Genomic DNA, 235,333 nt, shown 5'->3' on the forward strand with positions numbered 1-235,333 from the left:
GGGATGTGGGAGGGAAACCAGGACGGAATGTTCTGGAAGTCAAGGGAAGGAGGGCCTGGGTTTTCGTTATTTTCTCCCTCTCCCCAGCCCTGTGGCCTTGCACACCTGGGCCTCAGTCCCTCAACTGTAAGGTGGGGACATGACGGTTCTGGCCAGCTGGGGTGCTGTGAAGTGGCACTTGGCACAGAGCCAGGCAGACACCTGGTGGGGGAGTGATTTCTGTTCTTGTTTGGCCCTTTGAACTCCAGGCCAGGAGGCTGCCCTCCCCTCGTGCAGCTGAAGAATCTGAGGCCCCGGCCAGCGCAGGGCAGTGCTGGGTACCCAGACTCCCTGTCCAGGCCTCTCTTCCCTCTGCCCATGTGGATTTGGCCCTGCTGTTATCAAGAGCCCCTGGCTCCAGGCCCGTGCTGGAGACGGACAGCCGCCTGGGGCTCCCTGGGGGCCGCCTGAAATTCCTTCAGTGGCCAGGGGCCAGGGTAGACGTGGTTCATCCCTTCCTGCAGCCCAGGCCTCCCGGCCAGCGGGAGGAAGAAGGAGCAGAGTGTGAGCATCTGCCTGCTGTGGGGTCCAGCACAGGCCGGGCGGTGGCCACGTGCCTCCCTGGCGTGTGGATGGGCGGCACCTGGGAGCATCTGTATTAGAGCCCAGCAGGAAACAGGTGGCACACGCCCCTGGGGCCATTGGGGAGGGGTCTGTTTCCATAGGTGGGCAGGTGTCGGGAACCACAGGGGACCGTGTGGACCCCGGGGCCTGGCGGTGGCCTGGGCCAGGACCACCCTTGGCCTGAAGGGCAAGGAGAGGAGCTGACCCGTTGGCCACGCCGTGGAGAGGGTCAGGTCAGGCTGAGGCCTCCAGGGCAGGGAGGCCACTGATCTACCAGGACTGGGCAGTCAGGAGTCCAAGAATGGGGGCCTCCGGCTCTTCTCTCAACCCTAACAGGGGTGGGCTGGTGGGAAAGCAAGTGTCCCCAGGATGGAGAGTGCGTGTGGGGACAAATGGAAGATGGCAACCCAAGATGGCCCTGGTCACAAGGCCACTGGATTACCAAAATCCCTGGGTGGGAGAGCAGGCCCAGGACAGGCCTCTCCTGCCAGGGAGCAGGGCCAAGGCCACCTCTTCCTGCCTCAGTCCCCATGACCCTCGTCCCTGCCCTCACTTCTGGTGACTTCATGCTTTTCATAGATACATCTCAAGGACCAAAAGGTTCTGGGCTCTGCGTGGGGACCCAGCAGTGGAGAGGACCTCAAAGTCCCTGCCCCCCTGGGACTTCCAGGGGAAGGCTGGCACCTGCAGCTTGACCCCACCCAGGCCGGGGCAGGTGCGAAGGCTCTGGGCCCTGCAGCAGCTGGAGGCCACCTGCCCTCCACTGCCGGCCCTCCAGCTCTGGGGGCTCCCAATCTCTTCCTCCTGGTCAGGGCCCAGGCCCTCTGTGCCCACTGGTAGATTTCTCTCCCTGGTTTTCTACAAGTTGCTTCTTCTGCTTACCTCGACTCTCTCCTGCCTTCTACAGAGTCCTCTGGGTCCTGTGTGTGACCTGGATGGGGTGCACTGTGCAGGTTCAGAAGAGCCTTCGAGGGTCCCTGTTTCTGCCCGGCACTGTCCTGACAGCGATGTCCCCGCCCTGTGGTGCCCACGGCCCCTGTGCTCACTCCAAGCTCAGGCAGTGGTGGCAGAGAAGGAGCCGGACAGGAGCTGGCTGCCCTGGGGTCTCCACGTTCCAGCCAGGGGTCACTTAAATCTCAGAAGCCTTGAGTTCCTCTTCTGTAAAAGGAGGGTCTAATGGAAGCGGCCTCCTGGGCGGGCGGACTCGGGCTGATAGGGTGAACGCCTAGGCGGGTCCAGGGGCTGGGCTAACTGCCCCTGAGGCACGGACCCCGCTGGGGGCCTGGGGAGCCTCGCAGCCCCTTTCCTTCCTCACTAAGCAAGCTCTGCCTCCACAGGGGCAGGAAGGGTCAGGGGGCGTCCACTGCCCACGTGGCCTGCGGTGAGGAGGGGATCCCTTGACCCCGATGCTGGCTGGGAACCGTCTGGGAGAGCGAACCCTCCCGAGCCCTACCCAGGAGCCACACACCCTTCCTGCCCCTGTCACCTCCTTCAGATGGCCTGCTCTGGTCACTGGGGCAGGCCAACAAGGGCTGGAAGGGCCCAGGTGGACCCCTTCCCCCAGCAGCACCCAGGGCCCCAGCCTTCTCCCTCCCTGGGCCTTCATCTCTCCATCTGCGACCAGGACAGTATAGAGAGAAGGAACCCTGGCTTCATCTCACTGCGGTTCTGCTGGCGCACACGAAGATCCATCCTCCAGCCTCACAGCTCTGCCAACTGCTTCTGCTCAAGAACCCTCCATGACTCCCGGTGGCCCTTAGGATGAAGTCCAGGCATTCAAGGCCCTTCCAGAGCAGAGCCAGGTTTCCTGTCCCCACCACACCCTGCTTGTCCCACAGTGGTCTGACCACTTCCTGCCTCTGTGCCTTTGCCCAGGCGGGTCCCGGGCTGCTTTGCCCTCCTTGTCCCTTTCTTCTCCCCCTGCCCAACTCACCCTGTTCCCTGCAAGGCCTGCTACATGCGGCCCTTCCAGGCAGCCAGGTGTCCCTCTCTGGGCTCTCCTGGGCCTGTGACAGACACACAGTGGGTGCTCTGAGCTCTCCTGGGCCATGACAGACACACAGTGGGTGCTTGTGCTTCGTGAGTGACGTGGGGCAGTCTGGGGACAGAAGCCCTGGTTCAGGGAGCACGGGGGTGAGCGCCTCCTGCGTGCCACGCGCAGGGTGCCCCGGCCCTGGGCAGCCTCACACAGCACCTCCACAGCAGGAGGCTGGGCGCTGAGGGGTCGGCCCAGGACTCCCAGCTCAGAGCAGGTTCAGATCCCGGCCAGCGGACTTGAGAACGCCGTGAAAGTTTGCGACGCCTTGATTTGGGCCTGTCTTTTGCACCTGGGGCAGGGGGGTGGTTAGACACCAAGTGTGTGGCCCTGGGCAGAGCCTCCGTTCTCTCTGGGCCAGAGGCCCCAGCCCCAGCGGCCTTGCTGTGGCAGCGCGAGTGTTCCTTCTGAGACAAGGGGCCGCAACCCCGGGTATGACCCAAGCCGGCCTGGGGGACAGAGAGACCTGGGAAGCCCAGCCCCACCCCGCTCTCTCCAGTGGCTGTCTCCCCTCCTCGGGGTTCTGAGTCTTCATCTGCAAAATGGGAACATCGAGTACATGGTGCAAGCTGCCGTGAGTGGCTTTGGCCTGGCCCCTGAAAGCGCCTCTGGGGGCTGTGGGGTGACATGGTTTGCGGGGTGGCCACATGCGCCCCCACCAGAGTGCCTCTGGGTGCGTGGGAGATGAGCCTGGAGCTGGGCCCTCCCCCCTGCCGCCCCCCAGCCCAGGCCCCCACCCAGCGACAGAGCCCGTGGCACTTCCTCTACCCGCCTGGCGGGCAGCCTGGCCCGGCCCCTTCTCTAAGGAAGCGCATTTCCTGCCTCCCTGGGCCGGGCTGATGAGCTGCAGCTCGCGCTCCGGGTCAGACCCTAGCTCCCCTCCGCGTCCCGTCCCGACCGTCCCCAGGCCAGGACCGCTGTTGTCCACAGGCGCCCAGTACCCCTCCCCGCCACCCGTCGGCCAGAGACCCCGGCCCAGTTTTAATTCCCTTGTCCACTTCTCCTGCCCCTTGGCCACCACCCCAGAAGGCTGGAGCAGGGACGTCGTTGCTCCGGCCGCCTGCTCCCTTCGGGTCCCCGTGCGAGCCCACGCCGGCCCCGGCGCCCACCTGCAGCCCTGCCCCTGGACACCGGATAAGGCCCAGCGCACAGACTCCCGGGTGGACAGCATGGATCGCGGCACGTTCCCCCTGGTCACTGCCCTGCTGCTGGCCGTCTGCAGTCTTGGTCCCACAAGTAGGTGCCCAGGGACCTGGGGTGGGGAGACTTGGCCCCCAGGGCCCAGTCCCAAGTGTTGTGGCCCCCCCACTGCGTCCTGAGCTCATGCTCGGTGGAGTCATCCTGCTGGTTTTGGGGGGTTGTCCAGTCATCCCAGTTTGCTGAGACTAAGGGGTTTCACAGGGACTCAGCATTAAACGTCTTTAACAAAGTAGGACAAGTTATTCATCTTGACCCTGATCCCCGGCTTCTGTCCTCCCAGCTGTATCCAGCTCTCCCCTGGAAGTCCAGGTTCTAGAATGCTGTGCAGCCCAGGAGAGTTCTCTACCCTCTCTGGGCTTTGAGCTTCCTATCTAAGGATTATGTGGAAATAAGAGCCTACAACCATCTTGGGCTCTGAATTCAAACCTCACCTTGTTGCTTCCTTGAAGTATGATTTGGGGGGCTACACTCTGAGCAAAGTGTGGCCCATAACAAAGTTCCCCTCAGGGCTGTAGTGGAGGTCCGTGGTGAGGTCATGCTTGCCTGCCGAGAGTTTCTGTTACTGCTGCTGCTGTTTTTGTTACTAGTTGTTAATTCCTCTACCTTCCCCGGGTCTTTAGGGTTCACAGGCCAACACTGCAGCGCTCTGCCCTGCCTCTATCTCCTTTCGTCTGCTCCCCAAGAGGGCGCAGACCCAGGTCAGGGTTCTGCTGGGGCTCCTCGGCCTGGGGGCTTTCTCACGGGGTCATGACCTATGCGGCCTTCACAACTGACCAGAGGAGAGGTCCTGAGGAGTTGGCGGCCCCCAGTCCAATGCGCCACACTCTGTGGGCATCTGCCTTGTCCTGCCCCCGGCCACCCCTCGCCCCTGGCCACCCTCACCCCCCCTGCGCATCCAGGGACTTCCTGGAGGGTCTCGGGGAGGCCAGCAGGGAGCCGTGAGTGGGAGAGGAAGGGGTGGAGGGCAGAGGCAGTTTTGGACACCCCCTCCCCTCCTCCTTCACCCCAGAATCTTACGTGTTCATTAGTCCTTGAGTTTTTATTTGTGAGGTCCGGGGGTGGAACCCAGGGCCCCACACTGCTGCCCAAGTGCTCCAGCCACCCGCAGAATTCTAGTCTCTAACCCTCTAAGCTCCGGCGACCTCACTTGATGACCAGAAAGTGAGTCTCAGAGGCATTAAGTGACTTAGCAGGGATTTGACTCCAGGCTTGTGGCTGCCCGGAACATTTGCTCCCCACCGTGTGTGATATGGTAACCCCACTTGGTAAGGGTCCCAGCGCCCTGCAAGATGGCTACCATTATCACCCCATCTCCTAGAAGAGAAAATGGAGGCTTTGACCTGCCAAATTCACAGAGCAGAGAGGAAGCCCACCTGGGCTCAGGATATGCGCTCAGGCGCTCTTCCTCTTCCTGCTTAGAGGAAGCCCGGCCGAGGTCCAGGGTCTGGTTTCATGGGATCCGAGCGGTGGCGTGGGGTGAAGGATCAGCATGGAGCTGGGTGAGCAAGCCCTGATCCGCAGCACCCCATTGCTCCCGTCTGGGTGTGCACAGCCCCCGGGGCTGATTTCAACCTGCCATCTCACCGCAGAGTCGGCCAGCAGAGCACAGTGGCACCATGACCCGGGACCTCCCCACAGACCGAAGGTGCAGATGACCTCCAGGGCAAAGGCATGAATAAGTGGGGCGAAATAATTAGGAACTGTGATATTTATGGCCTTTTATGGAATATACAATTTACTTAATTATAAGTTTGTATAATTTAAGTTTCAATACTAATGGTTTCACAACCATTTTGCAAAATGGGACCTGTACCCACCTGCTCCCTGGCCTAAGGGTGTCACCGAGCATCCAGCCCTGCTCACTCGAAGTCTAGGCCACCCTGGTCTGCCATGGAGGGCACCCAGGGGCCTGGGCCAGGGCAAACCCAGATCTCCAGCCCCAGAACAGGGGTGTGACCCAGGTACCCTCACTCAGGATGGAGGGGGTGGAAGCAGGTTCAGATACAGGTCGTACATCTTTGTATGCCCCAGCCACCGGATGCCGTCTAAATGTCCATCACCAGAGGCCCCAGTCAATAAGTCACAATGCCATGGGACATAACTGGGCAGGCGAATCCGTGCATCTGCTGCTGTGGCCAGATAGATGTCTGGAACATGCCACTAGAAGCCCCACAGAGATTCCATTTTCATACTAACAGAAAAGTGATAATGCATAGGGAATGTTCTGGAAGGACTGTGCACCCAGGGTGACTATTTTGCAGGATGGGTTTTTTCCTAAGGGACTTTCAGTTTCTTGGACACATTTTTTCCATCATGTTGGATTATTATTACTATTTCTAAGAACAAGCATGTAGAGATTTTAAAAGAGCCATTTAGCCGTCTGTTTTGAGCCTGCCCCTTGACAAAAACAGAAGACATGGGAGGGCTGGCAGAGGAGCTCAGTGGTGGGGCGCTCGTGTGGGGCCCTGGGTTCCCAGCACTCCAATCAATCAATCAAAGAATGGAAGAAATCGGTAAGAAGCAAATGACTTCACACCCCAGGCACTGGGGGATGTCGGAGAATCGCTGACCACCTTTGTTGAGATTTTGAAGGTGATTTTAATCCAGGCAGATCAACATCTGGGGGCCTCGTGTACCCTGCTTGTGCCCTAAAGCTTTCCATGTTGGAATATTCTGTCCTTCCCACGTGCTGTGGCTTCCCAGCACATCCCTCACTGGTGACTATTGAGGTGTTTTCCCTTTGTTAGTTATAAATACCACCCGTCGCTCGTTTTGGGTACGTGCACCTCTTCCTGTGTTTTGGATTATTTCACTTGGATAGGGTCCCAGAAGCGGGGTGCCGGGGTCCAGGCTGAGCGGGGCGGCTGGAATGGAGCAGTGATTCCGAAGCAAGCGAGGGCTTGCCGAGGACGGGCAGAGGTGTCCCGGCCTCCACGCTGCTGCCACCTGGCAGGGTCCAGGACTCGCTGCAGGGGGCTGAGACACAGGACAGAGACCCATTCTTCCAGGCTGATTCTGGGGCAGCTTCCCATTTGCCGGGAGGACGGGATGGAGCAGGAACGGCGTGAGCTGGGGATCTGGAACATGAGCTGGGGGGCTGGGCTGGTAGGGATGTGACCGCAAAGATCCTCCCGCGCCTCCCCCTGAAGACAGAGGGCCTGCTTGGGGGTCACCTGTGAATCTACACTGGGCCCTGGAGGACAGGCCTGGGCCCTTTGCTCCACTTTGGTGGACCTAGATAAGAGGCAGGTGACCACCCCTCATGTGACCTCAGTGTGTCAGTTTACAGATAAGGACACCAGGTTTCTCTGTAAGTGACAGTTCCAGGTTCCAGCGCCAGGCTCTGGAGCCCAGCTTCTTCCCCTGCACCGCTGGCAGTCTGGGCACTGGAGACTGGGAGAGCTGGCTGCCCTGGCCCTGGGTCCCCATCCCAGGTTTTGGGAAACCAGTTCTGTAGACTGAGGGGGCCCAGGCCAGGGCCAGGCCGGCTTCCAGCCCCGAGGCAGGGCGGGGCGAGGAGAGTACACCAGCTGACACTCGTGCAGTGCTTACTGTGTGCCCACAGGCTCTGGCTGTAGGCGGGCACCGTCAGACAGCCTCGCAAAAGCCCTGAGCAGCCACGGGGAGACGGGACCCAGGCAGGGGAGCTCACCAGGTGCACAGTCCAGAAAGGAGCAGCGGGGGTGTGAGCCCTGGGCCTAACCACTGCACTGCACCGCCCCAAGGGAGCTGGTCAGCAAGCTCCCTGTGGCCCCATGACTCACGCCAGGCAGCAGCCCCTCCCCCCAGAATGAACCTCCCACCTCGGCACAAGCCTGGGCCCTGCCTTGACCCTCAGCAGCCCCGTCAGCACCCTGCCCTGTCTTCCTGCCCATCCCCAGAAGGAGCCTCGCTCGGAACACCCGACCCCTAGTGCAACATGGAGCATGTCCTGTCCATTCCTGACTTTTACCCGGTACCCTGAACTCCCTGCTCTGGCTCCCAGAAGGGTGGAGGGACTTGCTGCAAGTCCTCCAGCCAGTTAGAGGCCACATGTGCTCCAGCCTGCCCGAGCCCAGCTTGAGTGACGGGACACGGTGTGGGAGGCACGCTCCTGGTCCTGGAAAAGCTCAGTGCCTGCTGGGAGCACAGACACGCAGGCTCCTCAATCAACACACACCGAGAGCCTGGTTCTGGGAGCACAGCCGGGCACGGCACCCCGGGAAAAGGAGGGATCCGTTCCAATGAGATCTTCACAACAGGGTTTTGAAGGATGAATAGAAGTTGGCGGGGGTCAGCCACAGGTCGATTACTGGTCTGTGAAAGGGCGCGGTGAGAACGAGGAGGAAGGTGTGTGCGGAGAGAAAGCCCTGTCTGCCCGTTGACTGTGTGCGCCTATCCTGAGGGCAGTTGCCAGGCTGAGTGATCTCCCTTCATCAGGAGCCAGTGTGGCTCTGTGCATCTGCCATCTTAGGGACATGCTCACCACTTGCATGGGGAAGGGGTCAAGTTTGTGGTCACCCCATTGTCCAGGTAGCAACACTGAGGCGTAGAAAGGCAGCCGGAAAGCGGCAGAATCAGGATCAGATCCCTGGTCTTCTTAACTCCCAGCTTGAGTTGCTGAGGGTGAACTTGACCCTGCAGGCATCGGGAAACTGTAGGAAAGACAGGAGCAGAGGGGACCGGAGGTCTCACTGGTAGCTGGGGAAACTGGGAGACTGTAATGCATCCTGAAAGGAGAGAAGGACTAAAGAGGGGACCGATTTCTCCTCAAAGAAAACCCTTGTCAAAGGGTCAGGGGCGCAGTGTATGCCTGTCAACCCTGCAGCTCAGGAGGCTGAGGCAGGTGGATCACAAGTGTGAGGCAGCCTGAGCAGCTTGGCAAGGCCCTAAGCAATTTAGCAAGACCCTGTCTCAATCAAAAAATAAAAAGGCCTGGGGACCTGGCTCAGTTGTTAAGCATCCCTGGGTTCAGTCCCCTGCACCCCTGAAAAAATTAGCAACAAAAGCGATCTGCCTGGTCCCCTGAGTTAGCATTCACAGTGGCCGTGTCCTGAGACCTATGGCCACTCAGGTCACTGCATGCGACTGACACACGGCCATTTGCTGCATGCCAGGTGCTAGACTTGCTTGTCAGGGTTCAAGTCCAGGCTCTGCCACCTAGGACCTGGGTTCCCTGGGGCAAACTCTTCGACCTCCCAACTCTTCAGTCTCTTGTCTCCTAGGGCTGCTGTGGACAGCAAAGAAACTAGCTCAGTTGGGACCTTGAGGCAAGTACACAGGATCCCCTCCCCGTAAGCCCTTTTTTTTGGGGGGGGGTGGGTACTGGGGATTGAACCCAGGAGCACTTAACCACTGAGCCACATCCTCAGCCCTTTTTTATATTTTATTTTGAGGCAGGGTCTTGCGAAGTTGCTTAGGGCCCTTGCTAAGGTGCTGAGGCTGGCCTTGAACTTGTGATCCTCCTGCCTCAGCCTCCTGAGTCTCTGGGATGACAGGCACGTGCCACCGCGCCCAACTCCCAGTAAGCATTTTGGAAGCATCTGCAATGATTATTGTGTCTACAAATGGGGAAACTGAGGCTCAGCATTATGTAGTCTTTGGTGTTCTCAGGATGCAACTGAGGGAGGTTGGCTTTTGCTCAAGGTGACCAGTCTTTGAAGAGGCAAAGCTGGGGTTTGGACCAGGCCAACTGTCAACAGAGCTGCTTTTCTTAATCAATATCATCTGTGGCTTCCAAGAGATGCTTGCAAAGCCCCAGAGGTGGCTGTGTGTCAGGGGTAGGGAAGCTGGAGGAGGGGACAGTGGTAGGGAGGTGGCTCCACAGTCTCTGCTTGGGAGGCTGGGTCACCCAGGCCCCCAGCGGCGCCTCCTCTGACCGGGTCCCGGGAGGCCCTGGAGTTTCCCTTGGTGCCAGGGGATTGTTTTCGGGCGGTCTGGGCCCGCCTTGGGCTCCAGGAGACAGGCCTGGGCGTCACGCTCCCTCCTGTCTCCCCATTCTCCGTCTGCGGGGTGGGGGCGGCCAGGATTCGAAAAGGCCCCAAAATAAATGGACCTCTTATCTGATCTCCCAGCCTGGCCTGTTATCTGATCATTACATAATGGCCAGGCCCGTGGCCTCTCCCGCTGGCTGACGGCATGGAGGAGGTGGCCCCAGGCGGCCCCGGCAATCCGGGAGGAACTGGGGTTCCTGGAAGTCTGGGGAGGGGGCAGGGCAAGTCCAACGGGAAGGAGGCGGCACAGCGCTGATCTGCAGGGCAGACCCCAGGCCACGTGGGGAGGGGTGCCAGGCCCAGCCTGGTCAGCCACGGGCTGCGTATTCTGCTTCTCTGGGCCTCAGTCTCCCCACCTGTATGGGAGGGACTTGGACTAAGGAACGGGGCTCAAGCACTGGGGGCTGGAGGGTCAGGAGCGGATGAGATGCAGGAGAGGGTACCAGCCCTTGAGTCTACAGGGTTGAGGGAGACACCAGTGACGTCCCTCCCACAGGCCCCTCAGCTGGGGGCTGCCCGTCCCACCACTTCACCCCACCCCTTTGGAGAATCCATCCTTCTACAGTGACTGCACCCAATAATTGTAATAAAAAGAGTGACCATATGCTCAGTTCCACGGAGGCCTCCAACAAGCTCTATGTGTCGTTGGGTTCTATTCTTTTTCCTTTCTTTTTTGGGTACTGGGGATTGAGCCCAGGGGTGCTTAATCACTGAGCCACATCCAGTCCTTTTTCTATTTTTTATTTTAAAACAGGATCTTGCTAAATTTCTTAGGGCAATTTAGTAGTTGAGGCTGGCCTTGAACTTGCGATCCTCCTGCCTCAGTCACTGGGATTCCAGGCATGTACCACAACACCTAACCTGGGTTCTGTTCTTTTACAGACCAGGAAATTGAAGCTCTGAGTGGTGAAAATCGTTCAGCAAAACCACATAGCTAGTAAGCAAGGGGCCTGAGATTCAAACCCAGGTCACCCTGGCTCTAAGGACCTTGCTTTGAGCAAAAATGCCATATTACCTGGACCCTCTGCAGTCCTGGCACATCGGGATGGGGCTAGAGAAAGGTCTCATAGAGTTCGGGTCACCGGGGTGGCCAAAGGTCCTTGTCCAGAGCTTTCTCGCAGGATGGAATGGCAGGAGCGTTCCCATGGCGAAGGGCGGTCATCTTCCCTCCTCTCAGGTCTGAGCCCGGTGGGCTGTGGGAAGGCGGGGAAATGTGGGGCAGGAGGCCAGGTCAGGCTGCAGACTGCCGGCCAGCAGGGGCTCAGGAGAAGCCTGCCTGCCCCCTCCTCTGAGCTGGCGTCAGCTGGACGTGAGGCCAGTCCCTCCGCGCCCATCTTTGATCTCCAAGAAAACAGGAAGTGAGCGCGACAAGATGGAGACACAAACTTCCAAACAGTCTCCCCTTCTCTGTCCTCCTTCCCTCCTCCAGCCCCCCTCCCCGGCACATTCCTCAGGACGAGGTGTAGGGGCCTCATTTCCTCTTCCTCCTCTGCGGGGTCAGGGTGAAATTCCATTCCTCTCCCTCAGGACCTGCGTTTCCGGGCTGCCCCGCGGCGCAGGCTTCGAGGCCCACTCTGGCAGCCTCCCTCCAACCTGGGCGGCCCTCTGGCTCACCCGTCCCCGGGGACCAGGAAGCGCTCAACCCTCTTCAGAACCAAGCCTCCTGGGCCACCTCGAGTCAGGAGAGGGCGAGCTTTGCCCGTCTCAGCTCCCACCTTCCTTTGGGTTGAACGGGCCTCGAGGCTGGTTCACCTATGACCCTGACACACCAGGTTGTCAGATGCAGCAAAGGGAAGGAGAGTCTGTCCAGTGACATTTGAATTTCGGCTATTTAATGTAGGTTTTCGTAGTGTTATAAGTATATCCCATGCAACATTTTGGGACATACTTGTAGTTTAAAAATTACTCATTATCTGTCTGAAATTCACATGTAACTGGCATCTTGTCTTTTTCTGTCAACCTTTTACCTAGTAGCACCATGACCTTGAGTAAGAGACTTTTCCTCTCTGAGCCTCAGTTTCTTCATCTGTGGAATGGCTGCATTGATAAGCGCTTCATGGGGTAGCCGTGAAGACACTGTGAAGCCCTGGCGGACACCAGGTACCTGGTGGACGTTCGGAGAGGCTTGTTTCTTTGTTTGCTGTTGCAGTTCTGGGTGGGAAGCCAGGGTCTCCCACACCCTAGGCAAGCCCTCTGCCACTGAGCTACGCCCCAGCCTCCTCGACTTGTTCTTACCTGGCCCTCTTTCCCCTGTGCTTCTCCAACAGTTCTTGCAGAAAGTGTCCCTTGTGACCTACAGCCTGTGGACCCCCGGAGGGGTGAGGTGACATACACCACCAGCCAGGTGTCCGAGGGCTGCGTGGCTCCGGCTCCCAAGGCTCTTCTTGAAGTCCACGTCCTCTTCATGGAGTTCCCAAACGTGAGTCTCCCCGGCAGGGCCAGGAGGGACCCAGAGAAAGCGCTGGGGCCCCTGTCATGAGGGTGTCTTCCTGTGGCTGCCCCTGGGGGAGTGGTCAAGTTCTCGCCGAGGACCTAAGAGGTGGCATTTCTGGTGGCAATCTTTGGAGACAGCCACAAGAGCTAGGTGGGCAGGGCTGGGTTTGGCCAGCGCCCACGTGGAGAAGAGCCAGCTGGGTGAGGGGTGACCCAGCTGGGCTGGGGCTCATGACCTGCAGGGAAGGGCCGTTCGGGCTTCTCAGAGGGCTCCGCTCCACGCCAGGCAGCTTGGCGTTGCCTTTAGCTGAGTTCTGATATTCTTCCCTGGGCAAACGTCTGTGACCCCGCTGGGCAGCCTTTAGGATGGAAGCTGGCGAGTCCAGCCTGGAGGGCGACCTCCCCAGCAGAGCCCTCTCGAGGCCCACCTTCAGTTTGTCTGAGTTTGTCTCCTCTTAATGATACTAACACGTTTGTTGAACCTTACTGCGTGTTGGTACCGTGCTAAGGCCTCCTGTCTGCCGCATAGAACGCTCTCCAGGACCTTCTCATCCTCGCTTCCAGAGGAAGAAAATGAGGCTAGTTTTGCAATGTAAAGCAACAGGTCCAAGGTCAGAGTTCACCCCAAACTCCTGGGGAATCCAGAGCCAAGTTGCCACCTGGATCCTCAGAGGTCAGCCCGCATGGGCCTGCCTGGGCTGAAGGCCACGCCTGGCCCATGTGGCCTTAGGTCCTAGTAGCAATATGCAGCATTGGCTGAGGGTAAACTTGCAGCCAACCTGCCCCCAAAACTGTTGAGTTGCCTTGCGTTTGTGTGGTGATAAGAAGGTGCCCAGACCACCAATATCGGGGGGCCCTGCTCCCACCGCCCTGCCTGCCATGAGGACTGTGGACTTTGATAATCCCCAAGCCACAGATAGCACCGAACATAGTTTATGTGGTTTTTCATAGGCATTGTATTTTTTTCCAAATTTGGTAATGATGTGGAAAATAAGATTGCCTCCTATGAGTTCGTTTTGTTCTGACGGTCAGGTCCCCGCACCTCTAATGGGTGACTGGGACCTCCTGACCCTGATCATCAGCTGCCAGCCAGGGTCAGAGGAGGGCCCCAGCAGGTGTCCAGGCATAAGGGAGACTGGTATGTAGACAGTCAGCCAGGCCCCAGAGGATGGGCGCATCCGCGGGAGCCCCGATCGGGCAGGTCTTCCTGGAGGAGCAACAAGAAGAATGGCCAGGAGTGTCCCGAGTGTGGGGTGGTGGGGAGGAGCCGAGGAGAGAGCAGGGCACTGTGTGTGGGCGGGCTCAGCACGGGGCAGGAGCCCACCGTTCACCTCGCAGAGCAGGCCAGATGGAAGTGTCTGTCACTGTATTAAGGAGCTTGGTCCTTGTCTTTGGGCAGTGACAGTCATCGAAGGGTTTTCAGGCATGTGGCAGAATGCCGTAGTTTCAGGAACCCAGAGCTGATGACAGAACCTCCCTGTCATCCCCGGCCTCTTCCAGGGAGCTCAGTCTGGCGTCTCTTTCACACGGAGCCAGGCTCTGGGCTCCAGGGCTCCGAGGAGGTGGCGGAGAGCACTGGAGTCCAGGAGAAGCAGCACCCAGTCCTGGATCTGTCACTGGTCACACCTTGCAGTGTACTTGGGGTGCAAGCGGTGGACCCACACACAGCTCTCTTGGCCTGAGGGTCTCACCAAGAATCACAGCGCTGCAGAACCTGGCCCAGAGCCTGGTGTCTACCAATAGTGGTTGAAAGCAGGAGGGCAACGTGACCTGGGCCAGGGGGCAGGAGCACAGGTTCTAGCTCGGGTGGGAGCATGCGCTGTAGTCCTTGCTATTTCGGAGGCTGAGGCAGGAGAATCTCTCGAGCTCAGGAGATGGGGGCCAGACTGGGCAACTTATCCAGTCCCCATCTCAAAACAAAGCAACAGCAACAACAGCAACAGGAACTTGGTTTCTGTAGCCGGACAGTCCCCAGTAGAACTTTGACTGACTTCTTGTGGGTGCATTGCCTTGGGCCCCCTGCCTGCGCCTTGGTCTTCCCATGGGAAACATGGAGGTGATGACAGCCCCTACCTCACAAGGTTGCCATGAGAACCCAGAGGGATCATGCAGGCAAAATATTGAGCACAGCCAGATGTGGTGGTGCACTCCTGTAATCCCAGTGACTCCGGAGGCTGAGGCAGGAGGATGGCAAGTTTGAGACCACCCTGGGCAACTTAGTGAGACTCTGTCTCAAAGAAAGAGCACAGGGCCTGCCCAGAGCCTGCGTGTGGCATGTACGGTAGTCGTGCTTGTTGTTAGTACTACTTCTCTCTGGGGTCCACTTCTTACCTGTGACAGCCCAAGGGTAGATGAAGCAAGGCCAGGAATCCATTTTCAAGGAGGTTAACTGAAGTCCAGCCCCCTGGAGCTGGGCCTCTGTACCAAGCTCCTTGTTCCAGGGTTGACCCACGATCCTGTCAGACCCTGTGCTCTGGAGCCTGTGGCTTCCCAAGGCAGCTTCCTCCCCAGGCGGCCCCCAGGAGTGGGCTCCACCAGCTCTCCCCACATGGGTGCTTTGTGTGCCCCACCCGTGTGGGGCACTGAGGATGCAGAGAGAAAGGAGAGCCAGGCCCGTCCTGCCTTGGAGCCTCTCACAGGCGGGGAGGGAGACACTGGCAGCCCTGGAATTGAGGGGTAGAGTTGGCAAGGGGGCAAGCGTGCAGGGGCCTGTGGGTGACGGGGGACAGGCACTGCATGGAAAGAGACGGGCATCAGGGAAAAGGCTTTCAGAGGCGTTCGCTGGGGTCGCACGCACCCCAGGCAGAAGCACTGCATGGCAAAGACCCGGAGGCCAGAGACGCGGGCCAGCGACCTGCGGGAGTGGTGCTGGCTCAACGGCCAGCCTGATCCCTGCTGACCTATTGCCGCCTTCATCAATCCCTGGTACAGAAACATGGCTCTCCTGACCACCCCTGTGTGGCCTCAGAACCCTCAGACTTCCTGTGGGTGGGTGGCCCTCGCATGAGCAGAGGCAGGCCAGAGCCCGGCGGTGTGGCGCCCCGTGTGTGTGCGCGTGTGAGTGCGTGGGTGCTGGGGTGGTCTGCAGACGCACCAGGGGGCTGCCGGGCAGGGGCTTTATCTCTCTGGGTCCCCGCAGGGCAGGCCGGAGCCTGGATTCCGGGAGGGGCCAGGAGCACATCCTGACCCGCGGAGACAGGAAACGGGCCTGGTGTCTCAGCGGTTCCCGGCAGACCCGCTGCACTGATCTGCTGTCTTCCTAACCAAGCCCCGGCAGCCAGGCCAGGGCAGAGCGGGGTCAGCCGCTGATTCACCCCACTCCCGGGCAAAGGCGGCGAGTCAAAGACACCCCACCCACGCCTAAGCAGAGGAGCCGGCCAGGACTGGGAACTGGCTCAGCCCAGCCAGAGGGGCCGGCAGGGCCGCTCAGGCAGAGAGGGTGAGCCAGGAGGGACCCCAGGCTCTCCAGATCATCCTGGGAGGGACTGTGGAAGGCGCTGCAGCCCTCAGGCCTGGGCAAGGGGGCTTTTGGGCCCCAGCATAAGTGACCTCTCACTGGCCATCTTCCAGCTGATCCCTCCTCCAGGGTGGGGAAGCTGTGGGGCCAAAGGGGTGTGCCCGCCTGAACCTCACCCCCGACCCTAGCGCCTGCTCTGGGTGCGAGGATCCCTGAATTCCTTATCCAATGACGCTGAGCCTTTTCCAGGGCTGCATGGGGCTTTTTTGGAGCGGGGTGCTGGGGATTGAACCCAGGGGTGCTTCACCACTGATCCATATCCTCAGTCCTTTTTATTTTTTCATTTTGAGATAGCGTCTTGCTAAGTTGCTGAGACTGGCCTTGAACTTTCCATCCTCCTGTCTCAGCCTCCTGAATTGCTGGGATTATAGGCATGGCCTTCATATCCAGTGGGGTTCTTTCTTGTCCTTTCTCTAGAGGGGGCAGCTTCCTAGGCCTGAAGGGTGGTGGCATTGCCCGTTTGGGTGTAGACATGGCAAGAGCTTGGGCATGTGGGGGGCTGTGCACATGTGGTCACCGAGGACCCTCGCTGAGCTCTCGGGAGCAGGGTGAAGAGACAGGAGGTGGGCTGGGGCCAGCAGCTACCATTGTGTTCTTGTCCCAGAATTTCCAAATGTGAGAGGCCGGCTTGGCCCAGGGGCCTGGGTGGGTGGGGGTCTGATTGCCGGCAGGGATGTGTTTGTTTCTCACAGCGTCCTGGGTGTCCAGTTCCAAGTCCCCAACACCTGGGGTTGGGTGTCTGCAGGATGATGTGTGGATAATGGGAGGGAGGGAGGGAGGAAGAGAAAAGGCACATGAACATTAGCATCTGTCAACTGTCAACGGGCCACCTGAGTGCTCGGGTCACCGTTTGGTTGTTCAAGGGTGTTAACTTTGTTCTCAGCCAACCTGAGGACAGAGCTATGCCTTCACCCTACCCCTTGGGAGAGCAGAAGCCTGGTGCTGGCCTCTCTGGCAGGCAAGGGAGTCGCGGGAGGGCAGGGGCAGGGAGAGCCCAGACTGACCTCCAGCAGGGCTGGAGGGACCAGAGGCCCCATAGCTGGGGGAGGGAGCATATCTCTCCAGGGATTCTGGAAGCCCCCTCTGTGGCCACCTGGCTGGAGACGGGACTCCCAAAAGCCAGATGCTGGAGGACCCCAGCAGGCGTGTTGGAATCCAGGGGACAGCTGAATCCAGAATATCACTGAGCCGAACTCTGCCGGGCAGATGGGGGCAGACACCTCCCTGTGGCACGTCCCAGGTCCCTCTCCCTGCTGCCCAGGGCTGCCGTCAACTGCCTCAATGCTGAAGCAGTGGTGCTGCCATGGGCCAGTGTGCCAGGAGGAGATGGGAGCCTCTGCCCACACACTGCCATCCCTCAGTGTCCTGGGGAGGATGGGTTCCAGGACCCCCTCTGAGGATACCAGAGTCCAGCGCTGCTCAGGTCCCAGTATACGGTGATGTGGTATTGCATATAACCTGAACGGTCCTCTCCTACAATTTAAAGTGTCTCTAGATTACTTATAATACCTAACATACTGCAAATGACAAATAGTGACAAGAAAGAAAAGCCCTGCCGGGTGCAATGGTGCACACCTGTAATCCTAGCGGCTCCGGAGGTTGAGGCAGGAGGATCTCAAGTTCAAGGCCAGCCTCAGCAACTTAGTGAGATCCTAAACAACTTAGCGAGACCCTGTCTCAAAATAAAAAATAAAAAGGACTGAGGATGTAGCTCAGTGGCAATGTACCCCTGGGTTAAATCTTCAATACCCCCCAAAAAAGAGAGAGAGAGAGAAAGAGAGAGAGAGATAAAGAAAAAGAGAGCTATGTTCAGTGCAGACATAACTTTAAAATGTATATACATATATATCTTTTTTGGACCTATTTGGTAGTACACTCCTGCAAGTCCCAGTTAGGCAGAAAGATCACTTGAACCCAGGAGTTTAGGGCCAACCTGGGAAACTAGGAAGACCCTGTCTCCTAAAAAAAAAAAAAAAAAATTGATCAGTGGTTGGTCAAATTTGTGAATCCGCAAATTTGCAGAACCCACGTGTACAGAGGGCCAGGTGCATCTGACTGGGCTCTGGATGGCTGCTTTGAGGCAGAATCACGCAGCATCCTTGCGAGTCTGTGACATGTGCTTATTATTCAACCCATTTTCCACATCGTGAAACTGAGGCCCAGAAAGGGCGGTCCAGGGTCACAGGCTAATGACTGAGCACACATCTGAATCCAGGTCCGTCTGGCTCTGACCCCTTTCCCCTGCCACCCTTCCTGTATGCACCGTCTGAGTCTGCTGGGGTGGACAGAGGGACGGCTGGCTCCAATGTGACCGCCTCCGGGCTGGCCCTGGGAGGGCGGGGGCTGCAGGCAGCCCCAAGACTCCACTTCTAGAAGAATTGCTGGAAGCAGCTTTCTATAAGTGGCTACTAGCGCTCAGGGCCTCCTCTCTGAAATCCCCTCTTCCCACCTCCAACCACTGGCCCAACAATGGCATCTGTGGGCACAAAAATAGCAACTTGCCTCCCGCCCACCAGTTCAGGGAAGGGACGGGGCAGGCCCAGCCTGGCAGGGCCAGGGCAAGGGGCTGGCTGGTCTGCCCGCCCTGTTGGGCCCCGGAATCCCCAGGATCCCACCCAGAAGACTGGGAGCCTGGGGGGGCAGGCGGGCCCCCTCAGTCGGGTGCGTGTGAGTGGCGGCGGGTGAGTCAGGCTGTGGGGCTGGGGCTGTTTGCTGTGGAAACCCCGCCTGGGTCTTTCTGGTACCCAGCAGCCCTCAGCTAGGCCTGGGAGCTCTGGGACCCAAGAGCCCCGCTTTCCAGCCTCTCCAAGTGTCCAAGCCACTCGCTCACTGGGTGAGCCTGGCAGGTGACTCTCCTACCTTTGGGCCTCAGCCTCCATGTCCCCAACTCTACAGGAAGGTCTTGGTGACCAGGCAGTGGTGGGTTTGGTTTAGGGGCCCTGGGAGAAGAGCTGAGTATGTGACAAATGTTACAAAGTTCCAGCCTCCTAGCTCTCTGTCCCCCGCTGACCGGGCCCTGACCTCTACTTCCCTTTCTTCACTTCCTTTATTCAGAGTCCCGCCTGGTATTGCTTCTCAGCCATATTCCCATTCCACTGGCAGGGAAACTGAGGCACAGAGGAACGGGCAGTGGTTGGGTAGCAGTTGGTCTGATGACATGGGGCTCTTTCCTCTGGGAAGAGGCCTGCCTCCTGGTTCCCACAGCCAGCGCGGGATAGAGGGATAGAGGTTCACCAAGGAATAGAGGATGGCTTTCCCCAATCCACTGGTGTCCCCTGGCTGTGATCTGCCAAACCACGGGGCCCATCTATCTGCCATATGTACACCTTGAAGTTCACCCCTCAGGGTGGGGACAAACAGGTGTCACTGAGGAGCAGCTGAGGGGAGAGAAAGACACAGTCCAGGGCCTGTGGCCTCCATTCAGGACAGGCTGACGTGGCCTGGGTTCCTGGCTTTGCCTGCAGTTCCTTCTGCAGCCTCCCTCCCTGGGCCTCTATTTCTACATCTGTAAAATGGGAGGACACCTGTTCCTGCTTTAAGCTAGCACCTGCCACGTGCTCAGCACAGGGACAGGCCCAGTTTGGGTGGAACCATGCAAAATCACTGATACTCAATTGTTTCTCAAAACAGCTTCATTGAGGTGAAATTCACACATTCAGAGAAGATGACTGGGTGGTTTTGGGATGTGAATCTATGAAACCATAGTAGATGTTTCAGCTCCTAGCACAGAGGACATGGCAACCAGGGAGAGGAGGCTGGGCCGGGCTGGCCTCCAGACCAGGGGCGTGGCTTGCACTTTCCTCTGGTCAGTTTTAAGCAGTGATCACAACCCTGGAGCAAAATGTTGGTCTGACATTTAGATATTTCACATTTTATAAAAGAATGGCATTAAATCCAGCATTTTATTATTAATGTGTTTAGAATGCATAATATTTAAAAAAGCTGATTAAACAGATGCTTTGAAAACTGCATTATAAACCCATTAGAAAACATAATATGAACAGATACACACATAAATGTGAACCCTCTTCTCATTCCTCCGTAAACCAGCATGAGAATAACTATTTCAGAATAATTGCCGAAAGAGCACACCAAAGGGACAAAACTGATTTGTGGATCGCTGAAAACGAGATCACATTATTTGCTCTCCTTTTTGTTTGTTTTAAAGGGTGAACTTGCACACAAAGAGTGATTACGGTGTTATTATTGAGTAGCGGAAATATTTCTGAGCAGATTTTTCCAGGGTCTGACCCGCTGTCTCTGGCTCCCTGGCGTCAGCTGGGGAAGCGCGGGAGGCGACCTGACGAGAATCCCGACACTTTCCAGGGGTTTCCACGGGGTTGCCACCTTGAAATCCCCTTGTCCCTTCTGGTGGGGGAGGAGACTTTTGGGGTCAGCTCTTGGCCACATGCTTTTGTTTGAGAGCCGCTGGCTCTGGGAGTGCAGGAGAGGGCTTCCCGTCTGTCCTGGAGAGTCCGCAGGGCTCTGGGACCCTGAGCTTTCTCTCAGTCTTGCTCTCCAACCATTCACACCCTCCGGCTCAGCTGAGCAGAGCGGAGGGCACTCTCCACAGACGCTTTGTCCTGTGAATCACGGCAATCTTTTACTCCTCGGGAATAAGATGGAGGAAAATATGGCAGGGTAGTACAGCAGTTCAGAGCAGAGGCCTCCCTGAGTCCCAATCCCAGCCCCTCTTATTTGCTGTGCATTTATGGGCAAGGGACCTCACCTCTCTGTGCCTCAGCTGCCTCCTCTGCAATTAAGAATAATGAAGAGTTGTTTCAGGAATTAAATGAGTTAATGGAAAGCACTTAAAACAGTCCTGGCACACAGAAAGCCATATGTAAGTGCTGGATATTATTGTTGTTGTCATGAAAACATTCTAATTGCATCAATTTAAAAAACATTTTTTGTTTGTTTGTTTTTGCCGTGGATTGAACCCAGGGCCTCACACATGCTAAGCACGCACTCTACCATGGAGCCACACCCGCAGCCCCCCATCAATTAAAATCTTTCTGCAGGCTGGGGGTGTAGCTCATTGGTAAAGCCTATGTTTAGCATATATGAGGCCCTAGGTTCGATCCCCAGCATCAAAAATAACCAAAAATACAAAAACAAAAAATCTTTAAATGCAGTAGGAGGGGCTGGGTTTGTGGCTCAGTGGTAGAGCACTCGCCTAGCACGCGTGAGGCCCTGGGTTCGATCCTCAGCACCACATAAAAATAAAATAAAGGTACTATGTCCACCTACAACTAAAGAAATACATTTTTTAAAAATGCAGTAGGAATATCTTGTCAGAAATGAACCCGACTTCACATTTTTATATCAAAATAATGATATCATAGAGACTGACATTTTAGCCAGACAAGAGGAATACTGCAAACTAGAAGGGGAATTTTAGAATTGCTTTGATTCTAGAGTCTCCACCGAGAGTGATGGATGGGCCTCCCGTTCACGGCATTTCTTGGCTGCGCTCTGCATGCTAAGCCATGCTCTGTCACTGGCTGCACCCCAGCTCTTAGGGAGCACCTGTAAACGTCTCATGGGCTGGAAGCAGAGTCGGCACCAGGGACAACCACATAGGGAGAGGGGACAATGCGGGAGGGGTCCCTGACTGTACACCCAGGGCTCACAGGCCCAGTGCACAGCAGGTGCTCAATATAAATAATAAATCTTGATTGACCCTTGGGAAGTTTGGGCTCATCCCCAATTTTTTCTCTTTGGGATTTGCTGGGACTAATTTCATTCACTCATGCATTTGACATATTTCCTGGAGGGCCCCAGGGGCCGGGCTCTACTCTGGACACAGGTAAGCAAGAGTGACCAAACCAAGCGGGGAGAGGAGCGGAAGCCTTCACTACCTAGCTGGGTGGCCCCGCTGCACAAGTCTGACTGCTCTGTGTGTCTCCCTGTCCCCTCCCAGGAGGTGGCAAGGCTGGAGCTGACCCTCCAGGCACCCACGCAAAATGGCACGTGGCATCGAGACGTGCTTCTGGTCCTCGTGGTGAACAAGACTGTCTTCCTGCAACTCCAGGCTCTGGGAATCCCACTCCACTTGGCCTACGTGAGTGCGTCACCCCCAGGCCCAGGCCCAGTCCCAGGCCCTGGCCTTGGGAGGGCCCTGCTGTCTGTCTCTAAGGGCCAGGGTCTCCTGTCCCAGCAGCCTCACTTGACTCACCAGGGCCCCGCCAGCTGGATCTGACGGACCCTGACAAATAAAGAGACACCAGAGGGTGGCAGGACCAAGCGTGGGCCTCAGGCCGATGCACGACCCGGCAGCTCTGACCCTCTGCCTGCCCATCTGTTCAGGGGGACAGTTTGACTCAATGGTAGTCCATCAAATAGCATTTTAAATTGTCTTTGATAAAGTTAGACCTATACTTTGAAAATATTCAGGTACAGAGAAAAAGGATCAGGAGGAAACCTCACGTGTTCACAGAGGCTAGGCAAGGGACGTGGGATCAGGAGAGACATTCATTGATTTTGCTCTTCGTACTTCATTGAATTTGGGAGAGTTGCCCTAATTGATATGGTCCACATAGGAGAAAGACTTATTTTTTTTAAAAGCTCAACTTTCAAGTGTTAGACACATTTACTAAAGAGAAGAGGTCAACCAGCTTTGTCCCAAGGCAACGGCGGGCTTGGGAAGTGGGCAGCCTGTCAGCAGGGCCTCCAACACAGGGAAGGCCCTGAGAAGTGGCCCAGCTGTGAGCAGCTGTCTTTTGCAGATGGGAAAGCAGAGGCGAGAAGAGAGGCCAGGAGAGAGCAAAGATAACGGGAGGGACCAGAAGAAACAGAGGGGGGTCAGCAGGGGAGGGACAGATGGACACCAAAGAGACAGGGCCAGAGACAAGGCAGCAGCCATAAGGTGGGGAAGGGGATGGCTATTGGGGCAAAGAATCTGGACAGAATGGGCTGCAGGGACGAGGGTCAGACGGACACAGCAGGCAGGCATGGAAAGACCTGGAAAGCCCCGGGTGGGAGGGAGAAAGCCAAGGCCAACCACCAGGGCTGAGGACCAGGGCGAGAAAATGAGCGGGACCCACCCCAAGGGAACCGGAAGGGAAATCAAGGCGGGGTGGGGCGGGGCCTTGCCGGGCTCCTCCCCTCCCTCTTCCCCTCCCTTGCTGCGGTGGAGGGCTGCGTCCCCTTGAGCACAGGACCCGGCATGCCCCAAGGTCGCAGCAGCTGCCGCCTCGGGCCTCAGCAGCGCCTTTCCCCCAGGGCTGAGAACACCCAGGGGGCCTGGGAGCGAGCTGAGCTGCGTCAGACCCAGCGCCAGGGGACTGACAGCTTGTGCCTTCGATCCCTGCTGTAGCCCTGATTTACTGACAACTTTGTCCCGCCCCCATTGTTAAACCACCTTCCAGTCCCTGTCCTTCCCACCAAGGGGCCTGGAATCCTCACCCAAGGATCACTTTGCCCCCTTACTAATTTCTGCAGAGAAGGTAGTGTGCTCTATTCTAGAGGGATCATTCTATGGTGTCTTACCTACTGTCACTGTCAGGCAGTCCTCCTTAATATCTAGCCTGAAGCCCTGCTGCTGCTGCTGCTTCAGCTCCATGCCTTGGCCTTGAAGCTGGAACACAAAGGCACTCTGACTCAGTGGCTCCCCTGGCTTCTTCTGACTCCTCTTCTCCAGGAAGGCCTTCTAGTTTCCTTACCCAGCCCCCAGCTCCTCTCCTGAGGCACAGTGAGGTGTGGGAGCCTCCTAGCTTCCCCGGTCTTTCCACCCAGGGGACCTATCTCACTCCTCTGTTTCTTATTAAATATCCTCTGGCTTCTGCTGCTTCCAGTGGCTCGATGCTCATCTGGGACCACCCGTCTCTCTTGCATTCATTTGTTTCTTCACCCATTCAGTCCTCGCTCCCTTCCTGCCTTCCCATGTTCCGCGAGCACCCTGTGCCAGGTGGCAGGGGGAAGCTGGGATGTCAGGGTCCTCAACAGTGAGCCTGAGTCCAGCACCAAGTCAGACAAGTATTTCTCAGGGCCTCCTGCGTGTCAAGTACTGTGCAGGGGTGGGCCAGCTGACGACCCTACGGCCCCGCCCAGTGCGGAGGAGGACCGACAGTAGCCAGATGTCATTACGCGTGGGTTCAATGGGTATAACCACGGCGGGGACCGTGTTCGGACAGGTGGATGAGCAGCCCCCAGGTGTGGAAGGGGGACAGCAGGTCTGGCAGCTCCGGGCTGACTGCAGAGCCACCTACTTCCGCATCTTCAGCCCTGGACTCTTCACAGCCAAAGGCCTGACTCCCCAAATTACTTGCTGACCTCCTGCATAGGACAGAAGGGACTCAGCACTCTCTGTCTCCCCAGAACCCCAAACTGGTCATCTTCCAAGATTCCCCGGGAGCCAACTTCACCCAGCTGCCACCCTTTACCTCCAAGAGCCAGATCCTTGACTGGGCAGCTACAAAGGGCCCCATCACCTCATTTGCGGCGCTGGACAACCCCAGCAGCATCCTGCTCCGGCTGGGCCAAGGTCAGCTTCCCCTGCAGTCTCTCTGGGCTCAGCTTCAGCTCTGGAGGAATCTGAGCACCTCTGATCCGTTCCTCAGACTGTGGCACTAAGGATCAAGAGAGGAATGTGGCTTGCCTGGGCCACACACAGCAGGCCAGTGCCCTTTTGGGACAGCGATTTCACCTTCACCAAGTATCAGGCTGAACTATGTGAGATGACAGGATTTCTGTTTTAAAGCCCAAATTCCCCAGCACTTCCATATTGTTTATTGTGCCTCTACGTGTGCCAAGTCCTTTACTAGGAACTTGGGTACTCTATGGGGACAGACTCCCCTCTCCTGGAGCAGACCCTCTGGTGAGGGAGTGTAAACAGATAAATAAATTCTATAATTTTAGGTCTTGGTAAGACCTAAAGAGGAACTGGGGCTGTGGCTCAGCAATGGAGCACTTGCCTTGTATTTGTGAGGCACTGGGTTTGACCCTCAGCACCACAGAAACATAAATAAATAAAAGGTATTGTGTCCATCTACAACTAAAAACAATTAAAAAAAAAAGAGTTATAAGAAAGATGGAAGTGGAACTGTGATGGACGGGTTGATCTCTCTAACCTGGGCTATGGGCTCATTCCTTGTATTAACCCTGTGTTGACAGATGAGGAAACCGCCGCCCCAGGTCCTGCACAGGGTGGCTCAGAAGGTAAGTGGTGGAGGGGCAGTTCGAACCCAGGTGCTCCATGCCCTCACCTTTGCAGATCCGTCCCGTCACTACCTTTGGCAGTGACTGAAGATGGGGCCCTGCGTTAGGTGTCAGGTTGCTCGGAGAGGGCACTGAGGTGCGCTTGTCTCCGCAGCCCCAGAGTCACCGTCCTTCTGCATGCCCGAAGCCGGCCAGGACATGGGTCGCACACTGGAATGGCAGCCGAGGGCCCCCGCCTCAGTCAGGGGCTGCCACTTGGAAGGCGTGCCCGGCCACAAGGAGGCGCACATCCTGAGGGTGCTGCCGGGCCCCAGAGCTGGGTAAGGGCGCCCCTCCTCGCTGGACCGAAAGCTCACCCCAGTCCCACCCCCACCCCCACCCCATAGACCCACCCCGGGCCAGGTAAGAGTGCAGGCGCTCGTTGCCCCCTGGACGCCAGGGCCGGGTCCCAGCCCTGCCTGCCCCCATCAGCCCCGCCCAAGCCCCCAGCACTGACCTCAGTCTCACGGCAGGCCCCGAACCGTGACAGTGAAGGTGGAACTGAGCTGCACATCCGGAGATCCCGACGCCATCCTCATCCTGCAGGGCCCACCCTACGTGTCGTGGCTCATTGACGCCAACCACAACATGCAGATCTGGGTGAGTCTTACACCGCGCCCCAAAACCCAGCCTTCCAGCCTCTGCCATCAGCCCACCTTCAGGCCCCAGCTCCCCAGGCGGAGCTTTAGGTGGATGGTTCTTCTCCCAGTGTCCTGCCTCTGCCCACCACCCGTTCTTCCTTCAGATCCTCGCCTGGGGGTCACCTCCTCTAGGCAGCCTTCCCTGATCCACAAGGGGGCCCCCTAATCCAGGGATTCCTGGAGAGGCGAACCTGAGCTGAGTTCAAGGACAAAGGGGACAGTAGATGAGGAGAAGGGTGGCCAGGCAGAGCAGGATCGAGGTCTGGCATCAGCCCGGCTGCCTGCCGGTCCCCTGTCCTGCCACGGACCCCACAGTCCCATGACTCCCTGCTCTGCTCTCCCTGGCCTTTAGACCACTGGTGAATACTCCTTCAAGATCTTTCCGGAGAAGAACATTCGCGGCTTTGTGCTCCCAGACACGCCCCAGGGCCTGCTGGGAGAGGCCCGGACGCTCAACGCCAGCATCGTGGCCTCCTTTGTAGAGCTCCCGCTGGCCAGCGTAGTCTCGCTGCGGGCCCCCAGCTGCGGTGAGCCCCGGTCCCCCTCGCCTGCCGCTTGCCTTGGATCGCTTGCCACGCTGTCCTGTAAGCTTGGGCAAGTGGCACCAACCTCTCTGAGCCTCACTGTCCTCATCTGCAGCAGGGGGACAGTGAATAGCTGACCACCCAAGAGCGCAGTGCCAGTGCACAGCGAGCGGTCAGTGACTGTCTGCTGTGCCCACCCCCACTGCCCACAGGTGGTGGACTACAGACTTCACCTGCACCCGTGCCGACCACCCCTCCCAGGGACAGCTGCAGCCCAGAGCTGCTCCTGTCCCTGATCCAGCCCAAGTGCGCCAATGATGTCATGACTCTGGTACTGAAGAAAGATCTGGTGGAGGTAAGAGAACTCTGGCCCCAGAACAGCGCATCCCTAGCCCAAGGATCCTGGGGCCCCAGCCAGGCGGGGGAACAAGCCACCTCTCTCCACATGCCTGTTTTCCCACCTTAAAATGTGATTGGTGATGGTACCTACCACCTGACGAGAATTCAGTGCGCACCGTCAGATGTGGCACAGGGTGCTCAGCAAATGACACGAGGTAGCCATTAATCCCAAAGCGGGCTGAGTTGGGAGGTCACTTAACATGCACAATGTGGTCTCTGCCTTGTTGACAAATGAATATATTTACAATAAAATTAATGCATGTGCCAGGCTTGGCGGCCCATGCCTGTAATCCCAGTGGCTCCAGAAGTGAGGCAGGAGGATCGTGAGTTCAAAGCCAGCCTCAGCAACTTAGCGAAAGCCCTAAGCAACTCAGCGAGACCCTGTCTCTAAGTAAAATACAAAATAGGGCTGGAGATGTGGATCAGTGGTTGAATGCTCCTGAGTTCAATCCCTGGTACCAAAAAAAAAAGTTTTTTTAATGCATGTGGGGCTGGGGAGATAGCTCAGTTGGTAGAGTGCTTGCCTTGCAAGCACAGAGCCCTGGGTTCAATCCCCAGCACCACAAAAAAAAAAAAAAAGAAAAGAAAAAAAAATACATGTGGCTCAGTGGTAGAGTGCTTGCCCAGCATACATGGAGCCCTAGGTTCAATCCCCCGAAACAAAAGCGAAAAAAAAAAAAAAAAAAAAGAAAAGAAAAACAAAAAAAAAAACTTTTAAAATAAGCAAAAATTAGAAAAGAAGAAAATCTTAATCTTACCTCCTAAAGACAATGGTTGTCAATGCCTCAGCTGTGTTTTCTCTCTGTTGTGTTTTCTCTGCGTTTCTTATTAAAGTGTAATCATAATGGATGCTTTTATCTCCTACTATTTCACTAAACCTGTTTTTGAAACTTTGACATTTGTACTTAATCATGTTATTAACAAGCACGTATTATTCTGTTACATTGATGTGCCATAATTAATTCCTCCTCCATTGTTAAACATTTAAGTTGTTTCCAATTCTTGTTATAAATATGCAGAAAATATCATTTTGCACGGAACTTTTCTTTTTTCTTTTGGTACCAAGAATTGAACCCAGGGGTACTTAACCACTGAACCACATCCCCAGCTCTTTTTTTTTTTTTTTTTGAGAAGGGTTCTCACTAGGTTACTTATAGCCTCACTAAGTTGCTGAGGCTGACTTTGAATCTGGGATCCTCCTGCCTCAGCCTTCCAAGATGCTTGGATTACAGGCGTGCGCCCCTGCACCTGACAGGAACTTTTCTTTCTTTTTTTTTTTAATGTGGTACTGAGGCTCGAACCCGGGACTTCATGTGTGCTAGGCAAACACGCCACCACTGAGCCACAACCCCAGCCCTCAGGAACTTTTCTTTACTGAACTTTTTCCCCTTTTCTTGGTACTGGGGATTGAGTCCGCGGTTCCTTTACATCCCCAGCTCTTTTTAATTTTTTAGTTTTGAGACAGGATCTCACTAAGTTGTTCAGGCTGGCCTTGAACTTGCTATCCTCCTGCCTTAGCCTCCCAAGTTGCTGGGATTACGGGCATGCCCCCACAGTGCCTTATTTATTGGGTTATTGTTTTTAGAACAGATTTCCACATGAGTGGGATTTCTGGGTCAAAATCTGAAATTTTGATACATGTTGCCAATTGACTTTCCCAAAGAGGATTTGAATTTTCACTGCTTTATGAGAGTACTTTAAATTCTCCAGACTTATAATTAAAAACAAAGAAAACCTTTGCTAGTGTGGGAGGTGGAATATGGTGTTCCGTTCTTTTTCAGTTTATAATTCTTTGGATAGTAGTGAATGTAGACATAGCTGTCTCTTTGTTTCTGGGTACTGGTGATTGAACCCAAGGGCCCTTTACCACTCAGTCACATACTCAACCCTTTTTATTTTTTGAGACAGTCTCACTAAGTTGCTGAGGGTCTTGTTAAATTGCCCGGGCTGGCCTTGAACTTGATCTTCCTGCTTCAGCCTTCCCAGTCACTGGGATTACAGGCATGCACCACTATGCCCAGCTGTCTCCACCCTTTCTTCTGACTCGTTGTAATTATTTATATTTTGACTGTAGTGGGCTTTTTTGGTTTTGTTTTGCTTTCAGTGCAAGGGATGGAACCAGGGTCTGACACATACTCCACATGCGCTCTACTACTGAGCTGCGTCCCCAGCCTCCATTACAGGGCTATTTAACTTTTTGGACATTTTTTAAAAATTGGGTGGGTACAGTGACACACACCTGTAATCCCAACAATTTAGGAGGCTGAGGCAGGAGGATCTCAAGTTCAAGGCCAGTCCAGGCAACTTAGTGAGTCTCAAAATAAAATAAAAAGCTGGGGCTTGTAGATCAGTGGTAGAGCATGTGCTTAGCATGCATGAGCCCTTAGGTTCAATCCCTAATAGCGCGCGCACACCCACACCCACACACACACACGCAAATATGCACATTTTTTTTTAAGTACATAGAGGCAAAAATGCCTATAAAAGGGTCTGAACAGATTCCTCCTCAACACAGAGCCCACTGCCTTCTCACTGACTTGTGAAATGTAGCCAGGTACAGGGTTTGAATTTCAGGCTCATGTGATGCTGGAGCTTCCCCGATAGCCATTCTCTCTTGGAAAGCTAAGGTGGCCCTAGGTAACGGGCTCAGAAGCAATCAGAGGCGTGTCCTCGAGGAGTGGATGTGGGTTAGCTGGACTCAGGTGGGACCTCCAGCAGCCCACTCAACTCTGAGACTCCAAGAGTCTGATCCAAAGAGGGTGACAGAAATTCTAGGGTTTGATTCTTCCAAGATGGGTTAGCAAACTCCAATTCCCTGCCTATTTTTGTAAATAAAGTTTTATTGGAACACAGTCACAATCATTCACTGATGGCTACTTTCAGGCCATGAGAGCCAAGTTGGGGAATTACAACAAAGACCATAGGGCCCACAGGCCTGAAGTATTTACCATCAGGCCTATTATAGGAAAAGTTTGCACACCCCAGATCTGAAGGCGGATACTGCTGGTGGGGTCTGTGTGCCCCTGGGGTGGAGTGATGATTATATGTGGAACTCTAATGAATGGTTTTAGTTATAATAGTTCTTTATTTGAAGAAAAACATTAAGTAGGAAATCAGACTTGTGAATTGATCTTATTGTTTAGCACAAGGTGGAGTCCAAGAAGAAATAAGTTCAAGACAAGTTTTCTTAAATGGTGCAGGATGACAAGGTCTCACAAAGAGTAGGGGAGCAAAGGAGCTGGGGTTAGGGACTGCTGGGCTATGAGCAGTCCTGGGTGCTGGGGCAGGTCCCAGGGAGCCCGGGCCTCCTGACAGTGCCACCCTCTGGACCCAGGCTCTGAAGTGCACCATCACCGGCCTGACCTTCTGGGACCCCAGCTGCCAGGCCGAGGACAGCACTGATCAGCTCATCTTGCGCAGCACCTACTCCAGCTGTGGCATGGAGGTGACCACACACATGATCAGCAATGAGGTAGGGCTGGGCCGGAAAGGTGTCCCTACAGCTGTCTCCCCCGTCCTCCAGGCTGAGGGGTGTGGCGGGGAGCAAGGTCTGGTACTCAGTTGGAACACAGGAGAGGCTTGGCCACTGCTTGGCTCAGTCTCCACATCCACAAGATGGGTGTGTTGGGTGGGAGACCCTCTGGGGTCCTTTCTGGCTCTAACCAGCTCCCTGCTCTCTTCCTGCAGGTGGTTATCAACTTCCTGTCAGGCTTATCACCACTGCGGGTAAGATGGATGGTCACCACGCGTCCACTTGGTCCAGGGTCTGCTGCTGGGGCTGGGGCCAGATCCTGTCCATCCCCCTGTCTCCAGTGTGCCTCAGTCTCCCCTTCTGTACACGCGGGAAGTGCTGTCCAGGGTTCTGCCCTCAGCCTCTCGAGTCAGAGGGTTCTAGCACACACTGGCCGTGCCAAATCACTCAACTTGGGGAGACACTGTTTCAAGTTAAAAAATGAGAAGGGCTGGGGATGTGGCTCAGTGGTAGGGCCCCTGGGTTCATCCCCAGTGTGAAAGAAGCCAGGGAGGAGGAGGCGAGAGCACTGTGGCCAGCCCGCCCCTCCTTCCTGGCTGGTGCCCCCCACTGAGCAAGTCTCCCTCTGGTGCTCCCACAGAAAAAGGTGCAGTGCATCAACACCGACAGCCTCTCCTTCCGGCTGGGCCTCTACCTCAGCCCGCACTTCCTTCAGGCCTCCAGCACCATCGAGCTAGGGCAGCAGGGCTTTGTGCAGGTATTGGGTGGGCCCGGTCACTCCCCAAGTCCTCCGGATCCTAGGACTTAGGTGCCTGTCTTCCCACCATTGCTACAGAAAAGACAAGAATTAAACTTCCAGGGGAGGGGCAGATAGGGATGACATTGCTCAGTCACTGATAGGCATGTCCCTCTTCCTATTTGCCCCAGGCTGGCCCCTGTCTGTCCTACTGGGAGGATTCAGGGGTGGGAACTCTGCCTCTGGCTTTTTTCCAAAGAGCAGAGGTGGAGGGTCAAGAAGAGTTGCCCACACCCCTGCCTGCCACCTCTCCATGCAGGTGAGCATGTCCCCATCGATGCCTGAGGTTGTGCTTCAGCTAGACAGCTGCCACCTGGATTTGGGGCCTGAGGCGGACGCCGTGGAACTCATCCAGGGCCGGGCAGCCAAGGGCAGCTGTGTGAGCCTGCTGTCCCCAAGCCCTGAGGGTGACCTACGCTTCAGCTTCCTCCTCCGCGTCTACATGGTGCCCACGCCCACGGCTGGCACCCTCAGTTGCACTGTGGCCCTGCGTCCCAGGACCTGGTCCCAGGTGAGTGGACCCTGGGCCAGGCCCAGCTCAAGGGTGGCTTCCATCTCTGGCAGGGACGTGGCAGCCCAGGGGTGCGGGAACAGCTGGTGTCGGGCAGAGCCACAGTCAGCTTGTGGTTTGACAGCGGGCCATCGGGCACTCTCGAGCCACCTGCAGCCCCTCTGGTGGGATTGCTTCCTCTTGGGCAGGATCTGCAGCTCCCATATCATCCACTCGTTGTCCTTCTGTGTATCTGCCGTCCCGCCTGTCCATGCGTCAGTACTTCCACCGTCCCACCCAGACACCCGTCCATCCCCCAGGAGTCTACCCACCCATGTGGTGTTGTCACCAAAGTGATCTTAGTTGACAGGGGCCCTGGGGAAGGACACAAAATCCTGACTTTCTGCCTTTGCTGGTCTCAACGCTTCACTGTCCAGTGAATCTGTTCTCAGGCACAGCCCTGGACACACTTTCGGGGTGACCCCAGCTCTTTGCACAGAAAGGTCTCCACTATCCAAACCCCCGCTGGTGTGTGAGGCTAGGGAGGTCTTTGGGGCTGCCCCTCAGTGGGCCTCTCCCTCCAGCCAGCAAGTCTGGCTTGTCACAGCCCCACCCAGGCTCATCACTCCCAGGTATGTGCAAGCATAATGGGTGTTCCCACAGTGCTCAGGGCCTCAGGGGCCTCAGGGCCTCACCGGAAGGTCCTTGGCAGGAGTGTCACTCGATGCCCTCCCCCAGCAGAGATCCCGGGCTTGCCCCAGCTCCCTGCTAGACAGTGGTGGAGGTGGGTCACAAAGCCAGGGAGCCCGGGTGCTGCCTCACAGAGCCTGGGCCACACACCGCTCTCCCCTCCCCAGGAAGTCCACAAGGCTGTCTCCATGCGCCTGAGCATCGTCAGCCCTGATCTGTCTGGTAGGTTCCTCTGGGCCTCTCTGGGGTTTGCTCTGGTAGCTGCGTGGGAATCAAGGGACAGCTGAAGGATCTCAGGGGAGCAGTCCTGGAAGGAGGGGCAGAAGGGTCCCCAGAATCCCAGTGGCCGGAGTAGCACACTGTAGGCTGCATCTTGATGAAGTCTCTGCTCGTGACCACCCTGTGGCCTCTGGTTCCCTGCCCAGGGCTCTTCTCCACCCGCTTGGTCACTCACTGACCTTGCTCAGGGGCAGGGCCTCCTGGATGGAACACCTTAACGTGGTACTGGCCTTCTTGCTTCCTTGAGGCCCCCAGTGTGGAAGGTGCCCCTCCAGGTCTTTACTAGCTCCCCCACCAGCAGAGGTGGGCAGGCACCTGTCATCCCGGCAAGGGTGGTACCCCAACCCACAGCCAGGGCAGAAAAAGCAGGGCAAATGCCCCTCCGCACAGGTGAAAAGAATCGGAGGCTCACGGGGAGCCTCCTGTCCTGTGGCCACACAGGAGGTCAGAGGGTGAAGGGCTGAGGCTTGGGACAGCTCTTGCCGAGCTGAAGAGCCCTGGGAGGTGCTCTGGCCTAGTCCCACTTGGCAGAGGCTCCGAGAGGGGCAGAGGCTGACCTAAGGGCACAATGCAGGGGGGGAAGGCCCTGGAGCCCGAGGCCCCTCATTCCTTACTCACACTGTACCACCCTTACTCCCTGGCAATGGCTCTGCCCGCCTCGGGAGGCCTGGCTGACGGGCTTCTGGGTGAGGGTCAGCTCGTGGCCATGGTGCGACGAGCACACTCGCTAGATGAAAAGAAGTCAGGGTCAGTGCCTGGGCCGGAGCTAGTACCCAAACCGGGCTCCGGCCGCGCCCGGCACTGACGGCCACCTTCCTGGTGCAGGCAAAGGCCTGGTCCTGCCCGCCGTGCTGGGCATCACCTTCGGCGCCTTCCTCATCGGGGCCCTGCTCACCGCGGCGCTCTGGTACATCTACTCGCACACGCGTGAGTATCCCAGGCCCCCCGCAGGGAGCACCCAGGGCCCCTCCGCACCACCTCTGGGAGCCCGGCAAAGCCTCTGAGGGAGTGGGGAGCCCTGGCCGGGGCCCTGACCTCCGCCCCTGCCCCCGCCCCCAGGTCCCCCCGGCAAGCGGGAGCCCGTGGTGGCGGTGGCTGCCCCGGCCTCCTCTGAGAGCAGCAGCACCAACCACAGCATCGGGAGCACCCAGAGCACCCCCTGCTCCACCAGCAGCATGGCGTAGCACCCGGCCCGGAGCCCCGGGGGCCCCCAGCCAGCCCTCACCCAGCCGGAGAGACTGAGCAGCCAGGAACTCTGCCCGGGACCCCAGTGCCTCCACTCAGGCGAGGACGGAGCATGCTCTCTGCACCCGCCCTGCCCGCCTCCCGCTCCGAGGCCTGCTGCCAGTGGGAGCACCAACCTGGAACATCTGGGGGTCCCCCCACCCCACTCCACAGAACCTCCAAACCCAGGGGCCGTGGGACAGAGCTGCGCAGGACCACAGAGAGAAAGACCACTGCCTCCTACGTCCACACTGCTGTTGGAAACTCAAGTCCCTGCCACTTGACCCGGATGCTGCACTGGCGAACGTGCTGGGTGGCCCAGCTGCCCAGGCCGACGCGCCTCCTCCATGGGAGGAAGAGGGCCCAGCCAGAGCCACCTTGACCTGGTTCCTGTGGCCTCACACCTGAACTGGTACAACTTTGGTGGGGAAACAAGCCAAGGGGCACTCAGTCTGGGAGCCCAGAAGGCGCAAGAACCGTGGGGTGAGGGAGCCTGGTTCCCCGACCCCTGACACGTGGAGACCCCTCCGAGCCACTGGGCAGGCAGCAGGTGGAGAGTGGCCAGGCTGCTGGTCCTGGGCTCACCCCTGTATATTCACCATCAATAAATCAGACACGAAACCCATGCTGGGCTGGCTGGGCCGAGGGGAGGGGCCTCTAGAACAGCAGGGGCATGGTCAGCATAGAGCAGCGCTGCCCGCTAGGATGGCATCTTGAGCAGCGGCAGGTGGCCAGGGCACAGCAGCTTTGATTGAACTAGTCCCCTCTGCTGCTCACAGTCCTGGGACTGAGGCTGTGAGAAGCCAGACACCAGGAGGCGCTGTGCACCTTGCTCTGGGGCTCTCGGTTCCCATCCTGGACCTGCTGCTCACTGGCTGTGTGACTGTGGGTCTCCCATGGTTTCAGGAAGCTAAAGTGGGTGCACCTCTCAATTCATATGGCCTGGGACATCAGTCCAGGCTTCTCGTCACAGACAGGCCACCTGAGGCTCAGGCAGGGAAGCCTGGGCTCCCTCTACACAATCCGGTTCCTGCACCAGCTGCAGCCCCAGCCCTCTGTTGTCTGATAAGGTAACTAGAAGAGCCCATCCATTGTTTTTCCATTTAAAAAAGGGCTTTAATTCACTCCAGCCGTGCTCTTTCCCAGGGTGCTCAAGGCAAGGGCTCTCCTTCCCCAGAGGCCCTGGGAGAAGGGAATCTATCGCCCAGCCCCAGGCAGTTCCCTAAGCACGGCCAGGCAGCTCACTCAATGAGCTGGGTCTGAGCCAGGTGGCAGGTGGGGTGGCAGGGGAAGTGGGCTGGGCTGCAGGCCTCCTAAGACAGGCCCCTGGGAAGCCCTGCTGTCCAGGCTGCAAGCAAGGCACAGCCTCAGAGACCGAGGACATTCTGCAGTCCAACTCCACAGCCTGGGATAGTCTCAGAATCAAGAAAGCAGAAATCAAAAGGCACCTGGTGTAAGTTCATGGAGCCAAGGCAGGGCAGGCGTGGGAGGCTCCCACCTCCGGCCCCACCACCGTGGCTACTGGGACAAGGAGGGCTCCAGCAGCTTCAGGACACCGCCCACAAGGTGCAGGCTGCCTGTGACCAGCACGTGGACAGCGGCAGCCTCACGCAGTACGCTGGCCCCGCTGCTTGCCATGGGGTGGGTGAGGAGACCCCTCGGGGGACTAGGAGACTGGAAGACAGGGTCCCGGCCTTGGCTGATCCACTGCAAGGCGTGGGAGATGCAGCTGAAGACCAGGGAGCTGGTGCCACAGGGGTGGGGCTGGTGGGGCGCCAGCTGCAGGGGTGCTGGCCCTCGGGGCTCCAGGCTGGAGGGGCTCCAGAGGCCCCGGCTGGCCTGCTCCTCACCCAGGCAGCTCCAGTGCTGCTGGTGCTCCAGGCAGCGCAGCAGCACCTGGTCCAACGTCACCGTGAAGTTCTGCTGGTCTGGGGTGCGGGGACAGGCATGTCAGTGAGGGGGACAGGGACAGGGAGTGGGGCTGCGACAGGAGGAAGGGGAGAGTACATGCTGCGCACCTAAGTTTAGCACCAGGCTCGGTACACACGCCACGGCAGCAGACTCTGCTAGTGGTCCCCACAGCGAGGGACCTGCGGCCAGGCCAGCTCAACCAACTTTCTAGGGCTGGGAGCCGGCCAGAAGCTTTGCCCTCAGCTCCATCTCTCCCCCCACCTCGCGACCCTCCTCAGTAATGAATGTCCAGGAGGGCCTAAGTATTTCTGGGGAAGCTGGTTAAAAAATACAGATTCCAGAACTTTCCCCAGTTTGATGCAGGGCCTGGAGATCTGTATTTTTTACGATATTTCAAACTTTTTAAAACCATAATGTGCAGTAAAAAATCATTCTAAATGGCAACCCATTATTCACATATTTATGTATAATCCTAGAACAGACTCTTGGCCAAACTATCTACCTTTACTTCATGCGATGCACACTGATATTTTTCTAATCTACTCTTTTTCATTTAAAGTAACAAATATGGGTTAAGTTGAGGCCCATTAAATTAATTTCAATAACCGGGGTTGGGGATGTGGCTCAGTGGTAGAGTGCTTGCCTGGCATGCATGAGGCCCTGGGTTCATTCCCCACCACCACAAAAGGAAAAAGACATTAATAACCATCACACTGGGCAGTAAAACTTGCATTTTGAAAAGTATTCTCCTGACCATTCTTTTTCACTATTGCAGCTATGTGACACAAATTCAAAATGTACCACAGGGTACTTACATGGTAAAACAAATCAACCTGCTATACAACCTGCAGTCGGGAAGCCCCGTCATCACATATCCAGAGCAGTCCACCTCAGTGCCCCCAGCCCCTTGCCCACCCCCAGGGACCACATCTGTCACCTCTCACCTGCATTGCCTGTGGATGCCACCTCTGTCAGGTTGGGGCAGAAGACAGCATAGTCGAACTGGCAGGGCTTGAAGGCCAAGGAGAAAGACATGGCATCACGCTCTGGAGGGGATGTCACCCACCCAGACTTCCACCTGCCACTCAAGCTGTCTGGAGGTGCTGCCCCGCCCTGAGCTAGAGTGACACTGCAGACACCCAGCCGTGGCACCAGTGCCACTTCCATCTGCCTCCATGTACCCTGTCTGGCCTCTGGCAGGGCGCCGCCTGTTGTACAGATGGGGGAAGGAGGCCTGGGCAGGCACTTGCTAAAGGTCGCCCAGCTGGGGGGCAGGCCCCAAATCCAGGGGCCTTGCACACATAGACAAGGTTCTGGATATGAACAGACTCAGCTTCCATGTCTGCAAAATGGCAGATGATCCCTAAAAGCCACTTCAGCCTTGACGGCCTGTGGTCACCCCAATTTCCCCAGAGGAGGTACCTTAGTGGCAACCCCATTTCCTGAGAGGCAAGCTGAGGCTCAGGAAAATGCCGTGCCTTGTCCAGGGTCATATGGCAGTGGCTATGGGGGCCTGTCTTGTGAGTCCAGAGCCTGCACCTTTAACCACCACGTGGCCCTCGTGTTCACATTTGATCCTCAGCACAGTTCGGGAAAAGGGAACAGAGCTGAGGGAATCAGGTTCCCACAGGGTCACACAGTCAGAAGCACAGCTGCTGAGCTGCCAGCAACCCCGCCCAACCAGTCCCTCACCTGCAGCAGCTTCAGCAGGGCCGCCGGGTCCCTGTCCCCAGTGGAGTTGAAGAGCAACACGCGCACCTCGGGCCCACTGCACCAGAGACAGACCAGGGTCGGAACGGGACCTCCAGTCCCTTCTCTGCAGTCCTACCCCAGCCCTTCCCAGGGCCCCGCCCCTGCCCTGCCCCGTCCTCACCAGCTGGGCCTTTCACTGCATCGCAGGGCCTGGCGAAACCAACGCACGCAGGCCTGCACACTGCTGGTGGTGTGCGCCCCATCCAGGTACCAGGTGAGGGGCCCCCGCCGCAGCACTTGTGTCCGGCCTGGCCACTCTGTGTCCCGAAGCCCTGGCAGAGGCGGGCAGGCAATGCTGGGGATCCTCCCCAACCCTAGTCCTCAGCTCTGCACAAACACCAAGCCCACTGTCCCCACAGCCACCATTGAAGGGCATCAGCCCAAGAGCCTCTTACTGGTGCCAGTTGGTGGGTTTGGGGCTTGGTCTGCCTCACCTGTTGGAATCTTCCAGGCCCCTAAGAAGGGGCTGCTATCGTAACTATTTCCACTTGACAGCTGGAGAGCCCTGAGCTCACAGGGCCAGTGCTGGGGCTAGGGTGTGGTCTGAGATCTGCTCCAGGACTGTCACTAACCCAGTGACAGCTGGCCTGGCACACGGTGGCACCATAAGCTGTCACACAGTGGACACGATGACATTATTTGCTGGAAGGTTGGGAAACCTGGGCTCAGACGGATTCATGACCTCAAAGTCAGGGAGGTACTGACCCTTAGGTACCCTCTTGAAGTCACCTCCCAAACAGGAAACCAAAAGAAACAGCTCAAGGGGCACAAAGACACGAGGTGGTCTTGGCTGGGCAGGAAGGTCCAACTCACCATGCCGCATGTGGGATGTAGGCTGGAACACGGGGGCCAGGGGCAGCGGCCATGGCACACTTGGCCTGGACACCCGCAGCTTCCCAACGCCTGTGGAGTGTGTGAGGCCCAGAGACTCAGGACCCTCTGAGGCAGGCTCCCACGCACCGCCCACCCGCCTGCCCACTCACCAGGCCACGTGCCCTGCTGGTCTCGCCGCTGCAGCCAACAGTGGGCCAGCTGCAAAGCTAAGGCCGCGTTGGATCGCTGGTGCTCTCCCTCCAGGCCCAGGGTCAGCGGCGGCCCCCCTTCCTCTAGGGCTTCCAGTGGTGGGCACAGGTAGAGAGGACACTGCAGGGAGATGGGCAGCAGGTGGGCAGCAGAGTCGCCACCACCACCTTGCCCAGAAGGCCCTCCCAGCCCTGCTCCCAGAACCCAGCTGTGCTCCAGGGGACCAGCAGCTGCACAGGCGAGGCAGCTCGCTCACTGCACACAGGAGCAAACTCAGGTCCCCCAGGGGAAAGCGCCTGTCCAGCCGGCTCGGACACACCCCACCCTGCTGCCACCTGATGCATCAGACTCACTGAGATCTGCTGGGCTCGATCCCTCAGTACAGCCAGGGGACCTTCCGGCTGGAGCACGGTGAAGGCAGGGACGCCATGCTGCACGGGTCAGGAAGAGTGAGATGGCTGCCGAGGGTCCTCCACCTCCCCTCTCAGGCCCGCACAGAGCTGGGTCTGAGCTGCCGCTCAGGCTCTTGTCCCTCAGGTTTCAGTGGGGAGACTGAAGCCAGGGAGGGGCTCGACCTGCTCCAGTCACACTGTGGCGACTGGACAAGAACCCAGACCCTGCTAATGGCCAGGACCTGTCCTAGTCAGGACACAAAGGGCCTGTCCCAGCCCACTCCTCTGAACCTGAGAGCCAGGGCCAGGCCTCCGTGTACCTCCCTACCCCCGGCTGCCTGATCACCTTAAAGATGCCCCCTTTCTGCCACGCAATCTTCTCCACTGTGTCCCCCAGAAGGCTGACGTGGTCGAGGCCAAGAGAGGACACTCCGCACACCACAGGCTTCCTGCAGAAGACAAAAGGGTCATGATGCCCGGCCCTGAGCCATCAGGCAGCAGATAAGGCCTGGTTCCTGGCCCCACTCCCGTCCACAGGGGCCGCCTTCACCTGATGATGTTGGTACAGTCGTAAGCCCCGCCGATGCCCACTTCCACCACGGCCAGGTCCACCTGCAGAAAACCAACGGCATGGCGGGATGCCACCTGGGACCAGGAGTCCCAGCCCGTGAGGTTCCTGTCTCCGACACCTCAGACAGCCTTCTGGGAGGGGCACGCACCTTCTCTTGGAGAAAGACGTGGAAGGCCATGAGCGTGAGGAAGCGGAAGTAGGCCGGCATGGAGACACAGCTGTCATCCTGTGGCACAGAAGCACGTTAGGGATCTGACCCCCAGAGCCCCTGCTCTGGGATGATGGGGTCTTAGAATGTGCAGCGCCCCTCCCCTGCCCACCCAGCAGCCGTCCAGCACGGGCACCTTGGTCTTCTCCAGCCGGTGATAGAGGCTCCAGAAGTGCTTGGTGAAGAGCTCAGGACTGATGGGCTGCCCGTCGATGCGGATCCGCTCACGCACCTGCACCAGGTGGGGAGAGCTGCCGGGAGACGGGTCATCGGGACTCTGTTCCGAGCCCAGGGCCTTCCCCGCCCCTGCTGTCAAACTTGTCTCTGGGAAGACTCATCTGACCACGTCACTCCCCTGTTGAAGAGCCTCCCAAGGCTCCTGGGGCCCTCAAGAGAGACCCCGTTCCTTGCCACATCCTCCCAGGCCCTTGCGGGGCTGATGTCACTGGGCTCCGTGCCTCACTTCTCCCTGCCCCAGTCCCTCCCGCCCCCATCCTTCCCTTCCTGTCTCCAGGCCTTGGCGCCTGTACTCCCTGTACCTGACCTGGCCCTCCTCCTTCACAGGTCAACTAAGAAACCGCCTTCGGGAGGGAGGGAAAGGCCCCTCACTACTGTCCTGGTCCAGCACGTTTGAGGGCTCCAAAAGTCCCCTGCTTTCCTCATCAAATACCAGCCAGTCCCTCTGCTACACCATGTCTGTCTGTCTGACCTCAAGGAAAGGCCCATTCTTCCATGGTTATGCCGCCTCTCTGGGTTGGCCACAAGGCCACATGGGCCCAAGTCAATGGTTAGGAATTTTACCCAAAAATATTATTTTAAAAGACAGATCATTGCCTTGTAGGGTAGGGGATCACGTAACATTGTGGTGAATGATAGACCACATATATGGCAGTGGTCCTGTAAGATTATATCCTTTAGTGACATCACAGAGCTCTTAGTTTGTGTAAGTACTGTTATGGGCTTGGATCTGGGATGTGTCCCCAGAAGCTAACATGTTGAAAGCATGGTCCCCAGTACAGCAAGGTTCAGCAGTAGGGCTTTTAGGCAAGATTATATCGTGAGGGCTCTGACCTCATCAGTAGATTAATCCACTTACTGGATTAATCCATTGATAGCTGAATGGACTACTGGAAGGCAGGACCTAGTTAGGGGCAGTGTATCACTGGGTGTGCCTGGAGGGGTTTATTTTCTCCCTGCTCATTCTCTCTCCCTTTCTCTGCTTCCTGGCTTCCAAGAGCTGACAGCTGTCCTATGCCATGCTCTTCTGCCATGATGTTCTGCCTCACTCAGGCCCCGAGCAACAACCGAAACCTTCAAAACCATGAGCCCAAATAAACGTTTCCCCCTTTCAGTTGTTCTTGTCAGGAGTTTTGGTCATGGTGATGCAAAGCTGACTAACGTAAGTCCATCTATGGTGTTCGCACAACAAAACTGCCTAACGATGTACTTCTCAGCACATCACTAAATGATGTGTGCTGGATTTGAATCCTCAAAGACTCTCTCGTACTGAGTTCCTCTCTCCATTTCTTTCACCCTTCGCCCTCAGCCCCCATGGTACTGGGGATTGAATCTGGGGCCTTGTACACGCTAGGCAAACCCTCTTCCACTGGACCATATCCCCAGCCCATGTTACACACTGAGGTTACAGTTGCCTCCCCCAACTTTTTTCACTGTAAAACTTAAGGCCTGCTATAAACTTGGACCAGTATGGTAAGTACTAAGTGAATGTTTGTTGAATGAATAAATACTGGGCAGAGGGACATGCAGCTGACCTTCTAGGGATTACCTCGCCCTTGTTCCACAGTTTCCCAGAGAGCTAGGAGACACAACCCTCCACAACTCGGTTACCTAAAGAATCCTGTCTTCAGGCCATAATTCCGGAGGATACGCTCAGTGAAGGCACAGGTGGAGCCCTGGAAAGAAGAGATATTATGTGGACAGGCCCCACACCACCAGCCTACCAAGTGGACACCTACACATGGGTCCTGTCCCTCACCTTTCCCTTGGTCCCAGTGACATGGATGATATTCAGTTGGTCCAGGTCCTCCACCTGGAACAGAGAGATGAGGACCCCACATCAGCCACAGCAATCTCAGACAGATGGGGGTCAAGAGTGGTCACAGGTTTTTCCTTCCTTACCTGCAGCCCACTCCGTACCAGGTACACTTCCATGGCTTCCAGCTGTGTCTGAGGATCACCCCGCTCGCGCTTCACCTGCTCCAGGTAGCTGGCATTGGTCTGCAGAGTGTTGAGCATGCGCACAGCATCCTGGCAACCACAGTCCCCGGGTAACAGGTTTAGGTTCACTAAGGGTCCTTAGGGGCAGAAGCACCCAGCATACCACTGGCCAAGCCAGGGTCCTAGGCCTACCACGACAGCCCTTCTGCCCAAGCCTGTAGGTTAAGCAATGGGGAGAGAGCAGTGGCATCTTTCCAGCTCTGGCAAAGGGAGCCTGGGGCAGTTCAACCCCACCCAGGGAGTGCCAGGCAGAGAGGGTGGCAGGACTAACGGAACCAGCTTTGCTTCCTGCTCTGGCTCCCTAGACCTTAATCCACTAGGCCTTTGCCCTCATACTCTGGGCTTGGCCCAAATTCCCTCCACCGAGATATTGGCCCCTACTGGGCTCAGGCCAGACTGCATGCTAGGATCTTAGAATTCTGGAATTCCTGCAGGAGTCTACTACACCCAACCCCGAGGACTATGGAGTTCCACATTCTGACCCGGGCACAGCTGCTTGAAGCAACCAGGTGGAGAAGAGCAGGGTCTTCCATCAGAAGGGGCAGGTAGATACCACATCTGGAGAGGCCACAAGGGCACTGGGAACAGGGGTGCTGTTTATTTCTCCTCAGGTCTCAGACCCAGTGTCTCTTGCCCTGGAGGCTTTATGGGTGGGTTGGAGGCCCCAGTCCTCTCAAACCAGTGGTACCAGCCTGCCGGGCCTTAGGTTCTGGTCTGGTAACTAGCTCCTGGAACAGCATCCGCAGACGTTCCCTGTTTTCCAGATTCTTGGGCCCTCCACAGCTCCTGATTCCAGGTTGCCCCACAATTACAGGTCCTTGGGTCCCTAACCTTCTGAATCCCAGGGACTTCATCCCCAGATCCATACTCCCGGATCTTTCAAGTCTGAATTCCCGAATTCTTTCCCCCTGCTTCCTCCACCCAGCACTGAAGGGGTTGCTGTTATTCCCTGAGACCCAGTTGCGCCTCCGGACCTCACGATCTTATCACCAACGCCCCTTCCTTCTCCAATGCCGGGCACTAACAGCCTAAGAATTCCCAGATTCGGCGACCCGGGCCGACTTCCTGTTCCCTGTCCCCGCCCCCTGAGTCCCCCAGTCCCAGGTTGCGGGTTTCCCCTTCAGCAGGCGGAGCCCGGATGCTGTGCGGCTCAGGCCCGGCCCACGTGTCACTGCGCTACCGCCCCCCGCCGGCCCACCAGCTACCTGATACTCCATGCCGGGCTCCTGCGGCGCCGGCCACGCGCTCAACCCCCGCCGCGCTGCGCCCTCGGGCGTTGCACCACGCGCAGGCACAGCTGCCAGGGACAGAGCCGCGCACAGGTGGCTCCGCGCCCACGACATAGTCCCGGTGCGCGGGACAGCTAGGCCGGGGCGGGACACGCCCCGCCCCGCCCTGACGCGCCCCTGTCCTCGGCCAATCAGCGCCGCCCGAGACCCCCCACTGCACCAATAGGAATCGGCGCCTTCCTGCAGCGCGTCCGGGCGTGGGGCAGGACCCCGGGCGCCGGGCGGCTCCCGGGTGCTTCCGAGGGGCGCTGCCCCCGCCGCCTTTCTTTTAAAGGGATACGCACTCCTGTCGTCACCACCCTCCGAAGGACCCTGCTGCACGTCCCGAAATAGCCAGTCCCAGTCAGCAACCTTCAGCCCCTGCTCCTGGCCGGGATCAAATGACAGAGCTGGCGGACACCTTGTGAAGGTCACCGAATTCCGATCCCGAAATGCCCGGACTCAGGCAGGCTGGCACTAGGGATGCGACCTCTGGCCTCACGAACCTGACAATCAAAGCCCGGGCTTCTACAGTCTTAGAGCCCCTAACCGACCCTGAGGGTCTTGGAAGGCTTCCTGGAGGAAGCGACATCCCAGCCGAAGCTGGGTGTGTGGGCAAACAGAGAAACGTGTTTGAAAACCGAAGATCGAAGAGAATTGGGCGCTTTCACCTGGCTGCTCCCAGTACCCGGATGCTAGATTTTCTGCAGAGTCAGCCTCATACAGAATTTGGATTGAATTTGATAGCATTAAAATGGTTTTATGGAGGAAGGACATGATCGGATTTGTACTTTGGAAGCGCCCTGGGGCTGTGTTGCAGTGTGGAGAATGGATTTGAGAGGCATGGGCGTGGGGTAAGCAGTAATCCTTCCTAACTATGGGTGAGGAGGACCCCCATTTGTGCTGGCATGAAAATGTGGCATGGTGCAATCCTTGTGACAGCTGAGGCCGGGAAAGGGAGAGGGAAAATCCCTAGATCAAAGACCATCCTTCAGATTTCCACTCCCTCCCTCCCTCCTTCCTGCATTGGGGTAAATATTTATCAGAGACTGTTTGATTTGAAACAAGCAAGCGATGTTTGGGGAAGAGCCCATCACTGGAGGACTTCTGCCCTTCGCACACTGCTGGCACCCCAGGGTCTCTGTGGGGGATAGAGAGGTACTTTCCTATCTTGATTTCCTTCTTGTTTAATCATTGAAACTTTGTACATATACATGCACGTTATTTAATAGCTGCATAAACATAATACGAAGCTTTAAACACTTTTCTTTTGCTTATCCTCCCCCAGCACACACTTCCTTCTTGAGTAACTCTTACTGATAGCCAAGTACGTGCATCCCATAATTTTCTAGGCTCATTAAATCACAAACACGCTGGACATCTTTAGGGTCTTGATGCAATATTTTGATGCCTCTTAATTTTCTTATTCAACAGTAAGCTTATAGGGAATCTTCTAGACATGTGCTGGACCAGAACGTGTTCTAAACACCATCGACCTGGTTGCTCATGTCATCCTCAGCTCAACCCTATGACATAGGTACGAGCATCTTCATCATTCTTGCTACACAGGTGAGGAAACCCAGACGGAGGAAGTGCAGTCACTTATTCAAGTCACAAAATCAAGATTTGAAGTGTGGGGGTTGGGGAGATAGCTCAGTCGGTAGAGTGCTTGCCTTGCAAGCACAAGGCGCTGGGTTCGATCCCCAGCACCCCCCCCAAAAAAAAAAAAAAAAAAAAAAAAAAGATTCGAAGTGTGGCCCCAGACCTTATTCTCAGTCTCTATGACCCTCTCCCTGCTTCCCTAGGGACACTGTAAGCTTTGCCCACTGTTTTAGTCCCTTTTTTCACTGCTGTGACTAAGGACCCGACCACAACAACTGTAGTGGAGGAAAGGTTTTTTTGAGGGCTCACGGTTTCAGAGGTCTTAGTCCCTAAAAAGCCAGCTCCATTCCCCAGGGGCTCCAGGTAAGGCTGAACATCATGGCAGAAGAGTGAGGGAAGCAGCTCAGGTGGTGATCAGGGGGCAGAGAGAGTCTCCACTCTCCTTGTACAAAAGATATACCCCAAAGCCACGCCCCAATGCCCACCTCCTCCAGCCACGCCCACCACTTCAGTTACCACTCAGTTAATCCCTATCAGGGGATTAAATCACTGATTGTGTTAAGCTCTTATAACCCAGTCATTTTTCCTCTGAACCTGCCTGCATTGTCTCACACGTGCGCTTTGGGGGACACCTCACATCCAAACCTTAATTCCTGCTGAAGGGCGTTCCCTCTTCTGTGAGTGTTTTGCTTCTTTTGCTGCTATGACTAGGCATCTGCATCCGGGCACTTTTATTTCTAAGCATCAGAGTGCATGGAGTGCGAGGGTTGGTCCAGGATGTTTGCACTCCTTTCTTCCAATGTAGGAACCTGTGCATCCCAACAGCTGTGTGTGAGGAGGACCCCAGGCCCCTGGGCGAACAGTCCCACCTCATGGTCTCCATGTATCTCCCTGACTGTGGCAAACTTGGGCATCTTTTGATTTGTCTATTACAGTACCTGCCTCACTCGTCTTTGGCCCTTTTTTCTAACATCTGTTTGTCACCTTCTTGTCAATTATAAAAACATTTTTTGGGGTCAGGCATGGTGAAGCACACCTGCAATCCCAGTAATCCCAGGGAGGCTGAGGCAGAAGAATAATAGCAAGTTCAAGGCCAGCCTCAGCAACTTAGGGAGATCCTTTCTTAAAATAAAAAAGTAAAAAATAAAAAGGGCTAGAATGTAGCTCAGTGATAGAGCACTTGCCTAACATGCACAAGGTGCTGGGTTCAATCCCTGGGACAGCAAAATTAATAAGTGAAATCACAGACATTAGTGTCAACTCTGTCCTCTGTACGGCAAGTATTTTTTCTGCACCGAAGGAGGTGACACTGGACTGTAGACCATTCCTCCAAGAATGAGATGCTAGAAGCAGACTTCCTCTTCTGAAGCAAGGTGGAAGGCGGGGCTTGTCTACATTCCTTTTGCCTTTTTTTTTTTTTTGGTTCTAGGGATTGAACCCAGGGGGACTCTACCACTGAGCTATATCCTCTGCTGTTTTTTTTTTTTTTAATTTAATTTATATATTTTTTTTTAAATTTAAAAAAATTTAGTTGTAGATGGACACAATTTATTTATTTATTTATTTATTTATTTATTTATTTTGGTTCAGGGATTGAATTCAGGGGCACTTAACCCCTGAGCCACATCCTCAGTCCTTTTTTTGTATTTTATGTAGAGACTGGGTCTCACTGAGTTGCCTTGCTAAGTTGCTGAGGCCAGCATTGAACTTGTGATCCTCCTGCCTCAGCCTCCTGAGTCGATGGGATTACCAGCATGTGCCACCACATCCAGCTATTTTATTTATTTATTTTTATGTGGTGCTGAGGATTGAACTCAGTGCCTTGTGTGCTAGGCAAGCGCTCTTACCACTGTGTTACAACCTCAACCCGCTTTTTAGTTTTTATTTTGAGACGGGGTCTCTGTAAATCACTGAGGCTGGCCTCCAACTTGCAATCCCCCTGCCTTAGCCTCCCAAGTCACTGGGATTACATGTGTACAGCACCTCGCCCTCTCTATATTACTGACTCTGATGCTTAATTGATTTCCTTTCCTCCTGCCCTGAGCAAAGAAGTCAGGATCAAGCCTCCCCTCTGACAGGGCTTCTCTGGAACAGGTGAATTTACAGTGCCAACAGTTTGTCTCCTTGAGCTATAGATCTCAACTGTACTTGGAAACAAGTAGACATAAAGGTCAAGAAACAGCACTGAAAATTCTGGAGATCCAAACTGGTATCATCCCAGTTTTGCAGGGAAATTATAAGTGAAGGCCACGGCTTTTGGTCAGGTAGGTCACCATCCTATGGACCCCTGTTCATTCCATAGTTTCTGAGGATGATTTTCAGAGTGATGCTGGGAACTGTGGGTGTGTGTGTGGTCCTGGGGATTGATTGGATCCTGGTTTTAATTTTGAGACAGGGTCTGAATAAGTTGCCCAGGCTAGCCTCGAACTTGTGATCCTCCTACCTCAGCCTCCCAAGTGGCCACCTGCCCAGAAATGCTGGGACACTTTTAAGTGTGAAATTTCAGGGTGAGAAGTGGGGTGGAACGGATTTCTGTTCTTTTCCTCGTTAAACATTTTTCTTTTTGTCTTTCAGTTCTAATATTTTTGCACATATAATACATCATTCAAATAGTCAAAGTTTTAAAATTTTGTGCAGCAAGCAAAAAACCTCCTTCCTGGGAGCCCAAGTCTGAGTATCCTGATTCCTTCCCCCAAAGTAATCAATACTACTAGTTTCTTGTAATCTCTCTAGAGGTATTTTATGCATTTATGAGCAAATATAATTATGTGTTAATTTCCCTTTTATGCTGATAGATAGTAACAGGATGTGGATAGGTGAGTCTACCCTGTGTTTTTTCCATAAAATCTTTTTTTTTTTGTACCAAGAATTGAACCCGGGGAGCTTAACCACTGAGCCACATCTCCAGCCCTTTTTTTTTTTTTTTAATTTTAGTTGTTGGTGGATCTTTATTTTATTTTTTTACACGTGGTGCTGAGAATTGAACCCAGTGTCTCACTCACGTGTGCTAGGCAAGTGCTCTACCACTGGGCTACAATCCCAGCCCCCAGCCCACTTTTTATTTTGAGACAGGGTCTCACTAAATTGCTTAGGGCCTTGCTAAATTGCTGAGGATGGCCTTGAACTTGCAATCTTCCTGCCTCAGCCTCTTAGCTGCTGGGATACAGGTGTGCCCCGCCCCCTGCCCCGCATCCAGCCCATAACCCTTTTTTACGCTTTTGTGGTGCTGGGATCATGCTAGGCAAGCGCTCTCTCGCTGAGCTACCTCCCCAGCCCTCCACAGCCTTTGTCCAGGACCTCATTCTGAACTGGGTCAGTACACCAGAGCTCCCTTGCTGACTGATTCGTGTTTTTGAAGCCACGTGGCACTCCATGGTGTGAAAATACTGCTGCATGTCGCGCTGGTCTCCCACGAGTGGATGCCCAGGTCGTTGGCAATGTTTTGCCATCAAGGGTTCACAGGTAACTTTACCCTCACTGTTTCTTGCAACCAAAGGATAAGTTCCAAGAAGTGCAATTGCTGGGTCAAAGGTGATTTGTGTTTGACATTTCCATACATAGTGCCACATTGTCCTCCAGAGAGGGGTGTCGCCCTCTGGCAGGGCACCAGCCACCAGTTTCCTCACCTCCTCCTGAACAGACTGCACTTGCCAATGGAATGAGTGGAAAAGTGGATTCTTTTTTCTGGAGGAGGAGAGGTACTGGGGATTGAACCCCAGGGTGCTTAACCACTCGCCACATCCCCAGCTGATGATATAGTTCAGTTTTTAAATATTTTATTTAGAGATAGGGTTTCGCTGAGTTGCTTAGGGCCTCGCTAAATTGCTGAGGCTGGCTTTGAACCCGTGATCCTCCTGCCTCAGCCTCCCGAGCCACTGGGATTACAGGCGTGGGCCACTGTGCCCTGCCCCAGTTCATTTGTGATACAGGTCTCACTAAATTGCCCAGGCTGGCCTCGAACTTGCGATCCCTTGCCTCAGCCTCCCAAGTAGACTGGACTATAAACATGTGCCACCATGCCTGGCTCCTTTGTACCTTTTGGATTTTTTTTTAGTTGTAGATGGACACAATACCTTTATTTTATTTATTTATTTTTTTATGTGGCACTGAGGATCAAACCCAGTGCCTCACACACAGTAGGCAAGTGCTCTATCACTGAGCTACAGCCCCAGCCCCTGTACCTTTTGGATTTTGAACCCTGTGGTGGTGTTGACATTTCAAAATAAACTCTTTTTTTCTTTTAAATGTGTGTTATGAACAGGTAGTGGTGGTGCACACCTGTAATCCCAGCAATTTGGGATCAGGCTGGGCAATTTAGCTAGACCCTGCCTTTAAATAAAAAGAAAGAAAAGTCTTGGCAATGGTACAGAATAGAAGACACAGAGACAAAGCCACATCAGTACAGGTATCTCATACTAGATGAAGGTGCCAAAAACATTCACTGGAGAAAAGAGAGCTTATTCAACAAATGGTGCTGGGAAAACTAGAAAGTCACATGTAACAAAATGAAATTAAACCCTTATCTCTCACCCTGCATGGAACTCAACTCACTGTGGATCACAGATTTAGCACTAGAACAGAGACCCTGCACCCACTAGAAGAGAAAGCAGACCCAGATCTTCACCACGTTGGCCTGGGACCTGACTCCTCAACAAGACCCCTAAAGCACAAGAAGTTAAATCAAGAATCAATAAATGGGATGGACTCAAACTAAAAAGCTTCTTTTCAGCAAAAGAAACAATAAATGTGAAGAGAGCCTACAGATTGGAAGAAAATCTTTACCACATGCATCTCAGATAAAGCATTAATCTCTAGATTATATAAAGAACTCACAAAACTTAACACTAAAAAACCAAATAACCCAATGAATACATGAGCTAAGGAACTGAACACATTTCACAGGAGAAGATATGCAATCAATCAACAAACATATGAAAAAATGTTCAACATCTGTAGCAATTGGAGAAATGCAAATCAAAACTACTCTTAAGATTTCATCTCACTCCAATCAGAATGGCAGTTATCAAGAACACAAGCAACAACAGATGTTGGTGAGGATGTGGGGAAAAACGTACACTCATACATTGCTGATGGGACTGCAAATTGGTGCAACCACTATGGAAAGCAGTTTGGAGATTCCTCAGAAAACTTGGAATGGAACCACCATTTGACCCCAGCTATCCCACTCCTCAGTTTATATCCAAAGGACTTAAAATCAAAATATTACATTGATGCAGTCACATCAATGTTTATAGCAGCTCAATTCACAATAGCTAAACAACTATGGAAGCAACCTAGATGCCCTTCAACAGATGATTAGATAAAGAAAATGTGGTACATATGTATATATATATATACATATATACATATGTATATATACATGATAGAATATTACTTAGCTTTAAAGAAGAATGAAATTCTAGCATTTGCTGGTAAATGGATGAAGTTAGAGAATATCATGGTAATTGAAATAAGCCAAACCCAAAAAACCAAAGGCTGAATGTTTTCTCTGATATGGGGATGCTAACTCACAATAAGTAGGGGAGGATAGGGAAGAATAGAGTTACTTTAGATTAAGTAGAGGGGAGTGAAGGGAGGGGGGAAAGGGTATGGGGAAGGAATGATAGTAGAGTGAAACAGATATTATGACCTCACATACATGTATGACCCATGTGATCCTGTAATTTGTATAATCAGAAAAATGAGAAATTACTCTCCATTTATGTATGATCTATCAAAATGTATAAATGCATTCTACTGTCATGTACAACTAATTAGAACAAATAAAATTAAAAATAAAAAAAAATTTTTTTGAAGTCTGGGGATGTAGTTCAGTGGTCAAGCGCCCCCTGGACTTATTCCCCAGTACTGCAAGAAAACAAAAACAACAAAAAGTGTTATGAATTATGGTATAAAAACACGGGGGGCTGGAAACATGGTTCAGTGGTAGAGTACTTATCCAGCATACATACAGTGGTAGGTTCAATGCCCAGTACACAAGGGAAAAAAACCACTGTTTATAGAATAAGCCTAGTGATGAATAGCATGGACCTATTATTGAGAAAACAGCCTGGAAGTATTCTCCAAGTGTTGACAGTGATTAGCTATGGGTAGTAAGACTAGAGGAGACTATTTTTTTTTTTTTCAGCACTGGGGATTGAACCCAAAAGTGCTTTACCACTGAGCTATGGTCCTAGCTCCTTTGATTTTTTCATTTTGAGACAGAGTCTCTAAGTTGCTGAGGCTGGCCTCACACATGCAATCCTCCTGCCTCAGCCTCCTGAGTTACTGAGGACCTCGCTAAGGTGTGCACCATCGTGCTCAAGTCTAGAGGTGACTTTTATCTGCCCTTTACTTACTTGTATTTTATAAATTTTCTTCTAGTTTAAAAAAGAACCCATTTCTACAATACTGGGTGGCAATGTTGAGGGGCCAGAACTGACCTGGAACCAGGTATGGCTGGCAGCTGGCTAGGCCATAGAAAGCCTCACTTCTGTCTTGCTTCCTCCCCAGGGACCTGAGCACTGAGCTGGTGGAGACCTCCTCTGCTCAAATCTGAGGGCAGCTGTCTTACCAAGTTTCAGAGAAAAAAAAAAAAGGAATTGCTTTTCCAATTTGTTATCTCATCCTTGAAGCACAGACTGTCTTTGGTATCCGCTACCCAGAGTGTAAAATCTACCGTGTTTGCCAGGCGCAGGGGTGCACGCTTGTAATCCCAGCAGCTTGGGAGGCTGAGGCAGGAGGATCGCAAGTTCAAAGCCAGCCTCAGCAATTTAGCAAGACCATCTCTAAATAAAAAGGAATGTGGCTCAGTGGTTAAGTACCCCCTTTGTTCAGTTCTTAGTACAAAAAAAAAAAAAATTCTGTGTCTCTTCCACACCAGGTGCTAAACCCTGGCACAACTTCCCCATTTTATATGTGAGGAAACAAAACCAGAGAAGAATCACCTACTAACGTCATGAGCAGGCAAATGGCAGAGCAAAGATTCGGCTTAAACGCAGCTCTGATTGACTTCAGTGGCTACTGATCCCAGGCCTCTGATCAGGCTGGGACCCCTGGCTACTGTTTTTAACTTGAGTTCTTCCTAGACAGCACATGCTGAGACCGTTGCACACATCACCTCGTTTAACCCTCACGCTGCCCCTTGGAGGAAGGATGTATTCCGAGACCCATTTCTCAGCAGACAAAAAGGCCTGATAGCAAGAGTGGCTTAGTCATTTAGAGTCTGTAACATCAGGTCCAGGCCCCAGGCTCCAGTCCCAGGTCAATCCTGTCCCTACTCCCACCTAGACTGTGCCTGGGAAGATGACTGGGGTCACCTGGTCAACAGGGCTCTGGCCTTGAGCTGGCTCTTACTTGAGGGAGACGCCACAGCTGGTGAGAAGCCCCAGGAGGTGCCAACGCTCCCAGCCCCTGGGGTGTGCCCTCAGATCTCTCTCCTGCTGAGGGAGGCAGAGGACTCCTGCTGAAAATGTCCCATCCGTGTCCTTGGCTGTCACTTTACCTCTCTGGGGCTCTACAGTGAGGTGGCCTGGTTCACCACTCCCAAACCCTGGCCATCCGGGCCACCCCTCCTCCACCGCCTGCCTGGGGGATGCTGCGCCGGCCCCAGCATCAGTGTTCATAGCCAGAGCTTCGGGTCGGTGGCAGCCTTGAGGCCAGTGCCTCCTCCCCTACAGAGGAGAGAACGAGGCTGGGCAAGGCTGTCTGGTGTCTGTCAGGCGGTGAGTCCAGACCTCCCCTCTGGGGCCCCTGCGGCCCAGTCTGGGCCTCCATCCCAGCCGGTCTCTGCTCATGCTGAGCACAAAGTCCAAGGGCGGCTCTCCAGCTCCCACCCGGGCTCCCGTCCTGGGAGCCCCATATCCCCATGTTTCAAGCTGTGCACCTCCAAGGACTGCAGAGAACAGTGCCAGGGCTGTGCTTTGGCCCAGCTAAGGTAGTAACCTCCAGATGGCCCAGTCCTGACCTCCTCTAGACCTCCCTGCCGAAAAGCACAGGAAATAATGGCCCCACTCTCCGGAAACCTCTCCCTCAAGTTTCCCCAAGCACACCTTGGCCATCCCCACTGTCCAGTCACACCTCCCCCTGGGGCCTGCAGTCACTTCAACTGACAGCCCTTGAACCCAGGGGCTATTTGGGCCCACTGTACTCAGGAAGCAGGCTCAGCAAGGTGAGGCGCCTTGCCTCAGTCACTGGCTCACCTACCTGGAAGGAGGCAGCTTGGATCACTGGAGGACACCTGGATGGGCCCTGCCAGTCCATGGTCACTTCCCACCAGAACTTCTCAGCTACTGGCCAAGACGTGGGCAGGGACCTGGCACCTCTCATCCCTTGGTTTCCTGCTCCCCTCCCCCGAGTGAGGGGACTCACAGGTGTAAACACCTCTGCCAGGCCATCAGCAGGGACTGTGAGCTTGGCTGAGCCAGAGAGGGACGGGCGAGCTTGGGGACTCCCATGGCCTCCCCTACCCTGATGGGCATGGGGACAGTTCTGGCCTTTTCAGGCCGCAGAGAGGGATTAACCTGATAGGTTCCTGCCCTCGTCCTGGAATCAGCCCAGGGATATCCCAGTCAGAGCTGGCTGGTTTCCTAACTTCGGAATCTTTGTAGAGTTAAATAACAACCAGGCAGAGGTTAGGGGTGAGGTGGGTGGGAGGGGGGTGTACCTGGGAGACCTCCAACCTGGGCACGGGGCTGGGGAGGGCGCTCTGGGCCCTCCTCCTCTTCATGAGGGCCCATTTTGCTCTTGCCTTGCCAGACTAGGATGGGACACAGGTCCAGCAAGGGCACGGGGTGTCCTTGACTTAAGAGTCCAAGTCAGCTGGAGGAGGCCTTGTTCCACCACGTTGGTCAAAAGAAGCCAGAACGCAAAATCCAGTCCTGGTCTACACTGCATGGTGACATTAAGAGCACCTGCAGGCAACACATAGACATAAAGGAATATTACTCAGCCATAAAGAATTAAATGGATGGAACTGGAGACTATCACGCTAAGTTAAGGCAATCCCAAAAAACCAAAGGCTGAATGTTCTCTTGGATATGTGGATGCTGACTCACAACTGGCAGGAGGCGGGGAGTGGAGGTCACTAGATCGGACAGGGGAGTGGGGGGAAAGGAGGGGGATGGGAATGGAAGAGACAGTAGAATGAATCAGACATCACTTTCCTATATTCATATATGAATACACGACCAGAGGAACTCCATGTCATGCACAACCACAAAAATTGGGAGTTAGGCTCCATGTATGTACGATGTCAAAATGCACTCTACTGTCATCTGTAACTAAAAAGAACAAGTAAAACATTTTTAAAAATACAATTTTATTCTCCCAAAGGGGGGAAAAAAAAACCCCGCAAATGAGCTGGTGAAAAGCCTTCCCCACGTTCAGCCCAGCCGACCTGAGTCACCCAGCTGTATCCCAAGAGGAAAGCCCCACAAGGCTCTGCCGCGGGAGCACTTTTGTTCTGAGTCACACATTTCCCTCAAGAGGGGGACAGCACCCATGTCACACCAGTGTTTGGGCTAAGGCAGTCCCAGCTCCTCCCTGAGGTTGACTCTGGGAAGAACTAGGGTGAACTTGGAGCCAGGAGCTCCAGGGCTTAGGGCCTACTGTTTTAAAATATGGTTTATTGCAAGAGTGAAAACACAGGAACACAGAAGCAGGAGGGCAGACTCTGAGGACTTTATAGCTCCTGCAATTCCACCACCCCAGTCCCGGTTCCCCTGGGATTTCTGCTCCCGTGGTGCCCTGACCTGCTCAGTGGTCCTACTCCTCTTCTCTCTTCTTCCACTTTCTCATTTTCCATAGAATTTATTCCATAGACAAGTTTGGACCTGTTAGAATGAGTTCCACAGGTGGGAACTGCTCAGTTATTATCAAGTCTCGAATGGTCTGGTCCTTGGAAGGCACTTGACAAGGATGTCAACTCTGAGGCCGCAGAGGGACGGAGGAGGAGACCAGCAATTGCTCCTGAGACTGACAGGCGGACTGCCGGGCCAAACCGGAACCCTGGCTCGCCGGCTACCTCGGTGGCGGAGCACTTGCCCAGCACGCGACACCCGAGGCGCCATCCCCAGCGCAAGGTGGGGGACTTCATCCTTTACAGGAGACATTTCCCACTGGGCCAGCCCCTTAAGTTTTCTCGTTAGTCACCTCACGTTCAAAACAGGTCACCAGCCATTAAGGTTTCTGTAGATGTAATTGGTTGCAATAAGGTCACGCTAATACCAATGTGTGGCCTGAATCTGATGCCCAGAGTCCTCGAAAGAGAGACAGAGGGAAGAAGATGCCAGATCCACAAGACGACGAGGAAATGGCTGGTGCCATTCCAGGAGGCTGGGAGGCAGGATCAACAACTGAGAAAAACCCTCGCAAAAGTAAAAAAATAAAAAAGGGTTGGGGATGTAGCTCGGTGGCAAAGCACCTTGGATTTCACCCCAGGTGCCAAAACCAGAAAAAGTCCAAGCGTTCCAGGGACTGTGGCAGCCACCAGGGGCTGGGAGGCATCTAAGAGCCTCCCCAAGGAGCCAACCTCGACAACACCTATGGAGTCAGGGCCTCTGGCCTCCAGAACCCACGGGATAAGCTTGTCACTTCAAGCTGCATGTGTACGGCAGGATTACAGTGGCACGAGGAAACTTACAGGGAACGTGTGCTGGAACCTGCAGCTCCTCAAAGGACCCCAGCCAAGCTCTTGTGTCCTCAGTCACTGAGAGCTGTTTTTCCCTCCCCTCCACCCACCACCCAGATCCATGCGACTGCCACCTCCCCATGCCCGTGATCCTCTCACCCTCCGGGGTCACGTTCTTTGAGGGCTCCTCTACCCAGCAGCACGAAGGACCTCTGAAGTTACAGACCTACTGTCATTCCAGGGCCTTCGGCAGCCCTGTGCCCCTGGGTCAATCTGAACGTGCCTGTGAACTGCCACAGGTGGGCCTCTGGTCACCACTGCAGAAGCAGCTCAGGAGACCCGCTCCACTTCCCACACCGGGGCATCGAGACTCCTTCCTCCAACACCAAGGAGAGGAGTGGCGGGGCCCTACAGCACGTGCCCTCTGAGAGCAGGATGCCAAGGATCTGGAAGGTACCCAGGAGGGAAGAAGTAAGACCGAAGTCCTCACATGAGAAAAAATGAACTGGGACAGAGGAGAGTCAAGACTTTCAGCGACTCAATAAATCAAATCCTAACCGCAGGGTAAGAGTTGTGGGTCTGAATGCAGAAAACACACGCCACTTACTGGATTTAAAAAAAAAGGGTTAACTTTTAATCGTAACTGATCAGACTGCATCCAGGAATGTCTCTGAACAACTCAACAAAGAAACACGATAAAATTTTCCTATTGAAGAAACCAAGAGTTATTGCCACCCTCAGTGCCTCTGAGGGTCAGGCCAAGAGCAGCCTGTTCCCAAGGCAGCTCTGTTCCCTCGCCAGTTTCTCATCCCAAGAGAAGGGCTGGGGATGCAAGAGACTGTCCCCTCCTCCCACCATGCTGGGAGCGCTTAGAAAGTCACCACTCGAGGCTCACCAGCTCCACTTCCTGTCCTGGGGTAAGGGAGACCCTCCCGGCACCATCCAGAAATCCAGAACAGGGCAAGGCGGCCCCAGTGCCCTCCTTGCCTTTTGGGCAACACGCCACTCCAGTCCACTCGGCTGGCTGTTCCCAGTACCCAGGGTGGAGATTAAATAAAACGTGTGCTAGAGAAAAAACCTCAAATGCCCTCATCTCCATGATGCAAGTCACAAAGCAGAGGAAGAACGGAAGCAGTGCCCCAGTGGAGTGCGCAGGCGCCGGCCTCAGAAGACGCGCTCGAACTCCGTCTGGTTGGTGGTGGCGGGATTGCGGCTCTGGTTGGTGGACTGCTGGGTGATCTGGCTGCCCTTCCGGCGTGGTGGTGCCAGATACTCGAACATGGATGTCAGGTGGGTAGACAGCATGCCCTTGAGGTCTGAGGGCATGGGGTCGGACCAGAAGAAGTCGTGGTTGAGGGCGTCGTCGCTGTCAATGCGCTGCGCAGGATCCAGCACCAGCAGCTTATCGATGAGGTCCAGCGCGTAGGGGTCACGCACATAGGCCTTCAGCCTGTCCTTCACCTTCCGCTTCTGGCCCTTGACCAGGTCCAGCTTCTCAAACAGCTCATACTTGTCCACATTAGGCCACACCTGGGGAGCAGGGGTTGAGAAGGGAGTGGGTCAGGGGCAGGGTTTGGAGGCAAAACAACCCAGACACTCCCAGACGCCCCTTGAGAGAGAACTGGAGCCCTGCAAGGCTAAGGCAGTAGTGCCACCACAGACATGGCACACACCAAGTACCAGGCCCTTTGACACAAATCACCTGGAATACCTGTGCAACCCCGACACAGGCATATTTGTTTTTTACAGAGAAAAAAGAACAAAAACAAAAACCCAGCACTAACTCAAATGCCTTGTCAGAGGAAGGCCACAAAACCACCCGGTCCCAGGATGAGACCTGAACACCCCCGGGAGGCTCTCCATAGCAAGCCCTGGCCCTCCGCCACTCACTCTCTGCAGAGGAGCTTTCCTCTGATTCCGATCCTCAGTTCTGCTCTGCCTAGGAGACCTGGATCTCCCCACCCACAGGTACCAGGGGCCATTCAGCTTAGACACCAACCTCAGGGGTGATCGAACCACAGAGCTGGCTGATGAGGGCAAGCTGGTGCTGCTCCGTGTTGCCCTGCATGATAGGGCTGCGGGTCCACATCTCTGCCATGATGCACCCTGCACCCCACAGGTCAATGGGCGGGCCGTAGTCCCGCTCCCCTGGGAAGAAGAGCGTACCAGGAGGGCCCATTGAGCCCAAGGGTCTCCTGAGACTCAATGCCCCAGGGCCGGTGGCTCAAGAAGCCCTGGCAGTGAGGGGCTGTGCCGGGTAGGTGCCCGGCCCCTGCCCCCCTGCCCGCTCGGGAATCCTCACCGAGCAACAGCTCCGGAGGCCGGTACCAGAGTGTCACCACACGGTTGGTATAGCGGTTGGGCTGGCTGTTCTTGGCCAGGCTGAAAGCCCGGGCCAACCCAAAGTCTGCCAGCTTCAGGACCCCATCCCGGGTAATGAGCACATTGGCAGCCTTCATGTCCCTGTGCAGGATCTGCAAGGGGGACAAGAGTGAGGGTTCTGTCAGAGTCCCAAGGGTCCTTCAGTCACACCCACAGAGCAGTGTGGCCAGCTTATGCCTTGGTCTCTCCTCCCACCTCTGGTGCCCACCTTGTTCCTGTGGATGTAGTAGAGGCCATTGAGCAGCATCTGCATCACCCTCTTGATCTCTGACAGTGTAAACTTGACTAAGACATTGCTCAACAGTCCAGCAAGGTCATGCTCACAGAAGTCGAACACCAGGTATATACTGCCCTTGCAGCGGTTATAGGGGGAAGCTGAAGCAGAAAGGGCAGGAAGAAAAAGTAAAAAATGTGTACCAGCTCATTCTCTTGCCACCAGCTACCACCCCTTCCAACCCACAGGCACCTGTGCCCTCCAAAGCAATTATTAACAAGCTCCTTCACTGGTAAGACATTTCCTGAGTGCCTTCTCTGGGTGGGTGCTGTGGCAGGCCCTGGGAAAGCACCAGCTCCAATGAAAGAGGACCAGGGAAAGAAGCACGTATGTCTGAACCTAGTTTAGGCACAAAGCCTTAGCCGTTTAAGCCTCATTTTCTCATAATATCTGAACAACTTACCTTTGGTTCGACAAATCTCAATCAAGTTGACCACATTCTCGTGTTTTAAAAGTTGGAGAATCTTGATCTCCCGTAAAGCTGTAATGGGGAACTGGGTAAAAGAAAGGGAGGAAGTTGTCAAGAGTGAGTGCTATAGACCGCAGGAACTGGCCCTGAGGTCTGCACTAAGGGACACAGGTGGGAGACAGATTAACGCTATGTGGTCTGAAATAAGCTGTGTCAGATACCTGATCTGCAAAATGGGTATAATAGTACCACACACACTAGAAGCCAGTTTGAGACAATGAACTGACACTTTATAATCACTAAATGGACATGGCTTTCAATCTTCAAACGTTAGCTCTACGCCTGTTGGTAAGATTATAAAATTTTCTTTGCTAAGAAGTAGGTACCTAGGAAGCTGGACTAAAGCTAAAATGGGGTGGGGGAGGGAACACTCTATTTCAATACATTTCCCTGAGCTTTGGTCATCTTTTAAAAACCACGTGCTTATATTCTTTTACTTCAAACAAAATTAAATGCTAAGGAAAAGGTGTTTCAAGGCTTCTTAACTTGCAAAACCAACGTGCACACCATGCAAGCGTGAGCTCCCCCTCCTGGCCCCAACCATATTTGCCTAAAAATGAAACATCTAATGCTTCAGAACATTTGAATTACATTTCGGAGAGAGGCCAAATTCCCTGCAACTTGTAAATTTCCAAACTATTAGGTCTAAACCGAGCCTCAACACAGAGCTCCTGGAAGCACTAGGGTGGAAACCCATCCCCGTGTTCTGGAGGCTGGCAGGCCTGCCCACCAGACCCGTACTCACCCCCTCCTTTTCGTTCTCCATCAGCACTTTCTTCAGAGCCACCTTCTTGCCGGTCTTGCGGTGCTTGGCCTTAAACACCTCCCTGCAGGCGGGGAGGGAGACCCAAGAGAGCTTATCAGCAATTCCGCAGGGTCTGCCCCTCCCTTGCGAGAGAAGGGACTGCAGGAAAGATGAGACTCCCTGGCGGGGCTGGCACGCGGCTACTTCACCACCTGGTACCTTTGGTCTCTCCCCAAGCCTCTGCGCCCTCTCCTCGAGCCCTTCTTTCACCGATGCATCTCTCGGAGGGATCCCGCTCCCCTCTGGGGCGCCTCTCTGCAACCCCTCCCCGCCCCCAACCCCAGGCCTCTGGCTCCTCCCCGCCAGCCGGCTCCGTCGGGTCGGGGTGGGCTGCGGCGCGGCCTAGCGAGACCAAGAAACAACCCCAGGAATCCGCGGCTTCCCGACCTCCTCGTGCCGAGTCCTGGGCGCCCCGAAGTAAGACCCCATAGGTGCAGGCTTAGGGCTTCCGGCCCCTCCGGGCCTAGCCTTACCCGAAGGTGCCTTGGCCGATCTTGGCAAGCTTCTCATATTTGGTCACCTCATCGCAAAAGGGACACTCCACCGAGTCGTACTGCTTTGCCATGGCCGCCTCCAGCGCGCCGCCGCCGCCCCCAGCCGCAGCAGCCGCCGCTCCGGGTCCAGCCGCCGCGCTCCAGGCCCCTCCGCGGCCGCGCCACTTCCGCCTCCACGGCCACTTCCGGCCTCGCGGCGCACACCCCGCCTCTTCCGGCCGCCGCCCGCCGCCAGGCCCCCTGGGACTTGTAGTTCCCGGGAGGCCAGGGGGAGCCGGAGCTGCAGAGGCGCCTCCGCCACCGCCGCTGCCCCCGCCTCCGCCGCCGCCGCCACTACTGGCGGCGGCCCCGATCGGGGGCGCGGGGAGCCGGGGCGCTGGAGCTGGGGCTCGGGGCGGTGCGTCCCGCTGCATCGGCTCGGGCCGCGCTGCTGCCGAAGCTGCTGCCGCTCTGGCGCCCGATCCGGGGCCAGCCGCAGTGCCCTGCTCCTCCTCCTTCGACGGCGCCGCCTCCGCGGGGCTGCGCGGGCGGCGGGCGGGGGGGTGGCCCCCGAGCCGCGGCCTGGGGGGCTCCCTGGCCGGGCCCGGGCCGGGGCGGCCGGGCGAGGGGGCGATACGGGAAGCGCCGACGAGGAGGCGGCCGGAGAGCCCAGGAGGGGGCGCGTTATAAAGGGGGAGGTGCCCCGACCTCGCCCTCCCCTCCCCCTCTGCCCGCCCCCTCCCGCCTCCCTCCCACCCTCCGCGGCCGCACCTGCCGCCGCCGCCGCCGCTGCCGCCCGCCCGCCCGCTCGCTGCCCGCCGGCCGCCCTCGGCGCGTCACCGCCCGCGGCCCCTCCTCCGCCTTCGGAGGTGGGGCCCCGCGCTCGACACCTGGTCGTGGGGCGCCCTGCCGCGTGCCTCAGTTTACCCCCACAGGCCCGCTGCTGCGGGAACCCCCTTCCTCCCCGGCTGGGTATGCCCCCCCAGAGGCGAAGGCAAGAGGCGCAGAGGGAGCGGCCTCCGGCCCTGGGAGGAGAGAACGGCCCCAGCCGCCGCCTCCACCGGCCCCCGCCACCCGCCGTTGACATGGCAACCGATGGCCGCCAGGGGGCGCGGCGACACTGGAGGCGGCGAGCGAGCAACACCGGGGCCTTCTAGCCCTGGACCCTCGGTTCTCTGGGAGGCAGGGACCAGACCCACGAGATCCCCGCCTACGCCAAACTGCGCCAGAGCTGGTCTAGCCCGCCGGGTCAGTCATCTTGAAAATGGCTAACCCGGATCCAGCATTCGCTGTGTGCTCAGGAAATGCCGGCCTTCCTGCAGAATCCTGAATCCAGTCAGGACCGCTAACCCGTTTTACAGAGGAGGACGTTGAGGCCCAGAAACGGGAGGTCCTATGCCCAAAGGTCACAGTGATGAAGCCGGTCGCATGTATGAACAAGACTGTCGTCACCCGCCGTATCTATAGTCTGACCAGGAGGACAGTAGTGAGTTTGAGGCATATTGTCCCGCAGGTACCACGTCCACCACTCACGCTGCGCCCATCCTCCTACCCTTTCTCCAGCGTCTTCCTGGCTCCAGGAGCCCCCTGAGCCTTCCTTCAGCTCTGCCCCACTGAGCAGCCCAGCACAGCTGTCCTTTCTACCTCCTCCGCATCCAACCCTTCAATCTGTCCCTTCCTCTCCAGCCTGTTAATGGAGGAATCCTGAGTCCTGGCCCTCCAGTCAGACCACTCCATCTGTCCCCTGCACAGCTTGGGCCAAATCCTTTTGAAACCTTCCACTGTCTTTAGGAAAACCCTCAGTGTGACACTTGCTCTTTCCAGTTCACTCCCCAGGCTCCAGCCCAGCCCCAGGGTTTCCCTACTCTGTCCCAGCTTCCCAAGCCCTCCACCTTCAGGGCTGGGCTGCCCTAATCTCACCCCACCCGGTACCTCTCTCCCTGCAGGAAACCCTCAGGGTGGCTCCTAGCTCTTACCCCACTGCTTGGCTTTAAAGCCTCCTCCTGAGGAGGCAAGAATGGTTTTGGTGACCCTGATGCCCCACAAGTTCCTATTCTGGGGAGGGGCAACCTGTTCCTCTGCCAAGGAGAATCTTAAGGGTCAGGCCAAGAAACAGGGCAAAGTGGAGGTTTTAGGTAGTGGGGCCACATGTCAGCGACCCATCTGGGACCAGCTCTGTGAGTATATCACTTATTAGAAGCAGGAAGGCTGTTGCTAAATCAGGGGTGGAGGGAGAAATAATAATTGCTGTAATTACAATTTGTTGAGGGAAAGTAAATGGTCCAAGTTCTACATTTACTACTTTGTGGGAATTATCTCAGTTGTCACTCAACAATATGAGGCGGGCCCTGCTCTCACCTCCACTGTGCACATAAGGATCCTGAGCCTCAGAGCAGGCATCACTTGGCCAGGGTCAAACAGCTGGCCAGTGACCATACTGGCATTTGAACAGGGTCAGTCTGGCACAAACCCGAACTTTCCCAATGTCAGGGTCCCACCCATCTGAGCTGGGGGCGGAGCCAGGGTGGAGCCAGGGTGGAGCCTCTGGACGGGGCGCCAGTGTGACTTGTGGAAGAGGGATCTGCCATGGGTCTGGGTGGCTCCGCTATCAGACTTTCAGGCTAGGGCTAGCTGCCTGTTTCCCATGAGCCCTCCCTAAGTCACATCCTGTGAGCAGAAGCCTTAGCAAGGCTTCCGGTGATGTTGTCACCTCTACCCTAGCATCCCTGACCTGAACCCTGACATCTGCCAGTCACTTCCCCTCAGGCCTCAGGCCCTCAAGCCGCTGGGGTAGGTAGGCAAGGGTGATCAGAAGTGGGCTGGAAGGCTGCCCAGCTGCCCGGGCCTGGAGCCTCTGCTCGCCTGGCTGGCAAACCCTGGGTGATTTCCCACCCTGGGCTTCTGCTCTGCTCGTTGGAGGGGAACGTTGCCTGCTCCAGTGGATTGACTGAAAGCCGGGCCCAGCATGTGACTGGTCCTCAGCAAATGCTTGTTGACTGGCTGGCTGACCAGACCTCCAGAGCCTCTGGTCCTGCCACCATTTAACAAGCACGCTGAGGCACAGGGCAGGAAGGGGAGCCTCTAGGGTCCTGTATTTTTCTCTCCCAGCCAGGAAGGGGTGAGAGGATGTGGAGGGGAAGAGGAAGACAGGCGAGTGGGATAGGAGCTTGGCTGCTGGTGGTCAGTGGACGGGGGGACATGGGACAGAGTGGCTGGGCAACACCTCTGGCCCTGTCCAGTCATGGCTGTTCTGCTCCCACCAGCTTCCCTGCCTCTGGGCCTGGCCCTGTGTCATCTCCCTGATACTCGACAGCATCCCTCTTAGGAGGTTGCTATTATGGGGCTCAAACGGCAAAAGAGAAAACAGGCTTCGAGCCGTGAAGTGGCCTGGCCAAGGCCACACAGCCAGGAAGCTCTGAAGCTTGGATTCAATGCTGGGTCTCTGCTCTCAAAGTCCAGGGTCATTTACATTGTCCTACACTGTCCCCAATACCAAGCAACCAAGTCAAGCCAGGGAAAGCACCGGTGAGACCCTACAGGGCGGCCCCACGGAAGGGGCACTGTGAACGGGGAAGGCCAGTCCCGTCTCAGGAAGCTCGGGGTCTGTATGGAATGTGCAGATAGGGACACAGTGAACGAGATGGGAATGGTACTCTCAGCACAAACATTTATTTCACTGCTATGAATCCTGTGAGAGATGCTGTATTTGCCTCATTTTGCTTGTGGGAGAAAAAAGAATCTCAGGTGTCCTGACTTGCCCAAGGTCATGCAGGTGGGGACTCCCGTTGGCTGAACCCAAAGCCTTTTACTCAGGTCTCCCTGGTACTTGTCTGCTCCCTGGGTCTGTCTTCTCCTTCCCCTCCAGAAGTCCCCTCATTGTCCCTGCTTGAATCACAGGCTGGGGAAGAGGAGCTGGGAGGTGGGAAGTGGAACTGGAGCAGGATTCCTGGGAGCACGTAGCTCAAGCTGGCACTGGAGGGACTCACGGAGTCAGGCCTGCACCAGGCAGGGACACGTGTCCTGGGCGCTGGGCTAGCGGAGGCAGAGGCTGCAGCGAGGGGGGCTCTTGGTGCCTAGCTGGCCTCCCGTGCAGACCAAGGAGGGCCTGTGGGACAGTCACCCGCCAGCAGGTCTCTGGCCGCACTCCCAACGGCCACTTGAGGCAGCACAAAGGGGGCTCTGAGCTCAGTGGAGCCACCACACTGAGCCCCATTCATTCTCCTGGGGATGCCGGCAACTGCCGTGGCGCCCTGGCCAACAGCAGGCTGGCCCTCACGCTGACAAAGCGCCTTTGCCACAGCGATACAGCCTCTCGGTGACCAGGACTCCCAGGTCCCACACTATGTGCCTGCTCACCAGAGTTTGCCAGGCCTAGCCCAGCGCAACCCCCACTGGGATCCCATTCCCCAGATGAGGAAACTGAGGCCCAGAAAGGCAAAGTCTCTTGTGTATGACACGGCAAGTCAGGAGCTAACCTGGCCCGGAAGCCAGCACTGGCTGGTGCCACAGCTCAGCAGTTAGTCCACATTGCACTGTAACTGTCCCTGGGAGGAGCCAGCGACCCACCCTCTGCCATCCATTAAGAAGCCACCCAGCTCCTACCAGGCTTTAGGCCCCTCTGGCAGCAACCAGAGATGGGAAGGGGCAGCAGTGTGAGAGTTTGGACACCTGGTTGTCTGTCGTCAAGTCCCCTGCTCAAAAGACTCAGTTTCCTCAACTGTGAAACAGACGCAGGACCAGAATGTGTCTCAGGGGTCTGCTGTGTGGATTCAAATGACGATCTTGGTGGTTTCTAGCTCTGCACTGGAGTGTTCTCAGTGCTCGGAGGCAGGGGTTGGAGTTGTAGCCTCCTCCTCCCCCAAGTCCATGGCTCGGGAACTTTGTTCTTTCACTTGAACGTTTGGGCAGTGGTCTGTGAGCAGGACCCTGCTGCCATGGTCTCAAGGACTGTGTCCCTTTCCCTCTCAGGGTCTTGGGTTCCTCTTCACCCTAGACCCTCCCTCCTCTAAGGACCATCATCCAGCTACCAAGGGATTGGGGAGGCCCCAGGCATGGATGACGAGCAGCTTCCAATTCCAGGTGACTTGACTTTGGGGGGCGGGGCATGATTTCTATGGGGGATGCAAGAAGAGCTCCAGCTGATCTTAGCTCCCTCTCACAACCACAGCAGCCAGCTTGGGGGTCAGGATAAGAATACAGAACTTGGGGCTAGGGATGTGGCTCAGGGGTAGAGTGCTTGCCCAGCATGCAGGAGGCCCTGGGTTCCAACCCTAGCACTAAAAGAAAAAAGAATTCCAAGCCTCTCCTGGCTGAGTGCATCCCTTGCACTGTCCCCATTCTAGAGATTTGGTGACTGAGGCTTCAGAGGTGGAACCGACTTGTCAGCAGCACAGAGCTGAGTTTGAAGCTGCTGAACCCCAGCATCTGCTTACACCCTCTACAAGGGTTGGGGATACCTGTATGTGGGATATTGCATTTCCTCATCTCTGCTCTGCCCACACACACACACGGGAAGTTTGTAAGGTAAAAAATTATCATCCCATGGTTAAGGAATCTGAAGGGCAAATCAACTCAGCCTGTGCCACCAACCTGCTGTGTGACCTAGGGAAATCCCTCTCCCTCTCTGTGCCTCAGTGTCTCCATTTCTGTCCAATGGGTATGGTAGACTGAGTCACCCTGTGGCTCCACCAGACTGGAAAAACTGACCATGGCAGGTGCTGGTCCTGTGCCAGCCGCTGCTTGCTGCAGGGGACCCTGTGCAGAGGGCACTGCAAACCCTCCCTGCTCACAGAGGGGGAACAGGTGAGCCCAAGATCCCATGGCAACAAAGTGGCCAGGCAAGACTTGAACTTGGATCCAGTGGCCCCCCGATCACTACCCAGGCTACAACAGTCTCGTCTTTGTCACTGTCAGGCCCTCTCCTGGGCACTGAGGTGTAGAACACGCTGGCCGGCACACAGCCCTGTCCCCGTGCCATCCAGCCTGTGGGCCAGACCCCCGACAGTGGATGCCAGGTCCCCAGTGGCCCTCAGCCCAGTGGGCTCTGCTCCCAGAGCCTGTGGCTTGTTCCCCAGACCTTCCAGGCCCCATGGGCTTGCAGCTTGCCCCTGCCCTGCTGCTGAGGCCGAGGAGGCGGACTCGGGGAGGCCCCAGCCCCCGCCCCCTGCTGAGGCTAGGAGGGTGGGGCTGTGGGAGTTTCGCTGGTTTAAAAATACACAGAGGAAGCAGAGGGCGCGAGAAAGGGGAAGGGGTGGTGGGGAGACACCTCAACTCCATGTCCAGAGCCTCAAGCGGTCACTTGCCAGCTGCCCGGTGGCTTTGCACAGCCTCGCCAAGATGACAGAGGGACCCAAGAAGACCAGCAAAAAGTTCAGTGAGTGTGGGCTGTCCTCGGTCCCTCGGTCCCTCGTCTGTCCGCCCTGCCTCACTCCGAATCTGCCTTTCTTCAGGGTCTCGTTCCTGTTTCCCTTTGTATCCCTCTCTGTCCACCTCCGGAGGGTCACCACACTGCGCTCTGTCCAGGCTCTATTACTCTAGCTAGTTTGGTTCCCATCTCTGCTCTCTTGTCCCGGTCTTTGTCCCTGTGTGCCCCCACACTGCCTCTCCGCCCCGGCTCTGCCCCTCTGGCTCTCTCTGACCTCCCTGCTGGGCAGAGGACCTCCACACACCCTCCCCTTCCAGGGCCTGGAGGGTAGGCGGGATGCCATGGGATGCTGTCCCTGCCCCCAGCACTGAGGCGGGCAGCCCTGGCATCAGCTCCCAGGGAGTCACACTGCCCTGCTCTGTCTCTTCCCCTAACAGTTGCCCTCCAGGTCCAGCAAGCCTCTCCTGTCCCCCTCTCGGTTTCCTTTGTACCAGGGTGGGGGAGGGGTGGGGTGCCTGCCCTCCACAGATGGCACTACTGAGGCCGAGGCTGACCGGGACCTCACTGGCTATGCAGCAAGGCTCGGTCCCAGTCCCTGGACTCAGGCCTCTGTTTCCTCCCTGCCCCCACTACCATCTCGTCCAGATCCCTGGTGCCCAAAGACAAGGTCGGTGGTGCAACCTGGGTGGTACGCAGAGCTGCCTGGTGGAAAGAAAGCCCCAAGCACTCGCACCCAGAGGGCAGAGCGCTGGGCCTTGCTGTGTGACTGGGGGCAAGTCCTTCCCCTCTCTGGGCCTCAGTGTCCACTATTGTCAAACGGGGACATCCTACCTGTTTTCCAGTATGGGTGTGCAGATCTGAGCAGTGGAGGACACCCAGGAAGTGGAAGTGCCAGAGTTTCCTTTTGCTCATCTGGAGCCTTAGGGAAGTCAAAGTTGGCTGTGAGGAGGGGCAGTCCCATGGCTAGGGGAGGAAGGAGCGACCTTACATGCTTGTGTGCCCCTGCGGAAATGGGGAGATGGTATCACCCAAGCACTGTCGCCTGAGTCAGGAACGTGGGTTCAGCCGACAGGAAGGAGAGAACCACAGACAGGGACCCTTGGGTTAGTGACCTCCCCCTCTTCCTTCAACCTCACCCCATGTGCACAGAGTGGCTTGGACACGCCCCTCCCCGACCTAACACACACATGAATACAGAATTCACTGCCACTGTGTGACCCCACAGAGGGTTGGTACTGTAATCCCTGTCTTACTGATGTGAATAAAGGGAATCAGAGAGATCAAGTGATTGCTAAGGTCACACAGCCTGGACATGAAAGAATAGAGATTCAGGTCCAGGGCTCTGACTCCAAAGCAGCCATGGTCTCCCACTTCTGAGAGTGTGAGAATGATTACAGGGGGTGTCAATGAAGCGCCCAGACCTTCTGGGACCCTCACTGGGTGGAACTACAGGTACTTTTTATTTTATGTTACAGCTGGCATTGCCATTAATTCCCTTTCCTTCCCTTCTCCCTTGCCAGAGTTCTTCAAGTTCAAGGGCCTTGGGAGTCTCTCAAACCTCCCTCGGTCCTTCACTTTGAGACGGTCTTCAACCCCCATCAGTATCCGGTCCCATTTGGAGTCTGACACCTTTGAAGCCACCCAGGATGACATGGTGACAGTTCCCAAGAGCCCTCCAGCCTATGCCCGCTCTAGTGACATGTATAGCCACATGGGTACCATGCCTCGTCCCAGCATCAAGAGGACTCGGGACCAACGGGTTGTGCAGAAGGCCCAGGAAGTGGGTCCTGAGCCCCACCTGGTCCCTCGAGTTCTGCCTGACCCACCAGGCTTGGAAGCAGCCAAGGGGAAAATAGGGGGTGCTGATGCCCCCCTGGAGGACACCTCAACAGTGGGACCTGACCTTTCAGCAGTGGAGGCAGACCCTATGAGAAAGCCTGAGGACCCTATGGCAGACATGGAAGAGGAGCGAGCTCCCAGGGATGTGCACCCAGAAGGGTAGGTACCTCCAGGGGCAGGGGAGGGGGAACTGGCAAGGAGGTGTCTCCAGCCTCCTGCTAATATGGCCTCCCTACACCAGCATCTGTGCTCAAAAGAAGAAAACTGCACGTTAACAAAGTGCTTAGGATAACCCAGCACTGTGCTAAACCCTTCACTTATAACCAATTCTCAACAGAAAACTTGCAAGGAGATACTGTTACTGTTTACATATGACAGATGAGGAAAGTGAGATTCAGGAAGCAGAAGTCACAGGCCCTGGTCAGTATGCACATTTCTCAAGTTGCAACTAGGATGTGAACTGAGGTCTCTTGACTCCAAAACCCTTGACACCCTCCAGCAGGGGCCTCCCCTGCTAGATGGGCACAAGACCCTGTTGCTGAATCACATGAATCACCACCTTCAGATCTGCTACATGACATTTCTCCACTGGGTCTAGAAAGCCACTATAACTTAACTTGGTTATAGGGTGAGCTGAGTTCATGCAAAAATGCAAATAGTAATAATATGATAAAAGTTTCCATTTCATAAGCATTTATCTCACTGAAAACTCTGTTGTTAGCCCCATGTACAGATGGGGAAACTGAGACTCAGCCAAGGCCATGTGGAGCTGGTATTTGAGCAGGAAATCTGCCTGCCTTCAGGGGTTGCTTGTCCACTGCATTATACCCAGCACCTTCAAAACACCAGGGCTGTGCACTTCAGACCCCTGGAGATCCCTCAACCCCAACCAAAGGAGTCTCTCACTTTTCAGTCTTTTCCTAAACCACATCAGTGAGCAGTGCTTGTTGAAATAAAGAGAAAAAAGCAAGCTGGCAAACCCCAGAGCTAGGTCCAGGCCCTTTTTTGATGGCTTTTCCCAGGGACACTTAGCGCAGTCTCTGTGTGCTGAGCTGTCATTGAGTTCAGGCCAGGGTTTAGTGAAGAGCAGGACCTTGTAAAGCTGCAGAGTGAATCTATGTCTGCCTCTTACTGGCTGCCTGACTGGAAATTCTGTTCCCCTATCTGAGCCTCAGTTTCTTATCTGATAAATGGTACAATTGCACCCACCTTGTAGGGCTGTAGTAAGGAGTCAAGAAAAACATACCTGAAAAATCTTAACACAGCTCCTGGCTCACCGCACTAAGTGGGAATGCTGTTTATGATTAATAAAACTAATGCTTTTCCACTGTCCCTGACTGCCTCCTAAATTCGTCTCCATTCAGACTTGGAGGAGGAATGATTGTATCAGGGAAGACGGCAGGATAGATCCTGGGGCGTTCTCCGGCACCCCACGTCTGAGACGCCCACGGGGCGTTGGTCCCTCCCACCCTGGACGCTGACTGGTTCGCGGGAGCGGGGCGGGGAGGAGGGCGTGTCCAGGGGCGTGGGCTTTCCCAGGCTGCCGGGCGAACAGCTGGGGAGGCCACCCTGGGAGCAAGCTGCTCGGGGAGGCGTGGCCTTCCCGGCCCTGGACGTTGATTGACAGGCAGGGGGCGGAGCAAGAGAGGCAGAGGGGCGGGACCAAGGGGCGGGTCCTTTGCCGAGGGGGGTTAGCCCTGGAGTGGGAAAGGACAGAGGAGGGGCGTGTCGGGGGCGTGGTCTGTATGTCAGGCCCCGCCCCCAGAGTCCCGCTTTCAGCTCCTCAGCTCTGTGGCCTGAGAAAGGCGGGAGCCGCCGCACTGAGGGGGTCCCCGGGCTCCGCTGCGACCGCGGGGAAACATGACTGCAGTGGGCAGAAGGTGCCCCGCGCTGGGGCCCCGAAGGTGAGTGACGAGGACCGGCGGGAGACAGGAGTGGGCTGAGAGGGAGATCGCGCCCCACAGGCAGCTGACAGACCCGGCTGTGGGTTTAGCATCTTGGAATTTTCTCAGTCAGCTTTATTTGGGTGTGACTCTGTCCCCTGCCCTGCCTCCTCGCAGGCCGAGCATCTGCTCATCTTGTCCTCAGGACAGTCCCAGCAGAGAGATACTCTTGTCACCCCTATTTTGTAGATGAGGAAAGAAAGGTTGGCTTGCAGCTTGCCTCAGCTAGGGGAAGTCAGAACCAGGGTTTGACCACACCATCTAGCCCATGCCCTTAACCACTGGGAACGCTTTCCCCTGCCCAGCCTGGAGCTCTGAGAAGGGTCTTGAGAAACCTTTGGAGTGCCAAGTCCCCAGCCCAGCCCACGCCTTTCTCCCTTCGGGCAGAGGCCGGTGGTCCTGGAGGTGCCTCTGGCATCAGGCTTGGTCTGGAGCTGACCAAAGAAGTGGAGAGACTCTGCCCTGCATCTCCCAAAGTGTCCTGGGGGAGGGATTGACAGGCTAGATTGAGCTCCTTCCCGGTGCCCTGGGACCCAGTGTCGCACCTGCCCTCCAGGGACCGGAGCATTTCTCTAAGAGTCCCAGAACCTTAGCCCCGTGCCAGGGAGTCTGGGGAGCATCCTTCCTTGTGGGGTCTTAGATTGCCTGCCCCAGACCTCCCACTCCCCAGTAGCCCACATGGGCCTGAGATGGGCTCTGCAGGGCCATGCAGCATGGAGAGCAGGGCATTTGAGAATGGGTGCTGAGCAAGATGAGGTCCCCCTTCCTGGGCCTCGGAGGGTGTCATTCCAGTGGCTGCCCTATGAGTGGAGGAGACTATCCCTCCCCCGACCCCTGGGAGGCAGGGTGCACCTGGGGCTGGAGGAAGGAAGGGGAAGAGGTGAGGCAGCAGGAGTTTCCTGGTGCCCTGTTCCCTGCTGAGATCATGCGGGGTGTGGAGGAAGAGGGGAGGAGGGGCCTTCAGCTCCCCAAACAGCCCAGCAGCCTTCTGCAGGGAAACAGCAGGGCCCAGAGAGCCCTGGCAGCCTCCCTCACCAGTGTCCCTGAAGAAGAAGTGAGGCCTGGAGAGGGGAGGGGGCCCCAGCATGCCCCACCTACCCCCACGGGAACTGCCAGGCCAGGGTCCTTCCAGAGTCCATCACCATCCTGCTTACAAGGGGCAAGCACCCAGGGGACCCTGGGGAGTGGGTGCTTCTGCAGCTCCGCCTTGCCAGTGAGGAGAGGGGGGCCTAGAGAGTAGAAGGGACTCTCCTGGAGTTGCCACTTGAGCATAAGAGCCTAGATTTGCTCTCAGGCCTGACCAGCTCCTAAGCCCACGATCTTAACCACTGAGCCACATTTTCCCTCCTGCAAGTAAAAATCTCAAAACTTTTTCTACCATTATTTCAAATGATTTTCCTTAATGCCCTGGAAAGGTGGCTGAAGTCCACTTTACAGATGATGGCATTGAAGAGGTTAATAGCATGCTGGGGATCATGTGCTCAGTGGACTTGGCGTTTCATTCATTTTAATAATTACTGTAGTGCATTTTCATATTTACTATGCCTCAGACTTGTCCTGGCTCTGGAGAGACAGCAGTGAGCACAGCAGACAGAGCTCTGCCCTCACCTCCCATTCCAGTGCAGGGAAGCCAGGTGGTAAAGCAGATAGAGGAGTTATAAGGGCAAATAGAGGAGAAAAGAGCTACCAGGAAAATTTAAAATCAGGTGAAGAAATTGGTCCTGGGGGAAGTAACTGGTGGTGGCAATATAGGAAGGTTAGTCAGGAAAAAGAGTCTCAGAAAGTGATGCTGGAACAAAGGAGATGCAGGAACAGCATGTGCAAATGTCCTGAGGTGCAAGCATTCTTGGGGAACAGCAGAGACCAGAGTGACTGGAACAGAGTGGGAAGAAATAGCAGAGGAAATGGTTTAAATAATGTAGGACCTGGGAGACCCCAGCAGGGACATGGCTTTGACTCAGTGATAGGGGAGCTATGTCTGTCCTTGATCAGGGGAGGGCCCCATTGTGTTGAGTGCATGTGTTTTGTTTTGTTGTTGTTATTGTGTGTGTATGTGTATGTGTGTGTGTTGCTAGGCAGGCTCTACCACTGAGCTACACCCCCAGCCCTGGTTTGTTTGAAGAGGACCTCTCTCTCCCCACCGGGAATCTGACTGCGGCCTGCTTCTCTTGGTGCTTCACCCAAATGTCATTTGCTCCTCACCCCGCAAGACCCAGGTCCCCAACCACCACTCCTAAAGGCGCTGTTTGGAGGGACATTGAGACTGGGACCAGGTGACACCCTAAGGTAGAGTGGGGCACCTTCACTGCCCCTGGAGCCCCTCTGGTGCCAGGCACGAAGAACGGGCTGGGACCTGCCCCCCCATTTCCTTTTGGAATGTTGACTCTGGTCCAAGAATTCCCAACTCTCCCCAGAGTCCCTCGACCCTCTCGGCCCTGCAGAGTGACGTCAGCTGCCGGGCATCTGGTAGCGATTACCCACTGGGGGGGGGGGCGTGCGGGTCCAGCCTGTGCAGCCTCCTTGGGCTCTGGGCGGCTGGTCCTTGTCTTCTGAAGGGGCCCAGCTGCTCCTGGCTCTCATTTCCTGTGGAACTTTCTCACAGTCCCCGAGACCCCCGGACGCCTTGGTCTGTGGGAACTGGGCCTGCTTGGGAAAGATGGGCTGTCCCCCCCATGTCCTCACCACCCCCAGCTGCAGCCACATCCCAAACCTCAGGGGACCCTGTTCACAGCTGCTGGACTGTGTGGGGTGAGGACCAGGGAGGACAGGGATCAGGACCCTCAGCAGCTCAGACACCCAAGGGCTGTCTGTATCCGTTTGAGCAAATCCCCTCCCTTCTGTGAGCCTCAGTTTCCCCATCTGTCAACTGGGCCCGAGAGCAGCACCTGCTCCACAGGATCACGCTGAGGCCTGGAATGGTGGGAGAGCATTTTTCCTGGGCCTGGACCAAGGAAGTGCCAGTGGATGAAAACTGCTTATGCTAGAAGGGGAGACTGAAGCCAGGAGGGGGCCTGCCGGGTCACAGCTCCCACCCCAGCTGAGGGCCTCTCGAGAGCCCCAGGTCCTCCGTCCTCTGCCCGTTTCCTCTTCCTGACCTGGTGCTGGGCTCCTGTGTGTTTGGAATGCTGTTTTCTCTGCCCTCTTCCCGTGTTCTGCCCGTTTCCCCAGGGGCAGCCCCTGGGTTCTAGGGGAGCCCACCCTGTGTGGGCCGCAGACCAGAGCCCTTGCCCCGGATGGCCGGGCGCTGATCTGAGCAGCCATGTCCCTGGCCAAGCTCAAAGCTTCGGTCTTCTCTTTCTCTGTTGTGAAGTGGGGCTTCGAGGTCACAGATCAGCTGACCCCATGCTGTGCCCCATGACGCTCAGCCGGTCAGGGCGTCCAAGCCCAGGGAGAATGGCCACCCTGCCCTCCCTGCCCAGGCTAGCTCCAGGTGGACACCTCACCCCAACCAGGAAGACAGTGGCCTCTCTTGGGGGTGGGGCAGGGCGGGGGCTAACACCCAGGTCCTTCCAACTGGAAGCCACAGGCCCGGTGGCCAGTGTCCCTCCCCGTAGGGACAGGGCTTTTGCCTGCTCTCTTCACCCATGCCCCTAAGCACCAAAGTGCTGTCACTTCTCTGCCATGGGAGAGAAGGTCAGCAAGAAGGACAGGGCAGTCCCCCAGACAGGCAGCAGGGCAAATCTTCATGGAGGCTGGGCAGCAGGGCTCCAGGTGGACCAGGGAGGCCTGCACTGTCCTCCTGGGGTGAGCCTGGGGTGGGTGTAGTGCCCCCCTCCCCAGATGAGGGGGTTGAGCTGCAGCCGAGGGAGCCAGGGCTGTGGGCAGGAGGAAGCTGAGGCACCGGGGAGGGTCCCAGGAAACACGCCTGGGGACAGGGACGGAGGTTGTCCCTGTGAGGAGAGCCAGGGTGGAGCAGGATGCCAGACTCCCAATCCGGGGTGGAGGAGTCCAGGATAGAGGTCCTGAAGGTGAAGTTCAGACTTAAACATGCACTAGGGAAATAAAGGATAATGGGCTCTAATTACTGCTCATTAATGCAATTAATTAAGCTAATGTATGCAATAAGTGGTATCAGTTATCAGAACGAATCAGTTAATACAGGCAGTTAAAGGGCTGGTTATTTAAATAATTAATGTAGCTGATTAATGGGCCAGTTTTAGCTCAGTCATCACTATTATTTAATTGATTTCCCCACTAAGATCAGAGGGAAGCATCTTTTAAGTCCATAAAATAAGAAATTAATTAATTAATTAATGGAGTTGAGGTTCTACAAATGGATGCTTTGATCCCTGGATTTCATCATTGTAATGATAGGGACAGTGTTCTAGAAATCTCCAAGCAAATTGAGGTGTGAAGGCTAAGTAGGAATTAACCTGGTCATAAGGGACAGAGGATGGTCCAGTTAGAGGGAACATATGCAAAGGCCCTGAAGCTGCAGGGAGTGAAGCTCTTTGGAGGAAGTTTGAGGAGATGAGAATGGAAGGAGGACTAGAGATGCAGGGGCTGCTGAGACCTTAATTCACTTAGAAAAGTATGGTGTGGCTCCATGGGGAGCGCTTGCCCAGTATGCACAAGGCCCTGGGTTCCGTCCCAGCACCAAAAAAGAAAAAAAGAAAGAAAGAAGGAAAAACCTGGGTGTCTGTTGGGGCTCCCCACTCTTCTAGAAGAGAAACCAACCCCTGTCCTTGTGGAGTGGATGTGCCAGACGGGACAGTGGATGCTGGGGCTGAACCAGTCAGGAGTCTATGAAAGCCCAGTAACTTGCAGACTCAGCAGGGGCGCGGGACAACGGTAGGAAGGGCCTACTGACAGACGGGGTGGCCAGGGAGGGAGGCCTTACTGAGAAGGGGACTTTTTAGTGAAGACCCAAAGTCGCGCAGAGGGAACTTGGAAAGCGCAGAGCCCCAAGGGGGTGGGCGCTGGTGGGGGCGGAGCTCAGCCGGAGGCGGGGCTCAGGCTGTGGGCGGGGCAGCGTCAGGTGGTCTGGCCCCGCCCCTCACCCACGAGCTACGTCCACAGTCTTTTTCTTTTCATTTTGTGACGGTGTCTTTCTACATTGACCAGGCTGGCCTCGAAATTCGCGACGCTCCCGTCTGGGCCCCCCAGTTGCTGGGGTCCTAGGCTGGCATCTGAGCAGGACGGCAGTGGCTAGGGCAGTCACAGGACCACAGGGCGGCAGGGAGGTCAGTGGTGCAGGCCAGGGATGCCGGTAGGTCTGAGTGGACAGGGCCACATGGTGCCTGGGGATCCCGGAGTGTGGCCGGGCGAGGCGGTGGAGCCGCAGTGACCTCAGAACTGTTTTCCCAGCCTGGGCCTTTTCCTTGGCCCCCTCACTACTGGCGCGGAGCGATCCCTGCTGGGCACCCCATCCCCAAGCTTCTGCTTTGGCTCCAGGGCTCAAGGGGAAGTGGACAGGAAGCAGGAGGAAGCTGGGTTGATCCCAGTGTCCTGGGCAATTTGTTCCCAGCAGTGGGAGGATTTCCGGGCCTGAATGGCCGGAAACATTGGGATGGGACACCTCACCCGGGAAGAGTGGGCAGAGGGGGTGGGGAGGCCCCTGCTCCACCTCACTCCCACTGCAGCCGGATGGACAGGAGCCTGCAGCTGAGGGACAATGGTTAGCTGTCAGGAAGGACTTTAGAGGAGGGAAAGTTAGTAAGGCACCCCAGAATGCCAAGATGGAATGGGAGCTGCCTGATGAGAAGCCCCTGGCCTCGGGGGGCTGGAGGGAGCCTATGAGCTCTGAGCCCTGCTTCCTCTCCTCTTGAACATCAGGCTTCCATATTGGAGCACACATTCCCTCCACATCGTGCAGGTGGGCACACGGAGACCTTTCCCGAGCCTGAGAACAGGGCCCAGCCTGATAGAGTAGCACCGACGGCCATGGCCGGGGCTGTCTGCTGTTCAGGCATTCCTTTAAGCAAGTGCAACACTTACTGAGCCCCTACAGGTACCAGGCACCCCCTGGGGGTGGGGGCTCTGTGGCCAGGGGGACAAAACAACCCATGATTTCCAGTTAGCAAATAAATGTAAAGTGGTCATTTCAGGCAGGGATTGGAAAAATTAAGGAAGGTAAATAGGGTTAGAGGCAGAGTGCAGGGCAAGGACCTCTTCCAGGTGGGATGGTTGGAGATAGGTGCTCTGAGACTTTAAGCAGAGCCCTCAGTAAAGTGGGGACGGGGGAGCCACATGAAGATCTGGAGGAAGAGCACTCTGAACAGAGTATTTGGGCAGGTGCAAAGGCCCTGTGGCAGGAATGAGTTACCAAGAAGGTGGATGCTTCTGGGACAGAAGGAGGGACAGAATGATCAAGGAGGACATGTTGGATGGTTGGCGAGATAGGCAGTCGGGCACCACCAGACCCCACAGGACCTTGGAGAGTGGGGAAGAAATGACCCAGTTTATGCCTACTTGAAGCATAATAAAGGCAAACCTCCTCCTGTCACAGGAGAGAGAAGTTCCAATCCGAATGGTGAATTATGTGTTCATGGAGGGGAGTGTCAACCAAGAGAGAGGGCTGGGTGTAGCTTAGTGGCAGAGCACTTGCCTAGGACACATGAAGCCCTGGGTTCCATCCCCAGCACACTAAATAGGTAGATTCAATAAAGAATTTTAGCGGGGCATAGTTCCACACGCGGAGGCAGGAGGATCGCCTGAGCCCAGGAGTGGAAGGCCACCTTGGCCATGTAGCGAGACCCATCTTAAAGAGAGAGAGCTGGGAGCCCCGAGGGTTGAGGGCGGTTTGTGAGACCCAGGTCTGCTTGGACCACGGCTACGACAGTGGACACAGGGAGCCAGCGGGGGCGCTGTCCTGAGTTCCAAGGGAGAGCCCAGGATGGTCCAGGCAGGGCGGAGGGGCCAGGGGGACACACCCAGAGAAGTGGTCGGGATCCGCTTGGAAGGGGCGGAGGCCGCATTTCCTGGTGGGTTGGGCGTGGCCTCTGAGGGGCCCCGATGGCCGGCGGAGGGCGACATCTCGAGACCGGTAGACGGGCGGGAGCCAGGGCTCGGGGCAGGCAGGGCCAGCACTCTGCTGGTAGGTGAAAGTTGGAGAAGCCCTCAGATGGCGGCAGGAGCCCGGGGACACCTGGGCCTCAGCAGGGAGGGCGCTGGAGGCCATGACGGGCGTGTGGCGCTCCTCGCCAGGAAGGACACTTGGAAAAGGTCCCCTCCAGCCTCTGAAGGTGGAGGGAATCACCTCTGCACCTGCCGTCCCTAGCAGCGGCTTGCAGTGTGCCAGACCACCCCTCAGGGGTCACTCCGCACTGGGACAGCAGGACGCCAGCGGGGTGTCAGGAGGAGGCGGAGGCAGGGAGCGGGGAAGAAGACTGGGACAGCGAGTGTCCGGACGGCGAGGACAGCGATTCAAGATATCACCCGAAGTGTGCCGAGCGGGCGGCACTCACCGTTCCCTGAGTCCTTGGGCAACTCCATCGGGCAGGGCCGTCATTATTCCCGATGTACCGACTGGAAACCAGGCTCGGAGAGGCCAAGGCTCTCATTCTGGGCGGCGCAGCGGGAGAGCAGAGGAGCAGCCAGGCGGGCAGGCTTCAGCAATGCCTCGGCTGCAGGGCCCGCTGCCCTCAGGATGCGCCCCTGGGCCCCTGAGGACCAGGCAGGTGGGCAGAGGCTGGCAACTGGGGGCCGGAGCTGGGCTGGGAGCACTCACCGTCTTCTCTCCTTCCAGGGCCGCTGCAGAGCTGGAGGCTGGTGGGGACTACGTGAAGGTAGGAGGACCTGCCCTAGGAGTGGTCAGGGGACACTGGTGGGTCAGAGCCTGTTTCCCCAGGGTAGCCCTGTGAGGAGCCAGACCTCACAGCCTGCTCCCAGGGGAGGGGTCAGGGGACCGCAGCACTTGGGTTTGGGTCTTCCTCTTGGTAGCTTCTTCCTGAGTCTGCCATCATTCTCTGCTGGCCCCAGAGGAAGCATCCAGAGGTTTGTCACCACCAGACCCCGCCCACCTGCCAGCTGGACAGGGCCCCCAGGGTCTGATAGCACCCAGTCTTTGAGCATCTGCTGGGTGTGGGTGCTGGGAGGGGCAGCAGGAAGGGATGATTGGGATCTTCATCACAGACAGTGGGCACCACTCACATCTATCATGAGTTGGTTTGTCCTGGGCACTCGGGAATGTTGAAGATGCCGTTTTGAAATAATGATGATAGCAACAGTGATGCTAAACAACATTTGAGCCAGGCTTGTGGCACACAGTAATCCCAGGACTTGGGAGGTGGAGGCAGGAGGATTGCAAGTTTGAGGCCAGTTTCAGCAACTTAGAGGGATCCTAAGCAACTTAGTGAGACCCTGTCTCAAAATAAAAAATAAAAAGGGCTGGGGATGTGGTTTAGTGGCAAAGCGCCCCTGGGTTCAATCCCTGGTACCAAAACTAACTAAATAAATAACATTTGAGGGCCTAGTGTGTGCAGACCCTGTGCTGCTGGGCCCTGGTGGAGAATCATTCATTGGTGATGGCGGTCTTTGAGCCCTTCCTTCCTCATGGGGCAGGGAAGGCCTTCATGCACCCTCTGCAGCTGGGAAACGTGAGATCCAGAGCAGTGCAGTGACTCGCCCACAGTCACACAGCTGATACAGAAGTGGGATCGCACCGAGCTTGATGCCTAAACAACACAATGCCCTTGACCCTCAGCACCAGAGCACCCACCTCAAATAGGCCCCATGCTGAGTACTGAGCCTACTGCCCAGGGCAAAGAGGAGCTCCAGGCCCTGCCCTCCAAGGCTCCCAGTCCAGGTGGGGACAGGACAGAGTTACACAATGGTTCGGGCTTGTGTTTGCAATCCATCAGATCCAAGTTTTCATCCCAGATCTGCCACTGACTTTGGCCATGCACTTCGCCTGTCTAAGCCTCAGTGTAAGCTCATGAGAAATGGGGTAACTGTGGGGTCTCCAACCTGGTGTGGGTATGGGCCCAGTGAGCTCATGCCCACAGTGGGGACCCTGAGCCCGGAGCAGGGCAGGCATCACCCTACACGCATGGAGTGGAGATGGGAAAGGACCCTGGTGTACCTCCACCACCAGCAGCAGCGCCAACAGGAAGCCGCGGAGTTTGCTCGAGAAGTAGGGGATGATGTTGCCACTGAGGCAGAGCTGGCAGAGCTGGTGGGGGGAAACCCAGGAAGGCTTTCTGGAGGAGGAAGCAGGGCAGCCAGGCCCTTGCAGTTGGACAGCAACATTCCCTGTCATCTCTCCTTGGATGGAAGGCTAGAGAGAGACAAAGATGGGTGGGAAGGGCTGGAAGGTGGCCCAGGCAGAGGCAGGGTCTTAGGCCAGTGGAGTGAGCCAGCATGCCCACCCCCCGCTCCCCTTCTAGTCTCTTATACCACAGGGGAGGGGCCACAGGGGAACCAAAGCCAGCAGGGCAGGGTGGGGGGGCACAGCACAGGGGACATGTTTCAGCACCCACAAGTCCCAGCTGCCTGGCAAGGTGCTGAGATCCATGTGAGTGCTGTTAGCTTTATATTTTTCCTTTAGTTTGTAGAATTTAAAATGTAGCTTTAAATATATATATATATATAAATATAGATATTTATATATATATAAGAAATGACACCTGTTCACTGGCATTGGTTGAACAGTTCCCTGGAGGCTAAAGTCAAAGGAGTGTTGGTTTTATTTTTCGCGCCTCCTTCAAGGGTTGGGATCAATAGTCTGTAAAACTCTTCCTTCCCCAGGCCCTCATCTTGGGTGAGTCAGCTTTCAGAGCTCCAAAGTTCCCAAACCGTGAAATGAACCCTTGGATTCTAAGGCAAGGATTCTAACATTCCAAGGTTGTAAAGCTCTATGCTCTATGCTCAGAGTTTCAGGTGTATTTACAGAAAATAAGCTTCCAGGACCCAGAGAGGTGAACTCACTTGCCTGAGATCACTAAGATTTGGACACAAGGCCTGACTGATAACGTCAGCAAGGGCTCCCTTTTCACTGGAGAGACCATGATCCTAAGACAAAAAGCCCAGATTTTGAGGCACTAAGCTTGAAACAATAGCGTGCACTAACTGAGCACTTACTGTGTGCCTGACAGTTTACCATGCCTCGGGCGCAGCTATCACTTACAAAGTTCTGTGAAGTCGGAACAGGCGCTCGGGTACTAGCTGTTTACCAGATACATTCTCCGCAGGAGCACATGGGGCGCCCAGAGAAGAGGCTGGGGGTGGCGGCTCCAGGAGTTAGGAGAGAGATGGTTGAACCCAGGGTGGCCTCTAACCCTTGAGTCTTCCTAGCTCTGTGCACCTGCGATTCCCAATCAGAGAGAGAAATCTTGGTCTGGGAGATTTCCTGAGGCCACAAAGGATTTGGCCAAACACATGCAGGGATTTTTCCAGCTTTCGATATGATTTAATTCGAAGTCCCTGGCCGCTCCCGGTCACGGAGAGGTGCAGCGGCTGGGGGAGGCAGGAACCCCCCGTCGCCGGCCCAGGAGTCCCCACTCCATCCCGCCGCCCCCGCTGACGGCCCCCTCGGCAGGTGCTGGCGCGGCTGCCCAGGCTCGGGGCGGCGTGAGCGTGCGGGACGGGCGCGCTGGGGGCGAGGGGCTGGGCGCGGGGGCGGGCAGAGGGAGGAACAATGGCCCCCTCCCCGCCCGGCCGGCTGGAGGGTGGGGTCTCCCCGCCCCGCCTCCCCGCTCCTCCCCCGACTAGGCGATGAGGTAATCGCGCCGCCGAGAGGCACGCGCAGCCGGTGCCCAGCCCGGTCGGTCCCCGCGCCCCTGCCCCGCCGGCCGCCGCCCCCTGCACGGTCCGGGGCCCCGGCCGCTGGCCGCACCATGACCGAGCGGTGCAGCCTGTGGAGCGCCCTGTCCGCCGCCGCCTGCTGCTTCTACCGCGGCTCCTTCGTGCAGGTGCAGGTGAGGGGGCTGCTCGGCCCCTGCGGGCTCTGGGGCCGGGACCCCGGCTGCTCCGCCCGGCGCGAGAGCCCGGAGCAGCAGCCCGGCAGGTCGGAGCCAGCGGGGGTGGCTGGCAGAGGGAGGGGGCGGGTCGCCCAGCCTCACCTCCGGGCACCCAGACGCTCACGGGGCGAGGGTCCAGCGACCGACCGCTCGGGGACTCGGGGCTGCGGGGCTGCGCGTCCGGTCCTGCCTCCCCCGCAGGAGGAGCGGCGCGGAGCTGGGGCAGGGGCACCGGGAGCTGAGGTCCCCCGCGCCCTGCGGTCCTGCAGCCCTGCCGGTCCTCCTGCGGCTGACCCCGGCAACCTGGCTTCCTATTGTACCCGAGGCTCCGGGCTGGGGTCTGAGGCTGAGGAGGGGCAGGAAGCTGGGGGACGCTGCGGGTGCCACGGCTGGGACCAGAGCACCGCCGCCCTCCCGCTTTCGAGGTGGGTTCGGGCGTTCTTGGGGTGCGGGTCTCCCAGCCCAGTTGGCCGGGCAGCGCAGGACCGCGCCGCGGCGGAGAGAGGGTTAAACGGAAGGGGGTGGAGGGGAGGACCCGGACCCCGCCTCTCTGCGGAGCATCATCTGGGGATGGCTTTGCTTGGGGTTGGGATACCTAAGAGAGCTAGAGCGGGGTTGGTGGGCGCAGGCTGGTGGGAAGGGGTTACGACCCTGACCGGGGGTCTCCGCGCTCCTGCCTCTCGGGTCCCCTGGGAGAAGCCGGGCGCGTCACCCCTGCGCTCCCCCAGGCTCACACACACTCTCTGAGCCCGCCTGAATGACGGCCCCGCCGGCAGCCGAGCGCAGCATCCCGGCATTGGCCAATCAGGCGTGCGCAGGCCGGGAGGCGGTGAGATCATCTCTGGCCAATAGCAGTGCACCGAGCTCAGGGATGCTGCATTCGCACCCCAACCCCCCCCCCCCCAACTCTTGGGAGCTGGGGACCCCCAGGCTGAGGGTGAGGAGGATAATCAGGGACCCTAAGCTTCCCATTCTTAGGCGTGCGGGAGGACCAAGTTGGTCCCCTCCCAAACTGCCTCTGGCCATTGATTAGGGTAGAAAAGAGGAGCCCAGTCTCCCAGAACCCTTTTACAGATGGAGGCTACCCAGGCACAGAGAGGGAAAGTGACTGGCTCAAGGTCACACTGTGGCCAAGTCTTGGACCAGGTCTTCAGCACGGAGCCGCCTCCCCTTCTCTGCCCCATGTGCCCCTGGCTCCAGCCATGGAACTTGGGGAGGTTCCCAGTGCATACTCTGTCAAGGGGAAAGATCCCCTAGAAGGCCAGGAACTGGTTCTCTTCTTCTCTGCATCTCCCACTTTTCCCTCCTGGGTTTGGTGTGGCCTGAGGAAGGACACTAGGTGTCCCCATGAACCCAGGACCCCTGGGGGAAGTGTGGGTAGATAAAAAGGCCCAAATCTCAGCTCAGCCTTGGGCCTCGCTGCCCTTGTGGGGTACCAGCTTCCACATGGATAGAGGACGCACTGACTTGCCATCCCTAGGTCCCACCTTTGCCTGAGCATCTGTATGAACCTCTCATTCCCACCTCTGTCCCTGGAGCTCACTGCCAAAATGCTCCTGCCTCAGACTGGCCCACCTCAGAGCTCCCAGCATCCTCCAGGATCTCCACCCAGACGCTTTCTGACCCAGGTCTCTTTCCCACACCCCATCAATGGCCCCCTGAACACCCCTTCCCCTGCGCCCTCTCCCCAGGGCACACCCCGCCAGCCATTGATGGAAAACACTAGACTGAACCTGCCCCAACCTTGCCCATCTTTCTGTGGCTCTGCTGTGGCCTTTGGATGACCCTGGCTGCCCAGGACAGCCTCGCTGCCCTGCCACAACCGCCCCTGCTACTTTCAGCCCTGTTGAAGCTTCTTTCCCATCTGCCGCCTGCCTCAGGTCTGGCTCCGCCTGCAGGGCGCGGACTGGGTCGACCCCTCCTGCAGCTCCTCCCTGCCCCCTCCCACCATGCTCTGCTCCTCCAGGCCTCTGCAGGCCTCCCCAAGGGGTCAGGGAAGGGATCCCTGATTCTGGCCCTGACTTTGGGATACCTCTGAACATTCAGAGAACCTGGGATTGATTGTATCTGCATGGACTCCCCCAGGGCAGAGGGCCATCCTGGCCATCTTGGGGCCTTAATTCAGCACAAGACCGAGTGTGAGATGAGTCAATGTGGAATGAATGTGAATGGAGCTGGAGGTTCTAGATGACTCTGGAGTGGGGATCATGTTGTCCAGGGAGCAGCGTGGATCAGGGTAAAGCCAGGCAGTGTGGGAGCGAAGGGGTGGATCTGGGGTGCCGTGTGAGAATCTGAGATCCATGGAAGGGCTGAGGAGGCTGGAGGTGGACTACAGGCCCTTGGACCCTGGAGAGCAGGGTGTCCCGGGGAAACACCCACCTTTGCTACCCTCTCTTGTCTGTCCCCTGCTGGTCAGCTCTGGGTCCTGCCTGCGCTAGAGCAGTCATCTTCAGGGCTTGGGGCTGAGGGAGGGGAGAGGAGGGACATCCCACGTCCTCGAGTGACGGGATGCCTGTGTGCTTGCTGCAGAGCTCTGTGGTGTGCCTTGGTTCATCCTGCTCATGAGGAGAAGCAACTTCTTCATACCCTTTTCACTGAGGAAGGAGTTGGGGCCCAGACAGCTCCCGCGGCACAGCAGAGTCGGGCTGCACTCTGTGGTGGGGTGCTCCTGATGGAGAGGACTCCCTTCCCCTGGGCTTTAGGGCCCCTGGGATTGGGTAACGTCTAACCTCAGGTCACAGCAACTGGGAAACCAGGAACTCCAGGGCAGGTGGAAGGGCAGAGCCCTGGGCCTTACCTCCAGTGAGTGCCCCTGGGCTTCCCTGCCCAGCTTGGGCTTTGGTTTCCTCCCCCACCAGACCTGCTTGATGCAGGGGAGGGCCCCGGGGAATGCAGAGGGAGCTGAAGGTGTCTGTGGTTCCGCTGTCCCCTGCCCCTGGCTGCCTTCCCACCTCCGTGCTCTGCGGGATGTATCTTTCCACCAGCTCTGCTTTTGTCCCCAGGCCTTTGCCTGGGGGACCTGCGGCCTGACCTCCCAGATCCACCTGTAGAAATATTCCCTCCCCTCACCTCGAGATGTGTGTGTTGTTCCTGGTGCGCCACGAGCCTTCCTGTAGCGCCGTCTCCTCCAGGAAGGCTTCCCAGGCAGGCGCATCACCTCTCCCAGCTGCCATCTCCTGCAGGGAAGCGGCGGCCCCTTGCCGCTGTCCAGCACTATGGTGCTGACTGCACTCTGCTCCAGTGCTGCTTTCAGCTCTCGCCTCTGGACCCAGGAGCTTCTTTTTTCCTCTTTCTCCCCCTTCCCCCCCTTTTTTGTACTGCGGATTGAATACAAGGGCGCTTAACCACTGAGCCACATCCCTTTCTGTTTTTTATTTAGAGACAGTCTCACTAAGTTGCTTAGGGCCTTACTAAATTGCTGAGGCTGGCCTGGAACTTGTGGTCTTCCTGCCTCAGTCTCCTGAGCTGCAGGGATTACAGGTGTGTGCCAGCATGCCTGGCAAGCCTAGGGGCTTTTTGAGGACAGGGCTTGGATTATTTATCCCCACCTCTGGCCCTGGCACATAGCACAAGGCCTGGAATGTTGTGGGCAAGGCTTAGAGGAGTTAATTGGGATTTCTTTGCTCCAGTTGGGATAAGGACCCTTGTGTAAGGACCTTTCTGACACCCAGGCCTTATTATTCCCAGAATTCCTGGATGGAAGGAATCCCCTGGGCAGAGTGCAGTTGGGAGGAAGGGAAGAGAGGGTCTTTGAATTGGGTGCTGACTCCCACTGTCTTGCACCCAGTTCTCCAAGGAGAAGTACATCCTGGACTCGTCGCCAGAGAAGCTGCACAAGGAACTGGAGGAAGAGCTCAAGCTCAGCAGCACAGACCTCCGCAGCCATGCCTGGTACCACGGCCGCATCCCTCGAGAGGTGAGAGGGCCTGGGCTTGGGTATCAGCCCTGGATCCTTCCCCCAGTGCCTCTGCCAGCCCAAATCTGGCTCTGGCCACCAGAGTCCCTGACCTGTTGCTTGACAAGCTCAATCTGAATGGACTGGGATGAGGTCTAGCTTTGCCATTTACTATGTGATGTTGAATGAGTTGGTTCACCTCTCTGAGCCTTAATGTCCCCATCTATAAAGTGAAGGATAATAATAGTATCTACCTCAAAGAGTCACTGTGAAAATTAAGTAATGTCTGAGCTCAATGAACTTGGCCTTGCTGTTATTTCTATTGTTATTGGCCTGTGTATCAGGCTCTTGTGTGTTTGGTTAATGAGCATCCATCTCTGGGCTATTTGGTTTTGACCAAGTTGAGCTCCTGGGCTGAGGTGACTTTATGAGCCACAGACTGGGGCTAATACATCCCCTATTCCTTCTTTCACTCACACCACAAATATTAGCCAAGTACCAACTCTGCCAGGCTCTGTCCTGGTCACCAACGTTTCAGAGAGAAGAGGTGGTGGCTTCCCTATCAGGATAGTGGCCCTGGGTTTGGGGCACAGAGACTTGGGAATGGGAAGCCATGACACCCTGGAATGGAAGTCACAGAGACTAGGGGTTGCCTTGATCTGAGATTTGGGTCCCAGGCCTGTCCCTTCTCAGGGTTCCCTGTAGGCAGAGTGGCTTCCAAGTCCTCATCCTCCAGATACACGGGGCACCGGCTCCACTCTGGGTCTTCACCCTCAAGCTGCTTCTCTGCCTGGCTCACAGTCTGGGTGGCTGGGCCCCTGGTCCCAAGCTTCAGATTTAGAGCCCCGCACCCAGCCACTGTGTCCCTGAACCCAGGTCTGGCCCTCTTCCATCCCCACCACACCCCAGCCTAACTGTGCGCCCCGCAGGTCTCCGAGACCCTGGTGCAGCGCAATGGTGACTTCCTCATCCGGGACTCGCTCACCAGCCTGGGCGACTACGTGCTCACGTGCCGCTGGCGCAACCAGGCTCTGCACTTCAAGATCAACAAGGTGGTGGTGAAGGCGGGCGAGAGCTACACGCACATCCAGTACCTGTTCGAGCAGGAGAGCTTCGATCACGTGCCCGCGCTCGTGCGCTACCACGTGGGCAGCCGCAAGGCGGTGTCGGAGCAGAGCGGGGCCATCATCTACTGCCCGGTCAACCGCACCTTCCCACTGCGCTACCTTGAGGCCAGCTACGGCCTGGGCCAGGGCAGCGGCAAGGCTGCCAGCCCAGCTAGCCCCTCCGGCCCCAAGGGCAGTCACATGAAGCGGCGCAGTGTCACCATGACAGACGGGCTCACCGCCGACAAGGTCACCCGCAGCGATGGCTGCCCCAACAGGTCAGCCAGGACCCCGCACCAGGCCTCATTCTGCCCAGCTGTCAAAAGGGGGTGTCCTAGCGAGCTTGCTGGCCGGGAAGGGGAGGCCCAGCCATGTAACGCTGGGCGAGATATCTCCTGGAGCCTCAGTGTGCAGGGCACAAAAGGAAATTTGGCAGTGAACAGAGGGTCTGCAGGAGAAGACCCAGATCCCAGTTCCAGCTCTGCTGCTTGCTGGCCGGGTGTCCTGGACCCCAGCCCTCCTTCCTTACCAGCTGCCTGTACCTTAAAGGGCCCGCGCTCAAGTAGCACTCCTGGCTTTGCAGTGTGGAATTTGCTGCAGGAAAACCAGAATGTTCTCAGTGACATTTGAATGACACCTGGCTGCCCTTGGGACTGGTTAAGACCAGGCCCTGGAACACAAAAATGCCATAGCAGCTAATGGTTCCTGAGACTCTAGTGGGCCTGGCCCGGGTGAGGAAATGGCCCTAGAGAGGGGCGGACCACTGCAGGAGAGGGGTAGGATCAAGATTTGAACCCAGATTCAAATTCAATCCAAAGTCTGTGCCCCTAATTTCTGTGACTTTTCTGACTCTTTGCAACGAGGTTTGCTCTTCCTTGCCACCAGCACTGGCTAGGCCCTCATGGCCCCATCTCCCTGGACCTGGGTTGGGCACTGCCCGCCTAGGAATTGATAGATGGATACCCTGTGGGCAGCAGCCACCTGGTCTGTGGTTTGAAACCAGTGAGCATAATAGTGCCAGGATCTACGGGTCATGTGTACTCAAGGCATCCAGAGCAAAGTGTGCTCCCTCAGGCTCCCCACCCTTCCTGCTACTCCCTCTCCCCAGATAGTTCTCCAAGAATCTTTGGGTAAGGTTCCCAGGGAAGGGAACAGTTGTGCAGGTTGTGAACTGCACAAAGGTTTCTGCACACCACCCCCCTCCACACAGGACAGTGGAGGACAAAAAAAAAAAAATCTATACTGCCCTCTGCTTATCCTGCTGAGGGCACCAGTGAGGGGTGTGTCCCTAAGAACGTCTAATTTGTATAAAGGTACTTGTGGGTTAGCAGGGTTCTGGCCCATACATCCCTTCCCATCCTTTTCTTAGGGACACAGAGCCGAAGGGCCTTGGCTCTGCCGGGGACCCCCAAGCCTTGTCCTCTGAAGTGGGTCTTGGCTTTGGGAGAGGGAATTGCGGCCAGGGCTGCAGATGGTCGAAGGATGCTGTGGGGGCCACAGGGGAGGCGCACCCTGTGGTGCTGGCTGGGGGACCCTCTGCCCGAGGGACTGCCCAGCCAGCCCTTCTTCTTCCCGGCTTCGGTTTGGGTACCTGTCCGTTAGGAGGCTGAACTGGATAATCTCCAAACCCGTTTTGCCTGCGAGGCTCAGGGGCGAGCCGAGGCCCCGCCCCCTGGGCGCCTGCTCACGGAACTGTCTGTCCACAGCACGTCACTGCCCCCGCCTCGGGACTCGATCCGCAGCTGCGCGCTCAGCATGGACCAGATCCCAGACCTGCACTCGCCCTTGTCCCCCGTCTCCGAGAGCCCCAGCTCCCCTGCCTACAGCACCGGTATGGCCTGCGGGGAGGTCTGGCCTGGGGGCTCCGTGTCCGAGCGTCCTAAGGGGTCCTGAGCGATGCCCTGCAAGCACTTGCTCTTACGCCCTCCTGGCAGAACTGACGCTGACGCCTCACATTTCCGTGGCTTGTTACTCAATGCCTCCCCCTGCCCTCGCAGGGACTAGGGGTTGAGCCCAGGGTGCTCATCACAAATCCTTCCAAAAATATGGGCCATTAAATTTGTCGCAACTGTACACTTGCCTCCCAAGTAATACCTCCAAGTGTTCAAATTCCTTACCAGAAATGATTGATGGCATAAATCATTTATGCAAGGTGGCACAGTCAAGTGGCCTCCAGGTCAAGGTTGAAATCTGAGCTCCTATCACTTGCTGGCTGGGTGACCTTGAGCAGGTCACTTAACCTCTCTGAGCCTTAGCTTTCTCATCTGCAGAGTAAGGATCATAAAAGTACTTACTTCACAGAATGTTGAGAGGGTAAAATAGATTAGTGTGCAAAGAAGGATTGTGTAGGCAGTAAGAGCTCTCAGTATGTATCACCTCTGGTTTTTATTTTTGTTTTCTTTCTTTTTTGCTGGGGTCCTGGGGCTAGAACCAAGGGTTTCATGAATGAAGGGCAAGTGCTCCACCCCTGAGCCATGCCCCTAGCCCTCACCTCTGACTTTTATTTGGTACCAGGGATTGAACCCAGGGACGCTTAACCACGAGCCACATCTGCAGCCCTTTTTTAAAAGAAAATTTACTTAGAGACGGGGTCTCACTGAGTTGTTCAGCGCCTCACCATTGCTGAGGCTGGCTTTCAACTCTTGATCCTCCTGTCTCAGCCTCTGAGCCGCTGGGATTACAGGAGTGTGCCACCACACACCTGGCTTCTCACCTCTGATTTCTTTTTTAGATGTTGATAGACCTTTACTTCATTTACTTATTTATATGTGTGGTGAGAATCAAACCCAGTGCCTCACACATGCTAGGCAAGTGCTCTGCCATTGAGCCACAATCCGAGCCCCTCATCTCTGATTTTTTATGATGCTTTTACTGCTGTTGACCTGTGTATGTCCAGCCTTTTGCCAGCTCTGGGCACATAACACACACCCAGTAGATCACACGGCCAGTTCATTCCACGTGGCGCAGTGCACTGCAGGAGCGCTGGGTTCCCCCCAGGTAGTTGTGTGGTTCCCTGAGGCTGCGGCAGCCGCAGGGTGAGGGCATGGGCACGCCACCGCCCTGTGCTCTGGAGTATCCCCGAGGGCTGGCCAGTTTGCCCGAGCTTGCTGGGCCAGGGGGAATGGGGCACGTCCTGCCCAGGTGGAGGATGGAGCCCGTTCTTTAGCAGCAGGGATGGGGAACCTTGCTTTGGGAGCTGTGCTAACGAGTCCCCTCTCTCGCTCTCTGCAGTCACCCGCGTCCATGCCGCCCCTGCAGCCCCCTCTGCCACAGCCCTGCCTGCTTCCCCGGTGGCCCGCCGCTCCAGTGAGCCCCAGCTGAGTTCCGGAAGTGCTCCGAAGCCGCCTGGGGAGTCGGACAGGGGCCCTCATGCCAGCCCCTCCCACACCCTCTGTAAGGCCTCCCCCTCCCCGTCACTCAGCAGCTACAGCGACCCAGACTCTGGACACTACTGCCAACTGCAACCCCCCACCCGGGGCAGCCGAGAGTGGGCAGCAGCCGAAGCCACCAACCGGCAGCCCAGGAGCTATGGAGAAAGGCTAAAGGAACTGTCAGAAAATGGGGTCCCCGAGGGGGGCCAGGGCAAGGCCTTCACAGCCCCGGTTGTAGAAGCCACCTCTTCCTTCAACCCAGCCACCTTCCAATCACTGCTGATCCCCAAAGAAAACCGGCCGCTGGAGGTGGGCCTTCTGCGCAAGGTCAAGGAGCTGCTGGCCGAGGTGGATGCACGGACGCTGGCCCGGCATGTCACCAAGGTTGACTGCCTGGTAGGTGCTAGGTGTGGACTGGGGTGGGGACAGCACCTTTGTCCTTGACTTTGGGATAAGAGTCAGGTTGGTGAGGGGTTGGTTCCCAAATTCCCTTAATTCTTCTTTGCTCCAGATGTCGGCTTGGCACTGAGCTGAGCAGTTCCGAATCACACTGGGACTGGCTCCCGGGGCGCTTGGGGCCCTTCCTCAGTGTCCAGGGAAGGGAAAGCCGGACTCCCCGCCCCCACGCCCCCTTGTGGACAAATAAGGAAAAGCATTCTCCATAAATTGTCATTGCCCGGTCTTTGCTTTTTAGTTTCTTTGGCCACTTAAGGACCCCAGGTCTCTCTGTTCTCCAGGCTCTAGCTCTGCAGATTACTTGGTGACACTGGTCTCAGAGCTGCAGGAGAGAAAAGAGACAAGGCAGAGAGAGATGTTGCTCCATGAAGAGCGCTGGGCAGGAAAGAGGAAGGTTCTAGGCCTAGTGTGTGACCTTGGGCAAGCCCATTCCCTCCCTGGGCCAGGGGTTTGCCATCTGGTTCTAAACCGGATGTTGAACACGCCAGGCACCCCTGGACATTTCCCCATTTACCCCCCATCTCACAGATGGGGAAACTGAGGCTCACTCAGAAAGATGGGATGACGTGCCCCGTGTCAAACGTCAGTGGTGGAGCTGGGATTCAAACCCGGCCTCCTAGCCAGGCCTCTTAGATAAAGCTCTCTGACTCCCAGATGGCTTAGGCCAGCCCTGACAGGAAATTAATCAGCCCTCTGGGCGTCCTTGCAGGTTGCTAGGATACTGGGCGTTACCAAGGAGATGCAGACCCTAATGGGAGTCCGCTGGGGCATGGAACTGCTCACCCTCCCCCATGGCCGGCAGCTACGACTAGACCTCCTGGAAAGGTAAGGCAGGCGCCGGCGCACCGGGACTCGCAGGGAACCCGGGCTTCCGCGCTCGCGCTTGGCTGGAGCCGCTGGGCGGGTCAGTCTCTCGGCCACGCCTCCCATCCCATTGGCCAATCACACTCTTGATGTCCAGCTCAAAGCAATCCTGGTTTCCCAAAGATCGAAGCCTTTATCCCTGGGTCTCCCTTTGGCATCCCCTCGTCCATCGGCCTTGGCCGCGCTCATCGTTCTGGCTTCCTGGAGGACTCTTGAAACAGCTGCGCACGACCGACTCCGCGGCCACAGTCACACCCCGCAGCCCGGCGTCCTGGCCCGCCCCGACGCATGCTGGCCAATCAGAAGCTCTTAGCCTTTCTCCCACTCACTCGGGCCGCGCCCCTCACCCCAGGGAGCGTTACAACTTCTCTCTCCGACTGTGCCCTCCGCCAGTCAGTGGCGAGGGCCCCTCCCCGCATACTTGGTCCCACTCCCTCTGACCCGGCCACTCTGACAGGTTCCACACCATGTCCATCATGCTGGCAGTGGACATCCTGGGCTGCACTGGCTCAGCAGAGGAGCGGGCGGCGCTGCTGCACAAGACCATCCAGCTGGCGGCCGAGCTGCGGGGGACTATGGGCAACATGTTCAGCTTCGCTGCGGTCATGGGCGCCCTGGACATGGCCCAGGTACTGAGGGGCCCGCCGAGAGCTGGGCATCCTGTAGACTGGAAGAGCCCTGGGGTTGCTTGGGGATGGAAATGGGAAGAGCTTTGTGAGTCCCCAGGTATCACCGTGAGAGTAACCAGGAGAACGGAGCTCCCCAAGGGCTGGCCAAGGACACGTTTTCTCCCCTTCTCTGGGTCTCAGTTTCCCCACTTGCAGGGCGAAGGAAACAAAGAGGCCGGTGAGGTGGCACAGGCCTGTAATCCCAGCTAATGGGGTGGCCGAGGCAGGAGGATTGCAAGTTCAAAGCCAGCCTCAGCTACTTAGTGAGACCCTGTCTCCAAAGGAAATTTTAAAAAGGCAGGGGTGTAGCTGAGAGGTAGAGCACTCCTGAGCTCAACCCCCAGTATTGACAAAAAAAATTTTAAAAGAGAGAGAAAAACACATAAAATAGTATCATGGAATGAACACTCACCTGCGCCCCGGCTGGGCACTACACTGTTTGCCACCATCCACTCCTGAAAGCATCTTGTGAGGTGGGGGCGCCTCTCTTCCCCTCTTGTTACAAAGGGAGCAACTGAGAGCAGTGCTTGCCTGTGGTCACCAGGCCCAGAGATTTAGGCTGTGAGTGACAGGCATGGGCATCATGCCGCACTGCCTCCCCTGTGCCGGATACATCAGAACAAGGACAGTCCAGGGGCAGTCTCAGGTTCAAGTTCCTGCTCTGCCACTTATTTTCGGAATGATCTTGGGCAGGTCATCCCACCTGAGACTGAGTTCCCTCATCTGTTAAATAGGTCCTGATGGCAGCATCATGACAGGAAAGGCAGGCTGCACTGTCCTGGTATGCGAGTGGTGGCCAGAACAGCACTTGTCCCATGTCTGGGTGTCCCTTCAGCCGGGTGGCCTGTGGTCAGCCTCTCACAGTCTGCTCTCCGCAGATTTCCCGGCTGGAGCAGACATGGGTGACCCTGCGGCAGCGACACACAGAGGGTGCCGTCCTGTATGAGAAGAAACTCAAGCCTTTTCTCAAGAGCCTCAATGAGGGCAAAGGTAGCTCCCTGCCTTGCTGTGTGACCTTGGACAGGTTCCAGCCCTCTCTGGGCTGCCATAGGCTCTCCCAGTGTGGACGATGGGGAGAGCTCGGCTGGGCTCACTTTCCCACCCGGCAACCACATAAGGCGTGTCCAGGTCCTGGCTCAGCGCTGGGGCTGGGCCGTTGCCGCCGTGGGAGCACCCAGGGGAGTCTGAAAGGAAGGGTTTGCCCCAGAGTCTGGATCCCCACACTCTCTGGGACATTAGGCGGGCCCCTCCCCTCTCGCCCCTCTGCTCCGCGTCTCTGCGGATGGCCGGGCGTCCAGGGACCTGAGCGCCTGCTGCGTCTGCCCCTGCAGAAGGCCCTCCGCTGAGCAACACCACATTTCCTCACGTGCTGCCACTCATCACCCTGCTGGAGTGTGACTCGGCCCCCGCGGAGGGCCCCGAGCCCTGGGGCAGCACAGAGCACGGCGTGGAGGTGGTGCTGGCCCACCTGGAGGCCGCCCGCACGGTGGCGCACCACGGAGGTCTCTACCACACCAACGCCGAGGTCAAGCTGCAGGGTGAGTGCTGCGTCCTGGCTCATCCAGCGCCACTCCTCTTCTCCCGGGGTCCCCTCGGCGCCCCGCTCCTCCTCTCACCCCCGTCTTCACTCATGAGTTCCACGAGCAGTGTCACGGAGGCACCAGGTAGCACGGCTGGGCGCAGACAGGATGCAAACAGCCTCAGCGTTCTCGTCTTTGAAATGGGCATCTCCTCAGCCAAAAGGTGGTTTGTAAGGTGCCCAGCCTGCGCCCTGGGGTGGAGACAGACCTGCCAATCTTAAAGCAGCTCAGTGTGAGTGCAGCACAGGACACCCTCGCGTGAAAGCAGCAGAGAGAACTCGCCTTCAGACAGTCGCTCTGCTTTTGAGATTAAGTCGCAGAAATTCACTGGAGACATATTAGAAATTACAGCTGGTCAAAAATAAGATTAAAAACTTACCCACAATTACCCAGAGGTAAATGCTGTGAATATTCCGATACATCTTTCTATCTTTCTTGCCTTTTTTTTTCCAGGAAGAAAAAAAGATATGTATTTTGTATTTACTTGCAAAATATGTATATGTTTTAGAAAAAAAATGGAACTTACTGAAAAATACCAAAAAGAAAGAAAGAAAGAAAGAGAGGATGATCATGCAAGATCTCCAAAAAACTTCGAAGAATTTAACGTTAATATGTCATCTTCTAAGGGCTGGGGCTGAGCTCAGTGGTAGAGTGCTTGCCTTTTGTGAACGAAGCCTTGAGCTTGATCCCCAGTACTGAAAAAAAATTACTGCTTGTCTAGAAAATAGTGGGAGAAAGATTAGGAACTACTATGCTTGGTCATGTTCATCAACAGATTCTGCTGGATCCCTGGTGGGGCTCGGGGGAGGTCCCTACAAATGAGACCCTGAAGAATGTGGGGACTCTGAATGTGAGCCCCAGTCTCCCTCCAGCCACACCATGGTCCCCTGAACCTGTGCCCCTGCCCTGCAGGATTCCAGGCCCGGCCAGAGCTCCTGGAGGTGTTCAGCACTGAGTTCCAGATGCGCCTTCTCTGGGGCAGCCAAGGTGCCAGCAGCAGCCAAGCCCGGCGCTATGAGAAGTTCGACAAGGTTCTCACCGCCCTGTCACACAAGCTGGAGCCTGCTGTCCGCTCCAGTGAGCTGTGACCCCCCCCTCCCCCAGGATCCTTCCCCTCTGCAGCTGTGGGCAGCAAAAGGGGCAGAGACTTTTCCCAGAGCACCCCAGGGACACTGTGATCAACGCAAGAATGTTCTGCTTCAACTCCAAGATCTCCCTTGCACCTCCAGGGTCCTGTCTGGACTCTGGGTTCCAAATTTCAGTCACATACCTACCAGTCTCCCTTCAGGAAGGACAGGAACCCTGTTCCTCCCACCAGCTTCTGCTGCCCCCCTTCCTGCCCAAGCTCCCTGTTTTGGAGCCATGGGAGACCCCTCATGCCTCCTCCCTCTCCCCTGGGTATCTGCCTCCACTGGCACCAAGGCCTCCATCTTGCTGTAAATAAGTCTGTGTTCTGTAAATAGATGTACAGAAACCATGTTCTTTCTTTCATATAATAAACTTTTATGGCTCTTTCTTCTGTCTCCCAAGGGGGGCTGGGAGTGGAAGAAAGCACTTTTTCTTAGGTGAAAGGTAGAGAACTTCATTCAACAAATGCTTGCTGGGCATGGTGATACATGTCTATAATCCCAGCCACTCAGGAGGCTGAGGCAGGAGGATTGTGAGTTTGAGGACAGCCTCAGCAACTCAGCAAGACCCTAAATCCAAATAAAAATTAAAAGGGCTGGAGCTGTAACTCAGTAATAGAGCACCTCTGGATTCTGTACTGGAAAAAAATTTTTTTAAAAAAACTTCTTTAGCACTTGGAACATTCCCAATTGTTCCAGGAGCCAGGATACAGCAAATACTAAATTCAGACCCTGCCCTCCAGGAACTGATGACCAGTGGAGGAGATGATTAATTCCAGCTTAGTGGGAGACGTACTGGAGGACTTTCCTTCTGTCCCATGCCCTGTCTCGGGAAGGCACAGCTATGGTTGCCACAAACACCACAAGGACCAAGATGTTTGGAGTAGAAGGGTTTTCAGAAATCTAGGATCTCAACCCCCTTCTGCAATACAGACCTGGAGAGACCTGGGTCCTGGCAACAAAATGAGGAAGGCTACAAACTGGCTGCCCTGACCCAGAGGTCTTTACTTTTCTCAATAGAGTGCAGTAATAACCTCAGGCTTTGAGCTGTGGCCCTGAAGTCATGTGTGGGACGGGGTTGTGTGTGTCAGGCTGGGTAGGGCAGGGACCCCTGAGGTGGACCATGAAGACAGCTCTTGGTTCCCTCACTCCAGTGGGTGGGAGGTAAGCAAGGTGGATCAACACGACCCCAGCCCAACCTGCTCACTGAATTTGAGTTATCTGGGTTCCTTTGCTTCTGAATTTTTTGGTCAATCAGACCTGGCGTAACATCTCTGGCAGCAGCTGGGGGTTGTTTAGTTCTGTTGTTTACTAGCATGGGCAACTCGGATAAAAGGCTTAACCTCTTGGGTCCCACATTCCTCCTCAGTAAGACGGGGACAATAACAGAACTTATCTGCTAGGATTGATGGTAAGCACTAGGTGTGTAGTGGCAACTAGGTAAGGGACAGTCATGTTTCATACATAATGGATTCTCAGTGATCCTTTATTACTTTCTGAGTCAAAACACTATTTGCCTGCATCTCATTGAAATATCACCATTTCCATGTAGAGCATTATCATATTATAGCATACTATTATCATATTATAGCATACTATTATCATATTATAGCACACGTATGGCACCTGATGCTAATGTCACATAGAGGTGCTCACCAGAAGTTATTATTAGTGAACCCTCTTTTGTCATATAAAAGAAAGAAGAGGTTGCAAGAGGCGCTTTGCGAGCCGTAAGGTTCCGCACAAGTTCTTGTTATAATTGTTACGTCACCTTTTGTGGTCATAATCCTTTATTTTCTGAGCTACCGTGATGGTCCCCTGGTTACCGTGGCCATGGAAACGCGGCCCGCCGATCCGGACTGGACGGTTCGCGGGCTCCCCCTGGAGGCACCTTCCGGTCCTGCTGCGCGACGACGGGGCGGGCCTTTGAGACGCGCGGGAGGGGAGCCGGGAGTTGTAGGCCCTGGGCGTGGCTGCGGCGGAGCGGTGCACGCCGGGAGCTGTAGTTCGCAGGTTGAGCGGTTGGCAGCCCCTGACCGAGCTTGGGCCTCTCCCGGATGGCTGCTGCCACGCGCGGCTGCCGGCCCTGGGGCTCGCTCCTCGGGCTGCTCGGGTTGCTCTCCGCGGTGACTGCTGCCTGGGACCTAGCTTCGCTGCGCTGCAACTTCGGCTCCTTCTGCGAATGCGACTTCCGGCCCGACTTGCCGGGTGAGGGGACCGGGAGCCCGGAGCGGGTGGACAAGGAGCTTGCCTCAGGGCCGGGCATCCGTGAATCCGAGGCGGGAACCCGCAGACTTGCGGACGGCCCGGGCCCGCAGTGGGTCGGGCTCCGAGGGAACTTGAGTGCCTGGGGCACGGACCTGAAGCCAAGGTTTTGGGTGCCCGTTGGCGTCCCAGAGGGTTGGCGAGGATGGAGAGGCCGTTGACAGGAGGGCCCCTGCAGGGAATATGAGGCCTCCTGGAGTGGACTGGCAGTCCAGGGAGAAGCCTGTACTGGGCCTGGGCAGGGGCTTGGGACATAATGGGTTGGCAGCTCCCGCTCATGTAGAGGTGGCGCAATCTGGAGAACCGCCTGGTGGTGGCGCAGCCGAGCTGAGCCAGGCTGATAGGTGGCCGGTGCAGAGAGCCCCAAGGGCCCTATTCCCTGTCCACACCTGGACAAGCATCCCAATCACAGGGTTTTCCGCGACCGAGTTCCAGGCATGATTTCCACCCTGAACTTCTACCTTGGTTATTGACTTCGTCCTGTGACCCTAGGTCTGGAGTGTGACTTGGCCCAGCACTTGGCTGGGCAGCATCTGGCCAAGGCAGTGGTGGTGAAGTCCCTGAAGGCCTTTGTGCGGGATCCCGCCCCCACCAAACCGCTGGTTCTCTCCCTGCATGGCTGGACAGGCACCGGCAAGTCCTACCTCAGCTCCCTCCTGGCTCACTACCTCTTCCAGGGCGGTCTCCGCAGCCCCCACGTGCACCACTTCTCCCCCATCATCCACTTCCCGCACCCCGGCCGCATTGAGCGCTACAAGGTAGGCTGACTGTGTCCTGGACCACTGTTGGCCTGCACCATGGGGTGACAGGCCCTGAGGAGTGAGTCCTGAGCCCCGGCAGTGGGCTCACTTGTCCCAGGTCACACAGCCAGCTGTCTCTTCAGCCCTCAGAGCCCACCCTGAACAGGGCTTGGGACCGTGCCATTCTTTCTGGCAGGGAGTTCTCTGTTTTGCTGACTGGGGGAGCAGTAATGGTACCTACCAGCCAGAATGCTGTGAAGGGACAGCATTATACAATTGTAGATATTACTTATTGAGCACCTATGTTTGCCAGACAGTCTGCATTAGCATCTCCTTGTAAAGCACTGAGCCCCAGTTTGTGACTCAGAGGAAGCACTATGTAAAACTAGCTCTGACACTTGTTGATTGCAAGGCACCTTCCAGGTCTGTCTGTCTCAGCTGTCAATACTTTGGGAGCAGGTTCAGGGAGTGAGGAGTTTCTCCTGTTATAGAAAACAGTAGATGTCATGGAAGGAGCCCTCAAGAGGGAGGTGAGGGCCTGGGCTGAGTCCCTGTTCTCCTGTTGACATGCTGTGTGACCTTAGGCAAGTCTCTGCCCCTCTCTGGGCTTCCTTTTCACCATCAGTTTAAGAATTTTTTTTGCTTTCTGGGAGACCATATCTTCCTGGGAAGGGGATTAGTTCTTGGCTTGGGAAGAAGTTTGGGGTTGAAGCTCTCTGGTTCCCTGGAACTCCTGTCTTTTCCCCGTAGAAAGATCTTAGGAGCTGGGTCCAGGGGAACTTGACTGTCTGCGGCCGCTCCCTCTTCCTCTTTGATGAGATGGACAAACTGCCCCCAGGCCTGATGGAGGTCCTACGACCTTTCCTGGGCTCCTCCTGGGTTGTTTACGGGACAAACTATCGAAAAGCTATCTTCATCTTCATCAGGTAGGGCTGGTTTTGTAGTGGGCACAGCAGGGGGACACTCAGCCAGGTCCAGCTGTCTGCTCTTGGCCTTGCTCCCGGTGGGATACTGTTTCCCCAGGCCCACCTGGGCTTTCCCAGAGCCCCTCACTCTTGCTGGTGACTCCTTCTGACGTTCTCAAAGCCACGTCAGCCTCAGTCTTTGGACCCTCATCACTTCTTTGAAGAAACTGCCATGTCAACTTGTCCCTCGTTTTTGGACGGGAAGACACAGGACTGGGAGAAATGGGACTGGAGTTCTCATCCTCTAGTTCCCACTCAGGTCCTAGCCATCTCCTCAGGCAGAGCTGCGTCCCCTCCCTGACCTTCCATCTTCCCTCTGAGCAGCCAGGCGCATGTCAGAGGCCCGCAGCCTGCTGGGGGCTGGGAAGGGGTGGCCGTTAAGGACACAGAAGTGTTCTGTCAACTGAGTTGCATGGCACGTGCACATATTACAAGCCATACTGGGGACAGGGGATCTGGGAGGGGAGTGTTTTCTATCGGGCTGGCTCCTGTCAACACCCAGCTGTGCCCCTGGTCCTGTTGGGTGGCACCAGGGAAGTGAGGGCCATTCCGGCCCTCTAGTCTCTGCCCGAGCCTCAGCCTGGGTCCCCCATGATTTTAGCAACACTGGTGGTGAACAAATCAACCAGGTGGCCTTGGAGGCATGGCGCAGCCGCAGGGACCGTGAGGAGATCAGCCTGCAGGAGCTGGAGCCAGTCATCTCCCGAGCCGTGCTGGACAACCCACACCGTGAGTGGCTCCGGGGCCTGTCCCAGTGTGGCTTTCCCTGAGACCCCTGAGGTGGACTCCCTGGGGTGGGCCAGGTGCCCCTGGGGTCTGAAGTTCTGCTGCTGACCCTGGCGTCAGCACACCCAGATCTGTGGCCTCAGTGATCACACAACCCCTCCGGACTGTCTGGAAGGTGGCTGAAAGGAGAGAGACCAGCACGTCCCTCCATGACCCTGGGGGCTGGCTTCCCCATTATGAAGCAGCGCCCCCTCGTGCCCTTCCTGCAGATGGCTTCCGGCACTCGGGCATAGTGGAGGAGCACCTGCTGGACGCCGTGGTGCCCTTCCTCCCGCTGCAGCGGCACCACGTGCGGCACTGTGTGCTCAACGAGTTGGCCCAGCTGGGCCTGGAGCCGCGGGACGAGGTGGTGCAGGCTGTGCTGGACGGCACCTCCTTCTTCCCCGAGGACGAGCAGCTCTTCTCCTCCAACGGCTGCAAGATGGTGGCCTCTCGAATCGCCTTCTTCCTCTGACCCCAGGATGGCATCCTTGCCTGGCCAGCCCAGCCCACGAGGGAAAGGCCGAGGGACCCTTGTCCAGAAGCTGCTGGAGAGGGGCCCCAGAGTCAAGGCGAAGAGGGGTGTTGGCCAGGCCAGGGGCAGAGGCGGGGAAGGGCCTGGCCTCAGAACTGGTTAGAGGCACCCTGGCCGTTGCTTCCTGGTCACCCTAGGACCTCACTGAGCCTCGACTTTCTCCTGTGGCCTGAGCCGCCTTAATGTGAACTACAACTCAGGGATCAAGGTTCACGGCTGTCCCTCCCTTCTAGGTCTGTTACCCACACCCCTTGCCCTGGCACCAAACCCGCCTCATCCTACAGTCTGTGACCCTAATATCACAGCTCAGGCTGGGACCTAACAGTTTTCATGAGCGGAGGGACTCAAGATGCACCTGGGCCTGGATTTACAAGTTTTTAATTTTTTAAAAAGAAGAGAACAAGTATAATAAACTTAGCCATGGACTGAATGAATGCCGGGCGAGCTTTCTCCTTGCCGTGGAGGGAAGCAGCCTTGCTGGGTGCTTGTGTCTCTACTCCAGCAAGAAGCCAGGGCTTCACTGAGCTTCCTCAAAGAGCAGCATAATGGCCGGGTTCTCAGGCGCCCCCATCTCGCTGAGTCTCTGGCTTGGGCTGGGGGGAGTCTTGGTCCTGCTGGGACTCGGGCTCAGTGCCGTGGTAACATCAGTCTGGCTGGGACGGGAGCCCATGCTCTGAGGGGAGCCCAGGGCAGCCTCTGTCCTACTAGGCATCTGGCTCTGGTCCTGGGTGACTGTGATTTTGCTGAAGCTACAACAGGAATCCTGGGAACCCTGGACCTTGCTGGAATTTCTGATCAGGCCCCAGCTCTGGCCCTGGGGGACATCAGCCCTGCCTGGTCTCCAGCTCTTGCCCCAGGCAGCCTTGGCCCTTCTGAGTCTCTGCCGTGGGCTCCGGGTGGCCTTGGTCTGGGGCCTCTGCTTTGGGCCCTGGGTGTCTTCTGTCTTTCTGGAGCTCTGGCTCTGGTCCTGGGTGGCCTCTGGCTTGCTGGAGCTCTGCCGCCTCTCCTGGGAAGCCGGGGTCTTTCTGCGGCCAGGGCTCAGGCTCAGATCCCCCTTGCTGTTCCCAGAGTCCGAGGACGGAGAAGTCTTCAGCAGCGAGGAATCGGAGGGCGTCGCAGCCGTGGTGGAGCTGCTCCTGTATTCCCGGCAGGTGGTGGACGTGGTGGACTCTGAGGTGGACTCGACCCTGACTGGGAAGGTGTGCCAAGAGTAGCCAGCAGGCCTGCCTCACCTTCCCTGGGCAGCTGCAGGAAAGGGGCTTCCAGGCCTCCCCCACCTGTACCCCAGTGGCTCTGTACGTCCACAGCTGAAGTTCTGCCCACTCACGCCAGCCCGGCCTCCTCCACATCCCAAGCCCTGAGCTGGGCCCGGGCTGTGACATGAGCCACTCGAGCCCCTGCCGGTCAGGGCCCTCGCCTGCCGCTCCCACAGGCGCCCAGTACTGTGCTCCCTTCAGCTGCTCCGGGTCGTGGCCTCTAAGGGCCGAATGTTCTCACGCCTGCTGGACTCCCTTTGGCTGTGCATGCCCAGGGAAGGGACTGTGCCATTCCTCCCTGTCACTGGTGCCAGGCAGAGGCCTGGTCCAGGGCGCCTGGGCACCCCGTGAGGTTTCTGGACACACTGAGTGAGGGAAAGGGGCTGCCCTGCCACCCCAAGGGGCTCTGAGAGCAGCCTGCTGAGATCTTCCCTTGTGTCCCTTCCAGGCTGGTACCCAGCAGAATTGGGGATCAAAGCCCTTGGACATGAACAGGGTTCAGGCACAGGCCAAGGGGCAAGAGAGAAAAGGCACAGGTCTGAGAGGGGCTCGAGGGGGAGTAGCAGCAGCGTGGGACACGTGGTGGGAGGCGGCGTCCCCGCGGAGTCCTCACCATGCCCTCTGTGAGGGTGGAATTTTACTCCCACTTTAGAGTCACTTGTCCAAGGTGACACTGTTATCAACAGCAGAGCCCAAGTTCACATCCCTTCTAACCCTGACCTTTACCCTCACTCCGCTGCTCTGCTCTCCTGGGCCTGCTCTCCCAGGAGCGCTGGGGACTTACAGCGGAAGACGGAACCTGAGGAGGTCTGGTCCAGGTATTCTTCCGACAGGGATGGCAACTTGTGAAGGGCAAGCTCCTGGATGTCCTGTGGCAGAGAACAGGCTGGGCAGTTGCAGATTGGGAGGCCCGTGGGCCAGCGGGCACACCTTTGGAAGGCCAGCAGGCCCTGGGACACTCCAGAGGTTGTCCCCCCCCAAGCATAGAGCGCCTCGCTAGCTGACATCAGGCTGTGGCTGGGTGGGGACAGGCTAAGACTGCAGGAAGGGGAGTGGCCAGCAAGGCAGGCATGATGCCAGGGGGACGGAGGTATGCAGGGGCCTCCTTTTCTCTGCAGAATGGGCCTCCATTTTCTCTGTATAACAAACACGGTTAGTTCAAGTGAGAGACCAGCCTCTGTAACTGTAAAGAGCTGTGTCCTGGGGAAATGGCAGGGAGGGGCTGAGGTCCCTGCTGTGGCCATTTCACAGACCAAGGCTCCTAGCATCCAAGCAACCTGCCTGGCCACTCAGTTGAGGAGGAGAGAAGCTACCGGGTTTGACTCCAGCCCTGCTGGACACCTCCAGCAGACCCATGGCTGCTGGCCGCCTCTACCCGAGGTCACGCCTGCGGGTGATGAGGACAGTGGAGCAGGCGCGCATCCCTAGGCCCTGGGCTTTGAGCTTCAGCTCCACTTCTCCCTGAAGGACGGAACCCACAGACCTGGGGAGGGGTCATGCAGGCAGAAGCTTTGTACTTTGCCTTGATTCTAAGGCGAGCTAGAAAAAGGGAGTGCTAGCCTGTTCCCATCCTGGCAAGGGACACTTCTGTTGCATAAAGGTGTCCTTTGAACACAAACTTGACGTCTATCAGCAGGTGACTAGAGAAAGAAATTGTGGGTCACCACAGGCGGCGGGAGGAACAGTGGCCCAGGGGCTCACAGGAACATCAGTGTTCCGGGGAAGGAGCTGGAGGGGAGGTGAGCTGTCTGTCACCTATACAAAGGAAAGGGGAACGCGGCAGTCTGGGGGCCGTGCTGCGTTGCAAGGGGGCCTGGAATGTGGCACAAAGGGGCAGAGGCGGGCGGACAAGGGAACGTGTTCTGTGTTGACCTAGGAAATGGTGTCATGATGTATTTAGTTTGTGAAAATTTATCCAACTGTTCACTTATGACTTGTGCACTTCTCTGTTTACATTACATTACATTCGACAAAACATTTTCAGAAACAATTTAAGGAAAAGAAAAGTCTGGCCCAAGTGGCCAGGGCACGCCACAGAACTTGCGCAGGTGTGTGCAGGCCAGCTGTGTGCGACCTGTCTCTGTGAGGCCAACATCCTTCTAAAAATATTTTTAGTTGTAGATGGACATAATAACTTTATTATATGGTGCTGAGGATCGAACCCAGTGCCTCACACGTGCTAGGCAAGCGCGTCATCCCTGAGCCACAACCCGGTCCGAGGCCGACATCTTTATCCGCCCTCCCTGTGGGGACAGCCCTTGCTGTGCCATTCCCACCCAGCCTCTGCCAGACCCCAGGGCCCTGGTGAGGGTCGCACTCACCTCTTTCTTCTTGGCGGTGTCGTCCTCCTCGGCGGGCCTGGCCTCTTCTGGCTCTACCTGCAGGCCCTGGGCTGTGGGCTCCAGCTCTCTGGAGCTCTCAGGCTGTTCCTGCTTCCAGGAGAGCAGCAGGGCCTTGGCCTTCGCCCGCTCCAGTTCCCGCTCCCTCAGTATCCTGCCAAGCGATAGCCCCAGGTCGTGGGTCAGTCCTCTGGACTCCACCTGCCTGCCATCCCCAGACTAGAGCAGGGACCCGAGGAGGCGGCGGGCAGAGGAACCCGAGCCCCAGCCCCTGGCCCCTGCCCCGGAAGCTCACCCCACCACGCCCTGCAGGTTGCTGGCCGCAGAGCCCCTCTTCATCTGCATCAGCTGCAGCCGGGCCAGGTGGGCCACCTGGCTGCGAAGCACTTCCTCCACGGACATGCCCGGGAAGAGGCTGGTAAGCAGTGGGAGAAGCTGCCGGAAAGGGAGTGGCCGGAGCCCCATGTAGGCCAGTGCAGGTGGCGGAAGGCCTTGCAGAGTCCCACCTGGCCCATCTCAGGGCTAAAGAGGGGTTTTGCAAATTGTTTCTAAAGGGCCGGACCCTTTTACTCAAAAGGAACAGGAGACCATGAGAAAGGATTGTTCCATGGGGAGCCTGGTGGCAAGCCAGCTGTGGCTTAGGGAGCAAAACAGGATGTTCTGACCCCTCAGCTGCAGGACCGGACAAGGGAGCCTTCCCTAGGCCTCACCGTCTGCATCTGTGGCAGGGCGATGTGGAGGGGTGGCGGGTGGTGTGGTCAGAACATGCCTGACGCTCAGTGCTCGGGCACGAGCAGCTTATTGTCAGCCATCCAGGTTTCATTCAGGGACAGGAGTACCATCGGGTGACTGGGGTGCTGACTCCGGAGCCCGCCCACCCTCCTTGCCCAACAGGAGCACACCTTTGGTTGCTTGGGATTCAGGAGCAGGACAGTGGCCACATCCTGGCGGGCCCCAAAGATGTCCTGCAGGAATTGTCGGCTCTTGGCCCGGTACACGTAGTACTGGGCCCTGTAGGGGTTGTGCTGAATGGCCGCTGAGAAGTGGACCTCTGCCTTCTGGAACTGCCTGCAGGGTGCAGGGGGCCCCAAAGTGCCATGAGCATCGCCTTCCCGAGGGGAGATGGGGGCTCCTGGGCCCCGCTGAGGAGCTGGGTGAAGACGAGGGGCTCTGCTCCCCACCAGGCCCTCTCCTCCTCCTGCCAGCCACACCTTTGGTGGGCACACCGTTTGGATGGTGGTATGAAACCCCAGGGTAAGTGAATATTTTTATGATCTTGGCATAGGAAAGAGCTTCCTGAGACTGTCATAAACCCAGCGGCTGAAAATGAAAAACTTAATTTGACTATGATTAAATAATTCCAAAAGCAACACAAAGAAAAGCAGTTCATAAAGGCTGGGGCACAGCTCAGTGATAGATGCTTGCCTAGCATGTTCTAGGACCAGGGTTTGATCGATCCCCAGCCCCCTGGGGGAGAAAAAGCAATAGTAGGACAAATTATTTTTCCAGACAGCAGGCAATAAGCTAATTTTCTTAGCATACAAAGAACTGCAATAGTAAAAAATTTTGTTAAATAAGCAATTTAACAGCAAAATGGGTAAAAGCTTTTGACAGGCTATAATGGCCAAGAGACTGGGCTGCAATAGTAAATAAAATATTAAACATGCAAAGTAAATAATCTTTCAGAGATTTTTTATTTTTCTTTCTTTTCTTTTTTTTGCCTAGGATTAGCAGAGGTGAAAACTAGTTTTAACACCCCGTGCCAGGGAGGCAAGGGGAGATCAAGGTGGTCTTTTCCCAAGGGAAGTTTTTGTTGGTTCACTGTTTTTGGAGAATAGTATCATAATATCTATCAAAACTTTAAACGTGCACTGGTGCTGTGGCTCAGTGGTAGAGTGCTTGCCTAGCGTGTGTGAGGCACTGAGTTCGATCCTCAGCTTCACATAAAATCAATCAATAAAATAAAGCCATTGTGTCCATCTACAACTAAAAAGATACATAAAAAAAATGACTTTAAATGTTCGCTCTCTTTACCCAACAACTTCACTACCAGTAAACCAAGCTACAGCTTTTACTAGCATGAGAACCTATGTCCTGGTTGCTCACTGCAGCATTATTTGTAATTAAAACCTGAAACAGCCAAGTGCCTGTCAGTAAGGGTTTTTCTGAAGACATCTCTCTACCTCCACAGCCAGGGATACTATGCAGACAATGAATGAGAAGGAAGGAAAATGTGGAAAGTAAAGAAGCCAGTCAAAGGGCAGCTTGAGGCTGGGGGTGAGATGCCTGGTGGAGCACTCCCCCGCAGGGGCCCTGGGTCCCACCCCCAGCACTACAAACAAAAAAGAAAAACAGCTTCACATGATCCTATTTTGGAAAATATAATAACTGTTAGCATATGGCTGGAAAAGAGTGTGGAGGGGTCGTTCTCCACCTTAGCAGGGAGCAGAGCTGGGAGGGAGAGTATGAGGGAGGAAAGTTGGGGGATGGTAACTCACATTTCGAGTTATGTATTATGGTGTATTTACACTTTCCATAAAAGTGTCATTACCATAATAATCAGGAAGGAAACAGAATTATTTGTAACCAAGACTTGAAAAATAAAATTGACATTTAGGAAACATCAGGAGGAGAGAAGCAGCCTGCCCCCGGATGCCGACAGCCTGCACGCCTGCCCCGCCCCCTGGGCCCCGACTGGCACCTGCGCTTCTCCTCGCAGAAGCCCATCTTCTCCTGCAGCATGCCCATGCGCATGTTGGCGCCCTCGTCCTGCGGGCTCAGCGCCAGCGCCTCCCTGTAGTCCGCCTCCGCGAAGGCCAGGTTGCCCAGCTGGAAGAAGCAATCTGCAGTCCGAGGGCCGGAGCCCAGTGAGCCCCACTGCCAGTGCCCAGGAGGGCCAGCCCAGCTGCTCTGGCCCCTGGGGAGGTGGAACTGGCGCTGCCACCTTGGAAGCTGTTTCCTGTGCACCCGGGCACCTTTCCCCACCTGCATGATCTGGGAATTTGAGGAGACTGGCGGCGGTCGAGGGCAACATTTCCCACGGGGCGTCCCCGTCCGCCCTCCCTGCCGAGGGCTGCTCACCGCCGCGGTTGATGTAGAGCCCCTTCTCGCGCCGCTCCTCGCGGAGCACCTTGTTGAGCAGCAGCACGCCCTCCTGGTAGGCGCCCTGCTCGTAGCAGTGCACTGCAAAGTCGTTGTAGGCCAGCAGCAGCTGGCGCTGCGCCTGCTGCACCAGGTTACCCTGCCGGTCCGTCAGCATGTCCAGCGCCTTCAGGAGGTCCTCCACCGCGCTGTCAAACTCCCGGAGCCTCCGGTACAAGGTGCCCCTGGTGGGGGAGGGGCGTGCAGGACAGTGAACACGGCTGACCAGCACCAGCCGACCCATGACCTGTGAGGCTGGCAGGACCCCTACCTCAGGGCCTCGGATTGTCCTAGGGACCTAGCCCCAGATTGCTACTCTGATAACCTGCCCATCACCAGTAATATTTTCTCAAAAATAGCTTCTCTTTCTTTTGGGAGTCAGGTGTCTACCAGCCGCTATGTTAAGCTGACACACGTTTTACACCAATGTTCAGGTGAGAAAACCCAGGCTCACAGAGGTTAAGGGACCCTGAATCCCGTACTCAGTCCTGGGGGCTGGAGGATTCCAGGATAACCGAGAAGATGCTGTCTGAGCCTCCAGGAGCAGTGACCCCAATAGGAAGCAGGGAAAACTTAAGAGGCTCAATGCGGGAACCGAGACTACACAGCGAGTCTGCGGGAGGCAGGCCTAGGACCCACGGCCATCACCTCCACTCCCAGTACCGGAAGAGGAAGAGGCTGGGGTCCAGAGGGTTGTTCTCGATGGCGCAGTTGATGCGCTGCAGGGCGTGCTGCAGCAGGCCCTGCACCGCTAGGATGCCGGCGTCTTGGCGGGCCTGCTGGGCCTGGTCCACCATCGTCTGAAGCAGCATCTTGGCCTGCAGGTGCTCAGGGTCCAGCAGCAAGGCGCTGCGCAGGTCCCGGAAGCACAGTCTGGGCTGCCAGGGTTGGGGGTGGCATCAGGGGCACTGGTGGCTATGTGGAGCCCTTTTCTGCCCAGTGGAGGGGAGGGGCAGGACAGGTCTCCAGGTGACAGACTGGCATCGTGTCATTCCTCCCTGGTGTCCCCCATGTCATTGTTCACCTTTCTGCCAAGGAGGCAGGAAGCATTGTGGAAAAAGCCCCTCCCAGCCTCATCCTTACTGACTCCTTCCGGTGTGAGCAGGTCAGCCTCAACATTTGTGCTGACGTCTCCTGTGAGGCTCCCCTGAGTCAGAGGGGAGAGCGTGGCCTTCCACTGTGACTCCCTTGTCCTCCTTATCCTTCCCTGCACTCCCTCCCCAACTCCCTGACCTTTAAGCTGGTGACACCTCTGACCAAGAAGAGATTCAGGTCTGGGTATGAGCAGAAAACACCCCAAGGCAAATACCTTCTACTGGGTGTGCAGATTAATCAGTCAACAACAAGGCTAGCAGGTGCCCTGCGAGTCTTGCTGGGTAGTTGGCTGGAGGGCGAACAGGACAAGCATATGGGAGGCAGGTGTGAGTGGGGCTGGGCGAGGGACCAAGCTAGCTGGGCTTTGAGCAGGCAGACCTGGGCTAGGGACAGTACCGCAGACTGGCTGTGTGACCCTGAGCAAGTCACCCCTGGGCTGCTTCTTCATGTACCTTCCTCCAAGGTTACTGGCCGCCTTCAGGATAAACGTGGGCAAAATGCTTGGAACAGGCCTAGAAGCCGGGGCCCAAGCCCCAGAGTGACCGAAACCACTGTAATGACTAGCCTCACACCTTTGCAGGGGACTCCCACTGAATCACCTGCAGGACACTGGAGAAGTCACCTGGTGCCTCCCACACTCCTGCCAACACTCCCTCCAGAATTGCAGGCTCACGTGTCCAGCCACCCCAGGACACCTCCGCCTGGGGAAATGAGGGAACCCACCCAAGGTGGCTACCTATCCTCCCTCGTCCTGTTTCCATCACCCAGGCAGAGCAGAGCCTTCCCTTACCCTGGAGATGCCCCAGTGAGGCTCCCGTCCCTTTCCTTTTTCTTTTTATGGTGCTGGGATGGAACCCAGGGCCTTTGCACATGCTCGGCAAGGACTCAGCCACTGAACTGTACCTCGGCCCTATTTTTTACTTTATTTGGAGACAGGGTCCCACAGAGTTGCAGAGTGGTCTCAAACTTGGGATCCTCCTGCTTCAGCCTCCAGAGTTGCTGGGATTACAGGCATGTACAACCTAAGTGGATCTAGTGCTGGCTTCTGATGTGCAGAGGGATCTGCCCTTCCCTGATCCCAAGCCCTCCCTGCTCCTCTTGTGGTGCCCAGCCTCCTCCCAGGTCCTGCCACCCCACACCCAGGGCTGTCCCAACATACACTCCCCACAGCAACAGAAGGATCCTGCCCAAGTCCACTGCCCTGCCAATACCCTTTTAAGGCTCCTGCTGCTCCCAGGAAGACCTGAAGACCCCTGTGCCCTCTCGTAGCTGTAGTCTCCTCCTTCCTGTCCAGCATCCCCCTCTAACCCCTTCCTGTGACCTTGTCTCCCTGGCCTTTCTCTGGACTCAGTCCCCATCCAGTCTAGCTTGGGGGGGGGGTGCTGGGAGGAGGGGCACTTGGTGCATATTCACTGAGGCAGAAGGAAGAGGACAAGGGGTGGGGAGCCTGCCTTCTGGGCTGGGTATGAGGGTCCGCAGCAGGGTCTTCTCACCATCCTGGTCAAATCTGCTCAGGGATGTCTCCCCTGGGCTGAGAGCACCAGGCAGGCAGCAACAACATGGGTCTCTCACCCTGTGGTCACCACGGAACCTGGCACTGTCCTGGCACGGAGGCAAGGCTGAGTGACGATGGACAACTTTTCAATCAAGCAGCTGAGTGGACAGCCCTGGTCAGGCCCTCTGCCCCAGTGGCCCGTGGAGAGGGGATTTGTGGGCTGGCTGAAGGCCTCACCTCCTCCTATGAACTTGGGACCTGCCGGGCCCCCTGCTCTACCTTCTGGAAGAAGTTGTAGAGCCTGGCCCGGAGGATGTAGATGTCGGGGTTGGCAGTGCCCTGCTTCACCTCCTTGGTGATGAGTGAGAGGCAGTCTTGATACTGTTTGAGGGCCAGGAGGCAGGCCATGCTGAGGGTGGAGGGCAAGAGGTGCTCACTGTCTTACAGGGAGGGCTCAAGGGACCACTGGGAGAAAGGGAGGACATGCCTGGCACTCACCTTCGGTAGCGGAAGCAGGCCTTGTTGGGCTGGAGCACAGAGCCTTGAGAGAAGACGTTCAGGGCATCCCGGTAATTGCACTGCTCATACAAGCACTGGCCCTGGGGACATGGACAGTCAATGCTGCTTGCAACCCTGACCCAGCTGCACCCACAGGTGGCAGGGGCAACACTGGGCAGAAGGGGAGAAATGAGAGACAAGGGAAAGCTTTTTAGATCTGGGAGACTTTAAGAGTCAGAGACACAGAGACAGAGAGAGAAACGCAGAGCTGGGGACAGAGCAAGACACGGTGATTAATACACGACTGGCTTGAGACAGCAGTCCAGAGACAAGGGGACAGAGAAACCTGGAGGTGGTTGAGACTTGCTGAGCTAAAGGAATCTGTGCAAAGCCCTATTCTAAGAACCTGAACTCAGTCATCTCACTGGCACTAGTGAGCATCCCCTTTTAGATGAAGGAAAAGAGGCAGAGAAAGGGACTTTACTGAGGTCACACAGGAAACGACCATGCAGGACACAGAATCCCAACAGACAGATTAAACACAAAGTTTGGGCGCCTCAAATGCTTTTTTAAGAACTGAGTAACTTGGGGTCTTTAAAAGGACTGCAAATTTGTCAAAATAGAAAAAAAATCAGGACTTTGTTGATGTCTTATAGTTTACTACTGCTTTTGTTTTGAATTTGAGTTGCAAATGAAGTCACTACCATCTTTTTAGTGCTTAGAGCCTTCCACTAGATCTGTGCTGTCCACTACAGTAGCCACCAGCTGTATGCGGCTGTATAAATTAAATGTATTTTTATATACTTTTTGCAACGCAGGGGCTGGAACCCAGTGCCTCACGTATGCTAAGCAAGTGTCCTACCACTAAGCTATACCCCAGCCCAAATAAAATCTAAGATTCAGTTTCTCAGTCACAGTCACAGCTCATTTCAAGAGCTCAACATTTGTGTGGCTGGTGGCTACTACTGAACGGTGCAGAGCAGACTGCTGTCATTATTTCAGGAAGTTCTGTTGGACAATGCTGCAAAACTTTCCCCACTCCTGGCAGCAGGTCGCCTTGGAAGGTGAGAGGAGCAATGGGTGGGGACAGACACAGGAACAAGGACTCCCCAAGGAGACAGAGCTGGTTGTGGGAGCAAGGAAAGCCCCCACAGCTGGAGGGAGAGCGGCGGCCAGGCTGTGAGGTGGTGCACCTGGATGTACAGCACAAAGGCGAGCCGCTCCAGGTACTTGGGGTTCTCCGGCTGGAAGGAATAGGCCCTTCGCAGGTTCTGGGCAGCCGAGGAGAAGTCACACAGCTGGATGAAGGCCTCAGCCCTCCAGGCATAGGAGTCCACCTGAAGATGAGGAGGTCCAGGCTGTGTTCCATGATCAATATCTGCCCCTAAGAGTAGGGAGTGAACTCTGCATCCCTCAGGTCTGACACCCAGTTACACCAAGCAGGAACTTGGTGGTCCTGAAAGAAGGGGCCTGGCAGGGGGGACAGTGAGGGGGAAGAGTATGCCAGAGGTTGCTGGTGCCCACGAAGGCCTTCCTCTCACCAACTGGGGATCCAGCTGAAGGGCACGGGAGAAGAATAGCACAGCCATCTCCCAGTCTTCTTGCTCCAGGCACAGATGGGCTCGCTGGTAGCTGCAGTGGCAGGGGAGTATAGGCAGGGGGCTGGCCCTGACTTTGGAGCAGCCTGGGGCATATGGTTAGGGCTAGGGTTGGGTGGAAGGAGAGCCAGGTAGAGAGGGAGGAGGGTAGACAGACAGTGCTAGGGAGGGCAGTCTGGCATTTCTGGGGCTCATTCAGGCCATCAGCCTTTTATTCACTGGAGTTCGCTGAGGCCGAGAGAGAAAGTAACTAGCTCAAGGTTGCACAGCATGTTAATGTCTGTAGGGAGGAACCTGAGACAAAATAGTCACTCACTACTCTTTGACTTTGAGAGGCAGCGTTAACTTTATGACCCTTGGTTTTATATCTTCCAAATTCAGGAACACCTGGCTGGTCCCAAAGATGCGCTTCAGGGTTCCCTTTGGAACTGGAATCACCCGTGGCTTTGGGATGGTCTCTGAGGGGACCTGGTCAAGTGCCAGAGCATCCTAGAACCAAGGGACAGCAGGTGGGAGCAGGCCTCAGAGAGGACCCCACCCCACTTACATAATAGTATTTTGTCAGGCAGAGGAGAGAGGAAAGAGGGCTAGTGGCACTCCCACTCCTTTGGCCCTTAGGGATGTTCCTGCCTCTGTCCCTCTCCTATGGCAAGGTTAGGGACCTGGGTCTTCATGCCGACCCCATCCTCTGCTCTCCTCCTAGGCCTTCTCAGCTCTTACCTCAGCTCTAATGTCCCCAGCTCAGATCCTACCCTAGCCCAAGGCCTTAGGGTCCTCAGCCCCTTGGAAGTCCTATGGGACCCTCATGGCCAGCAGGTCACACTGAGCACCTCACCTGACTTCTGCCCTAGGCTTTCCCATCTGGGTTAGGGTCACTTTTTCCTCCAGCCACCCAAGCCATGGTGGCTTGACCCATGACCCATCAGCTCTCAAGCACTCTCTGTTCCACTGCCTCAAAATCTGCCTCTTCTCTCGTCCCACGGTCTAGGCCGGTGACATCTTGGCCTGGACGCCAGCTCTGGCCACAAGTCTGGAGCTCTCTCTTCTTAGCACAGAGGCCGGGGCCTCTCTGAACTGCACTATCGGCCCCGCCTCGGCCGTACTTAACCTCTCCTGGGAACTCGGCCCTGGTCCTCCTACCCTGTCCTCTGCCTTGGCTTTAGCTTTGCCCAGCGCCGGCACCTCGCCAGAGTCTTCCATGGGGTCTCTTGCAGGAGGGTACCAACGCCCTCGCGGCCCCAGCACGCCTCGCAGCCCCGGCCTCTGGCGTTGCTAGGCACCAGCTCCGGGACGCCCGCAGGCTCCGCCCCAGCCACGGCCCCGGGCCCGAGGGCTGTTAGGAAATTAGCTGGGGAGGCTGAGGCCTACGGCCGGGCAGAGTCGCCAGGCTTCGGCAGCGGGGCAGGGCCACAACGCGGGCAAGGCAAGGCTCCGGCTGCCCAGGTCGAAGACTGAGGAAGGGCTCCGAGAATGCCACACCGCCCCGCGGGGACACGCTGACGCCTCGCCGGGGAACGCGCGGGGGCGACCCGACGCGGCCGCCGCCCCGCCACTTCCGCCCCGGGAGGCTCCGCGGGGGCATTGCCCCTCCCGAGGGGACGCCCCCGCGCAGGCGGCGATGCGATTGGCCGCGGGCTGGTGACGTCGATGGGCGGGGCCGGCCTGGGACTGAATGGAGGCAACATGTCGGCCTCCGGCCTTTCGCGCTGGGGGCTGTGGCGGGGTCTGGCCATGAGCCGGTGTGTCTTGGAGCCTCGGTCCCCCGGGAAGCGGTGGCTGGTGAGTGGGGTGTGGGCGGTGACGTAGAGATCGGGGCCCTGGCTCGGACCCTGCCGTTTTCTCCAGGTAGAGTTCCCCACATTTCTCTGTTTTCTTATCCAGAAATTGGGTCCTTTACTCCACCGGCTCCAGCCTTTCAGGAGCTCGGTGCCTGCACAAAGACGCGCCGCCTGCCCCCTTCTGGAGCCTTTAGGGGTTGTTGGGCTGTTTCTTTGCGCCCCATCCTCATTCGGGCCCTGCTCTTCATTTCCCGTCCTCTGCTCTGGGTCCCAGGGGTTGCTGTGTTATCCAGGGTGGTGCGAGTTGTCTGGCCTCAGTTTCTCTGGTGCTGCCCGCAGGTGGCTGGCCTGGGGAACCACGGACTACCTGGTACGAGGCACAGTGTGGGCATGGCGGTGCTGGGGCAGCTGGCTCGGCGACTGGGAGTGGCAGAAAGCTGGGCGCGCGACCAGCGCTGCACGGCTGACCTTGCCCTGGCCCCGCTCGGGGATGCCCAGCTGGTCCTGCTCCGGCCAAGGAGGCTTATGAATGCCAACGGGTGCAGCGTGGCCGAAGCCGGTGAGTTGAGGTCCCCATGGATGGGTCGACCCTGAGGGCACAGGGGCCTGGCTGGGACGCTGGTTGTGGTAAGTACCTGTGGAGCTCCAATTGCTGCATGACCTTGGGTACCTTGGGAGCCTCTGTTTCTTTACATGTGAAATGGGTTCTCTTTTGGCTCCTCCTTATGAGAGCCAGGGTAACACACTCCTGTGCAGATGGGCAGTAAACAGGACCACTGTTTCCCTGTGCTAAGCTGAGCTGTTTGGGCTGACTGCAGAAGAGGTCTACCTGGTACATGACGAACTGGACAAGCCCTTGGGGAAACTGGCTCTGAAGCTGGGGGGCAGTGCCAGGTGAGGCCCTGAGATGCTCAGGGTTGGGGTAGGGATGCTGGCCTCCCAGTTGGGGTGGAGTAGGGCTGCTGTTCCAGTCCCCCCAGGAATGAGTCACTCTGAACCCATCCTGGGCAGGGTGGGGTGGAAAGGTGCTGACCCAGGGAAGCACTAACTGCTCTCCCATATCCCTTGAAGGGGCCACAATGGAGTCCGTTCCTGCATTAGCTGCCTCAACTCCAGTGTGAGTCTGCCCTTCTGTCCTACACTGCTTGAGGGGTGGTCATGGGGGATGCCCAGCATGCCTCACCAAAGCTCTCTGGGCCCATCTCTTTCCCCCACAGGCAATGCCAAGGTTGCGGGTGGGCATTGGGCGCCCAACACACCCTAGTGCAGTAAAGGCCCACGTCCTGAGCTGCTTCTCCCCAGAGGAGCAGGAGTTGCTGCCCCTGTTACTAGACCGTGCTGCTGACCTGCTCTTGGACCACATCCGTGCACGAAGCCAGGGTGCCTCACCAGGCCCCTGACACCAAAGGACACAGTTGCCTGCCTGGTGCCCACAAGCCAGCTGTACCACAGATCTGCCACGCCCACCTGTGGTATCCACTTTTTATATAACTCCTCTGGGCTGTCCCAGGCCACTTACAGACTCAAGATGAGGACTGTGGCCGTCTAAAACAGTCCACTTCCAGGGTAGGGATTGATCATTTCTCCATGTGCTACTTGGGACGCAGGAAAACTTCAGGAAGACTAAATTTTTTGAGCTTCTTTAGAGAGCTTGACGCATGTGTCTGTAAGATTAAAGATGCCAGCTTGGAATCTGTGGCCTCCTCAGGCAGACCCACCCATCCCCCACCAGCGGGGCGGGGCCTGCAGGATTAGCAAGCCCCTTTCCCAGGGAGGAGTGTGCATGCCTTAGCCCAGGAGGCCCTGCCACACCTTCCTTCAGCCCGATTTACACAAGGGGAAGTTCAGATCCAGCCACATCCCTAAGGTCACATGGGTGCAGTCTGACGGAGCCACAATGTACACCCGGGGCTGGCTGCCACCTTGCTGTCCTTGGGGCTCTCGCACCCTCACCTCCGAGAAACTGTGTGCCCGGAAGGGCTTCATGCGGGTGACGTGGGAGAGCTGCCTGAGGTCCTGGGAGTTAGGTGGGATGTGGACCTGGCGAGGCACCAGTCCTAGGTCTCCTGGCTGGTAGGGTGTGATGCCGGACAGCTGCCGCAGCAGAGATGCCGCCCTGGCTGACTGGCTGCTGGGCTGCCTGTGGGGAGGGACCAGGGTCATTTCCTCCACCTGGCTCCTTGGAGAGGTCAGCTGAGGACAGCCTCCCATGGGTGCTGTGGCTGCCTCTTCTGTTGTCATTTACAGGAATCTAACCCAGGGGCACTTATCCACTGAGTGACGTCCCCAGCCCTTTTTATTTTTTATTTTGAGACAGGGTTCTCTGAGTTGCTTAGCTCTTCACTAAGTTGCTGAGGCTGGCTTCGAACTTGTGATCCTCCTTCCTCAGCCTCCTGAGTTGGGGTTACAGGAGTGTGCCACTGTGCCTGGCAATGGCTGCCTCTTTTGAGGCCACAAGGGCCACCTGCTCACCTTTCCTTGAGTGGGCCACAGGGCTGGGTCTCCTGGACAGGACACACAGCTATATGGGGACTCAGGACCATGGCAGAGCTGAGCAGGGCCAGCAGTTGCTTCAGCATCTCCTTGTGCCGCAGCTGGAATACCACATCAAAGTAGTCATCCTCTTCCTCTGTTTGCATCTGCCAGTAGAGACAGGGGTGGGATTAGGCCCACAGTGGCCCCAATTCCTACCTACCTCTAGGGTACTCTAACTCCAGTGCCTATTTTCTCATTTTCCCCTCACTGAAATGGGACACCCATTCTCCAGTTGGGAACACTGAGGCCCAAGGTCTCCAGACCTCAAAGAAAGCCTTCGGTTCTTGCGAGATCTCAAGGAGTCAAAGGAATTTTTTTTTTTTTTTTTTTTTGTACTGAGGATTGAACCCAGGGGCACTTAACCACTGAGCTATATCCTCAGCCCTTTTTACTTTTTATTTTGAGACAGGGTCTCACTAAGTTTCTGAGGGTCTCTAAATTGCTGAGGCTGGCCTTGAACTTGTGATCCTCCTGCCTCAGACTCCCGAATTGCTGGGATTATAGGTGTATTTCAAAGGGTTTTTTGAAATCCAGAATCAAAAAAGAACAAACTGTCCAGGAGTCTCTGAGGAAGAGGGGCCTCCAAGCCTGGTCTTGGCCTGGCCTGTTCCATGACCATACTCTTTGAGAATAGCTTCTGTCCTTCTTCCACTCCTTCCTGCTGCCTCCTACTTCCTCTTACCTGCAGAATGTCCTGTAGAAGAATGGTGGCCTGGGCCAGGGCCATCTCCAAGGTGGCCCGAGCCTTCTGCTCCTCCGCCAGCTCCCGCCGCAGCCGCTGTACGTCTGCCTGCTGCTGCTCCAGCTGCTGTATCAGCTGGTCTGTCTGGCTCCTGGTCCAGGGCAGGATGAGTCAACAGCCTTCCCCATTCCTGGGTTGGGACTGGCACCACCTGGGCCCTGCAGTTTCTCTCCAGCCCATCCACACCCAGCCCTCAGCTTGTCTGACAGACAAAACCTTGAGGCCCCTATAGAGAGGGGAAGTCATGGCCTGGCCACGTGGCCAACGCTGGACGGGCCAAGCTGGGCCCCACCTCCCACCTTCCACAGTGGGCCCACCTCAGTGTCTGGTTGTCCGTCTGCAGCTGCAGGAAGCTCTGCTCCAGTTCTTGCAGCAGGAGACGCAGCTGCTTGGCCTCCGTGGTGCCCTGCTGATGCTCGCGGCACTTCTCCGTCAGCATGAGGATGATCTGCGGGGGGCAGGTGGCCACTCCCAGGCCCAGCACAGGACTCCAGCCTGCCCTGCACCCCGAGTTCTGGACACGGCCAGGGCTCACCCCCATGGACGGAGGCCAGCACCACCTCTGAACAGGAGCTGGGCCCACCTGGGGCCCTCCATGAGGACGCCCTGTCCCCCCAATGTGCTGCCCTCCCTTATTGCTTGGCTTCAGCCTGGGCCCACCTCTCTTAGGCTGTGGGCACCCAGAGGGCAGGGCCCCTAGGGTTCCCTCCTGCTTCATGTGCCAATTGCCCTGAGAGGTCACTGCAGGCACACCTTCTGGTGGCCTCTGCTGTTTCTGGCCATGACCTTGTGCGTGTCCTCCATCAGCTCCAGCTGCTTGCACAGGTCACCCTGGCTGCCCTTGAGCTGCTCATTCTCCTGCAGCAGCTGCACGCCTTGCTGGGACACCTTGGCCAGCTTCAGGGTCACCGTGCTGTTCTCTAGGATGGCCCGCCTTGTCGTCTCCCACATCTGGCTGGTGGCCACTTTGCGGAACTCAGTGGCCACCAGGTTCACACGCTGGATGATCTCTTTCCTCAGTCTGGTTGGTGGGAGTAGAGGGTCAGGTAGAGGGACGCAGGTCCAGCATTCCCCTCTGTGGGCTCTCCAGAGCGCCCAGGGTCACTAAAGCCCTCTGGGCCTGAGTAGGAGGCCTTCCCATAGACCCTCTGAGATTTGGGGGTTTGAACCTTTGCAGTATATTACTGATTACCTATGAACTAGATATGACTTAAATCCAAGAAGTGGGGAAAGGAAACCCGGGGCTTCTCCAGTCTAATCCGAGGCCTGGAGCTGGGACCTTACCTTCTCCGACCGCCTAAGTCCCAGCCAGAGTTCTGGGAAGCAGAGGCTGGGAGTCATTGACCTAGTCCAGTCTCCCCAGTTAGAAGCTGAAGCCTGAAGACTGGGATCTGTGGCCCCAGCAGGGTGCCCAGCCTACCCACCTGTCCTTGTCCAGCACCGACTTCTTTTCAAGGTTGTACACATAGTCCTTGTGTTCAGTCTCCTGCCTCTGCAGCTGTTCCTCCAGTGACATGAACTTCTCCATGAGCTCCTCTTTCTGCAGCCGGAACTCCTCCAGGGCTGCCAGCTTCCCCGCTGCCCCCCAGAGGACACAGGTCTGATGAGGGGCTGCCCTGGACTGCCTTGGGTGACGCCCCTCAGGTCTCCACCATCCTGTCCAAGCCCTCCTGTCCCGACTGCGCATCCTGCTTCAGCAGGGCTGACCCACTGGCCCTGCCCAGCCCTGCCCATCTCAGTGCCACCTCTGGGATGCCCGCCCGCCTCCCTGCTAATGATCTTGTTCAGGTTCCTCCTCCTCCAGAAAGGCTCCCGATGCTGGCCTCTGCTCCCCTCTCACGAGAGTAGTGGTGAGCACAGCAGCTGAATGGGAGCCTCTTTTTCTGGGCCTAGCACTCAGGCTGTCATTTGAACCTCACAATACCCCCTGCCAGCTGGTTGGCCTTGAGCTAGACCCCCCCTTTTAAAATGTTTCCTCATCTACGAGTGGGAAAGGGAGGATAGTATCTCTGCTTCGCACAATCACAGGGACCATTATGGAAGAGAACATACGTGAAGTCACACATCTGCTGTCCCTCAAGGTAGACATGTCACCTCCGTTTCCCAGGTGAGGAAACGGTCACAGACAAGCGCTTGCCCCAGGCCACACATGCTGTCAGTGGCAGAGCTGGGACCCGAGCCTGCATCCCTGCACCTGTGGTCCGTGCCAGTCCCCTCCTCACCAAGGATGATGTTCTCCGTGGTGAGCTGGTCCTTGGTCTCCTGGAACTCATGGCGCACCTGGGCCAGTTGGGCCTCAAAGGCGTCCTTCTCCATCTCCTTTGCCAGCTGCAGAGCCTGCAGCTGCTCGTTGAGGTCCGTGATCTCGTCCACCCGCTGGTTGAGCGTGCGCTTGAGGAAGGCCACAATCTCCTTCTTGTTATTAGCCAGCTGTTCAAACTCCTGGCGGAAGAGTTTCTCCTGTGCAGCCAGCTCGTCCCACTTCCGCTGGTACCTGGGGCCAGAGCAAGGCAGAGGTTCAGGGTCCGACCAGGCAAGCAGGAACTCCAGGGCAGCGGGGCCCACTCTTCTAGACCCCGTGCAGGAAAGGAGCCCTCCTGGGCGAGTGCGTCCCCACCTCCTCTGTGCCCCTCTGCTGCCTCTCACAGCCGCAGCACTTTGTATCTAGTACAGGGCTGGGTAAGCCCTGGAGGGCTGAGCCATTACTTTGTTCACGGCTGTGTCCTCCGCTTTGTGCCTGGCACGTAGTAGGTATGTATTTGTGGAGTAACGCTGAGTACTCACAACAGCCTATAAGGATGGAGGTGTTCTGATGATGACGCCCATTTTATAGAGGCTCAGAAGGATGAAGCCAGTCTTAGTCGGCAAAGCCAGAACTTGAACCCCAATCTGACCTGCAATTCGAGGCTCTTGGGCACCATGCCTACTGCTGCAATCGGCCAGCTCTGCCTCTCCTTAACACACCCACAATGAAAACCCCAAGTCTTGATACCAGCTGTCTTTCCCTGTGTTCACCGAATAGGCCCCGGTGTTCGTGGCCCCTTCTTGACTCTGAGCCACATGGTCCTCTCTTTGGTGCTATCCTATAGGTTGGCTCTTGTCCCACTCGTTAGTCAAGACCTAATGACATGTTCTTTTCCACTTGGCAGACCCTTGACCATGTCCACCTCTGTTGTCAGAGACTGGCAAATAGTAAGCACCCAATAACTGTCTGATAAATGCATTTTTCCTGACACATTCCATCTAGTGTCTCAGCCTGAGGAAACTTTGTGGATGTTAAGACTGATTTACTGGTTTCAAGTGGAATAATTGACCTCACTTGGAAAGTTGTCTTCATAATTTATTGAACCAGGGTTCTTTGAATGATAACTGCACGTGGAGCAGATGGTGTGAGGTGAAGTGAGGAAGCAGCCCTGTGTGGGGTGTCAGACCAGGGCTGTCATCCTGGTGCCTCTTTTTCCTGGGGGTGGCTTCCCCACTCTGAGCCTCAGTCCCCAGTCTATGCAGCGGGGTACACCAGGACCTCTCTCAGATTGTTGTGAGGACGTGGCAAGGGACAGCACAGGGCCCCGCACGAACTGGGATTATCTGCAGCATCTGTATAGGGAACAACCACTGCCGGCTAGTCTGTGTAAGGGTCACCCTGAACCTGGGGTGGTGCCTCCTAACTGGGAGGAAGCTGGATTTAAGAAAGATGATGGGCAAATCAACACATTTCTAAATGAAGGGGTAGAGGACCCCTTCCCACCATCTACGGCACACACGAAGCTGGTCCTCAGAGCCACTGTCCATTCTGGAGGGGTCTCAACCTTCCTCACATCAGGAGGTGGACTGACCTGCCCACCTGTCATTTCCAATGCATCCCACTGACTAAACTCTACCCTTCTACAGAGCGCAAGATCCCGTGGGGCTGGAGTGAGGCAGGAGGGCAGGGGCTCGTCTGGGGTGGGGCCACAAGTCAGCATTGTGGTCCTGAGACTGGGCGCTGAGAAGGGGTGGGAAATCCATTTGCCCTATTTTTTCATTTGCAGTACGGGGGTCGAATCCCAGACATGCGCGTTAGGCAGGTGCTGTGCCTCTGAGCTGCAACCCTCTCCCTCTCCTCAAAATTCCGATGCTTCCCAATGTTGGCTATTAGGAAACTGGGCTGGGGGAGATAGGTCTGTACATGCTGAGGGGGTTCAGAACAGGGGGCTAGGACCCCTGGCCAAGCTAGGGGGGCCTCTGACCCAGCAGCAGCAGCCTCCCCGCCACCCACCCACCGGGCCAGCCGGTCCTCCAGGTCTCGGATCTGGTTGAGGTAGAACTCCCGCATCTCCTCTATCGAGGGCCCTTCCACAATCTTGATGGTCACCATGGGATCCTTCTTGCCCTTCTTCTTCTTGACCTCAGACTCTTTGCCTCCCAAAATTGCCTTCTTTTTGGAAGCCATGGCTAAAGGCAACCCTATTCTAAAGTCCCACTAAGAGGCCAAGTGGTTGCTAAGGAAGTTAGGGCCATACATAGCAACAGCCTGAGCGGGGCTGGGCTTAAAGGGCCCCTACCCTATTGCTCACTGGGTGCCTGTGTCTGGCCTCCACTCCAAGGCAGAGAGCACAACTGGGGGCCTAGGCCAGGGTACCCCAGGCAATGACATCTCAGATCAGGATGCCAGGTTCCTGGGGCACACTTTTGAGTTGTGGGAAGACCTTTTCTTCCCCCAGGTGGAAATAAATGTTGTGGGAAATTAAGAGTGGTCAGGGACCTGAACATCATCAGCCTATCCTCTGAGCCTGTCAGAAGATGGAGGTCCAGAGAGAGTGGGAGAGTCACCTGGCCCCCAGTGCAGACAGTGTCTCCCCCGAGGCCCTGAGACCATCTTGCTGGTTCTGTGTTGGCGCAGCTACCCCGCAGTCTTTCTGTTGCCGTCGACAACAGTGGAGAGGGAGCCATCTGGTAAGAAAGGACATGTTATATTGGAAGCTCTTTGCTGGGACCCTGGGACATCCTTTGTGGAGGCTGGTTCATTCCCACAGTGCTGGGGGAGGCGCTCCATTTATCCAATGCTGCCCCCGACACACAGGCCTATTCTGTAGCTTTGGCCTGGGTGGCAGCATTGTCAGGGAAGGACAGCACCTGGGGTGGGAAACCAGCATGCTGAGGGAGGGCACAGAAGTTGGAGCTGCCCTGGCTGGCAGCTGTGTCCCACACAGGCTCTGGCTCCTTTCCTCCCAGCGCTGATCTCAGCCAGTCATGCCTGTTTACCTGCTTGCGTCCCCATGGGTCACACACTCCCTGTGACCAGGTCATCCCTGTTGTCTCGTGTGGTCTTACCCTAGTTCTAGGGCAAAGGCTCCAGCTACCAAAGGTCCCAACAGACCAGGCTTGGCCACCTGTCCTGAGCCAATCAAAGAGACAGCAGTGGTACAGGGCAGAAAAGGAACTTTAATCAGTGAGTCCGTGCTGGAAGAACAGGTGCAGCGGACAGTGGCCACAGATCTGTCTTTGAGGGACTGACAGAAACCCTGAGGATTTACAGAAAAGGTGAACACAGGCACAGCTGGCGTGCCCGGGCTGGGGGTGTGCACAGCTGGCAGAGTAGGTCGCCTGGGTCCGGCCATGGTCAGGATGATCATTGTCTCAGTTCTGGTTCTGCCTGGTAGCGTCAGAGAAGTCCTGCTCACTTGAGGGGCAATCGGTCCCCATGAGATGACTGCTCCTGCGTGGGGAGCTCAGTTCCTGTCATGGGTAATTGCTCCCAGTGACCAGGGCGCTCTCACGGGGCGATATGTCTGCGAGATTCTGCTGTTTCTGAAAGCCAAGGTGACTGCAGGTGTCGGGCAATGACTGGAGACTTCCAGGTGCCACTCCAGGGGTTCTGGAACAGGACTTTGTAAGAGCTGGAAGTTGAATGTCCCTGAAAATCTTGAAAATATCTTAGTTACTTGTGTTGTCTTCAGTCTTGAAGGTGAGACAGGTTAGGAAAATTTAGGGCCAATAAACCTCATATTCCACTCCTGGAGTGATTGACATGCCTGTGTGCAGAGCTGAGCTGGTACCTGAGCCAAAGTTTGAGGTAATGGAAGCGACAGACACAAGCTGAAGGCAGATATCCAAGTCTGATCCTGCTTTTAGTTGCATCTGCAGGCCCAAGTGAAGAGTCGATGGTTTTAGCAAAAGCAGCTCCTAGTTCTGTTCTCCCAGGGTTTGCCCAGCGAGGCGGCCAGAGCTCCGTCTGGTGGACAAGAGCGAGCCCAGCAGTACCTCAACAACTGTGGTTGGTCTGAGCAGCTCGATCTTGTAAGCAGTGGGGCCCTTGGGGTGAGGGGAGGGCTGAGGAGACTTTGGGGCTCGAGCTTGGGTGCTCTCACACCTGGTATGACCCTGGGCTGGGGCCTGAACTCTGAGCTGTACAGTGGGGAGACTATGCTGTGGACTGAGCAAGACCTTGTGTGGAAAGTCCATGGTGCAAGATGTGGCCGACGGGTACGGAGGAGCTGAGTACGTGGCAGCCAGCACTGCCGTTAGTAGGGCCAGCCAGCTCCAGCCTGCGCTGTGGGCAGCCTCTGGAGTTTCCAGTTCTCCTGCACCCCCAGCCTACAGTGTCTATTCCCTGCCAGCGGGGGCAGCCTGGAGGGCAAAAGGCACCCTGCAGAGGGAAGAGGACCCCCCTTCTGTGGGGCTTCCCCATTTGCACATGCACCACAGCCAGCAGACAGCTCCTGTCCAGGACTGCAGGTGGGAGGGTCACCGAGGTCCCGGCGGGGAGACAGGCCTGGCCCAGTGCCCAAGACCCAGGGCGGCTTCTGCAGCCCAAAGCAATGTTCTCCCACTGGCCGCAGCCCTCTTCTGGGCCCTAGCAACTCCCCCTGCAGAAGCCTGGCTAGGTGACGTTCACCTTGCCCCCATCTGCCTCTGCTCCCGTCCCTTCCTTCCTCTCTTGCCTGAGGCCCGTCCCAAGGGATGAATTCCCCGTGATGGGGGCAGGCAACCCCCACGCAGCCTGGAGGCACCCAGGGTGTTGGCTTTGAGACCTGCCCTCCCCTCCTTTGTTAGTATCAGTCACCATGAGGGGGCAAGACCAGCCTTATCCTATAACTGCGGTCACTGGCGAGAGCGACCAGCTGGGCTTCTAGGTCAGCCTTCCAGGTGGGAGAGGCTGAGATGGAGACAGCAGGTGAGGGCTGCTGCTTCCTGGGGTCCCTGCCCCAGGGCCACGACCTCACCTGCTCCAGGCAGGCCTGAGCATCCTGCCTCTCCAGCTCCTTCTGTGTCCTCCCTCGGGGCTGATCCCGAGGGCCCAGAGCGGCTGCAGCTGCCAGACCACAAAGTCCTGTGTCTAAGGCAGATTGCTATTGGGATATTGGAGGACTGCTTCTCCTAACCAAGCAGACTGTCCCTGCTTGCTCTCTTGAGTCTTGGAATCAGTCGCAAGAGCACCAGAGCAGAAGCTGCTAGGCTGTTGAGGTCGAGGTGTGGGACTGGCACAAACCCTTACCACCATGATCAATGCAAGTCACAGGGCATCCCTGAGCAAACAGGGAGGCAGCAAAGTACTGTGGCCACCTGGACCATCGCCCCATTTGGATCTACTCCACTGGATTTCAGCTTTGGAAAGAGTCTCTTCAGGGCTGGGGTTGTGGCTATGTTGTAGAGCGCTTGCCTCGCATGTGTGAGGCGCTGGGTTCGATCCTCAGCACCACAGAAGAATAAATAAAATAAAGGTACTGTGTCTATAACTAAAAAAAGTAAAGAGCTTCTTCAGTTTGTTTCAGGATTCGGTGTAGTTTTAGAATACAGTTAACAAAAGCACATTTGGACTCTGGAGGCATAGACCACCCAAGATCCTGAAGATAAGTGGCTCAAGGCCCTTAGCATCCTTGAAGTGGCGTCCTCAGCGTGAGGAAGTGTTTCCAGCCTGTGTCCTTGAGGCCATCCGTGTGAAATGTGCAGTCACAGAGCCTCACCAAGCATGCCAGGGAAACCTCTGACACCGAGGACTCGACCTGACAGTCACACCTGTGCCGTCCCCTTCAGCTCTGAATCCCGTCAGGAGGAACACCGCCCGCGCTGCCCCAGCCTCGGTGCTGCGCGCAGCCTCCTCCACTCCTGAGCCAGGCCCTCGCACGGCTTGAGGTCCGAGGCCCTTTCAGCACCGGGCTCAGTGGCCCTTGGCTTGCAAAATGAGCATCGGCTCGCTGGAAAGCAGCTTCTGAGCACAGAGCTTGTTAAAACTGTATTTCTATTTTAATTGTGGTTAAAAAAATTTACCATCTTCACCTGTTTTCAAAAACATTTTTTTAGATGTTGATAGACCTTTATTTTATTCATTTATTTCTATGTGGTGCTGAGAATCCAACCCAGTGCCTCACACATGCGAGGCAAGCACTCTACAAGTAGCCACAACCCCAGCCCTATGGTCAGCCCTTTTAAGTATCCAGCTCTGTGGCATTAAGCACATCCACAATATTGTGCCACCATCATCACTAGCCACCTCCAGAACTCAGTCTTGCAAAACAGAAACTCCCCCAGTAAACACAATTCCTGGGCTTGTGATGTGGCTCAGTGGCAGAGCACTTGCCTAGCGTGCACAAGGCCCTGGGTTTGATCACCAGCACCAAGAAAATGAGACCCATTAACTCCCCATGTCCTCACTCCCCAGGCCTTAGAAGCCGCCTTTCTGTCTTTATGAGTTTTACTATTCTAGGCTCCTTATGTAAGTGGAATCTTACAGCGTTTAAGTTTTGTGACCACTGGCTTAGCCTAATGTTTTCCAAGTTCACGTTGTAGCATGCATCAGAATTTCCTTCCTTTTTAAGGCTAAATAATATTCCTCTGTGTTTTGTTCAACTGTTCATCCATTGTTAGACATTTGGGCCGCTTTATTTAGTCTTTTTGCTACTGCAAATGATGCTGTTGTGAACAGAGTTGTACCAATATCTCGTCAAGTCCCTTCAACTCTTTTGGAAAGAATTATTGAATCATATGGAGTTCTATTTTTAATTTTACTTTTGGCACGGGGATTGAACCTGGGGTGCTCTGCCACTGAGCTACATCCCCAGTCCTTTTTATTTTTCATCTTGAGACAGTCTGAGTTGCCCAGGTCATCCTTGAACTTGCAATCCTCCTGCCTCAGCCTCCCTATTTGCTGGGATTACAGGCGTGCACCACCGTACTTGGCTGCTTTCGTTTTGGAGGAACATCCTGTTTTCCTCAGCAGCTGCACAATTTTGCATTCCCACCCAGTGCCCAAGGGTCCCAGTTGCTCCACATCCACGCTGACGCTTGTTTTGTTTGTTATTTTTTATAACAGCCATTCTAAGGGGCATTTCCCAAGTGAGAGTAAAGCTGAGTGTCGTCTCGCGTGCTTGTCGCTTGCACATCTTCCTTGGAGAAGTGTCTGTTCAGGTCCTTTGCCTACTTTCTAGCCAGTTCATTTTCTGTTGTTGAGTTGTAGCAGTTCTTTCTATAGCTATTCAGGGGTACCTGAATGTACATGTTCACGCACACACGCACACTGGCCATCAGGGAACAGAAGTGCAACTCGCGGTGGCTTGCCTGTGTAAGGCCATCTCCTGTCCCAGCCTGACGGACTCACGCTCCACATTCGCCAGAATCCCACCACCCACCTCTACTGACAGCGTCGACCTGAGCGTGGCGAACATGGGCCCTGGAGCCAGACTGCCATGTCGTGCGTGGGCTGGGGGACTTTGGCCAAGTCACTCTGTCCCTCTGCACCCCCTGTGAAGGCGGGCCGCTGACATCTCACTCCTAGAGTGGAGAAGACTCCGCAAGACCCTTGGAAGCCTGCTGGGCCTGGCACATGACGGGTGCTGTGTCTGCAGGCCACAGTAGCAAGCGTCGTCTTTTCTTGATTCAAGGAAGCCCTTTCAGGCCACTGACCCGTTGGTGATGGAGGACACAAGGCATGACGGCATCGTCCCTTCCCGGGGCAGCCTGCTCGGGCGCCCATCCTCGCCACTCCCACGAGTGTCCTTACGCATCACAACCAAGGCGCCGCCGAGGTGCCCACAGGTGGCACAGAGGCACCTGCTCTGCCAGCCTGGCGCTGAGCGCTTTCTTATGGAACTTGGGCCTCGTGCAGGAGGCGAGTGCTCTGCCACTGAGCTGCTCCCCAGCCCCCGTGGTGCTTTTAGTGAGGTTTGAACTTTACGCAGACACATGGCTCTAGGTTTCTCCCGTACCTTGCTCTTCACTCAACGTCAAGTTCCTGAGAGTTATTCGTGGTGATGTCTGCAACTGGAGGCCATGCATTTTTAACTGCCCTGAAGCACTCCCGGGGGACTGTGCGACCTGCCCATCTCGCAGCGAGCATTTGGCCCCTTTTCCATTTGTGAGCACGTGTACTCTCCCTCACTGATGACTGAGCACTTACTGTGTACCATGCGCCAGGCCAGCTTCACTGCTCTGTGGGCATGCTGGGAGGAGCAAAGTCCCCCAGCAAGTTCATGTGGGAAGAGGCCGAGAGTGGATCCACCCAGGGCTGCTGTCACTGAGGTCTTTTCCCCTAGCCGCTCTGTCATTCTGCCTCCCTGGGAATGGTCGCCTGGTGTTACAAATTCTAGCAACAAGCCTTGAGTTGTTAAATTTCTCCTTGTGATGAAGGTGCCTTTGTCCATTTTCTGTTCCTATAATGAAATACCGGAGGCTGGGCAATATATGAAGAAAAGAGGTTTATTTAGCTACCATTTTGGAGATTCAAGGGCATGGCACTGGCATGGGCTCAGCTCTAGTCAGGACCCCATGGCTGATAGCATAATGGTGGCAACACTCGGGAGAGTGATCACATGGCAAGATGGAAGCCAAAGTCCACAGAGGGGGAACAAGAACTCCACCAATTCCCTCCCGGAACAGCACCCTTTCAATGCCTAATTACTTCCCACCAGGCCCCACCTCTTAAAGGTCCCGTCACCTCCCAGCACCAACACACTGAGGACCAGGCTTTCTCCTACTCCCCAAAGTAAAACCAGCCGGGAGCTGCCCTGGACAGCAGGAGTGGGCGCTGATGTCTTTATTTATTAGACTCAAGTGCTTCAGTACAGAACGGTACAGGGATGATACACGTTTGTGCTTCAATACTTTCAAACACTGAGATTCTGATAATTTCAAGGTAAACAAGTTTCAAGACAGACTAGCTTTTTTTTTAAAATATCCTTTTGATAAATTATTTTTTATATAAATAACAGAGAAAGGAAAACCAACATGTTCGACAAACAAGGTCCTAAAGCGTGAGCGTTGCTTGGTCGGAGGGAGGGGAGGAAACAAGCGGGTGTAAGAAACCAAATGGCGCAAGTCCTGGGGTTCTGTCTTAAGGAGACAGGATCTCGAGGGGAGAAGGCGACAGGAGATCCGGGGGCTAAGTTGAGTGCAAAGGAGAGTCCGAGCCGGCAGGAGAGGACACCACGGTGCGTCTGTGGCGGGCGGGCGAGGAGCGCGGTCTCAGAGGAAGGCGGCGGGGCTGGCGCACATCACATTCGCAAGGACGTCACGAGACAGTAATATACACTCGGTCTGCGGGAGGCTAGAGGTGGCAGGGGCAGGGCAGGGGACATTTTTTGTGACTTCCACTGTCATTATATTTCACGACAACAGCAGCAGAACAACAGTGTGCGCTCCCGAGAACTGGAGCGGCCGGGTCCTGAGGATGGGCGCACCCTTCCAGCATCTGCTTCTTTGACTTCTGCTTCACAGCTACATTTTTATACAGCAAACAAAACGATCATTTTCTCCTACAACCACGATGACATACGACTGCACACCACACAAAATAAAGAACTACAAAGTATCTTAAACTGAGGATGACCGAGGACGTGCTTGTGGAGTGGGGACAGCATCAGCCACACGGGCTCTTCTCCACGGCCAAGGGCCCTCTGCCCGGGAGCTGTCAGGAGCCATCTGTTCTAGTCCAGTCCTGACCGTGGACTTGACCAGGGTGATCCTTCTAGGGAAAAGGAGCTGTGAGGGCAATGCCCCAGGGAAGGGGCTTGGTCAGCAGGTCCCCTAACTGCTTCTCCACCCCGGGAAGGGGTCTGCTTTTCATTGTCTGTGCAGTGACCTAGGCTAGAGAAGGACCTTCCTCAGGGTCACACAGTGGGACCACAGGCTTGGGGAAGCAATGCCACACTGTGGAAGATACCAGCTGGCACCCTGCCTGGCTTTGGGGACTCCAAGCTTCCACCTGCAGCTGCACCTCCAGGGCACAGCTGCGAGGGAAAGTAAAGAGGTCGGTCCCATCTCAGCCTCGTGAGGTGTCTGTCCCCTGATTGTCACTTCCCAGCTTACCTGGGTGAGAGCAGACACTGAGCGGGTAGGAGCCGTAGTGAAGGTAACAGATTAATCCTCAGTATAAAATACTGAAGAACACAGACAGCGCTATGATTCCCAGCAAGAACAGGAAAACCCAAAACACATCACGTTTTTAAAAACACCCAAGCTTCTGCCTTCCTTTCTCGAGCAGTTTGCACGCGACGCGTGTGGCTATATACAAGGTCATGGGCTCATAAATGACGGGAGGAGTCCACTCATTCTCAAGAGTTCCAAAACTTCTGCAGCTTGCACATGAACTTCTTGTAGGATACATATATAAGATATCTTGTTAAAAAACACAATGCGTTATTCTCATTTCAAACGGGAGGAGGGCATCATTAAACACAACGCAGCGCGGTGCCGGCCAGGGCGTGCAGGGCTGGGGAGGCAGCAAAGTAACCCGCATCGCGCTCGGGGCTGCAGAGCGGTGGGAGGGGCGTGGTGTGGAGGGGCGGCTTATTTTCTAACTGCTTATTTCTTCTTCTGTTTTATTCAGTTTCTTCAGCGTGTCCAGCAGTTTTTGTGGGGTGAGGATGTGCGTGGATCCTGGGGAGGCAGAGAAGACAGTAAGCTCGCCGCGCTGGCTCCCGACGCTCCTCTCCTGCCCTTCTCTGTGCCCAGGTCTGCACCCATCCTCCTCCCCCACCCTGGTCTGGGTCCAGTGGAAGTTGGGAGGGGGCTGGGGCTGAGTCTAGGCCCCTGCCACAGGAGGCCAGGGAGACAGCCAGGGCTGTGCCTAAGCCAAATGCACCCTCTGACTCAGGCAGGTCCCAGGCTGCAGCAGGGAAGGAGCCACCTCTCCTGAGAGCCAGGACCACCTGTCAGGTGGCTGCGTTGCTCAATCTCAAGCTCGAGGCGAGGCCAGGGAGTGACATGGCCAGGGGAAAAAACTGAGATCGGGGCAGGGGTTGGCAGGGGTCTGTGTGTGGAAACAGCCGTCCTGGTTGGGAGGATGTGGGTGGGGAGGCACTGACCTCGGAGCCAGCTGGTCAGCACTGCCGTGGTGGAGGGACCTCAGGTGTGAGGGAAAGGGCGGGGACCTGAGGCCTTACCTTGCAGAGACCGCGCATTGTAAGAGATTAGAAATGCTTGCAAAAGTTTAAGCTAATGGAATTAGATATATTTCTAGTGCAAAAGTAAAAAATAAATAAATAAAAAATAAAACATGAAGGCCTTTTTCATAAGGAGAAAGAGAGAGCTAATAAGTGCAATAAAAAATGATGCATGGATCGTGTAGTTTGGACATGGACTTAATCAAACAGAACGGAAGTGACTTGGTGACGTGTGAGCATGAGACCCGCCACATGCAGCAGTGGACATCAAAGAAAGATCCTGGTGGGAAAGAACTAAACAAAAGAGATCCGGACTTGAAAATGTGCCTCCCTGGAGACCTGGGTGAGGGATGGGCCTTCAAGGGAGAGGCGGGAGAGGTGGGGTGGACACACAGGTGCCAGATTTCCATTTCAAGGGCAGGCAAAAGGAAGCGCGCTGGCTTGCTAGGCAGCCTCCACTACCAGTGCCCCTGACTACTACTTGCTGACCTGGAGTGCTGGAGCTGGGGCTTTCCTGGTCAGTCCAGAGCAGAGGAAACTTGCAGCACCCTCTCTGGGGTGAGAGATGTTTTCCAGCGTCCTGCTCTGCGGTTCAAGCCCTAGGCCCCACTCGCTGCTCTGGGTGAGGAGCCAGTCCTGGTTATTTCCCAGCGATGCCGAGCGTGATGCCCGGGGCACGCAGCCTGCCCTGGCCTCTGTGCTCTAAAGCTAACTCTATCTGCTGGCCTGAGGCTGCTTAAGCAGTGACACCTGGGTGTCTCTACACCCCCTCCCCACTGAAGTGCGCCCTCTGTGGGGAGCTTAGGAATCTTCCTACTAGTCTTGAAGGAACTCAAAGGCAAATGAGGAAAAAGGACGGAAATGTTGCGAGGTTTGTCCCCAATTCTGAAGCAGGAATAGTTGCCAGAATGAGGGCCTTCCAGACCTCAACTCCACGTGGCCCGTGTGTCAGGACGCTGAAAGCCAGCCTGGGCGCAGTGTGGGAGGCACACGGAGTCCTAAGGGCAACAACACAGTGCAAGTGCCAGAGAACACCATCCCCAACATCCTGCTCCCCAGCCACCCAGGAGGGTTCCAGTAAACAAGAAGGCAGACTTTTCAAGGACAAATCCCACAGGGTTCCTTGGGTCAGATGCCTATCCCCAAGTGCTCACCACTGCTTTCCATCTAGATTCAGGATGAGGGGGAGCCAGAAAGAGATCAGGGAACCCTGCTGACCACTGAGCATTTGCAGGCTTGACTGAAGAACAACTCTAGGAGTCCCGGGGATAACCAGTGAGGCCTCAAGGCCCTCGGCAACAGGTCCGTTCCTGGGCCTTCAAAGGGACCAGACTGGTTGGCATTGATCCAAATCACCTGGAAGCCAATTCCTGCCATGCAGTGTTCTCTATGATTTTAATAATGTCCATCAAGCTTTCCACCACCACGAACACTACACACAACTGGAGTCCATAAGTCACGTGTTGCAAATATTCTCGTTTTGAACCCGCAGGTGGCTGACCATGCAGCCCTCCAGAAGAGAGCAGCAGGGGTTCGCTGCTCTGAGGGTCCTTCTGTTCCACGTAACAGAATGACTGTGAAAAGTGAGCAGTGGTCTCCAAAGCACCGCGGAGGCCCAGCCAAATGCTATCTCCATGTTCCCAGAGCCACAGGCCAGACACAGCAAATGCAATGAGGAGAAATCCTTCTTTCCACACTGATGGAATCTGAACACCAGGAGTTCTCGGACTAGCTGGCCTAGCTGTCCCTGCATCGCCTGGAACAGACCCACAACTCAGAACACCCAGGGAGGTGCCTAAGGATGTGCACGTTTAAGCACGAGCAGGTGAGCTGAGGGTTCCAGGTCTGGAGCAGTGACCGGCCCACGCTTTCAACCACAGGTGGCAAGGAAGAAGGTCTGAGGGGTGGGCTGTTGGCATGGCGGGGCCTCTGGTCTCTTGATTCTGGGCACCTGGGGGCCTCCTGGGAGGACAGAGGATGGGCAAGTGACGCTCATTGGCAGCAGGGCTGTGAAAATGGATCTGACCTGAGCCTTCCTGGGAATGAAATTCCTCACCTGACCCCAACAGAAGATCCAACATAAACCACGCGACTTTCTCCCGAGCAGTACCCACAGGACAAGAGGTCCAGCCCAGCCTGGAGTTCTCTCATTTGCTTCTCATGTCCTCCTGTGCATCCCCTTGGGAGTGGTATTTTAGCCTAAATTAACTAAAGAGGTTGACTCCAATCAAAGATGTCACTCATGGACAGTTTAGAGGTGTGACCAGGCGACTATGAGGAGGCTCGGTGGGCCTGACCTTCTGCTGTCCGCACTGGTTCCCTGTGATGCAGACCTGGGGGGGATGCTTCGTGACAGGAGAGAGGACAGAGTGAGGTACTGTCACTGTGCACAGTGCCTGCTGGGGACATCTCAGTGCTGGGCAGGTGGAAATTCATCGTCTCTTAACAGATAGGCCACTGCAAAACTGCTGTGGAAGGGAAAGCTCGGGCTCTCCAGAGGGCTGGCTGCGTTGTTCTGTGGGACAGCAGCAGGCGGGCAGGCCGGCATCTGCTCTGACCTTGCTGGTGCTAGATTCTGTGGTTGCTGCTGCTGCTGCTTTTTTTGGGGAGTGGGGGACACTGAGCATTGAACCCAGGGACGCTTTACTATTGAGCTACATTCCCAGCCCTTGATTTTTGAGTCACGGTCTCACTAAGTTGCCTGGGAACTTTCAATCCCCCCGCCTCAGCCTCTCAAGTCACTGGGATTACAGGCAAGCAACACCTCACCTGGGGCCTCGCGGCTTGTTAGTTGAGCTCTGTAAAACCCCACACTGTCCAGCAAACGATTTCAAAAGCCAAGAACATACAACTGGAGCCTGTGCACTCCCCCTCTGTTCTGGTGGCAGCTGGGGCCCTCTCTGGGATCGAAATGTAAGACCAAGGAAAACATTCTGCAGAGAAGCTTCTTTGGAAGCAATGTGGTTCTTTCTGGTCCTACAAGTGGTCTGCTGTCAAACACTTATGTGTTCTTCTGGAAGTCTTCAAATATATCTTGCAGCAAATGTCACCCACTGTTTGCCACCTGCACACAGGCCAGGATGTCTCTGACTTAACGACTGTCAAGCTGCTTCCAGGGAACAGGCCTGCCCTCCTAACAAGCTGCTTTCATGCCCCCCTGGCCTTGCTGTCTACAGGAGGGTGAGCCCAGGAAGGTGGGAGCCGGGGCCAGCTGTCGCCAGCACTACAAGTTGTTGTGCTCAGCCTTTCCTCCCGGGCGAGCCAGCCCAGTCCCAAGGAGAGGGAGGAGGAAGAGAGAAGTCGAGTGGCCTCTGTGCCTCCCTTCCAGATGGAGCACCATTTTCTTTAGGTTAAAGAACACACTTCTGATGTCACCAAGCCAAGGGTCTGATGGGCCATTCCCCGGACATTCACTGAAAAGAGGGCGAGCAGGTGTGCGTGGCCTCGGGGACTGAGTGGATCACAGCCGTCAGAGCTCAAAGGCACCTCGCCCCTTGTGCGCATATACAGGGGCCAGGGAATGGGGGTGACCTCCTCAGTCACACAGGTGTCCCGTGGACAAGCAAGGCTGGAGTCCAGTCCTAAACCTCAGCCCAGCTCTCTCTCCACTGCTTACAGGGAGTCTGCTCCATGACTTACTGGGCCACGTCTCAGCTCGGGGCAAAGGGCGTTTTCAAAGCCCATGATCAGTGGGGCATAAAAGTCAGGTACACAAAAGTGGCCCCATCCCTGAGCGTCAGCAAGGCGGAGACATGAATGCTGGGGCGGAGGGCTTGTGCATTGGTGCGCTACTGCCACGTAAACCACATTGGGGGAGTTTCCTGACATGAAGGGTGGAAAGAGGAAAGAATGAGGACAATGTCAAAAAATAATATTCTCTCTCTTTTTTTTTTTTTTTTGCAGTACTGGGTATTGAGCCCAGGGGTGCTCTACCTGTGAGCCACATCCCCAGCCCTTTATATTTTATTTTGAGATATGGCCTTGCTAAGTTGCTAAGGCTGGCCTTGAACTCGCAGTCCTCCTGCCTCAGCCTCCCAGGCTGCTCAGATTACAGGCATGCGCCACCACACCCAGCGTGACCATGCTCTTCAAAGCAGAGAACTCCTGCAGAAAGGCTCCAGACCTCACAAGACACGTCAGAGGAAGAGGGTGCCATTATTCGACTCTCAAAAGATCCACAGGAGAATTAAAATAAGAGCAGTTTTTTAGCAAATGGCTATGAAGTGCCATTCCAGCAGAGGAAGATGAGAGGGAAGCCCCTCCCACCGGGACTGGCGTGCACCAAGCACCCACGCTCGCCTGGTGACCACCCGACCTCAGCCTTGTGCCTTAGGAAGTGCCTGTCCTTTGAAAGGTACGTCTGGCGCCGCCGTCCAGAGTCTGTCCCGCAGCTCCTGGCCAAGCCTTCCTCAGCGCCGGTGCCCGTGGGCATCTCCCCCAGAGGTCTGCCTGCTGGCGAGGGCCCCTCTGCCGAGTGTCCGCTGGCCTCACTCTCGTGCTCCCAAGCCACCCTCTACGTTCCTCTGGAGTGCTCAGGCCACTCCTGGCCGCAGGCCTCCCTCCACCTCCAGCTCCCTGTCTGAGGGCTGTTCCTCAGTCACTGTCACTCTGGTTTACACCCAGTGCCTGCGGCTGTCACCCAGGGCACGAGTGAGCGGGCAGGTTGGAGCCCCGAGGGCTTCAGGGCAGGGCGCGAGGCAGCACTGGACACATTTTCAATCGGCGTTAAGAACTGCAAGCATTTTCTTGTTAAAAGAAAATCAAAGAAATAAGAAACTAAAAAGGGGAAAAGAAAAAAAAAAGAAAGAGTGACGGAATAATCAAAGAAAACCCTTCAGAGTGGAAGAGTTTCTTTTCTGTAATAAGCTGCTTTTACTTTGTTTCTTTGGCTCTCACTCCATTGTTGGAGCCTGATCCTCAAAAGATACCCTAGAGGACTCCCTGAAGTCGGGGTGTCTCAGGTCCATGAGAAATTTGGTGGGAGTAAGAATATGAGTAGAACCTGTGGGAGAACAGAGGCCAGCTGACTGCTTGAACACAGGAACGTCACAGGAGCATGCCAACTTAGGCCTACACTTTACGCAGCCAGTGGTGTGAGGAAGCAAGATGCACACGCTTGCGCACGCGCATGCACATATGCACACAGAGGCAAGGTGGCTGGTGTGCACAAAGCAGCTGAGGCCACACAGCGGACACAGGCTGTCTGCGCGAGGCCCTCCATGAACCTGCATGGGCAACGTCCTATCCCCAGGTTTCCGCCTCCCCTCAGAGAAACTCGAACAGGTGCGAAATGGTAGAGGGAGATCAACCCAAAGCCTGGCTGGGACAGCGTCTGCCCAGGAGAGCTGTGTCTGCTCGGAATTATCCAACACGTTCATGCAACACAGGCAAGCGGGGACAGAGAGCTGACCAGGGGCCTGCACCACAAAGAGGAGAAACAATTACAGGAGGCCTGGAGGCCAGACAGGGAAGCCCAGGGAGCTGTGAGGGGTCGTGGGACCGAGAAGGTGGTAGACACCATCTGGTCCATTTCGAGGAACGCAGGAGCAGTCCTAGGGACTGGTCTGTGGCGCCCACTCTCCTGGATAGCTCTGGGGCACTGTGACCCAGTCACTCCACATTGGAGGAATAAAACTGACACTTGCTGTTGAGATGGTAACCGTGCCTGGGATTGCGACCAGCACTGGGCACCTGAGGCAGAGGTCAGAGAAGCCCCCTGACTGGGCAGTCAGGGCCCCTGCAGCGGCTCCCATGTAAATGGCCCAGGAGGCCGTCCTCAGCCTCGGAGAGCAGGTCCACCCCTTCCTGAGGGAGACCAGGTCTCGACCTCAGGCCTTGCTCAGCATGGGCGTGTTCCTGCCGAGGGCGGAGCTGGGCCAGGGCTGTGCACGTGAGCACCTCTTGCCAACAGTGTCAAGAGGGACACCTGGGCAAAACCACTGTGTTAAGGATGTGAAGGGACAAAAGGGGGGCATCTGGAGAAAGCAAGGTTTCTCCCTGCTCACGCTTCACCCGCGGCAGCTCCTGGAGTAGAAGGAGGAAGAATCCCTGCTGCGCTGGAGCCGCTGCCGCAAGCTGCCTCCTCTCTCCTGGAAACCAGCATGATATACTGGAAAGCGTGTGGCAGCTGCAACCCGAGGAGCCGGACGGGGGGCCCTCGACAGAACCCAGAGACCAGGACTGCGGGCTCCGTTTGTCCCGGCTGACGTGGAGGAGGAGGGTGATAATGCCCCATCCCTGCGGTGTCCATGCCAGGAGGCCTGACGCTGGGGCCCTGCAACTCCCACCTCAGCCCAGCTGGAGGCGGCCAGCGTGTGCTGAGCCCTGTGCTGCAGCGTAGGAAATGGAGGCTGGGAGAGGCAAGCCACTTGCTCCAGGTGACCCCGCTTGGCTGGCAGAGCACAGTTCTGAGCCTCAGTTCTGCTGGACTCTGATCGGGCACTTTCTGCCTCATGACACACACGAGGAAGGGACAGTTAGCCCCTCAGTTTCTGCCACCCACAAATGGTCACCTGCCTTGTGCTGGGCAGTGCAGACCCTAAGACGGAATGCGACACCAAAGCGTGGGATGGGTCAGCACGATGAGGCAGCTCTCGCCGCGGAGCCCACGCACTACTCACCGATCAGCACCTCCCACTTGCCATTGGCCTGGGTCACCTCGTAAGCACAGCGCATCTCGCTCAGGCTCACGCCCCCCAGGATGAAAATGATGAGTCGGGGGCCGCTGCGGTACTCCCCTGGGGCCTTGTTCTTGTGCCAGTGCCCGTAGCGGGCGCTAAGGGAGAAGAGAGATGAGGTGAGCGTCTGCTCGCCCCCCACGCAGCCGACCCCAGCGCTGCGCCCCTTCAGGGGAGACGCCTGAGGAGTGTCGCGCTCCGAGCTGCTGGGCCATTTCTGAGCCGTCCGGCTGCACAGATGATTGCGGCACCTCTGCAGCCATGTCCTCAGGCTCAGAAGCGCGTGGCCGCGAGGCGAGGCTCAGCTCCAGGTGTGACGTACACGTTCTGCAGCTCCACAGGCACACGCGTGCTCAGGCGTCTGCTCCAGACAGAGTCTGTCTGGGACACTGACGGCACCGAGCAGTGACGGCAGTGTCTAGGGTCTGTCTCCACGTGCCACGTGGGTCTCCTGGGCAAACACATACTGCCCAGGCCTCACAAGGACTGGGCCTCCCAGAGAGACCGTCCGTGCCCACCTCGGGGCCACAGTTTGACAGAGTGGGTGGGAGAGAGAAGCAGGTCTGAACAGTGACAGGACAGAGCTCAGTGCCATGGGGTCAGGTCCTGGGAGGTCACAGAGCCTGACTAGGCCACACCCGGTGGCTGCCTCCCCAGAAGCACGGGGGACCCAGGGCAGGGCAGCCCTGCAGCGGACCTCTCTCTGCCCACGGCAGAGACCCGGGAAGCAGGTGGAAATGGGCAAGAAAACAGGAAGTATGAAAGACGGGGACAAGCCTCCTCTGCACACGGAAGGCTCTGCCCGCCCTGACTCAGGGTGGAGCGCGGGCCCTCTCCTAGTCTGGAAGGCAGCACGGCCAGTCCACACTCTGGGTCTCTCCCTGTGCAGTTATCCTGCTGCCCCCAACCAGCCTGGGCCAGGCACTACTTGCCGTCGGAAGGGGTGCCAGTGCAACAGATGCCACCCAGGTCCTGGAAAAGGGTAACAGTGAAGACAGGAGGGGAGGGCACGAGAAGAGGGCGGAGCGGCCACCTGTCAGCCAGATGTCCTCTCGAGCCACTGACAGTGCTGCCCCAGCTTGGGTGCTCAGCCCCGACTGCTCTCGGGAGCCTCTGTGTGGACACCCCACATTCTGCGGACCCACAGTCAGTAGGTGGGCTGTTTCCACACTTGGGCTCTTAGGGGCAGAACTGCCCTGAATGCTGGCCTGCTGATTTTAAACAGGGCCATCTGTTTAAAATGATGAAGACCTGAAGAAGACAAGAGGCAAACTGTGTGGAGATGCATGATTTCAGCAAAGAGAAGCAGGGGCAAAGGTCCTGAGGCAGAAGCAGGCTGGCTGGTGCAAGGACAAGCAAGGAGTGGGAGGCCAGGCTGCGACAGGGGCTCAGCCTACAGTGGCCCTGATGGAAGCAGAGGGAGGGTCCTCGGGGTCCCACTGTCTCACTGTGACCAGACGTCACCCTGCCTTTCCCATGTCCACCCACCTGACAGCGGTGGTGCTGAAGGAGGCAGAGGAGCGGGTGGAGATGTACGGGTAGTGCTTGGTATCAAGTTTGTCTTCGATCGTGTCCTGGGGAGAAAAATGGTGGAGATTGTGTCTGCCATCTGCTCAAAGGGCTGCCGCGAGCCACGCGGATGGCTGGAAGAACACCACAGCCCGCCTGCCACAGCCAGCGGCGTCTGGTGGGGGTTCCTCCGGCCACTGGCTCTGCAACCAGCTGTGACACTGACAGAGCTGCAGCGAAAAACAGAAAAGCGTTCCTTTTTCTCATTTCCTTCCAGTGTCTCCCCTCTTCATCCTGCTGGAAGCCACACGCACCTGGTGTCCACTAGACCCCGATACCGGCCACCAGCCTGGTGGAGCTGGACCCGGCGGGGCCTCTCCTGTTTCTCAGGCTGATTATCTGGTGGGTGGTTCCAGTAACCCACCTCCTGCTGCCTGGGAATCCACGCTCCTCCAGCCACGGGTGCCTGCACGTGTCTCCCTCGGGTACCAGGAGGGGTGGAAAGGAGCACGGAGCAAAGTGGGGAGAGGCGGGCTGGTTTCCTCCGCTCCACCAAAAGAAGGATGTAATTGCTTCTGGATGTTTCGGGTCCACCCAGCCTTTTGGTTTGAAGATTTTAAAAATAGGACGCTGACTCACTCTATTTAAAATACATTCATTTTCTCCCTGTTCTATTTGTGCGTCCTAGCTGCACACGGCGGGCTCGTTGCTATGGTGCTGGCAGATGACCTCTAACGCTTCATTCAGCAGGAACCTGCTGCCATGGGAGGAACCAAGTGATCCTGGCAAGTCCCTTCGCCTCTGGGCCCCCGTTAATTTGCCTGTGGAGTATGGAAGTCACATGGCTGATCTGTCCCAGCCCCAAAAACCTAGCAGTGCAGGGCTCAACACAGGTTTCCTTCCTGCCACACTGCGAGAAGGTGGCGACGCCGCAGGGGGCCGTGTCACCGCCCCTCCACAGCCTCAGCCCACAGATCGGCAGGAGGCTCTGTGCCAGACGACCTAGCAGTCCAGGTGACGGGGACCCCAGACTGAGCAGCACTCGCGCCTGTAAGCAGCAGGCCTCACGCGTGCTGCAGATTCAGAGGCCTCGGGTGGTGGTGGGTGGTCCGTCAGAGGTGGGACAGCATTTGGACACGGTGAGACGGCAGGGAACTTTAAAGGAAAGCAGGACTCGGGACGTGGAGAGGAAGGGCCAGAGTGTTCCAGACAATGGCCGGGAGAGGAGCAGAACAGAGGGCTGGTCTCTGGTGACTGGAGGGCTCCGGGAGGAGAGCAGCAGGACGAGAGGCAGGGCTAGCTGCAGTCACCTTCCCAAGGCCTTTCCCCCCACGCCCAGCCGAGGCAAGAGGTGTGCACACTCATGCCCCCCAGCAGGGCCTGCGCGTGCTCCTCAGCTGACCTTGGAGATGCCATGATGGGCCTACTTCCTTTGTTCCGAGTTTGGTTTGGGTACTGGGGATTAACCCAGGAGTGCTCTACCACTGAATGACATCCCCAGTTCTTTTTATTTTATATTTTGAGACAGGATCTTGCTCAGTTGCTTAAGGCATCACTAAATTATTGAGGCTTGCCTTGAACTTGCAATCCTCCTGCCTCAGCCTCCCAAGTAACTGGCACTACAGGCTGGGCCTGGCTACTTCGAATACACACCATCGAAGGACCTCTAGAGCGAGGGGCTAAGTCCTCAAGACAGGAGCAGCAGAAAAGCGGCTCTCTGGGGTCTACAGCTGGCAGTCTCAGTTCTTCAGGATCCCTCAGAACAGAGAGCACCAGAGGGCTGACGCTCTGGAGGCCTGGAAGCTCGTCCTCAAGGAAAACCACAGGGGTCACAGCATCTGAGAGCAGAGGGTGCTGGAAGCACCTGGGCCATCCAGTGAAGAGCCCTAGGCCCTGGCTGTCCCCCGCTCAGCCCTGCCACTGACCTCCATGATGTCCTTAATAATCGGGGTCCATCGTGAGAGCTGGTAGGTCTGCTCACTGATGCGCTCCTTCCGCTCGGGCTTGCTCCTGCGGCGCAGCGTGGACTGAACAAGAGCACACACAAGATTAGACAGGCTCCCTGGGCCCCGCTCACCTCCGCTGGCCCTGGAGTCTCCTAAGGTCGTCCTGCAGAGTTAGCATTGGCAAAGACTTATAAGGGTCAAGGTTTTCCTCAAAATAGTCCAAGATGGACCCCTTTCAGGAACCTGGACAAATCTGGTTCTTTGAAGTCATAAAAAATGGCAAATGTGGGTCAAATATGTCGTTTAAAAAAAAAAAAACAGGTAGTTAAAAAACCTGTTTGCTATTAGAGGAGAAAATACCACTTGGATATGACACTTCAATAGCACGGTGGTATGGAGTGAGTCACCTCCGTTATTTTGATCTCTCTTGTGAACAAGGATCCAAAAAGACCAACTCCCGCCAGTTCCAGGCCTACAGTCAGTGGCAATGAAACAAAGCCTGTCTTTAAGATTCCAGCCCATCTGTTGCTTTATCTGTTAGGACTGCACTTTGGGCCGACGGCCTGCAGATGGGAAGCGCACAGTGGGGTTCCTGTGAGTGGGTGCGTGGCAGTGTGTTCTGCAAAGGTCCAGGGGAGCCCTGCCCAGCTGCTCTCGCTCCAGGACGACCTGTCTGATTTGGTCTTCATCAGTCCCAGTGCTGGGGACTCAGAGGTGGCAGGGCTTGCCTCCAGGGGTGGATTGTCATCCTCCCAGGAGAAGCCAAGTCTGAGGTGTCAAAAGGTAAAGCCAGGCTGACCTTGAGACATGCCAGGTGAGGCCAGGGTGACACCTTTGTTTGGTGCAGAGACAGCTCAGCTGTAGGGACAGTGCGACTCTCCGAGTGCACGTCCATCTCTGCCTGCCGCGGGCCCATGCCCCGCCCCCTCTGCTCTGTCCTCTGCTTCATGCTGAGCATGGGGTGCCCGGGTGGGGCAGGAGGTGCTGTCAGCTGGTCCGTGCAGAGCAGACGCTACAGGCCACCCCCTCCTGCCTCTGCCCGCCCGCGAAGCTGGCCCTTACATCCGTGACGATGGGCACGCCCAGGTGGGCCATGTTGGTGATGATCTCGCTGTCCTCGGGGGGGATCTGGGCGTGCTGGATCAGCTTGTTCAGGTTCTCCTCGGTGATGCCTGCCAGCACAAGCCACTGGTCACCACACCCGGGAGCAGAGACAGCTGCTTCTGTCCTCTGCTCGAGGGGCATGGAAACCCATCTGCCTACCACAGCAACAGGCCTCTAAGATGAGGGCAAAATAAATATTCTGTTTCCGCTGGAGAGCCCTTAGTGACGCAGCACTCTGTCCTGAGGGATGGCTTCAGCGACTGCCCCTCACCATCCGTCTCTCGCTCTTGCTGGCCTCAGCTCTCCCTGCCGGGCCCCGTCCCACCTCCAGGGCAAACTGGATGGGCGTCTTATTACCCATCTTTTGCACAGGGGACACTTCTGGGCAACTGTGACGGGCAAAGGTGACTTCTTTAAAAGCAGAGATGGCAAACAGGATGCAGGCTCATGGGCGTGGCAGCTGACAGCCCTCCCCTCCGCCAGCCCTGCTCGATGTCGCCCAGGCTACATTGCTGAGTCCGAGCCTCTCAGCCCCTCGCTGCAACTGGCTTTAGTACATCACATTCCCAGACACAGAGATCCTATTCCCTCCCCCTTCCAGGTCTTCTAAGCCACGTCTCCACTCTGTGTCCCCTCTTCCAGCCTGTCCCTTCTCTGCGGCCCACCCTGCCTACCATTCTTCAGAAAGATGTAGAGAAGGATGATGCGGATTTTGTCGTAAGTGCTGACATTCGCATCCAACAGAATGGGGACGATGGCTCTCATGGGGTCCTTGATCTTCTCCCCCTCAGCGTCTGTGCCCATCGCCAGGTCCTGTAGGAAACACACCTTGCTGGCCCTATTTCTGGTGACAATTTGGATAGATGACAGCTCTTAGAACGTTCACGGCCATGAACATCGGGCTCCATGGCATGGTTGCAGGTGGTACACGGGCCTCCCCTCTCAACGAGCTGCCACTGGCTTCAGTGTCATCTGCCTTCGACAACCTCGGGGAGCACACGGAAGAGCTCAGGCTTCTCTTTCCAAAATTAGAAGCCCTGGTGATTTGCCACCTGTGTAAAGGTGGGCTGCAGGTGAGCCCTGCTGAGGGGGTGGGACCAAAGGGGCACACTCCCTGCCTGGGAGGGTGTGGCATCAGTGGGCTGCGTTCTTCCACTCCACGCCCCGGCACACAAGACTATGCTTTTTGGGCTGGGGAGATGGCTCAGTTGGTAGAGTGCTTGCATTACAAGCACAAGGCCCTGGGTTCAATCCCCAGCACCGCCAAAAAAAAAAAAAAAAAAAAAAAAAAAAAAAAAAAACGATGCTTTTTGAGTTTCAACCACTCTAGGGTTTTAACCTCGGTTTTTAATCTTCCTACCATTTTTTTTCAAGCATTTGGGGAAAAAGAGGCAGCTCCCAAATCTGCAAATCCACTCAGGGAGAGAAGGGAGGAAAGAAAGATGGAAAGAAAGGCTGACAAAAGGGCTGCAGATGAAGTGGGTGTGGTGGCGCATGCCTGTGATCCCAGCAGCTCGGGAGGCTGAGGCCTCCCCAGGATCGAGAGTTCAAAGCCAGTCTCGGCAACTTAGCGAGGCCCTAAGCAATCAGTGAGACCCTGTCTCTAAGGAAAATACACAAAAGGGCTGGAGATGTGCCTCAGTGGTTAAGTGCCTCTGGGTTCAATCCCCAGTACCAAAAAATCAGGCAAGACCCTGTCCAGAGAGTAGCAAGTTGCCACCTGCTCTAGTCCTCAGAGAGCCACTTCCTTTGTGACTCTTAGGAGGCTGTTGGAAGACTCTTCTGTCAAGTGCCAGGAGCCCATACGAATGATGATCTTGAGTTCCCAGACTTTCCAGGCTGGGTCTGAGGGAGGCGGACACCCCTCACCTCAGCCTCCAGAGACACCTGCTCAGCAGAACACACCTCTAGCACCTTCCGTCAGCTCAGGAAAATGAAATAGTCCAACAATACTTTTGAGCACTTCTCAAAAAATTTAAGCTTCCAAAGATTAATATCAAACTGCATTTTTACTGACTTGGGTACAACCTCCTTTTTGGATGGTCAAGCTCTTTTTGGAGAGGACAAATGGTTCCTGAGGTCCCCTGAGAAACTGGTGATGGATTTCAGGAGGGCTGCTTCCCCTTATGAAACAGCCAAGTACTCAGGATGGGACTTGCAAACCTGAGCTGAACCTGTCACATCAGCCAGAGGACCTAAATCTCAGTTTCACCCTGAGAACCTGAGTTGGTATCTTTCTGTAAAGAGAGACTTTTGGCTGAGGCTTTGGATCTTTGAATATCCCTCTCTTCCCTTAGAAGTTGGCACACAGGGCCGGGGGTGGCTCAGTGGTAGAGTGTGCTCAGCATGCAAGGCTCTGGGGTCACTCCCAGCACCACACACAAAGCAACGTGGACACGCAGTTTAGTAACATCACACTTGAAAGGTGGATCAAGGAGTCCTCTGTACAATTCTCTTGAAAAATGTGCCAGCACTGTGATATCCCTCATGCAGATAAAGCAAATAAAGCAGAGAGAAATAGGAAAAACGAATAAACCAGCGACAGAGGAAGAACTCAAATCCCAGTCTCGGCTCCCGGGCCTGAGTGTGATCCGCAAGGTTTCGGGGAGTGCCTGGCCCCGGTTGCACTGCCCTCCCTTGGTCTCAAGGTCTCCAGAGCTGGTCTGGTTACAGGAGGAAAACACATTCAGAACAAAATTCAGCAACCCTGCTGACATATGGCTCAGCACTCCAAACATCTCTCTAGAGCCATCCCAGGGCAAAAGGCCTTTGGAGAGCCAGGCATGCAAAATCCAAATGGCACGACACTTCAGATCCAGACCAGCAGCTCCTACCCCTGAGACAGAACTGCACTGGCTTCAGAGCTGACTGCGCGGCCACAGGCTCTCCTAGCTCTAGTCCCTAGGATCCTGCAGGATGTTCAAGGCCAAGGTTAACATGTCAGCTGGGTGAACGGGCACAACAGACCCGCCATGCAGAGGGAAGGAGAAAGCCCTACCTGCTCTACCCGGCAGAGCTTGTCCACGGTGCCTTGGTAGTGCTTCATGCAGTCCTCAGCAAGGTGCAGGTGGGTCGAGTACTAGGAGGAAGCACGGGAGATTCGGTGACTGGGGACTTAGTCCCTGGACTCATGCTCCAGTCACCGAGTACCTACAATGTCCCCAACACTGGGCAAGACCCTAAGGAGCATCCAGCCTCGTAAAGGAGATACACCGTGCACAAGTAAGCACACAAACATCACATGTAGTGTCCCACGTCAGGAGAGAGGGTTGAGCCACGTTCTAACAAAGACGACAGGTGGACGAGAAAGCCTCTGGGAGGGTGGTGGCGTGCAGAACCCTGACCCCCACCCCCCAGGAGGGGAGCCTCATTCCCTTCTCCTCGGGGCCGGCTGGTTTAGCGATTAGTTCCCAACAAACATGGTGCAGGAAGTGATGGCGTGTGGCACTCAAGATCAGGACATGGAAGGTCTTCTCATACCCTCCCAGTCCCTCCTGGATCACTCGTTCTGGGGGCAGTGAATGGCCGTGTCATAAGGACACGAGGCACAAGGACAGACCTGTGGGTGAGAGGCCAAGGCCTCCCACCAACAGCAAGGAACAGGGAGGATGAAGGACAGGAAGACACAGAGGGGAAGGAAAGGGACAGGAAATAACCCCCAGCCTGCCTCCCTTCTTCCTTTCTTTCTCTAGTAGAAACTGAAGAGGACTAGAAATCTGTGATTTCAACGACTCAGTGAGAAGAGCAGGCTGAGAAGTCTTCTGTAGCCAGGGGTTATTTCACAGCCACATACCTTGCTGAGCTCTTTCTGGTACTGGGGCATCTTCTTCAGCATCTGGGACAGGTCCCGCATGGTGGTCTGTGAGGGAAAGGAAAGCACATGGAGTCACTCCATGGCCCTGAGCTAAGTGGGCATGGGACAGGACAGCAGCCACAGGAGACTACCCAAGTGTACACTCTGTGACTCTCGCAATGAATCTGCTGAACACAGGTCAAGTGTAGTTGATCCCAATGTCATGACTGTCTTACAAGTGGGGAACTAAACCTTGAAGTCTAGCAGTTATGTTATGATTTTTTGATTTTTTTTTTTTTTGGTACCGGGGATCAAACTCAGGGGCACTCGACCACTGAGTCACACCCCCAGCCCTATTTTGTATTTTATTTAGAGACAGGGTCTCACTGAGTTGCTTAGTGCCTCACTTTTGCTGAGGCTGGCTTTGAACTCTTCAATCCTCCTGCCTCAGCCTCCCAAGCTGCTGGGATTACAGGCGTGCCTCATGGTGCCTGGCTCTTCTATCCTTTTTTTGAGATGAGGTCTAAGTTGCCTAGGCTGGCCTCAAGCTTGTAATTTTCCTGCCTCAGCCTTCCAAGTCGCTGGGACTTAGATATGTGTCACTGTGCCTGGTTTCTGCCAGGTTTCGTATTTTATTCTGTTTATTGAACTAGAAAGCTGAGAAGCCGGTCCAGTGGTGCACACTCCTAATGCTGATTACTTGGCAGGAATGGGCTGACACACGACAGGTTAGAGGCAGCCTGGGCAAAATAGTGTAAGCCTGTCTTTAGTAAAAAAGCTGACTTGAGAGGCTGAGGTAGGAGGATCTTAAGTTCCAGGATAGCCTGGGCAACTTAGGGAGACCCTGTCTCAAAATAAAAAAATGAAAAGGGCTGGGGGTGTAGCTCAGTGGTGGAGCACCAGTGGGTTCGGTCCCAATTACTGCCCCCCTGATAAAAGTCATTGAGAGTGTAATTCTTGCCAAGAAAAAAGATCTTTTCTTCTAAGCACTACTTTCCTGCATACTCAGCTCAGCAGTCTCGGCATCAAGCTTGCTGCAACCCAGCACCAACAGAAAGCGGGCAGCTGTGCACACTGTTCTAACTGTGGGGACACACCTGTCTTGCCCATTTACCAAACAAAAATCTACGGAACTACTGCGGCACACCGGGTGTGTGCTGGGTGATGGAGACACAAGGACGGGTGGTGGTTCTGTTTTGTGAGCTTAACATGTCGCAGAGGATCCAGGCAAGCAAGCGAGGGGAACAGTGGATTTGGGCTTTTGAGGGAATTCAACAGGTAATATGGGTGTATCAAACACACACCTGACGGGTCTAGAGGGGCCCAGAGGTTTTCCTGAGGAAACCATGGCTGAGCCCAAGAACCAGGTAAGGCCTGAGGCTCAAGAGCCCTGGCATGGCTGGAGAAGGCGAGGTGGGAGCAGGAAGGTGGCAGGCACAGAGGAGGCAGCCGGACGCCCTGGCCTGGAAGGTGTGTCCTCAGATGGGGGGCTCTACTCTAAGGGAGGCTGAAGGCACCGAAGGGGTCTAAGGAAGAGGGCAACACGACCAGAGTTGCACTTAGTAAGGCCCCTTCCCTGCCTAAGATGGTCAGGCACCTCTGACAGCCAGGTAGGAGACCTCGGCAGGAATTCTAATTCCACCACGAGCTAAACCAAGCCTCACTGCTCTTCTGGCTTAAAATGAACCATGATCACAACCAGTAAATATTAAACTACTAAATAACAAAACCCAGCTCTCTCTAAACATCAGAAGATGGGAGCTCCAGATATGAATCACAAGTACAAAAACCAGATGAACTGACATTAAACGAAGAGAAAAATAAACCTCATTAACTCCCTAGTTGCAGGAGAAGAGGCCTTTCCCCCGCTCCCGGAAAGAGAACAGGGACTGATTTCCAGGGCACTGAGCAGTGGCGTGAGCTTACCTTTTCTCCAGTATTCATTCTCTTGCTAGAAGAAAAGTCTTTCAGAGACCGGGTGACCTCCCTGGAAACAGAAGGGGGCAGCTGAGTCTCAGCAACGCCAAGGGCTCTGCCGAGGGCACAGCACTCATGTACCAGCCTTCTCTTATGACTATGCAGTTACTTTCCTGCCACTTTAATTAATAGTTTAAACCAGTGGTCTCCAGAGCACGATGCCCCAGCTGGGTCAAAGGGCAAAGAGAAGAAAACATCAAAAGCCAGGCGTGGTGGTGCCACCTGTAATCCCAGCCACCTGGGAGGCCAAGCAGGAGGATCTTAAATTTGAGGGCAGCCTGGGCAACGTAGTGACTCAGAATATGAAAAAGCTGGAGATATAACTCCAGAGTATTTGCTTGGCATGTGCAAGGCCCTGATTCCATTCCCAATATTACCACTTCCCCCAGAAAAAAAAGTAAGAGAAAAAAACATTAAAACATCTATTCCTGTTTTACCTCATCCTTTTCAAATGTGTTTGAACATATATAAGTGCAATAAAGTGTATGATCTGATTAATCCATAGTTAAGTTTAAGTACTGAAAATGTGCAAATGTGCATCAGTAATTTTTTTTTTTTTTTTGTGGCGCTGGGGATTGAAACATTAGTAATTTTTAAGGCTGAGAGGTCAGGAAGGTGGGAGAAGGGCCAGAGAGGTAGTGATGCAGCTCAGGGTACAGGGCTTGCCTCCCGTGCATCAAGGCTGGGGGTTCAATCCTCAGCGCCACAGTGGGGAAATAAAGACAGAAAGAAAAGACAAATCAAAAAGGATGGGAGATGGTTTCTCTAAAAAATGCGACTATCCAAGGTGTACTGCTTTCTCACTCTTTGTGAATTTCCTGAGGATATCAACTCCCCATAGCAGAACGTGTTTTTCTGGAAAAGCAGAACTGCTAGTTATAGTTTAAAGGTCTTATAACAAGTGTAATTATTCAAAGCGCTTGGAAACATTTTCAGAGCAAGGGATGGTTCCGTGCACAGACAGGAGCTTTGCTCATGAATGTCAGGTGAGCACTGGCAAGACTGCGTGTCCGTCGCTACCATCCAGCTGGACACGGCGCGGAGCTCTCCGTGGAACGATTGGCTCTAGGAGCCTATGAGGCATTTTTCTGAGAGAGCCACAGTGCTTTCCAAGAATCCCAAAGGCAACCCTCAAGCAGAGTGGATTTTCTAACTTTATGAAATGGGAGTAGCTGAGCTCAGGGAACAGAAGGAGTTGCCATTCCTGGTTAGCATGCTGGCAGCTTTGCCAAGGCAATGAATTCACTCCCAAGTTGCCCAGAGCGAGCCTGTCACCCACGGCAGCTGGGCAGCGCGCCCGCCTGGAGGAGGCTCTGAGGGGCTCTTACTGGGACACCTCTGCGATGTGCTTGTGGCGCAGCGCTATCCACAGGTCATCGTCCTCGTCCAGAAGCACTTCCTTCACCCGTGCCTCCCCGATGCCACTCGTCTCGTACCTACAGGAGACAGGACTCAGGTGGGCTGCTGTCCCCAGGGAACTCACCTGGCCCCTTTGTAATGAGAGCATCTTCCCAGTGATCAGAGGAATGACTCATACCATGCCGACCGTCTGATGGGCAGCAGGTCAGCTGTGTAGGTAGCACCAACATGGTCTGCAGTTCCTCAAGGAGCAAGAGACTCACCGCTCTGCTCAAAGCCGACAATTTAAAGCTTTGTTTTACCTCTCCAAGGTTGGTCGATATGAGCTCCCCCAGAGCCACCTGGTCCAGGGCGTGAGGTCAGATTATACGTGGGTTTATTTATTTACTTACTTACTTACTATTTATTTATTTGCAGTACTGGGGGTTGAACCCAAGGGTGCTCTATCACTGAGCTGCATTCCCCAGCCCTTTTTCAAGTTTTTATTTTGAGACAGGGTCTAGTTAAGTTGCCCAGGCTGGCCCTGAACTTGTGATCCTCCTGTCTCAGCCTCTCAAGTTGTTGGGATCACAGCTGTGCATCCCCACACCCAGCTATATATGGGTTCAAGAGTTACCTACAGGGGACAGGCAAAGCTCCTGTTTATCCCTCTCCCGGAAAGAGCTAGGATGCCATCCTCAAATGGTGTCCAGCAGCTACATTCAGCTGGCCCTTGATGTACTGTTAAATGTGCAATCTGAAGAGCTGGAGGAAGCAAGAGTTACAGGTACTAAATGAAGAAGAGCTGAGAGTCACTCGTATTTTATAACCTTCATTTTGAAACTACCATTTTTATGATCAATGCTATAAACTAAATGACATGAAAACAGTAGTCTGTTGACATAAAAACAAAAATTAGGTTTTAGAAATTGTATTTCAGTCAGGTACGGTGGCATACACCTGAAATTCCAGTAACTCAGGAGGCTATGGCAGGAGGATCACAAGTTTGAGGCTAGCCTGGGCAACTTAGCAAGACCTTGTCTCAAAATAAAGAACAAAAAGGGTTGGGATGTAGCTCAGTGGTAGTGCACCCCTGGGTTCAATTTCCAGTACTACAAAAAGAAAAGAAAAGGAAACTGAGTTTCTAACTATAGCTACTAAGAAAAATATTTTTATAATGAAGAAAACAGTTTTATTGCATAGAAAGTTCAGTGAGAAACTCCTGTTGATATATTTTAACATCATCTATCTTATGATTAAAAAGTTTTAATTAAGTAAGACACACACTCACACACACTCAACCTATTAACAGCCAAGCAGGCTCCAATCTGAAGTGATATGAGTGTGAACTACAGATAAGAAGTTTCTGTGCTGCTCAGAAAGGGGCAAGTTCCTGCCTAGAAATGCCATGTGGATTTAGGAACCCACAGAAAAGCTTAGAGGCCTATTTGAGAGACTGTACCTGCTTGTCTTAGGCTTAAAAACATCCTTTTTCTTAAGTTAAAGGCCTTCCTAGTTCATGGTGCAAAGTTGCGGTCACTCTGGGGTCTATAACACTCCACTTACTTGTAAACGTCATTTTCAATAGGCAGCAGGTCGTAACTCATGGCCTGGAAAGTCAACTCATGAAGCACGGGGGAGCTGGGGTCAAAGCCCCGATCCAGGATCAGCAGCTGGGAGCGTGCCTTGTCTGGGCCCTAGAAGCAGACAAGGAGATGTCTCAAAGGCCACTTAGACAGCTAGAGCGGTCCACCTAGCAGAGTCCATCTTGTCAAGGGCACAGCAGGAAGAGAACAGGGAAGAGCAGCCCTACTAAAACAGCACCGAGCAATCCGCTGACTGCCTGGCAGGAACACCAGCACTCCAGGCAGACTCCAATATTTCCATTCCACAGTGAGGGCCTGTGGCGCAGATCTGAACCTGGCTGGGGGCCCAAGAGCATCTGGAGAAAAACACCCTCCAGGTTCAGCTATAGTGGGTGACCAAGCATCCAGACCAGGACCTGGGACTTTCTGTTTTAAATACAAGGTAGTGACGAACAGCTCTGAATCTAGTTGTGGCAGGAAGGGTGCTGAGGATTCAACTCAGGATCCCACACATGCTGTCCTACTGAGCTGCACCCAGCTCTGCATCTTGACTGCAGTAGTGGTTACATGCACTGTGCGAGTGTTAAAACTGCATTAGGGGCTGGGGATATAGCTCAGTAGGTAGAGTACTTGTCTTGCATGCACAAGGCCCTGGGTTCAATCCCCAGCACCACGCAAACAAAAAACTGCATTAGAGGGTTGGGGTTGTGGCTCAGTGGTAGAGCACTCACCTAGCACATGTAAGGTCCTGGGTTCGATCCTCAGCACCACATAAAAATACATAAATAAAAAACATGGAGGTATTGGGTCCATCTACAACTATAAAAATTTTTTTTTTAAAAACTGCATTATGTCAAAATGCATTCCACTGTCATGTATAACCAATTAAAACAAATTTTTAAAATTAATTTTAAAAAACTGCATTAGAGCTGTGCATACACAGAGCAGATGCAAAAACTAATGAAATCTGAATGAGTTCAAAAGATTGTACCCATGTCAACTTTTTGCCTTTGCCTTTTTGCCTTTGTACTACCAGGGGTTCCTGGGTGAGGGACATTCAGTGGTGAAACTGGGAAGGTCCTGGAGAACAGAAGCAAGTCGGTCACTCTGCAGAACACACCTGGCTCCCAAGAACTTTGGCATGTCACTGGAGGCCAACACACAGAAAGAGCAGCCCTCACACACATCTGTGAGCAATGTTACTGCACCGTCCCCTGGACTGTCACACAGACACTGTGGTCACTCTGTAAGGTGATCTTCTTGCCCAGCCCCAGACTTACTTCCCCCATTGTTGGGTCATCAGCTTTATAGGCGTCGAGTTTGTCCTGGATTAACTGAGCCAGCAAGGCGTTGTCCTTGTATTCCCTGACAAGAGAGGAGGAGCAGAGGGTGAACCACCTGGGCACCAAGTGAGGCACTCAGGGCACAGGGAAGGATGCAGGGAGGGCAGGAGACGCGTGGGCGTGGTCAGTACCACAAGAATGCATTCATGTACTACACATACATATGAAGGAAAAGTAAAATACTTAGCTCGGTACCTAGAACAAAAATAAGTGATTTCCCAAGCACAAGGCCCTGAGTTCGATCCCCAGAACCACACACACACACACACACACACACACACACACACACACAAAGTGATTTCCTTATTTGTTCTTTTTTTTTTTTTCATATTTTTTAGATATTGATAGACCTTTATTTTATTCATTTATTTTTATGTGGTGCTGAGAATTGAACCCAGTGCCTCACACATGCTAGGCAAGCGCTTTACCACTGAGCCACAACCCCAGCCCCTTATTTGTTCTTTTTAAAAAACTAATTAAATGGAAACAGAAGTCTAGATTAACGGCCAGGCTTCAAGACAGGCCTGGACCACTCCTCCTTTCCCATGATCAGGACATCTGGGCCTGACCTGTACGAGTCTCACTTCTCTTGATTCAAACTCCGTTGGGTCTATTTCATTGGCTGGTAAGTGACACGTTCGTCCACACAGCCGGGATGACAGCAGCGGGAACCGTCAGACCCCTCCGCCTGGCTGAGCATGACGACACTGCCTGGGCTCCCCTGGCTTTGCAGGGAGTTGGCTGATGTCACCCCTCCCAACCTCAGGACCACAGTGGCTTGTTCCCAGCCCAGGAGCGAGCGCCGAGGCCTGTTTCTTAACTTCCAGCAGGCTCTGCACCACGAGCCCACAAAGGCGGGATGCCAGGCCCTGAGGCAGCCACAAGGTGTTGCCCATGACCACACTTTCCTGCTAACAATGAGACAAGAAGGACGGGTGGCCCCTGAGTTGCAGGGAGCCCCCACTGCCTGGGGTCCATCCTGACCTGCCTCCCCTGCGCTCATCACTCCACGTCCAGGCCCTTCCCTGCTCTTGCAGTGGCCCTGCTTTGCTCTCCTGGCTTCTCCGCACCCCGACTCCCCCTCAGCCCTACCGTCATGCCTCCAGAGCGCTGAGTCTGCTCTCTGTCCAATCCCCAGACGTTTCCCAGTGAAGCCGCTGAAGGACATAATCCCAAACCTGGCCTTTCAGGCCTCCAGAATGCCTTCCTCTGGCTGCGTGCCCTACACGTGCACCCTGCAGACCCCTGCGCTGCCCCATGCTGCCCTCTGCTTTCCCAACTCCAAGCTCTGCTTATGCCAATGGCCAGAACCCATTGCCCTTCCTCATCTGCTTGAGATCGGAACCTGTCCTTCAAGATGCGCAGACATCACCTCTAGCGTGTCCTCTGCTGGAAGGGCCTCCGCCTGCCTAACTCCAGGCCTCCAGAGCACATGGCGCAGGTGCTGTGCACAGGGGCGGCCTCACAGGGACAAGTGCAGGAGTGCGTACCTGTGCTCACAGCTCGTATCCAGACCTTAGCTACCCAGACTGAATCTTCAGCACAAAGCAAGTAAGTGACAAGGAATTACCTCATAAATTTGACAAGAGTGTCCTTGGGAGAATTATTCAGTCAATATTGTATCTTACTCTCAAATACCTCTGTAGGGGCTGGGGCTGGGGCTCAGTGGTAGAGCGCTTGCCTAGAGTGTGTGAGGCACTGGGTTCCATCCTCAGCACCACATACAAATAAACAAACAAAAAAAGATATTGTGTCCATCTACAACTAAAAAGAATACTTAAACAACAACAAGAAGAACAACTCTACAAAGATAATATTGTTTTTTAGAGTCTAGAAAGAAATTGAAAACTGGAAAGCCCAGGCTACAGTCACGCAGGGATTGCACTTTGGTTATTTGATGGCTAAACGTATGTACATACTACGCTCTTTTCTGTATGCATTATATTTCAAGACACCGTAAAAGATAAAACCTTTAGAAGAGTAATCTTAAGTGAGAGATGCTGAAGCCTTGACCCTTTGAGGCAATGCCAGCGGAAACGTAAGACCAAAGGCAGACTTGGAGGTGCGCCTCGCTGGACGCCAGCACGCCTTCCCGGGAGACGGCGCCTTACCCCCGGTACCGCACGGCCGGGTACTCCTTCAGTGTGGCACACAGGGTTGCGATCTGCTCTGCCAGACGCTCTAGTATAGGATTCTTCATCTGAGCTTTGTGGGGACTGTAGAAGCTCTGGAAGGAGTCAGCAGAGTCCAGGGAATACACCTGAGGAGGGGAAAACAATGCACATGGCGTGTGTGTCCAGAGGGTGAGCCTCAGGCGTCCCACCACCCTGGCGGGGCACGTGCAGGACACGTCATTTGTTCCAGTGCCAGGCACCACGCCGAGCACCGGAGCTGCAAGTGGCCAAAATATCTCTGTCCTCAAGGAGTTGGAAGAGCAGTGGTGAGGGCAGCAGCGGACATTGAAGCGCTTGCCTGGCATGTGTGAGGCGCTGGGTATGATTCTCAGCACCGAACATGAATAAATGAATAGAATAAAGGTCCATTGATCATGGAAATAAATAAATAAATAAATAAATAGGGAAAGATGTCCAGGAGGACTGGACGGGGAGGACACTGGACTCACGGAGAAGGGGACACCTGAGTTAGACTTGAGGAGGTGGGGCATTCATCCCTGGCAGGAGACTTCCCTGGGGCGGACGGGCACCTAATGTGTCTGAACAACAAGGCCAGGAGAGAAGAGGAGGCTGTGCCCTCTAACAAATAAGTCACAAGCTAGAAATTGGGCTGTGACTGTGAACAAATGAAGAAGTTTTCTCTAAGTTTAATAATATCCTGTCCCTGTCCTCAGTAAAATGTTCTGATTTTTTATTTTTTATTTTTGGTACCGGGGATTGAACCCAGGGTGCTCCACCACTGAGCTACATTCCCAGCCCTTTTCATTTTTTTTATTTGAGACAGGGTCTTCCTAAGCTGCCCAGGCTGGCCGATCCTCGTGTCTCATCCTCCCGAGTAGCTGGGATTACAGGCAGGCACCACTATGCCTGGATTCCTTTTATTTTTTAAGGGGTCCCTCCCAGGAGTTTAAAATTTATTCTTAAAACTACCAAGTCTAGCAGTTATCAGTATTCTCACAGAACTTCTTTTATTTAAACTATCTTGATCTTCTTTAGAAAATGATTTTTTAAAAGGTCTATTACTTTCTTAAAGTTTCTGAAATGTAATATTGTTGGATAAGCTAAAGCTGGACTGTGTCCAATCCAGGTGGTGACAGCCCATGCGGGGAACAGAAATTGCTGCTCTGAAGCAGGAAACAGGCTTCAAGCCAAGTGAGAAGGGGCTGAGACCAGCTCTAAATGTTCCCTGTCTTTTCCATTCCTTCTTTTCTTTTCTTTTTTTTTTTTTTTTGATTTTTAGTTGTAAATGGACACAATACCTTTATTTTATTATTTCTATGTGGCGCTGAGGATCAAACCCAGAGCTTCACACATGCCAGGCAAGTGCTCTGCCACTGAGCCGCAGCCCCAGCACCCCCATTCCTCCTTTGCTAAGAACAGGTCACTCTCTGGTTCTAGAAGCTGCTCTGTAAAGAGCCAATACGCTATAATCACCTTCCATCACCATAAACGAAAAGGCGTGTTGGTTTTGGTTCTTTGTCTGCACAAGATGTTTTAACAAGACATACTTTGCATATTCCCTTACAACCAGCTTCAGCTTAACTGGTCTAACAACTTCATTTTCTTCCAGGTGAGAAGTGTGCTGCCATGGCCTCTGTGAGTGAAGGGTTAACAGCTACCCGGGCCACCATCTGTCCCTGCACGTGACCAGCTGATGCCATCTCCAACACAGCCTCGGCAGCAGATGGGATGCTCTGATCCCCCGCCTCTCCTGCCAGGCTCTCTCAGGACTGGCTGCTTGTGGTTATTTAAGGAGTCAGCCAAGAGGAGTGAACCTGGGCAAGGAAGACATGCACACAAAGGCCTGATGCCCGACAGGAGCCAGAAGTGACCGGTGAGTAAGACGAGGGCATCGATGCCTGCGGAAAACCATCTCCATTAAATAAACAGCCACACATGACAGTCACGTGGCCAATCAGAACAGGAAGCCAACCCTCCCCCACTTCACTTCGCCTGCCCTCCCTCACCAGCGCTCCCAACAGAATGATCAGTATGCAGATTTTCTGCTCGGCCTCACCTGGGATTCATACGGGAGAAACGCAATGTTGATTTCTGTCAGCGTTTTGATGACTTTGGCTGCTCGAGATTTTACCAGCTCGTTAAACAGGGCATCTGGGCAAGCTGCAGGAATGACAAGGACAGTCAGGTTTCCTGGGCAGCGGCTGGTTCACTGAACAGCTGAACGTGTCCAATAGATGCTTCATTTTATTCAGATTTTTAAAAGGCAACTAGATAGTTCATGCCATCCTAAAATATTCAGTACCTCCAGGGTATAAAAGGATAGAGACACAAAGAGCTAACAAAGACTGCTCTCTGATACCAAGGAAAGAAACCCAGAAGTGATCAAGGAGGGAGAAGGAAAGGTCTTTAATGTAAACGTGCATCTCACACCTATCAGACATTTCCCTCAGAACTGCTAAGTAGCTTGGCCGACGGGAGAGAACCATGACTTCCAGCAACTCTCCCAGGCCTCACAAAGGCTTCAGGAGCCCAGACACGTGCCACTGGCTTATCATTACTAATGCCATGGTCTGTTCCTTTTGTTGCTCATATTCAAATACTATTTATAAGGCTATTTTTTGCTATAACATTTCCATTTTCTCAGAGGTGATTTTAGGGGTCTTCTTAGAAGAGCAGGTGAAGTCTTGCTGTTTCATACTGTTCTACTCTTCTCTCATACCTTCTCCAGTAGGATCTATGCCCAAACCCGCACAAAATAAGAAACCCAACTTTAGAGCAACGAGGCAGATTCTACAATACAAGACCACTGGAGCACAATATCTCTGAGTTGAAAAACTAATAGAAATGCCCTGTAGGATACAGTGCTACCTGGAAGGCTGTACCTGAAATCAGGAAAATTCACAGCTCCATGCCCTTTGTCCTTAGAGGAGGTTCTGGGTGAGCTGTTCCAGCAGAAGGAAATGCAGGATCTAACAGGTGTGCATTTGCACGTGTTTATTTTTGTTACTTATGCAATTTATCTTCTGAACAGAAAATGAAAGGTTGGGAAAACCACGGAAACAATTTGTTTCCTCCCTATAGCCAGGCACAGTGCACACGCCTATAATCCCTGGGGCTCAGGAGGCTGAGGCAGGAGAATGGCAAGTGCAAAGCCAGCCTTAGCAACTCAGTGAGGCCCTAAGCAACTTAGCGAGCCCCTGTCTCAAAATAAAAAAAAAAATAAAAAGGGCTGTGGATATAGCTCAATAGCAGAGCACCCCTGGGTTCCATCCTCAATACCCCAAAAGAAAATAAAACAAAAACATTCCTAAAACCTATTGGCCTGACCTGGCTGGGTTCAGCCAGATGAGCTCCCCTGTGCAGCAGGGACAGTGCACAGTGTACTTACAGTCGGTGAAGAAGACGTGTGCAGCCCGGTACTTAGCAGTTGGTGGGTCCTTAAAGTCACTGATGAGAGAGTGAACAGACTGCGGACAGGAACAAAAGAGGACACTAAGTCCAATTCCAGAAGCAAATGGGACAAATATCTGAATGGACCTCAATCCAAGCTGGTTTCAAGCTACTTGCACAAAATAGCAGGGGGGTTTCTGGCATATGATTCTAGCACTCACGTTTGGCCACAGTCAGATTCTGAGAAGTTAAAATTAAGATTATTTCAGAGTTTAGATCATTCCAGAATGAGTGGCAATGCCACTTAACTTGGGTTCCTGAGAAGAGACCCACAAAGCTGGTGAGGACCCTTCTAGAACACTCATATTGATGTGCTGGCAATACAGTTGCAGCTGCAGAAACTCACAGGGAAGTCAATTCTCAAAAGTGAAAACCAGATGGATTTTTTTTAAATGTATAAATTAAGAGATCTAAGACAACTATCAACCAAAATCAAGGGGGGGACCTTACCTGGATGCTGATTTGAACCCCAAATTATGAGACAGGTAAATTTGGACACTAAATGGATATTGATTAAACAACCCTGAAAACATGAAGCAGCAAAGCCTGGAGGTAGCTCTCCTGCCTGAAGAGGGAGCACAAGGGGGAACCAGAGCGATCCGGGCCTGGAAGGCCAGCCGGGGCTTTCTGCATAACTGCCATATTTCAAAAGGCTTAGCAAACTCTTCACTTCTCATTGTACAAACACCCGCCCCCTTTGTGGATTGCAAGCTTAAGCACAGCAGCGTGTTAAATGCGTGCTTAACCTAGAAACGTCAGCTGCTCGGAGCCGCGGAGATCCCGAGCCCAGCACGGCGTCACCCCAGCTGGGCTCTCCCCTGGTGGCACTCACCTTCTCAGACGGAGTGATGAGGTACACAGCCTCCAGGCTGGGGAGCGGTTCTCTGCGCTTGTTGATGTCTTCCACAACTAGGCAACAAAACAGCCCAGGTGAGTGAGAAAACATGACTGGCGGTCAGAAAACAGAGCAATACAGACAGGCCACCCTCAGGCTGGGACAGGTAAAGGTCTACAGCTGGGGTGGGGCTCAGTGGCAGGGCGCTGGCCTAGCATGTGTGAGGCCCTGGGTTCCATCCCCAGCACCGCCAAAAAAGAAGAGAAAAGAAAAGAAAATCTACAGTAAGGAGAAAGAAAAAGAATCATTCATCCCTCCTTAAAGTGACCACATTTCTTGGGAGTACATGCCACCGTTTCACTATGCCAGTGATGTTGGAAAACCCGGAATCTTACTACACGACATATTTCCCACTCTGCACTGCAGTTCAATTCCTTGATCTATCATCAGAGGAAATGGGAAAGGTCACCTCATCTGCCCAGAACGGTTCTTTGCCTCCTCCTTCAGCTTTTTCTCATCTAAATAATCGCAATTCCTTTAGAATCTCCAGTTGGGTTTGTCGTGGATAGCCATGCCATTTTCCTCTGCACATCAAATAAAGTCCCCACAAACATCCTCTGCACAATATTCTCTCAACAGTTCAAAACCCAAACACTCTGTTAAAGCCAGTCACTGGTTTTGGCTTCCTTATGGTCATCTCAGCTACTTTGGGAGCACCTTCATCTCCTCTGTCACCTGATAAAGCTTAGCGGGGGGATTACCTATGCTGCAGCGCACTGGCATGGAGAGAACAGTACAGCTGTGTGGCTGTTGTTCTTTGTGCCGATGAGTTAAGTAAAAAAAGGTATCACTTCAGAAGTATACCTTGTAGCACTTACAAAGGCTTTCAAATCATGTTAAACTCAATCCCCCAGCTGGTCACGGTGGTACACCTGTGATCCCTGCAGCTCCGGAGGCCGAGGAAGGAGGATCACGAGTTCAAAGCCAACCTCAGCAACTTAGTGAGGCCCTAAGAAACTTATTAAGACTCTGTCTCTAAATAAAATACAAAAAAGGGTTGGGGATATGCCTCAGTGGTTAAGCACCCTGTGATCAAGTCCCAGTACCAAAAAATAAAAAATAAATTCCCCAAACATCTACTTTGCCAGAGGCTGTAGAGTTTTATATTTCACTTAGGCTACTAAGACTTCCTCCAAAAAATGTTTGGGGTCTCAACACAGGGTTGTGAACTTTTAAATTTCGCTAAGTAAGGACACTGAGACCCCCCCTTTGGGGGCGGGGCAGGGCAGAGCTGCACATGTTGAGGAGGTGAGACCCCATCTACCACAGAAGGTCAACAAACAACGTCAGCATCAACCAATCCAGAGACAGTAGCATAAGCATTTATTTAGGAATATGTATATTTAAAAAACAAACACACAAACAACAAACAAACAGGAGAGCAAGGTAGCAGCCCCCAGGGTGACAGGGGAGGAGGCAGCAGGATATAAGGCAGGATGTAATGCTTCTCCACTAAAGACCTCTTGGTGAGTTTGGCTCCCTTCTCCCGTTGTGCCTTTCTTGTGATAGGGGAAAGAAGGAGGGGTGTTAGCTGGGGTTTGTTTCTTTGAGATGGGGGTCTCACTATATTGCCCAGGCTAGTCTCAAGTCCCTGGGATGGAGCGATTCTCCTGCCTCAGCCTCCTGAGTAGCTGGGACTACGGGTGCATGCCACCATGCCCAACTGGGAAAATAGTTTTATAAAATTTAGTGAGGAAAATAACTTAATAAGCTCAAAATTGAGGCAAGCCTGTTTATAACATGGGCGTGGATCACTGGATGACACAAAAGTCACTCAAAACAGTGTGTGTTCCCACATCAACAGGAAAACCCACAAGATATTACCATAATTTCGCAAATTAAGGACTTTTCTGGTTTTGGTACTGGAGATTGAACACAGGGGCACTTTACTACTGAGCCACATCACCAGCCTTTTTTGTTTTTTATTTTGAGACAGGGTCTCACTAAGTTGCTCAGTGCCTCGCTGAGTTGCTGAGGTTGGCTTTGAACCTGTGATCCTCCTGTCTCAGCCTCTGGAGCCTCTGTGACTACAGACCCACAGCACCACACCTAGCATAAATTGAGGGACTTTTAACATCCTAAATAGGAAAGATAAAAAGCGGCTTGGGCTTGGTGATACATGCCTATAATTCCAGTTATTCCCAGCATGGGTAGTTTGGCAAGATCCCATCTCAACAAAACAAAACAAAACATACAAACAAAAAAAAAACCCTGACATAATTTTAGAATAAAGAACAGACCTTAAAATGAAATAATTAAATTTAGCTAGTTTAATGAAAAACTCAACCCTCCTACTTTTCCTCCTTTAACTGTGGTATGTGATGATTTTAACAAAGACCACCAAGGATCTGTGAACTACACATCATACGAAGGTGCCTGTCTCCAAGGGAAAAAAATCAGGAGACACGTTGAAATAGATGTACCCCTGACATCACGTGCTGTCTTAGAATAATACCTCAAAAGAGACTGCTTTTCCTTTCAAGAATCTATAGACTGATTGATCGTGGTGCTGCAGACTGAACCCAGAGCCATGTGCATGCTAACTATATGCTCTACCACTGAGCTACAGCAGCAACCCAAGAGACTGCTCAATCAATGTTGCCTGAAAGATGAAAATACACAATGTTTCTTGAAAGGAGCTTTGGGTAAGACTGGAGCTGCACAAATGTGAATAAGAGCTCTGGAACAGGAGCCAGAAGGTCTGAGTGCTCACTCCATCACTACCAGGTATGACACGGCTAGTGACCCTGGGCAGGTGAAGCAACTTTCTTTTTTGGTACCAGGGATTGAGCTCAGGGCGCTTAACCACTGAGTCACATCCCCAGTCCTTTTTTTTTTTTTTTTTTTTTTTACATTTTGTTTAGAGAAAGGTCTCACTGAGTTGCTTAGGGCCTTGCTAAATTGATGAGGCTGGCTTTGAATTCGCAATCCTCCTGCCTCATCCTCCTGAGTCTCTGGGATTACAGGCATATACCACCATGCCCAGCTAGATGATGCAACTTTCAAAAAATCCATTTATTTGGCTGGGAACAGTGACACATGCCTATAATCTCAGTGACTTGGCAGGCTGAGACAGGAGGACTGCAAATTCAAGGCCAATCTTAACAACATAGCAAGACTCTGTCTCAAAAATTAAAAAGGGTTGGGGACGCAGCTCAGCGGTAGAACCCCCTGGGTCCAATCCCCAGTCCTACTAAACATAAAAATAAAAAAAACCTACTTATTTGATCAAATTATGTTTGCTTATATGAATGTAGCATAATGAATGCCATTATTATATAACCGTAATGCACCAATAATACAATTTTAAAAACTATTTTTTGTGAAATTATAATGCACATTCCAAAGAATATATAAAACAAACAGAATAACTGTAATACAAATGTCTGGATCCGTACCACCCCAATTAAAAGAACCTTGCCAGTGTGGCAGAAGCACCCTCTCCCTGTGTCTCTTCCCTCATCACGACCTCCCGCTTCTCTCCAGAGAGAACCACCATCCTCAGTGGCATGGAGTGGGCTCTTCCCCACCTCAGTCTGCACTGAGCAGCATCGGCCTTGAGCTGTACGTACAGGGAAGCGCTGGAGGAGCACTCCTGTGTCGTGCTTCTCTTGCTCAACACTGGGTTTATCAGATTCAGTCGCGCTATTGAGGGGGTGTCTGTTTTCACTGTCAGGCAGATTCTGCGGTGTAACTTCACTACCCCACAACTTATTTAACCATTCTGCTTCTGTGTGTGTGTGTGGTGCTGGGGACCAAACACAGGGCCTTGCACATTTAGCCATTTTACTCTTGAAGGACATTTTGGCTGGATCCATTTGGGGCTCCCGTGAACGCCCTACAAGTGCTCCTGTGCATGTCCTGGGCGCTCACAGAGCCCACAGGACACACACACCTTCACTTTTACTGGGCATAGTTCAGAGTTGGTCAGAGTATTCAGACAATGGCCATCCCATCATTTAAGAGTCCTCATTTTTCTACCTCTTCACCATCACTGGACATTATCAGGGCGTAAGTATTTAATGTGTTGAGCCTATGTGATGTCCCACTCTCCATGTATTTATTGGCCATGTGGATTTCTTCCTTTCTGAAGTGTCCATTCTGATCTTTTCTTTTGTGATACCAGGGGTGCTTAACCACTGAACCACAACCCTAGTCCTTTTTTATATTTCATTTAGAGACACTCTGCAAAGTTGCTTACTGTTTTGCTAAGTTGCTGAGGCTGGCTTTGAACTTGCTATCCTCCGGCCTCATCCTCCTGAGCCACTGGGATTACAGGCATGTGCCACCGCGCCCAGCCTAATCTTTTCTCTTCATCTAACCTTCCTTTGGGCATTCTGTTAATGACACTTAAGGAGCACCTAGCACTGCACTAGGTGCTAAGGATTCAGCGATGAGGAAAGAGATGGCCGTGGGTCTCTCTTGGGTTTACAGTCTTGCCACACAGGTTGTCGAGAGCATCAAAGGTCAAACAATAATGGAGGAAGGAGTAAAGCACCCCATGGGGATGGCGAGAGGGCAAGTGTGGCTCAAGTGCGAGACCGTGCTGTGCTCACTTGTTATCCCTTCGGTCATGATGTCCGTCATCTTGCAGCAGGAGGACAGCATCCTCATGCTTAACTGGTCCACCACCAGCACCTGGAAGAAAAGAGAACAGCTCATGGCTGCGTGGCTGCCAGGAGTCTCCTCAGCTCGCTGGGGCAGGCTTCCCAGAGAGCTCCTGGAACGCAGAACATGGAAGAAGCCCGTTCCCCGCGGCACGAGTCTGCAGTCATGCTTGCCTCCCGCTCCCACACCCAGACCTGTTCTTCTAGGAGTGACCGTTTGCTCTCACTAACGACGTAATTTCATAAACTTAAAGTATTTTTTCTTTCCAGCTAGGTACGGTGGTGCATGCCTATAATTCCAGCTACCCAGGAGGTGGAACCAGGAAGGTCGTAAGTTTGAAGCCGGCCTGGGCAACTTAGCAAGACCCTGTCCCAAAATAAAAAATAAAATAAATTTTAAAAAGCTGGGTATGTAGCTCTTGATGGAGTGCCTGCCTAGCAAGCACAAGGCCCAGGGTTCAATCCCCAGTACTGAAAAAGAAAAAACTAAGAAAATAAGTACTTGTAAAAAAAAAAAAAAAAAAAAAAAAAAAAAAAGGACTGGGGTGGGGTATCATCTGTAGCATCAACACTCAGAGATAATCATATTAGTGAGTATTTTTCAGGGCACGACTCGTTCTTTATTTGGAGGTTGGGGTACCAGGGACTGAACCCAGGGGTGTTTACCACTGAGTCATATCCCCAGTCCTTTTTATTTCAAAACCGAATCTCACTAAGTTGCTGAGGCTGGCCTCAAACATACAATCCTCCTGCCTCAGCCTCCCAAGTTGCAGGGATTATAGGCGTGCATCACCACACATGGCCATAGCCTATTTTTAAGGGAGAATCCTAGAGTTCACACGTATGGTATGGCACATAAGGACTCTGTCTAAACTAGAGGAACAAGAAAAGCACCCCAGTCCTGGTCTAAGTGCACCCTTGCAGCACTCAGCTCACCCTTCCCATCCCCATCTGGTCCACAGTGGACAGAGGGAGCCAGAAGTTAAAACAAGGCAACTGATCTTCTTTAGTGATGTCAGCTGAGAAGGAAGCATGGGAGCCAGGTGCGTCAGGGCAGACGTGTGGACCCGAAAGCTCTCTGCTGCAGTACAAGGGCCACCTAGTTTCATTTTACGAGGCAGCTTCCTTGAGAATAGCTTAAAACTCCCATGTCTACAAACCCATTTCTGATGGGAAGGGCAAGAGAGAAAGATGTGCATCCTGAGTCCCTCCAGATGGCCTCCCCTTCTGGGTGGTGAGAGGATGGATGCGCTCGCTAAAACAATGGCACAAGGCCAGAGGGAGGCTTTAGAATCTTCCCATATCAATCGGTTCTATTGTCCCCAGGTCCAGTGAACCTGAATATGTGTGGGCTCTTGACCATTGGCAACTTGCGGGCAGAAAAGCCAGTATAAACCCCATGGGGAAGTTCAAGTAAAATGCACACTCTCCCGGCCAGTATGATGACTGGCTCCAGACAACTGAGCAACATTTAAAGTGCTGACAATGTAGGGGGTGCGTGGTGCCCACCTGTAAGCCCAGCTACTTGCGGGGCTGAGGCAGGAGGATGGCAAGTGCAACCTCAGCCTGGACAATTCAGTGAGACCGTTTCAAAATACAATTTAAACGGGGCTCTGCCCAGTAGCAGAGCGCTCTCCTAGCATGCACAAGGCTCAAGGTTCAATCCCCAGTACTGCAAAATAAATAAAATAATTATAATAAAGATAACACAATGCTGGCAACATGCACAGAGGACGGCACGAGCCATTCCTGAGTCAGCCACGGCAGGAACCCAGGCCATTCTGTCGTGGCTTAAACGCTTGCTTTTGTTCACATCGCAGTTTCTAGCACTGCACTTGTTACTTTATGAAAAATTTTACTCCTTTTGTCTTATACAGTTATAGCTGGAAGAGGAAAGAACACATGAGGCCTACTCAAACTGTTGTGTGGGCTTCCTGGAGATGCTTTATAGCCACCAAAGGAGCAAGTAGAGTCTCTTCTCCCTCTCCCATAGAACACAGGACAAATGCACCTCCTGTTTATCTAACAGGTTCCATTTCAGATTTGGTTTGATAAAAGAGTTCCACCGCTCACTGCCCAACCAGGTGATCTTTCTCTTTTTTGCAGTACTGGGGACTGAAGCCAGGGACGCTCTACCACTGAGTCACATCCCCAGTCCCTTTTTATTTATGAAACTTATTTTCGAGACAGGATCTCACTAAATTGCCCAGGCTGACTTGAACTTGCGATGCTCCTGCCTCAGCCTCCTGAGTCACTGGAATTGCAGGCATGTGCCACCATGCCCAACACTGACTGGGTGATCTTTAAATAAGCTTTACGACCAACAGATTTCTGAACCAAGATCCTATAAAATGGAAGGCAGAGCAGGTCACCTAAATCCAAGAGCTTTCTGCACCTCTGGTGACATAAAGCCCCCATTCCTGCCTATCCCTTCCCTCCAGCTCGACCACCCCTCTTATTTTTTCCATATGAACTCACTTTTAGGGCCATTTTACTTACCTTCCACTCCCCCTTCTTCTTGACCTTCTTTATCACATCATGCATGATCTCTAAAAGAGGAGGAAGAGGGGGATTATTGTCACTTTGATTGCATGCCTGCCTATTAGACTAGGTTATTTGCTCTTGGGTTTCATCCTCAAATCCTGCAATCCCACCAATCTGTCAACTAAGTCGATCAACCCACCATTACTTTAGTGGTTCTAAACTTTTTGGTCTCAGGACTTCTTAGAAACTGAGGGCCCCCAGAGAGTCTGTTTATGTAAGTAGATATCTACTGGCATTTGCCACATGAAAACTTAAGCTGAAAAAGTTTTAAATTATTTATCAATTCATTTAAAATAATAATAAAGCCATTCTGTTTAATAAATAGCAATTTAATAAAAAAGTAATAATATTTTGCACAATAAGAAATCTTAGGAATAGCTGGGTGCAATGGTGCATGCCTGTAATCCCAGTGATTTGGGAGGCTGATTCCAGGGATCCCAAGTTCAAGGCCAGCAACTTAGCAAAATCCTATCTCAAAATAAAAACAGAAAAAGATCTGGGGATGCAGCTCAGTGGTAGAGCACCCCTGGTTCAATCCTCAGTAACATATGCACACACAAAGAAAGAAATCCTACGGAGATTAGCAGTTTTGCATTTTTGCAACCTCCTTAATGTCTGACTCCATGGGGGACAGCTGGATTCTCCTAGATGCATCTGCAACCAATCTGTCCTAAACCACGTAGCATCTGGCAAACTCCACTCTTGAAAAAGTGAAAAAGGACCGGGGATGTAGTTCAGTGGTACAGCACCCCTGGATTTAATCCCTGGTAGCAAACACACACCCACATACTCACTGCAGTAAACTTGAAAAACACAGAAAATTATAAAGAAGAAAATATCGCGCTTTATTTGTATACTTAAAAATAAAAAAATAAAAAGAAGATAATAAAAAGAAAAGTCATCTGTGATCCTGCCAATTTGAAGTGCTTAACATTTTAGCTTATTTCCTATTAGTTTTTTCCATGCACTTTTACACAGTTAAGATCACAATGATATGTAATTTTGTATTATGTTTTTTTCACTTCACATACTCATTTTCCTGCATTAATAAAAATGCTTCCTAGGATTTTCAATGCCTGCATAATAGTCCATAGTTTAGTCAAAAATATTCCCAATAGTCTTTTAGATTATTTCTCATGTTTCTGAGTGGTGAAAAAACCGGAAACAAATATATCCAACAGAAGAGCAGTGGTTAAGTAAATTAGGTTACATTTGTGCAATGGAATACTACATATCCATTAGAAATAACCGCAAGAGAAAACAGGCATTCATGCATTCGCTCTCATTCCCAAAACCCCTGTTGCATAACCACGGTTTGCTAGTCGTGTACCAGGAAGGAGTGGCAAGATGCATTCAGCTCCTGGGCTCACTCCAGCGTGGAAGCAGCTCCACATCAAAGGAGCCGTCACTGCTTCTCCCAGGAGCTCCAGAGAGAGCAATAAGCAATGATGGTGGGAAACAAAAACAGGCGTGGGCAGCTGTGGAAACAGGAGATCAGGCAAGGCCACTCTGAGGAAGTTGGGCCTGACCAGGAGGAAGCAGCCAAGAACTGGGGAAAGAAGCACCAAGTGCAAAGGCTTGAAGGGGAAAAAGGAAACAGCACTTGATGTTTTCTTGGAACTGAAGTTGGTATTTTTTGGTTGAGAATGGAGGCCAGGTCAGACAGGGCCGGGGCACGGTTTCATCGGAAGTGTGCAGCGAAGGCACGGGAGGGAGGAGGGAGGTGCCCAGATGCACAGCAGAGATGAGAAGAGAAGCAGGAGGCCAAGGCAGCAGAGCAGGCGTGACAGGGTGGTGGATGGAGGTGAGGAGTGGTGGATGTGATGTTTGCATCAGAGGTGAAGCCAACAGGCTGCAGTGAACTGAGGAGGGCTCCAAGATCTGGGGCTTAAGACACTGAAGGAGAGACATTTAGACTGAGAGGGGGAGAACAGCCAGAGTTCTATTTTGGCTGCTTAAGACTGGGATGGCTAAGAGACACCCAAGAGGGGACACTGGGTAAGCCGTTGTAGGTAGCTCTGGAGCTTGGAAGAGTGACTTGGCTGTAGTTAAAAACTGGGGAGTAATCACCAAACAGAACAGGAGGTAAGGTTGGAGAAAATCCCTCACCCTGATAGGATCAATAAGATGCGGATGGAAACATGATCTTGTCCTTGCAGAGCCTTTCAGTGAGACAAACAAGGACGATGCCAGACTAAAGGGGGGAGGAGAAAGGGGAGACAGGCTATCTGGACAAGTTTTACCAAAAGGTCGCAGAGAATGATCATGAAAACTAACAGGATCTGCAGAGACGTAAAAGCAAGGTGGGGTCTTGTTTGTTTTTAAAGACATGAGATTATTTTTTTTATGAAATTGGCAATAAACCAAAAAAGAGGATGGACAGCGGAAAGACTGAGGTCCCCAGGAGGAAGAAGGGGTTGGATCTGAGACAGGCCAGAGCCTGACCTGGGTAGGAGGCAGAGATCCGCATGACACCACACTGTTGGGAGTGGGGGACCTGCAAGTGGATTCAGATGAGAGGTACAGCGGCATCGTGAAGGGTTGTTCCACTGGAGACAAAGTTATCAGCTGAAGGTTGCAGGGCACGTAGAAGGTTTGAAGAAAAAGGTACCTGGCTGGGGGTCCAGCGTGGTGGTGGAGTGCTGGCCTAACATGCGCAAGGCCCTGGTTCAATCCCCAGCACTGCCAAAGACAGAAGATACCACGTATCTTCCCAGCGACTGAGGAAGTGAATTTATTCTGTTCTAGCATTTCTGGACAGTTCTTTTGATTAATTTTTTATTTATTTACTGGGGATTGAACTCAGGGCCTTGCATATGCTAGGCATTTCTGGATGGTTCTAAGGGCTAATTTCAGGTTCATGATTGTGATTTAAAGTGAAACCAGTTTAATTATGCAGGTTCTCTTTTTCCTCCCCAACGATACGTCCGGATGCAAAAAGGAACAGACCCTTGGTTAAGGTTAAGGTTTTCTCGGGTAAGTACAACATAGGGAGAAAATGTGCACACTATATGGCTGGGGGGCTGGGGATAGGCTCCACCTATTTCCCTTACCAGCAGACATGCACAGGACAATTAGAAAACTTACACCACAGTGTTATTTTTATGAAGTAAGATTATGATTAATCTTCAGTTGCCAATTTGTACCTTTCAGTATCCCAAGCTTTCTGCATAGGATAATGTGTCAGTGACCATCTTTGTTCCCAGAGTTCTTTGCACAAATCCAACAGGAGAGCTTTCTGAGTATGGAATAAATGCATGAAAAGTATAAATGTTCTGGGCTTCTGATAAATGCTGCCAAGTTATTATCCAAAAACAACACACTCTCACCAGTATGATTCTTCAGGTCAACTACTAACTCGTAAAATAACATCTTAAGGTTTGTCTGTTTTAATCTCTGCTACTATGAAAGCAGAAAGGGCATAGTTCTCAGTCTTTATTTTGCTTTTTGTGGTGCTGGGAATTGAATCCAGGACCTTGTGACTGCTAGGCAAGTGCTCTACCCCTCAGCTATATCACCAGCCCTCTCTGTTTTTATTTGAACTTATTACTGAGGATATTTTTGCTACGAAAAATTAAACGCAGAGAAACAAGTTGTACCCCATTTGTTTACAATAAAAAATAAATAAATTTTAAAAAATAAAAATTAACTGCACTGAAAAATTATTTTGCTCAAGAAACCTTCTGATTGGGGAAGGCAGAGATATAATCAGAAAGCCAAACCAAGTACCACAAGTGTGAAAGACACAAATAACTGCTGCAGCTGCAATTCTTCCTACAAAGTTACTTCCTTCCCAAAATTCTCAGAGTATATATTTGTCCTGGGTATTATTAACAGCCAATTCTAACCCTGCCCTACATTTTTTAATCCAAAACCAAAAAGGAAACAAGGATTAAGACCATTTTAGCATTAAGAATCAAGTTGCCTGAGCTACTTTCTCCCCTATAATCCCTGGCCATCACACTCCCTCTCCTTCCTGCACCCTCTTTATGTGAAGAAAAACCACAGAGCTCTTGGAGCTGCTCCAGCCAAGAGGCCCAATTCCTGCACACCAACCATGGCCTCTACAGCCTCCTCTCCCACCCACTGGGTCGACATATGTGTTCAAAAGTTCAGGGGCAGTCTCCATCTCTCTGTAATAAGGAGGACCAAGGCCCTGCTGGACCTTGCTTCCTTCTTGGCCAAGAGGGAAAGAAAGCAAGTCCTTCTCTACCACATCCTCTAGGTCCTGAGAACTCAGCACACTCCTCCATCCTGAGAGAAACAGCGGGTAGTCTGAGGTTACCTGGGACATCTTCAGATGCACCCAATATCACAACTGGAGTCCCCAAGGCAGGTTCTAGAATCACTGCAGGAACTGCTCAAGGCCTATGGCACCCCCCAAAACCTCACCCTTATGGCCCAGGGACTCAGTACGACCACCCAGCACACTGTGACACGTGCCAGATACCCTGAGCCCAGGGCATGCTGAAACACCTGGAACAGCAGGACCAATATCAGATGGACTGGAAGGTCAGGAGCACACTTCAAGTTGTCAAAACCATGGGCGGGTCAAATGTTCTGGACTCTAAAGCCCCAGAGGCAGAACAGATGTCCTAGGAGTGGGGGGGGGGCTCCTTTTGCTGAGGAGAGTAAGGCAGTCCGACTCCAGGCCACAGCTCCCTTTATCCAACGTGGGAGCTCTGCAGGCTGCTCTCTTGAATGAACCAGGGGGTGAGGGTGCAGGGTTGACTCCCAGGCAAAGTCACCACACCCCTCAGGGCTAATAAAAAAATGGTCCGGACAAACCAGGGTTACAAATTCAGGTTCAGGCTTTTGCTGGCTGTGTATCCTTGGGCAAGTTTTTATTTCTTTTTCTTTTTGTGCAGAATAGGGGATGGAACCCAGGTCCTTGCACATCCTAGGCAAGCACTCTGCCACTGAGCAACACGCCCAGCCCTGGGCAAATTTAAAACCTTTTAAGCTTAGGTTTTCCCATCTGCAAAATTTAAATTAAAATACTTTAATGGCCTATTATGAAGATTAATGAGATATGCCTAGGAAGGCCCTCGGTGTCTATTGTGATGCCACCATCAAAGCATATTATTCATACAAAGAAATAAGGTTATGAAAAATCATTTCTACCAATCAAGATTTTAAATATAATATAAAAAATCTTAAAGTAAGATTAAAATATAGTTTTACCAGGTGTGGTGGCACATGCATGTAATCCCAGAACTCAGGAGGAGGGAGGATTGCAAGTTAGCAAGACCCTGTTTCAAAATTTTAAAACAAGGCTGGTGATGTGGCTCAGTGGTTAAGTGCCCCTGAGTTCACTCTCTGGTACCAAAATAAACAAATTTTAAAAATTACGGTTTTAAAATAATCACAAAAACATTCTAATAGCAAACTCTATGCATATTTAATAAAAAGTTTAAGCCTGTGCTCTGTAATAAACATATGAACACATTTTAGAATGATGGTACTATTGCACCAACGTATAGAAATCCTAAATGTAAATATAAAATGGAACATAAGGACCATCATCCCCCTTCCAAGAGGACAGAGGAACCTCTGGCTATCTAGGAAGCACATGTCCAGTTGAACCACAAGCAGAACCCCATTGAAAGTTAAAGATCTTTAATGTCACCTGACATGCACACAGGGCAACATTATTTAATACTGTTCCAAAAATTCACTTCAGAACACAAAATGAATCACAATATTGGTACGAATGGCCAGGCACAGCGGCATGCTCCTGTAATCCCAGCAACTGGGGAGGCTGAGGCAAGAGAATCATAGGTTCAAGACCAGCCTCACCAACTTAGTGAGAATCTGTCTCTAAACAAAAATTAAAAAGGGCTGGAGGTGTGGCTCAGTGAAGCACCACTGGCTTCAATTTCCAGTACCAAACAAAATTACATATATATGTATTTACAGGTCTGTACGTAATATATGTGATATATGTAATATGTATTATACATACATGTAATATATACGTTATATGCATGTATGTAATATATATTATAGAATACTCACCTACAGAAATCAAATCAAAACTATTAGAAAAATTAAAACATTTAGCAAGGTGGCAGAAAGAAAATAAATACACAAAAATCAAGAGAACTTTAACAGGGCAACAATAACCAGATTCCAGGAGGACAGTGCCAGTGTTACCAGTGTACCAGGGTGGGGACTCTGCCCCTAGGGACTGTTGCACTGTCCTCTCCCTGAAGCAACATGGCCACACATCTATTCTTCTTTCCCTGAGGGTACTTGGGACATCTGAAGATAGCAAACAAGGCTGCTGGCCTGTGCTGTGCTCCAGTCTCCTTGCTGCAGGATGCTGTGGAGCACACCTGTAATCCCAGCAGCTCAAGAGGCTGAGGCAGGAGGACTGCAAGCTCAAAGCCAGCCTCAGCAACTTAGCAAGGCCCTAAGTAACCTAACGAGACCCTGTCTCTAAATAAAAAATAAAAAGGGCTGGGGATGTAGCTCAGTGGTTAAGTGCCCTTGGGTTCAAACCCTGGTACCAAAAAAACAAAAACAAAAACAGTCTCCTTGCTAAACAGCTGCATCCTCCTGTGTGGAGGATGCTAACGGTCAGTGAGATAGGAAGAAAGAGTCCAGCAACCTGAGGACAAGCTTTCCAAACACTCTCAAGTCCCTTTCCTCAGAAATGCCCACTCACACAAATACTGACAAACTAGTTATAAGACATCTTCATGTTTGGCCTTTATGTGATTTTTAATAATATGAAAGAAACACATTTCTTGTTGAAAATTTTCAAAGCATAGAGAGATGCACAAACACAAAGTGGAACTCCCTCCTTGCCCTCACTCCTGAGTGAACACCACCACTAGCCACCCCGGGTGCACCTTGCAGAGCCTCTTCTGTGTACCCACATGGTGGGAGGGCGTGCACACGTGCTCAGGGCTCCCTGGCTGGGATGGCAGACACAGCGTTCAGCAATCACTCCCCACTCAACATAGTACAGACATCCTCCTGCATCCTTTCCCACAGACCTACCTCGCGCTTTTAAACCACATATTCCATAATATAAGTATACGGTAGGTGCACAAATCTTTCCAAATATATTCATAAGAGAAATGGTCTCTACTTAGAGGCCTGCTGATTATTTCAGTCAATTTAGCCTGGACTCTATTGTGAGCTTAAATACTAACATGGGGGGTTAGCCAAATTTGTTGATCTGGGAGGCAGATTTCATCCTGTGCCTGGGGAGGTGAAGTCACTTTCCAAGATGCTGCCTCTTTGGCGCGTTGAGAGCTGTTACAGTGCGCCCAGCAGGGAGGCCCTGGCTTCCACACCCAGCACGGCAACAGAAAACAACCACAGAAAGAACTGTTGTTTTGGGAAAAACTTTAAAGATCATGTCAGGATAGGCTCTAGGGCCCCATGTAGGGGATGAGCACTCTCTTCAGGACACAGCCATCCGGGGTGGGCAAGGCCACTAACTGGTCACTCCAGAGTGGGGAGGCCAGCTCTGTGGACCCCTGTCCCATGCTCTTCCCACTATACACACTGTCTCTCTGGACTAGCAAGAAATAGACTCTGAAACCCAACCCCGCAGCCTCTTCTCTGCTATACTGCTCTAGTCACCTTGGCACAGTGAAGCCAACTGATTCACGTGGGTCTGCAGCCTGATAGTTAAGGTTCAAATCCCTGCTCCTCCACTTACTAGCTAGGAAATCTGGGTCACAGTTTCCCCATCTGTAAAATGGGAATTACCACACACGCCTTACAGGGCTTTGGTGAGAAATAATTACGTAAAGCACTTTGCTCAGTGCCTATAATGGTACCTAACACTGTTGGCCGTTGCCGGCACTGTTAGTTTCTGTGTAAAAGGGTGCTTTGACCTCCCAACAAGGAAGGATCCATTGAGTTCCAGTTTCTTATTCCTTCTCCATGAAGTTTATAATATCTGTCTCCTATTTCCCAGTTTGTTTCTCTGCATGCAGTATTTATGTGGGGGGTGTGGTAGTAGGGGTCTAGCCCAGGGCCTCGGGTACGCCAGGCCAGTGCTCAACCACTGGGTACACTCCTTACCCTCTGCATATAATTTTTTTCATCCACTTGACGCTAGTTATTGAACACCTTCTGTGTGCCACATACTCTCCAGACGTCAGAAGGCCCACGATGGGCAAGCTAACGGAATGTCCATCTTGAGGTGCTCAGGCATGAAGGGGAGGGGCAGCCAACAACACAGAGGTATAAACAAAATCACCTCGGACAGTGATCAGTGCTCAAAGGAAACTGAAAAGCTTAATCACTAGGGTGGGGTGGAGGTTTGGGGAAGGTCCTCTGAGGAGGTGACAAGGAGGAAGCCACGCTTGAGGATCTGGGGGGCAGAGTTCTCCAGGAATGGGAAGAGCAGGTACAGAGCCTCCAACTCAGATTCGAAGATTCTGATTCTGATTTAGACAAGGAATAGAAAGGAGGCAAGTCTGTGAGACTCAGTGGCAGCTGGGTGGGTGGGCAGAACAGATGGCCCCGGGTGTCGGTGAGTCTGTCAAACAGTCGACACCACTGAGGACTCCCACTTGGCCCTGGCTGTATTCTGCTCCTTGAACACTAAGCCCACTTGCTCGCCTTCAAACACGACTAGTCCTGCCCTCCCAGCACCCTGGCCCCCACCCACCTCTGGCACCCCACCTACAGTGCTGACCAGGCAAATACCTGCACTCTGGAGGGCTGGCTGAGCAGAGCCTTCTGAGCACAAAAGGGGCAGATCTGCCCAAAGTGCAGGATGGTGATTCACCCCAGGCCCCTCCACATCCAGCCCCACACACCCACTCCCCATGAGCCCGCAGTTCAAGGAGGGCTGCTCCAAAGAGGCCTCAGAGGCCTCCCACAGGGACAGCTGGGGAGAGATCCCTTTTTATGTTGGAGGAACATGACACAATGGCTCATCTGGCCAGTGCAAGTCCATAAACCAGATGGACTAGGAAAAACTCCCTCACTGCGAATGCGTGAGGAGCGTGGGACTGGGAGGGACAGACGGACAGAGAGGCTCGGGCGAAAACACCTGCGTCTTAGGATTTCTCCACTCTACTTTGGTGGGGTTTTGTGTTCTGGTTTTTGGCTCTGTTTTGCTTTTGTTTTGGTCTTTGGTGCTGGGGAACAAACCAGGTCCTCATGCATGCTAAGCGTCTGATCTTAGGCCGATCTACACCCTCAGCCCCTATATACTAACTTTTTTAACCACTATCTGATTAAGATATCATAGTTATCCAAAATGCTTTTCAAAGTTCACATTTTTTAAAAAATTCAATCAATAATTCAATGTCAATAAGAAAAAAGTTGCTCATAATAATAGTAACATCTGACATTTACTGAAGGTTTACTGGATGGGAGAAATTTCCTCATATGCTTTTTAAATATCATCTTTAAAGCTCACAGTGATCCTTGGAGACTGCACATAATAATCACCCTCATTATGCTCAGTAGACACTGAGGCCCAGAGAAGTGGGGTATCTAGCAATTGCAACAAAATGCATATGGAGGATTTCAAAACTGTATAAATCAATTTATTTACCTCAAAGAACTTACAGTCCAGGTAGGGGAAACAAGACATCACAAGTAATCATCAGAATGCTAGCAGAGATGTAAAAAGGTATAGCTGCTATGGAAAACAGCCTGGCAGCTATACCTAAACATAGTTACCACCTGATTCAGCAATTCCTAGGTATGTATGTATGTATGTATGTATGTATGTGTGTGTGTGTGTGTGTATCCAAAGGAAATTAAAAGATAAATCTACACAAACACTTGTACTTGAAAGTACATAGTAGCTGCATACATAATGGCCCCAAAAATGGGAACAACCCAACTGTCCATCAACTGATGAATGGATAAATAAATATAGTATATCTGTATAAGGGAATGTTATTCAGTCATAAAAAGGAATGAAGTATATATTATAACATGGATGAACCTTTAACACTAAGTCAAAGAAGTCAGTCACAAAGGACTACATAGTATATGATTTCATTTATATGAAATGTGCAGAATAGGAAAATCTACAGAGATAAGAAGTAGATTAGTAGTAATGAAGGGGGGACTAGGAGTGACACCCAAGGAATCTAGAAATTTTTTCTTGGGTTAACAAAGTATTCTAAAAATTGACTGTGATGATGATGGATATACCAGTTCGTGAGTATCCTAAAGTCATTAGATCGTACACATTAAATGGGTGAATGTTATGGAATGTGAATTATATCTCAATAGAACTCTTTTGAAAAAGTTTCTAAAATCAAAATATTAGATGAAAACTTCAAAATCACATAACAGGTTTGGGGTCGTAGTTCCATGGTAGAGCGCTTGCCTAGCACGTGTGAGGCACTGGGTTTCATCCTCAGCATCACATAAAAATAAATAAAATAAAGATATTATAACCAATGCTTAAAAAAAAAAAAATCACATAACAAAGAGCAGTTTTGCTTAATATGAAACTGTTCAACTGAAGACAGGCACCCAGGCTTATCCCTATAAATATCAGTTATCTAAAACTATAATTTACTATTTGTATCTAAATCACGCTTTGCAAACCTGAGAGAGACCAAAATAGAGACCACAAAGTGTCATCCTCAGGGCAAAAACAGAGTACCACTCCTATACCTGCTAAGTGAACATTGCTGAGCCCAGTAATAATCTGAGAAACTTCAGTATGAATTTGGGGTGGTAGAGAGTGCGAGGAAGGAGAGTGCCTGAGGGTTTGGAGTCGTCACAAGCTTCAAAATGTGTAGAGATGGTCCACAATGGCTCGATTCTGTTGCCCTAGGGAACACACCAAGAGACTGCATAAGAGTCAAATGTTCAAGGTTGTGACATCCAAACTTTGGGCTGCGGCCAACATGAGGAGTGCATGATGGTAAAAGCCTGACCTCTGAGAAGCAAGATCCAAACCTCAGACCCACAAAGATGCTGGGCAGAGTTACAGAAATGACCTCACTTTCTCTTCCAAGGGACAGCCTCATCTTTTATCTTCTTTTCCCTTTTCATAATGTTGAAAACCAAAAGGTTTAGAGGCTAGAAAATCGTTAGGCAAAGCCTCATGGACCTTGACACTGATTAGTAAAAAGAAATCTCAAACTGGGTACAATGGAGATGAGAATCAGGAGTTCCTCGTACCCTTTAGGGGCACAGGTCTGCTCTCTTAGTTCTAAAGGAGAGTTGCTGGGGCTGGAGTGTAGCTCAGTAATAGAAAATGCTTAGCATGTGTGAGGTCCTGGGCCCAAACCCCAGCACAAATAAAATAAAATGAATAAAACAGCCAGGCCTGTAATCCCAGCAGCTCAGGAGGCTGAGGCAGGAGGATCACAAGTTCAAGGCCAGCTTAGGCAACTTAATGAGACCCTAAGCAACTTAGCCAAACCCTGTCTCAGAATAAAAAAGGTTGGGGATGTAGGTCAGTAGTAAAGCATCTCCAGATTCCAACCCTAGTACCAAAAAAAAAAAAAAAAAAAAAAAGACACTGCCCCTTACATTACCAACAGCAGCTGACCGCATCTGTCATTCCCACCTAACAGCCTGTGTGTTTCTCTGCAAACAGCGCATGCTCCTCCTAGCAGACTCCGTGACAAAAGCAGCATCTCCTCCCTGAGCTGCAGAATCCCGTGTCCAGGCATCTTGAGCATGGCAGGAACCCAAGGTAAGGCAGGCATCTTAAATTGGTAGATGTCCGCCAATCTAATGGCTCCAAACTACACTTCTCTTGGATGAAGTTTCCCAAGGACCAAAGGATTAAGAACACACTTTGAAGAAAGAGGAAAAGAACGATGTGCTTCATGAATCCCAGATTCACAGATGAGGGAGCCGCTGGTTTTCAACCGCGAGTGAGAATGCTCCCCACGGGACACCCAGCCCTGTCCAAATCACTTTGACTCACAGCTGGGGGTACTATGGCATCTAATAAGCAGAGACCAGGACGCTACTGAACATCGTACAGGTTCATCTGGCCCCAAATACCAATGATGCCAAGGCGAGAGGCCCTAATCTAGTCTGAAGGAAACGGAGCTCAAGAGAGACAAGAGACTTGTCCATGACTGTGATGGGAATCATCTTATTTTCAAGTCCAGGATCCTGACCAGCCCAATCTGTTCTGCTCTAACACTTAAAGTGCTTAAGGTCCACGGATCTGAGCTATTAGAAAGTGTTCAGTCCCATGCAGCATGACAAGGCCACAGTCCAAGCCTCCTCTGGAACCTTCATACAGCCACTCCATGAGTGCCAAAATAACATAAGACAAAAGCCTCAAGGAAGCTTCCAGAAGGCGGGAAGTGTCCCCTGCACACACACACACACACACACACACACATACACACACAAAAGTTCATTTTAAGGAGGACTACTTCCTTTTCCAAATCCACAGAATTGGTTACAATAAGACACCAGGAAAAGAAAACATCCTGCTGGGGTTTGGTCCCAGGACCAAACAGGAAGAAGGTGGAGCTCCGAGGAGAGAAGAAATGCCAAGGATCCGAAAGAAAGGCCTGAGTGGACACTCACTGCATATGCAGGCGGTGACTTCCTCAAGCCAGTCTTCCTGACGCCGCAACAGAGAACCATTCCGCAGCTTGCGATCTAAAACAGGTGCCTTGGTTCCGCAGTACTGTTACTTCCTCTAATCTATTTCCTTGGCCCAGCCAGCCCCCTGCCACCTCACTCTGTCCCTGCACACTGCCCTCGCTTGGACTCTGGGCTCATGACTGCTGTCTGAGAGTGCTCAGGACCCTTCGCTCTGAGGCACATCCTCCAGAGTCAACCCTTCCCTGAGCCTTTGCAGTGCTTCTTTTTCCGCTATAGAAGTCTCACAGTCTATCACGTAGATTTCCCTTTGTCTCTTCTGCTTAAAATCACCTAGACCAGAGGCAGTTCTCTCGGGCAGACCAGGCTGTCTTTGATGCCCTTCTCTGTGGGCCTGGGTGTGTTTGAATTTTCTACCAGAACGTAGCCCAGATAGTCTTCGCGAGCTGCCCTCAGCTGCGGGACAGGTGGGTGGCAGAGACCGATGGGCTGAGCCAGCTCTCCGCTCTGAGTACTGAGCTAAGAGCCACGCCCCAGACCCCTCTGTGGAGGGAGTACATGGGATCTGGGAAGGCATGATGAGCCCAGCCATGAGCAGCCACCTCCGGCTCCATTTCATCCCTGGCTTCGGAGTGAGCTAAGGAGCTAGGCAGTATGGAATTCCTGGGCCTGGGGTATCCCAGATATCCATTTTTAACCTCCTCTCCTTGGCCAGGTTTTTGTTTGCTGCCCAGTTGTCCCTAGCAGGCTCACAGGCTGTTTCCTCTCTCTCTCTCCCTCTCTCTCTCAGTGTCCTCATCTGCTGCACTAGGAACCGAGGGTGTGGTGGTCTCCGGCCCTTGGATGGTGGACACTCCCCTCCTTCCTTCCTGGAATGCAGTTCTTATAAATGATAAAGTCTTATTTTTAGATTCTGAGTCTGTGGTCTCGTTTTCCACCATAGATGTGTGGTGATTGACACAGCAGGCCCATGAAAGCTAAATCCATCACCAGTGAATCCCAATCTAGCCGAGGGGAACCGTGAAAGCAACTGAATATACACAGCAGAATCCTCACAAGCCACAGGGACTGGTGGCACCAGGTACCTCTGGAACTGAAAGGAATGAGAGGGACAAAAGTATGCTGGTGGTCAGTAGCAATGCCATCCTGACCTTTCCACAGACGCCCATCACTGGGTGACTGACTGCCCTTCTGCCAACGTGGCTGAACACCGGGCTTACCCCTGGCCTCGGGGACCCAAGACGCAATGTGGTCTATGACTGAAAACCAAGGTGATCTATGCAAACAGCTGGTCAACCACCTTTCCCACCACCAGTTTCCAGGATTCGGGCAGCCAGCTGTTATCTCCCAGGCAGGAGACAATCTGAGCCCTAGAAGAAATATCTAAAGATACCGACATTGGTGGTCCCTCAACAAAATCTAGTTAGACCAAGTCAAGTTAGGTGAAGCCCACTCACCAGCTGGGTGCTCCCGTCAGCTTCAACATCTCCAGCTCTTAATCACAAACTCTTAAAAAACAAGCATGGCTTACTACACGTCTGACAGACGTTCCTACACAGAAAATTGCACTAAACACAATGAATCAAAATGTAGTCTGTAAAAATAAAAAAAAAATTTAATAAAAAACAAATAAAGAAAATAGCACTAAACAAAACAACCTGGAGGAAACTGAGACCACACAGAGATTTTTTTAAGTGTGTGGGTATGTGTGTTTAAGAGAAAGACATAAAAGAAGATATATCCTTGAAATAAGAATTGGGGTTTATGAGAGCTGAGCGCAGTGACACTCACCTGTAATCTTGGAGGCTGAGGCAGGAGGATCACAAGTTCAAGGCCAGCCTCAACAACTTAGTAAGACCCTGTCTCAAAATAAAAAGAACTGGGGATGTGGCTCAGTAGTAAAGCACCCCTAAGTTTCCAATCGTTGGTACTGGGGGTGGGAATGAAAAAATCACTGGAATTTTTTTTTTTTTTTTTTGGTACCAGAGATTGATTGAACTCAGGGGCACTCAACCACTGAGCCACAATCCCAGTCCTTTTTTATATTTTATTTAGAGACAGGGTCTCACTGAGTTGCTTAGGCCCTCACTAAATTGCTAAGGTTGGTTTTGAGCTCACGATCCTCCTGCCTTAGCCTTCCAAGCTGCTGGGATTATAGGTGTGCGCCATCACGAACTACTGGGAATTTTTAAAGACTATTACAACAGAAGTGAAAAATGACAGATGGACAGGAAGGTAAAGTTGAGGAACTTTACCTCAGACACAGAAAAAAGCGAGATAGATAAAAGATTTAAAAATTAGAGGACCAGTCCATGAGGTCCAGCATCTGAATGGTGGGAATTCCACAAAGAGAAAACTAAGGAGAGGAAATCATTAGGGCAGTTATTTAAGATGCTTTCCCAGCCAGACGTGGTGGCGCACACCTGTAATCCTAGTGGGTTGGGGTGCTGAGGTAGGAGTATTACAAGTTCAAAGCCAGCCTCAGCAATTTAGCAAGACCCTAAGCAACTTAGCAAAAACCTGTCTCAAAATAAAAAATAAAAAAAGAGGTTGGGGAGGTGGCTCCATGGTTAAGCATCCCTCATTTGACCCTTAGTACTAAAAAAAGGTTTTTTTAAATAAAAGTAAAAAGGGCTGGGGATGTAACGCAGTGGGAAAGCATCCCTGGGTTACTTTAAGACAAGGAAATGGGCTGGGGATGTGGCTCAGTAGTAGAGCACATGCCTGGTATGCACAAGGCATTGGGTTCAATCCTCAGCATTGCAAAAAATAAAAACGAAACAAACAGGAAGCACCAGGAGGTGAAAACTCCTGAAACATTTTCAGCTGCAGGCCTCCTGACCCGTATAGCGCAGTCATCTTGATCTAAAGACTCTGCTAGACCAAGGTCCCTAAGTCAATCCAGAGGGCCTGTGAGTCACAGAATCACAGACATTGCCCAGTTAGATTCTGCTCATGTTCCCAAGACTGCTGGCTGCTCCCGCTGGGCCCATCCGGTCAATGTCAGTGTCCCTCTCTTTTCTCCTCACTCACCACCCTCCCCTTGACTGACCTACCCCCACAGTTGGGGATCAGATGACTCCTCTGCCCGTCCTCTTAGCATCTCCCCACAGACAGCACATGGGCCTATAGAAGCCAGTCTTCCCCCAGTCCTGTTCTCCTGCCCTTCATCCCCCATTTCAACCTTCAGGCTGGCTGCTGGAGCCAGAAAACTGGGACTCTTCCCAAACTCCCCCTCCTCCTCCCCTCATTCTTCACATCCAATCGCCATGACCTTCCAACACCCTGGACTTCTTTCAGCCTACCTCCTTCTCCCTGTCCTGTGTCCTGCAGCTCTGTCCCTGACACAGGTCAGCATCCTGGCCACCACTACCCCAGCCCGGACCCATCACAGTTGCCACCACACTGCCTGTCCCATCCACACTGCAACCAGGGAGCTTGCTAAACTGAACTCTAACCCTGTCTTTCCCTGACTTCACTCCCTCAGTGGATTCCCTGGTTCCTGACCAAAGATAAAAGACCCTAGGGCTAGTGGCCTGTAATCCAAGCAGCTCCGGAGGTTAAGGCAGGAGGATCATGAGTTCAAAGTCAACCTTAGCAACTTAGTGGAGCCCTAAGCAACTTAGCAAGACCCTGTCTCTAAATAAAATATTTTAAAAAGGGCTGAGCCAGATGTGGCTCAGTGGTTAAGAGCCCCTGGGTTGAATCCCTGGTACCAGAAAAAGGAAAGAAAAAGAAAGCAGCTCTCCAGCTTCTCTCTGCCGGCTCCCGGGACTCCTCACCCTCCAGGCCTCCGCCTCTAGGGCCCCAGCATCACCTACAGGCAGGACCCTGCCTGTCTGATCAGGTCTGCCGACCACAGCCTCGAGTGGCTGAATGAAGGAAAGCCCCTGTTCCAGGGCCCTCCAAGGCCTGCTGGGATGGAAACCAGCCCTGCTCCTGGAGCTAAAGTTCTCTGACATCTCCCACCAACTGGGGAGAGACAGATGGAGACTGAATCCCTACCGTAGTGGCTAGGCTCCAATGGTTTTTTAAAAATTCTGTTTGCTTTTCTCTACTTTTCTCCATCTTTAAATGTTTTTCTTCCCAAGAATAAAAAAGGTTTTTCTAGTATGTTTGACAAATACTTAATAGTTAATTCACTTACTACACGGTCAGCTTTTAAATCAAATTATTAGTTGCTATTTAAAGTAAAATATCAGTGGCATTCAAGAAACAGAAAGGAGTTATTTGAGCAATTTGAGCCATAGGTAGTGACTCTTCCCACAGAGCCCAGAGGTGTGCCTCAGGGTGAGACAGGTCAGTGTCCAGCAGAAGCAGCTGCTTCAACTCACCCGCAAGCCTTCTCAAGTCACGTGGAGAGGCCAGGCAGCAGCCACTGGTGGGTGGGAAACCAGACACGTTCCTCTCAAAAGTGTCAGTGATCCATTTCCTTGACTCTTCTATGATTTATTTAATACCCTGAGCCCATAAGCTGACCTCTATAATTACATCTGTACAATAATAACCACTTATATTGGCTCTTTATTGTTTTCCAAGCAACTTTTTGTATGATTTTAAATAATCCTGTGATACTTGGACTAGAATTTCCAGTTTAAAAATAGGTTATTTAACAAGACCAGGTCACCCAGCCTCCAAAAGTAAGACCCATACTGTCACCTGGGTGTTCTGACTTCAAGTCCAGAACTCTTGCCACTACCCAACAATATTCCTCGCTAAATTAAAAATCTTTACTTTTCCTAATTAAAAAAAAAAAAAAAGCATGGAAAGAAAGTAAAACATATTTGCTGAAATGAAAGTGGAATCTCGGACACTGCACCTTAGGTTTCCAATCCCAGCACAGGAGCCACGACTGAGGCGATGGAGGAGGACTGAGCGGGGACTCCCGAGCATTTCTACGCAAGCACAGGACTACAGCTCAAAATTTATGGCTGCTGAGTTGCCAGAGAGGACTACAAAGTTTAGAACAACCACGAAGAAAGGTACTTCATTAGTTGCCAAACACCAGCTTGTCTTAGAGGCACTGTGTGCACAGAAAGCACTGGGAAAACTTTCAGTGTACACTCAATAAGTTCTTGCTGGATCCAGGGGCATAGGCATGCACTGTCACATCAGATGGTGACACAGGGATGGTACCTGAGCCCTAACCCACCTCTGTGGGGAATGTTGTCCCAATTTAGACTACCAGGCACCCTCCAAGAGTGACATCCAGCCCAGTGCCGTGGCACACACCTGTAATCCTGGCAGCATGGCAGGCTGAGGCAGGAGGTCACGAGTTTGAGGCCAGGCTCAGCAACTTAGACCCTAAGGAACTCAGCAAGACCCTGTCTCAAAATAAACAATAAGGGCTGGGGATGTGGCTCAGTGGTAAAGCACCCCAGGGTTCAAACCCCAGTAGGGGTGGGTGGGAGAACTGAAAAACATTTGAGAGGGAGAGTGTATAGCTAGTATTCAATTATTCACTCCAAATACTTACTGAGTGCCTACTATGTACTAATGGTGGTCTAGGTACAGGAGACACCAGAACAGAACAGTGACCAAAACTAAGCCTGTGATTTCATGAAGCTTACATTAGCTGTGGATGAAGAAATAAACAAATAAAGCAGTACCTATAAAATATCAGCTAGTGACAAGTGACAATTTAGCATGGTAAGAGAGACAGGAAATCCTGGGAGAAAGTTTCCATTTCATATGATAAAGGTGACATTTTAAACCAATGAGCAAAGGGGAAAAAAACCACCATCTAAATGTGATATTTAGATGACTGGCTGATTTTAGTGGGAAAAATAAGTTTATTTCTAACTTCTCACAAAATAATTTCCACAGGGGTCAAAGAAACAGAGGACAACTTAGACACTTCTCATATTCCCAGGTGAGAGCTTTCCAAACATCATTAGAAAACATTAGGGAAAGGCTGAGAGACACGACTACTTCTACTTAGTAAAAACACCAAAAAACAAATTTAAAGAGAAACTTGAAAAATACACACAACATATAACAATGGGCAGCCAGGCGTGGTGGTGCCCACCAGCAATCCCTGCGACCCGGGAAGTTGAAGCAGGATGATCGCAGGTTGGAGGCCAGTCCCGGCAACTTAACAAGACCCTGTCTCAAAATTCAAAATAAAAAGTCTGGAGATGTAGTTCAGGGATAGAGCTCCCTGGGACCAATTTCTTCTAAATTTGTTTTTAGTTGTAGATGACACAATACCTTTATTTAATTAATTTCTTATTTGTATATGGTGCTGACAGTGGAACCCAGGCCTCACACCTGCTAGGCAAGTGCCCTACCACTGAGCCGCAACCCCAGCCCCTATCCCCAGTATCTTATTAAAAAAACTATCTAAAACTAAGACCCACACACCTACCTATCTACCTAACTGTTAAGATATTTGAATCCATTTTTTTAAAACACCAAATAGAAAAACAAAGGACGTGTTAGTTATCTACTGCTGTGTAACAAATTCCACCAAGACTCAGCAACTTAAAATGGTGCACACTTGCTCTCTCAGGGCCTGGGCTGTGGCTCTGTGGTAGAGCGCTTGCCTCGCATGTATGAGGCACTGGGTTCCATCCTCAGCACCACAAAAAAGTAAATAAAGGTACTGTGTCCACACACAACTACAAAAATTATGAAAGAAAAGGGTGAGAATGCTGAGATCATTTCCCAGGAATTTCACTGAAATCCATTTATTCTCTCAAAGATTCTGAGGGCCAGAAGCCCTAAGCAGCATGACTGGGTAGCCTGGCTCAGGGTCTCTCTTAAGGTGGCCGCCGTCCAGTTCCCCACAGTTGCAGTGATCTCAAGACGGCTGAAGAACCCATTTCCAGTCTCCTGTTGTTGGAGGCTTATCTTCTTGCGGACTGCCCGCCCCAGACCTCAGTTCCTTTCCACACGGGCTGCCACAGCCTACTCACAGGGGGCACCCACTCCCCCTGAGCAAGAAAGGTGGGGAGGGAGTGAAGAACGGCTGTGTCTTTACAGCTGGTTTAGAAGTGACATATCATGGCTCCGGGGGGTGCATAAGTACCAGGGGCCATTCTGGGAACTGCCTCCCTAGAACAGGAACAAGAGTGCCTACTCCAGGGCTGGGCGGCAGCAAGCAGAGGGAAAGGAGCAAAGGACATTTAGGGGACATCATTGTCCACACCTCTACATTACTCCATTGTGTGATTTTTAATTTACAATGAGCTCTACTTTTATAACCTTAAGAAACAAGTTAAAAAATAGGGCTGGGGATATAGCTCAGTTGGTAGAATGCTTGCCTTGCATGCACAAGGCCCTGGGTTCAATCCCCAGCACCGCAAAAAAAAAAAAAAAAAAAAAAAAAAAAAAGAAAAAGAAAACAGCTAGGAGAGGTGGCTCATGCCTGTAATCTCAGCAATTTGGGAGACTGAGGCAGGAGGATTGCAAGTTCAAGGCCAGTCTGGGCAATTTAGAGAAAACTTGTCTCAATAAAAAATAAAAAGGGCAGGGCATGTAGCTCAGTGATACAGCAGCCTGAGTTCAGTCTCCAGTATAGAAAGATAAAAAAGCAAGCCAGAGGGCAAGCGCAGACTGCACCTGGCTCCTGCCAGGGAACCCAGGAGCTCCGCAGCAGGCACTACACCTTCACTCAAGACATTATTCCTAATGCTCAGGCCCCAAATGGAACTAATTATCCCTATTTTGTCAATAAGGAAACTGAGGCACAAAGAGATTACGTCACTTAGAATACATATAAGTAAGTGGTAAGGCTACAATTCAAACCCAGGGTTCTCTGGCTCCAAAAGGCTGAGCTCTGGTAAACACCGAAGGGAGGTAGGCCACCAATTCCGGAACACACGGAATATTCAAAACTGGACTGACGAATTGCTGCCAGTTAAATGAACACAACTGTTCCCGTGCAGTTAGGTTCACTGTAGTGTTGGTATCAGAGCGAGTCGACATCCTAATGCTCTGGGCCAGAAGGAAGCAGCTCAGCTTCAGATCATGCACTTTCTAATAACACTACTGATAGACGCTGACGCTGGTCATAGAAGCTCTCAATCAGTGGTCAAGAATAAGCTTCCATGTTCTCATGCTTTGGAAGCTATCCATGCTTCCAAAATTTTCCCCAGATTACTCACTGATTAAATCTAATATTCCAGGTTGGGGCTGTGGTTCAGTGGTGGAGCACTTGCCTGGTGTGTGTGAGGCACTGGGTTCATTCCTTAGCACCACATAAAAATAAATAAAATAAAGGCATTGTAGATAAATAAAATAAAGATACTGTGTCCATCTACAACTAAAAATCTAATGTTCCCTCCTTATCCCTGTTTTTCCCCACAGAGGATGAACTGAGTGGTGGGGGCCTCTGTAAAGGACTCCTTTCTCCCTAGAGCTGGGATCAGGGCTCAACTGAGAGCATTCTCTGCTCAGACAGTAGGTGGAAAGCCTGAGGGATCAGAGGCACCCAGTTCAGCCTACGCATAACAGAACCCCTCCTTTTCATCCATCCTTCCCACTTCACTTGACTTCCAAGTCAATTCAGGCCTCCCACAAGGTGGTGTCAATATTAGCTAAGCTAAAGATTATGATCAATTAGTCTGAACTTCAAATCTGAATCTAGAAACTATTGGTCTGCTTAAAATGAAGCTGGGCTGGGTTGTAGCTCAGTGGTAGAGCACTTGGCTATCATGTGTGAGGCACTAGGTTCGATCCTCAGTACCATATAAAAATAAATACATAAAATATAGGTCCACTGACAACTAAAAATATATTTTAAAAAAAGAAACCTATTTTTTAAAAAATGAAACTGTAACAATAAAACTAAATCTGTCATTCACAGGAGCCCAGGGCAGTGCATTTAATGTTCACAACAATTCCACGATAAATGATCATCAGACTTACTTTACGTTGAGGAGATGAAGATCCAGAGTTCTGAGTGATTACTCAAGGTTACATGCTCATTTGTTACAATGATTTTAATAATTAAATATTTACATAGTGTTCAATGTATGCCAGACATTTCCTAAGAACTGTGGACATGTTAGTTTGCTTGATGAGAGAGGACCCAATTTAAATAACCACCCACTGGTGGGCGCAAGGGCACATGTCTGTAATCCCAGCAGAGAGGTGGGAGGATCAAGAGTTCAAAGTCAGCCTCAGCAACCTAGTAAGACCCTGTGTCTAAATAAAATATTAAAAAGGCTGGAGAGAGGCTGTGGTTGTGGTAGAGCAGTCACCTAGCACGTATGAGGCTCTGGGTTTGATCCTCAGCATCACATAAAAATAAATAAATAAATAAATAAAGGGATATATATATATATATATATATATATATATATATTTTTTTTTTTTTTTTAAAGGCTGGAGATGTGACTCAATGGTTAAATGTCCCTAGGTTCAATCCTTAGTACTAAAATTAAAAAATAAAATAAAATAAACACCTACTGTGTATACTAACAATTTATATACATTGTCTCCAATGCTTACAAGAGTCCTGCAAACTAAACACAAATTATCTTAATTTTACAAATGAGTGAGTTTGGTTAACTTGCCCAAAATGATACAAATAAGTAATACCTGTCTGATTCCAAATCCATATTATCACACATGCAACAAAGTAAATTTTTAAAAAGAAACTTAGGAATATAATACTATTTACTTAACTTAGAAAACTATCGTAGGTGTGGTTGTGGAGGGGAAAAAATAATAATTTTCCTAGGAACTATATAGGAAGATAGAACAGGTGTAGGCAAAGTTGATATTTAAAATATTTAATGAGGGCTGGGAATGTAGCTGTGGGTTCAATACTCAGAACCACAAAAAAATTAGATAAAGAAAAAAAGTAAAAATAAATGTAACAATCTTTTAATCCGTGATGGTCTATTTCTCAATTATTGGTGCTTTCTTTGACTTCTTTTATCAGGGTTTTTAGTTTTCAACATACAGATCTGAAACATATTATTAAATTTATACACCTAAGGATGTATTTTGTTTGTTTGTAAATGATACTTTTTCCCCCTGTGCTAGGGATGAAACCCAAGGCCTTGCATATGCTAGGCAAGTGCTCTACCACTGAGCTTTATCCCAACCCTGTAAATGGTACTATGTTAAATATCACCTTCTAATTATTCATTGTTAGTATATAAGAATACAGTTAATTCATATAAATTGACCTTTTATTCTGAGACTTGGATAAACTATATGCAATTCTCCTTATCATAGAGTTGTTCCCTTATTTGTGAAACTAAGAATTATGGTATTTACAATGCAATACAGCAAACAAACTAAGATATTAAAAGTAAGCCATGTGTGGTGGTACATGCCTGTCATCCCAGTATCTCAGGAGGCTGAGGCAGGAGGATCACAAGTTTAAGTCAACCTCAGCAACTTAATGAGGCCCTATCTCAAAATTTTAAAATAAAAAAGGAGGTAGAATGGGATGTGGCTCTGTAGTAAAGTGCCCCTGGGTTCAATCCCTGGTACCAAAATAAGTAAATAAAATAATAAAGGCAAAAATTTTTAAATGCCAGTTCTCCCCAAACTGATCTATGAACTCAATTCCAACTAAAATTACAGAAGGATTTTATAACAGAAATCAACAAGCTTATTCTAAAATTTATATAGATAAGCAAATGAACCAAAATAATTATGGAAAGAATGTTGAAGAATCACAATACCTAATTTTTAGTCTTATTTTAAACCTAAATAATTAAAACAGAATGGGTGTGGGAGAAGGCATACATACAAATCAATGAATCAGAACAGAGGCCAGAAATAGGCCTACTAATGTGGGGTCAATTGATACAAAAGCAACTCAATGTAGCTGGACATGGGTGGAGAGTTCAAGGCCAGCCTCAGCAACTTAGCAAGTCCCTAAGCAACTTAATGAGACCCTGTCTCAGAAATAAATTTAAAAAGGCAGGCAGGGCGGGGACCTTAGCTCAGTGGTAAAGCATCCCTGAGTTCAATTCCCCATACCCAAAAAAAAAAAAAAAAAGAAAAAAGAAAAAAAGGACAACTCATGTAATAAAAAAGTCTTTATTACAAATGGTATTAGAACAACTAGACACTCCAATACAAAGGAAAAGAATTAATCCTTGATCATACCGCACATGATATGTAAAAATTAGCTCAAAATGGGTCAAAACTAAATGCAAAATCTAAAACTATAAAACTTCTAGAAGAAAATGGGAAAATCTTTGTGAATTTGGGTTGGACAGAGATTATTCAGATAGGATACCAAAGACAAAGATGAAAAAGTGATAAACTATACTTCACCAAAATTAAGAACTTCTGCTTTGAAAACTATTAAGAAAATAAAAAGACAAGCTACAGACTATGAGAAAATATTTTCGAATCCCATATCTGATAAATATTTAAAGCCCTCTCAAAGTTCACTAGGGCCAGGGGATGAGGGACATTCCTCTAATCCCAGCAATTTAGGAGGCTGAGGCAGGAGGGTTGCAACCTATTGAGACCATCTCAAAATCAAAAATAAAAGGGGCTGGGGACGTAGCTCAGTGGTAGAGTGCCCCTGGGTTTGATCCCCAGTACCAAAAAAGAAAAGAAACACTGGCAATTTTATATAAAGTTAAACATATACTTACCATAGGACCCATTAATTCCATAGATAGCCATGTGATATGTTCAGACAAGTCTGTGTTTGAATGCTTTACTCCTGACTGCCCAGAACTGCAAACAACTCAGATGTCCTTCGGCTGGAGGATGCATAAGCAAACTGCAGCACACCCCACCACAGGAGAGTAGTCAGCAAAAAAATAGATGGCAGAGACGCAGGACGTGGACACATCCCAAGTGCAGCGTGCTCAGTGAAAGGAGTCATCTTTAAAAGCGACATGCTCTATGACGCCACTGACATGGCAAGACCATAGGGACAGAAAGCAGTTCAATGGTTGCCAGGGGCTGGCAGGAAAGACTGCCAGTGAAGGGACAGCAGGAGGGAATTTGGAGGGGGTGGAGCGCTGTTCTCTGCTCTGATTATGGTGGTGATCACAAGATTGGGTGTGACTGCCGAAATGTGGAAAACTGTTTGCTTAAAAGGATGAGTTTTACCAGGTGTGGTGATGAAAGCCTATAATCCCAGGCTGAAGCAAGAGGATTGCAAGTCTGAGGTCATCCTCAGCAACCTGGGGAGACCCTGTCTCAAAATAAAACAAAAAAATTAAAAAGAACTGGGGATGTAAAGTGCCCCTGGGTTTAATCACCAGTACCACCAAAAAAAAAAAAAAAAAAAAAAGTACATGAGGAGAAATTGATAACAGGAAATAACATGAAAAGCAAATATAGTACATCTTGGAATACTTGAGTCTTTGTAGCAATCTGGCAAAACTTCAGGACAGGTGTAAACTCTAGACTACAACATAGATTTACATGAAATATCATATATTAACATACATGGATGCCACCAAAAAAAGTGGAAATCTCCTTTTTCTTACCATCTCTTTGCAAAATGGAGGGGAGAAAATTGTGCTCTATGGAGGGAAAAATTAGAGTCAAAAATAAAAAATTAAGAAGAATCAGGCTATAGATATAGCTCAGTGGTAGAGTACTTGCCTAGCATGCATGAGGCCCTGGGTTCAATCCCCAGCACAGCAACACACACACACACACACACACACACACACACACACACACACATTTACAATGCAGTTGGGCAAGACCAATACATAAGTAACAGGAAAAACTTCCCAGAACAGCAAGAGAGTAGTTCCATGTTTACCTGGCTTTATAACCCCCATGGTTCCTTGCAAGCTCTGAACAAATGTTTGTTGAATGAATAGCTAAAGTAAAGGCAACCCATATCCTCTACACTTTTTTTTTTTTTTTTTTTTTGAACTGGGGATTGATCCTCTAGGGGCATTTTACCTATCACTGAGCTACATCCCCTTTTTATTTTTTATTTTGAGACAAGATCTAAGTTGCTTACAGCCTCACCAAATTACTTAGGCTGGTAACTTGCAATTCTCCTGCCTTAGCCTCCTGAGTCACCTCGATTACAAGGCAGCCACAGCACCTGGCCCTTTTATTTTTTATTTTGAGACAGTTTCTCTTAATTGCTGAGACTGCAATTGAATTTGCAATCCTCCTGCCTCAGCCTCAAAAGTAGCTGGAATTATAAGCGTGGGCCACCACATCTGGCATCTCCTCCACTTTTTTTTTTTTTTTTTTTTTTGTAGCTGTAGTTACCGGCTACTCAATAAAGCTCAACCCAGAAGGGACAAGCGGGAAACTGGAGGAGTGGCTCAATGTACAGCATAAGCCCAGTGTGCACCCAGCCCTGGGTTCAACTGCCAGCACTGCATTATTTTGCTTTGCTCTCCTTCATATTCTGTGTAACACTCATTCATTCAACAAATATTAACTCCCCAGTATGCCCAGTATGAGCCAGCCACTGTTCTTGGCACCCAAACACATAAGATAAAGATCCTGCTCTGGTATAAGTAATGTTCAAGTAAATGAAACAATCACCCTCTCCCCTCCCCTGCCAAAAAAAAAAAAAACCTGAAAAAGATCATTTCAATTGCAACGAAAAAAAGAAATTTTTCATTCACCATGAAAAAAATGTCATAAATAGGGCTGGAGAGGTAGCCCGGTGGTAGAGTGCTTGCTTAGCATGCACAAGGTCCTGGTTCAATCCCAAAAAAGGCAAAAAAGAAGATAAATAGTGATTATGGGATGTTAATTTAGACTGGGAATACTATGCTGTGGAGGTGACAGGGGTTAGAAAACCCCTTTATTATACTTTATTTTTTAGAGAAAAAGGCAAAGCTACAAACCCCATCTTAAAATTAGGAGCTAGAATTAACCTGTATCACTGACAAAAGATTACGATAATGACAAAAGATTACAATAATATATTTTTCTAGAATATATGCCTAACTTAACCGTTATAGTCATAGAACCTTTTCACACATTCACTGCTTTATGTAAAACTGGTTTCATTTTTGTACACTGTGGCTTTGCTCTATTTCAGTAAAGAAATTTTAGCCATTTTGATTCATTTTTATTTTTATTCACCTTTATGCTTGCTTCTAAAGACAAGGGAGGGGAACTAAGGAGTCACCTACCTGCATAAACAAGGGTCCTAGCCAAAGGATGCACAAACTTGATTTCTACAACAGTCAGCGATTTTGTCTTTAAGGTGAAGTATTCAAATATAAAATTTGAAACAAGGTAACATGTAATATTCCATTCATTCCATACTTCATAACCCTTTAAAAGGCTATTGGAAGGAAATGGTACGTATAGAATAACAAAGAAAGTTATTTTTTTACTAAGGTTGCAAAGAAATGGACACCAGGTTTTTTCAAATTAATTAACACTGACTTCAGCGAGGCACTTAACTGCGGCAAGTCTCCATTTCTTTCCCATGGGTAAAATAAGGATGTTGACATAGAGGATCCCTATGGGTCCTTCCAGCCTTAAACACTGATTCTTCTCAGAAAACAGAAGCACAAGCATCAGAATCTTTACAACTTGGGTAATTCGGTTGTTATTTAAGTGTCTTTTTTTTTTAAATGTTCATTTGGAATTCAACTTTTTATAACAATTTTCTTCTGATGTAATAGGTCAGGTAAGGTCGGTCAACAAGATTCCTCAATAGGAATATTTCCCATATTCTGATGAAAAGAATAAGGAAAGGGAAAAACAGTTATGAAGCTCAAAAACAACTCAACAGCGAGACTGTGAGCGCTGTAATAGGAGAGAGTCACTGGAAAGGAAACTGTAAATTTCCACCATTTTAATTCTTTTTCCTTTTTTATCCTCTCCTACAGAGAAAAGCCCAGTTTTAATTTTCCCTTAACTCAAGAGTAAGCAAAAGCTAGAGCAATCGTCACACGTTTTTTTGTCATAAAGCAATGCCAAAATATGGAAGAGGCGCTATTTTTCTACACATAATCACCGATCTTATTTAGCACAGAGAACGCCGTTTTCCAAATATTCCCCATCAGCCCTCACTCGGCTGCAGCCGACGCTCACCACCACCCATTTTTTAAAATCCATTCATGCTGGGCCTTTCATCCAAACCCATAAACAACCATTTCCTCCCTGCAGCAATGCTGAGCTGAGTCCTGCAAACAGGGAGACTGCAGACTGCGGCTCGGGGCAGGGCCACCCGCCCGCTGTGCACTGAAGCTTTCCTCTACTCCCGAGTGATTGAAGAGGGTTCGCGACCCAGGCAAGACCCCGCCCTTGGAAGCCAAGCCCCGGGAAGGGGAGGAGGAGTGAGGCGGCTCGGCCCGGCAGAGCTGAGCCTTTGGAAAACAGGCGTCTCCTCCCCAGCTGGCAGGAGTGGCCCAGGCGTGCGCGCCGAGCCGCTCCCAGGTGGGTCTCTGCAGCCGGGGGCCGCGGCTCGGCTCCCGGGGGGGCGGGGGGAGGGGAGGCGGACTCAGGCCGGGATTTCGCTCGTCACGATTCTCGAGGGAGGGTGGGAAAGAGGGACGGACTGGAGACAGAAAAAGCAGCGGAATCGGGGAGCTCGGGGAATAAAGGCAAGGAAGGGGAGGGGGGAAGACAGGGAGTGACGAAGAACCGGGGTGCACGGCGTGATGCTGCAGAGGAGGGCAGGGGGCTGGCGGGGATAAAGGCGGAGTGAAGGGGGAGGGAACTGGTCGGCGTGGAGCGGGAATGGGGGATGGGATGGGGGAGAGATGGAGTGATGGGGCGAAGGGGGCAGAGGTAAAAAGGAAAGATGCTGATCAAGGAGAGGCAAGGGGTGGAGGAGGGGTGGGGTGAAGGGAAAGGAATCGGGGAGAGGGAAGGATGAAGGATGGAGGTGACGGGGATGGCGATAAAGGAGACCTGCGGCCAGGCGCAGAGCTGCGGTGACCGGGAGCGGCTAGCGGGAAGGGGCGAGCGGGGGAAGCCGGCCGGGCCGCAGGAGGCCGGGAGGGACTTCCCTCCCGGAGGGCTGCACCAAAATAACGGGACCCTGCGGGGCTGGAGCTCCCGGCCCGGCGGGCCAGCAGCCAGGCGCGGAGGCCAGGGCGCTGCGGCCAGGTACCGCGGGGCTTCCCGGGCAGCCGCAGCCGCCACCTGCGGGAAGGACCCCGACTTCACTTACTCTCTCCGACCACGGCTTTGAGACCAATGGGGGCCATGGCGCTGCGCGATTCTCTGGGCTCCGAGCCGCCTTCCGCGACGCCCGCAGACACCGCGGTCTCCCTGGCCCGCGCGCTCGGCTGGCTGCAGCCCGCCGCCCCGCTGCCGCGCTCGGGACCGACTGACGCGCGGACTCGGCGCGGGGGCGCGGCGCGAGCCAGAGCGAGGCTGCCGAGCCGCTGGCGCGCGGGCGGGGGCGGGGCCGGGGGCGGAGCCTCGCGCCAGCAGGTAGCGTCACCCGCGCGCCTTCGCCAATCGCACTGCGGCCCGGGCGCTCGGCCCCGCCCTCCGGGATGCGGCTGGGCTCGAGGCAGTCCCTGGCTGGTGCGGGAGCCGCGACCTCCCCCTCACCTCACGCGCCGAGCGCACCCGAGTGCCGGGTCCTAGAGTCCCTTGTACCACGTCCGCGCTGGAATCCAAGCCGTCTTCCTAAAACCCCGTTATGGCCCTGTCTTTCCTCCTTTGGAGAGTCTTCCATTTTCCCCTGCCACAGCGGGACCTCGGAGATAGACCTGTTATTATAGTGCCGCCCAACCACGACATAGCCTTGGTACACGATGCCATCTCTCGCTCTCTGGGTACCTACTATATCCGCCAGTATCATTATGTATCAGGCTCCGGGCCAAGCGCCTTAAAGCATGAGTTCATTAAATCTTAACAATTTATTTTATAATAATAATTATTATTATTATTATTATTTTATACTGGAAATTGAACCCGGGGCACTTTACCACTGGGCTACATCCCCAGTCTTATTTATTTGTTTAGAGACACAGTCTCGCTAAATTGCTGAGGCCGTCCTAGAACTCGGGATCCTTCTGCCTCAGCCTCCTTAATCACTGGGATTACAGGTATGTGCCACCATGCCTGACTAGGCATTGTTTTTAATCTCCACTTTCAGATTAAAAAAAAAAAAAAAAACAAAAAAAAACAAAAAACAGGCGCAGATACTGGTAGAAGCATTATGAAGGGCTGGGTATGTAGCTCAGTTGGTAGAGTAGTTGCCTGGAAAGCACAAAGCCCTGGGTTCAATCCCCGGCACCACAAAAAAAAAAAAAAAAAAAAAAAAAAAAAGAAGAAGAAGAAGAAGCATTATGACTTGATGTCAGATTGAGTATCTATCATTCTTTAATAAATATTTATTGTTCTCCCATTAATATGTGTAAACTGGTATTCTGGGCACTTACAACCATGCATAAGACAGATTCTGATCTTAGTCTGGAGTCTAGAAGTTTCTAAGTCCCAAATCTGATAGAAATGTGCTATGGGATCAACTCTGGACTCAGTATCTCCTTCCTGGAGTCCACATTTACCAAAGCGGGTCCTAGGTCAGTTTTTACTAGACTTTCTTTGTTGATGGGAAATAATGCTTTTGAAATATGGACAAGGGCTTGGGGATGTAACCCAGTGATAGAGTTCTTGCCTAGCATGCATAAGGCCCTGGGTTTAATCCCTGACACTGAAGGAAAGAAAGGAACAGGGCTCTTTTCTGACTTCAAAGAAAAACAAGTTGAGCCAATTAAACATCACAAAGGACAGAAAAGCTAGTAGTGGTAAAATCAGTCAATACTCATTAAATATTTGGAACAGTCCTATAGCTGTGTTCCTTTCTTCATTTTAAGAAGTGTAATAACTGGGAAAGAGCCAGTAATCCCAGCTACTTGGGAGGCTAAGGCAGGAAGATTGAAACTTTCAGGCCAAACTGGGCAACTCAGTGAGACCCTGTTTCAAAATTTGAAAAAGGATTGGGCACGTACTTCAGTGGTAGAGCCCTTGACTAGCCTGCTCAACCTCCAGTACCCCCCCTCCCACACACACAAAAGAAGCCACAAGTCCCAGTTCTGCCACCAGCCCTGTGTCAAGACAATTTTACCATCCTCTCATCTCTACTCCAGCCTACCTCTACAGAACCTGGACTCAGCTTCACCTAGAGATGGTGCTGCCTTTACCCACAGAACATTGATCGCCTTTGGGTACATTGGGAAGGAGAAGGAGATCGTTTGTAAACATGAGGGGACCTATAATGCTCCTGTGATGCCTCATGCTCCTTCCTTATCAGACTGGCATATGTCAGCAAAGACTCCACAGTTAGTTTTTGTTTTTGTTTTGTTTTGTTTTGTTTTTAGTTCAGTTTAGTAATGTTTTGTTTTTGGGTTCTGGGGATTGAAACCAGAGGCACTTTACCACTGAGCTACATCCCCAGCCAGCCGACCTCCCGCCCCCACCCCCCCCTTTTTTTTTTTTTGAGACATTCTCACTAATTCTTGCTTAGGGCCTCACTAAACTGATGAGGCTGGTCTCAAATTTTCGATCCTCCTGTCTCAGTCTCCTGAGATGCTGGGATTACAGGTGTGTGCCACTGCACCTGATGAGACTCCACAGTTCTGTGTCTGCCGTGAACATATAAATTAGATTCTAGAAAATTCCTTAGTAGATAAGAGTAGTCATAGCAAGGGCTCCTCTTGTCACTCATCTGGTCAGTGAATCAACAAGGGTTTATTGAATGGCACCAAGGTCCAGGCCATGTGCTGTGGATCAGTTAAAACTTCCTCAAGGAGCTGGTATTCTGGTTGTGGAGTTAGATGGGAGTCAAGGAGTCCTACCCAGCATCAAATTACCCTTCTGGAAAGTCCTGAAGCAGAAGAGGGGGCCATGAGTGTGAGTGAGAAGGCATCTGACCCAGGGAACTGTCTGGGGAGTTGTAGTCAGCAGCCTTCCTGAACTGAGTAAAGGTAGCAGGAGGGGATGAGAGAGTGTTCTGAAAAACATACAGTAGAGTGAAGACCCAGCCGCAGGAAGAAGTTTGATCCTTCCAAGAACAGAGGCTGGGGTTGTAGCTGAGTGGTAGAGCACTTGCCAAGCACATGTGAGGCACTGGATTCCATCCTCAGCACCACATAAAAATAAATATACAAAGTGAAAGTATTTTCCCACATACAACTTAAAAAAGAAGAAGAAGAAGAAGAAGAAGAAGAAGAGGAGGAGGAGGAGGAGGAGGAGGAGGAGGAGGAGGAGGAGAGGAGGTCAGTGTGTCTAGAGGGAGAAAGCCTGAGGGGCAAGGAGGGAGGGAGAGCCTCCAGGGGTGAGCCTGACTTCAGGAATCTAGGACTGGGCAGCCTGGGATCTCTGCCCTGGAGGCGTCCTCAAAGGTCACAACAAATAAAATATAGCAGATCCTAATTTTCTGCAGAAGGAAGGACAAGAAAAAAAAATAGTTTCCTGTGGATGTGTACCTGAGATGTTTGCTGGGAATGTCCAAAATAAAATAACATAAGAACAGATGTTATTTTAAATAGGATATTTCCAACAGTGAGAGGGTGACAGACTGTGAACTCACCCAGGAACCCTGACTTCGCGGTGCTGAATTGGAATCACTCTGCATGTGGAATCCAAGATCTGGTTCTAGACTTCTTGATACCTCTGAAGCTTAGTTTCCCCACAGGAACAATAAAACTTGCAGACCTCTGCTGCGGGGTGGCTCTGAGGAGCCAGAGAGATTACCAACAGGAAAGGGTCACCCTTTCCCCGGGATAGCCAGCACACAGTACTACCCTTTGTTCTAGATTCTTATTTTTCATTTACTGAGTTCGATACATGCACAGCACCATGCAGAGTTCTCAGGAATTTTCACTCCGGGCCAACGAGGTCGGTGCTATTATTATCATTTTCCCGGGGCTCAGGCAGGTCAAGTCACCTGCCCAGTCACACGGCTTTAAACGCAGATCCATGACTGGAAAAGCACTCTGACTTCCTGATGCCCAAGGGGCGTACTCCTGCGCCCAGTCACAGCCTCAGGGACCCGACCTAAGGAGACAATTGGCTTGTTGGACGGGTATCTGCAACGAGAAGCCCAACGCGTGGGAGTTTGGGCCAGGCGGGGTCACTGCCTACCACCGCAGCCCAGGACCCGGACCTGACGCTGCTGCAGAGGCAGGGTGCAGGGCTCTTCCGAGACCCCTCCCGCCGGCGCGCAGGTGCACCTGCCTCTGCGCATGCGCGGCCTGAGTCTCTGCAGAGCTGGGCGCCCGCCAGCAGCTGGGCTGGGAAGCATCCTGGGATTTACTGTGCCGGTCACGTGACCACAGGAGTCCTCCAGGTGGACAGATGGATGCGGGTAGACACTGGGGGAAAGGACAACTTGAGGGATCTGTCTGGAAGAACCGAGAATGAGGACACAGAAGAACAAGAAATAGCAATGGAGAGAACCAGAAAGAAAAGGACCCCGGTGCGGTTCCCTGGCCAGGCCTACCGAGTCCACTACCTGGGCCCCCGCACACACCCAATACCTTGGAGAGCCCAGGTCCAGAGTTTCAACCACTTCCACTTTCCTCCCTTCTGCTGGCCCCGCGGCCTCCCGTGCTGGGGATTGAACCCAGGGCGCTGCACTAGGCAGGCACAAGCACTATACTGCTGAGCCAAATCCCCAACCTGACTCCCTGCTGCTTTTAAGCTACATCTTCAGCCTCATTTTCCCAGGCTCACATCCAGCCCCTCTTCCTGGCCTCGAAACCATTATAGATCCCCTACACTTTTTTTTTTTTTTTTTTTTTTGATGTTGATAGAGCTTTATTTTTATTCATTTACATGCGGTGCTGAGAATGGAACCCAAGGCTCACACATGCTAGGCAAGCGCTCTAGCACTGAGCCACCACCCCAGCCCCCAGCCCCTACATTTTTTTTAGGAGCAGTTTCAAAAGAATTCTACAAGATAATATTTATAAGGTACTTTACCCAATATTGGGAACCTGGTATGGATCCAGTGGAATGTTACCTATTAATACCATTGTTAAAGAATGACACCTCATGAGGCTGAAATTGGTGCTAAATATGTGTGAGTTCTGTATGCTCAATGTGCATGAGATATGGAAAATTCAATAGCGTCCATCCCTTTGTTTTCCTCCCCTGCTAGATGCTTGGCAGAGGATGAAAGCACGATGTGCCCACGGCTCTCACCACCCACCCCCAACACACACACCTGCAAAGACCAACTGGGCCTGCACTGCTTGAGTTTGGGACATCCTTTCACTCAAGTTAACAGTTGGTGTGTGTGTGTGTGTGTGTGTGTGTGTGTGTGTGTGTGTTGGGATGTGGGGTTGGGATACAATATCAAAAAGACTTCCTTTTCAAATGCCTAGGCCAGGTCTCAAGCTCAAGGGGCTGCAGGGCCCAGGCAGGCATGAGTGACACCACAGATGTGACCCAGATGTGCATCGGCCTCAGGCAGCAGTGCTCACTCAGATCTGCCAGTGGTTTCCAGGCAGTGAGCCCAGGAGTCTAGATTCAGGAAGTAATCTGGTATAGCTCCATTTTTAAGTGTTGAAATGGATTTTTTTTAAATATCAAAGGCACCAGGGATGTAGCTCAGCGGTAGAGCATTCACCTAGCATGTATAAGACCCTGGGTTCAATTTCTGATACCAAAACTAAAAATTTTAATAACTCTACTCTGGTCAAACAAAACACATCTGAGAGCCACATTTGTTCCCCAGACTACCTGCATAAGAACTCTGGAGAACCCAAAGAAAGAGTTTGGGTCACCCCTACGCCTGCCAAAAGGGGGAGCAGCGGTTTTCCAAAAAGGCACTGATGCTCCCGGTGGGTAGGGTTTTGGACAGGGGTGAGGAGGGTATCTGGGTCCCAAACACCAGAACCTTCCCCTCGGTTCAAGAGCCACAGAGAGGTCTGTCCATGCAGCCTGGGGCAATGGATAGAGACCCGGCTTCGCCTGGATTAGGGAGCACGGCAGCGGGAGGCTCTGCCTGGACTGGGTGAGCCCTGTGGTCTGGACAAGCTGGGGAACAAAGATGGGGTCACCAAACGACAACAACAAAAAACAGATGTTAGAAGTCTTAGTGACCTCCACCAGGGAAGGCTTAACACTGGTTTTATCTGGCTTAGAAAAATAAATTTGGCACTTTTACATTTCAGGTATCAGAGGACAGTCATGCCTTTTCCATGGATTAAATTGTTGTCAGTTCCCAGAGGAAAGAGTGTTCATTCTAAGTGGGGAAATGGTCTGGTCCTGCTGTGTTTTATGTGTGGCTCTTGGCATTCGAGTTGAGCCTGAATGCTGAGAGGAGAGGAAGTCAAATGAAATCAATGAAAAGAGCATGAACCCACGGTTCCCATTCCGTGTGCCAGGGCACCCTAGGGTACCTCAGTAAACCAACAGGTGTTGGATATGGAAAATGACAAACCCCAGAATAGTATAGCCTGGGAAGAGGGAGTGAAGAGGAAAGCAGCACACTGATGGTACTGATCCTTTCCCAGTGCATTTTTTCCCGGTGACAGTACAATGGGACCCTGAAGGGAAAGAGTTAAGCAGTGACCCTCCATTCTTCTCCAAGTAAAAATATTGTCCAGCAAAAACAAAATTTCAAATTCTCACAAACCCATTTCCTGAGTTCCCAAACTGACTGCTGACCCCAGACCATGCCCCCATCTCACCCAATAAGACAGACCCCAAATTCCTAAATGCCCCAAACTGACAAGTTCTTAAGCCACTCTCTGTATATCCTATATAAGCATAGACTCCCCCTCGGGCCAATTGCTCATTGTTCACCAGGAACGTGGGTCCATTGGAGGTATGATTCCTCAATAAAGGCTTTGGCTGCTCTGTGAAGTTCATGTCCGGCCTGGTCTTTTTATGCTAACGATGGGGGCATGGAGAAATATTTTAACTTTTGGAGGGAAACACTATGATACATGTTTCAGACACTGAAAACTACCATCTAGAAGTCGTTCAACATTAGACTTTATCACATTCCTTTTTTTCTTCTTCTTCTTTTGAGACAGGGTCTTACTGTGTTTCCCAGGCTCCTGGGCTCAAGAGAGCCTCCTGCCTCAGCCTCCCAAATAGCTGGAACTGCAGGCACTTGTTACTGCACCCAGTTTACCACATTCCTTTCTCTGGCATTATAACTTTGTAAAAGTGAATTTTTGGCAAGTGATGTGAAAGTGGCAAATAACTTGTGAAAATCAATGTAAAACAAAAAGCACGGGGGTTGAGGGTTAGCCAGGGGCAGAGCACTTGCCTGGTATGCCTGAGGCCCTGGGTTTGATGCCCAGAACCACATAACAAACAACAGCAGGCTAAGCAATGCATGCCTACTGTCCTACCCAGAACTCAGAAGGCTGAGACAGGAGCATCGCAAGTTGGAGGATAGGTTCAGCAATTGAATGAGACCCTCAGCAACTTGGGAAGACCTTGCATCAAAATAAAGAATAAAAAGGGCGGGATACAGCTCAGTGGTAAAGTACCCCTGGGTTCAATCCCCAATACCAAAAACTCAAAACAAAAGCAAGTTTGAGGCCAGCCTGAGCAACAAACAACAAGAGATTCCAGAAAAGTAATAAAGCAAATTCCCACATGGACCCTCCCCAAGACTAAAGAACAGTTAATGTTCTTTTTTGGTTTCACAATTTTTTTTGATTAATTAATTAATTTATTTTTGTACCAGGGATTGAACCCAGGGGCACTTAATCTCTGAGCCACATCCCCAGCCCTTTCTATATTTTATCTAGAGACATGGTCTCGCCAAGTTGCTCAGGGCCTCGCCTCACTAAATAGCTGAGGCTAGCTTTGAATCCTCCTGCCTCAGCCTCCTGAGCTGCTGGGATTACACACCCAACACAATTTTGTTTTTTAAAAAATAGATTTGGTTATGCATTAAAACAATAACAGAAGAATTATAAGTTTAGAACTGAGAAGGTAGCTCAGTGGCAGAGCACTTGCCTAGCATGTATGAAGCCCTGGGTTAGATCCTAAGCACCACAAAAAATAAATAAAAGATAAAGAGAGGCCCCGCGCCAAATGTCTGAAGTTTCAGGCATCACAAAACCTGGATCCAACAATCCCAGCAGCTTGGGAGTCTGAGGCAGGAGGATTGCAAATTCAAGGCCAGTCTGGACAACTTAGTGAGACCCTGTCAAAAATAAACTAAGGCCTGGGGATGTGGCTCAGTGGTTAAGTGCCTCTGGGTTCAATCCCTGGTACAAAATTCAAAAACAGTAAAAATAAAAACAAACAAACCTGGATCGCCCTGGCTCAGTGGGTGGTGGGAGGGCGGGCGGCCCATCCTTAGACCCAGGAGGCAGTGTGGTTTAGTAAGATAATTACTTAGCACTACTTACTCTCTTTAGCTCATGACAGGGTGCCCAGGGCATCTCATCGCCCGCCCCCCACCCACTCCCCACCCCCAGTTCCCTTGTCCTGAAAAGCTCCCAGTAGCCTGAGAAAAGCAGGGGGGTCTGCCCTCCCACCCCAACAGCAAACAGGGCTGTCCTTCCAGTTGCCCAAGCATCCTGCCGCTTCTCTCAGCCTTCTACGCGTCCCCCTCGGCTTCCCCACTCCCTCCCTCCCTGTCAGCAGCACACTTCCCGGGCTCTCCCACAGAGTCAGGGGAGGTGGACCTTGTGTCCCCAGCCTGACTGTCCATAACTCAGGTGTCACTCCCTTGACCTCTTTGCTGGGGCTCCCCTCTCCTATGCTTCCCTCTTAAATCCCCCTTCCTTGCAGGCTGTGACAAGAGGCCCCCTTGAACACAGGTCAGCCACACACTGGGTACACGAAGGAGCTGTTCCAGCAGACTTTTAAAACAAAGCAAAAATAGCAGTTGTTTCGTTGAGTGAATTTCCGACAATCTGAAGACATCTGTTGCAACATCCCACCTGGGACCTCCCTGGCGACAGCACGGTGCTGATGATAAGCTGCTCCCTGCCCAAATTCACCAAAAGTCCCGGGCACCCCATCCTCCTGCTGAGGACACCCCAAGGAGGAGGAGGGGAGAAGGGCGGTGAAGGCCGCACTGCTTTCCTCCCCTGGAGTTTCTTCACTCTCTTCTCCTTGTGAACCAGATTTCTTTTACTCGCAAGATGAACTCTCCCACCATTTGCCTTCCCATCCCCCACCCCCACGCTGGGTGCAGACAGCTAACATTCCTGGAGAAGCAGAATCAAGCCCTCTGCTGTCACTGCGCCCATCTCCATGCCTAATCCCTGGGTTTTCCTGATGGCATGAATAGCCTAGGAAGATGGTATTGAATCGCAGTGAGCTGCAGACTTTGGACCTGGAATGTTGCCCAGCAGAGTTCAGAGGTGGGATTTGGGGAAATGGTTGGATGGAGGGGGCTCTGACTTGGTCAGTGGCTAATCCACTGAGAGACTCATATTTGGTGGCGTATTGGGAGGTGTTGAGGCCTCCTCGGGGGGAGTGGGTCCCCTGGGATGTGTCCTGGAGGGCCTGTCTTCTCCCCAGCCCCTTCCCCACACCTCATACTCTCTTGCTTCCCTGCCTCTCCTTCCCCGCCTGCTCCCTCTTTCTAGCCTGCCAGGAGCTGACAGCTTACCTCTGTCACCCCTTCCCTGTGGTACATCTGTGCTGAGCCAGCAGACCCTGGACTGAGACCTCTGAAACTGTGGGCCAGACTCAGTCTTCCTTTTAAGAGGTTTAGGTCAGGTGTTTGGTCACTGTGATGAAAAGGTGACTAACAGAGTTCTTTTTCTTTTTCTTTTGGGGGGGGTGTGGGGGTTGAACCCAGGACCGCGTGCTTGTGAGGCAAGCACTCTACCAACTGAGCTACATCCCCAGCCCCTGACTAACAGAGTTCTTTCTATTTTTTTTTCTTCACTCTTCATTACACAAGAAATAACCAATTACAGTACAATACCCTTTTTTTTTTTTTTTTAAGGTACCAGAGATTGAACCCAGAGGCATTTAACCATTGAGCTACATCCCCAGCCCTTTTTTAAATGTTTTAAATTTTGAGACAGTGTCTCACTAAGTTGCTTTGAACTCACGATCGATCCTCCTGCCTTAGCCTCTCTAGCTGCTGGGATTACAGGCCACTACGATCCCAGCGACTCAGGAAGCTGAGGTAGGAAGATCAAAATCTTGAGACCAGCCTGGGCAACCTTAGCCAGACCCTGTCTTGAAATAAAAACTGAAAGGACTTGGAATGTAGCTCAGTGGTAGAGTGCTCTATCACCAAACTTCACCCCTAGACTCACTAAGTTGTCCAGACTAGCCTGGAAACTTCCACCTTCCTGCCTCAGTCTCCTGAGTTGTGGGATTACAGGAGGGCTGCTCCCCAGCAGGAGATGTATATTTTTTAAAATATAGTCAATCCCAGGTCCCAAAATTATTTAACAATAAAGGTAATTAAAGAGATTGCATCCTCCAGGTTGTTGGTGGACAAACTAACATGAAGTGCCTCCTAAAAGGATGTGGCAGGGAATACACAGTATCACCCAGGCCGTGCTATAGCCCCAAAGTTCAGTCTGAATCAAATCGTAAACAGACAAAGCAACATTTTGGGGCATTCTACAGCTGCCTTGGATTTTAGAGGAAAAAAAATCAAAGTCATGAAAAGAAAAAAACACAAGAATTGTTCTACATTTACAAATTCAGGAGTGGGGCATGGTTTTGCACACCTGTAATCCCAGCAATTTGGGAGGCTGAGTTAGGAGGATTGCCAGTTAGAGACCAGCCTCAGCAGTTTAGTGAGGCCCTAGCAATTTAGAGAGATACTGTCTTAAAATAAAAAATAAGCTGGGCATGGTGGCACACACCTGTAATCCCAGCATCTTGAGAGGCAGAGGCAGGAGGATCACAACTTTGAGGTCAGCCTCAGCAATTTATGGAGGCTCTGAGCAACTTATCAAGACCTGTTTCAAAATAAAAAATAAAAAGGGCTGGGGATGTGGCTCAGTGGTGGAGCCCAGTACAAAAAAAGGAGGGGTGCTGAGGTTGTGGCTCAGTGGTAGAGCACTTGCTTAGCGTGCATGAGGTCTTGGGTCCCATCCTCAGCATAAAAATAAATAAATAAAATAAAGATATTGTGTCCATCTACAACTATAAATAAATAAATACATAAATAGGGTTGGGGATGTGGCTCATTGGTTAAGCACCCCTGGGTTCAGTCCCCAGTACCAAAAAAAATTAAGGAGAGTGGGCATGGTGGTGCACGTCGGGAATCCCAGCCACTCAGAAGGCTGAGGCGGGAGGATCTGTTGAGGGCAGTCTGAATGATCTGGTGAAACTCCGAAAATAAAAACTAAAAAGGAGGCTGTAACTCAGCATCGGAACATCCCTGGGTTCAATCCCAATACCACACACACAGACAATTAAAATTAAAATTAAGGGGATGGAACAACCAAATGCCTTGTCAGATTCCTGATTAGAACACGTAGTTGAAAAAGGAAAAAAAAAACTAAACTGAAAGGACATTTGGGGGCAGTTAAGGAAATCTGAATATAGACAGTGTGCTAGATATTTTGTAGCCAGTTCCTCCTAAATGAGATAATGGACTCCAACTGAGGTAGGATATGATAAATATTAGGAGATATATATACATTTTTTTTTCTTTTTTGAGATACCGGGGTGCTCTATCACCAAACTTCACCCCTAGACTCACTAAGTTGTCCAGACTAACCTGGAAACTTCCACCTTCCTGCCTCAGTCTCCTGAGTTGTGAGATTACAGGAGGGCTGCTCCCCGGAAGGAGATGTATATTTTTAAAAATATAGTTAAGAGTGGAAGTTGGATACTTGCCTTTTTATCTTTATTTATTAATTTTCATTTATTTATGTACTTACTGTAGCACTGAGAATTGAACCCAGGGCGCTCTACCACTGAGTTACATTCCCCAGCCCTTTCTATTTTTTATTTTGGGAAAGGGTTTCCTTAAGTTGCTGAGGCTGGCCTCAAACTTGCCATCCTCCCGCCTCAGCCTCCCCGGTAGCTGAGATTATGTGTGTATGCCACCATGCCCAGCTGCATTTTACCTTTCAAATAATTGAGAAAAGGTTGTTTTTTTTTTTTTTCCTTCTCCCCTGCAGGACTTGAATTGAGCAAAAAAAATTGTGTGTGTGTGTGTGTGTGTGTGTGTGTGTGTGTACCTGTGCACAGACATGTGTATCTATTAGGGTTTGACCTAGAAAGGCAGGGTCACTGTGAGTGACGCAGGAACTCGGTGTTGTGCAGTTGTGGGCCCTGGTGGGGCAGACGGTGCAAAGCTCCTATACCTGCTGGAAAGGACAGACGTCTGCCAAGTCAGGGGGAGCAAGGGCAGAACAAACTGGGGCCTACATCTGGCTCTCACCCTTTTCGATATCAAGGACACAGGTGATCTGCAGGCGACCCAGTGTCCTTTCCTTGAGTGGCACACATATCTGGCCCATGACTCATAGAAGCTACAGGTCCAGGTGCTGCCCAAACCCAACAAGGCCCAGGCAAATTAGCAGATGAGTGACAACCAAGCGCCAGTCACAACAGCCAATCAGGGCCCAGTGCTCCACGGAGCTGGGGGAACGGAGCTCAGTGGTGAGGCACGCACAGGCAAGTGCAGGGGCCCTGGGTTTCTTGCCCAGCACCAAAACAACAGAAGCGGCTCCTCTTTCCAAAGACTTTCCAGTTGAGTCAAATTGATACAGTACAAAGTTGTGCGCAGCGGTGTGAGTCAGAGAGCAGCCTGGCAACCAGAGCGACTGGCGCATCGGTCCAGGAGTGCCTGACTTTTCTGTAGTTTGAAATTTTTAACAAAATGTGGAGAGTTGGAAAAGGCATCAGGCCCAGATGGCTTTACTAGGTCTTTAACTGAGTTTTATCTAGCCCTGGAAGATCTGCTTGTTCCAGATGCTATTCTAGATCATGGGAAAATGCAGAGGCTCCCAATGCATCCTCCTAACATAAACTGATTATTTTTCCTTAAGACTAACAAAGGGGAAACGATAGACCTAAATTTTCACTTTTGGGCCCCCTACTCTCTCTCATTCCCCAAAGAATTTGTCAAGGAACATAGTCAACTTAATTCATTACACAAAGTAAAGAAGAAAAAAGCAGAATACCTTTTTTATGTTTATTAACATATATTTATGATTTTTATAGTAAATTTTATAAATTTATAATTATAAATATAATTTTATTAATTAATAAACTTATAAGAGAATTTACTTAATAAACATATTTTATTTATTTATTTACTTATTTATTTGGGGGGGGATACTGGGGATTGAACTCAGGGGCACTCAACCACTGAGCCACATCCCCAGCCCTATTTTGTATTTTATTTAGAGACAGGGTCTCACTGAGTTGCTTAGCACCTCGCCATTGCTGAAACTGGCTTTGAACTCAAGATCCTCCTATCTCAGTTTCCAGAGCTGCTGGGATTACAGGCTGTGCCAGTGTGCCCAGCTCCTAATTTATTTATTTTTATGTGGTGCTGAGAATCGAACCCAGTGCCTCACACATGCTAGGCAAATGCTCTACCACTGAGCCACAATTCCACCCCTGAATAACTTTATGACTTGGAAAAATATATATATTGTGCCAGACATGGGACACCTACAATCCCAGTGACTTGGGAGACTGAGGCAGGAAGATCACAAGTATTCCAGGCCAGCCTCAGCAATTTAGCAGAACTCTGCCTTAAAAATAAAAATATAAAGGAATGGTGATGTAGCTCAGTGGTAAAGTGCCCCTGAGTTCAACCCCCAGTGCCAGGGAAAAAAATGTGTGTGTATGTGTTGCTACCACCAAGCTACACCCCCAGCCCCAGGAAAAATATCACGAAGTCAGCACCCGTAACGTGCCATACACATCGGACAGCTAGGACAGTGTATGACAGAGCTCCTGCCCCTCGGTATCTCTCAGGTCTCTGTACCTGGGTGTTCAGTCGGTCACAGGATGGCATAAGAGAAGTTGCAGCTGGATGCGAAACTGAAAACAATCACATTTCCGCCAGTGTGGCGTGACTTTGGAGGTTGGGTAACAACTTGGGGCTGAGATGTCCTAATTGGAGATGAGCTCTGAGGCCCCAGCCACTTACAGACAGGAAAAGTGGACCCCACAGTGGAGAAGGGGCTCAGCCAAAGTCAGCATGCCTATCCAGCCAGGTCCTCGACTTGTTTTTCTTATTTATTTATTCACTTATTCATTGCATTGCTGGAGATCAAACCCAGGGCCTCACACCTGCTGGGCAAACACTACCACTCAGAGCTTCTTCAAGTGATCCCACAGCTCTGGGAAGCCAAGACTCTGGAAGACTATTTTCCAGACGCAGGCTAACCCCACCATCTACAGGTTAGGGCAGGAATGGCAGGAGCCTGGGGACCAGGACCAGAGCCAGGGATCCGTGTTTTCTCTCCTGTCTCAAGTGCCAGTGTAGCTGAGCTCTGGGCTGTTACACATCCTGGTTGGAGGGGTTTTTTTGGTGCTGGGGATGGAACCCAGGGTCTCTTGCATGCTTTATTGCTGATCTAGATAACCCCCAACACAAGCCACTAGATTAAATGTTTCGTTTTGCTCATGATGGAATTGTGTTTTGGGATAATTTCTATTTTTTGCTTTTTTTGCATTGATTTTGATTGCATTCGCACTGGGGATGTAGGTCTGGGGTAGAATGCTTGCAGGAAGCTCTGGGTCCAATCCCATATATTGCAAAAAGAAAAAAAATGTCTTGCATGAAGCTATTCTTTGTCTTGATTGCTGAGGGTTTTGACAGTCCCTTAAATTTTGTACCTCATTTACTACTCCCCTTTCCCGTGACCTCACGTTTCTAAGTCTGGATCCCAGTCCTCCTTTACCCCATCCATATCTCTCTCTCCTCTCTCTCTCTCTCTCTCTCTCTCTCTCTCTCTCTCTCTCTCTCTCTCTCTCTCTCTCTCTCTCTCTCTCTCGTTTGCAGTCCTGGGAACTGAACCATCGGTGCTGCACCGCTGAGCTATGCCCCCAGGAGCGTCTCTGCCCTCAGGCGCCCAGCAAATGGGGAAGGCAGTGGCTTTGCCTAGCATGCACACAGTGGGCTGGGGAGGTCGCTCGGCGACACGGTACTGGAGTAGCAGGTGCCAAGCCCCAGGTTCAATCCCCGACGTGGCAAAAAATTAAAGGTACCCCGCTGTGCACTTGCTGCATGGAACTTTTACTGAAATAAAAATAAAATGTCAAAACATCATTGCCTTGATGTAGACTAGAGCCGTGGTCCAGGCGGGCCACAGAGAAGCCAGCTGGGAGTGACACTGACCCCAGGAGAATCCTCCTGGGAGCCCCGGGAGGAGAAGGGCAGAGAGGGAGCCGCAGGAGTCCTTGAGGGAGGGGCTCCAGGGCGAGCGGTTGGGGTGCTGGCGACCGAGATCGGGGTTGTGAGAAGAATCGGGGCCTCTGGACCCCTGGTCCCCACTCCATTTCGCCCTGAAGCTGAATTCCCGCGGTGGCTGTGCTGGGCCACCACCAGGGGGCAGCGGGTCCCTTCCTGACCGAACCGGGCGCTGGTGCGGGGCGGGCCCCTCTGCAGGCCCGGGGCCGGCGCTGGGGACGTGGGTGAGGCGTGGGTGCCGGCGTTCTCCGGGCCGGGCCGCCCGCGCCCTCGTGACGCCGGCCCGTCCCGGTTCCCCTTTCTGGTCAGGAAGGGAGGAGCTGCGCCTCCAGATGGTTCCAGGAACCTGCTGTGGACACCGTCCTCCCGACCCGCTCCCCTCACCCAGCCCTCCTCCCACCACACCCCTCTCCTCTAGGTCATCCAGTCCGTCTGTGCGGCAGGTGCTTCCGCTCCGCTGTGGCTCTGAGAGGCAGGCTGAGCCCGACCAGGCCTCGGAGGATATCTGAGTGATCCTAGGAGGACGCATCTCAACCCCACCTGGGGTTTTGAAGTCAAAGAGACCAGGGTTTGCCAGGCTCGGTGGCACATGCAGGCAATCCCAGTGACTCAGGAGGCTGAGGCAGGAAGATCACAAGTTCAAGGCCAGCCTCAGCAACTTAGCAAGGCCCTAAGCAACTTAGTGAGACCCTATAACTCAGTGATTAAGCACTCCTGGGTTCAATCCCCGGTACCAAAAAAAGAAACCAGCGTTTAAGTAGCCACTTACGAGCTGTGTGACCTCAGCCAGTCTTAACATCTCTGGGCCCCAGTCTCCTCATCTCCTCATCCCGGTGGTTTTTGTTTTTATTTCAGATGAATCCAGAGCCTCAAGTTTGAAAAGCACGGACTACTTGAATTATTGGGCAGTTTCAATGGTCTGATGTTTGTCAGTCCCTTAACCTGAAATCTGCAAATAGTATAAGCTTAATAAACATGAGATTTGCTTGTGTGTGTAATTAAAAATATAATTTGTGGGGGCTGGGGAGATAGCTCAGTTGGTAGAGTGCTTGCCTTGCAAGCACAAGGCCCTGGGTTCAATCCCCAGCACCACCAAAAAAAAAAAAAAAAAAAAAAAAAAAATATATATATATATATATATATAATTTGTGAAAAAAAATATATATATATATAATTTGTGGGCTGGGGGTGTAGCTCAGAGGTAGAGCAATTACCTAGCATGCACAAAGCCCTGGGCTCCATTCCCAAAAGCCCAAAAGCACTGAAAAAAAAAAAAAAAGAGGTGAATTGTATTTGTGTATGTGTATGTAATTTATATTTGTTTATGTAAACGTAGAAAAATAAGAATTTAGCCAGGTGTGGCAGTGCGCACCTGCAATCTCAGTGACCAGGAAACAGGCAGGAGGACTGCAAGCTCAAGGCCAGATCCTGCCTCAAAATAAAATAAAAAGTGCTTAGGATGTTGTTTCGTGATAGAGCGCCCCTGGGTTTGATCCCCGTGCTGCACGCAAACAAGAAAAAAAGAAATAAGACTGCGGGCCAGGGCTGCGGCTCAGTGGTGGAGCGCTCGCCTAGCACATGTGAGGCTCTGGCTCGATCCTCAGCACCACACAAAAATAAAATAGAAATAAATGTACTGTGTCCATCCACAACTAAAACAAATGTTTAAAAAAAGAAAAAGAAGACCGTGTATATGGAAGGCTGTGCATAAACTAATAACTGAATTACTGTTAGTTAAGACCAGAGAGTGAAATTGGAGAATAAGGCAGAAGTTTTCATATCATAGTTTGCATACTTCTGCAGTTGGATGTCTGTTATTAATTTTTTCTCTTCCTTCTTCTGCATCTTCTTTTTTGAGATGGGATCTCAGTGTTGTCCAGACTGGTCTTCAAGTTCTGGGCTTAAAGTTCAGTCTTCCAAGCAGCTGGGACTACCAGTGTGTACCTCCACAGCTGGCTAGCAAATTTTATAGTAAATCATGCAACATTTAAATGAAAAATAAAATCCAGTGAGCATACAGAAGAATGTTCAACTTAAACCATTAGTCACAGTCACAAGGGAAATGAAGAACAACCAGGAGATACAGTGCTTACCAGCAGAAAAGCTAAGACTAAAAGACCTGGCAATACCAAATGTCTGCAGAATGCGGAACAACCAGAACTCTCATACATTGTTGGTGGGGGTGTAAAAGGACAAAGATGTTTTGGAAAAATGCTTGACAGTTTGTAGTAATAAGAACACATCCCTTCTTAACCAGAAATTCCACTCCTTGCTATTTGCCCAGGGCTAATGAAAATATATGTCCAAAAAACTTACACACAAATGTTACTGATAGAATGGACGAGCATTTTGTGGTCTATCTAACCAGTGGAGTACTACACAACAAGAAAAAAGTAATGCACTCGCCAGGCACAGTGGCACGTACCTGTAATCTGTAGCAACTCAGGAGTTTGGGTAGAAGGATCATAAATTCAAGACCAGTTTAGTGAGACCCTATCTCAAAGTAAAAAATAAAAAGGACTGGGTAGGTAGATAAGCAGTAAAGGGCCTCTGGGTTCAATTCCCATACCAAAAAATGAAAATAAAAAATAAAATAAGAGTGAGCTACCCACACAGGCAACCACATGGATTTATATCAGAAACCTAGTGTTGTGCAAAAGAAGTCAGACACCAAAGAAAATCAATTGCATTGCTATTTAATTCAATGTATATGAAGTTGTAGAACAAACAAAAACAGTTTATTATGATAAAAGTTAAATAGTAGTTATCTTAAAGCAGAATGAACAGGCCCAGGAGAACATTCTGGGATATGGAAATGTCTCCTACCTTTGCCTGGGTGATGGTGACCATGTCTACGCAGATGAAGGATCACTGCACTAAGCACTGCGCTAAGCAGAGCAACCCCACACTGGGGACTGAACCCAGGGCTGCCCTACCATCAAGTGACATCCTCTGCCTCCTTGTTTGGGGGCGGGTACCAGGGATTGAACTCAGGCACTCAACCACTGAGCCACACCCCCAGCCCTTTTTGAATTTTATTTAGAGACAGGGTCTCACCGAGTTGCTTAACACCTTGCTAAGTTGCTGAGGCTGGCTTTGAACTCCCGATCCTCCTGCCTCAGCCTCACCTTGGCACCTGGCTCCTCAGTCCCTTTTCATTGTTCATTTTGAGACAGGATCTTGCTAAGTTGCCCAAGCTGCCCTCAAACTTGCCATCCTCCTCCTCAGCCTCCCAAATCACTGGGGTTACAGTATATGCCTCAGCAGTTTTATTTATTTATTTATTTGTTTATTTTAATTAGACATGACAGTAGAATACACTTTGATACATCATATATAATGGAGTATAATTTCTCATTTTTCTGGTTATAGGTGATGTAAAATCTGGTCATATAATTACATATGTACACAGAGTAACAATGTGTGATTCACTCTACTGTCCTTCCTATCCCATACCCCCTCCCCTCCCTTCAATCCCCTCTACCTAATTAAAGTAACTCTATTCTTCCCTAGTCACCCACCATTGTGAATTAGCATCCACATATCAGAGAAAACATTCAGCCTTTGGTTTTGGGGGACTGGCTTATTTCACTTAGCATGATATTCTCCAGCTCCATCCATTTACTGACAAATGCCATAATTTCATTCTTTTTAAAGGTTGAGTAATATTCCATCATATATATGCCACATTTTTTATCCATTCATCTGTTGAAGGGCACCTAGGTTGGTTCCATAGCTTAGCTATCGTGAATTGAGTTGCTATAAACATTGATGTGCCCATGTCAGTGTAGAATGCAGATTTTAAGTCCTTTGGGTATAAACCAAGGAGTGGGATGACTGGGTCAAATGGTGGCTCCATTCCAAGTTTTCTGAGTAATCTCCATACTACTTTCCATAATGGTTGCACCAATTTGCATTCCCACCAGCAACATATGAGTGTACATTTTTCTCCACATACTTGCCAACATTTATCGTTGTTTGTATTCTTGAGAGTTGCCAGTTTTATTTTTAATAGCCCAAAACAGGAAACAACTGAAATGTCCATCAATAGGCTAACAGATAAACAGTGCTATGTCTATACAGTACACACAGTCCAGCAATAAAGCAGAATGAACTATTAATATAATAAAATGGATGAATCGCAAAGTAATGGTACTGAGTTAAGGTTAAAAAAAAAAAAAGAGTAGTGCCCCGGGCACAGTGGCACACACCTGTAAGCCCAGTCTCAGGAGGCTGAGGCAGGAGGATCGAAAGTTCAGGGCCAGCCTCAGCAAGTTAACGAGGCCCTAAGCAACTTGGTGAGACCCTGTCTCTAACTAAGATATAAAAAAGGCTAGGGATGTGTTTAAGCACCCCTGAGTTCAATCCCCAGTATCAAAAAGAAAGAGCAGTACTGTCTGATTCCGTTAATATACAATCTTAGAAAATGCCAGCTGATCTGTAGACGTGAAAAGCAGGTCAGTGGTCGCCTGGAGAGAGGGGAGAGGAAGCGGGGTCACCAAGGGCAAGGGGAGCTTTTGGGAGAGATGGGTGTGCCCTTCATGTGCACTGCAGTGATGGTTTTCCAGATGCAAACATATGCCCCCAAATCATCGACTTGTGTACTTTAAATATGTACAGTTCATTGTTCACCAATTATTACCCATCAATTATATTTCCATAAAACCTTCAAAACATATTGTTTATTTATTTATTAGGGAATCCAGGCCCCTGTACCTGCTAGGCAAGTTAGTACTCTACCACTGAACTACATCCTCAGCCTCAAAAACATATTTTGTTTTTTAATTTTTTAGTTGTAGATGGACTCTATACCTTTATTTTCTTTATTTATTTTTATGTGGTGCTGAGGATTGAACCCAGTGCCTCACATGTGCTAGGTAAGCACTCCAACACCGAGCCACAACCCCAGCCCTCAAAACCATATTTTAACAATTCACTCAGGCTGGATGTGGTGGTTCATGCCTGTAATCCCAGTGAGGTGGAAGGCTGATGCAGGAGGATAGCAAATTCCAGGCCAGCCTTGGTAACTCAGGAAGATTCTCAGGGACTTAGTAAGACTCTGTCTCAAAATTAAAAAAAAAAAAAAAAAAAATTAAAAGGCCTGGGGATGTAGCTCAGGGGTATAGCACCCCTGGGTTCAATCCCCAGTGCTAAATAAATAAATTAAATTAAAACTCAGACTGAGTGTAGTGATGCATGCCTGAAAGACCTGCTATCTCAGGAGGCTTAGGCAGGAGGATGGAAAGTTTGAGGTCAGCCTGTGCAATTCAGCAAGACCCGTCTCAAAAAAAAAAAATTTTTTTTCAGAAAGAGTGGAGGACGTAGCTCAGGGGTACAGCACCCGTCTAGCCTCAGTACTGCCGTGGGAGGCGTGGGGGCAAAACAACCCGCAACTCATTTGCCATACTTAATTAGGCTCCAATAAAGGAACGGAAGAAAAGTAGAAAGCAACCCTGGTTCCGACCTCGTCTAGGGTCAGCTCTTCCCGCCTCGCCCAGGCCCCAGGGTTGCTTCCTCCGGGTTCGGAGCACCCCAGAGAGTTCCCCAAAGCAGCTGCTGGCAGCCCAGCTGGTGCCCCGGGCGCGGCTCTCCGCGGCCCCGAGGGCCCGGCTCAGACAACACCCTCCCTCCAGGTGGCGCCCCTGGGCCCTGGGCTCAAGCCTCTGCCATCGGAATGAGGGTCCAGCGGCTGGGGCTGCAGTTCAGCGGCAGAGCCAGTGGCTGCCCAGCGGGACGGAGACCAGAGGGAATCCAGTGAGGACGCCGGTCTTCCGCGGGGTGCCGCAGGGCTCGCGAGAGCACTTGGGATGGGCCCAGTGCTGATCCCGTTGTCCCCGCACAACCAGGATGATGGGGATCATTGGCTCCATTTACAAACACCAAGGCCGAGTGGCCGGAACAACCGGAGGCCCTGCGCGCCGCGGACCAGGCCTGCTGAGGGCCGCGCGCTCCTCCTGGGTGGGCAGGGAGGAGGAAGCCATTCTCCTCTGGGGAAGTTACCTGGCAGGGAGCAGCGGGCGGTGGTGGCTTTGTACCTTTTAGTAAAAGGCATCCCCTCTGTGTTTTCCAGAGCAGGAGGTCCTGGAGGGAAGGCAGCCAGCGCGGTTCAGGTGCAGTGGTGGAGCCAGTGTCTTCCCGCCTCCCCCTCCCCTCCCCCCTCCTCCCTCCTCCTCCTTCTTTTCTTTTCCATTACCGGTGATTGAGCCCACGGGTGCCTTACCACTGAACCACAATCCTCAGCCCGTTTTACATTTTATTTTGAGGCAGGGCCTTGCTGAATTGCTGAGCTGGCCTTGAACTTTTGATCCTCCTGCCTCAGCCTCCTGGGTACCTGAGATGTGCCACCCTATCCAGCAGAGGGAAGAATCTTGATTAAGTGACTCAGACACCTTGGGCGGCCTGGTTCTGTTGTGAAAGCGTCTGTGTGTCTGTTTCCCCATCTGTCAAATGCACCGGGTTTTGCCCACTAGCAGGGGCCTAACGTGCTTGGGAGCGAAGGGGACCGGGTTGGAAAACTGGCTTTTCCCACTTTGTACCCACCTCACCTCTCCCAGCTTTGGTTTCCTCATCTGCAAAATCGGACTAATACCGGTCAAACCCTCATGGGGGCGCTGGGGATATAGCTCAGTTGGTAGAGCAGGAACGAGCACTGGGGATTGAGCTCGCGGGGCTGCTGGGTGTCATGCCCGTGTGGCTCTGTCCTTGTCACTATGTGACCACTGAAGACCTGCAGATGTAATTCCTCAGGGAAGGTTCGAGTCTAGTGAGACAACGGATCTTCAAACCGCTTAGAACATTACAGAGACTTTCACAAGATTACGGTCCCTACCACCACACAGGGCTCAGCCTGGACCTGGGGGCAGAGACGGGAATGTGTCCCAGGCAGGGCTGGTCCCCTTAGTAGAATGCTTAGCATCCCTAACCCTGCAGGTGGGGTGGTGCACGCCTGTCATCCCAGCTACTCTGAGGCTGAAGAGGAGGATAGCAAGGTGGAGGCCCGCCTGGCAGCTTAGCAAGACCCCGTCTCAAAACAAAATGATCTTGTATTTTTTTTTTTTTTTTGGCGGTAGCTGGGGATCAAACCCAGGGCCTTGTGCTTGCAAGGCAAGTACTCTACTGACTAAGCTATCTCTCCAGCCTCAAAACAAAATGAAAGAGGGCTGCACCTGTGGCTCAGTGGTAGAGCACTGGGGCCTGTCCCCAGTGCACACACACACACACACACACACATACACACAAAAGGAAAGAAAGAATAAGAAAGCTTAGAGTCCCCTGAGCCTCAGACGCTAAGTATCCCCGGCCACACACACTCCAGACACAGCGACAACGAAAGGCCTCCATCTAGTGAACACCCAAGTGCCTCCCAGGAGGAGGTCCGCCCAGCCTCCTGGGCCCCCAGGCTATTGCCCCGCCTATTGTCACTGACTTTCCCAGTTCTCACGGAGGTGCCGCAAGGGGAAGGGCAGCCCAGTCTTGGCCAGCCCCCTGCCCCGGGATCCCTGGCCAGTCCTTAAGGCACAGCGGCCAGCTCCCACCCCAAAGCACCACCTCTCTCTCCCCCTACTCCGCCCACCTTCCTCTCCTGCCTTCTCTTTGTTTCTCCCCAAACAATGGCATCTGTGGGCCAGACTGCGCCCCTGGGGCGGAGCCCAAGTCTCAGTCCCCCTGACACACTTGGCACTCAGGAAATATTTTTGGAATCCAAGATGAATCTCATTCTCTCGAAAAAGCCCGGAGGAGAGAAATCGGCAAGACCTGAGGGAGAGAGGAAGGAGGGCCAGGCTGGGGTGGAGGGGACCCGCCCGGGAGCCTGGCCCAGCCTCACCACAAGCTTAGTCACTGGCAGGGCTGGGCAGGCCCTGCAGCCTGCCATCCTGGAAGGCTCTGAGTCACCAGCTGGTGAGGGGCAGCTGCAGCCCAGCAGGAAACCAAGTCTAGCATGGAGGAGTGGGCGGGGTTGGGGCGCCTGCACCCCTTCCCTGCTGTCCCTGAGGAACTGGGAGGGACTGTCCAGTCAGTGGCCGCTCAGCACCCGGCTCTCTGGGCCTTGCATGGAGTCAGGAGCCTGGCTCGTTCTTGGAGGCTGACTCTGGAGGGTGGTGTGGGACTGTTACGGTGCACAAGCCACCAGGACACAAGGGTTTTTGTTTTTTTTTTCAGTGCTGGGGATTGAACCCAGGGCCTTGTGCTTGCAAGACAAGCACTCTACCAACTGAGCTATCTCCCCAGCCCCATAAGGGGTTCTTGATGCACACGGTGAGAGCCAGGGAACTGCTGGCCACTACAGTCACTTCAGCAGGGCAACTGTCTCAAAAGGAGCGTGAGCCAGTGGTTTCACTTCTAGAGAAATGTCCCCAGAAAATGATTATGAAGACAAGTGTCCAGTCATAGGCAAAGAGGCCGCTGCTGTTTTCATTCCTGGGGATCCAACCCAGGGCCTTGGCCTGCTAAGCCAGCACTCAACCACAGCACTATGCCCCCAGGAGAGCAGTTTGATGGAGCCCCCACAATGCGAGGTACCTAGCCATTGAAAGTAAGTAGATGAGCCGGGTGCGATGGAGCATGCCTGTAATCCCAGTTGCTTGGGAGGCTGAGGCAGGAGGATTGAAGTCAGCCTCAGCAAGTTAGTGAGGCTCTAAGCAACTTAACAACACCCTGTCTCTAAATAAAAAATAAAAAGGGCTGGGGATGTGGCTCAGTGGTTAAGTGCCACTGGGGTTCAATCCCCAGTACAAAAAAAAAAAAATCATAGATGAGCCAGGCATTCTGGTGCACACCTGTAATCCTAGCCACTTGGAAGGCTGAGGCAGGAGGATTGAGAGTTCAAAGCCAGCCTCAGCAACAGCAAGCCGCTAAGCAACTCAGTGAGACCCTGTGTCTAAATAAAATACAAAATAGGGCTGGGGGTGTGGATCAGTAGTTGAGTGCCCCTGAGTTCAAGCCCCACCCCCGGTACAAATAAAAGGGGGTGCTGGGATGTAGCTCAGTGGTAGAGAAGCCCTAGTGCAATCGATCCCAGGACTGTAAACCATAGTAAGAATAAAAAGGTGGGGGAGCGTTGGCTGGCATGGTAAGGAGTTGGTCTGACATTGCTAAGTGACACATGGAAGTGGGTGCTCAGCAGGGGCACTCAGAGCACCCTGCTGTGTGTTGATGGCCAGAGGGGTGCAGAGCACTGGGCGTGGAAGGACAGTGGCGTGTGGTCTGGTGAAGCAGGCAGAGCTGCGGGGGGCGGGGCTTTCTTCCCTTTTCTGGTATTGAACCGGGGATTGAACCCAGGGGCGCTTACCCCTGAGCTGCTTCCCCAGCCCTTTTTATTTTTTATTTTTTCATCCCAGACTTCATCTCGCTAAGTTGCTGAGGCTGGCCTCAAACGTGCAATCCTCCTGCTTCAGCCTCCCGAGTCACGGGGATTACAGGCGCCACCACGCCCGGCTTACTTTTTTTCTCTTTTTGAGGTGCTGGGGACTGAACCCAGGCGCCCTGGGCTACCCAGACCCACCCCCAGCCCTGCATACAGGTCTTATCTTCATCTCTTACTTGCTGTGGGACCTCAGACAGGTCACTGAGCCTGTGTTCTCGCGTGCAGGATGCACGTCCCACAGGGTCATCTTGGCTGAGTTGTGGTGAGGATGAATGAGGCAGAGGACGCGAAGCCCAGAGCTGAGCACGTGGTGCATCGTGCGAAGGGGAGCTCCTGTCACCTTGTCGTGCTGCTGGAGTCTCACTTCCTGCCCACCTGCTGCAGCCCCCCTTGCCTGACTTCAGTGCTATTGGTTCTAACGTGGAATTATGACCTGGGAAGATGGGGGTGCCCATTCTCGGAGGTCTGCAAGCGGAGGACGTGCCGCAGAGCTACTGTAGAATGGACGTGGCCACCCACCCAGGGAGGTGGGCATGACCATGGCAGTGTGGTTAGACAGAGACCCAGGAAGGAGACCGTGAAGGCCCCGGCCGTGGCCCGCACACTGCAGCTGCTCACTCCATCTGAGGTCAGGGATGTCGTGTGGAGAGAGGGCAGGCCTTGGCCTCAGGAAGGAAGGCCTTCTTAAACAGGTAATCCCATGCAAAGTGAAATAGCCCATGTGTACCGCCTGCATGGAGGAGCACACAGGGTGCGGGGGGATGATAACAGAGGGCCAGGCCTCTCCCAGGAGAGGAGAGTTTTATCTGAGGCTGGAAGGGTGCCCGCGGAGGGGCAAGATGGGAGGAAGGGAAGCACTAATTCATAGACCTTGAGGTAGGACGGGGCATGGCTAGTTTGAGGAGTTGAAAGTTCAGGGTAGCAGGAGAAGGGTTCTAAGAGGAAAAGGGTCAAAGAAGAGGTTGACCGTACCTCCAAAATGCCACATTCAGGAGTCTGACTTTGCCCCAAGGACAGTGGGAGCCCCAAAAGGCTTAAGATGGGAAACGGCGTGGCCATGTTTGCATTTCAGAATGATCCGTCTGACTGTCCAGGGAGGAACAAACGGAAGGCTGGAGGCAGGGAGGCCAGTGAAGGATGGGCGCCATGGTGCCTGGGACTTGGGCATGGACAGTGGTGGAACTGGGACGAAGTGGCAGCCTGGCCACTGGAGGGGCAAGAGGGGAGGTCGGGTGACAGATGGAGAGGCCGAGAGCTGCGACTCCTTCCACTGTGCACAGGTAGTCGGAGTGGAGGTCTGGGCCGGGCGCCAGGGGCCCTTCTGCACAACAGGCCGTGCCAACTGGGTAAACAGAGGCGGACACACGATATTCCTTCAAAACAGAATCCTGATTCACTCCCTCTCCCTGCTGTTTACTGGAGGTGTTTGTTTTTTTTCCCCTGGTCTATTTCAGGTCTGACGGGTTTGTGGGGCAGGCCGAGCGGGGCTCAGAGCCAACTGGGAGGGAGTGTGCTCTTTCATCCTCCAAGACAGGGGGCCTCGCCTGAGCTCCGCGGAAAGCTCTGGGCAGTCCCGTCCCTTCTCTGGGCCTCAGGCCAGGTTCCGGCTCCAGCCTTCCAGACCCTCCCTTTCAAGGTGAAGCATTATTCTTCTTCACCTTTGGGTCCTGGTTTCCAAATGTGCTCTAGGGTGGGGCAGGGCGGGGCAGCCTGCAGGGAGGCAGCTTGGCAGAAGCCACTTCCTGACAAAGGACTGATGAGTCAGGGGGTGTAGGTGGCATCCTCTGTTTAGGAAGGGACCGACTCTCCCCTGCCCTAGACGGGACCATTCCTATTCTTTATCCACATCTCTAGTATGGGCCAAAAACCGGGCGGAGAGCCTGGTGGGTAGTGAGCATCCAGAGTCCTGGCAAAAGAGCAGAAACATCCCCACCCCTGCCTCCAAGCACTGAGAAAACCTTGCCATAGAAAGAGTTCTTACAGCCGGGCACAGTGGCACACGCCTGAATCCCCGTCACTCCGGAGGCTGAGGCAGGAGGATTGCCTCGGCAATTTACTAAGATCCTGTCTCAATAAATAAATCAATAAATAAAATAAAATAAAATAACAGGGCCAGGGATGTGGCTCAGTGGTAAAGAGCCCCTGAGTTCAAGACCTATTACCTCCCCACGACAAACCAACCAACCCACGCAGGATAATGTGTGAAAAGATGGTTCAATTGACTGAAAACAAAAGGTGAACATCAAAATGGCCTCAAACATAAAGGCAGGGGTTTCCGAAGCTTTAGAGTTGAGAAATTCTCTGCTAACTTCCTGGAATCCTTCATAACGCTGACGACTATATTCTTTTTTTTTTCCCTAAAAAAAAACAAAAAACAAAAAACATAGCAATCCTGGGATGTAGCTCAGTGTTGGAGCACTTGCTTAGCATGCGGAAGATACTAAGTTTGATCCAGCTCTGCCAAAAAAAAAAAAAAAGAAAGAAAGAAAGAAAGAAAAAGCAAACAGCAAAATCTTCATGGTGACACACACCTGTAATCTTAGCTACCTGTGAGTATCGAGCAGGAGGATCCAAGCTCAAGGCCAGCCTGGGCAATTTAATGAGACCCTGTCTCAAAATCAAAATAAAGAGGGTTGGGGGTGTGGCTATGGTCAAGTGCTAGCCTAGTGTGCACTAGGCCCTGGGCTCCATCCTCGGAACAACAGAAACCCAAGCCCCTTCATAAGTCCCCTACCTGATGACTGTAACTGGCTTAATTTATTAACATGCAGTACAGAGCTGAGAACTCTTAAAGAACTTTACAGCTTTTCCCAGAATAAAGTAAAAAATGTCCCTTTCCAGAGTTCAACTTGCCTTCCCTTCCCTTCCCTGGGGGAGGTCTTCGAACAGCCATGTGGCCCAGGGTCCCACAAGAACTCTTCCCCCCCCCCCCAGGACTGGGAAATTGATCCCAGGAGTGCTTAACCACTGAGCCACATCCCAGACCTTTTTATTATTTATTTATTTTTTATTTTGAGACTGGGCCTCACTAAGTGGCTGAGGCCGAGTTTGAACTTGCAATCCTCCTGCCTCAGCTTCCTGGGATCATCGGTGTGCATTATCACACTTGGCTTATTCTAGAATTTAAATAAGGATTGCTGCATGCATGCAATGCAATATCATTTTTGAAACATCCTCAAGTTTAGGGCTAGGAATGTAGCTCAGTGGTAGAGTGCTTGCCTAGCATGCACAAGGCCATGGGTTCAATCCCCAGGAAAAATTCTCAAGTTTATTCAGCTATAAAATGGGCACAGTCATTCCTGACCTGGAAGCTGGGGGGCTGTGGGTGACAAGGAAGACCTTTGCCATGGCATCTGGTGTGTGGCATAAACAGCAGCTTTTCCTGAACCTGCATGGAGCAGGCTCCTCCTCACCAATCAGGTTTCCAGGTGACATCTCCCCCAAGAGGCCTTCCTAGGTGGAATTCCCCATACCCGTCACGGTATTCCATCTAAGATTTGTCTTAACCGAAGCCGTTTCATGTACGTTGTTTCTCCCTAGCATGAGACTATACGGAGGGCAGGGACCTGGACTGTCTTGCTATCTGGTGTGCTGACGTTCCCCAACGCCGCTCAGAATAGCACCTGACAGCCAGGGCTCCATACATTTGTTTTTTCATTTAAAAAATATCGAAGCATAATCGACGTACAATAAAATGCATCCATCTGAAGGTACAGTTTGGTAAGTTTTGACAAATATGCACTCCACCTCTCCTAGCAAACTGGACCAAGAGTTCGCTCCAGATCTTTTTCTAGGTATTACCTTGAGCCCCACCACCACCACCAAAAAAAAGAAAAAGAAAAAAAATATATATGTATATACACATACATATTCTTTTTCTTTCCCCCACATGAAATGAATCTCGAATTGTCAGGCCTGGCTCCAGGGTTTGGTGGTAGCCACTCAGAGGTATGCACAGCACTGCACAGTTTACAATGCCTTTCCACGTTTGCCACCATGGTTGCTTAGAGATGTTAGGTGACATGTGATAGGTATCTTAAGTCAAGAGAGAAGGCCCCTGGGCCTGGAGCCTGGCATGCCAGGAAGCTTGTGGGTGCTCCAGGTCAGGGGCTGCTTGCAGGTCTGCCTCTTCCCCAACTGGAGGCCTGGCTGAGCAGATGCCCTGGGGTGTCCAGGTGCCAGCCGGCCCCACCTGTCTCCTCCCTGGGCAGAGAAGGCCTTTCCTAGACTCTGTAGTTGGGGCCACGGGAAAGATGAAATGAGGTTCCCGAACGTGGCTTGCTTTTGGTCCTTCAGAGAACATGACACTGGGCGTCGGGAGACCTGGCCACTGGCCAGGTTTTGCCCAGGCCTTACTGTGTGCTCTTGGCAAGTCAATTGTTTTCTCTGGGCCACCTCTGTAGGGGAAAACTAGTAATCCCTGGCAGCTGACTTCAGTTCCACCTGATGATTCTCCACTGCTTGTCAGAGGCCAATCATGCTTCCCTTCTCCCTGGAATGCTGTTTCTCAGTATCTGCTGCCACAATTCTTGTTTTCCAACTTTTGGCTCTCGTACTACCCTCCATGACCGTCCTCAAAACAGAATGTTCTGCTCCTTCAAGTTTCTCTACGTTCTTGAGGACAAGGACTGTGAGGAATAATAGAATGACAGTTCTGTTTATTGAAAGATGACCAACCATATGCCAGGCACTGTGCCCAGATAACACGTGTTAAATGAGATAACGCTAGGCACTGTTATCTCACTTAATTTTCCCAACCTTGCCGCCTCCTTCTTAGTTGACAGATGAGGAAACTGAGGTTCAAAGAGGCAATGCCACTTGTTCAGGGTCCCAGAGGGTAGGGCAGCTTGGGTTTTCTCACCTTTTCATTCCCAGCATCTTGCAGAGGGGCTGGCACATGGATGTTTATCCTCTAGCTGCTGAATGACTGGTGACTGGAGGCATGAACGGGTCCCAGCCTGGAGGACCTGAAGTAGTGTTAACTGTTATCATTTGCCGCCTTATGCCAAAATGACGGTAAGAGCTGTCCAGCAACAGAGTGGAAATGCATGAAGGGGTGAGTGCTCAGTCACCGAGGACAAGCAAGTAGCAACTTGATGGCCCTTGACAAGGACACAGGGCAGACCTGAGCATCAGCAGCCAAGGAAGGCCTCTATCACCCAGTCCACTCCTCCGTGCCCTTGGGCGGTCCTGAAACTGAAACGCATTCCTCAGGTACTAGTGACCCACCCATGCCCAGCCGCAATGTCTGAGTACCCAAAGTCCATGCCAGCTCCTGGCTTTTCATTCCCACAATCTTTGGCAAACTGTAAAGTGCTATTCCTTTTTCCATTTCTAATTCGTCCTGTCCCACAAGCCGCCTCTCAAATGAAATGTCCATATGCTGGACCTGAGGAATCCTCGCCTGGCACTGGAGCCCGAGCCCTGCGCGTCCCCCCCGCCCCCACTTCCATCCGTAGCTATCATGCAAGACAGGCCGGCACACCTTCTGGGGTCGGTCGGTTCAAGGCCAGGGAACTCTGAGAGCGAGTGGCTTCCGGAGGGACGGGGCCGGCGGCACGGTGCAGCCTGCCTGCCGAGTGCTGCGCAAAAGCCAATCCCGCACGTCGGCCCAGGCGTCCCCATCCAGTGGCACCGGGAGGAGAGGGGACGGGAGCGGAGGGGAGAGACCAGGCTGGAGCCCCGAGCCCCGGTTCTTTCAGATCCCCCACCAGCCCCTTTCTTCGCTTCGGTCCGGGTGCGGGGCGCGCTCTGCTGGTCTCGCCGGGATGGCCCTTGCAGGGACCTTCTCTTTGTCTGGGTCTCCCGCGGTCCCGGCGTCCCCAGCTTGGCGCCCCGCCTGCCGCGGCGGGGGCGGGACGGGGGCGGGGCCGGGCGCGGGCGCGGGGCGGGGCTGGCGGCCGCGGCGGGCGGGCGGGACGCGCCTGGAGCCCGAGCCGAGGCCGTGGCCGGGGCGGCGGCTCAGCGGAGCGCGGGAGCGGGGCGGGGCGGGCCGGGCCGGGCTCCATGGCGCCAGCGGCGTCGGTCTGAGCAGCGCGGGCAGCGGCTGGCGGCACCGGATCGGGCCTCGGCTCCTCCTCGCCATGGGGGACGTGCTGTCCACGCACCTGGACGACGCCCGGCGCCAGCACATCGCAGGTGAGGACTGCGCGGCGCGCGCCGGGGGTTCCGCTGGGAACCCCCCGGCCACGCCCCCACCCGGCCCGTCGTCCTCGCCCGGGCGGGGGTCCCGGGAACGTCAGGCCTGGGGCCAGGCGGGAGCTGATGCGGACCGTGCCCTTGGTCTTGTTCCCTCGGAGACTGGGCGCCCTTCTCGTCCCCTTCTGAGCTCTTCCCGATTGAGCAGACTCGGATCCCGCCTTCCCTACCGTAACTCCGGTGGAGCCCGCCCCAGGATCCCCCACCCGTTACCCCAGATCGAGCGTCGAAGGGGTCGCAGCCTGCACCGCCATCCTGCCCAACTGCGTTCGAAGCCCACCCTGTACTCTCTCTGGAATTTGCCCCATGCAGCCAGATCGTCCTGACCTTCTTCCCTAGCTGCCCTGTCCCCAGCTCGCCCTGGCCCCAGCCCCGTACACGTGGCTATAGCTTCCAGAGGAAGGGCCCTTTAAGACCCAGGACGGATCCCGGAGAATGGGGCTAGCGATAGACGATAGACGGGATTCACTGGAGGGCGTGGGGTCCCTGTCCTTCGATTCAGACTCGGCAGGGTGCTGGCGGCAGCAGCCCTGAGGGACTGGGCAAGGCCAGAGCCAGCCCTTCCTTCAGCCAGCCCTGCTTCAGCCTGTCACTGCACCGTCGCCTCTTCTCCCAAGGGAGCTGCGCAGAAGGCTCTTGGGGAGACACAGGAGCTGCCCCAGGGTCCGGGCTCCTCCTAGAGAGTGGGAGGTGGGGTGAGACCCTCAGGCTGACTGAGAGAACCTGCTCTGGCCGCTCTTCTGGGGCAGCGAGGAGCCCTGGGTGGAGCTCCAGCGTTTGTCTCCCAGGTGTTGGGTCTTGGACAAGTCTCCTAACGTCCTGGCACGATGGTTTTCACCTCTTTGAAGTGGGGTCAGTGGTACCCTTATGATGGGCTGCTGAGAGACCCAAATAAGTCAGTTTGCTTGGCACATGGCCTGGCGTAGAGGGCACTGATATGGGGTGACAGGTGGGTTGGGTGGCAGCTCCTGTAGAGGAGGTGGTTTCTCTTGGCTTCTTTTGCCTGCCTGTCTAGTGGACCCCAAGTGTCCTGTGTGTGTGTATTTATCTTGATGTCCTGTGGAGTTTCTCAGTTGTTTTCTCCAGACAGCAGGGACCCCTTAAGAGCAAGGGCCAGGTGTCCCTTAACCTCTTGACCCCCAGTCCCCACCGTTGTTGGGCACAAGGGAGGTGCTGGGGGAGACCTGCCAGTGACTGTAGCCCTTGGCTGGTGGCCTGAGCTCTCTTTTGTGCCAGGCCTGGGGCTGGGCACAGGGGTGAGGGTGATGAATCAGACCCTCTAGCCTCTGACCAGCAAGGGTTAAGTCTGGAAGGCCTCTTGCAGGACAGGCCTGGACTCAGGGAGGAGGAAGGGCCTGGGCGGAGCTTTCCTGTCCTCTCCCTCTGGTGGCAACCTCCTGGGGCTCTGTAACAGTCCCTCCATTCAGGACCTCCTGTCGGGGCCCCTCACCAGGCTTGGGTGGGGTGTGCTGCCTTCGGTGGGGTTTTTCCTCCCTCCACGCCGGGCCCAGCTCTCCCATCTCCCTTCTCCTGGGCTGAGAGCTGCCAACCCACCCCCTGCCCCCCTGGCCATTTACAGGGGTGGAGACTGAGCCACAGAAGGTGAAGTGTCCGCTGCTGGCTACTGGAGAAGGCTGGGCTTGGTGGGTGGATGCCAGGCTGGAGAGGAGAGGGTTGCAGCCTCTCCCAACACTTTAGTGTTATTAATAACCCTCTCCACATGCCTCGGATTCCCGGACAGGCTCACCTGAGGGGGCTCCTGAAGTGTGGGGGTGGGGAGGGGGCCGGAAGGAGGGAGCCAGAGGAAACAGCTGCCCTGGAAATCTACTGGAGAGGAATGAGGCCAACCTTTGCCCCTGCAGCCATCCGTGCACCCGCCTCACCCAGCCAGGAGCAGTGGGTACTTCCAGAGCAGACAAGCAGAACTCAGACCTCTCCCTCCCTGGGATTGCCCCTGTAGAAATGGCACCTCTGGGAGCATCCCTTCCCACAGTGCCCTGAGCGCCCAGGCCCATTGGGGTGCTGTGGCTTGGCCTGCTGCCTCACGCTGCCCCAGCAGGTGCAGGTGGTTGCCAGCCTGCAAGTCCTGGCAGAGGTCAGGCCTGCTCCTGCCCATCCTGCTGTTTCTGCACCTTTCATCCTGAGATCTCAAAGCCTCTGGCAGGCAGGGGCTTGTTCCTGCACCAGCAGCCCTGGAGCTGTCGCAGGGTGGTTACCTCCTACCTAGTGAGGGAAGAGGAAAGAGTCCTGGCCTGAGTAACCTCAGGCAGCTGGGCTCCTCCACAGGTGAGGCAGTTTCCATACCTGAAGACCAAAGTCCCATTCAGCTCTGAGGGCCTAACCATTTCACATTTTCTCCACAAATCTCCTGACTCAGCCAGCTGGAGGCCCCAAGGTAGACTCCACAAAGCCTTAGCTGGCTTGACCTTGGGCCAGCACCTCAGTCTCAGTTTTCTTATCTCTAAAATGGGAATAATAATAGCAGCTGCCTGCTAGGTACTGCTGGGAGGATTTAATGAGATAATGCAGGTGAGAAGCTCAGCCCAGTGCTTGGGGCGGAGGAAGCGCACAGCAAACAGTTGCTGTTGTCTTTGGACACACCCTTTACTTTGTGTAAGTGGGTTCTCAGGGAGGAGGGTGAGGGGCTAGTGGTGGAGTTTGAAGGAGTCAGTTGCAGCTGTGTTTCTCAGAGGTTTGTCCAGTCCCTGGGGTCAGGATGGTCAGATCCCTGGCTTTGAGAATCCACCTGGGTTTTTGGAAGCCTTGCCTGCTCTGTTCCTTCAGCCTTGGCAAATATGTGGAAGTGATGAAGACTCTTCTGAGCAGGTCCAGATGCTAGGGGATATGATGAGTGGCAGCAGCTGAAACTTGGACAGGTTGCTTAGGACAGCCTCCCTTTCCCATTGGTCCAGGGGACAGGACTAGGGGAAGAGAGTGAGTTTGGGCCCTTGTATGGGGGTCCTGAGCTGTTGGAGGGATTCTATGCAAATGGTCTGAGCCTTGTAAACTGAGATGCCACAGGTGGGGGCGGGCTGGGGATGCCCCTCTGGTAGGACACCTGGCTTTGCCTGGGGTGGGGGAATCCCCTTCTGTGTCCAGGACAGCCTGGAGTACTCAAGTCAGCCCTCATAAGGTTTGCTTCCAGGTTTGCAAGGTTTTTTCTGAAAGGGTGGGTGGGCCGGCTTTCCCAGCACCTGTGCTCCCGGACGCCCCGCCCTTCTGCAACTCTTACCTTTCCCCTGGCTAGGTCTTTTCTTTTTTAATAGCAGCTTTATTGAGACATAATTCACTCAGTCTACAATCCATCCCAGAAAGTGTACAGTTCAGTGGTTTTTAGCGTATTGACAATTGCGCAACTGTCGCCACCCTCTATTCTAGAGCACTCTCATCACCCATAAAACCGGCCCGCGCCCACGGACAGTCTCTCTCCTTTCCCCCATCCTCCTGGCTCCAGGCGCACTTTGTCTGATTGCAAAAGTAATGCCTGCAGCAGCAGTGTAGGCAAGGAGAGCAAAAAGGAGAGCTCCCACCCGGCCCAGGGGCGCGCGTCTCTGGTCTTGGCAGCTCAGGAGGCTGAGGCAGGAGGAGCGCGAGTTCAGAGCCAGCCTCAGCAAAAGTGAGGCACTAAGCAACTCAGTGAGATCCTGTCTCTAAATAAAATACAAAACAGGGCTGGGGATGTGGCTCAGTGACCGCGTGCCTCTGAGTTCAATCCCTGGTAGCCCCCGCACAAAAAAAAAAAAAAAAGAATGAGAGTGCCTTCCATCTTCCTTCCCCTGCATCCCTCCCCGGGAAGAAATGGTTTGTGTGGCTTGTTGCCGATTCCAAACATACCTTTCCTGGTGTGCACACATTCACAGAGCTTTGTTTACAAAAGGAGGTTCTATTCTGTGTTTCTGTGGTTTGATTTTTTCCACTGGGTGAATGGCGGAGGTCTTCCCACGTGGGACTCGAACCTGCCCCTTTTTTCAGTGGTGGGCCCATGTGCCCTGGTAATGGGCATTTGGGTTGTCATCTGTGTTTTGCTGGTACGCAGGGTGCACCTTGAGCCTCCCTAAATATCCCGCACAAGAAGCTGGTATCAGTCCTCAAAATGGAATTCCTCGGGAACATTTTGATATATTGACACAAAGCCATTGAAAAGGTGGGGAAGATCCTTCTGCCAGACAAACCTCAGTATTGTCATTTGACGGAACCCGTGACCAGGCGAGCGCTCTACCACTGAGCTAGATCCCCAGCCCTTTTTGACAACCGGATAAGAGGAAAAAGGTATCTTGTTTATTTATTGAGCAAAACAAATAATGACTTTTTCCAAATTGATTTTAAAAATCTCCTCCTCCACACGCGGGAGTAGTCACAGTCAGAAGAAAAGGGATGCTGTTCTGCTTTCGGGGCCACCCTGCTGTAGTGCGGGGCTTCCTGATTGTCGCCCTGGGCTTTGCAGAGAGGCCTGGCAGCGGAAGCAGTGCCTGGGCTGCCCTCGACCTACCGAGGTCTGGGTCGGCCCCTGGGGTGAAGCGTCTGGGGACCGGGCTCCCTGGGGCCCGGGCTTACATAACGCCCTTTTGTTGGCTTTGACCCCGCCCTCCCCTCCACCCAGACTCCTGAGTCCTCTGCTCTGTTCCTCTGCTCCTGCCCTGGCCTGAGCTCTGACCTCCTGGGGGCCTCCCGCCTCAGCCTCCAGGCCTTCCCACACAGGATGCCAAAAGAGACCTTTCTCAGCCCAAACCAGCCAGCCTCCTCCCTGCTGCCCGGGAAAGACAGGAGAGGAGTCGCTCAGCACTGCCCGGCGGCCCCTCGCCCTCTTGCAGAGTTTCCCTCCCGTGTTTATTTTATGGGTTGCTGAGACTGTGACTCAAGCTTGGGTCTTGCTTCTTTTACTGAACGGTTTGTAATAAACATCTCTCCCAGGTCATTAAAGCCTTCCTGGAAACATTCCCAATGGCCGTATCAGGCATTTTCTTAACTTTTCCCCAAATGCAGCTTATTGGGTTGTTTCTTCCATGTTGGTTTCTGGGGCCAGCAGAGTCACCGTATTTGTTTCCTTTCCGGGCCTGGCCTCTCCCTGCCGAAGAAGGACATCGTGGACACCTTCTCTCCCTACCCTGTATCTGCCCCTCTGGGCATTTTGAGGGAGCCCTGGACACCTCTGAGTGTCCTTTCAGAACTGGTGGGCTTAAAGCAGCTGCCATGAACTGGGGACAGGGACCAATGTCCATGGCCTCTGGTTGTGTGGCCACGTGGCGTAGCCACTTCCCTGGCCTGTGGCACGCAGGGACTGATGCATTTCCTGTCTGAGGGTGGTGGTTGGCGGCGTGGGGAGGGGCAGTCATCAGGCTCTGAGTGATAACCGAGACTAGCTGTCTTTTTTTTTTTTTTTTTTTTTTTTTTGCGGTGCTGGGGATGGAACTCGGGACGTAGCACATGGTACACAAGTTCTCTACTGTTAGACATCACCCCAGCCCCCTGATCTACTTCTTTAGATATAGGGGATGGGTAGATCGGAACTCCCGGGTATCCCACAAAGTAGGCAGGTCACCTTAGGGGCAACCTTCACCTGCTCATGAATACATCTCACATTAGCAGTGAGGGTTGCTGTTTCCCTTACTCATAAGAGAATACTAACTCTCCTTTAACTGAGCACTTACTCTGTGCCTGGCTTATCTCATTGGATTCTCACCTCAGTGGCAGGCCAGGACCTGGGCATTCCTGGTCTGAGCCACTAAAGCCATGCTCCACTATGGCCGTATAGCTCCTGGTGCCCAGGTTGGTCAGGGGGTCAATGTGGAAAAGGCCCCTAAGAGAGGCAGATGCGGCCAGGGCAGGGAGGCGGAGAGGAGCCGAGTGGGAACCCAGTGGGAACGGAGTGGCATGTGTCAGAGGCTCCCGTAGGCTGCATAAATATATCCCACCCGTCATTACTCAGTGAGGTGCCCAGTCTCTCTTTGACCCGTCCTGTTTTCCTTCCATTCACCCCCTCCTCCTCCGCAGGCAGAGCCCGTGACTCATTCCACTTGGTCTCCTCGAAGCAGGATGAAGCATCATCCCTGTGGCCGCAGAAATTCCTGAGCTGGTTTTCCTTCCCCTGCCCCACCCCGTCCACTTCCCTGCCTGAGGAAGAGGGGTTTTCTGAAGCTGGACTGGGCAGAGTTGTAGGAGGGAGGAGGGCAGAGGCCCGGGTTTAAAACCCTCTGGGGTGAGGCAGAGCCTGCGCCCCTCCTGGTAGAGTCTTGGGGCCTGAGTCACAGGAAGCTGGGATCTTCTGATGGCACAGATTTTAAAACTGGAAGAACAGGAAGTGCCCGCCTGTGAGGGAACCTACCCCACCCCTGGGACCAGTCCCCTTTTGGAGATGTGCTGCCCAGGCCCGTGGGGCTGAAGGGACCTGCCTGGTGACCGCGGGTGGAAATGCTCTGCAGCCAGGTGGCTTGGACTCTAGTCCTGACTCTGCCCCTAGAGGGACTGGTGTTTGGGGGCAGATGGGACCCTTTCTGAGCCTCAGGTTCCCCTGTAAAAGATGAGGACAGTTCCACCATCTCGGTGTGAGGATTAAGTGTGACAGTCCCTGGACAGTGCAGCACGGGGTCAGTGGGGGGTAAGAGTACTGTGAGTGACAGTTTTTGCGCTGTGACTTTCTTGAGCAAACTGGATACCCAGGCAGATATGCCAGATCTGACCTGCGGCCTCATGCACGCCCAGCAACCTGCCATGCACCTTGGAAGGTGGACTAACCCCAGTGCGAGGAGCACCCTCTGTGTTCCTGAGCACCTGGGGTGTTTGGCATGTACCTGCAGGGCTGTGACACAGGCTGAGGTTACACGTGGGGGTCAGTCGGGCAAGAGTGTCGTCCACTCGGTGCCAGGCAGTGGGCAGGACAGGAGGGATAAAAGGGTGAAAAGACAAATGGGACCGCACAGCCCCTCACCTGACCATGCGTCCAGAATTACACTTGTGAACCTTGAACTGGGACCATTGACCCTTTGCTGTGTGACTCTGGACCAGTGGTTATGCCTCTCTGTGACTTTTCTCCTTATCTGTAACCTCAAGACCAATATCTGCCCTTGGGAATTCTCTGCCTGTGCAGCCCTTTCCGAGGGGTCTCAAGGTGCCTTCTAAGAGCAGGAGGAGGTGGCTTCCTATGTGGCAGCAGGGGCACAGGCCTGTGAGGCCTTCGGGGTGATGAGCTCTGGCCCAGACTCCTGTGGTCCCTCTTTCGTCTGTTCAGCAGTGGTTCGGAGCCCCGGGGGCTCAGCTGACAGAACACGAGTCCAGCACTGGCCAGGCCCGGGGTTGGGTCCTCAACACTCAAAAGCAAAACGTTACGGAGCCCTTACTTGCCAGGCCTGTGCTGGGGACACTGACACAGGCTCCTCCCGCGCTCCTGCCCGTGTGTGCTCCCTGGCTGGCTGTGCCTCTTCAGAGCATGGCTGTTGTCAAAGTGAAGCTTTAAGAGAGACCCTGGCCCGGGCGGGAGGGCGGGCCTGCCTCAGGGGTGGAGGGAGCCAGGCGCTGGCCTTGGAGAGAGAGGGCTTCTGTCTGGGTGCTGGGGAGGCTCTGAGGGCGTCAGGTGGAAGTAGTACAGGTGGAGGTGGGGTGGGGTGGAGTCAGGGACCTGTGTGTGGGGTCGTGAAGTAACCCGGCCTCTGACGGTGACACGAGGTGGGGGTTGTCTGACGTCCTTTGACTTTGATTTCGGCCCTGCAGCGTCGACAGATCCCATAGGGTTTGGGGGTTATTTTTCAGTACTGGGGATTGAATCCAGGGGTGCTTTACCGCTGAGCCACACCCCCAGCCCTTTTTGTTTTTTATTTTGAGAAAAGGCCTTGCTAAGATGCCCAGACTGGCTTTGAACTTGTGAGCCTCCTGCCTCAGCCTCCAGAGTCACTGGGTTGACAGGTCCTGCAGCCTCTGTTCCCAGTGATGGGAGGAGGCTGTGTGTCTTCTTGGGCAGCCAGAGCTTGAGAACCTTCCCTTCCCAGGGCGGAGGAGAAAGAGGGCTGGATCTGAGCACCTGGTTTTTTTTTTTGTTTGTTTGTTTTGTTTTTTTTTGCGGTGCTGGGGATCGAACCCAGGGCCTTGTGCTTGCAAGCAAGCACTCTACCGACTGAGCTATCTCCCCAGCCCTGAGCACCTGGTTTTGAAATCCTGTCTCCACTACCCTGTCATCTGGAGATGCCCTCCCTTCTCCAGGCCTCAGCTTCCTCGTCTGTAAGGTGGGCATAATAGTAGCCCAGTTCTGCTAGGTCATTGGGTCAGTGAGGTGATGTGGCTGAGGGCTTTGATTTTTCAGGGAACACCGGCTCCTGGTGTTATTACTGAGTCCACAGTAGGACATTGACTGAGGGAACCCCTCCTCTTAGGGACTTCAGAAGTATAGGGTGTGGCTGAGACAGAAGGATCACAAGTTGGAGGACAGGTTCAGCAGTTTAGTGATACCCTGTCTCAAAATAAAAAAATAAAAAGGAAGCCAGATGTGGTACATGCTTGTCATCCCGGTGACTTTGGAGGCTAAGGCGGGAGGATTACAAGTTCAGAGCCAGCCTTAGCAACTGAGGGAGGCTGTTCCTCAAAGTAAAAAATAAAAAGGACTGGAAATGTAGCTTAGTGGTTGTGCCCCTGGGTTCAATCCCCCATTACTCCCTTTCAAAGGGACCTGAAGCAGAGTGCTGGGTGTGGGGTTCACGGGCAAGAAGGGGGGATCCATTGGACACCTGGGTATCCAGGAGGGAAGAGGAAGAATGAATTGTGGTTTGCAAAATGCAAATCCCACTCTACACCTCGCCTACCAAGGACCCTTCGTGGGGTGTGGGCTGGGAGGCAGGTGTCCCGATGGGGGCAAGTTCTCTGCCCATGTGCTGGTCCTCCTCACTGCCTGCCTGCTGGCCCCGGGCTGAGTGGAGGTGCAGAGCAGGTAGGACAGGTGTCTGTTCATGAGGTGGCCTTGCTGTTGAAGGAAGAACTCGCTCTGAGAGCTCTTGTGCCTGGGGATGAGGCAGCAGCCTGAGCCCTGATCTCATGGAACACACTGGCCGAGGAGCTTGCGAGAGCTGTGTTCTGTTACAGAGACAGTGCACGTTGGTGTCTTCCAGAGCACAGGTGGCCTTCCACACTGGGCCCTGCTCAAGAGGGAGTCTGTCTGGCCTTGACTGGGTGGCGGTAGGGTTCCTGCAGGGGAGACTGTGAGGCCTCGGGCCAGTTGCTCTTCTCCAACCCTCAGTAGTAAGACGGGACTGGTGATCCCCGCCTCTGAGGCGTTCGAAGGTTCTGGAGGATGCACTACCTAGTTCCTGGCCTCTGAAGAGGCGCTGCTTTTTGGTGGTGCTGGGGATTGAACCCAGGGCCTTTTTCATGCTGGGCAAGCACTCGACCCTCTGAGCTGTATCCCAGGCCCAGTCCCTGGCCTCTGTAAGTGGCGGCTGCGCCTTGGCTGCATTCCTGGGGAGCCGTGTGGCATTGGCCCTGGACTGTCAGGGATTTTAGGGTGAGCCAGACATGGTGGAGGGGGAGCCCGCTGACAATTACACTTCTGTTTTGCCTTTTTTTTGTGAGAGGATAGTGTTCTCCGGAAGGTGACTGGGTGGAAAGAAAACAGAGCTGAGTCTTGGGGAGTGTGGGCCTGACTCTCGTGGAAGGTGCTCTCTGAAGACTGGGCCCATCAGTCCGTGCCTGGGGCTTGGAGCAGCTGATAGGCAGCGGCTGATTTTCTTTTTCTGGCTCAGACCTTTCCTCAAGCAGGACGGTCCCTTTGAAGTCATCTGACCAGCCCCCTCCTCCTTTTCGTTACTGAGTGGGCAGAGGCCCAGAGAGAGACACGGACATGCCCAGGATCTCAGAGCTGCAGGACCACGCGGGGAACCAGGGCTCCCGATGCCGGGCCTTCTTCCCCGATGGACAGCCCAGACAACAAAGACGGGTCAGCAGGCCTGATTGGGCTGGGAGGGGCCGCCGAGGTTATAATTTTGAAAACTGAGTAAACAAACAAGCCCTCGGTGAGAGAAGCAGCCCTGTGTGCGCCTCATAGATAGACCTTGTCTCAGGACATAGCCGGGCCTGTCCACACAGACAGCGAGGTGCTGTGTCTGGTTAAAAATAGCCAGAGCCTCTCCTCTCCACCCCACTCCCATATTTAAGGCTGCCAGGAAAAGGGGAGGGGGAGATGGCAGCCCTTCCGTTCTGGGAGTGGCCCAACCCCCCTGGGCTCACACTGGGACAGGCTGGGAGAGTCGCAGCTCATTGGGTAGCTTTGGCCAAGGTGCGGCTCCCCTCTGGGTCTCGTTTCCCCACTTCTGAGTGGGGATGAACGAGCAAGGCCTCTCTCTCGCCTCGACCTGAGGCCAGCTGGGATCCCAGAAGCTCTTCATTTCTCTTTGGCCGGAGGCAGGCGCCCCTCCTCTGAGCAGAGGGGTCGCTTTCTCAGTGACCCTAGGCTGCCTGGTCCTGGCAGGCTGAACCTCCAGCTCGGGCCGAACCAGCCTGCGTGGCTCGGCTTTCCTGTTTTCCGGTTGCGATGGTGGTGCAATCTGAGAGAAGCTGCTCTGGGTCCTGCCCTGCAGGCTGGGGGCTGGGCGACTCGCCTGGCCTGGCTCCCTCAGCCCGGGGAGGGCCCAGCCTACCCAGCTGACTTCCTGTGCAATTGGGGACCAAGCCCCCACCTCCCTCCCTCTTCCTGCAGTCTCCTGGATGACTTCTAAGAGTCCGGCTCTGTGGATGGGAGACCCTCTAGTCTCAGGCCTGTGTGGTCTGAGGCCTCCACTCTGGGCCTCCGTTTCCCCGGTGGCTCAGTGGAGGGGTTGGTGAGAGCCACTGGAAGTGACGTGACCTCACTGGTTACCCTGAGTCACCCTCCTTCAGGCTCTTCCAGGCCTTCCGTACCCTGGCAGCTGGTGGACCCCTGACTGCCACCGTGCAGCCCTTCTTACTTGGTTGAGATTTGAATTCTGAACCGAGTGAGCACCAGCGGTTTTGGTCCCCAGGGTGTGTGGGCTCGAGGGTGGCAGCGTGCTCCACCAACGACTGGCCAGGTGCCCCTAGGCGGTTACTGTAGCTCCTCGCGCCTTCATTTCATGAGCTATAAAGTGCAATGATGATGACACGTCACTGGTCGCTGGTCGTAAAGGCCGCTGCATTATGTGGTGGGGCATGGTGGACGCTGCCGTCGGGGACCATTGGGACCATTTGTCCACGTGAGCCTCTTCGCTCCCTGGTGGTCAGTGAGTGGACGATGCCACTGCAAGTGCCCGCGGCCCCGCAGCAGGGCCCCCAGTCCCTGGGAGGTGCAGCTCGTGGGGGGCTGGGGGGCCGAGGGGCGGGGTGGGCGCCGCAGCCTGGCACTTCCCCCTGCCCATGGCGCAGGAGTGGCGTGGCCCCGCGGGGTTGGAGACCGCAGGGCAGCGCGTGCAGCCACACTGGGCTTCCTTCCTGCCCTGTGAGCCCTCGACGTGACTCACGGGCTTTCAGCCTTTGTTCTGTCCTTGGGCCCGAGGGGGCGACCGGGGCAGGCATTCACTCAGCGACTTTCCCTCTGGGCTCCTGACCCACTCTGTTCCTGGCCGAGCCCCTGTTGAGACAGGCGGCGGGGGGACCCTCACCCTGGTCCTGGCACAGGTGTCACGTGGACCCCGAGCCCCCCGTGTGCTCGGCCCAAGCTGGCAAACAGCTCAGCCAGGCCTGCCCGCACAGTGCTCCTGGCCTGGCACGGGAGAGAAGCCAGTGGTCACCAGCCAGTCATTAATGACTTAATTATCAGAGGGCGATTGCCATGAAGAAATGACAGCTTTCTGGAGAGTTCCAACGGTCCCATGGGATCTTTCCAGCAATGCCCGTTATTTGTCCCCCTGTTGCAGAAAGGCTCCTGGTGGCCTGGGTTCTGCCGGGAGAGTTGCAGTGTGGGCTGCTTGTCACCATCTCAGAGAGGCTGTGCTGCTGGTCCCATCCGGGACCCCAGGGTGGGTGAGCCATTGTCTGGGTCTTAACCTTGGGATTGCCGCACTGCAGTGCCGAGCCAGGGTTGTAACTTCAGACGCTTTCCTTTGTGTGTCCCTGGACAGAAGGATGGGACAGAGCTGCTGTGGCTGATGCCTCGGGTCCTTCTTCTCCTACTTAATCTCAGACAGGCCTTGCTAAGCGGCCGAGGCTGGCCTCAAACTTGCAGTCTTCCTGCCTCAGCCTCCCAAGTTGCAGGGATTCCAGGCGTGCCCCACTGCACCTGGCCGCCATGGGTCCTTCTAAAGGCCAGGCAGGAACTGGTGGTCTGAGGAGGCTGGTCCTTCCCCTCCTCAACCCGTTAGCAGGAGGGGCCCCAATGCCTGGGTGAAACCCTCCTGGCCACTGTACCTGGGGAATTTACCCTGTTGATAGGTAACCAAATAATACGTTCCTGGCCTTGGTTAAAACGGGAAGTGGGAAAGAGCGTGACTTGGTGCTGGGGCTGGAACCGAGGGCTTCCGTGGTCTAGGCAAGTGCTCGCCACTGA

General features: G+C 53.3%; 10 protein-coding genes, 2 long non-coding RNA genes and 1 other non-coding gene across 38 annotated transcripts in view; 7 read left to right on the top strand and 6 right to left on the bottom strand.

Moving 5' to 3' along the window:
* The first annotated feature begins 3,463 nt into the window (after positions 1-3,463).
* Eng (endoglin) lies at positions 3,464-36,121 on the top strand. Its single transcript, XM_047523835.1, has 16 exons — positions 3,464-3,874; positions 12,078-12,229; positions 21,684-21,824; positions 24,080-24,245; positions 24,875-24,919; positions 25,074-25,239; positions 25,432-25,558; positions 25,952-26,126; positions 26,336-26,478; positions 29,857-29,994; positions 30,210-30,248; positions 30,635-30,751; positions 31,050-31,301; positions 32,138-32,192; positions 33,075-33,176; positions 33,309-36,121. The coding sequence occupies exons 1-16, from the start codon at positions 3,478-3,480 to the stop codon at positions 33,431-33,433; spliced, it is 2,340 nt and encodes a 779-aa protein (XP_047379791.1). The 5' UTR covers positions 3,464-3,477; the 3' UTR covers positions 33,434-36,121.
* On the bottom strand, positions 29,405-52,919 carry Fpgs (folylpolyglutamate synthase). Of its 4 annotated transcripts, none has more exons than XM_047523840.1 (15): positions 43,142-43,163; positions 41,470-41,598; positions 41,327-41,380; positions 41,179-41,243; positions 39,467-39,581; positions 39,271-39,348; positions 39,102-39,163; positions 38,898-39,000; positions 38,513-38,590; positions 38,120-38,279; positions 37,950-38,039; positions 37,258-37,408; positions 37,077-37,152; positions 36,329-36,395; positions 29,405-35,401 (listed from the first exon to the last, which is right to left on the bottom strand). In XM_047523840.1, exons 2-15 carry the CDS (start codon positions 41,584-41,586, stop codon positions 34,992-34,994), a joined length of 1,626 nt encoding a protein of 541 aa, XP_047379796.1. In that variant the 5' UTR covers positions 41,587-41,598; positions 43,142-43,163; the 3' UTR covers positions 29,405-34,991. The 4 variants fall into 4 exon arrangements, with proteins under 4 accessions (XP_047379796.1, XP_047379792.1, XP_047379795.1 ...); XM_047523836.1 differs by lacking the exon at positions 43,142-43,163 and adding an exon at positions 42,774-42,957; XM_047523839.1 differs by lacking the exon at positions 43,142-43,163 and adding an exon at positions 42,543-42,673.
* LOC124963996 (uncharacterized) lies at positions 42,617-49,205 on the top strand. 3 transcript variants are annotated; one of them, XR_007104869.1, is made up of 4 exons: positions 42,617-44,405; positions 46,488-46,702; positions 47,797-47,900; positions 49,002-49,205. It is a non-coding gene; the product is annotated as an uncharacterized LOC124963996 (long non-coding RNA). The 3 variants fall into 3 exon arrangements; XR_007104871.1 differs by lacking the exon at positions 47,797-47,900 and having other exon boundaries at positions 42,618-44,405; XR_007104870.1 differs by lacking the exons at positions 47,797-47,900; positions 49,002-49,205 and having other exon boundaries at positions 42,621-43,994; positions 44,271-44,405; positions 46,488-47,358.
* Positions 52,920-55,675: 2,756 nt separating the features above from the next.
* Positions 55,676-60,196, bottom strand: Cdk9 (cyclin dependent kinase 9). The gene is made up of 7 exons (XM_047524771.1): positions 59,472-60,196; positions 58,939-59,020; positions 58,128-58,218; positions 57,659-57,825; positions 57,371-57,542; positions 57,068-57,216; positions 55,676-56,598 (listed from the first exon to the last, which is right to left on the bottom strand). The coding sequence occupies exons 1-7, from the start codon at positions 59,903-59,905 to the stop codon at positions 56,233-56,235; spliced, it is 1,461 nt and encodes a 486-aa protein (XP_047380727.1). The 5' UTR covers positions 59,906-60,196; the 3' UTR covers positions 55,676-56,232.
* Positions 60,197-65,709: 5,513 nt separating this feature from the next.
* Positions 65,710-93,970, top strand: Sh2d3c (SH2 domain containing 3C). Of its 3 annotated transcripts, XM_047525764.1 has the most exons (12): positions 65,710-65,844; positions 67,356-67,833; positions 77,305-77,344; positions 84,303-84,431; positions 85,340-85,794; positions 87,223-87,347; positions 88,748-89,283; positions 90,053-90,168; positions 90,665-90,836; positions 91,754-91,865; positions 92,207-92,413; positions 93,368-93,970. In XM_047525764.1, exons 1-12 carry the CDS (start codon positions 65,808-65,810, stop codon positions 93,541-93,543), a joined length of 2,583 nt encoding a protein of 860 aa, XP_047381720.1. In that variant the 5' UTR covers positions 65,710-65,807; the 3' UTR covers positions 93,544-93,970. The 3 variants fall into 3 exon arrangements, with proteins under 3 accessions (XP_047381720.1, XP_047381721.1, XP_047381724.1); XM_047525765.1 differs by lacking the exons at positions 65,710-65,844; positions 67,356-67,833 and adding an exon at positions 69,457-69,578; XM_047525768.1 differs by lacking the exons at positions 65,710-65,844; positions 67,356-67,833; positions 77,305-77,344 and adding an exon at positions 80,340-80,473.
* A 1,607-nt stretch (positions 93,971-95,577) lies between these two features.
* Positions 95,578-99,282, top strand: Tor2a (torsin family 2 member A). The gene is made up of 5 exons (XM_047523857.1): positions 95,578-95,790; positions 96,340-96,605; positions 97,338-97,513; positions 98,154-98,281; positions 98,548-99,282. The coding sequence occupies exons 1-5, from the start codon at positions 95,640-95,642 to the stop codon at positions 98,790-98,792; spliced, it is 966 nt and encodes a 321-aa protein (XP_047379813.1). The 5' UTR covers positions 95,578-95,639; the 3' UTR covers positions 98,793-99,282.
* Positions 99,214-112,234, bottom strand: Ttc16 (tetratricopeptide repeat domain 16). 8 transcript variants are annotated; one of them, XM_047523844.1, is made up of 14 exons: positions 111,415-112,234; positions 110,591-110,763; positions 110,218-110,301; positions 109,870-110,013; positions 108,677-108,847; positions 108,458-108,587; positions 106,237-106,466; positions 105,529-105,773; positions 105,149-105,290; positions 103,350-103,515; positions 102,743-102,882; positions 102,430-102,601; positions 100,893-100,977; positions 99,214-100,043 (listed from the first exon to the last, which is right to left on the bottom strand). In XM_047523844.1, the coding sequence occupies exons 1-14, from the start codon at positions 111,472-111,474 to the stop codon at positions 99,370-99,372; spliced, it is 2,616 nt and encodes an 871-aa protein (XP_047379800.1). In that variant the 5' UTR covers positions 111,475-112,234; the 3' UTR covers positions 99,214-99,369. The 8 variants fall into 8 exon arrangements, with proteins under 8 accessions (XP_047379800.1, XP_047379801.1, XP_047379802.1 ...); XM_047523845.1 differs by having other exon boundaries at positions 108,677-108,777; positions 110,218-110,308; positions 111,415-112,232; XM_047523846.1 differs by having other exon boundaries at positions 106,252-106,466; positions 108,677-108,777; positions 110,218-110,308; positions 111,415-112,231.
* On the top strand, positions 111,588-140,178 carry Ptrh1 (peptidyl-tRNA hydrolase 1 homolog). 10 transcript variants are annotated; one of them, XR_007104876.1, is made up of 7 exons: positions 111,602-112,053; positions 112,392-112,611; positions 112,847-112,946; positions 113,124-113,169; positions 128,132-128,256; positions 130,180-130,512; positions 132,591-132,639. XR_007104876.1 is itself a non-coding variant. In XM_047523860.1 (6 exons), the coding sequence occupies exons 1-6, from the start codon at positions 111,922-111,924 to the stop codon at positions 128,527-128,529; spliced, it is 750 nt and encodes a 249-aa protein (XP_047379816.1). In that variant the 5' UTR covers positions 111,600-111,921; the 3' UTR covers positions 128,530-129,019. The 10 variants fall into 10 exon arrangements, 9 of the variants coding, with proteins under 9 accessions (XP_047379815.1, XP_047379823.1, XP_047379814.1 ...); XM_047523860.1 differs by lacking the exons at positions 130,180-130,512; positions 132,591-132,639 and adding an exon at positions 128,403-129,019 and having other exon boundaries at positions 111,600-112,053; XM_047523862.1 differs by lacking the exons at positions 130,180-130,512; positions 132,591-132,639 and adding an exon at positions 137,151-140,178 and having other exon boundaries at positions 111,601-112,053.
* On the bottom strand, positions 113,527-119,798 carry Cfap157 (cilia and flagella associated protein 157). Of its 2 annotated transcripts, none has more exons than XM_047523856.1 (9): positions 119,592-119,798; positions 117,552-117,823; positions 116,754-116,907; positions 116,116-116,350; positions 115,647-115,777; positions 115,270-115,420; positions 114,525-114,691; positions 114,006-114,192; positions 113,527-113,716 (listed from the first exon to the last, which is right to left on the bottom strand). In XM_047523856.1, the coding sequence occupies exons 1-9, from the start codon at positions 119,759-119,761 to the stop codon at positions 113,645-113,647; spliced, it is 1,539 nt and encodes a 512-aa protein (XP_047379812.1). In that variant the 5' UTR covers positions 119,762-119,798; the 3' UTR covers positions 113,527-113,644. The 2 variants fall into 2 exon arrangements, with proteins under 2 accessions (XP_047379812.1, XP_047379811.1); XM_047523855.1 differs by having other exon boundaries at positions 116,083-116,350.
* On the bottom strand, positions 125,988-192,354 carry Stxbp1 (syntaxin binding protein 1). 2 transcript variants are annotated; one of them, XM_047523853.1, is made up of 20 exons: positions 192,171-192,354; positions 163,547-163,596; positions 160,997-161,078; positions 156,378-156,454; positions 155,484-155,562; positions 154,152-154,255; positions 152,072-152,220; positions 149,898-149,982; positions 148,598-148,728; positions 147,022-147,129; positions 145,643-145,703; positions 143,717-143,782; positions 142,922-143,002; positions 140,598-140,736; positions 139,882-139,991; positions 138,799-138,900; positions 136,853-136,938; positions 135,308-135,462; positions 133,564-133,689; positions 125,988-128,181 (listed from the first exon to the last, which is right to left on the bottom strand). In XM_047523853.1, exons 1-19 carry the CDS (start codon positions 192,205-192,207, stop codon positions 133,580-133,582), a joined length of 1,812 nt encoding a protein of 603 aa, XP_047379809.1. In that variant the 5' UTR covers positions 192,208-192,354; the 3' UTR covers positions 125,988-128,181; positions 133,564-133,579. The 2 variants fall into 2 exon arrangements, with proteins under 2 accessions (XP_047379809.1, XP_047379810.1); XM_047523854.1 differs by lacking the exon at positions 133,564-133,689.
* Trnaa-agc (transfer RNA alanine (anticodon AGC)) lies at positions 188,633-188,703 on the top strand. The gene has a single exon. It is a non-coding gene; the product is annotated as a tRNA-Ala (tRNA).
* A 28,014-nt stretch (positions 192,355-220,368) lies between the features above and the next one.
* Positions 220,369-222,795, bottom strand: LOC124964383 (uncharacterized). The gene is made up of 2 exons (XR_007104943.1): positions 222,149-222,795; positions 220,369-221,859 (listed from the first exon to the last, which is right to left on the bottom strand). It is a non-coding gene; the product is annotated as an uncharacterized LOC124964383 (long non-coding RNA).
* Positions 222,586-235,333, top strand: part of Niban2 (niban apoptosis regulator 2) — a 46,844-nt gene continuing 34,096 nt past the window's right edge. The window contains exon 1 of the mRNA XM_047524577.1: positions 222,586-222,801. Coding sequence (XP_047380533.1) covers positions 222,747-222,801 — 55 coding nt within the window. The 5' untranslated portion in view covers positions 222,586-222,746. The remainder of the gene's footprint in view (positions 222,802-235,333) is intronic.

Source organism: Sciurus carolinensis, chromosome 14, assembly GCF_902686445.1.
Source record: "Sciurus carolinensis chromosome 14, mSciCar1.2, whole genome shotgun sequence".
Taxonomy (NCBI): Eukaryota; Metazoa; Chordata; class Mammalia; order Rodentia; family Sciuridae; genus Sciurus; species Sciurus carolinensis.

What these genes read in the sequence shown, in the direction of transcription:
- Tor2a (XM_047523857.1), top strand. Translation starts at nt 95,640, where the DNA reads ATGGCTGCTGCCACGCGCGGCTGCCGGCCCTGGGGCTCGCTCCTCGGG. An exon ending in CTTCCGGCCCGACTTGCCGG is followed by an intron (nt 95,791 to 96,339) that starts GTGAGGGGACCG and finishes CTGTGACCCTAG; the next exon opens with GTCTGGAGTGTGACTTGGCC. An exon ending in GCTATCTTCATCTTCATCAG is followed by an intron (nt 97,514 to 98,153) that starts GTAGGGCTGGTT and finishes CCATGATTTTAG; the next exon opens with CAACACTGGTGGTGAACAAA.
- Stxbp1 (XM_047523853.1), bottom strand. Translation starts at nt 192,207, where the DNA reads ATGGCCCCCATTGGTCTCAAAGCCGTGGTCGGAGAGA. An exon ending in ATTGAAAATGACGTTTACAA is followed by an intron (nt 147,130 to 148,597) that starts GTAAGTGGAGTG and finishes TGTCTCCTGTAG; the next exon opens with GTACGAGACGAGTGGCATCG. An exon ending in GCGTGCCCATCGTCACGGAT is followed by an intron (nt 138,901 to 139,881) that starts GTAAGGGCCAGC and finishes GCTCTTGTTCAG; the next exon opens with TCCACGCTGCGCCGCAGGAG.
- Eng (XM_047523835.1), top strand. Translation starts at nt 3,478, where the DNA reads ATGAGCTGCAGCTCGCGCTCCGGGTCAGACCCTAGCTCCCCTCCGCGT. An exon ending in CAGGCTTATCACCACTGCGG is followed by an intron (nt 30,249 to 30,634) that starts GTAAGATGGATG and finishes GTGCTCCCACAG; the next exon opens with AAAAAGGTGCAGTGCATCAA. An exon ending in GTCCCAGGACCTGGTCCCAG is followed by an intron (nt 31,302 to 32,137) that starts GTGAGTGGACCC and finishes TCCCCTCCCCAG; the next exon opens with GAAGTCCACAAGGCTGTCTC.
- Ttc16 (XM_047523844.1), bottom strand. Translation starts at nt 111,474, where the DNA reads ATGGAAGACTCTGGCGAGGTGCCGGCGCTGGGCAAAGCTAAAGCCAAG. An exon ending in GCCTGCTTCCGCTACCGAAG is followed by an intron (nt 108,588 to 108,676) that starts GTGAGTGCCAGG and finishes CTCCACCCTCAG; the next exon opens with CATGGCCTGCCTCCTGGCCC. An exon ending in TTCCGGTACTGGGAGTGGAG is followed by an intron (nt 105,774 to 106,236) that starts GTGATGGCCGTG and finishes CTCCCCCACCAG; the next exon opens with GGGCACCTTGTACCGGAGGC.
- Fpgs (XM_047523836.1), bottom strand. Translation starts at nt 42,911, where the DNA reads ATGTCGTGGGCGCGGAGCCACCTGTGCGCGGCTCTGTCCCTGGCAGCT. An exon ending in TGGTACGGAGTGGGCTGCAG is followed by an intron (nt 41,381 to 41,469) that starts GTAAGGAAGGAA and finishes TCTCTGTTCCAG; the next exon opens with GTGGAGGACCTGGACCAACT. An exon ending in CCCTGCTGAAGCTGCTGCAG is followed by an intron (nt 36,396 to 37,076) that starts GTGAGGGACTGG and finishes TTGGCCTTCAAG; the next exon opens with CCCTGCCAGTTCGACTATGC.
- Cdk9 (XM_047524771.1), bottom strand. Translation starts at nt 59,905, where the DNA reads ATGCAGCGGGACGCACCGCCCCGAGCCCCAGCTCCAGCGCCCCGGCTC. An exon ending in TGGAGAACGAAAAGGAGGGG is followed by an intron (nt 58,219 to 58,938) that starts GTGAGTACGGGT and finishes TCTTTTACCCAG; the next exon opens with TTCCCCATTACAGCTTTACG. An exon ending in ACTACATCCACAGGAACAAG is followed by an intron (nt 57,543 to 57,658) that starts GTGGGCACCAGA and finishes TCCCCCTTGCAG; the next exon opens with ATCCTGCACAGGGACATGAA.
- Ptrh1 (XM_047523858.1), top strand. Translation starts at nt 111,922, where the DNA reads ATGGGCGGGGCCGGCCTGGGACTGAATGGAGGCAACATGTCGGCCTCC. An exon ending in CCCCCGGGAAGCGGTGGCTG is followed by an intron (nt 112,054 to 112,391) that starts GTGAGTGGGGTG and finishes TGCTGCCCGCAG; the next exon opens with GTGGCTGGCCTGGGGAACCA. An exon ending in AAGCTGGGGGGCAGTGCCAG is followed by an intron (nt 112,947 to 113,123) that starts GTGAGGCCCTGA and finishes TATCCCTTGAAG; the next exon opens with GGGCCACAATGGAGTCCGTT.
- Sh2d3c (XM_047525764.1), top strand. Translation starts at nt 65,808, where the DNA reads ATGACAGAGGGACCCAAGAAGACCAGCAAAAAGTTCA. An exon ending in ACGGCCGCATCCCTCGAGAG is followed by an intron (nt 84,432 to 85,339) that starts GTGAGAGGGCCT and finishes TGCGCCCCGCAG; the next exon opens with GTCTCCGAGACCCTGGTGCA. An exon ending in GCGCCCTGGACATGGCCCAG is followed by an intron (nt 90,837 to 91,753) that starts GTACTGAGGGGC and finishes TGCTCTCCGCAG; the next exon opens with ATTTCCCGGCTGGAGCAGAC.
- Cfap157 (XM_047523855.1), bottom strand. Translation starts at nt 119,761, where the DNA reads ATGGCTTCCAAAAAGAAGGCAATTTTGGGAGGCAAAGAGTCTGAGGTC. An exon ending in CTGGAGGACCGGCTGGCCCG is followed by an intron (nt 117,824 to 119,591) that starts GTGGGTGGGTGG and finishes CTCTGGCCCCAG; the next exon opens with GTACCAGCGGAAGTGGGACG. An exon ending in GGGCACACAGTTTCTCGGAG is followed by an intron (nt 113,717 to 114,005) that starts GTGAGGGTGCGA and finishes TTAATCTTACAG; the next exon opens with ACACATGCGTCAAGCTCTCT.